The following is a 288,358-nucleotide window of genomic DNA, read 5'->3' as shown; positions in this document are numbered from 1 at the left end:
TAAGCCTCTACCTGGAACATTCCAGTCTCAAGATACAGGTCAAAACAAATGTTTTTTTCTTGAAAGTGATGCATGCCATTTCCCTCACCTTTCATTGGTCTAAGCAAGCCACATGGCCATGCCCTATGTTCGTGATGAGGAACTGCATTCCTCCCATAAGGAGAGGCCCCAAATATTTAAAAAAATAAAAGAATCTACCACAAGTTTTCCTGTACTTTCCAAATTTTCTGCAATGAGTGAATATAATATTTGTTAAAAGAAAAATATCAGAGCCTTTGACTTTTAAGTAACTTTACTTCTCTTTAAATAGAAGTGCATTTAGCTGCAGATAATAGAAACTTTGACTTTCAATGGCTTAAAAAGTAAAGCCTTATTCTCTCACATAATAAGAAGTACCTGTGTGAGGTTAGGTGGCTTCAAGCATTGGTTCAGCAACTCAGTCATATTAGAGCCAACTTCTTGTCAGTTCTCCTGACTTTTCCCTCATGTTTGCAGCCCATTTCACACATGGCTGCTGCTACTGCTACAGACCTAACATCTTCAATGAAGAAAAGAGGAAAAGGAGGTAAGAAAAGCAGTAGCCACACAAGTCCCTGTAGCAGGAAAGAAAAGGTTTCCTCAGAATTTCATCCAGCAGACTTGCCCTCATAGCCTATTGGCCAGAAATGAGTCACATGACTGCTCCCAGCTATAGTGAAGTTTGGGAAAGTGGGAAACAGTATTGTTGTGATTGGCTTAGAGAAATCATGGTCTTTCCTGTGGCTTAGCACGTTGCTGCTTTAAGCAAAGTCTGGGTTATGTTAGCGAAGTGGAGTTGGGGACAGAATTTTGGCTGGCTGTCTGCCACAGAAGCCAAGAGAAGGTGGAATTTGTTCTGATAAGTGAAGTACGTAGACATCTTAGCTAGACCTTGAAAGACAATAGAATTATGCCCCATAAAGTAGAAGAACACTATTTCATAAAAGAGGTACGGGGCTTCCCTGGTGGCGCAGCGGTTGAGAGTCCGCCTGCTGATGCAGGGGACACGGGTTCGTGACCCGGTCCAGGAAGATCCCACATGCCGCGGAGCGGCTGGGCCCGTGAGCCATGGCCGCTGAGCCTGCGCGTCCGGAGCCTGTGCTCCGCAACGGAAGAGGCCACAACAGTGAGAGGCCCGCGTACAGTAAAAAAAAAAAAAAAAAAGAGGTACGGCATGAGCCCCAGTAAAAAGGTGGTTTGGAAATGTCAACTAGTTCATCTGATATAACTAGAGTATACGTGTGGAATTGCCAGGAAAAAGTAGAAGCTGGGGAGACAGGAAAGAGCCAAATGATGAATAATAATAATAGTTTGCATTAATTGGATGTTTACTATAGATCAGGTACTTTTACTCCTATTGTTTCATTTAATTTTTCTCAACTCCATGAGTGATCTTATTCCCCCCATTTTACATACAAGGTTAAGTTACCTGCTCAAGGTCACATAGCTCATAAGGGGTAGAGCTAGGATTTAACTTGGTCTATGCTGTAGTGATTAAGAGCACAGCTCTGGAGTCAGCCTGCCTGGAGCCCACATTCCCATCCTCACTTCATTTACACCTTGATACCTACCTCACTTCCTCCTACAGTGTCCTCCAGGGAAATGTTTTGTAAGCATTCCAGGGCCTGGAAAAGGGAAGATTAATACAGAGACTGAATCATGCACAAGATGCTTCTCCTTGTCTGTACCTCTCAAATCACAGCAAAAGGGAGACTATTAGTTCAAAATGTTTGCTCCGCCCCCCAGCCAATTTACATTATCTGACATAAACAAGAAGGCATATGAGCCAATGGCTGGGCTATAACTCATCCACTATCAGAGAGGAGATGAGCTTAACAATACGGCTTCCCAGAAACATCTTTCAAGCACCAGTTCAGCTGCTTAAAAATTATTGCCTGAAACACTAATAAATACTGGTGATCCAGACAATATACTTCTTCATACCAACTTTAACCGTGATGTAATTTCTTTTGGCTTCCACTTTCTTCATCCAGATCCATAAGATTTCTTTATAAGAATCTAACTTCTTCCCCCACCACTTTTTTTTTAAAAGCAAAAGACATATATACATGATTAAAATCCATAAAATAAAAAATGTATGAATATTCAAATTGCCACTTCTAAAACATAAACATTTTCAGTGCTCTACCTTATTTTAGGGTGTCATAGGTCAGTGTTCTTAATTGGGCACTATTGTGTTGGCATCCTTGGCCACCAATAGCCTTCCCCAACCATGTGACAATCAAAAAAATAAATAAAGCCCCACACATGTTTCCAAGCATCCCCTCTGGAGACATTTTTCCCTCTCTTTCCTTCTACCCTCTTGAGAAACACTGGTTGAGATGTGACAGAATTAGGAAAGTATTTTGCTTCTATCTATCTATTCATGGGAAATGAATTGATTTCCATACCTGTAAAATGATGTACCTACTTTATTGTATAGATTAAGTGAAACATGTAAAACTCAATGCTTGATACATACTAAAGTACATAGGCCCATCCAAGTGAATATGCTAGCTTGAACTAAGCATAACATCTAAACTTTTTTTCCTCTCTCCCCAGGAAATACTTACACAGGTGAATAGAGTTTTAATTCACTGTTCATTCTGATCACCATATTCTTGCTCCTGTTTATTTAAGAAATTAGATGCCTTGAAGCAATATTTTTAAAAAATTGAACATAGCTGTATGATTGGTGTAAAGTAAGATACATAGAAATAATAGTGGAAGAGAGGGAAAAGTTCATTCTGGAAAGGGTGAGAATTACAGAGCAGTCATGTCATAGGGTCCTAGGAAGCTCTGTTCTCTTGATTTATAGATTTAAAAATTATCTTATAGGATTTCTTATAGAGAGCCTTCCTTCAATGAGTGGGAAGTTAAACCAGAGAATCCAAAAGGTTCATCCAATTTCTAAATACCTGTTGAAACTTCTGTGATTTGATCAACTTGATTTCTAGCACTAAAGACATGAATGACTTTCAATTCCTCTAACCTTGAACATTCTTTTGTGTATTGTGATGACTGTACCCAATAGCCTAAAAGTGAACCACTATTCCTAAGTTGATGACTCTTTGGGGACAAAATATGGCTTCTAGCCACTCAGTTACATATACATACTCAAAGACATATAAATATTTTTGTCACAGAGATTTAACTAAGCAGATTTAACTAAGGTAAATGCAGGGGCATTTAGCAAAGCCTAGCTCCTTTCCCAAAGTGATGAAAATAAAGAAAAAAAAGGGATTTTTTAAACACCTTGTTAAATATGCTAATTTTACTGGAGATTTCAGTTTTGTACAAAGCTATTTCGGGAGCTAAAAGATTTCCTTAACAGAGAAATTCACTTTGCTGGATATTTCCTATTCCTCTTCCAAGATATTCCCCATCCTGCTCTGGACCCTGGGAGGCAAAGCTTTATAGACTGTGTCAACTGGGTTCTTGGCTCTCTGTGTTCCATTTGGGTTTAACCAACAGGAGAGAACAGCAGGAGATGGGTGGATTGGAGGAAAAATGAGAGGGGAGTATTTCTTCTGGCTCCCTCATTGTGTAGTCAGGGAAGGTTGGCTGTATTCCTCAACCAAGTGCCACAGATTTTACCTGGCAGCCCTCATATTTGGCTGTACCTAGTCTCTCTACATCCTAATAACCATTTCCCTCCTTTTACCCTTTTAGGTCTGGCTAAGCAATATTTTTTAAAAAATTGAATATAGCTGTATGATTGGTGTAAAGTAAGATACATAGAAATAATAGTGGAAGAGATGGAAAAGTCCATTCTGGAAAGGTGAGAATTACAGATCAGTCATGTCACAGGGTCATATTAGCTCCCCACTGTTAACAGCCCCTGAAGATTACACCTTTCCTTGTTAGTTTCCCCAAACACTGTAATATGTCCTTTATTAAACACTCCTCAGTTAGCCAGTTTTGAGTATGTCATCCATTTCCTGCTGGAACTCTGACTGATACATTCACCTTTGAAACTGGCTAAAGTCTTTTCATAACTACAGTGTTGGGTCATTTGGAGCACAATGGTTCCAAGTGTTAGTGTGAGAGTCCAAATGCCTGGGTTGAAATTATGACTCAACCCTTCCTACCACGTGATCTTGAACAAATTTCTTAACTTCTACATCTCAGTTTCCTCACCTATAAAACAGAATGGATACTAGTAGAAACTATCTCATGGTGCTATTTTGAGGATTAAAGTATCTAGAAAGATGCCTGGCACATAGTTAAGTGCTTACAAATGTTGACTACTTTTATTATGTCTTCATATACTCTGTATTACTCTTGGTAGTAGGTACAACATTTGTATATTACTATTAACTAAACTCCAGACTTCCTTTGGATTTTACCAGTTTTTCCACTAATGTCATTTTGAGTTTTTTAAGAAAAAAACTAATAAAAGGGGAAAAAAACTCCAGCAACTGATTGAGAAAAAAATAACACAAATAAACGACAATGTTAATTTAAGATAATTAAAATGGAGATTTTTTTAAATGCATAAGTTTAATCTTTTTGGCAAAGACTCTTGCCCACTACAATTTCTGGCTTTCCTTACAGTTATGTGTAGCCCTGTGACCAATTTCTCCCCCAGTGCAAAGGGAGTGGTATCTACCTATGTAACTTTGGGGCCTGGGTTTTAAATTAAGATCTTGGCCCTCCCCCTTCAAGTCTTTCTTCTCTCTTCTCACAATGAGAACAGTGGCCTAATGAAAGGCAGAGCACTTGCCTGGTCCCTAAATGACCCTGGAGGAGCATCATTCAACCACCTGTTTGAGCCATTCACATGGTAAATATTACATAAGAGAGAAATAAACAACTCTATCTCTTTCGTTTATAATTTTAAAAATGGATTTTTAGCCAACTAGAAATAAAAGGGAATTTTCTTAACCTGATAAGGAAATATCTAACAAAAACCTATAGCAAACTTCCTACTTAATAGTAAAAGTTTAAAAGCATTCTCATTAATGTAAATAATGAGATAAGAACACCAACCATTTTCACTACTATTCAACCTTGTACTAGAGACTTTGACACTACAACAAGGCAAGAAAAGGAAATATGGTCTATAAGACTCAGACAGGAATACACAAAATTGTCATTATTTGCAATACTATGGATCCGTTTACATAGAAAATAGAATAAAACTATGATTATTAAAATGTATAAGAATGTGGCAATTTTTCTGGATACAAAAATCCATAGCGTTCCTGTAACCAACCATTAAGTAGTTTCAAACAATTGGATTCCCATATAGAAAAAAATTAAATTAAATTTGTAAATTACGCATGCCAAAAAATTAATTTCAGATTGATCAGATACCTACAAGGGAAAATAAAACTGTCTATCAGAAGAAGGTATATGAAAATAGCTAACTTTATGAACTCAAGGTAAAGATGCACTTCATAGGCAATATACCAAAACATCAAGGCATAAAGGAAAAGTTTGATAAATCAACTTCTGTTTATCCCTTCTGTCACTTACTGTCCATCAAAAGATGCCCAAAGTAAAAGGACATGATAAACCACAGACAGGTAGAATATACTCACAATGCACATAACTAATCAAGAATTGATATGAGAATATACAAATCACTTCAAGGAAATATGGAAAAGATAAATAATCCAATGGAAAAAATAGGAGGAGGCTATTATGAATAGACAATTCACAGAAAAAATAAAAATGGCAAATAAACTTATGAAAAGATGCTTCATGCAGAAAAATACAGAGAATATTATTCTCCCTATATATTAAACCCACCGTCAGAATTTTTTAAATGTTAATTTTCTGTCATCATACCTTCAGATTTTTTTAAATGTAAAAATCCTAAGCCATTACTGATAAACCTGAAATCCCCTTCATTTCCTCTCTAGTACTATCTGGTTCCCAGATTCACCTCGGAGCAATAACAATCACACAGTGTGTATGTATAGTCCAGTCCATGTTTTTATATGTATATTTTAGATATAAACATTGTTGTGTTGTTTTCAGAATGTACTTAATGAAATTTTTTTTTTCAAAAAGTAAAACTAGAAGCTGTCAGAGCCTAACATTCAATCCCTGAATAAGCTTGACTTTAAAACCCACACTTTTCCCATTAAGAATGATCATGTGGTACTTTGGAAACAATGAAAATCTCCTTCTGGATCTCAGAACCAGACTGTTGTCCTGGGTGCCAAAGCTCTAGCGCTTTCCTGGCTGGGATGGGTGGAGCATGAGGCAGAGCAGAGCCGTGGATGAACTGGGGTCTCTAAGAGCTGGAAGTGCAACCCTTGTGAAAACCCCTCAGAGAAATCCAAGCTTTAAGACCTGGAAAGACTAACAATAAACCTGCAACTCATCAGAGGCAGAACATAAAGCTGGGTAGCAGGACCAAGAGTCCAACATCAGTAGAGATGGTGGTCAAATGAGAGCACTGTCTCAGGGCCTCATTGCAGCAAATGAGAGCACTGTCTCAGGGCCTCTGGCCTTTGTAAATTATAGACATATGATATCACCAAGGCCAGCTGGCTTAAAGGACGAGGGAAGGAACCAACATTTTCCCTCCTGAAATTAATGATTTATGGCTATGGAAGACTTGTTTTCTCCCTTCATGTCAAGATTAAAAGAAAATAAATCTTTCCATCCCTACCCACCCCCCTTTTCCCTGTCATCCCCTGGCTTAAGAAGAAGCAGATAATAGGGCCCCAAAGCAGAGTAAAGGACAGGAAGTAATCCCACCCATTTTTGCCCTCTCCAAGAAAAAGTTGCTATCGTAATGGTGGGAGCACAAGGCTGTCTCAGCTTTTTGATGAATAAAAGGATCATAGAAAACCAACCTCACCGTGGGGCCTGCCGATGGATGCTTGACTGAGGAAGAAAGACGAGCAGGTGAAAATGGGTTGCAAGGGGGTCAGAAAAGTCGATATAAAAAATAAGACAGAATCCTGGGAGCGCAGTAAAATTCTTCAGCTTTCATAACCCCACCACAGTTGTGTCAGATTCACTGGGTCAATTAGCTGCCTACTCTATCTTCCTCTACTGTTAATAATGGGCAATATCCTCTCCCTTTAAAGAATGAAAATGAAGGATTTGTGGTTATAGTAAGCTATCATAAAAGCACGTGAATTCCTAAAAGCCTCTGAAAATAAATTAGTCTTCACATTACCATCTGCAACAATATCACCTCAGCTAGTGATCCCATTAGCCCTGTGCACTCTGAATAGGAGAGGGCTTGGATATTACTTAAGGAAAGTTCTCCAAGGGAATCAAGTGGTTGCAGAGATCAAAAAGAGAAATTCCAAAGATGGCATCTGCACTCTCACATCACTCCAGAGCCAGGACCCCAGTGCCACGTGAGGGACACCTACTGAGCCATCTCTCAAAGATAAAGACAGACTCTGTAGTACAAGTCATCAATAAAACTTCAGGATGACTGAAAACAAGAAGGGAATCTGCACATTCAGATTTAAGGATAACCCGCTATAATTTTATCTGCAGATCTCTGCTTTCCAATAAACCAGGACAAGTTTGAAACCATTCTCTGGACCTCTCTGCAGCATCACATGCTGCTAACACTGCCTCCTTTTGGAATTTATCTTTTCCCCTGGTGTACTGGGTTGGATAGTGTCCCCCTAAAATTTACATATACCCCAAACCTTGAAATGTGACTTCATTTGAAAATAGGGTCTTTGCATATGCAATTAGTTAAGATGAGGTCATACCAGAGTAGAGGGGACCCTTAATCCAATACTACTGGTGTCCTTATAAGAAGAGAAGAAGAGACACAGAGACAGAGACATATAGGGGAGAACTCCATGTGACAACAGAGGTAGAGATAGGAGTGATGTGTCTACAAGCCAAGGAACACCAAGGATTGCTGGCAATATCACAGGCTAAGAAACAGGCATGAACATTCTCTCTCTGAACCCCTAAGAAGGAACCAATTTCTGCCAACACCTTGATTTCAGACTTCTGGCCTCCTGAACTATGAGAGAATACACTCCCATTGTTTTAAGCCACCCAGTTGCTGCCATTGTAGCCCCTGGAAAATAGTACACCTGGCTTCTGTAATGCCACATTCTTTGCTCTCACACATTGTCTAACCACTAAACTACCTGACCCTCAAACGATAGAGTTTCTCCAGCCTCTGTCCTAGGCACCTTCATTTTCTTTCTCTAATTTCCCCGCAGCTGACCTCATCACTTTTCATGACTTCCATTACAACCATCATACAGTTGATTCGTATTGGATGTTGAGTTATATTAGTTCTTTCCATATTTTGGATATTAATCCCTTATCAGATATATTGTTTGCAAACTTCTTCTCCCATTCAGTAGGTGGTCTTTTCATTTTGTTGATAGTTTCCTTCACTGTGCAAAAGCTTTTTTACTTTGATGTAGTCCCAGTTGTTCATATATATATATATATATATATTTTTTTTTTTTTTTGCTCTACGCGGGCCTCTCACTGTTGTGGCCTCTCCCGTCACGGAGCACAGGCTCCGGACACTCAGGCCCAGCGGCCATGGCTCACGGGCCCAGCCACTCCACGGCATGCGGGATCCTCCCGGACCAGGTCACGAACCCACGCCCCCCTCATCGGCAGGCGGACTCCCAACCACTGCGCCACCAGGGAAGCCCTATATTTTCTTTTGTTTCCCCTGACAGAGATACATCCAAAAAAATATTACTAAGACCTGATGTCAAAGAGTGAACGGCCTATGTTTTTTCTAGAAGTTTTATTGTTTCAGGTCTTACATTTAAGTCTTAAATTCATTTTAAATTTATTTTTTGTGCATGGTATGAGAAAGTAGTCCAATTTGATTCTGTTGGGTATTTATCCAAGAAAAATGAAAACACTAACTTGAAAAGATATATGCACCCCTATGTTCACTGCAGCATTATTTACAATAGCCAAGATATGAAAGCAACATAAGTGCCCATCAATAGATGAATGGAGGGGCTTCCCTGGTGGCGCAGTGGTTGGGAGTCTGCTTGCCAGTGCGGGGGACATGGGTTCGAACCCTGGTCCGGGAGGATCCCACATGCCGCGGAGCAACTAGGCCCGTGGGCCACAACTACTGAGCCTGCGCGTCTGGAGCCTGTGCTCCGCGACGGGAGAGGCCGCAATAGTGGAGACCCATGCACCGCGATGAAGAGTGGTCTCTGCTTGCCACAGCTAGGGGAAGCCCTCGCACAGAAACGAAGACCCGACACAGCCAAAATAAATACATTAATTAATAAAAACTCCTACCCCCAACATCTTCTTTAAAAAAAATAGATGAATGGATTAAGAAGGTGTGATATATATATATATATATATATACACACATATATGTAATGGAATATTATTCAGACATAAAAAGGAATGAAATCTTGCCATTTGTGACAACATGGATGGACCTAGAGGGTATTATGCTAAGTGAAATAAGTCAGACAGAGAAAGATAAATACTGTATGGTTTTATTTATATATGGAATATAAAAAACAAAATGAATGAACATAACAAAACAGAAACAGAGTCATAGGTAGAGAAATAACAGGTGGCTGCCAAAGGGGCATGGTGTAGGGGAAGGAGAGAAGTGGGTGAGGGAGATTAAAAGGTACAAACTTCCAGCTGCAAAATAAATGAGTCACAGGTATGAAATGTACAGTGTGGGGAATACAGTCAATAATTATGTAATATCTTTGTATGGTGACAGATCATAACTAGACTTACCATGGTAATCGTTTAGAAATGTATAGAAGTAACAAATCACTATGTTGTGTAACAGGAATTAACATAGTGTTGTAGGTCAGTTATACTTCAAAAACAAACAAACAAACTCATAGAAAAAGAGATCAGATTTGTGCTTGCCAGAGGACAAGGCAGGGGAAGAGGGAATTGGATGAAGGTGGTCAAAGGGTACAAACTTCTAGTTATAAGATAATTAAATACTTGGGATGAAATGTACAACATGAAAAATATAAGTAACACTGCAATATGTTACATATGAAAGTAAATCCTAAGAGTTCTCATCACAAGGAAAAAATTTTTTTCTACTTCTTTAATTTTGAATCTGTACGAGATGAGAGATGCTTGCTAAACTTCTTATGGTAATAATTTCATGATGTATGTTAGTCAAATCCTTATGCTGTACACTTTAAACTTACACAGTGCTGTATGTCAATCATATCTCAATAAAACTGGAAGGAAAAAAAGAATGTCTTAATATGTTTGACAGCTGTGAGCTAGAAATTTCTTTACCTCTACAGGGCTTCTGGGTCTAAAGCCAAAGCTGAGTCAGCAGACACCCATGCAGGAATGTCATTTTTACAGAAAGCAGCTGTACTCGAAATTTGAAAAACTCTTACCTTTTGTTCATACTACAAGAGTGTAAATTTTTAAATGTGGATTCTATTTTTTTTTATCTCCTAATTTAATTTTTAAAGGCATGACAACTTTCATATTGATAAGTTTTTCATAACTAGGAAAGCATTACAGAGATTTTTTTTCCTACCCTAAAGGTCAAATGTCTTACTGGACACAGAATAACATTAGACAGTTGCAACAGTACAACACTTTTGAGAAAAAAAACTCATGAAGAAGTTGAAAATATGAAGACAGGCCAAGGTGAACGGTGGGGATAAGATTTGATCAGATATTGAGGGAGATCAGATATCCAGGGTGGGATTTCTTGCTAAAGTGACTTAGCAAGATTCTTGCTACCATTGGGTAATGTAAAGAGGAACACAGAATTCCAAACATTGAAGCCTCCAGGAGAATAGGATTCAGAGGAGACTGACAAAGCTTGGTCAAGGAGGTAATATTGTCATTTGAAACATACACATCTAAGTCAAATGCAGAATACTAAGGAAAGATTGACAGTACTTTGCTAAAATCTCAAGAAAACCACAAATGCCACTGTGAGCATTCAGTGATATCAAGTGTTATACATTCATCTTTGGTTTATCTTTAGATATTTTTATGGAAAGTATTTTTCCTGCCTTTCTGAAAGGTTCTATGAGTCTTAAGTAATTAAAAGCTCATTAATCATAGAAAAAAACTATCATCTCTCCGTGATGAGTTAATTTGTCCACTGTGCTTGCTTTGAAATGTCTATTTTCAGTGTAATGATGAAATTATGCACCTTTCCTCATTAAATCCTGGCATCATATCAAAATTAAATGTGTTGAGCCTGACAAAGTAGAAAATTCTATTGGAGTTCGCTTTTTTTACATTAAATATTATACATATGGTGATTTTTTTTAAAACTGACTTTTTTTCACATATTTATGAAAGCTTTTGAAGTGTCCAAGAAAGAGCTCTGAATAGGAATTGAGACACTCAGTCTCCACCCTGCCTGTGCCACTAACTAGTTGGCTGGCCTTAGAGCCTCTTCACATATAATAATGATTAAAAGAGTACATTTCCTACCTCCGTACTTGGAAGGGTTGCTATGACACTCCAAGAACATAACATGTGTGGAAGAGTTTAAAGAGTTAAAGGTCTATGCAAATACAAGGAATAATTATTGTTACTATTTTTTATCAAGATTTTTTAAGAAGGCAAAGCATTAACACCAAGTTCATAGATATAGTGAACAGATTGGTGGTTGTCAGAAGCTGGGGTGAGGGGTGGGTGAAATGGGTGAAGGAGGTTAAAATAAAATGATTAAGTCCTGGGGATGTAATGTACAGCATGGTGACTATAGTTAACAATACTGTACTGTGTATTTGAAAGCTGCTAAGAGAGTAGATATTAAATTCTCTAATCACCAAAAAATAAAATTTGTACCGATATAAAAAAAAAAAGACAGAGCATTCCATGGAGAACAATAAGAGCAAGGCAAGCACAATCTACAAAATATGGATGAATCATAGTTAATTAATAAAAGATTTCAAGTTATTGATGGATAACAGTTAATTAGTGGTCATCACCACAACCATCAGTTATCACCAGTATGCAAAATATGAAACACTTCCAAATAACTGAATAATTGCTGTAATAAAGGCAAAATATCCAGATGTTGGAAACCATCAAGTGAATGATTTAGAATAATTTAGACTTGTCTAAAAGGAAATGAAAAGCCAAAGTAAAAAGGATTCATATCACTGCTGATAGCATATATCGGCATAACCTTTCTTCAGTGAAGTGTGACTACGCATGTTAGGAGACTTCAGAATGGACAGAACCTTGTACACAGGAATTATGTTTTTAGAAACTTCACCTAAACACATAATCAGGGATATGTTCAGAGTTATGTACAAAAACTCACAAGGGCTTCCCTGGTGGCGCAGTAGTTGAGAGTCCGCCTGCCGATGCAGGGGACATGGGTTCGTGCCCCGGTCCGGGAGGATCCCGCATGCCGCGGAGTGGCTGGGCCCGTGAGCCATGGCCGCTGAGCCTGCACGTCCAGAGCCTGTGCTCCACAACGGGCGAGGCCACAACAGTGAGAGGCCCGCATAACGCAAAACAACCTCACAAAGTGGAAACCACAAGGAGATTCTGCTTCATACCCAGTAGGATGGCTATTATCCAAAAACAAACAAACAGAAAACAGTAAGTGTAATAAGTGTTGGCAAGGATGTGGAATAAATGGAGTCCTTGTGCATTCCACGGAGTAAAAACGTAAAATGTGGCAAACAGTATGGAAGTTCCTCAAAAAACAAAACATAAAGTTACTGTATAATCCAGAAATTCCATTTCCATTCATACACCTAAAAGCATTGGAAGCAGAGACTTGGAATAGATACTTGTATACCAATATTCATAGCAGCATTATTCACAGTAGCTAAAAAGGGGAAACAACTCAAACATTCATCAATGAATGAATGGGTAAACAGAATGTGGTATAGACATACAATGGAATATTATTTAGCTTTGAAAAGGAATTAGATTCTGATATATGCTGTAACTTGTATGAACCAGAAAACACTATGCTAAGTGAAATCAGACACAAAGGAACAAATATTCAATCAAAGTATGATTCCACACATATGAGGTACCTAGAACAGTGAAATTTACAGACAGAAGGTAGAATAGTGGCTACCAGGGGCTGGGGGAGGGAGTTATTGTTTAATGAGTATAGAGTTTCAGTTTGGGATGATAAAATATATCTGGAGATATATCTAGGTGAAGGCTGCACAACAGTGTGAATGTACTTAAGGCCACAGAACTACACAATGAAAAAGGTTAAATGGTAAATTGTATGTTATGTGTATTTACCATAATAAAAAAGTGGGGGCAAGAAAACTCACAAAGGTTTACACCGTAGCATTCTTTATTCTAATGAAAAAAGGAAATAATTTACTGACCAACAATAGGGGTTGAATTAATAGGAGTTGTATATATAGTGTACAGATTCAATGGTATACTACTCAACCACTGAAAATCATTTACATGTTCCAAAAAGACTTGTACAAGAATGTTTCCAGCAGCTTTACTCAAAATAGCAAAAAAATGGGAAATAACTCAAATGTTTATTAACTGGAGAATGGAAAACCTAACCAAATTGTGGTATATTCATATATCACATGAAGTTCCCCTCAGCAATAAAAAAGATGGAACTATGTGTAGCAACATGGACAAATTACAAAAGCATTATGTTGAGGAAAATATGCCAAACCTAAAAGACTAAGAACTGTATGATTCCATTTAAATAAGCTCAAGGACAGGTAAAACTAAACATGAGTTATCTTTGAGGTAATGTTAAGAACTGACTGGAAGGAGGAATAGTTCTCTGTCTGGATTGTGTCGATTATGTGGTTGTATACATTTGTAAAACTCATCAAATTGTACAGTGCATTGTAAGATTTACTTTAATAAACTTATTGAGAAGGAATGTGCACTTATGTGGAAGTATTTTCATAGTATGTTCCTGGAGGTAAAACAGAGACAATAAAAACAATAGATGCTTCATGATGCTGGAAGGAAGGACGGAAGGAGAGAGGGAGGGAGGGAAAGAGGGAGGGAGGAAGACTAAAGGACATAAAAGTGTGATAAGCATGGCAATTTTGGGGTGGAAGAAATATGAGTCACTTTTTCCCTTTCTATTTTCTGTGTTTTTGAAGTTTTCCACATTATGCATTGATGATATTTTTGAAGAGAACAAAACAAATTTTTAAAAGTATGAAATGACCCCCCAAAAAAGTGTGAGTTTAGGAAGATAGTCAGGTTTTTCTTATAATTCAACTATGTATTCGATATATATTTAATACTGGCTTTTTTCAAGATTGTTTGCTGGAACACAATTCAAAACATGAGTTAGCCTACATTTCTGCAAACTTTGGTGTCATAGGCAGAGGGTAAGATTATTCAAGATATGTTAATAAGCTTTAAAAAAATTAACTGGGTGTCACCCTACTACAATTTTCAACATGATGCTTAATTTGGGAAGTGCAACTTTCTGTTAGAACAAAGAAGAGAGATGCAGATGATCTTTGAGAGAAGGGTTGGTTTTTGTGTTTTGAGGAGACTTATTTTCAAGGCTAGATTTGGGTTCTGCTTTAGGAAAAATCCAATGAAACAACAATAAATTTTTTACAACTATCATAGTATCTTCAAAATGGGTTTACAATATGACATATATGGGAAAGGAAAAAAAGCTCATGAAATTGAATGTGGGTTCCCTGAAATCTATATATCTGATAATGTGGTGGTTAGCCATGTCAGAAATCAATTTTTCCCTTCATCTTGAGAAAATTCAATTTAAATTTTTTTTTTGGTTTCCCATGTTTAGAATTTTGAAAAGTCGATTAAAGAGAACAAATATCTCTATTGACTTTTTTTCTAGAACTTGAAGTAATTTGATGCGAGTGGCCAGGTTATATATAATCTGCCACTGTTTGCATCATCTCCTAAAGCAGAGATGGAAAGAAGCATTTAGATTTTTCCTTATTAAGCATGATGAATTTTAATATTCCAAAGGTTGTTTGCGATAATTTAGTCTAGGGTAAAAGAAGAGGTTTTCATCTCAGATGTTACCTCTACTGCATTGATGGCTTTCCTAGATTGCTAGATCAAAAGAGATTCAGAAGCTACATCCAAGCTGAACAGGACAATGGGCTATAACTGATTATCAAACTCTGACCTGGTTATGGAAAGGGAGAGTGGTAGTAAGCATGCCAAAAATTTGCTGTCCCAGCTTTAGCCTAACTCACTGATTTTACAGAGGAGGAAAACAAGGTCCAAAGAGTTGAATTTACTGATTCAGAAGATGGATGAAATGACCAATAGAGACCATTCTTTTCAGCATCTTCCTCTACTGTTAATGCCTATTCTTCATCAGGTTTACGAGCTTGTAAAATTTATCTCCCTTTCCCATTATCCCCATATTATTTCCTTCTTTTTATCTCTACCACCACTTGAAGATTATCACTCCTATCTCTTCTCTGGAAGGCACTGAAATATATCTGTTGGCATCTCATCTCTTCAGAACTCAAGGTGTCAATTATTTAAAAATGAAAAAAAAATTATCATTATCACACAATTGTTAGATTGAGTCCCCACAATTATAGACATTCTTTAATTACAGCCTATTTGAACCAAACCTTGTTCATTTTCTTGGTTTGAGTATTTATCAATATTTGGGGGAGTATGGCTCATGGCAGATTGAGGGGAAGATATTTTTTAGACAGAGAAGTTTGATTAAATTGTCTAGATTTGACTATCCTTCAACAGAAGGTTTCCAACTTGCTTGTCTTCACTTCTGCTGTCCATCCAAAAAATATTTCAACTCTTTAGATTACAACTTTGAGACTTGGTCCCACTCCCCCTTATCCTGTTATGCCTCTTTCTCCATATTCTAACCATAAATGTTAGCGGTATTTTTTTTTTAATGAAGGTAAAGTTCTCAAAGATGAAGAACCCAAATCATGTAAGGAAAGCATGTCTGTAAAATCTCTATATGGACACTGAAATTCTCAAGGATAATGATAGAATTTATATATAAAAAGGAAAAGATGATCCAAGTACCCCACAACCTAGTAGCTAAAAACCACAATTATTTAATATCTAGCGCATGTTCTGTGAGTTGGCTGAGATGACAGGGACAGCCAAAAAGGCTGGGGCAGCTCTTCTAGTCTAGGCGGAATCAGCTGACTTTTGTCGTTGGTTGGCAGCTCTGCTGGGGATGGATGGTCTAGAACGGCCTCACTCACTTGTCTGTGGTTGAGACAGTTGACAGAGGCTTTATTACCTATGGAGAATGAACAGGAGATGAGAAGTTGCCAGCAGAGAAGGGAAGAGTGTGGTAAAGACAGGGAATGGGCTCTCATGGGATTTGGAAGTTACAATGAGAATGTTCCCTCTGTGTCCTCACTCCATAGTTCTTGGAGTAACTCACAGAGAGTGGTCTCCACTTAAGACAGCTACGAAGGAAGTAAGGTCCTCAGGGAAGAATAGTGTTTCCATTAAAAGAGGCAGAAACTCAAACATGTAGATAAACAATAATGAACTGTGGACTCCTGGACGCACTGTGGGAAGAGTTGAGAGAAGGAGAGGAAGAGAGTGACTAATAGGAGGGCAGTAGAAGGACAGAGGCGTTTAGGTATTAGAACATGGAAGAGAAAATATTTGCGGTGGTATCTAAAGATGACAGGGGGAAGAGGCAAGAAATAAACAAACTTCAAGGTGCTTAGCAGAAATTCGACCAAGGGGCAATTTTCAGACTGACACTGACATTGGCCCCCATGTTTACAGAACCTCTGCATCTTCCTGCACGAAGCTCCAGATATCACTGTGGGTCAGGGTGGTAGAGTTGCCAGATCTAGCAAAGAAAATACAAGATGTCCAATAAAATCGGAATCTCACATAAATATGGAATACATTTTTTAGTATAAATATGTCTCATGCAACACTTGGGCCATATTTTTACTTAAACATTATTCTTATTTGTCTGACATTCAGAGTTAACTGTGCACCCTGTATTTTACCTGGCAACCCTGGGGTGAGGGAAGGAAATGGAGCAGGTGCTGAGCAGGAACTGATCACAGCGATCACCCCTGGTGGCTAGTTAGGACAGAACCCGATCTAGAACCACCAAGTCCTGTGATTTCTAGTTGGGTGTCCTTCCCTGCTTCCATTTACCAGAGAGGTTTTCTTTTTCTTCTCTGCACCTCCACCCCAACCTCACCTCTCTCCCACTTGTCCCATCAACATTCCCACATTTTCTTCCTTCCCTTTTCTTAGGCTTCAGATCTCCTGGTGCCAAACCACGACTCTCTCCTCCTCTCCACCATTCTCTGACCTTGCCAGTCAAGTTCATGCTCCTTCTCACGTGAGCATTTCTACTCCACCATCCACATGTGCAGATTTTTGTCTCCAGAAGAAGGGGAGGGGTAAAATTGCCATCTACTATAAATAGGAATAAGGGGTACTCCTTCAATCACATCCTCAATCCCCAACCCTGACGCCAATGCTGAAAGAATATGTCCTTAATTTTGCAAATCAGGAATGAAGATGACACCCACTAAGAAACATCAAATAAAACATTTAAATGTATTTAGATTTCATATCCTCAGGTTGAGGAAAGTTATAATATCACTGATTATGGAAACCCTCAGGGTTTGTAGGAAAGGCTGCTTCTTTTAGGAAGCAGTGAATAAATAGCAAAATGAAGTACTTAAGATTGGTTTACAATACACCTCAGCACAGAGCCAATAAATTAATACAATCTGATAAGTTTTCAGATCCCTTGAGGGGTGAAATGCAGCTTGCAACACAGCGAATTTGCAGCAATATCACCGAACAGGGAAACTTAATTTTTTCATTCCCTATGTGGCAAGGTCTAGCTAATTTTTCACTGCCAACCCCCCTTTTAAAAAATAGATAGTTCTTAGTACACAATCGTGATCTCCACATCATTCTTTTTTTTTTCCAATTGTTTTCGAGGAATTCCAACTTACAAACGATGTGAACAGCAGATGACTTTTATCTTTTTTACTCAAGTATTTTCAGTGCACTCAGTAATCAGTGGGGTACACTTATTCTGGTGTTAGGCAGGGAATTGCATACCCAGCTCCTATTACTGTTCATAAGTTATTGTTCCCATATGCACCATCCTGAAAATGTACCTCAATGGGCTTTGTTTGGGCTGTGTATACTCCTGTCATCAGTGGTGGTAGGAGTCTCACCAGAAATCCGGAAAAGACCAATTAAAAGGCAAATCCGCTCTTCCCAATCCAATAACACTGACCAAAGCAACAGAACATAAGGAGATAAATGTGAATTATTTTCCATGTTTTGCATAATCGTTGTAAATTTTAAAATACATTTCAGCATTGAACACAACATAATGTCCCCTGGAGAGTTCTGCTTACAAACCTTTTTAAAGGTACAATGATCTCAGATATTTTGCATTAAGGCAGTTCTGATGGTTGGTGCTTCAATGGCCACAAAATTAAGTAATAACATAAAGAACTCCCATCTTTATTTAGAGCACAGATCAAACACTTTGACACAGCTAAGAGCCATCACATAATGCCACAGTAGGACATTTTAGTTAACTCCCTTGTCTGATTAAATAATGTTACTATATGGTTATTGATGATTTCCAGGATCTCAACTTGGGAGTGGTCCCATCACACAGAGGCCCATAGGGACGTCCTATAAAGGTCTGTAGAATAAGATAGTCTTCAATTTATTGGCTTTTGAGTACACCAGATGGAGTAGGACACCATCCCTATCCTTAAGCAGCTCCCATTCAAGTGAGGGAGCTTGAAAGATGCATCTAGAACAAAAAGGATAAAGATGCCTGGAGTACAGAGGACTCCAGTAAAAGAGGTACATGTGACCTAGGTTTTCTTTTTTTCTTTTTTCCCCTCTTTTAGGAGCACTGATCTTAATTACTATTTATAATTTATTTATAATTTGAAAATATTTCAAATGTTTTTCCTTTTGTTTTATTTCCAAAAATTTTCTTTTCTTCACAGATAAAGATTTCTTTCAGAAAAGGTGTCCTCAGTAAAATAGCTACCACTTCAAAACAAAACAAAACAAAATAATCTCATGACACAATAATATACAATGGCTGGTCAAATAAAAATAAACACACTAGATGAAAAATGAAACAGAGTTGTCACTCACATGGAGGAACAGTGAGATAGTTCTGTAATAGTAGCAAACCTGATGATCTAAAATATGCTGCCAGATTCTTGAGCAGTTTGCTTCTATCTCCGTATCTATTTTATCTTTATTAGGGAAGTTGATGAAGCCTTTGATGTTCCAAAAATGCAATATGGGATGAATTAAACATCATTTTCACAGTCATGTGTGCAGATTTGGATTTGAGATTTTTTTTTTTTAACTCAGCCGACCAGTGTCCAAAGCAGCTTTCCTTATTAACATCTTCTCCCACCAATTTCTTTCCCAGCCTGATACCTCATTCTGATTAATGGACTAGTAGCAGGGATGACTTTTTTTAAATGATGTTTTGCTTAAAGCATCTGTTTATGTTTCAACAAAACAAATAAAGTCAGGCATATTAAGGAATATGGTGTTTTAGAAACAAAGAAAACAACCAAGATTAGAGGAAAGTTAACTGTTCCCTCGGGAGAAACCCTGGTGGTTAAACTGATTCATCAGCAACAATACAGAAGTTGTTTTAATGGTGTTTTGAATATCTTATTCTGGAAAAAGTAATACCCAGCCTCACAAACACAAAGGTTGAAATCAAGGCTATCCATTTGGAAGACTGACAGTAATTGAGAGCGATATTTCATAAAGTCTGTTAAAGCCAGGAGGGTGAGCATATAGACACTTAATGAAGTACCTTCATCCTATCAAATATTTTTCAAGCTGAACTGGTTAATACCACTCAGAACAATTAATAATGATTCAGGAAGGGGAGAGAGGTTTACATTTTAGGACTGGGTTCTTTGGGCAAAAACCATACTTCAAAGCTTATTTAATAACAACTGAAGAGAAATCACACAGGAAACAAAACCAAAGTCTTCTGTCTATAGATGAGCAGAAGGGCACCTATGGAGTTTATCTTAGCTTTCTCTTCCCAATTAAAAGTACAACATTCCTGGGACTTCTCTGGCAGTCTGGTGGTTAAGACGCCGTGCTCCCAGTGCAGGGGACACGGGTTTCATCCCTGGTCGGGGAACTAAGATCCCACATGCTGTGCGGAGCAGCCAAAATAAATAAATAAATAAAATAAAGTAAAAATTAAAAAAAATACAACATTCCATTTTTTCTGTTTTTATTTCCCAAGCTCAATTTAAAATTTTAACTCTGCTAAATATTCTTTTGAAGGGTAGGGAGAAGTCCTTTCTTCACAGAGTGAAATCTGTGGCAGCTTTTCTCTGTCCTTTAAAAACTGTAGTCATTAAATGCACACTGCCATCACTAGACTACGTCAGAGAAACTTCAAGATTTGTCACAGCAGCAAACTCCATCATGAGCACGGGAAGGTATAAACAGGGTAGGATCCACCTCAGGCAGATCATCCATATTAGAGGCTTTACATTTTTTTTTCTCCCTTCGCCCAAACTACAGATTAGTGTCCTTCTATTAAAGGCTTTGGTTTGCCTTGATAAAGGCTGTTTGTTACAGCCCGTGTTGGGGGCAGAAGCTCTTTAGTAAAACTTGTCATTATTTATGTACCAGAAAGGAAAACCTTGTCTATTAAATTAATTAGAATGTGACCTGAAAAGGAATATTTTTGATCAGTGAAAACAGAAGTCTTCGGGGAAAGGGGAAAAAAAGCAGAAAGGTTCATAATACAGAGCTGCATTGTTTGCAGAAAGCCTGCTGCTTCCTTTATGCGTAGCTGAACCATGCCAGGAGCCCTCTTGAATTTCTACAAGAATACAGTTTCAGATCATCTGCATTCAGGGCCAGAGTCATGGCCCTGGAACCGATAATTGCCTCTGACAGGATTTAATTACCTTCTCTAGGACCTTTTCTCTGTTTGATTGGAGACCACCCCCTGCCTCCGATCAAATCAGACAGTAATAACACGCTGAAGCGCAGCAGCCAATCACGAGTCAAGTCTGAACAGTGACCTTGCTGAGTCGAAGCTGATTGGTGGTGTCAACCTTGTCAACGGTGTCAGGGAACCGTCAGACAAGAAAGAGCGAGGGGGGAGCTGAGGAGAGTGAGGGGAGATAAGAGAACAGCATTAATGCTAATGGAGGTTGTCAGCATTCAAGACTCCAGGCCGCCTTACAAGCGACCTCGCACAAAAACAAAAATATGAGAGAACTCATACAAGTCTAAAATATTCAGAAGGGGAACATTTGCGCTTCTCCAATTTGGGGAATCTATTCAAGGTATAATTCACATGCAATTCAGATCCAGCGACATACACACGCGCTTGATGTGACAGAATAATTTTCATGAGAAGAAAAAGCCCCACAAAACTTAGCCAGATGAATTGGGGGCGGGTGGGGGGGAGGAATAAACTACTGCTCCATGACTTTCTGTTGTCTTTTTTTTTTTTTTTTTAACTAGACCCCTGAGAATGCTGGTATTTAAGATGCACCACAAAACTCTGGTTTTAATAGTAACCTGCTTTTAATATTAGCAGTCGCTGTATTATTTATGACCACTTTAGTGTGGGATATAAGTCCACCTATAATGTTAACAAAGAATAATACATCATTAAATGGCCAATCTTTATGTACATATAGTTTTAAGATAATTTATAACAATGGCATAATTCTGGTCATCTTCAAAAATTAGTTTAAGCTATAAAATTTGGTTAACCTTTATTCCATCAAAAAAGAAAAGAAAAAAAGAGTTCTTTGCTGCAGAAAACAACACCAAGGCATCAGTGAGTTATAATATGCAGAAAGTCTGTTACAAAATAGTAATCAATCGAGATTTGGAAGAGAAGTAGAACGCGTTATTAGGGCTGTACTAATTTGGAGTTTAGTTTATTCATTACATTTGTCTATAAGTAACCTTCCCCAGAGCATTTATTTTGTTTCTGACTCACCTACCTCTTTACAAATGTAGCAACTACTATGAAAAAATACATTTACAGAGGTGTATAGAAAGACAATGTTTATAGGGATTAACAGTATTTTTCATAAGTCTTTCAATCATTTAAGAAAACTGGTCTAATTTAACTTCTCTCACAACGAAAGGGACACTTTGTTACCTGATTCCTGGACTTTACCAAAAGGAATATTGTTTTAAAAAAGAATACCAGATGATTCAAGTTTAATACAGACTCTTCCACATGCATACAAATACACATTTTTTCAAGTGGTTTCCAGCTTCACCAAGGAATTTTACCTAAACAGCCATTGCACACATGGATTCAGTGTTCTTGACTCCTATTCTATTCTTTACATACCTCTCCCCAACAAAATATGTTTTTAAATTAAGAGTGGAATATTTTCCTATATATCTACAATTCTTTTCCTTTATAGCCATGGAATTTAAAACATAGTTAACATATAAATATAGCATATTTCTCTATACCAGATCAAAATTTATAATGGACTTGTTAAGATGATCATAGTTATTTCAATTTTTAAAAGAGCTATCTGCAGCAACCCATAGGGATGCAGAGTTACTTTGAAAAGATTGAGTATTTTCAGAGACCCATGGTTAAAATAACTCATTTAGGGGGAAAATGTATCTTACACCGAAAATCAGAGGCTTAGAGTCTGGTTCCAGCTTTGCTATTGAGAAGCTGTTCAGTTTGAGCCAACTCACTTTGTCTTCATGTGTTTCGGTTTCCTCAGCTATAAAAGGCAGTTAACAGGAGGTTACCTAAAGAATCAAAAGTGTGTAGAGTACGCATGTAATTAGAACATAGACAGGATAACAGTCTTTTCGCTTCTTGGAAACACTATTCAGGGTTGGTTTCTCTCTGCCTCTATTCCCTCCAGCTCCATCCTGTCACATGTGCTCACCACCACCCGACACACACTGACAAATATTTTGACAAATATTGAGAGATATGTAACATGTAGTCACTAGCAGCATCAGGACTAGAACGCAAATTTGCTAAATCTTATCCCTAGGTTCTTTCTGACTCCACTTTTTGCCACTTGGAACTAACACATTTTTTGGTACTCAGATAAGTGCTGATCTTTTACTGCACTGGTTTCAAGTATAGTTCATTGATAGACTCCATATGCATCATGCATCCTACTTGGGCAAGGGAGCAGATGCTTAACAAATGCTTTTAAAAGAGACTGTGCAGAAGTAGATAGGTCTAGTCATTGTGTGACTATCATCAACTTGAATTTTTGGCCACTTTGGCTATTATCTCTAATTCTAGCATATATGTAACTTTGAAAATTAGGACAAACTTTAGCTATTTTCCAAGTGTTAAAAAGAGTATAACAAACGAGTGTGTGTATATTCCAGACATAAGAAAGAAATATAAGAAGGTTTATTATGTCTCAAAGTGGATAGTCAATAACATTTTATTTCAATGGAAGATACTATGCTTTTCAAAGACGATCTACCCCCAGTTGTGAAGGGAAGGGGAAATTTTCATTCTGTCTCCCTGCTATCACATCTTCAGCCAGTTCAGACCAGAGCAGCAGCAACAGAAAGGAAAGAAGCCAGTAGCATGCCTTATTCATTTCTTTAGCAACGCTATTCTCGCCCTGGAAAGGTGAATAATTAATACCCATCTGACTCCTCCTAATTAAATCCACATTTGCTTGTTCTGTTCATGTGAAAATGTTTTCCTTTAGAGAAAATAGCCTTTGCTTATCTTCACAGTTTATATTTCTTAAATGGACACTTTTGGAATTACAGAGATTCTATCTTGGTTTTGAAAAGCCTTTCCCTTTTTGTGCTAATCATTAGGAATAAATGAGAAAGCTTACTATTTTTTGAAAAGGGAGACAGGCTATTAACCAACTGCTAGGTTTCGATTCTTATAAAACAGAGAGTCAAGCCTAGATTACGTCCTTTCTTTTTCTAGAGAGATGAAAAAAAGTCTTTTGCTCCTTTAAAAACTGAATACACAACAACAAATAAAGAGAAATTAAAGAGAAACCATGCACTACATCCTGGGTTAAATCTCAGTTGCTGTTTCAGAATGATCTTTGCATAATCTGAGTTACACAACAGAGTGACTAATTGCAAATTCAGTCACTCCTTGACTGAGCCTCAGAAATCAATTCCCAGTAAAATATGACACTCAGTCATTCAAAACAATAGTCAATGTTTCACCATCAACAGTCTAGTTAGGACCTATTTCAATACAATACAAATTCAATATTTTTCTGTGCCTAGCAAACCTCTTCTATTCCATGTAAACTTGCCTAACATTTTCAGTAATTCAAACGATGATGGAAAGTCAAATAGAATCATGAGATTTCCAAGACTTCTAGAGAGAATTTCACTCAAAGACTTCTGATCCAGACTTCTGATCTTTTCCTTAATTAGTATTGATTGTCAACTTTACTTGCGTCCTTGTGGCTAGTCAAGTTAAATTTAGACAGGGATCATCCAAGTGAGGCAGAAAGTACTGTGGATGGGGGGGCAAGGGACATGGAGCGTAGTGAAGATCCAGGTTCAAGTAGATGGTCCAGAATCAGATCTGAGACTGCAGAGTACTGGAGTTTACTGCATTTACAGCAAACGAATGGAAATTGCAATACAATTTTCCAATAGACTTCACTTTGGAATCACTTTCTCTAGCTCTGAAAGACTAGGATAGAGGAAAGATAGAACTCAGATATAGAATTAGAAACCAAATCTAGATAGAAAACAGGCAAACAGTTTTCGGTCAGTCAGTGTTTCCAAGACTAAAATTCCCCAGTTTTGACTTTGAGCACTGATTTTACTTCTCACTTGGTGATCTTATCAATTCATCTAACTGCCAAAAACTCTATTTCTCTTTTTCAACCCTGGACTCCCAGATATTAAGGCATGATTCTCATTTTTCAGCTTGAATTTTTACTATCCCTAAATAAAATACCTAAGGTTTAAATTGTTTTGTCCCACTATTGTTGTTACTATTGAAACAATATTGGGGTTTGTCTGTATTTGGGAAGGGGGGTGTTTCTAAAAAAGAATACATCTGATTAAGTGCACTGTTTATTTACGTTAGAATCCACATTTTAAAAGACCAGCACAACACAAAAGGCTTGGAAATGCATCCAAAATGAGAAACTCCAGTCAACGGATTATTCAGCTGGCAAAAAGGAAATTTCAAGTTGCATAGACAGCTAATTGTGGCCTGCCTCTGGAATGACAGGTCTATAATTTTTAGTTTTGTGTTCATTGAAAGCTAGTCACCTTGACACTCAGTGCTCCATTATCCACCGGCCACCAACCATATGATGATATTCAAGGAGTGATGTGCACTTTCCATTATGGGTGGTGAAACACACTGAGTTTTATTTGGATAAAGCTGTCCTGAGAAAAAAAGAAATCCAGGTGTCTATGCCTCCTCGTGAGCAACAATGACACTGAAACACCTTTAATTCCAGAGAATCAACTTCTTTGTTCTTGTATCATAACAACCATCAGTTATTCTTGGGATTCATTGCTAACCTCCTGAAAGTGCTTTAATGTGTCACCATCCTAGCCTTTTAAATACAAATTTTGCCTTTTAACATCAAGAGCTCTCCCCATTAAATTATATTATCTTAGAAGAACTTGAAACCTAGTTAAAGCCTGCATCCCAGAGAAAGTGTAAGATGTTTGTTCTTTGCCTTTTTTCCCCTCCAAGTTATCATTTCAATTGTTCCAAGCCTTCATGGGTAGGGGAAATATTGTTGAACCAGGAGCCAGGGTATGAAATTGTAATCCTAGTCATGAATGAATTTTGGCTGTTGACTTTGCAGAAATCTGTTAACTCTCTGAGCTTCAAATTAGTAATCTTTAAAATAAAGAGGCTGAACCAGATGTTCTCTTCATTCTCTTCTGTCTGTGCAAATTTCTGGTTCTATATTAATATTAAGGTCTATATTATTAAAGTCTGATCCACATAATATTGAAATAATATAACATTTTCCTGGTTACAAGCAGCACTGAACTTCATTTGTCAAACGGAACCATGAGGATGTATTCAGCTGCAAGTAACAATACCTACTAACTGTGGCATCAATAGAAGTCAGTTAATTGTCTTCGCTAAAGGAAATTTGGAGGCATATTGTTCAAGGTTCTGTGCAGTAGCTCAACGTTGCTATCAAGAGCCCAGCCTCTCTCTGTCCTTAGTGTGGGGTTTTCATCCTTTGATGTCATTTACCGGTTATAAAATGGCTGCAGCAGCTCCAAGCATCCGAGCCTCCACAAAAATGAACCTGGGGGAGCTTCCGTGGTGGCGCAGTGGTTGAGAGTCTGCCTGCCGATGCAGGGAACACAGGTTCATGGCCCGGTTCGGGAAGATCCCACATGCCGCGGAGCAGCTGAGCCCGTGAGCCATGGCCACTGAGCCTGTGTGTCCGGAGCCTGTGCTGCGCAACGGGAGAGGCCACAGCAGTGAGAGGCCCACGTACCGCAAAAAAAAAAAAAAAAAAACATGGCTACAAAAAAAATCTCTCCCACGAATTCTTAGCAAGGAATGGGGAGACTGAAAAGAGGGCTCTCCAATGATCAGAAAGCAAATACTTACCCAAAGTCCTGGTAGGTGGAATAATAGCCACCATATCCTCATCTTAGCCCCAAGAACCAGTGAGTGTTACTTTATATGGCAAAAGGACTTTGTGGGTATGATTAAGGATCTTGAGATGGGAGATGATTCTGGATTAACTAGGTGAGCCCTGTATGTAATCACAAGGGTCCTTATGAGAGGGAGGTGGAGAGAGTTTGACACAGAAGAAAAATAGGTCATATAATGACTGGCAGGAAGTTGGAGTGATGTGAGGAAAGAATCACAAGGCAAAGATGCAGTTGGCCTCTGGAAGCTAGAAAAGGCAAGGAAACTGATTCTCTCCTAGAGCTACCCAAAGGAACAGCCCTGCTGACATCTCAAATTTAGCCCAATGAGATTGATTTTGGACTTCTGGCATCCAGAACTTTAAGAGGATACATTTGTGTGCTAAGGCACTGAGTTTGTGGTAGTTTGTAATAGCAGCAACAGGAAACTAATGCAAGCCCCGAGCATACTTTCCTTTACAAATGATTGGCCAGATATAGGCCATTCCTTGACAGGAGGGAGGCTAGGAGAATAAGTAGCTGGCAAACAGGAAGAAAACAGACATGATTGTGTTAGACCTATTTTGATTCATGCCCTGGGGTTGGGTATATTGCTAACCTCAAACAAACTGGAGTTCTGTTAGCATGTAAGTAGGGTCTGCCATATCAAGGTTCAAGGAAATTTATGAACTTTGAGATTATTTCTCAACTTTGAGATTATTGTGATATTCAATTACAATATTTATTAAGTGCCTAGTCACTCAGTTTAAAACTTCAGTGACTTGTAAAGTTCTCCTTGGCCTAAACCCTGCTTATCTTCCCAGCCTATCTCCCGTCATTCTCTAGGGATCCAGCCTTACTGGTTTTTCAGCTTTTGTTACAAATTAGGCTTTCTTCCTCAAAGTCACCCCAGTATGCATTCAATTTGCTTTCCATGAAAATCTCCCCCACTCAACCCAACTCCTATATTCTTTACTTTGCTAAATTCCCCTGACTTTTCAATTCTCAACTTAAACAGCTATTCTTCAATGTCGTTCCCCTGACCACCCCTAAGTTAGCGGCCCTTATTACCTGTTCACTTAGCATCTTTTATGTAATCATAAGACTGACTACTCTTTGATGTTGTATTCTCCACTAGTCCAGGGTACCCCCCTGGTTCTAACAATAGGAGAACATCCTTGGCTCCAGGCCAAGAAATGAGGTCAGCCCTATTGGCTTGCAAGGGAGCAAAACAGAAAGAAGGCAACACAGTTTTTCCTATCTGTCTCACTGCTATGGTCTGAATGTTTGTATCCCCCCAGATTTCATAAGTTGAAATCCTAATGTCTGATGTGATGGTATTAGGAGGTGGGGTCTTATGGAGGTGCCTAGGTCATGAGGATGGGGCCCTCGTGAATGGGATCAGTGCTTTTGTAAAAGGCCCCAGAAAGCCAGCTAGCCCCTAGGAATTAATAGAAAATACATCAGTTGGTCTCTGCACCTGCGTCACGGCACAGAGCTCTTAAAACCCTTGTAATTTCCTAAGTGATAAGAGTACTAGCATCTAGAATAGCATCTTCTGTTCTAATATTTGGTTTTTCCAAGAACTCATAATTTCCAAGTCATGGGAATCTCTGATTTGTAGCCAAGTCAGACAGAAGTTGTGTGTGACCTGTGAACCTGCTACTTGCCATTGGCATCTGAAGCGGGGGGTGGGGGTGGGGGTGGGGTGGGGGTGGGCTGTCTCATGGGACTGAGCCCTTAACCTATGGAGTCTGTGCTAACTCCAGCTAGTGTCAGAGTTGAATTGAATTGCAGGACACTCAGCTGGTATCACAAAGAATTGTTTGGTGTAGGGAAAAAACCCATACATCTGGCATCAGAAGTGCTGTCAGTATGGTTGTAGCTTGAGAGTTAAGGAGAAAGACAGGATAAGTCAGTTTTTCCTTTCTACTCCCCTTCCACCATGTGAGAACACATTGAAAAGTCACCCATTATGAAGCAGGAAGAGGGCCCTGACCAGAACAAAACCATGCTGGTGCCTTGATCTTAGGCTTCCAGACTGCAGAACTGTGAGAAATAAATTTCTGTTGTTTATAAGCCACCCGGTCTATCGTATTCTGTTATAGCATACCAAACAGACTGACATTTACCCTGAAAACACTGATGTTTCCATTGTGGATTGAACAGTCTAACTCTTGGTTTCAACTATTTTCTTTGACATATTTCTATCATAGTCCCCACCAGAATGTCAGCTGTCAAAAAAGAGCCACTTGGGGCTTCCCTGGTGGCGCAGTGGTTGAGAGTCCGCCTGCCGATGCAGGGGACGCGGGTTCGTGCCCCAGTCCGGGAGGATCCCACATGCCGCGGAGCGGCTGGGCCCCTGAGCCATGGCCGCTGAGCCTGCGCATCGGGAGCTTGTTGCTCCACAACGGGAGAGGCCACAATGGTGAGAGGCCCACGTACTGCGGAAAAAAAAAAAAAGAGCCACTTTGAGAGAATGTCCTAAAAGATGAGGTGTTGAAAAGTGCTCCTTCCACCCACACAGTCAAAGCTCTGTCTGCCTTACTGTCCACTCTGTGCACAGACCTAGGCTCAAGTGCTCTTTGGAGAAACGATGTTTACTGAGTGAAGGCACCAAGCTAAGTTTAGAGCTATACAAATGAACAAGACAGGGACCTGGCTGATGTGGTGGACAAACACATCAAAGTGCACAGGCCTGTGCTTCTTAAAATTTGGTCCACTAATCACTTGCATCAGAAACACCTGCAGTGCTTATTTTAAAAGAATATTGTTGGGCTTCACCCTAGACCTATTGAATCAGATTTTCTTTGGGGATAAATGATTTGAGACCAACCAAAATTCAAGAATCATTGCCATAAATTGAAAAGCAAAATAAACAGTTCTATTTTTTGACCCAAGAATATTTTTGTTCTCATTTGGTTGCTTCACATAGATACTCACCCTTTCTTCCACATATATTTAGCACAATGCTTTAAACACACCTACTCCATTAGCTACCACATCAGCTGAGCAATTCCATAATCCTCATCTATACAACTATAGAACTAACACACCATTTTTGCCACAGAATAGCTTGCACTTGGGGAATTGTGCTTCATCTAATTTCTTAAAATTAATGAACAAGTCCTACCAGTTTTAATGGCATCATCTCAGGCCTCCATTTTGACATAAATTATTTATCCTACTAATTTAATGGCAAACAGTCACCAAGGTAAGCTTAAGTCAGTGATTTCACACGTATATTGGTTATAGTTTAATTATTTAGGTGCCACAACTAGCTTTGTGATAATGAACTCTCCTGGGCAGACCCCATAAAATACATTCCTCAGTTTTTTAAAAAAAAAGGAGGTTTAATGTTTTAAAGTTTTTCATGCTGAGGCTTATGTAACTTCTGAGTTATAATGAAATTTTAGGGAAGAGCCAGGAAATGTCTGTGCTAAGCAAAAGACAGAGAAGAGGCCAGGATCAGGGAAGAAAGAGCAAGCATATTTGCAAAATCTTTACATGAAAGTTCTGAAAATTAGTGGCTGCTTAGGTCAGAGAGTTATGGGACTTAAAAAATTAAATGCCCACATTTTAGAGCATGCCATATATTTTTTAAGTCCTTTATATTCTTCCATTTGTACTATATAGACTTAATATTTATAGTATCTTATGCTCAATTCAAATGACTCATTCATTTAACTGTAATAGTAAAAAAAAAAAAAAAAAAAAGCCCAACCATTTTGATAAATCAGTGGTTCTCAGCCGCTATGAGACATTGGTATACTCTGAATCTTCCACAGGCATGTGCCAAAGTTTGAGCACTTAAATTTTTATTTATTACAAAGTAGGATATATACAATGAGATGAAAGAGGTGTTGAACAGTTTATGCAAGGTGGCATATTGCAGGAAAAAAACCATGAGGAGTAAGAGATGCGATATTAAGCCATAGCTGTTGAGAAATTGTGCACTTTACTGAAAAGTTTGAGAAGTTTTCCTCCTGAGTGTATAAATCAGCAGGTTAAACGTCCCTCTCAAATAGCAACACAGGACTGAAGTGCTACCCAATGAACACAGTGACGTTGACAGATACATGTCAATGTCTTCAAATATTGTGGCAAAAATTCTATGCTCAAAAACCAAAAAGGTGAAACCTACTGCCATACAGAGTGATAAGGGCTATGACACAGATATGCACAAGTATTTAGGGACACAGAAGAGAAATTCGTATTCTATTTGAGTTTGCAGACAGAGGGTTTGCCTTGAGGAGTTGAAATCATGGAAGAACATAATGCAATCTATGTGGGTAATTAACTTCTTTTCCAAATTACCAGGAAAATAGTGAGCAGAAAGTCAGGCAGTTCCCTGGAGAAGAGAACAGACACTCAATGTCCTGGGGAGGAAAATGAATGGCCAAAGATCCGTCACCCCATCACTTGGATGTCCACACCAACTTCACCTGTTTTCCCTGCATAATAATTAGACATATATTCCCTTGTCTTCTGAAGCTAAGAGACATATTAGATTAGCAGGCTGACATTTCACCTCTGCAAATCTGGGTCCATTTAGACAATGTGTGATGTGTAAACTTTTCAACAGCTGATGTCACTATAAATCCAAAAACACCCATATCTGTGTCATTCTCTTGACCCATAATCTTCAGGAAATCCTTTTAGTTCTTCTTCCCTGGTGAGATTGTTTTCTTCGTTGTGCGTTTGCACCACTCAACACTTAGAATGAATCTCAAACCTATGAACCCCCTCCTTTAAAAGCCCAGCTGCCTTTCATGCCTCTATACTACTCACTCATACTTACAGAAGTTTCTGTGAAGGTCTGATATAGTCTCAGTTTTCTGATGAGCAACAGATGAGCTCTGCAGTTTATATGGTATATTTGGAGCATTCTATATTCATATACTGTTTTATTTTTTTGTTTGTTTGTTTTGTTTTTTGCTCATGGGAAAATTCATGTTTTTCAGGAACTGTTTAAAGTGTTCTTAAAAAATGAACTATCATTTCAGTTCTCTGTGTTTTCTAAGACTCTCTCATTGTGACTTACCTTAGAATTAACCATCTATGTAATTTTTTCATCCCATTAAATAACAACTGCTGTACATTAAATATCTTATAATGGGTAGTAGGATCACATAAGATTTAAGCATTTATGTAACTTTAGACCTAAAATGAACATAGTTCTTTGATGAGCAACTATTGGTCTCAGAGAATGAATCCTGCCCAGCTTCTCTGTAGGATTTAAGATCTAATTTCAGCATGAATAATTGAAAAATTGCCTCCATATTTGCTTCTCTTTGGTGTATTCAGTTTAAATTATAAATGTATACATTTTCCATGAGATGAGATAAAATAGTTTTCATTTTGAATGAAAAACAAATGTGTCTTTAACATAATTTTTTGAATATCCTATTTACTTTAAAAAAGTTAATTACTATAGAGGGTGCAGATGCATTCATTACTGTATAATGAAACTGAGCCTCTGAAAACTAAATGTAAGGAGATTGAAAATCTTCATTCTAACAACAAGTAGAAAAACTGAACAAACTGAAAAATCAACAACTCTTCTTAGATCCATCAGAGAAGTAGAGTGACAGAGCAAACTACTGCCCCAAAACTGGAAAGACAAACAGGCAGATACAGAGAGTCATAACTTACCAGAGCAGACCAATAAGCAGGAACCAATATTAGGGTAGGAAAACCTGAAGTATAATTGACAAATTGCTAGAGGCATTAGAAATTACCAAAACTGAAAAATAAAGGGAAAGAAGACTGAAAAAGAAAGAACACAATATCCAAGAACTGTGGGACAACTACAAAAGGTGTTAACAATACATGTAACAGAAGGAGAAGAAAGATGAAAAGAAACAGAAGCAATATTTAAAGCAATAATGACTGAGAATTTCTCCAAATTAATGTCAGACACAAAGTTAAAAAAAAGCAAAAACAAACAAACAAAAAACAACAACACCTAGGCATATTGCATTAAAACTTCAGAAAATCAAAGATAAAGAAAAAAACACCTTACCTAAAGAGAAGCAAACAAAACAGTTATGTCTGACTTCACCTCAGTAACTGTACAAGCAGGAAGAGAGGGAGTGGAATCTTTAAAGTGTTGAGAAAAAATCTAGCAGCATAGAATTCTGTACCCTGGAAAATTATCCTTCAAAAGTGAAGGAAATATAAAGACTTTTTCAGAAAAACAAAAACTGAGAGAATGTGTTGCTAGTAGATCTGCCTTGAAATGTTAAAAAAAGTTGTTTAGAGAAAATGAAAATTATATAGGTCAGAAACTTGGATTTACATAAAAGAAGAACACTGGAGAATGAATAAGGAAAAGTAAAATAAAACTTTTTTTTCTTATTCTTAATTGATTTATAGGATAACTGTATGTTCAAAATAATGACAGCAACAATGTATTTCATTTTGTATGTTCATGTATGTATATATGCTTATATATAAGTGAAATGAATGACAGCAATTATATAAGGGGTAGGAAGGAGGAACTAGGAACATTTTGTTTTTATAAAGTACTTACACTATATGTGAAGCAATATAGTGTCATTTGAAAGTGGACTTGGATTAGTTGTAAATGTATATAGCAAACTCTAGTGCAACCACTAAACAAAGTAAAAAAAAGAACAATTGATATGCCAAGAAAGGAGAGAATATGGGATCATATAAAATGTTCAACTACCCATTCTCTCTTTTCAGAGTATCTGATATTTCTTCTCAGGTGCATGTTGCCTTCAGAAGCTTCAAGTAGATCATTCCTATGCCAAGAGTTGTTCGGTGCCATAAATTTTAATTTCTTGATTATCTGTTTAAGCATAATCTGTATTTCATTAGTATTACTTATTTCTCCCTAGAGAAAACTCCAGACATCTTACATCTGTTTCTCATAGTCTGATATAAATAATGATGATAAACCGTACATATGAAAAGACAGTATACTGTTTCACAATATTTTCTACTACAAATCTTGTCAATTCAAGCTCTCTTTTATTGAAGTTAACATTCTATCTTTTATAATCTTAGCTGCAGCAGGAATAGTAGACAAATATTGTGAATGGGCATTATTTCCTATCTTTCATATTCAGCATCTGCAGACTGTTTATCCTCCAACAGGAAGTTAGCTAATGTAAATGTCTGGTGATTTGGATAGAGTTCTCCAGAATTCTTTCAACTGAGATTTGAATAATTAAACTAACCTCTACCTTAAGGCAGGGACATTATTATGCTGAAACTTGAGATAATGGGCTAAATAGAAATAATGTTACTTAACATCCTCCTGAACCTAAACACTAAAGAAAGAAATGTGGAGTCCAAGTAATTTTTTTTAAATGAAATAAACCACATTTGATATAATTCCCTTTGAGAAATATCTGTGTGATTTCACTGCATGCTTAAAATTGCAGTTTGTAGGAATATGGAGAAAGGGTAAAGGATATACAAAAGAAAACAAAGAAGAACCTTGGTTTGTTTTTAATCCTCTCTGAAGTCATTAGTTTGGTCATAAAGCATAATAGGATCATGAAACAATCTGAGGGATAGTATTAGGGGAAAAAAAGATGAGCAGAAAAAATCCTGAGGACTGGCCAGTGTTGTTTTCCAGAACTTTGTTTCCTGGGACTCAGCAAACCAGGAGGAAATCATAATTTGCCTTGGTAGAGAAGATAAGAGTAGTTGATAGGTTTAGGTTTTGTTTTGTTTTGACTTGTTTTGTTAAGAGGGTATAGAATAAGGTGTTTCATCTGAGATGGTGTCCAACCTAGAATTAAAATAGCTTCACCCATTCATTCAACAAAGTGTCTATTTAGGAAATGGTAATTAAGCTGAGATCTACAGGATGAAAAGCAAGAATAAAAGCATTCCAGGTAAAGGAAACATCACATGTAAAGGCCCTATAGGTATAAAGAATTTTGAGAAGGAAAACGATCAATGTATCTACAAAATAAAGTCTAAACAGAAAATTGGCATGAGATGCAGTTAGGAATGTAAGAAGTAACCCTTGCATATAAGGCCTTGAAAGGCTTTACAAGAAGTTTGAATAATTGCCTCAGAGCCACTAAAGGGCATTCAATGATGAGGCACTAATGACATATACTTTTTAGGTTGAACTTTGTCTCTGTATAATAAATAGATTAGAACAGTGGTTCTCGATGGAAGGTGATCTTGTTCCCAGGTGACATTTGGCAATGTGTGCAGACATTTTTGACTGTCATAACTGGGGAGGGAAGGGGGAGAGTGCTACTAGCATCTAGTGGGTAGAGGCCAAGAATGCTGCCAAATATTCTATAATGCACGGGACAGCTCCTCTGCACCCAGCTCTCACAGTCCACAACAAAAAAATTATCTGGCCTGAAGTGTCCATAGTGCTGAGGTTGAAAAACCTTAGATTCAAGGAGTCAACCAAGGATACAGGAAAATTAAGTTAAATGACTGTTTCAGTAGTCTAGGTAAGAGACAGTGGTATTTACTTAAGGATGTTAGTAGTGAAATGGAGAGAATTGGATGGATTCCAGATACAGTTTAGAGAAAAACTGATGGAACTAGACTTCTGGTTTTGGTTATGGCAGACTTAATCATTCAAATCACTACTGAAGACTACTAATAAAGGTGGAATACAGGGTTTCTAAAAAAATCTTTTAAGGATAATCAAAGAGTTAACAAATAAGTGAGAAGTCAGTAGACTAAGATCAAAAGAGGATGTAAATCCAGAGACGTAAGCCCAATATTTGAGGCTATTTTTGCCCTATATTTGCCCAGCCAGAAGAGGAGGTCTGGAGGTTGAGTTGTTCTTTTAGCATCCTCAAGAGGATTAGAGAATAAAAGAGTCCAAAATTTGGCAAGACTTGGAACTCTGCTGAGCCATTTCTACTTCAGCCTGGAACCCCAAAGGGCTGTATTATAAGAGTTAGGTAAACTGGAAGCAAACCAGCACTTGCAAAGATAGAACCAGCTTCCAGGCATCTGGGAGACCCAGAAAAATTTCAGGCATGGAAATTGAATTAAAGATGATCTTCAATTGCTAATGCATAAGTGCCTGTGTAAGACAAATGACAATGCTCTCTGGAGAAAAATAGTGTCCTCCACAAATTTTTCTACAAATACTGCTTCAAGCCCAGCATTAAATGAGATCTGATTAGACACATGAGAATACAAGACCAGCAGATGTAAAGTGACTAGAAATCGACCAACCGATACTCTAAGTCCTGGAATTTTCAACCACAGACTGTAAATCAACTATATTCTAGGGGATAAAACTTAGGCTTAATAATTTCAAGTAGGAAATCAGAAACTCTTAAAATGTGACAAGACAAACTTGAGAAGAAACCAAATAGAAATTCAGCAACTGAAAATTCCATCAAAATTAAGAAGTCAGTGGACAGTTGACATAGCTGAAGGGATAATTACTGAACTAGAAGAAAATATCCATAATGAAGCAGGGAAAGACAAAACAATAGAAAATGAAGAAGATAGCATATGTGACATAGAATAGAGTAGGAGAGGTATCACACACATTTAGCTGTCATCAGGAGAATAGGAAAGAGATAATAAGCAAAAGCAATATTTGAAGAGAGAATGGCTAAGAATTTTTCAGATCTGATGAAAGATATCAATCTACAGTCTCAAAAAGCTCAACTAATCCCATGAGGATACATGAAAATGCTTCATAGCTAGACACATCACCAAAGACAAAATGAAAGCCTAAATGCCATTCACTGGGATGAAGAAAATTGGGGAAGGACTGATGAGAAGTAAGAATCTATTCCTACCAGTATTATACAGCTGGAATATACTGAAATTCTTTAGCTAAGTCTGCATCATGACCAAACAACATAAGATTTTTCTTTAAAAGAATGCCCCACGTGAGTTTGAGTATCCCTCCAAAGTGCTCTCCTAACACACTAAGCACTCATTACACATTATTATAGTCATCTATTTGCTTGCAATAGACTAAGTACTTTGAAAGCAAGAGTGATGTCTTTCATTTATTATCTTCACAACAGTGCCAGGCAAAGAGAAGTTTCTCAATAAATTTTCATTATGTTCCTTGTAATACTTGCAAATCGTATTTAGTTACTAGGAACAAAGACCCCAGATATGAACAACTTGAACAAGATTCATGTTTACTTTACCTCATGGAAGTGAAGATTAAAGGCAGGCAGATTCAGGCTGGTAAAACTTCTCCCATTTTCACAAATTTTCCAGGCTCACTCTTTCTTCTTCTACATCTTTAATACATGGATTCTATGCTTAAAATCAGCTCATGACTATGAGATCATCACTGGAGCTCCAGCCATCATATCTGCACTTTGGGCAGGAAAAACAAAGAAAAAGAGCAAGTAGAATGTTCCTTTTCCTTTTTCTGGAATAGCTTTCCTGGAAACACTACTCAGTTAATTCTATTCACATCCATGGTTGCAACTTCTGCTGCCCCTACCAGAGTCCTACCCTTGCAATTTCCTCTGTATCTACTTGCTTCTGTTCCTCTAGTTTCAGACCTGTTCTGCATCTCTAACCCTAGAAGACTACTAAAGCCACCTCCTCGATTAAGGAAAATGTATTTCTAGATTTCCAAGGAAGAGAATAGAATGCATTTTCTTGGAAACAACATTATCAATAGTGATTACACTGTATAGTATGAGTATGTTATCAAGTTGTTAACTATTAAGTGGGTTTCTCTGGTGTAAACTTAGAACACAAACACCTTTTATAACATGCTTAAATTAGCAAAGTTATTTCTGATTACACATATTTGCCCTAGAAACTAATTTCTGAAACACAAACCTTTGTTAGGAAGTGTCGACATTGTTAGGTGTGCTAGAACTCTGGTAGTGCACAGAGTGGGGGCCAATGCACTTTTGAATATTTGGTCATCTCTTCTTTCCCCCTTGTGCTTTATTATCTTTCTTGCTATACTCTTATTGCAATGTGTTTGTTTTGTTTTATTTTGTTTGCTTTTTTTTTTTTTACCCAAGGACATAACTGGGTGCCTCTTATGATCTGAGTCATTATTATTTTTTTCTCTTGAGACACAACAAAAAATGATTTGCTGGTGTCTTTAGAGCGGCATACGATCCAAACTTTGGTTTCATGTCACAGAACTCAGCTAGTTTGAAATGACACTTGTAACATTTTGCATACCTTAGTAAACCCAGTAGTGAGAGTTTAGCCTTTCAAAGCAACATGAATACTCTGCATATTTCTATCTTGAAGTAGTGATGAATGAGTACTAGTTTGATTGCGATAATTTCCCAGAATCTGAGATGAGTACTCGGGAATTATTTGAAATAAAGCTAATCCTATATTTTATCAAGTCATCTGACATAGAACTTTCTGTCTTCATCTTTTTATTTTTACCTCATCATTAAGGCACATTGTCAACTAGTAAAATCTCAGTATAAATGCTGAAAGCACAAAGTTAAAGGCATAATAACAAGTGGATAAAGTACTTGTTATTAAAATAACAAGTGGATTATACACTCAGTATATTATATCATTTTACAAACATGATACTACATTAGTATTAGATAAATGCTTATACAAATTGCTGTGCTTTGGAATGTAATTCTTCATTTCAGATGCTCTTCCATGGTTGAGAGCTTTGCTTTTTATCATAAGTTCATAGAATTTTTGACTTTTTAAATTATGTAGTGTGATATATTAATTTTTATTTTCTAAAAATGGTATAAAAATAAACTTAGAATTTTTCTTAATATCTTCTTATAAAATTAATGGAAATAGTATGGATTTTGGAGCAGATGGATTGGGTTTGGTCATGATTTTTCTTATCTATATGATTTTAAATGTGTTATTTATTTTTCTGACATTCAGGTTTTTTGCCTGCAAATTGGAAAAAATATTTCAAAGAGTCCTGGTGAGGATTAATGACATTATTATCATTAATGTCGTTAAACAAAAAAGGTCTAGTAGAATGTAGACCCTCAAAGAATGTCCATTTTCTCTGCTTTTTCCTTGGGTATGTTGTGAGCTGCTTCATAAGAATTTATTTAATTCCTTAATGTTTGGAACAGCGTGAGGTACACAGTAAGTGTTTACTAAACTCTAATTGAGATGGAATACCCTATAGGAATTTTGGAAGTGAATTGAGTTTTTTTTTCTTATTCATTCTTTGGTTTCTTAAATACCTCTGTGTTTTTGCTTAGGGATACCTTTTATAATAAACTTCTTACTTTAATACTGCCAGGCTGGGTTTGATAGCTGTGCCATGCGCTCCCACAAAGCCTCTAATGCAGGGGTCCCCAACCGCCGGGCCGTGGGATGGTACTGGTCCACGGCCTGTTAGGAACAGGGCTGCACAGCAGGTGGTGAGCGGCTGTCAAGCAAGGGAAGCTTCGTTGGCCGCTCCCCATCTCTGGCATTACGGCCTGAACCATCCCCCCTGTCCCCCATCCGTGGAAATACTGTCTTCCATGAAACCAGTCCTGGTGCCAAAAATGTTGGGGATGGCCGCTCTAATGTGTCTCTATTATACTGTTTATCATGTTACTTTATATTTATCTATGAATTGGTTGTCCTTCTTACTAGACTGTGGGGTCTTTGTAAATCTTACTCATTTTTCTTACATTCCTAGAACTTTGCAGAGTACCTGGCATATAGTAGGTTCAATAAACATTTACTAAGTAAAAATATCGATGAATTTATGCTTCAGCATTTGAATCCAGCATTTCATATGTCATGGTCTCGCAGTTCATCAAATGCAACATCAAAAGAGGGAAATATAATACAGAGAGTTTTTAAGCACTTGTTCTTATCTTCCTCTATTTAAAAAAACATTGACAACAATGCGAGGGGGTACTTAATAAATTTTATGATGTAAAGAATATAGGGGCAAATGTATAAAGATTTATATTAAAAATCAGAGTTTAGGGCTTCCCTGGTGGCACAGTAGTTGAGAGTCCGCCTGCCGATTCAGGGGACACAGGTTCATGTCCCGGTCCGGGAAGATCCCACGTGCCGCGGAGCGGCTGGGCCCGTGAGCCATGGCTGCTGGGCCTGCGCGGCCGGAGCCTGTGCTCCGCAACGGGAGAGGCCACAACAGTGAGAGGCCCGCGTACTGCAAAAAAAAAAAAAAAAAAAAAAAAAATCAGGGTTTATAATAAGAATTGTAAAATCATAGAATTAAGCTAAGTACAATGTATTAATAAAGCTAGGCAGAAATGTCCCGACATCAATCAGATTCCAGTAGAAAAAGAAAATCCACTCTGAGTATTTCAAACAAGAGGATTTTGAGGCAGGGAATTTTTTACACAGGTGACAGAGGAGCTGAGAAGCCAAAGAGTGAAAAATGAGGTAACCCAGAAATTGACAATAACCAGGAACCACCTCTGCTAGAGAGACAAGTGAGGGGGCTCAGAAACTGAGCCCAGGAGCTGAAGTCTCTTGTTGGAAGTTGGATCCGTGAAGGGTTATCCTGTGGGAGCTGGAACCACCAGGGAGATGCAGCTGCTTCTGGAGGTGCCACCCGGACAGAGAGGGAGGGGGAGAAACTCCCAAGCTTCACCCCTCCTCCCACCACCCATCTCCACCCAGTGGCTCCCATGAGCCAAAGCCAGCTGACATGGGAACCTGGGAAACTCAGGCTGCAGGGGATCTAAGAATCCTAAGATCTACGAAGAGGATTACCCCCAGAATGAAGTAGATAATAAAGGGAAAAATATAAAACTATGCTTTGGCACAAAGCCCATGCTTCAGCCTCTATCAACTTACTGAACTGGTCTTCAGTTTCATGCTTGATATTGCAGTAAGCGCAGATGTTTAATGTCTAAATGATTGCTTATAGAGCTTCCCATCTTCCTCACGCCAATCAGAAGAGGATTTACAATGGAGCTAATGATTCTTAAACCTCAGGGCCCTACCCTTGCTCCAACCTCTTCTAGTGCTCTGAGAAAGATCTTAACTATTTTTAAAAATTTATGATTGTATATGCTTTTTGAAAACAGAGGATCCAAAAGGTTAAAGCATCTTGTCCCTTGTATAAAATCTGCCTCTTTCCTACCTGCTCTCTCCCCCTCCCCTTAGCTTCCTTTCTCAAATTTTCTTCTTTAATTCTTAGTTCAACAATTAAACCAGGACCCTGGATCAGGTGAGCTGGAGAAATTCTAATTCCATTCAGCAAGGTAAAAAAAAAATTATTCCACTTATGGAAACTTTCTTTACAATACAAATCACAAACTCAAATTCTTCCAGGGATCCAAGCAAATGACGAATGAAAAAGGATCAGTGAGCGCTAGAATGGCTCACGCCCAGGTTGAAATGAGCAACTGTTAATCAGCTCCATCCAACGGTTGCATGAAATTGAGCTCACTGGATCCAGACTGTCTTCTTTTTTCTTTTAAAGAGAAACTGAAAATATAATTTCTTTTTTCCAAGTCAAACTGTGAACTCTTTTGAGTTTTAAATGTACACTGAAAAAACTTTAATACAGTGCCGAGCAAAACAAATCACATTCAAGTGCTATACTGAACCCCCGGGCTGCCAGTTTACAACATTTGCTTTTTAGGAGACATGCATAACTTGAGAAACTTAGAACCAATCTTTGCAAGAAATCTGATTCTTTCTTTTCCCAAAGTCAAAATCAAGAGAAAGAAAAGGATAAAGCTACCCCAAGAAGTCTGCCTGAGCTCTAGAACAGGTTGATTATTATTTATTGTAGTAAAAAAATAGATTCAACAAAATCATTTTAGTGTCAAGCATATTGCTGATGCTAGTATATATAAGTGAGAGAAATGGGGCCAAAAAATCGGGAGGCCAACAGATGTATAACAAAATAGAATACTTATGATAAAATAGCTAACAGATATTGAGGACTTACTATGTGCCAGCCACTGTGCTCAGTGTTTTGTCAATCAGACTGTCAGTCAAAAAACATATGTTCAACCAGGCACTGTTCTATGTGCTGGGATAAAGCAATGGCGAGACAGAGGAGCCTGCCTTTCAGAACCTTAGTGTCCAGAAGAGGAAGAGAGTAAATAAATGTGTAAACAAAGAGATATGTGCAAGATGATTGCAAGAGTTCTGTGATATAATAAAGAAAATGGGGTAACAGTATACAGATTGACTGCAGTAGGGGAGATAAAAGAGTTTTCAAAACTGGTCCAGGAAAACCTTTCCAAGGAGCTGACTTTGGATAAAGACATGACTTAGGAGAAGAAGGCAGTCATGAAGCAAAATTTAGGAAGTTTGTTCCAAGTAGAAAGAAGAGTAAATGCTAAAGATCCTGCAGTGGCTGCAAGTGTGGCATAACTGAGGGATGGAAATCAAGCCAGTGTGAGTAGAGCAGATGAGCTCAGAGGGTGGGCAGGACCATATCGCACTGTAGACCATGATCAGGTTGGATATTCATCTATGATGATGTGCGAGGAAGCCACTGAGACTTTTCAGCAGTGCCCTAGTATGGTTTGTTTGTTTATTTTATTTTATTTATTTATTTATTGCAGCATGTGGCATCTTAGTTCCCAAACCAGGGACCACGCCCCCTGCATTGATAGTGTGGAGTCTTCACCACTAGACTGCCAGGGAAGTCCACCCTAGTACACTTTGATTTAATCATTAAGGTCATTCTGGCTGGTCCATGGAGGGTGATGTATTGATGTGAAAACTGAGGTGATGGAGGGCTAGACTGGATTGTAGCAGCGCCGAGAGTGAGATACTGGTAGATTTTTATATCTATTTACTTATTTTTAATGGACTGGATGTGCGGTCTGAGGGCAAGACCTAAAACAAGAATGATATCTTGGTTTGGAGCTGACAGGAGCTGCACAGGCCACCACCGCTGGCATCCCCTCCATTACCTTCTCCCCTTAGCAGTCACCATCCACCACCTACCTTCCTGCCAGCATTGTTCCTAAGCCCCATTACTCTCTGCCACAGCTGACCCTGCGCTAGATCGTTAGGTCTTTATAGAGTCAGTAGATTATTCCTCTTTACAGGCGGTATGGAAGTATTTTAATATTCTAAAAACTGATACAGGGCTTCCCTGGTGGCGCAGTGGTTGAGAGTCCGCCTAACGATGCAGGGGACACGGGTTCATGCCCCGGTCCGGGAAGATCCCACATGCCGCGGAGTGGCTAGGCCCGTGAGCTATGGCCGCTGAGCCTGCGCGTCCGGAGCCTGTGCTCCGCAACGGGAGAGGCCACAACAGGGAGAGGCCACAACAGTGAGAGGCCCGCGTACCGAAAAAAAAAAAACAAAAAACCTGATACAGCCATGCCAGGTGATACCAGCTGAATATCAATCTGAGACTAAAAAGTCTCTAGTTTATCCTGTTGGATGTAGAACATCAGTGGCACTTTTGGCCAGGGGAATGACATGATCAAAGTAGAGTTTCCAGAAGGTTGAACAGGCAGCTGTGTGCAGGATGAGTTAGAGAGTGGAGGGAGAAGCAGGAGGCAAAGATCAGTTAACAGGTTATTGCAGAAGACGCACAAGATCAGGAGAGGAGAATACATCAACTCCCCGAAGGATTTTGCTGTGAAAGTTAGACCTTGCCTTAATGAGGAAGGTAATATACTCCCTTCTCCCCTTTAAATTGATTTGTTGGAGCTTTGTTTTGTTGCTGAAGGTACCAAGTGAATATATCTTTGTCACCTACATGCCTTGTGGGTAAATGATAGAATTACCATCCTAGCTTCCTCTTTACTGAAGGAATGAACTTTACAACTCTATGGTATGAAGTGGGCTGGATTAGGAGCGAATTCCTGAGGTAACTTGGTACTTTCCAGAGACAGAATCTCTCTATGAATCTTTAACACATTGGTTAAACTGGGGAAAGGGAGAGATTCACATCCCACATGAAGAACATTCAAAAATCCTTGAAAACAACCCTAAAATATATCTTTGCTTATTTACGACTGTCAGAATAGATAGAAAAATGGAGGGAGGGAGAAAAAAAAGAGAGGGAGAGAGAACAAAATCATAACATTTGAGCAACTGGTGAACCTAGGTGAGTATATGGCTAATCACTGTACTGTTTTGCAAATTTTCTGTAGGTTTAACATATTTCAAAATAAACAATGGGGGAAAATATTTCGCTAGTTTGTTAATTGTTCTTTCTGGGAACTAGCTGACCTTTGATTTTTAGTAATGATGATTTTAATGACTCACTTCATTTTCACTCTTGGAGAGGTCTCTCTATATGTCTAAGTCAGGGGATTAAGGTCTTAAATATTTCCTAATGTACAGTGGTCTTTTTCTTCTTGTTTTAATTTCCCTAATTATTACTATGATAAAAGCAAGGGACCCTTTACAGATTTTCCTAGGAGAAAAAGCTATCTGTGTTTCTCTTTGCCGTTTAATTGTTATTCAGGTTGACACAGAAAGCACTCAACCCAATAACTAGATGTTGTGCCTTATCTATTTATAATGTTTGTTTGAGTCTCTGATAATTTTGAAAGTGTCTGGTGTGTTGAACAAATCTGATATAGTATTTAGGAATGTGAGAGGACACTAAATTCTACAGTTAGACCTCTGTATCTGCAGGTTCCAAATCTGCAGATATGTAGGGCCTATTGTACTCTGCCATCTAATGTAAAGGACTTGAATATCCATGGATTTTGGTGTCCACAGGGGTCCTGGAACCAATCCACCATGGATACCAAGGGATGACTGTATTTATTTTTCAGTCCATCACATCAAAAATACAATCATGAAGTAAAAATGTTCGAATCTCCATAGCTTCTGTAAAGTGGAACAAATTCCAGTGTAACTCCAGCTATTGTTAGAATCCAAAAAATAATATCTTTGCCTCTGGTTTATTCACATCTTAAAATATTAGGTTGTACCATATAAAATTGACATCTCATAGATCAAAAACAGTCAAACACTGGCAATTTCATATGGTTAATTCTATTAAAATCACCACATTTTCTGTAATGGTGACATCAGGTAAAAATATGATTCATATTGCCTATTATATATTATTTCCTCCCTGATGAAAGCTCACAGCTTAACAGAAACATGGAGACTTACAGTTCATAGAACTTCAGAACATGTGCCCAAAGCAAGTGCTAGAATAAATATAAATTCACACATAAACTTACAAATGGTAGAGTTCCATGTCATCCAACTTATTATTATTGTGTTCCAGCATCTCTAGGCTGGCAGCAATGGAAGAAAGAAATTTTTGATTAAGGTTAGCTGGATTTTTTGCATATTTTGCACATATTCCGTACAAAGTCTAAAAGCTATTTGAATGCCTTTGGATTCCCAAGATTGTCATCATCAAAATGTGTCACTTTTTTGGCTATCGAACCCCACTAAGGAGGTTGAAATTTCACTAAGTAGAATTAATCTATTGGGCAACCTACATCTTTTCCTTTCATTTTTTCCCCCTGAATTGCAGCTTCCGGTAACCTCTGACAGGTGAAAAACCACTCATAAAATTCTCTTACTCTTTCTTTTTAACAAGTGGATATTTTCAATTAAGCATGTATCATACTTAAATACCAAATCCTGAATGTACCACAATGATGTAATAGAGCATAGATTATCCTAACTGCTCTGGTAAGTGCTATACAAAAATAGTCTGTGAATAATTCTCATAATTTGGCTCACAACACAGGAATATCTTTTCCTTGACAGAAAATGTATTTTTCCCCTCAAATGATGAGGGTTTCCCTTGGATATTCCTCATTAATATCCTTTAATACTGTAGTCCTGAGAAGTGCAGTTTTTCTAGAAGTAGAAAGTTACATAGACTATTTTAACCTAACTCTCTTAACTGAAAATTAAATATTAGAGCTTCTGTGCAACATAGCTTCTCTATCAGTTACCACTTGAAAATTATACTAGCAAAATGAAGAAAGAACTGAGAGTTGTGCTTCTTTACTTAATGAATTCACATAACAGCTTTCTATTCCAGTTGCTTTAAAAGTTCGCTATTCCAGTCAATAGAGGTTTGTTTTTTTTCTTTTTTGTCAGAAAATCGACATACTTCCTAATGCCACATAAAGTATCCTGATAATAAAAATAAGCAGAGGAGAAAAGGAATTGGAGTCTAGAAGGACAAAAAGTCAACTGGAGAAAGAGAGGCATGAAGAAGAAAAGTATTACGGAAGGAGGTAGCAAAAAGACTCAGGTTATAATACGGAAGCTGCTAGAGAAATCCCTGTGTCCAGAACTGACCAATGCTTGGGCTTCACAGCAGTACTACCAGCCTGAATGCAGGTGTCACATTATCTGGGTCTAACTCTTAGTTGAATTTGGGTGATCTTAGATAAATTGTTTGCCCTCTGTGCCCCAGTTTACTTGTCAACGAAATGGATGTAAGAATGGCTTATATAGGATTGGATTAAAAGGATTGAGTGTGATATTCTAAGTAAAGCACTTAGATCCTTAGATCTTGATTCTGATTAATTGCCAACAAACGTTAAGTATAAAAGCCATAGCTATATCTTAATTTCTTTTCTAGCTTTCACAGCAGAACCCTTCAAAACATGAAACAAAATCATAATCCTTGGCAATAGTTGTGGGAAAGGAGTCTGAATAATTATATAGATTCAGCTGAAACCAAACTATAAGGTAATGGGATCGTATAATGATTGAGCAGCTATTAAAACGTCATTAGCTGTGCCTTCAGAAATGCATTGTGCTATAGTGGAAAGACAGCAAGCTTTAGAACCAGGTAGGGGTGGGTTCTACTTTTAGGTGTTTGACCTTGGACAACTCATTTGACCTTCCCAAGGCTCAGTTTCCTGATCTTTACAACAGGAATAACAGCATCTCCACTGTAAGGTTGTTATGAAATAAGCAATAATAACTAGGCAGGTGCTAGGCGTGCCATATGCTCTTCATAAATGGCAACTCTTGTTATTCTCAAGGGAGGGAGGCTATTTGATACAATCAGACGAGAATATCAGAAACTTAAACATATGACAGACTCAATTCAGCAAACCTTCACACTTGCTTTGAGATCCAACTTAGAATGCTTTTGTCATGAAGTAATATTTTTAATTTACTCACAGTTTCTTTTGGTCACCCTGCAATTTTTTATTGTCTTAAACATTTCAACTTTCACAGCTTCAAGAAATTTGAAACTGAGGTCAAGAAAGATTAAAGAAATCCAGCCCCAACAACAAAAAAGCTCTCCTATTCTCCTAGTTATTGAGCCCGTACTATACATCCTATACTTGGGTCTGGTGGCAGACGAGAATGGGATACATTTGTACTCAGAGGATCTTAGACACCATTAAATTAAAATTCAAAAGTAACTACTGAGTTTCAGAGACTTGAAACAAATTACTAAAGCTAGTTAAATATATTTCTAATATTATTAAGCTCTTTTTCTGTACCAGTACTAAACTAAGTACTTTATGTGCATTATCTCATTTAACTCTCAAACTAGGCTCTGAGGCAAATAGTATCATGATCCTTACTTTACAGATGAGAAAACTGAGCCTTGGAGCTGCACAGCGTAAGTCACCACTAGCTACATGTTGCTATTCAAATTAAATTAATTTAAACAAAATTTTAAATTCTGTTCCCCAGATGTTCCTCAGGCCAAATTTCAAATGCTCAGTAGTGGCTACTGCATTCTTCACCTCAGATTATACAGACATAGAAAATCATCACAGAAATTTCTATTAGACAGGGTTGCCTTAAAGTCTAAGTAATCATCTAAGTTAATACAGCTAACACATGGTAGAACCAGGACTCAAATCTAGGTGACCTGACTTCTGAACTTGTCCTTTTAAGCCCTCATTGCCAAAGTCAGAACCAAGATTTCCCAATATCCACACGAACTTTCTTCCTATTGTCCACTATTTCTTCTTAAGAATATCATTACCTCAGTGAATTATATGCTTCATGGTGACATAGCACTGATATTCATAAAACCAGAGTTTTCCAAACCTCAGGCATTCATGTATCACTTCATGATTTTTGGTACATGTACATACAGACTGTACTACTATTACTTACTTTTTAAAATTTACTCACATTTTTATTTAAAGCTATTTATTTAAAAAATCTATATTACTATAGTAAATGATTTACTTCTATTACTTGCCTATATTTATGTTTATAAAAATAAATACAAAGAAAGCAAAATATTTTGTTATGTTCTATCCAGATACTAAGAGATTTTCATTTCTATGTAAGGAGGAGTGTGTGTTATATAGGTATTAAATATAGACTAGTACAAAACAGATACTGTTACTTGTCCTAATCCAATTATTGAAAAAGAGTCAAAGAAGGAATACATTTCTCACAATGTGATATGATGCTATTCATTGCTACATCTGTAAAACCACCTAAAACCTCCTCTATGCCCACCAGGAGTTTGTGTTGCACATTTTAGGAACTCTGCACCAAACATTTAGGGAAACACCAAAGTGGCATATAATAAAGAACAACTACAACCATGTGCAAAAACTATCACACAGACAATGGGTAATTTAGAAAGGAAGTGACTTTCAAGGAATAGCTTCATGGAAGGATGTGGAAATGGGCTTTAAAAGTGGAATAAAATGAGTAAGACTATTTTGGCCAAATGTGCACTAAAGTGGGAAGGCAAAAGAAGTTTTGGGGACAATAAGACTATCAGAATGACTAGCACTACAGGAACGCTTTGAAGAATTTTAGGAAATATAGCTAAGTTTGAAGAGGCTCAATTTGGAGAGTTTTGATGCTAGATTAATACAAAGTGAGAGGAAATCAGTTCAGAGTAGTGGCTTCAACTTGTGCACAGAAGGCTCAGGATGGGAGTGGCTGTGTTAATATCATTATGGAAATGAAGAGCAACAATGAGCTGGATAATTTCATGGAACCAGAATATTCTAGCCTTTATCAGTTGTGAGTTGAAATTCAGTCCCCTTTGCATGGATATCCCAGTATCCCTCCATAAGCCAAATCCCCTTCACTTGACTTAACAAAGTCCAGGCTTCTAAAGAAACTCATTCCCCAGTATGGTTCTAATCCTCAGAGATCTTATATGTCAACTTCTACCCCACGAGCCCCAAGTCTGGATGCCTGGCTCTGGGTTAGTTGTGAGAGCAATTCACAGCCACTGCTAACTGGAGGCTGGAAGTGTGGAAATCCAGCCACAGCCTTTCCATTTTCATAATTGGTTCCCAGTGCAGTGGAGAAGAGAATGCACCTCCCACTGTGGTACACCCTGACACAGGCGTGGTTTTCAGAACCGAGTTAGCTGAGAGGGCTCTGGAGCCACACTGCCTGAGTTCAAATCCCAGTGTAACCATTCAATTGTATTCCTTTCTGTTATTGAAAATAGGTTAATAATAATACATATCTCATAATTGCTGTTAATGTTAACCAAAAGTATTCATAAAGCTCCTGATTGAATTCATACCAGATGTCTCTCTCTCTTTTTTTTTTTTTTGCCATATGCGGGCCTCTCCCATTGTGGAGCACAGGCTCCAGATGCGCAGGCTCAGCGGCCATGGCTCACGGGCCCAGCCACTCCGCGGCATGTGGGATCTTCCTGGACGGGGGCACGAAACCGTGTCCCCTGCATCGGCAGGCGGACTCTCAACCACTGTGCCACCAGGGAAGCCCTGTCTCCCTATTATTAGCCCCAGATTATTATAGCTCTAAGTCACTCATACAGGCAAGTAAGCAAGTGCATACACACACATACCCATAGACCCCAGAAGGCTCACATCCCAGCGGGGTGACTGTTTTGGCATGTTTCCCAGTATTAGCCATATTAGTTACCCAAATATATCTTCAACCATCATCACCCTCTGATACCTGAGCCTTGGTGCCATCTTGCTGAGGCAGATTGCTTCACCTAATTGCCTTCTCACTCCCAGACACACTCCCTACATAGACTATCTTTGCCACCAGTGTGCCAAGCTCTTTCTTATCTCAGGATCTTTGTACCTGCTAAAACTTCTTTCTTCAGTCGTACTCTCCCTTCTCTGCCTAATTTTTACTCAACCTTCAGGTTGCTGAGAAGCCTTTCCCAAACTTCCATCTAAATGGGCCACTTATTTATCCATTTATATGTATGTATGTATATCCTTCCTTTGTGAAGTACAACTTAAGAAATTCATAGACATTTGTATACACAAAGTTTTGCCCTGGAACAAAGCCAAGTTAATTCTATTTACCAACGACTTAAGACAGACGTGGTCATGTACAGTCATTTTAATCTTAGTCATCTTGTTTTCATTTTTTCTTGGTTCTCTAGAGCTTGCTACGTTTGTGTGTAATTTTGAGGTGTTTTATGAGCATTATTAATCTCGTTATGCCCAATGAATGTACAAGCAGTGAGAATGATGAAAACTACTAATTAGTGGCATAAGATTATGATGAAAACAAAATGAAACCTAACATTAATTGATATGCATATTTTCATCACTTTTATGGCATCATTTTGGACTTAGGAACAAATAGACTTATGAATAGTCTTTGGAAATTTAACACATTTGTACCCAGAGGAGGTTCTATGTTTGGTTTTCTGGTTATATTTTTATCTCTCTCTGCCTGTCTCTACTCTAAACTTCATGAGGCTAGGAATCAATGTTTTGCTCACCATGGTATTGCAGAGTGCCTCAGGGTGACTGTAATGACACCAACTACCTAGAGTTAAGCCAAACTTCACAGATTAAGGGCAGAGTCCTCCACAAGACTGCCCTCACTTCAGACACCAGTCACAAGATCAGGAGTCCCCAGGCCACACTCACTTCTGACCAGCTGGCTGCAAATTCAAAATTTCCCACTACCCTCTCAAATTTGATAATTCATTAGAATAACTCCAGGAATTCAGGAAGGCACTATACTTAATCATTATAGTTTAATTATAGCAAAAGGATACAAATCAGAACCAGCCAAAAGGAGAGGCACATAAGATGATGTCTAAGAAGGTCCCAAATGTGAAGCTTCCTTGTCCTCAGGGTGCATGTTACCTCTGGGTACATCAGTGTGGGCCAGTACACAGAGTGTTTGCCAACCAAGGAGGCTCACCTGAACTTCAGTTTCCAGAATTTTTATCAGGGTTTCATTATACAGGCAGGGTTGTTTGAATCATTGCCCATGTGACTCAATCTCCAGCCCCATCTGTCTCCTCAGAAGTCAGGCTTACATTACTTTTGGGGCTCAAAGCCCCAAAGTCTACTTGTGTGGTTGGTCTTTCTAGTATGACCAGCCCCTCTCCTGACTCATCTCATTAACATAAACTATCTAGGAGTCCACCATGAGTCTCCTAATTAGCATAAACTTTCAAATGTGGCCTGAGGGGTGCATAATGAATAACAAAGATACACCTGTCACTTGGGAAATTCCAACTGTTTAGAGGTTACCTCCAGGAACCAGAGAGAAAGCCCAGTAAAATTGTTTATTACACAGTAATACATAGTAGATGGAATAAATACTTGGTAAATAAATGACACACCTGAGAGTTAGGTCAGATGAAACTGGATATCGTGATGACTATATCAAGAAGAAAGATAAGAGAAAACTGATTGAATCTAGCAATGAAGTGATTGTACTCAAAGCAGTTTCAGATGTTAATTGATTAAAGAATAAATGGAAGTTGAAGTTTTATAGATTACTCTATTAAGGTGTTCGCTGATGACTAGAGGTGGAAGATATAGGATATACAGACATGAACATGTAGAAGATGATAGGAAGGAGTCAGTGGACTAAAAGAGATTAAGGAGAGGGCTTCCCTGGTGACACAGTGGTTGAGAGTCCGCCTGCCGATTCAGGGGACACGGGTTCGTGCCCCGGTCCGGGAAGATCCCATGTGCCGCGAAGCGGCTGGGCCCGTGAGCCATGGCCGCTGAACCTGCGCATCCGGAGCCTGTGCTCTGCAACAGGAGAGGCCACAACAGTGAGAGGCCCGTGTACTGCAAAAAAAAAAAAAAAAAAAAGAGATTAAGGAGAGAAGAACTGATAGGGCAAGTTTGAGGTGGCCCTATGGGTAACTGACTTACCAAACACTGCTGGTGGCCAAATACAGGTCTTAGGGATGAAGTAGACATCATTTACTCAACAAGATGGCTTCCAATGTCCCTTCTCAACCTAAAAGCCCATGATTCAGCTCTGTGGAAATACCATGGTTCAAAGATGTTCATTCCTTTAGACAAGGCGTTCTTAATCGGGGGTGATTTTGCCCCTCAGGGGACATTCAGCAATGTCTGGAGATATTTGACCCAGCAATTCTACTTCTGTCTATGTATTCAAAAGAATTGAAAGTAGAAACTCAAGCAAATATTTGTATACCCATGTTCACAGCAATATTATTCATAATAGCCAAAAGGTGAAACCAACCCAAGTTCCATTCAGAGATGAATGAATAAACAAAATGTGGTATATCCACACAGTAGAATATTACTCAACCTGAAAAAGGAAGGACATGCTGACATGCTACAACAAGGATAATCCTTGAAGACATTACAATAGTGAAATAAGCTAGTCACAAAAGACAAATATTGTGTGACTCCATTTATATGAGGTAACTTGAGTAGTCAAATCCACAGAGAAAGAAAGTAGAATGGAGGTTAGCAGGGGTTGTGGGGAGGTGTGAAAGGCAAGCTGCTGTTCAATAGGTATGAAGTTTCTGTCTGGGAAGATGAAAAAGTTCTGGAGATGGATGCTGGCAATAGTTGCACAGCAAGGGGAATGTACTTAATGCCACTGAACTACACACTTAAAAATGATTAAAATGGTAAATTTTATGCACATATATTTTACCATAACTTAAAAAAAGACTGACGTGCTACTAGCATCAGGTGGGTAGAAGCCAGGCATGCTGCTAAACATCCTACAATGTACAGGTCAGCTACTTCAACAAAGAACTTTCCAACCTGAATGTTGATAGTTCTGAGGTTGAGAAATCTCTCTTTCACAAATTAGTGAAAGAACAGCAGTAAGAGACTGTACAGTGATACTGGTCTTTTCACTTTTACACTGCTTTCCACACTCAAGCCATTTTCCTTATTTCGCTAGATTTCACTGCACAAATCAAGCTAAAAAAAAAAAAGCAGAAGTAGTTAAAAAAAAAAAAAGGAGGAAAACAATCACTTAAACCTCATAACAGAATTTTGGAATTCTCAATTTCTGAGATAAGTATTTCTCTCTCTTTCTCAAATAATTTCACCAATAAAGTTTGAAACTATGTAAGACTCCCAAGCTTGGCTTGAACTCTTCATATTTTGTTGTATTCGCAAGTCTATTCTATGCATGGTCAAGAAAAAGACAATAAACTATTTTAGCAATGCTGTATACTTTCAGTATATATTGTGTGTAAATATATGTAGTCTGATTTCAATTCTTGTGAAAAATCATGAGTCTTCTACAGATGTCTTTTCTATAGCAAAGAAGGCATCCTGGTTTAAAGGATGTCTTTATTTCTCATGTTTAAAGGCTTAAAGAAATCTCAGTGACAAAGGATCATTTCTTCTCACTGCATGTATTATCATTTAAAAGGGAACAATGTCTCCTGTTAAATAACTAAAACAAATTAAAACTTGAATGAACCATGACAGTAAGGGTAAATTATCCTTTGCATTTTCTATCATGGGGCCACTGGATCAATGGCCTTTCAATTCAGTCAAATAAACCACTGATCCAGTTGAACAATCAGTAAGTCTTACTATTTTCAAGAAATTGAGCAGCTTATTTGATTGAAAATGATTGAGACAAGTGTGTGTGTGAGTGCATGTGTCATGCATGCATATGTTGAGCCCCACATTTGATACAGATTAAATACAAGTGGAAAAGGACCATAGTTTGAGAAACAATGGTGTTCAAAAATCTTTTAGTATTTTATTAATTTAGTATTTGTTTATTTCTCCATCTTGTTCCAAAAAAGGTTTAGGGCAGCTCTGAGTGTTTGTATATATAATCTGCAGGCTCTTATCTTATGTTTGTGACTATTTTGTAGACTGAGTGCTAAATACTAAATTATTAAAGATTATGAAAGAAAGAAAGAGAGAGAGAAAGGGAGCAAGGAAGGGAGGGAGGGAGGGTGGGAGGAAGGAAGTAAGGAAGGAGGAAAGAAAGAAAGGGAGAATGGAAGGAGGGAGGGAAGGAAGGAAGCTAATATATAACACCCAATGAACTACTTTATCTTGAAGACTATTTCAATGACTTCAGTCAATAAAACCACTAGCAGACAAGACATCCTTGTCATTAATTTGTATTCAAGGATACTATAACTATAGAAAGTTGTTTATTTAAGTAGAATGAAATGTGACCTGAGCGTACTCATTGTCTTTTTACTTTCTGTCTCCATTTACCCTTCTGAAAGACATCCAAATTCTTTTTGGAGAATTTCTTTCCCCTCGAGCCAGAGTCTTGGTGGGGATGATGAATCCAGGTGCCTGCCTTCCTACTATGGAGTCACACCAGCTGCTGGTGACTCTGTGTGCCAAATCTTTCCTGGATCACTCAGATATAGGCAGGAGGTGGACTTAACTGTTTCAGGTTGGTCCATGGATGTACTCTCCAGGACTTTGACTCTTGAACAAGTGATACAGGACTGAAGAGACATTTGGAGTTGAGTCATCCTGGTATCAGTACCGCAACCACACTATTCATGCTACAGTCTATTTCTCTAGTTCCTCGTTCCCAGCCCTTTCCATATTCTCTTCTTGATTCCTGCTTCCTGACCAAGTGTTACAATCCATCCCTAATTTAGTGGTTTAAAACAACAGAAACATAACGTCATTTTGCTCAAGACTCTGCATTCTGGGCAGGACTCAGCAGGGACAGCTTATTTCTCCTCTACTTATTATTTTTTTTTTTATTTTTTTTTTTTGTGGTACGTGGGCCTCTCACTGTTGTGGCCTCTCCCGTTGCGGAGCACAGGCTCGGGACGCGCAGGCTCAGCGGCCATGGCTCACGGACCCAGCCGCTCCGCGGCAGGTAGGATCTTCCCGGACCGGGGCACGAACCCTCGTTCTCTGCATCGGCAGGCGGACTCTCAACCACTGCGCCACCAGGGAAGCCCTCTCCTCTACTTATTTTTATCTGGTAGGTTTTTTTTTTTTTTTTTTTTTGCCGTACGCGAGCCTCTCACTGTGTGGCCTCTCCCGTTGCGGAGCACAGGCTCTGGACGCGCAGGCTCAGCGGCCATGGCTCACGGGCCGAGCCGCTCCGCGGCATGTGGGATCTTCCCGGACCGGGGCACAAACCTGTGTCCCTTGCATCGGCAGGCGGACTCTCAACCACTGTGCCACCAGGGAAGCCCTATCTGGTAGGATTTTAAAGGTAGGCCTTGAACGCATGCTCACATGTCCGGTACCTGCTCAGAGAAGGCTGAAACAGATGGGGACCAGAATAATTGGGTCTCCTTGGGCATGTCTTGAAACCTTTATATGGTCTTTCCATATATGACGACTTTAGGGTGGCCAGACTTCTTACATAGCAGCTCAAGGAACAAAGATGCACGGAGAAGCCCTATCTCTTGTCCTGACCTAGCCTCCAAAGTCACGCCATGGCACTTCTGCTGCACTCTTGATTGAAGCAATGTGAAAGTCCACCCCCATTCAAGGGGAAAGAACTTAAACCCTCTCACCTCTCAACAGAGTACCGTCAACATCACATTGGAAGAACATGCGGGATAGAATATATATTAGTGCAATCATTTTCAGAATATTTAATCCACCACCCTGAGCCTTCGGATTGATGTAATCCTGTTAACGTTTGAATAAACTCCCTGTTGCTGATCTTAGCCAGGGTCAGATTCTATTACTTATAACTAAAGAATCCCAATCTAATAGAGTAAGGATCTGTTTTATTAATCCCTTGGCAATTAAATGCCACCTTAATGTTGGATATTTAATTAATATCACCATCCAAAGGTTGGTACTTATTCGTTAATTAATTAATAGACACACCTGCGTGACTCAGAAGCCAGCTTTGCTTCACTGATGAACGATTCCAACTATTTTATCAAGCTTCACTCCATCGCTGCAAAACAGACATGGTTATAAGAAAATAGCTGAGGCAGAGAAAGGTTATTTGGTTTATCACAGATGGCAATGGGGAGTGCAGTGCTTCCAGAAACAGACCCAGAAGTTTTCATTCCCTTGGCCAGGCTGGAACTATTAAATCACATAGAAATACCAGGAAAAGATAAGCTGCATGAACCAGTGATTGTTGGCACTAAACACTCCAGTGAGTTCAAAGAGCCCTTAGGGCCTGCTGTTTATTTGGAAAACCAGAAAAAAAAAAAAAGAAAGTGGAGAGAGAATGGCAGGATAGAAGCCTAGCTACATATTAGATTATGATTTTATCTTAAACAGGCTTGTTTGAAGAATTTACATATTAGGGGTGCATGAGCTTATATATGTATGGGTTTAGAGCACTTTAATCCTTTTTTAAAAAAGCTTCGGGGCATGCATACACATATTAAATAAAAATGTATGTTCCATTAAATAGTATCAGTCGGTCATCAAAATATCACCCTGAAAAGAATTTTAACATGAGAGCACATAAATGTCAAAAAACAAGTTAGAAAAATAGCTAATGTTACAATTAATATATAGACTATGTTGCTGCTTTACTAAAGGTGAAGATGTTAAAATAAAAAATGAAGTAAGAGAATAAGCATGCTGTTTCTAGGAATATTCCATCCCTCCTTCTGGAACTTATTAGTCAATTTCCCTAAGATGCCAGAAGGTTCTAGAAGATTTTAAAAATGTAATTGTGTGATTAACCACCTATACTTACTCTTTTATTAATGAAGTCCTTGGAGATAGAAGAGAAAAATATATGCCTGTGGTTTCAACTACTGATGTTTTTCAGGGTTCAAATATTATATTTTAGTTTCAAATATTATAGTGTTCAAATATTATATTTTCATCTTCTCTTTCTCTCTCTCTCTCTCTCTCTCTCTCACACACACACACACACACACACACGTGCACACACACACTCCATTTCCACCTCTTTTCCTCTTTGGTTCTCTTCCAGAGGCTGCTCTTTCAGTGACAGACATCTCCATGGGCTGTTCTTTGTGACCACCGGCTGCGCCGTGAGAACTGTTTTGGTCTGGCTTTTCTTCATGCCTGTCAAAGGCCACAGAGTGTTGGAGTCTGAAAACACAGCCCGAATCAGCATGGTCCCCAGAGACTCCCAATACATCTCAATAAAACTTTCAATGATCTCCATTTTACACATAGCATTTCTGTTGTGGATGACACACCTCATCTGAACAAATTATATTGAATAGTACCTTAAGTGAAAAGGTTCGTTCAAATAGGGATGATACAGAGAATTACCTCTAATACTTTGTTTTTTTAATTTCCCATTATGAATAAAACCACTACTAAAACCCCCCAAAAATCATATACATTCCTTTCAAAAGCACAAAGGTCCTAAAACCTTTGATTTGAAAACCCCTTGTGGCCACAGCATTTTAAGCCATCTTGCAGAATGTTTTATGTGTAAATACACTTGTTAGGACTATTTTTCCAAAGAAATGATTATTAAGGTCCATTAGGGAAACACCTTTCTATTGATGAATTTTGGAGGCATTGCTTTACTCTTTATTTGTTGGGTCTGTTTATCTAGTTTTATTAGCAACTTGTTGCTGGATTCTTATGTATTAATTCAGTGCAACAGTAAGGATTTTTTTGTGTTACGTTAGTATGAGGCTACTTTTAAATTTTTGTATTTTTACCTCTGTGTAAGTACAGTACTGAGGAACTAAAGGACATACATAACTCTCAATCTATCATCTGCATTCCCTTTGCATTAAGTGTAACACTGGCACGAAAATCAGAGCCCCAGCTGCAATTTTTCCAGCTGTCTCTGTCACCCTGTGATTTTTCGGTACAAATTTTCTAGCCTGTTTGAAAAGGCAGGCTTCTACCCCCTTCTTTGATTGTGCTTAGGCATTTGTCCAGCCTGAGACATGGATTAATATGAACAGAATCACAGACTTTTCTGAACATAAGTCATTTACGTGTGTTTAGTGGCAAATACCGAGCAAGAAAAAGGCAGACCGCAGTTGCCTTTGTACAGAGTCTGGGTAGGTTTTGATTTCACTCAGAGTCAAGAACAAAGCAACCTCTGACTTTTCCTCAAACTCAGGCCGTATGGAATGACTTCTAATGACTTCACGAACTGCTAGCCTTCAGATGACTGGAGCGTTTTCCGCTTTTTAAGTTTTCCTCCTCTTATGACGTTTTATGATTATACCTTATGGTGCAGTTCTATTTTTGTTCTTCATGATTTTCTGAGTGCTTAAAGTTTAGAGGGAATTTTTAAAAATCATTTGGTCACCATCAAACGTGCTCTTCAGTTTGGGGATGATGTGGAGAGAGACTTTAAGCACCGTGCCAACACCAAACATGGCATTCCCTATTGAAGGAGCCAAATCCATCCCCTGAGTCTGAATAATTTAGAGGAGACGTGATGTCATTGTCTACTTAGAGATAAATGGAAAGGAGTCTGGGTGTAGACTTTTGGAATGGCCTTTGTAATAACAGTAATTAAAAAGAGCATTACCTCATATATTTAAACTTTTTGTACATACCATGTGCTTTTCTCATTTTTACCCAATATTACTCACAAAGGGCTAGTAGTCCTGTTTCATTATTTTTGAAGCACTGTTCGATGACACTGGTTTTAACAGTTTCTCACAGTTCACTGCTTCAGTTTTCATCAAAATTATATTTCTAGTTACACTAGACACTTTCATCGTCAATTTCCATATGCCTCAAAGATATGCGAGGACCAGTTAGCTAACTGTGAATTCGGATACCAGATAATAGCTGCTGTAGAACATGTTTTTCTCTTAGTACAACCTTCTCTAAAATGAAAATCTTAGACTCCACTAGGCAAACTCCTTGACCCCCAAACACACTCATATTTCTTTAACTAAATTAGCTTGTGCGTATGGGGAAGGTTGAGGATCACCACAGGCTATTTAAGTTTGACGTACAAATCTTGTAATAAGATAAACACTAGTCATATACACTTCCATATACTTCATATCCCAGCTGGTGGAAACACAGCAGTCATATAATTTGCCAAAGAAATGCCAAGTTCCAAAGAATTCTTAAATCCTCCCTCCTTTAAGTTCTACAACTTTCCCATGTTATTGCCATCACGTTTTGAACCTCCTGTTGTCAAATGAACACTACAGATTAGGGCCCATTATATATTCTAGACAACTCTGAAGTATGCAAATAAGTGTTATATCAACAATTGGTAGTAAAGTTTAAATATCAATTAGTCATCATTCTCAACAAACTATCAGCTTATTTGTTTTGCTTATGAATTTAAACAACATAACCAAAAACTGATGGCAGCTAGCAAAACATAAAATCCCTAATTTGCTTTTTAGAATATTACTTTTGCCTCAAAAGTTATTTTTTATTAATAATATGACAATAAGACCATATCTCTTGGTCTTTCAAAGATCAATTCAATCATTCTTATAAATGTGAATATCAGAGAGATTTTAATATGCTTTAGGACTATCGAATCCTTAAGGGAGCATTTTTTTTTTTTTTTTTTTTGCGGTACACGGGCCTCTCACTGTTGTGGCCTCTCCCGTTGCGGAGCACAGGCTCCGGACGCGCAGGCTCAGCCGCCATGGCTCACGGGCCCAGCCACTCCGCGGCATGTGGGATCTTCCCGGACCGGGGCACGAACCCGTGTCCCCTGCATCGGCAGGCGGACTCTCAACCACTGCGCCACCAGGAAAGCCCCAGGGAGCATCTTTTAAAGTAATCTCTATGGTTATAATATGTGTGCAATGTCCTGAAATGGAATATGGACTGTTAGGTATTCTAAACTTATAACATGCATAGCACTTCTTTTAATGAAAGTTCTATAGAGCCATAGAAGGATGTTTAATGATGTGGAAAGATGTTCACAGTATTTATTCAGTTGAAAGAACAGGTTATATAGGTAATGGGATATAAGGAAGAAAGAGGGGAAGTTTTACTTCCTAATGCACTTCAGTATTTAATTTATTTACAATGGCAGTATGTTAATTTTGTATTAAAAAGATTTAGAAATGTATTACAAAACTGTATAATAATTACTTGATATGTATCATGCATTATTCTAAGGTCTTAAAAAATAGTAACTCATTTAATCCTTGTAACAACTCTACAAAGTAGGTACTTTTAATATCTCCTTTTTACAAATGAGGAAACCAAGGCACAGAGGGTTTAAGTAATTTACCCAAGGTCACACAGGTAGTAAGAGACAGAGGTGGGATTCCAATCTTGCTTTGCTCTCAACTACTACAATATACACTTAACTGTGCTCCCAATTTTCTTCCATTTTTGTAAAATACATCTGACTGAAAAACTATATAACCAAGTGTTAACAGTAGATATTTCTGAATGATGAAATTACAGCTATTTAAAAATTTTTCCTTTTTGTTTATTTGTATTTTCCAATTTTCACAAAACAATGGATAGAAAAAGAAATAATATTGAAAAGGAAAAAAATAATCTTTTTACAGTTCCTTCTGTACTGAGCATGAAATAGGGATTTTGATATATCACTGTAATTTTTTTTAAAACTACCCTCCCGTAAACCTTCCTTTTATTTTAGAATCTAGTAAAACCATGTCCCGTAGAACTTGGCTATTCATCTCTTTTCTTGTATGCAGATTTTGCTTTGTTTATAGGACAGAAGAAGAAACTGATGGAACTTTCAAAACATAGAAATTCCAAGAAAGGGGTAAATTTTGAAAACATGGTTGCCATTATAAATGTCCTTAAAAATTTATATATATTTCCATTGCATCTTTCTTGGCAGCATGACTTGCTAAGAAGGGCCATAGTGACTTAGTTTCCACCAATCAGGAGCCCAATAATCAGAACGCCTTCACAGTGGGTTTGTGGGTTTGTGATTGGGTCCACATGGAATAATCCTGCACCAAAAGAACAATATTCTTACTTGTAATCAGTGTCTATGTATTTCCTCTGAGAGCATATCTGTTTCTTTGAATGTTTCACTTAAAAAACAACCATTTTTAAAGAATCACTTAGAATATTGTTTGGAATATTAAATAGAAGTGAACTAGCTCCAATAAAGACAGATGTGGAATTGATGTAGCATCTAAAAACTTTAAAGGAAAACAGAAATACACTTACTTCTTGCATTTATATTTCATACAAAATAAGACAAGTCCATATGTGAACCAAAAATAGGTGTGGGACATTGAATGAGGGATAACGTTCTAGAATCTGTAAGTTTGAAAAAAGTTAATGACATTTTATGCCAGTACTGTATTTCATACTGCAGTTCTTCATGACAAGATGGGATTCCAAAAGGTGTGTATAGAATAGAATGAAGTTGGCTTGGAGACATGGGAAGGGTGCCCTACGAGTAGAATGAGGCATTTAAAAAAGGAAGTTGTTGGGTAAGTATAGCTCTCAGCCTCTCTGGCTGGGTTTAAGATTCTGGTAATCTTTGTTTTTATTATATAAACTGTATTCAAATCTCTTAAATCCATTCACATCTCTCCATGTCTCATCTCCTCCAAACTGTTCTGCTGGAGGCTACCATCACCTCCAACCCAAAGACTGCAAGAGCTTCCAAATGGCCTCCCAAAGTTCACTCTAGCCCCCTAAAATCCATTCTCCACACTGGGGCAAGAGTGACCTTTGCAAAACATAAATCTAATCATGTTAGCCTTTCTACTTAAGATCCTTAAACACCTTCTAGTTGCCCTCAGAATAAAGTCAAACATCTTCAACAAGACCTTAGTTGTGACCTTCAAATGTTTTTAACTTGGCCCTTAAGTTCTGGCCTCTGCCTACAGATCCGGATCCAGACCCCTCTGGAACTCAGCAACCCGCCACACTGCTTTTCTTTTTCCTATAACATCCTTGTATTCCTTTCCTCCATCGGGGAGTCTTCACTCAGAGGAGGAAAAGTACCCCTATTTTACGTTTTCTTTGTACCAGTTGCCTCTCCTTTTCTTAGATACAATTTTTATTTATTTATGAGATTATTTAAAGTCAGTCTCTCCCCAGGCTCATTAGATTACCTACTTCATATGTGGGAGAAAACTATTGCTTTTTGCATCATTAGACCATCAGCATGGTTTGAGTACTCTGCCTGTCACAGAGCAGAGCTTAAAAAGTATTTTTTGAAAAACTGAACATTATTATTATGGAGAGAAATGGGGTTCAGATTCTGTTGGTCTCTCAAAGTCAATTTTTTAAAAAATGTATTCATTCATTTATTTATTTTTGCTGAGAGGGAAAATTACATTATACATTGCTTAATAAAAATATTGATATATCTTATACTAGCTTGTCAAACTGAATTATTAAACTTGAAAAACCCCACATATGTTTTCTTTAATCTGGTTATTATGGGTTTTCCACACTGCCCATCTTTCAAAAGAGATTACTTTGGCTTTTACTTCAATGAGATTGCTCATCTTCCACCACGACAAGCCTATCCCAAGTACCACTAAATTCTATCCCACTTTTCCAGAATTGGGACCATGATATGATATAGGGAAGGACTCAGCAAACACTAATTGATAACAGAGATCATGCAAGTCTGTTAGGCTAGAAAGCACACTAGCACATGCTCAGTATCTTAAGATTTTATTTGAAACTGATTATTAAAATTATTACATAAATATGGGCTTCCCTGGTGGCGCAGTGGTTGGGAGTCCGCCTGCCGATGCAGGGGACACGGGTTTGTGCCCCGGTCTAGGAGGATCCCACATGCCGCGGAGCGGCTGGGCCCGTGAGCCATGGCCGCTGAGCCTGCGCGTCCGGAGCCTGTGCTCCGCAACGGGAGACGCCACAACAGTGAGGGGCCCGTGTGCCGCAAAAAAAAAAAAAAATTACATAAATAATACTCGTCTCTTTTGTTGATACATGCTAAACATTAGCTAGTAAGTATGGTAAGAATTAGTGAGTGTTTTGTAAAATTTTAAGATTTCCACTCTCTCCATCTTTATTATTTAAGCTGCTGGCAAAGCTGGATCAAATTTAGTCTTTCTAAGATAATGCCTATAAAATTTATTTTATGAAATAAAATTTCATGGGTTCTAGTGTTTCTTGAATCTTTCTTAGTCATACACGTTTTTATTGGATAACCAAAAGGAAATTTTAAATAAGAAGGACAAAAACCATAATTTATATATTTATTTTGAGCACTTCAAAAAGTGCCTCTCAAAGAATCAGGTTAATCACATAATTTTCTTTTGAGACTATATTTTGGTATATTATATCTGTAAATTTTAAGATACAAATTCTTTTTTTTCTTCTGCATCCTGCTGTGTTTAAAAAGAAGGCTGCCTTTAAATAAAAAGAAGGCTGCCTTTAAATGGATGGGATACATAAAAATCTTCAGCTTCTCTATGAGAAAATCAACTTATGAAGCAGTCTTATGTACTATTTCATGCTTTTGAAGACAGTAACAAACCCCTTTAATTGTACTATTTGAACTCCGTAGGAAATCCTTAGCTCTTATCCTCCACGCTGGTCTCATGATATCACTTCCGTTCCTGCATATCTGGTATGGATTTTCCTTCATTGTGTAGTAGGCTCAATCACTCATGCATTCTCTTACTCTTTTTCTCATTTATTGACTCATAAGATTGTTGAACAAATATTTCCAAGTTTCTACCAAGTGCATACATAGCACATAAGAATGAAAACCACAAAGGAATAGAGGGCATAGTTCTTCAGCTTGAGGGGGTTACAATGAAAACATTTAAAACAAACTAAAAAAAAAAGTAAAAACTGTAGGAATTTAGAATAAAGTAAAGGTATTGGTTGGCTCAGATATTTTTCTAATTGTGTCATAATAGTTCTATTAACAGGTTCTGATTTCTGATAATATATATCTTAAGTTTTGCTGGAAAATGATTAAAATGCAACCAATTTAAAGAAAAAAAGAGGTAAAATAGTTGATTTTTTTTCTGAAGAAGAGCTGCAGGGTTGAACCAAGCTTTTAGTTATACACAAGTATCCCTGAAGTATTGGAAAACTATTCTCATAGGGAGAATGAAAGCCAACTCCAAATAAAGTACTGAGCTTTCAAGGGAAGTAGCATTCACTTTCCAAGCTTCCACCTAAGGTTCTCCCACGCTCCTATTTCTCATTTTCTTCCCTAAATGCATTCTGAAATGATATTTTAAAAGATACTGCAGCAGGATATCAGGAAGTATATTTGCCAGTTCCTTCGATGAAATCACTGGAGAAAGGGTCCAGGTTTACATTCCATTAAAGAAAAAATGTGTAATATTTGCATAGAGGCAAGCATAAACTTGGCATTCGATTTTTATCCTTCTTTTGTTTTCCATTAGAAGCAATAAAAATTGAATTTAACAACAACAACAAAAAAATGGAGCTTACAGGCTCACTTATCTTAAAAAAAAAAAAACACCACCAAAACTCCCAGAATATAACATTTAAGATTTGGTATAATGAGGCTTGATGTTTCAAAGCTAATGTCAGGGGACAGACATGGTTCACATCCAATCATTTTAAAACAAGCTTTTAGTGTAGGTAGCTATGCTGGTAGAGAATATGATTTGACAAAATGCAATATGTTCGAAACCATGGGATGAGAATTATTTGAAAAGTGAGTTCTTTTTTCCCCTAATTTATTATTTAAATTCACTTATACTTCTCCAGCTTCTTTATTTTGGTAGACAAATGGAAATAAAACTTCATAACCCTAATACAGGTTGGTCACTAACTCTCAGTGGATAACTGATTAGCAGGGACACAGTAGAGGTTGACTTCTTCCTACACTACAAGTTACGATTTTAACCTTTTTTTGCCTCAATTTTTCCCCACTCAATAAAATGATAAACAATTTTTCATCAGCTTTGTAAAGGATCACTCACTTGATTTTTTTATAGCATTAAGTATCCTATAAAATGTGCCACTAAAGTAGAACAGATTATTATTTGTTTTTTGTGCACACATTATTTAGATCTAGGATCATGTACAAACTAGTTTTCCTTTTTTGATTGACTATCAGGTTGTTTTTTTTCTAAAGGAAGAAAGCCACAGAAATAATTTGGCTGGTGCAGATTTATTTTTGACTGATTAAATCAGTCAAAATCAGTTGAAAATTTTTAACCATTTAGATAAGGGGTGTACTGCTAACTCATAGAAGAAAGAAAACAAAACCAAGCATTTCTTCAAAAACATGATTCCAGTCAGTGTTTGCTGCTGGGCTGGAAATCAAAAACAAAATATAAAGGAGCCCTTCCTCATCTTTGGCATTCTTGAACGCCAATGCCACTTGCTGTGGTTTATGCTGGGCAAGGAAAGTGACTGTCCTCTTGCTCCCAGCACATTTGACAAGTACGGACACTCTGGACATACTGTACAACAAAATAAATACATTAGCAAGCCCTTCATTTCTACTCAGGCTTAAGACGTACCTTACTTCAAATTCAAGTGCCAGCAAAAATAAACTCAAAATGGATTAAAGACCTAAATGTAAGGCCAGACACTATAAAACTCTTAGAGGAAAACATAAGCAGAACACTCTATGACATAAATCACAGCAAGATCCTTTTTGACCCACCTCCTAGAGAAATGGAAATAAAAACAAAAATAAACAAATGGGACCTGATGAAATTTAAAAGCTTTTGCCCAGCAAAGGAAACCCTGGAAAAGACAACCCTGAGAATGGGAGAAAATGTTTACAAATGAAGCAACTGACAAAGGATTAATCTCCAAAATTTACAAGCAGCTCATTCAGCTCACTATCAAAAAAACAAACAACCCAATCCAAAAATGGGCAGAAGACCTAAATAGACATTTTTCCAAAGAAGATATACAGATTGCTGACAAACACATGAAAGGATGCGCAACATCACTAATCATTAGAGAAATGCAAATCAAAACTACAGTGCGGTATCACTTCACACCGGTCAGAATGGCCATCATCAAAAAATCTACACACAATAAATGTTGGAGAGGGTGTGGAGAAAAGGGAACCTGGTCAGAATGGCCATCATCAAAAAATCTACACAAAATAAACGCTGGAGAGGGTGTGGAGAAGAGGAAACCCTCTTGCACCGTTGGTGGGAATGTAAATTGATACAGCCACTATGGAGAACAGTATGAGGTTCCTAAAAAAACTAAAAATAGAACTACCATACGACCCAGCAATCCCACTACTGGGCATCTACCCTGAGAAAACCGTAATTCAAAAAGAGTCATGTACCACAATGTTCATTGCAGCTCTATTTACAATAGCCAGGACATGGAAGCAACCTAAGTGTCCATCGACAGATGAATGGATAAAGAAGATGTGGCACATATATACAATGGAATATTACTCAGCCATAAAAAGAAACGAAATTGAGTTATTTGTAATGAGGTGGATGGACCTAGGGTCTGTCATACAGAGTGGAGTAAGTCAGAAAGAGAAAAACAAATACTGTATGCTAACATATATATATATAGAATCTAAAAAAAAATGGTTCTAAGAACCTAGGGGCAGGACAGGAATAAAGACGCAGATGTAGAGAATGGACTTGAGGACACGGGGAGAGGGAAGGGTAAGCTGGGACGAAGTGAGAGAGTGGCATGGAGATATATACACTACCAAATGTAAATAGCTAGCTAGTGGGAAGCAGCCGCATAGCACTGGGAGATCAGTTCGGTGCTTTGTGACCACCTAGAGGGTTGGGATAGGGAGGGTGGGAGAGAGGGAGACACAAGAGGGAGGAGATATGGGGATATATGTATATGTATAGCTGAGGGTGGGAGGGAGACGCAAGAGGGAGGGAATATGGGGATATATGTATATGTATAGCTGACTCACTTTGTTATACAGCAGAAACTAACACACCATTGTAAAGCAATTATACTCCAATAAAGATGTTAAAAAAAAAATTCAAGTGCCAGGAAAGCCCATTGTAAAAGGGACATATTTTCAAGTGAATTCTGTTTGATCTTTTTTTATAGGGGCTCCAACCAGCCTCTCTCCCTTCCTCCCCAGACCCTGGAAACCAATTAGTCTCAGCACAGAGGCCACAGACCAGGCTGAAACGGTTCCTTTTTATTTTTAGGGGATATAATTTCAGCCAGGATGTCTAGTCAGTTGTCACATAGTATACCTAGCACACTTCTCCCTCTCACACACATCCATTGGATTTCCCTTTGGAGAATGCCTAGATTTTTGAGTCTGCGTCCTGTAAAGGAATTAGAGCTGGTTGGCGTCCAAATCCTTCAGCTCTGACAATGGCATAACATCACAGGGCCACCTCATCTTTCACAGTCAACACCACCAACCAAGTTTTCTAAAAGCCTTCTCTTCCTTGTCCTCTGTCTTCTAGCATTTCAGCGGCTCTTCTTTTCCTTACGTGTTTGCCTACAATTCTGAAAACCTTTTCTTCCATAATCCAAAGTAGCAGAGAAAAAAGGACAAACTTTGATTTTTACGTTTTTGAATTGCTTATCCTTTGGGAGAAATGTGCCCCAAACACAAAAATGGAAACAATTAGTCTTTGCCTCTCCTTGCCTCCATATACTGAACCTGCCTTAAATCATGGAGGTGAAAGAAATTATCAGCTGGATTGGCCTAGGAACAACATCGCAGAAAGAAAGGTGCGTGTGTGTGTGTGTGTGTGTGTGTGTGTCGAGTTGAAAGGCTTGAGAAAAGGGAGCATAGCTCTCCCCCAGGAAAGTCTAAGCTAAGCAGACGGGGAGGGAGACCCAGGGTCGCCTTCCCTGGTTTCAGCGCAGGGCCCGAGCCGCTCCCCTTGCCCCCGAGGCAAGCTCTGCGCCCTGGAGCTGTGCCAGGACTGCAGACAGCGCCTGGCAGGTCGGTGGGTGGGGGGCCTGGGACCTGGGTGTTCCCTTTGCAGAAGATGCCCATTTGGAGGGAAAACTCCCTTTATTTTCCTGGGGCTCCGTAGCCCCCCTCCCAGGTCCCCTATCATTTTTACGCTGATCGCACTCCTGATGATGAACTTGCAGCTCAGCTTCCTGCCGCCTGCTTGACCCGGGAGCACCAGCAGGCTGCCGGCCTCGCCCTCAGCTCCCTCCTCCTCTTGCAACCCCGGGGCCTCAGGGCGCCAGTGGGGGTTCGAGTGGGCCGGGGCAGCAGGAGGGGCGTGCGGGGGCGCGGGGTCCCGCAGGGGAGCGCGCACAGAGCGGCGCCTCGGCCGCCCTGCTTCCTGGAGCTGTGCTCCTTTGACCCCAGTGGCAGTCCCTGTCACTGCACCGCTCTCGCTCCCTCCGGCTCGCCGCGCCCTCGCTCCCCCTCCTCGCCCCCTCGCTCGCTCTCTCCCCAGATCGAGGCTGCTCCCGTCCTTTCTCCCCCGCGCCTCCCTCTCGCGCCGCGCCCCCCGGCCCCCAGCCCCTGCCCGCGGCGGGACCTCTGGGGTCGAAGGTTCTGGCCCGCCCGCGCCCCTCGCCGCCCCCGCGCGCCTCCCGCCGGCTCCTGCTGCTCAGCGATGGATCGCCTGCTCGCCGGGCGCTGAAGGCATCCCCGGGACCCGGAGCGCAGCCCGGGAAAGGTAATCCGCCCCGGGAAGGGAGGCGGAGGGCGGGGGAGGGGGAGGAGGCGGCCGGGCGCCCGGTGCCGCGCGCGAGAGGAAGGGAAAAAAATGCACACACAAAGCGGAGCCCGGGTGCGAGGTGCCTTGTCAGCGGCGCGTGCGAGGGGCTCGGAGGCTGCGGACCGCGGCTGCCCCGGTGCCCCTGACATTCTCACAAGCCGGCGCTTCCCGGGCAATTCGGAACCCGAGGAGGGCTTATTTTCAACCCCCGAGCGAAAGCGAATTCTTTCTTAGGAGCTGTCTCCTTCCCACTCCCCATCTTGCCCCTCTGCCCTTCTCCGCTTCCCCCCACCCCCAGTCCTCGGCCCTCGACCTCCCAGGGTCCTCACCTCGCGGCTCCCTCCTCCGCCTGGATTTCTTAGGAGGGAAGGAGGGGGTGTCGGCGAGGGGCGGCGGCGAAAGCCTGGCGGCGGGGATGGGGGTGGGGACGAGGGCAAGGCGAGCTGTTTACTAGAAAGTCCCGGGGTTACGTGTTCGAGCCGCCCCGGCCTAGGCCCGGGTGCATTGTGTTGGCCTGAACCCCGGGCGCCCGCGGCGGCCCGAGCGAGGTGCGGTGACCAGGAAGGCGCCGCGCAGCTTTGTGCTCGGGCTGCGCTCCGCGGCCGCCCCCGGGCCGCCCGCGTGCGCGCCGCTCTCGCGCGGGGTTTTCTCACTCTCTCCCGGCGCCCCAACCTCGCTCTCCCCCGCCGCCTCCGGTCTCCACGATCGCAGCCTGCCGAGCGAGCAGGCGACCCGGGCTGGGCGGCGGGGGACGAGCGGCGAGAAAAAGTAACCGTTGCCGCCCGATTTCTTCCCTCGAGAGGCAGGAGTTTCTTTGCTATTTACATGTAACAGGGTCATCTTTGTAAAGCCTTTGAATTCCGAGGTTTGCGGCCTAGGAGGTAGAGGGGGCATTTTCCTGGAGATTGGGGAGGGAATTAGAATCCACCAGCAAGGAAAGAAATTAAGGATGCTCCAGTGGGGTAGATTTATTACCACATTCCCCCCCAACACACCCCAAATTAAGTGCAAATGCGGGTCATGGAAAATGTGTAATTGATTTGAGATGCTGCAAACAAACACAAACAGGTCATGGTGGAAAAAACAAACAAAACTTTAAGTGCAAGAAAAGATTTCCGAAGAGGGGGGAATCCGTGGCCTCCACACCCCCTTCCAACGCTCGCTGGTTCCCTCCCTTTCTTTCTCTGCGGCTCCAGGGAAGCAGCCCCGCAGCTCCGGGGCAGAGAGCAGGGAGGCGGTGGCGGCTCCGGGCACGGGCTCCGCTCTGAGGGTTCGGGGATGCCAACGCGCCCTGGAGGCTGACGTCGGGGGCGTGGGGCTGTGATGCTCGAGCGAGGATGGCGCGGTGTCAGAGCCATTGGCCGCCGGTGGTCATCAATCAATTCGGGGCTGGGGGAAAGGTAGAGAAAGAAAGACAGGCGCCCAACGGAGCCTGGGGCCGCGAGCGCCAGCGCCAACAGTGCCAGCAGCGGCGGCCTCAGCGGAGGCGACGGCGGTGGCAACGGGGGACTGAGCGAGTAAGGCGAGCTGGTGCTCCAGGAAGGAAGGGGGAGCCGTAGTCCGGACGAGCCGGCCGTGAGCCGGGAGGGCAGGGCGCGCGCGAGTGCGTGTGTGTGTGTGTGTGTGTGTGTGTGTAGTTGCTGACCACCCCCAACTGCCCACCCTAGATTTAAAACAAACACACCAATCCAAAGTAGAGAATTCCGCGCCCCCCGCCCCACCATATATAGACTCTACGCGTTGCCAGAGGCGCGGGAGAAAAGTCCTGCCCTTTCTTTCCGAAAGAATGTGCCAGCCGGGTGTCCGCAGTGCTGGAGACAAGTTCAGGTGTAAGTGCGTCGGGAGGGAGGGCGCTCTGTGGACAGAGGCACGTGGAACTTTGTGCATCCGTCTAAACACCTTGCTGGAGAAGCCGCCCGGAAGGCTTCTGGGCTTCGCTCCGGAATACAGGGATGAGTAACTGGAGATGGGCATGAAAGCGTAAGGGCGTGAGTTGAGAAAGCACTCGATCTGTGCTGCAGAGGGAGGAGAAAGCGAAATTTTGGCGGAGTCGGAGCAGGCGAGTCCCAAAGTCTGGCCAGGCGGTCGGGCGGTCTTCTTAGGGCTAGTGAATAAAATGAGCATCCTTGTTTAAACGAGGAAATCACGGGCTCCTTTCTCATAGGCTGTGCCGTGCGGTGCTCGGGCAGAGAGGTCATGAGTTGTTGCTTTGAAAACTTTTGGTAAATTGGACTTCTGGTGTCTAGGAGGTGGAGACAGTTATTTAATTCCTCAGCTTTTAATCCCTTCATTGCCAGCAGACTTTAAAAGCGTTTCCCACTAGATTCCTGAAAAAGAACATTCCAAGTTGCACAGCTTAAGGCACAGGATAAGTGATTGCTGTCTAGGAAATGCAAAATGTGCTCACATGATTCTTTTTTAAAGAGAAAATCAAAGTAGCACCAGCATGAATGTTTGGCAGTGTCAATCCCTTTTACATTTTTCTTTAGGATTCCTGGCATTTAGTACTGGGTTCCTTTGTTTTGTAGAGCAAATGTATTGAAGTATAAAAATGGAAATTTTAAAAAAGAATACTGGTCTCTGTAAATATTATACATAAAGTAATGTAAGTGTGATGAGGATGAGATGCTCCAAAATCTGGTTATTTGGAAGGTTTTACTGACTAAATATGTGAAGCAAGGTGATGCAGGTTCTTGGTAGTTTTAGGTGGTGTATCATTCTGTCTTGTTTCAAGCTTTTTCTAGATTTCTCGGGTTAGAGGAGGGAGTTTACCAAAAAAAAAAAAAAAAAAAAAAAAGCCTTTCCCATGGATTGGTGTTTACTATTCTTGGGATATGATCATCTTGTGGTATGAGTGGGGGTGAACATAGCATTTTTAAAAAATAAGCTTTTTCTTGATTTGTCTGTAAAGGTTCCTGTGAAAGTTTTGAAGCTCTCTGCCTCAGTCTGACATTTTCTTCAAAGGACTCCAGATTAAAGAAGATAGACACTGCAGGTGCACTGTTTCGATAAAACATTTGAAAGAGAACATGGTAAAGATGAATTCAAATGAGGTGCCAGCCACCCATTTAGCCTTTCCGAGTTACAGGGGCCTGTGCTTGCTGAAGAGGCACAGATCTCACTTGATAGAAAAGGCAAAATCCCATGTTGACTTTAGGGTACAGTGGACCATATAGGAGTGCAAACTGATCACCTTCTAAGTTCCATCTTTTCTGGGCTTCAAACGGGAGGGTCTGATGCTAACTACTGTAAGTCATTGCCTAGATATTTACATAACAGGAATGTATCTTTCATTTGTAGGCCATTTTGCTTAGTTTAATTAGTGAGTTTACTCCAGAAACATTTAAACTGTTTCTGGCACCGGGTGCAGAGATTGTCACTGAGAGGTCACAATGGTCTAGACATGAATTTTGCTTCCCTTGCTTCTTGATGTTCTGTATTTCACACAATAGACATTGATGGCAGGAACATAAGAATTGCCATGTAATTTTTACACCACTCTCTAATTTATGCAAACACTAAGCTCTTGCAGTCTGAAAATGTGTATTTTTCCCCCTCTGTGCTTTGATGGCTAACATTCTTTTTAATGACAGTCATTTCTATAACAGGAAGATGTTTTCATTTGTTTTTACTTTTCAGCGTGGTGCAATTATGCAGTTTTGCACTTCAGTCGTGTCTCTCTGTACTTTGTGTCTCAAAAGAGAATTACAGTACTTAGAACAGGACTGCAATTTGAAGCAGGTGTTGTGTTTTACTGTTATGCAAAATAACAGTAAAATATAATTGTGGGGGAAATTAAGGAAACAGCTGCAAACTTGGTATGAAAACTGCTACATTATGGTTTGTAAGCAGTTCTTATAGATATCTTACATCAGAGGAGTGGGGAAAGATTTTAACTTGTTAATCCTACTGGCCTGGTTGTCTGTCAACTAGTGCTTAGAGGACTCATACCTCCCATGAAGTCAGGAAGAAGAAAGAGAACCCTAAGTGACACTTTGTTTAAAATGCCAGAGCATGAGGGATTCATTTCTTGGCGGTGCTGCTGTGTATTAGGAATGCAGGCAAGGTGGGTGTTATTTAGCTTGCTTTGCTAATATGAAGAAGGCAATGATTTGAGTAGAATGCTGCGGAATTTCTTAGCCCAGCTAGCATATGGAGGACTACACAAGCCCTGGGTTGTAAAATAATAAAATAAATGGCCTATGGCAGGCCATCTGCCTTTTGCTTGGTATTTAAGGTGTTTCATGCCAAATTTAAATCTAATCCTATTATTCTAAATATTTTTATTTGAGATAGCAGCTAAGATTCCCAGAGCTTAATGGTGCACATGGTGAAAGTATTCTAATGTGGAGCACTTAAAGTAAGAATGTGGGTTACCTAAGGGTTATCCAGGGAGCGTGCTGCCCGCTTCTTTAAAACTTCACTGATCAATTGCAACAGCAACCAAGCAGGGATGTGCACTGCTCAGTCTTTGCACACTTGGTATAAAAATAAGCATCCGCATTTCCGAACCCAGTGCAGCAAATAATATATTGACATTTATACAAAGAATCAAAAAGAACAGAAACATTTTTTAAAGTATGAAACCAGCTACTGAGAATTATGCAGCACCAAGCAGGAGTGAAGTGGTAGATTCAGTGGCCACTCTCCTTTACCTCTCCTTCTGGGCTCCAAGAGGGGCGGTAATGAGTGCATCCAAAATGGTGGTCCAAGCCTGGATGTATCTGACTTTCCTCTGAGTAACTGGAGGGTTTAAAGAAATTATATTACATTTAGCAAGAAGGATTTGCCTTCCATAAAGTTCTTGGCCAGAGTGGAATCCATATATATACCAAGCTTTGAGTACCTATGTGTGCTGGGAGCCACTGTGAAAGAAAAAAATATATGTGATGTGTGTATATATTATGCGTGTATTATAGTTACAAACAGGTATCTGTTATGAGCACAGCATTTAAAATTTACATTTGGCATTGTGTTTTATGGCTGTGCTAAGCACCGGGATTTCAAATTATTCTGTGACACCAACTTTGTACAGACCAAACATTCCAATTAGCAGGGAAGGTTTGGAAGATTCGCCACTTCGAGCACAAACCATTTATAGTTAGACACCATGGCAACTGTGGATGTGCCCCTTCCGTGATTCATGTTAAGTGCCATAATTATAATTAAAGAGGAAATCTTAGTTTGAACACCATTGAAATGATTTGCTAGCCAGCCGTATCATTTGGAGTGTCATGTCCATTTTGAAGTACATGCTGGGTGGAGAATTGGGAAGGGTTTTATCCGTGAGGCAACCACACAGATTAAGATTTTTCCTGAAACAATTTCATGTCTAAGTGTCCCATCTGACATCGCTTAGAACATCCTCTTTTTCTTTGTTCTCATTTTTTTTCATTTGTTTTTTTCAGAAACACACAGCAGTATTGATGAGTAGACCCTTGGGTTCAGAGATTGGGCTGAAACGCACCATGCCTGCTTCCATCCTTGGCTCCGGAAAGTTGTGAACTGCTCATGCCTATAGGGAGGAAGGATGGCACATGGGATTCCTTCTCAAGGCAAGGTTACCATAACGGTGGATGAGTACAGCTCCAACCCCACCCAGGCATTCACGCACTACAACATCAACCAGAGCAGATTCCAGCCGCCACATGTACATATGTAAGTATCACTCATGAACTTAAAAAAATTAGCCATCAGGAAACTAGAAATAAAATAAGAAATTCACTAATGACTTCTGCCCAGGAGAATAAAAGGTGTATGATTCCCCAAACAGATGGGTATCTATGGTTCCAAGTACAACTCAGAGGAATCCTCCACGTCCGTGTAACGTTGAACATTTCCAGAGTGTGTACTTTCAACTACAATTTGGCATTAGATCTTCAGAGCCTCTGAGGGTTGCCCTCATTTTGTGTATTACAACAGAGAGGTTAAGGTATTTGCCTAATGTCACACAGTGAATTTTGGCAGAGTCTCCTGACCCCTAATTCAGTTTGCTTTATGTTATACTGCTGGCCTCCATGATGAAATATCTTTAAAATTTCTGTAGTTTTCCCCCCCACACACCTCACCCCGCCACCCCTTTACATTCAGCTGGGAAACAGGCCTAATTGGGACTAACTGTCCAGCCACTGCTAAATCCATCGTCTTGCCTGTTGCTCGTAGAACGTGTGCTGCATGCTGCAGGAACTCAAACAATATGGGGAACAAAGAATTAAGGGACAGTGGAACAGTTGGTTCCAGGAATTGTACTTTCCCCTCACTCCCTAATACTATTTAAGTCATGTCTCAGTTTAAACTGTTTCAGGAGCAAAGTGTGGGAGAAATCCAGAGGCAAAGATTTTGCAGCACCTGGATGCACACCAGCTTTTTTTTCCATTCCTCTGCTGCAGGATGTGCTGGGCTTTCAGCAGAAGGGGCAAAAGGTCACCATCTCCCTTGTTTATTCAAGACCTGGTGCTCATTCTCTATTAGATTCTTCCAATGTCTAACATGAGTCTTTCATAGTAGGACTAAACCCCTTTGCAAACCATTATATAGTCAAGAGGGAAAAGAGGTTAGGGCTCTGTTGACTGTTTTTGCCATTGCTGGCAAAACTGAACTCGGGGCATGTCCAAATCACAAGCTCTTTTTTAAGTAATTGTTTTATTTGGGCATTTAAAAAAAAACAGTAGGTCTCCCCCCCACACCCAACACGCACACATATACACATGCACGTGCACGCGCGCGCACACACACACACACACACTCTCTCAACCTCCCCCCCCCCAAATTTAGAAACACTAACCAAACAAAAAGATCCTTCTCTTGGCTGCCTGGGTAGTATAGTAAATACTGGGATGTTACTTCTCAAGTATGTATATTCTGTAGAGCTACTCAATTATCTATGATGGGAATTCTGCAAAAAAAAAAAAAAAGAGAAATCCTTGCAAATGGTTAATGCTAAACTATTTCTAAGATTTTTCTACTTTCTTTAAATCAGAATATATTCATGATGATGAAGGATTCCTAACATGGTTTTAAGGAGAGGTTTTTAAGGGGAATAAGATTTTTCTTTGTTAAAATGGCTTTTCTGAACAATAACTGTGTTCATTTCAAATATTCCTTTTCTTCTGCTTCTGATAATTTCTTTTTCTTCAAATATGTTATAGAATGTGTGCAAGCTGGACTTAGGATTCCTTTAGCTCTGCTTTGCTGGTGTGACATTTTGTATTAAAGAATCACAAAGCACTTTGTGGATTCTGTTTCCTCCCAGGCAAAGGAACGTATGTTTTGCCCCACATTCCTTGTAAAATGACTGACAGGGAATCTCAGCTTATTCTTCGCTTGTTTGTAGCCCTAAGATTCCACTGGTGAACTTTGAATGCACAGAGATATTTTAAAAATCATGTAACTTTAGGACTGATGTGCTTAGATCTAGCCATGAAAAGTTCGAAGGATCAAATTATACCTTTTATGAAAACAAGGCTTGAAAAATGGAGTTTGCAGTGGCAGCCTAGACAGCTCTGTAGCCCTTTTACCAGACTTCCTTCCTAGAAGTAGAGGATTCTTCCATGGTCAACTGCAGCTGGCCTTTTCACCTTCATCACCCACTAAGGGCTTCCCACCTGAACCGTTTGTTCCAGCTACGCATGTTGGCTCTGCCACCTGAGCACCCCGTGAGCCTTTCCATCTCAATGCTTTCACTGTTTCTCACAGCTGAGACACTCACATTTATGCTCTGCTGAGAGCCAGTTCAGGCCCCTCTATGTCTAGGAAACCTCTTCTATCTCACCCAATCCAAAATGACTGTGCCTACCTACCCCCCTACCAACACGATGTCCCTCGTCATTTGGTATTTACTTCAAACCAGACCACCTCCATTATTATTTCCCTCTCTATCTCTCCCCTCTCTCCCACCCGCCCTGTCTCTCAACTATATCATTCATTTCTTAAAGGCAGGGATTGAGCAGGTAACAGGTGCTTAGAAATACTAATTGATTGATTGCTTGATTGATCCATTGATTTGATTGTGCATTGAGATGAGAAATTGTGATTGAGATTTGGACATTTTCATTGGGGTCCTTCTGTCCTGTCTTAATATTTTGAGTGTTTGTATGAACGTGTGTGCATGTTATCAAGATGCTGGCCGACCTTTTCCTTGGCCTTTCCTTTCCGTGCTTGGTGCCCTGGCACAGTGACCGGCCCATGATAGGCATTCAGCTATCTTGGTTAAATGGGATCATGTTATATTTTAAAAGATTGCCTTGAGTCTAAATAGAAACTGAAATTGGCTGGAAAATACCTATAAAATGTTTAGTCTAAAATGTCTTAAGTTTTTCTAAAATTTTTAACATGTTATGGTAGAGCTTTAATCCTCTCCACAAAGATATTGTCTTTTCCACTTGAATAGTTGCTCATTTATTTTGCATGGGTTTCTTAAAATATTTGCTTTCCTTTGGCACTTAACAACTGAGGTCTGTGAAGACCCATGACAGATCACCTGGATTGGAGTTACAGTGCTGGGCCCTTAAATGATCTGTTATTTTCTTTCATGAAACCTAGTTGAGGTTTTCTTACCTTAGTTAAGGAATAGCTCACTTCCCATTTAATTCAGTTTGTCTCACCTCAGCTTTGTGACCCATCTTGGGCAATTTACTTCTTTTCTCCCGGCCTCAGTAAATGTAAACATTTGTACCAAATGATAGTTATGGATCTTTTTAGCTCTGACACATTAAGATTAAGATTGCAATTAAGGGCTTCCCTGGTGGTGCAGTGGTTGAGAGTCCGCCTGCCGATGCAGGGGACACGGGTTCGTGCCCCGGTCCGGGAGGATCCCACATGCTGCAGAGCGGCTGGGCCCATGAGCCATGGCCGCTGAGCCTGCGCGTTCAGAGCCTGTGCTCCACAACGGGAGAGGCCGCAACAGTGAGAGGCCCGCGTACCGCAAAAAAAAAAAAAAAAAAAAAAAGATTGCAATTAAGACATTTATTTGCAAGGTGTTGCTGTGGAGGGAACACAGATGCATAAGACCCGGTTCCCATCTTTAGAAGCTCATTACTGATTTCAGAGTTGTTTCCACTGGCTTTAAGGGTTTACTCCATGGTCTTGGTTTGGTTTCACCTGTGAGTTCTGACCAGGTTGCCACCAAGCTTTCTAAGAGTCACTAGCCTATACATCTCTGCCTGTGACGTAGGGAGGATTTTTTTTTTTAAAAGAAAGCAATCCGATATGACCTTGGAAAAGAAAATTAAAGTGCAGTTGGAGTTGACAGGGCAGACTTGAACCCAGAATTCATGAGCCCCTCTTATCCAGACTCTTGAACATACTGATAGATGTGATAATTGAAAACCAACAATTAACAGGGCTTCATTTTTCTACAACCCTGTCATCTTCCCCAGCAGAATGTTATTTAATATTTTTAACGATGAAAATTATTTAGTATTTTTAATGATAGTGGGAGGAGGTGCTCAAGGAGCCAGTGTAGGTCTGAAAACACCATCAAGGTTTGGTATGTTTTAGATTATCTGAGGCCTAATAAAACTCTGTGAAACATCTTTAGTAGGGTACCCAACCATCTCCGTTTTTGCATCAAAATTCCCACATTCCGGGAGACCCCTCAGTCCCCTGCAAACCAAGATGGTTGGCTACCCTACTGAGGTTAATTCCTCAACTTTTTCTTTAAGGTTTGGTTGCTAGGAAGCTCAAATCAAATTTTATTATCAGTTTTAGCTACGTCCTTGTCTATGGCTTTAGTTGTCAACACCCCTGGAACCTTCCTTAGCTCTTGTTCTTTTATACTTATTTTGAGGAGGCAGTGTAGTGTCGTGGTCGGAGTCTCCAGTGGAATCAGATTGTTGGATTTAAAACCTGGTTGCACCACTTACTAGCCGTGTAACCAACCGTGGACAAAGGTATTAACTTCTCTGGGTTTTTTTCCCCCATCTCTAAAGTGTGGATGATAAAAGTAGTGCCTATTTCCAAAGGTTGCTGTGAAGGTTAAAAACATTATGACTTGTAAAGTTTTTAGGGTGGTGATTAGTACCTACTCTGTACTCAGTAAATGTTAGCTCTTCACATTAATGATTGTTTTATTGATTCTGCACCTTTTTATTCTAAGCTGTCTCAGTCCATTTTGAAACTCACTGGAAAATAAATAAATGAATAAATAAGAAAATCACTAGTAAGTTTGTCTTCCTCCAGGACTCATTACTAGCAAACTTGGCTGGGTGGGAGCTTTGGCTGTCAGGGTTGGAAGGTGCCCTGACTTCTTTTTAAAAAATTTTTTGTTTTTAAATTTTTTATTGAAGTATAGTTGACTTACAAAATTGTATTAGTTTCAGGTGTACAAAATAGTAATTCTGTATTTTTATAGGTTATACTCCGTATAAAGTGATTATAAAATATTGGCTGTATTCCCAGTGTTGTACATTACATTCTTGTAGCTTATCTATTTTATACCTAGTAGTTCGTACCTCTTAATCACCCTCACTTATTTTGCCCCCGCTCCACCTCTTACCAATCTAGCAACCACCAGTCTGTTCTCTGTGTCTGTGAGTCTGTTTCTGTTTTGTTATATTTGTCCGTTTGTTTTATTTTTTAGATGCCACATGTAAGTGACAACATATAGTATTTGTCTTTCTCTGTCTGTGCCTTGACTTCTTATTGCCTATCAAGGAGTGTCTCACCTGCCTTCAGTTACTCCATGGGATTGACAGTCCCAGAGGGGAAGGAATCCCAAGAGCTGGTTGTTCTCTGCAGAATCACAGTGGCCTTCATTCAGTTGTGCTCATCTCAGGCCCTTGTACCCCCATCAGTGTCTTAGGCTCTCTACCTATGGCTGTGGTTACAACAGAAGCATCAAGAGTTAACCATAATTAACTAGGACTGAGCACAAAGGGCACAGCTTGAGCTGGGGAATGAGGACACTATTCACATGGCAGCTGAGAATGTGGTCTGAAATCAGAGATCTGTGTACACATGCTGATCCCACCAGTTACTGGCTTGGCTAGGTGATGATGGACAGAATTATTGAACTTCAGTCTTCTCATCTATAAAATGGGTTTGACGAGTCTCTAATATGGTTGTAACCAATATATGAGATGATGTATATGACATAGTGCCCAGAAGATAGCACTTGATAAATAGATGCTGTGATAATATTTATGGTCTTGTGCATTAGCTGGTGAGCATGAAATGAGTGTTAACATCTTTTTGTTTGAATTGCTTGCATAAAACTTGACAAGTCCAACTTGTTCTTGTTGCTTTGTTGTGTTTTACAGCATCTGTCAGTGTTTGCTTGGGCATTGCTAATCCGAAATGATCTGAAGCTTTTAGGGTATCTGGGTGATCATTCCATGCCAAATTCTTACAGGATTTTGTCTGTCTGATCTGAAGTTTCATTCTTACATGGTAGAAAGTAAATGTTTATTTCAGGTCTGAATCAGGTATCCTTAGATGCAGGAAGAAAGTTACAGAAGAGTGTTATAGAATGATGCCATTTGGTTAAAAAAAAATCTCAAAATGTGTAGAAAGATAAATACCAACATTACTGGTGATCATGTAGGGACTAAATTTGCAAACAAATCTGGGGGAGGGATTGATGGGTAAAGATCTTACACTTTTTATTTTATATACTTTTGTGTAATTTAAATTATTTTTATAAGAACTATGTAATACTTTTATAATAAAAGCTTTTTTTAAAGAATGATAAAAATGTGGTTTGTCTACAATCCTTTCTGCTTTGTTAGCAAGATTTGCATTAAAGGCTCACTCTAATGTAAATCTTCTACTTTCTTTGAGCACTGCTTCCTCGGGAGGTACCTTCTTCTGTTTTATGTTATAATCAAGGTATAGACCAAAGGCTGTTCGTTGGCTCAGTATAATTCAGCTTGGTCATGTGTGGGAAGATGTGAGGCCAAGGATGCTGACTACTTCTTAGTCCTATAACTGGAGGGAAATTTCTTTAGGTACCTTCAAATTCATTTTTGAAAGCCAGCAGAGTATACAGTATCAGTAAACAGATAGCTTGCTATAGTGGATGACTTGACAGTGTTTCAGGGAACCTGGATTCTGGTCCTGTCTTGGCCACTAATTAGGTTTGTGATCCCGAGCAAGTTGAGCCTCTTTGAATTTCAAGGTCCTCACCCACCATTGGACTCGATGCCCTTTAGCATCGTTCCTTACTACTCTGGCAGTCTAGGGTTTCTCCTGTTCTTCTCTTTTCTTTAGTCTGTTTGAAATTAAGAACACAAATCCCTCATCATTAGTGATATTCTGTAGGGAAAGACTATAATAGTGAGATATCATGGGGATGCTTTGGAGGGGGAAGACCAATGACCTCTTCCTCACACAGAGGAAGAGTATCAATGAATGAGTGAACGTCTGGGGCTCTGTAACATTGCACATTACTAACAAGGTAGAAATTCATCCTTTGTCGCAGAGCTGGGCTGCATCCGCTGTGCAAAAAAAAAAAAATTTTTTTCTAAACATTTTTCTCTTGGTAAGCTGCTTTCTCCTTCTCATTACAAATTTATCACTGGCCTGAACATTAGCATGGCCATAATTTCTGTTAATGTTTTAAATCTGAAATTCGTCTTGGAGATGGCTGAATGGCCCTTTTGGTTTGTGCTCATATATAAACACAGGGTATTTTTCTTTTCCTCTCTCATTTCTTTTTAAAAATAAGTTCTTTTTCCTATATGCTCCCTGAGGGCACTGGTCTCGTGGTCCGTGGCAGTTAGACTTCATTTTAGAACTGACTTATTTCCTATTCTGTCGATTTCTTTGTTTGAATTCTGGCTTTAAAAAGGCAACCTAAAATTAGATATATTTTTTTGTCCATATGGATTTGTTCTTAGAAACTTAGCTGTATGTTGCATAACTGGGTAGTTTTGTTTGTTTTTTTGTTTTTGGTTCCTTGACTCTCTGGGAGGGTGAAGAATTTTGACAAATAAAGTAGATTCTTTCTACTGTGGTATGCCTGGATTTCAAATCCTGAAGCAGTTATCTACATTTACAGAGAGAAAGATTTGGAAAGTGTGGCCAGTTCCTATCCTGAAACTAGGAACTCGCTGCTCACCTCTCCTTATGGATTAAATTTGTCTCCTGCTCTAAGTACAGTTTTTTAAAAAATTTCTTTTAGGGAGACATTTTGATAAAAATAGACAAAATGACAAGACTAGCTAAACAGGAAGTATTATAATAGAGAGTCTGTATTTGAAACATGCTTAATTTTAATTCTTAGATTTAGAGCCAATGAAGATGTTGATTTTAAGAGATAAAAACAAAGCTAATGCCACTAAATCTGCCACATTTTGTATAACAAACTCTAGGTAGTTCTGAACTATTTCCAAAAAGGAGAAAAAGCTCACCGAGTCTGGGAAGATCTATCCACCATCAGCTTGTTTTTCTTCTTTTTCCGTATTTCCTTAGCTCTCTCCTTCCCATGTCTCTTCCCCTTTTAGACTTTCCTAGCATCCAGGAAACTGGATGTTCCAGTAGCTATCCTGGCATGATCAGGCTATTATTTCAATATTAGTACAGACAAAACTACCACACTTTTCCAGACCGCCGTGTTAGTCTGCCTCTTTTTTTTTAATGTAAAGAGCACACTTAGAGGCTTTGTCTATGTAGAAACACTAACTCTGCAAAGAGGAAACTCTGTTGAATTTATTGGCCTTTGCAGTATTTGGATCTGCATATTTTTCTTCTATTTTGCTTTGAAGATTTTTTTTCTTCAGTTTCTGTCCCTTTAGAATGGTAAAATATATGCAAATAAGAAAATGTGTTGTTGCAGGCTTTTCATTTTTTTTCTTTTACCACAAATCAAGAATATAAGCCCCTCTAGTTGGTTTAAATTTTTGTATGGCTTTATATTAAATAGCAAAGCTCTTGACACTAGTTGAGAAAAAAAAAAAACAGGAAAAGAAACACTAGTACCATTTAATAAAGCAAGCAAGTAAATTTTCAGTACTTGATATTATTGCACCTTAAAATTCCAGATGAGAATTAAACCCTTCTTGAAGTTCATTTGTGGGTAGTGGCTTCGTTAAAAGATTACAGGACACTACACCATAACATGAACTCTACTCAAATCCATTTATTTCTTTGGTAGACAGTCTCTGAAACCTTCCAGCTCAAAGATTTGACAATTCTTGGATTGGAAAAATATCGTTTCCCGTCTTTTGGTGGGCTATGTTGGCATTGCTGCTGATTGGCTAAGAAAAGTGGCTTACTTGTAGTATTCAGTTTTAGGTATTTGGGCCACAGACCAAGTTTCAAACCGTTTACATATTGTACACTTAGTTTAAAACGTGTTTTGCACAAAGACTTAAAACTGAAATCAAGAAAAAAAGTGAAATCTCCCACCAGCTAAGCAACCTCAGCATGTTTCTCTAATTTCCTGAGTTAGCCTTTTGCTATGACATAGACATTCTACTAGCTCTATTTTGGTCCTGAGTTTTGGAAAATTTTTCCCCCTTTTGTTTCATTTTGCTTTGCCTTAAGACTTCAGAGATAACCACAGAAGCCTGTCAGACTGCATTAGGCATTTTTAAAAAAAATCAGAAGTATCATACCCATTGCTCTTGGTTTTGCCTTATATTTAATATATTCCATTTTTTAAAAAAGTATCAACTTTTACATGTTGGTCCTGCTTGGGTGGGCAGCAAATATAATGTGGAGATACATGTTTTATGGAGAAGAGGGAAGATAGTGGTACATGTGAAGGAGAGAGAAAAGAGGAGAGGGAGGGCCTAGAAGATATATTCTGTTAGTTCATAACTCTTTCTTGCAATTATGATGTCCCTGGCCTTGGGCTTGACTTTAACACCAGGAGTGTGTCAACATCTCTAAACATCCGTCAGCAGGAAGATAGGACAGATTTCACCTTGGCTTCGTGGGGTATGCATGCCAACTCTACATACCAATGAATCCAGCATTTGAAAGGATCAGAATAGCAATTTTTGATACATTGACCTGTTTTGATCCCTGAGAAGGAACAATTTGGTAAGCCTTTTTAGGCAACTCAGAAGTTGAGGTTTGCATTTCAATATATAAAAAAAAAATCCATTTGAGAAATAGTGAAGTATGAATTGGCTTTTGAGAAATGTAAAAGTATCTGAAACTTCAATTGTCCAAGGTCTGCCATCTGTTAGTATCTAGGAGACTTACCATGCGTTGTGCTCAAATTCTGACTTTTACAGGTTAACTTGTTTTCACTTTGTTCCTGACCTTCACATTTTGGGCACAGCAGGATGCACTGAAACCTATTTTGATTCCACCAACTTAGAGAAAAGAAGAATGAGGAGGAGGGAGTCTTTGGGAAGAATAGACAGACTAGGAAGGAGGTATTAACTCCTAAAGGATATTAATTCCGAATTCTTCCATAATGCAGTTCAAAGAAGGATCTGTTTTCCCCCATGTGAAATATAAAGGCATAGGTAGGTGTCCTTTTCCTTACAGAAGAGTGAGTCCACTACCACCCCCTCGCCCACTGACACTCTTGAGAATTCAGAAGGGAAATAATAACCCCGCGGGAGGTGGTTGGCCCCATGTCGTGCCCCTTGGTGGCGGATGGCTGGCCTGTTTTGCATCTCTCCATCTCGACCCCTCCACCACGTTAACGGCAGCCGGCACGCTCCACTGTTTATCTTGGAATTGGATACCATCATCTTGGCAACCAAACTGGGACCTTTCCTGCTCAGATTGTTTGTCATTTGTTGTTAATTATCTGTTACCATAAATTCTGCACTTTGAGAAAAAAGGGAATGTTTTGAAATATTTCCTCCAACATGTAAGTGGAGCTTCATTTTCTGTGGACAGAAGAGGGGGAAAAAAGATCAGCCCTTTTGGGAATGGGTTGCAGGGAAATCAAATGCTCTGGTTTTTCAGACTGGATGGGTTAGATCCTGCTAATGCAGCCAGGATTTGCAGCAGAAGAACCTTTGCAATTCAGGAATGGTCTATATTTGTGAGAGGTATCCCCTTTTGAGGGAAAAAAATTTACCTTTACATAAGGAGTTGTGCTTTTATCGCGGTCTCTTTGTGCCATAATTGTGTGTTGTGTGTGTATGCTTGAGAGCCTGTTCCCTGCAGTTTCTCACTTTCAAAGGTTATTAAGACAAAGCAGTCCAAAGCGAAAAGTAGCTTCTGCTTACCTGCCTTTATGAGGCATTTATTTTGTCAAGTATAGAATTAAAATGAGCTTTCTGGCCATTAGTGGATTTTAGTCATGCCCCCCGCACTCTGCAGCGAAGGTTGCGTCACCTTATAAACAAACAGCACTGTTTTGTGAGGTGCTGTATCATGAGCCGAGGGAGCCACCGCTGGACTTACTGTCTTAACAAAGTGGTCAACAGAAGAACAGGAGACAGGAAGAATGTGTGCATGCATTTTGGAGGGAAGAGTTTGGGAGTGAAGTGGTTACTGCTAAGCAGAAATCTAGGCACATTTAAAGACATAAAAACTGAAATCGTTTGAAAAGTTCCAAAAGAAAGTATATCCAGAATCCAGGCTGTCTCTCCACCCCGGGACCCCTTACATGTGTCCGCTTATAGTCTCTGTTGCTAGTAGCTCATCTTTACCATGGGGATCATAATGATATATGCTTCCATAGGTAATGGTGAAGGTTATATTAGATGAAGCTTAGTATTGAGTAAAGCACTTAGCACAGTATCCCAACGCTCAATGCGTGGAAGCTACTGTTACTAATATTGTTTACCCACAACATCAATGCTTGAACTTCAGCAGAGTTTTAATGGCAGCACATGGACCATCATCACCATAACCTTTTTTGGTTGCCATTAAGTTTGGTGTGTCTGTTTTCTTCTCGTTGAGGAGCTTTTGTTTTTGTTTTGCTCTCACTGTTAAAGTTTTTAGGGTTGTGCTGTCTCCCAAAGCATCCCCACACTGGGAAGGGGGGGATTGAGTCTCTGTTAACCTGCTGATAGTCAGGGAAACAGACTTAATAAACACACCTCACAGCTCCTGCCTGCTGCTTGGGACAGTGTAGCTCTCAGAGATGTGCCTTTTCCTGGAGTTGAGGAATTTGCTTGGGTCTGCTGCCTTTGGTTTCTGCAGAGCCAGAAAATGTTCTTCCCAGGCTTAGAAGGAAGGAATCCTGACCTGAATGGTGTTGCCCCTGAAATAAAACATCCTTTCTACGTATTCCACTTCCGTTATCCTTTTATTTCCTCTCTCAGTGTTTTTCAAAGGGAGTACGGTAGGTGTGTGTGCATTTTAGAGCACAGATTACAATCAGATTTTAGGATTAAGAAATGAGTATTAACCTAGTGTCTCAGATTTAGGAACAGTTTGCTTATGAGAACAAGAGACTGGATGGAGGAGAATGGAGGTTGAAAAACGCACCTTCAGACTGCTCTGAGGGAGGCTGGGGAAAGGATTTAACACTTTGGATTCTTTAGAGGCCATTAAAACTCTGATGGGATTGGATTACCTGACTGCACATCTGAAACATGAAACTCTTGCCCAAACCGTGCAATCGAGTTAAGCTCAAAATTCAAGGCCTTCCCCTAAGACTGGCCTCTGGGTAAGCCTCACTGTGGATGGCAAAATGATTTCCTTTGAGAGGAGCAAGACTGCAGTGAGGTTTTTATGGCCAATTGAGCCTGTATATTGGTGCCAGCCAGACAGTTGGCAGCACTTAGTGCCAAGTTCGGTGATCTGTCCACCAGTTTTTCCCAAGGTCTTCAATTCCGTCTGGATTCAGGGCTGACATTGAAGAGAAGTACATTGTAAATCCAACTTCCTAGGCATGCCTCCTGAATTTTTTATTCTTCCAAGTGGAGAGGTACTGGGAGAGCAACAGGCTGCTCCCCTGCTGCCAAGTTTGAGGCCTGGAATGATGTCCTCCTCCCTAAATACACTTCCTTTCCTCTCTCCACCTTCGTCACTGCTTCAGGGGAGCCCCTACCCCTTTCTCTGGATTACGTGAACCCTTTGTGTGTATGGACTCAGAGCACCTACAAGTAATGCTTTCCCTTGGTAGCACTTTTTATAAATGTGTTTTCTGAATGTTTGTGAAATGTCTGTCTTTCACGAGGCTTTAAGCTCTCTGAAGGCAGCAACTCTTTTTATTTTTTGTTGCCCGTCTGCATCCACAGCACGTATCATAGTGCTATCACATTCTAGATACTCTCCAAATACTTGTTGAATGAATGAATGACAGTTGAGTTTTCAGGAATTCCATGTTCTCTTACTATGTGCTGTCCCAAGAAGTGTGTGCTCCCTTGGAATCATTCATTCATTTTGAGAGCATGTATTTAGACTTGATGGTATACTTGGCTTTAAAAAGGGTAACTTATGAGTCTCCCGTGTTTTTTTCAGGATGGAGCTGGATGAAGCTCAGAGTGAGTATTTCTGATACTCCTACACTAATGCTATAATCTATCCTGCCTTCGGTTGACTCTTACTTTGACAGTAGTAGACTCTCATTTCTAACACAGGAAAAATATCAAAAGTTTCACTTTCATCTTGACCCTAAAGATTTGGGTTTCCTATCTTGTTCTCTACCTTAAAAATGGAGGTATTAGAAAGTATGTTGTCTTAACTCCTTGTAAAGTGCTTACTTATTTATCCTATTTGGTATCAACTATTATTGGCTAGAAGCATGAAATTCATTAGGATATATTTCAGCCCGATTACCAGGAGCCTGTCAGCTGTCCCTAATATGTGGAGTTTACCTGAAATGAAGACCATGAAAACGGGTCATCTCTTATCATAGGAATCACACATTTTGCATAAAGCGAACCAATTTTATTCTCTATCCTTATGTTTTTAACAACTTTACTTTTTTTTTTGTAGTAAACTCTTCTAGTTCTTATCATACGACTATTTTCACAGAAACCTGTGATTTGGGTTTACTACTGATAACACCATTATAACAACATTGGTGTTATATAGTGATTGAAAGCCTTCTGAAATTTTTGTTTTAAAAGGGAAACAAATGAAATTTAAAGGAAGTATGCAATGGATTTCTAATTACTGGTGACTAAGCTATAAACTTCTTGAAAAGTAAATGACAAAAAAAGTGCTCCTGAAGAGTGCCAAGCTTAAGAATTTTACAAGGGGCAGAACATAAAAGAGGGGAGAGAATAAGAGAGATTTGCATGGCAAGCACTTTGGGGCAGGAAGTTGTTAATTTAGGTGATGGGCTTTAGGTTTTCTCCCTGACTGTCCCCTTACTGTGTCTGCTAAGAAAGGTGTTGTATAATTAGGCTTTCTGGAGCTCCTCTTTGGCTGAGGACCTAATTGAGTTTCAGGACTAGAGGGCTGAGCTGGATGGAGTTGGGGGAGCTTTTGGCCCTGCTGGTTGAAACCCATTGATGGACCTGCCTCTTTGATAAGTACCTGTAGTGACTGGCAGTGACATTGTTTGGGGAAACTATGGTTTAGTAATTGAGTAGTCAGTGCTCCTTAGTATATGAAAATCTCTCTTTAACATAGGGAAGACACCAAAATCCACATGTGCAATTTAAATGAGCTTGTATTCTGCATTATAAATATGCACCGGATGCCAAGTAGAAAACCGGAACACTCTCTCAGGATGCTGTTAGGGCCAAGCGGAATCTCATTAGGGACGGCTTCAAAGATCAGTTCCTCGTGTCCATAAAAACAAGTGTAAATTATCTGGTGCGCGCCTGCTGTTAGCAGTTGCGGTATTGCATTATGCATGATGCCAGACTGCACAGAGGCGCCGCAAACCGCTTGGAGCTCCGAAATAGATGTGGGGATTCCTCCACCCATACATAGATATTTTTTTGGTGCTGAGTCCTACATTTTGGAAATATTGGTGTGTTTCAGTTAATGGAGGGTGCCACATATAACCTGCTCATACATTTTTGATGAATTGGAGTCAGTTCGGAGAGGCGTGATAAGGCTCGGAATTGTTTATATGAACAACCAATCTACTCAGATTTATGTATTTTGTTCACATCTGGAGTCAGATTAGGGGCATAGCACAGTGCCTGGTACAATAAATAGTTATTGATGAAGAAGTGAATAAATGGATGTCTTCTTGGGTCTAGCAGTCAGAATAATGTAGAAATGCAAACCACCCAGTCCTTGTCTAGTAGGGATGTTTTGCTTACTTAGGGAGACAATCAAATGTGTCTGAATTAAATACACTTGATAAAATAACCGTGTGTGCATTGTTAGTAATAGAAGGATCAAGGTGTATTTTTGCATAACTGTGTGCTGTGCTCACTGTGAGGGAAACATGTAAAGACTTTTACATATGGACAGTTGGCAACCCAGAGAGCTTAAAAGACCAGAGCAAGGTCACACAGGACGCCTGACTTACAGTACATCATGTGTGTCTTTATGACCCTTAGTGAGCAGAAGGTGCATAAGCAACTTACAGTTTGGGGCAGACAATAAATCCTAACCGGTGTCCACTGAAAAAAAATGCATAACGTGAAAGTTGTGAGCTAAGTTTTATTTGGGGCAAATGAGGACTATAGCCTGGGGAACAGCTTCTCAGATAGCCCTGAGGAACTGCTCCAGAGAGGTAGCGGGGAAGGTCAGTATATTATATATATATGATTTTAGTGAAGCACTAGTTCTGGCAGAGGCTGGCTGCTAGTCACGAGGAGCATGTGTCTCCGTTAATGATTTTAGTACTTTTCTAGATATGAGGAGATGCAAGAATTTGCGCTCATAAAAATCTCCTCCTGAAAATATCTAACTATCTGAAGTCCTGTTCTGTCAGTTTTCCCCAGATCACAGTGGTGCCTCATTCCTGGTCTCCATCCTGAACGCCTTTCAGAGAGTGTTGAAGGTCAGTGGCTGTGGTGGATAGTGACTTAATCCTTGCAGAGGCAGATGGCAAGTGCCGGTTTTTAGTTGACAGTGAGTAGGAGAAGCGGGGGAGAATTTCTTTAAGAACACATCTGAAATAAGCCTTTTACGAGTAATCTGACTTCATTCTATTAAATTGCTTTCCCATTTTATTTCCTAATTTTCCACTGTAGACATAGCCCAGGTTCGTCAAAGCGTCTTCATGTCTAATTCTTTTCCCAAACATGAAAGAAGGAAAGCTCCCTGTAGGAGGCACCCCATTATGGAAAACTGTTTAAATGAAACAGGAGCAGCTATTTTCTGTCATGGAGGATCACACTTTGCTTTCATTCCATAATACCTCCTCCTTTTCTTACCACCCAAGTGTCCCTTGGTTCCTCTAAAACCTGGCAGTGTTTTTCTTAACCTCAGAGTCCAGAAACCACTGACATTTCCTACTCAGAGACAACGCATACTGGACAGCACTTGCATCTTTGCTGGAATGTGGGAACTGAGAAGTGTGGAGCCATATGCCGTGGACTTGGACAGTGGCTCACATTCCAGACAAGTGAAATGGTTTCTGGCCCACTGCTTGTGCTGTGTGGGAATGAGCAAACCTATACACTTCTAGGTCTTTTAGAGACATGAAGATAGAAGGTTAGATGCTTCAACACAGTACCTTTTACAAAGTTCAATTTGAGTACAGTTTTGAGACCTGACTGTGGTTGAATATCAAGGGTTACTTCAAAGTCACCTGCATTTTTGAGAATTTCTCAAAGGTTGCTATTTGGAAATAATCTCTCTGACCAAAAATAGTGGTGTTACTGCATAGAAAATTGCTTCCGCGAGCCGTAATCGGTGTTGGCGTCACTTGGGAGACCATCGAAGTGTGTCTTCTTCACTAAGATTGAGAAACCCCATAGCCACGAGTCACTCTGCAAGTAGCATTTCCAGCCACGTGCAGTTTTCCTCTTGGAAAAAAGCTCTGTGGTAAGCATGAGGTATCCTATTAAACTTCTTTATGTTAAAACTGCAGCTGGGCCCAAGTTGGCTTTGGCGATGGTCCTCTCTGCCTAGGGTGCTGCAGATCTAGCTATCAGCCAGACTCTCACCAAATGCCTCGGATGCTGGTGCAGTGGCCTGCAGCTGGGCCTTGGCTCAGTTGCCGGTGGTGAGCCAGAAGTACCTGTTAGATCTTTAAAAACGGAGCAGCACAGACAAGGAGAAGAATTCTTCCAGCTCTCCTGCTTTTCTGGGAAGTTTAGAGAGGGCATTTAGCAGCAACTTTTTTTTTTTTTTTTTTTTGCGGTACGCGGGCCTCTCACCGCAGTGGCCTCTCCCGTTGCGGAGCACAGGCTCCGGACGCACAGGCTCAGCGTCCATGGCTCACAGGCCCAGCCGCTCTGCAGCATGTGGGATCTTCCCGGACCAGGACATGGACCCGCGTCCCCTGCACTGGCAGGCAGACCCCCAACCACTGCACCACCAGGGAAGCCCCTTAGCAGCAACTTTTGCATTCAGTTCTAACTATTGAACTTCGTAATAGAAAAATTATCTAATAAGAGCTCTAGTTTGAGGTGGTGATTAAAATGAGTAGTTCTGAAATGCTCAAGACCCCCACTTAACTGCACAGAGAAGCTCATAAAATATGCATGATGAGGAGTCCAGCTAGTGAATATATTAGTTGTAGCAGTCTATACCTCCCTGTAGAAATTATACATCTCCATTGTTTATATACGAATGTGTGTGTATGTACCTGCACACATACCTACAGATAAATGAAGGTTTAAAATTAAACACAGATGAAAGTGTTTTCTGAACACTGCTTATGGCTATCTAAAAAAACAAATAAAACATTGGACATTGTTTGCATGTGGGTTGAACACCTCAGCTAACGATTACTAACACGGTTGACCTTGTTTTCTATTGAGGGCACCGAGAAGCTACATTATTAAGCATATTGGGTCAACCGGGAGTTCACAGTTGACATCATTTTTCTTTCTGTGGAGATGAAAAGGTCTTCAGCCAGATTGTTTTCTTTTGGTTCCACACCAGGTGGGGGGTAGCATGATTTTTGCATGACTATGGCTCTGCTCTATAAATAAGCAGATTCAGTCTTTTGTTTTAAATGTAATCAGCAAGATGGCATTTGCATTGCTTGTAAGTGAATCGCATAAGTGAAATTACATTGCCTGCATCTCATTTGGTATCATAAAATGTTATGGGATGCAGGCTGTTTTTCTCCAACTAAAGTGTCTTCCGTTGGTATTAGGGTGCTTGCTTTCATTTTCCTTTGTGACCAAATTTGTTGCATTCTACAGAGCTAGGGCTCATATTTTCACTTAGGTTGGTTGCTGGAGAAATACTCATTCATGTTTCCTAGAATAAGCTAAGATATTGGTTCAGTAGGGGGTAAATGGAGTTTTAAGACTATCTCATGTCGTGTAGCAAGTGGTTGGTAATCACATTCTGTAGTTTGAGACAAACTTCTGCTTACTAAGAGTAAATAAATGCCAGTCACTGTTGGTTGGAACTATAATGCAATCTAAAGCTTTTCAGGCAGTTAATGTAAACCACAAAATGGTTTACATAAAACAAAAACAAAAACTTCAGTTAGTCACTTTTTTTAATGACCAGTATAAAATACATATCTTAATTGGCTCTTAGGATATTCTTAAGGCAGATGACTTAAAAGTCATTTTGAGATTCCTCCGCTTATTTCCTTGAAAATAAATAATTTAACACAACAGTAATAATCACTGACTTCAAAAGTCAGTAATTTCAGTGACAAATGAGAATGCCCTATTTCACAGATCCCTCCCCCTTCCTTTTTTTTTTTTTTTTTTTTTTTGCGGTATGTGGGCCTCTCACTGCTGTGGCCTCTCCCGTTGCGCAGCACAGGCTCCGACGCGCAGGCTCAGCGGCCATGGCTCACGGGCCCAGCCGCTCCACGGCATGTGGGATCCTCCCGGATCGGGGCACGAACCCATGTCCCCTGCATCGGCAGGCGGACTCTCAACCACTGCGCCACCAGGGAAGCCCCCAATGAGGTTTTCTTAATTCATGAATTTTTCAGGTGGAAGTTGAGGGAAGGGTATGAGTTCTTAGATAACCTAGAACATGGTGTGGTTATCCACAAAACGGCTGTTTGTTAACTACATTACTGATAAACCCCCACAAGGCAGCGGGCAGCTGAAGTGCTGATTATGCCCTTTGGTAAATGTGAAAACTGCTTTCAAAAAGAAAAAGTATGCCAGTTATACTGATATACCAACAAAATCAAAGTGCTGAATAACGAATGATGATCTTTAGTTATTTGGATAGTTATTAGTAGAAAAGAATGGGAAGAATTAAATGTGATGAATAGGAAATGTAAATATCCGAGGGTGCATTTTTTGCCTATCAAAAGAGAAGACTTGAGAATACTAAATCCAAAAGCAAAACTAACATTCTAAAACAGCTTACAGGTTTTTTTTCAGTAAGACCTGGAAGGAGAAGTGCAGTTTTGTATTCTCATTATCTTAAAAAAAAAAATGTGTCTAGAAAAACGTTTCATAGGGAAGGAGAGGATTGAGTATAACTTCTTTTTAATTAGTAAATTTTTAATTGAAGCATAAGACATAGAAGTGTACAAATTAACTGTATTTGACTCAATGAATTCTCACAAAGGGAACATGCTTATGTGATCAGTATTGCATGTAGTTTTAAGGATCATGTGTCTTAGTCTGCAAAACAATATTCTAAAGTCATAAGATTTTAAATATCATAGTCTCTGATAAACTTGTATTAATAAAAATTGTAGAGACCTTTGTTACTAGCGCTGTGTGATTTACAAAGGAGATAATTGTACATGTTGGGATCCCAGTGGCCTCCCTAGGATCCCTCTGTAGTTGGAAGTTGCAGGGCTGAGCATATATGTGACTATTGTGACTTTTATTTAAACTGGTCTCTAAGGCATACTTTCCATTTGTAGTCATTTAAGATTTCCTGAAGGCTCCTCTCTGTGATTTGATAATTCTCTGGATAATATTTCCAAACTGATGACCTTCTTGAGTTAAAATAATTTTTTTAGTCTAGCTTTAAAGACATCTTTATTTTCTATTCCATTCGTCACCATTTTCTCATTGAAAAAATTAACCATGCCTATCCCACTTCAAATGAGCAGCTGCACTTTGAAACTAGATCCTTCTTTTGGCTGTAATTGTCCAAAGGAGGAGGACTAGGTTGGCTAACTATTTTGAAAGGAATTGGTTGTGACTGTAAAGCATTTTTATGCTTTCAGTTTTTTTCTGTTCAAATTTTGGTGTGTTCCCAGCTAGAAAAAAAAAAAAAAAAAGGAGGAAGAAAGTTAACAAGGAAGGAGGGAGGGAAGAAAGAAGGACAGAAGCAAAAGAAAGAGGAAAAGGAGGGGAGGCAGTTCACAAAATACTTTATAAGCAAGACAGCTCTTACATGGAAATAGCTTAACTCCAGCCTTGGAAGAAAGGGAAAGAATGACTCCAAAATCTAGTCTGAGAAAGACTTCGGGGCTTGAAGTATGACTGTAAACTACTGACACAGAGTTTTCTTTTCTTTTTCATAAATTCCCCAGAATAAATAAAATAGTAAAAAAAATTGCATACATACATACGTGTGTGTGTGTGTGTGTGTGTGTGTGTGTGTTCTGTTTGGTGTCACTTTCATCTATTCCTGCAATACCTACATTGCTCAGTATGATTCTGAAACTATTTCTTTAGCGGTTGTCTTTGGAGCCAATTCATGGATATGTAAGGAAAGAGTTCTGTTTTCCAGTTACAGATAGCATCTTCATACATATTCATTCATACCTTCCTGGTGAAATCCTTAAGGTGCCCAAGGAATAAAATTCATCAGTGAGTTTTTACTTTTGACTTTCTCACTCTGGCCACAGGGCACTTTAGAGTTACTAGGCTAAATGTCTTCTTTGGTTGCCTGAAGAGTTTTTATATACATAGTACTATGGCAGCCTTATACTTGTCTACAAAGGTACTAGACTGTCTATTGGAAAGCTGATCCAAATGATCCTATGCAAATGGGAAATATGGTCTATCAGCTTACAGACTGAAATAATTGCACATTCTGTTTAGGTGACCAAGATGGCTGATTAGAGATGTTTACTGATTGGTTACTTAACAAGTAGCCATTTTTTTCAAAGGAAACTAACAATCGTAATAGATTAGCTGGCTATATATGTATGTTAAATCTCATAATAACTAGGGAAGAACACTTCCAAATGAACATGAATTATAGCTCTGTTTATTATACAATTGTGAAAGCTAATAATTTGTCTTGACATAATAGCTGCTTTGAGCTATCAAGAGTCACGATTAAGTGAAAATACATATAAATTTCCAAAAATATATTTGAATTCTTATATTTTGATTATACAAAATTATACATTGTCTCCAACAAAAAGTTCATACTGATACCTCTAGTTAAGACAGAAATATTCTAAAACTCACTTAACCTTATAAAGAGAATGGCGAATACAATGGTCTCAGAGTTTTGATATGTACTTGCTTATTCAGCATGGTCATGCTTTTATTCATTCACTAATTCAAGTATTTATTGAATTCATGCTATGTCCCAGACAAGCAAACTGCTTGAGTCTGGGACTGTTTAACAAATTGAAATGATAATCTCATAAATTTATTATGGGGGAAAATAATTCAATGTAATGCACACTAATGATCTGTATCGGCCTTGAATCAAAATTTGTCATAGCCTAGAGTATAAAACTAACCCTCATTGTTTTGATTATCTTCGATTTGATGGCTTTTTCTTCATTTTGTTGTCTTATTTTGCTTGGTTAAACACTCTTTTTAGGGAACCCTTTTCCCCTCTCCTTCAGGGCATCTTAGATCTTCTGGGCTTCAGGGCAGACAGTCTACGTTAGACCAAGGAAACCAGTTAAAATGAGCAAACCAGACAGAACAAGACAAAATCCACAGAGATTATAATAATAATAATAAAAAATAATGGCTACCTTCTTTTGAGTGCATATTGTCTACCCAGTAAGTGCTAACTGCCTTAATACATTATTTTATTTAATTCTTAATATAACCCTTGGAAGTAGGTGGTGTTATTCTCATTTTGCAGAAATGAGAAAACCAAGGCTAAAAGAAGCCGCCCAGAGTGACCTGGGTTTCACAGTTGGTCAGTGAAACATGTTTACCTGAGTCTATGCCTCATGCTAGTCTGTCAAGGAGGCAGTGATAGACCCACAGATTAAAGACTTGGATTTTGACTGTTTTTTTCTTCATGAAGAAGCATGAAGTAAATACAATCCTGATCCACAAACATATTTTTGGAATAGTTCCACTGATTGAGGCTCTGTAGAGAAGCATGACCTAGGATAACTTTTTCTCTCAGATAGAAACACAAGTATGGAGGAATTCATTATTAGGAGGCTGGGGGAATCCATGGAGAAAATCATATTGGATTGAGACTCAAGTGGTGTAGGCTTCATCTCTAAAATGGAACTAATACTGGTTAGAGCAGATGGTCTTCAAGGATCCTTGCATCTCAAGCGTTCTAAGATTTTAGTCTGAAGTTACTCAGAATTCCTTGTATTCCTGGACTTTCCACTCAAACACTACATGGATTGGAAGATAATGCAAAAAGAGGTACAAATGGAAACATTACACTCACAAGTCATGTAATTCCAGAAGGAATGCTCAAGACTGTTAACCCATTCAGCTAAACACCCAAAACTGAGTATAAGCATTTAAGAAGGAAAAGATTTTCTCTACCTCTAAGTACATTTGGGGGCCTTTGGAAAACAGATTTCCTCAAAGAACACATTGATATGGAAGTATGAAATAAAGATGTGGAGACTGGGCGTTTTACTGACTGAAATGAAGAATTTGAGATTCCAGAGAAGTGTGTCAAGGATTTATTTCTTTCACTGGTTCTTAGACACACTCATCTAAGAATATATCAGTGGCCTGAGCAAGCCTCAAGCTTCAGAGTGGCTGCTGACTCACGCTTTGATATTGGACAAGTCTCTCCAGCCTTGTTTTCTAATCTGTAAGATGTAGTATAGGTCCCCCAAACTGCCAAAACATCTGTAAATCAAGTATATCTTTAGATGTCACACAAGCCAGAGAGTGACAATATTGAGATGGTGTTTGGAGTGATGGGGCTCCCAAGTGCCTTGAGTTATGGCCAAATGACCAAGTCAGAGGACCTGGACTCACGTCATTCCTATGGATCGGAATAAGAAAATTCCAGAGTGAAGAAAAGAAATATGCAGTTCAGTGAGAATGGTTTGTCCTCTGGAATGAGTTAAGTAGGTGATGATAATTCTGCTGTCGTACACAATGGCATCAAGGTGGATGGTGGAGGAGGCCAGATCGCTCAGTCCAGCATTGCTGTGGAGTCCCGGAGACTCTCTGCGTTGGGGTTGGTGTGAGCTGCAGGTCTAGAGAGGACCAGAGGGCCTGTTACTGTGAGGAGTGTATACTAGTGCACTAATGTAAGGGAGACCAGGCTTAAGGGAAGGCAGAAGTGGGACATCTTCTAGCCCAAAGGTGTGGCAGGAGGTGGCAAATCTCTAGTAGATAATCTTGAGTTTGGGGGAAGAACTTTTAAAATAGGAACCCAGCCTTAAAGGAACAGAGTGAGGGCAAATGGATTGCATTCCCTGCAATTGTAGGTTATAAAGACTTATGGCAGGAAGGAGGAGAAGCTCATTTCCTAGAACTGAAGTGGAAAACAAAGCAGAGGGAGATGCCAAAGTGGCTTGTCCCTGAGATGCTTGAGGAATGGATTAGGATTTTCTGGATGCCATTTATGGTCAGGGTTGGTCAGGGTCAGCCCAGAAGCCTGGCCTGGGACTGAGCTGAGTGGTGAGCATGCAGCTGCCATAGCTCTGGGGAGAGAACTGGCCTGGGGACAGGGAACCCTGCTGTGTATTTGTTGGGAAATTCACAAAATGCCTGGAGGACCCTATGTTAGTTAAGGTGCCCCAAGACATGCCAAGAAGTCTGAGAAGGGTGTGCTTTTTCTCTCTAGTTCTTAGTTTGCCTCATAATTAAAAAAAAGGAGCAGTAGTCCTCAATTTCTTAATCTCTAGGTCTTTGACTTATGTTTCTGATTATTTATGGTCATAAAATGGTCAGTGTAATCTACCTGACAGCTTCCTCCTTGCTGTATAGGCTTTTCTTGTCAGTAATACTGAAATCCTTACAATGTAAGACAGACCTGTGCCAGAGATGGTCCTTGGAGTTGTAGATACCATACTTAACACTCAAAGAACCCTTTGAAGTGGCTACGGATCCTTCCTTCATGAGGCTTGAATCAGGATTCAAACCCAGCTCTACTTATTACAAAGCTCATTCTTTTTCACAAGGCCATCCTGACTTTCAACTTGAAGTACTTTCTTTCCTGTGTCTCGATCTTGTTTTTAACAGGAACAGTGAAGATTTTCAAAATTCCAGCTGCCGTGCCTAGAACTCTACAGAAAGAAATGCTGTCTTTGCTTAACCTTTAAATGCTTCAGACAAAAATATGTGTTGGTTTGTTTTTTAACTGTAGGAAATGCAAATGTAACTCACAAGTTGTTTCTTGAGACCACACCATCCTTCCCAAATTTGAAAAGCATGGCACTGAATTTTGGACCTTAAGATGATGGTCGTGGGTGAGCATGGAGGTAGTGAGTGAGCCCTGATGATTGTGTTTTCTGACTTCTAAACAACATCTACATTGTTTTTTTTTTTTTTTTTTTTTTACTACATAAGCCTTGCCTTTCTGCTTCTCTTTTTTTTTTTTTTTTTTCCTGAAAGACAATATAAGGAACGTGGTAGTTTACTTTATAAAGTAGGTTTGATGGTGTAGTTGGCGGCAAATGGTGTTGAGTGGTGATGGAACAGTGATTTTTGGAAATAAACTGTGTAGGGGAAGAAGAGGAAAGGAGATACATATGTGCCCTGTGTTTGTATTGGAGCAGGCAACGCACAGGTGGGAGGTGTTTGTGCTCGTCCCTGGGCTCGCCGTGGGTGGCCAGGACTGTCCAGAACATGATTTTATTTATCTTAGAGGAGTTGCTGTCATTTTTTTCCCCAGAACTATTGGCATTTGAGGTTCACACATCACTGAACTCCTGGTCTGTTGGCATTTGAAGAGTAGGACTCACGGTGTTTCTCACTTATGGCGAGAAGTTATATAGCTAGTGCCCCAAATGGCCCAGTTCATGACCACAGGCAGCCCCGGTGTTAGGGCTGTATGTCTAGAAATCTTGTCTGGGCTTGACAGCTTAAAAGCCTTTAGGGGGAGTTCAGCAATGGGAAACGGCTAAGAAAATTACGACAAAACTAACCCATGAAATATCCTGCAGCCAGTGAAAATGTTATAAACAGTATGCAGTAACACTGAAAATGCTGATGTTATAATGATTGAAGTGGAGCTCCCAAGTCCCCGAATATAACATTTTGAATGCAGAATGATCCCAATTATGTTTTTAAAATGCATAGTGAGGGCTTCCCTGGTGGCGCAGTGGTTGAGAGTCCACCTGCTGATGCAGGGGACACAGGTTCATGCCCCGGTCTGGGAAGATCCTACATGCCGTGGAGCGGCTGGGCCCGTGAGCCATGGCCACTGAGCCTGCATGTCCGGAGCCTGTGCTCCACAACTGGAGAGGCCACAACAGTGAGAGGCCTGCGTACTGAAAAAAAAAATAAAAAAATAAAAACTAAAAAATGCATAGTGAAAAGATGAAATGGAAAGAGACCAAAATGTTACTAGTAGTAATTCTTAGGTAAATGAAGCTGGGTTCATCTTTCTTTGCTTTGTATATACATATTCTTAATTTTGTTGATGTTAGTTATTTGTGACTTTAGTAAGCATATATTTTCCAATTAGGAGGATAAAGGCTTTTTTTAACAGCAGAATAATAATTTCACATATTTGGGGGAAACTTGCCTTTCTGGATCAGGGAAATTTGCTTGTCCTTTGTGATTCTGGTTTCTCAGGTGACTCTCATTTGACTGAATTAACACATCACTGTGTAAAATAACACCTATTTGACACAAGTACTGAGATGACCTAGAAGACTTGGCAATTTTAATAGTATTAGGTGAATAATAATTTTAAGAGATAGGGTTGAATTATGAGTCACAAAATGGTATGTTCTTTCGCATTTAGGGTGCAGGCTGCTTTATTATCCATATATAAGAGAAAGTTGGAATAATTCATTGAGCAGACTATTGGGTTTTGTCATCCTAGTGAAATTAGGGCTATCCTGAGAAATTTCTGTAGAGACAGAAATAATGACAAAACAATGCTAATTATGATCATTATTGGTCCTTCACACCATACTCAGTGCATTCTCATTACTTCCTCACAACATCTCTATGAGGTATTTTTACCCCTAATGTAAATGTGGGAAAGCTGAAGTATGAGATTCATTAACTTGCCCACGTTCCAAAGATTGTCCGTTTGTATATTTGGGATTTGGATCCATGCTGTTTGTCTCGAGAACTTATTATACTCATAAAGTATTATGAGCGATTCTAGTAAATTTCATGCAGGAATTTATATTCAACTACCTGTTTTTCTTTTAAATGAACTAAGAGATGGTTCATTCACATCTTTAGACCAGTCAGATATTTAAACCAGTCAGAACACCTGATGACAGATAGCACCTTATGGTTTTCAGGGTATTTTCTGTTGGACAATAACCAAGTGGACAAAACTTGAATTTCAGAAGCTTATTAGGTGTTTAAAAGTTATACCTAGCATTTGAAATCTTCAGATCTAGAGAAAACTTGTATTTCTTCAATTTAACACTGGATTTGTATAGATAAAAAATACTGGATTGGGAGGCAGTGTAATAGTGAATAAGCCAGGAGTTGGACAGACACCTCTTGTAATTGAGGCTTCACCATTTATGGCATCTCTGACCTTGGGGAGATCATTTATCCTCATTAACCCGGTATTTCTTATTTGTAAAATGGGATTAATAATACCCACCTTATAGGGTTCTTGCAAGGAGTAGAGGAAGTAATATTCATAAAATTCAGGCACAGTGCCCAATGCCTGGCATTCACTGATGGGAGCCATTATTTTTGTTACTGGGAGTTGGGAATCATGGAACCCGGAGCCCGTTCTGCTGCTACCATTGGTCGTGAGCAAGTCCCTCAACCCGTCTGGATCTTAGGCCCCAATGGCAATAATAACATTGTCTTTTTTACCTACAAGGTGAGGATGAAATCAGATTATACATGAAGCAGCTTTTTGAAAAAGTGTGAAGGGTTGTACCAACATACAAGTTAAAGAGGAAGGGAACAGTAAGCAGATCAGAAGGGGCAAAGTAGTTGACTTGAGTTTAGGTTGTAACTGGAACTTTCCACAGAAGTTCATTTTGCAGAGAACAAGTTGAGTGAGTTATATTCAGTCTCCTGTGAAAAAAAGCTTTAATCCAGAAACCCAGCAGCATTATTCACAGATTCGCCTGCCTTGTGACCTCTTATCAAGAAAAAGCCAGCCCCAAACTGGACATTGTGGGAAGGCTTATTGCATATTTTCTCCAGTGAGGGCTGTGCCTTTGGTTATTAGGGAACTCCCTGACAGACCTGGCCAAGGTTTACTCTTTCACTTGAGAGTGAGAAAAAGAACAAAACAGCCCATTTCTTCAGCCTGGCAAGCTGTGGAAGCATTAAGTGTAGATATGTGCAAGCTGGTCCATACCCCCTCAGACCAAGTTATAAAAATTATCTGTGTGCTAAATTGCCAGCCACACTCAGAGAAGTTTTGCTTTGGCAAACTCACATCAAAATTCCTGGCTATTCTCAAATCCCTGCCCGGCTGCAGGTCCTGTAGCAAACATTTTAATTACTCTTTGTTTGTCCTGACTCTTAAATGTTTGCTACAGGACAAAGAGAAATTATATTTCCAGTCCCGCTGCCCTTATTGAGATGGGTTCATGATTCTTACTGTGTTTCCCAGTATGGTGACATGCTACAACATGAGTGGGAAAGACACAGTAATTTCTTTGGAATCAGAAACTGATTTGTAATTGGGGGTTATAAATGCTCTCAGTGACTTTCTCAGGCTACCACTCACCCTAGATTCCAACAGGAATCACGTCTGTACAGAACAGTGCCAGCTCCAACCTTAATCAAGTTTAATCTGTCAGCCAAGACTGCTTTCCTACAACGGACATTTGGAGGCATTGCCTATTAAAATATCAAGTCTTTAGCACCGCCTGGAAAGCAAATCTGAAGGCTTGATTGGGACTACCATCTTTTAATTATTATTATTGTTAATGTTGTTATTTTCAAGAACAATTGATATGAGAATGAGAAGGGGACTGGTTGGAACTTAACATGCCCCCTTGGCCACCCCTCCCTAAAAGATGATTTAAAAACGGGCAGTGAGCCAGATAATTTGCAAGGCTAACTTTCTCACGTGGAAGAGGAAAATTATTGCAATGCCCTTTAGCTAAGTACACTCACTTCAGCCTTTATAGACGGCAGTGGTCACGTGGTCACCTCTTCAAGAGGAAGAGAGCTTGAAACAATCACACAGCAGAACCTCCAGAGATTGGGGGTGGGATGGTATCTGATAGGGCACAGACAGTACCTGTAAGGTTTTTTCTTTTCCTTCTTTTTTTTAAAAGGCGAAGGCTTTTTGAGGAAGTTATCTTTTTTCCAGAAAACTAAAGTGGCCCAACTTCCTTTTCATCTTATCCATCATTGCTCTAGCAGAAAGAGATAGCTGACATGCCTGAGTCTTAGCAGACCGGTAGGGCACTACAATAGGCAATTTTGCAGAATGCACACCTCAGATAACCGCCCTCTACAGTTTAGCATTTGAATGGATACATGCAGGCGTGAAAAGGAGCAGACAGTATTACGAAAACAAGGTGGAGGAAGGCTTCCTCGTAAACTTTTGCAAATGTTGGCACAGACCTCAGAATTAGCTGAAGTTTATTCCCTATCCAAAGTATCCAGGAAAGTCATTGATTTGAAGTAGAACAGGGTAATTTTATATGTGAACTATCATGAGACCAATAAAAGAATGTAGAAATGACATATAACCAGGTGCTGAAAGAAATTGGATCTGGCCAGGATAAGGACTAGGGTGTAATTGGATTTGTGTGTTATCTCCTTGGGTGTTTAGGAGATCCTGTGTGTGTGTGTGTGTGTGTGTGTGTGTTTGCACTGAATGTAAGCTAACTGTTAAAAGTACGTTGTATAAAGTTTGGCCTCTGTAAAACGTGGCCTGTACTTTGGGCTCAGTCAGTCTTGGTTAGTACCTTTTGTTGTTTTTATAAAGTTTGGAATAAAATAACCACTTGTTCCTGATGGGTACCTGGGCTGGGTGAGTAGTCATAACTGTAGTCATGATGATTCGTTGTCCAGATTTTGTGAAAATTGGAATCTGGATAATGCATTCCGACTTGACTTAGCAATCCTTACACCACTGTGAAGTAGAGAGGTACAAGCTTTAACAATTTTAGGAAAGTTTAGATCACCTTAGAAATGCAGTGTCTACCAGGGAATTACCTTCCTGGAAATTCGGCCCTCTGACTCACTTCCTCACCTTCTTACCTCTCTCTCTCTCTCTTTTAATATAGTGTTCCTTTTATGTTGAATGACATTACCATAGCTCTCTGCTTGGTGATCTCCTACTGCCCCTTAAAGACGCAGATAAAATATACCACTTTGTGAAGACCTCCCCATCCCCAAATAGAACTAATTCCTTCCATCAATCCTTTTCTTGGAAGACTCTCAATAGTGATGTCTAACGCTTAATGAGCACTTCATATGCACCAGTCCCTTTATAAGCAACTGTCTTTTAATCTTCGTGTCAACTTTATGAGGCAACTACTATTATTATCCCCAGTTTACAGATAAGACACCTGAGGCTTTGAGAAATTTAGTAACTTGTCCAGGGTCTCAAAGCTAGGCAGAGACAGAGCCATGGCCTAAACCCATGCCTTGTTGATCCTCTAAGTGACATAAATGACTCCCGGACCTACATAGATATATGTGATTTATGGTCACATCAATTACAGTTTGGTATGCATGCCCTCCCAAGCAAAAATGTGAGGTTCAAGATGGTAAAAATGACAACCCTTGTAAAAGAATAATTCTTAAAAATTCTGACTCTCACACAGATATAAAATGAATACTTGTTAAAAATTTTATATACCTCATTAATAAACAAGGGAACCAAGAAATTTGTTATAACAGATTTATAGGAGGACCACAAATTTATATGGAATAAAAAAAGTTGAAATGAATTCACAAATGGATGCAAAACTAGAGGGGGGGAGTCAGTTGAACCTCCACTGCACAGAATTTATTTGCATCTGTAGATAAGAATTTTTTGCATTGCCTTCACTTATCTCCAAGTTACAAAGTTGTATAATAGCCCACAGACTAAGGCCTATATCCCTGTGGGATCAGATAATGCCTGGAGGCTTTATCATTCCATGAAAAGGATGCTCACTCCAGTCTTAAATTTTTCCCTATACCTTTGAGAAACAGTATTACATAACAAAGGGCAGAAGCTCGTGGTTTAGATAGGCTCTGAATCCAAAGTACCAAGCTTACTTTTGTGACCTTGAATAAAATTTGGAAGGAATACAAAAAAGTTCACATGCTTGGCAGGTGTGTGCATGCACACACACATGCATCCTGCAGAGAAAGATCTTGAGGGGATTAAATGTAATAATACAGGAAAAGCCCCTGGCACATAGTAGATACTACTAAATTTCAGGTATTATTATTAGTAATAAAGTGTCATGTAGTTGTTGCTTAATAAATGTTGAGTGACAAAATCAAGAGTGGACAGACTTTCCTGTTAAGGTCCAGATAGTAAATATTTTAGGCTTTACAAGCCATATGGCATCTGTCACAACGGTGAAATTCTGCTGTTGTAGCTCAAGAGCAGCCATAATAATATTTAAACAAATAATATAATTGTGTTCCAGTAAAACTTCTTTCTAAAAACATGCACTAGGCTGGATTTTGCCTTTGGGCTACAGCTTGCTGACCCTGGACTAAATGATTAAAATGGCTAACTCAGAAGCTTGGGGTGAAGGACTAATTGCTAGTCACACCTATTGGTAGACTTTGCCGATGTCACTCAACAGGGAAACCTGGGTGGAGGTTGGCCAGTGCTAATCTGAAGTTGTAACATGGGAGAGGGCATTTCCCTTTGTTATTATTCAAAGTAAATCGACTACTGGATATGCAGTCAGACCTAGATTTTAATGTTTTTTCTACCACGTACTAGCTGGGTGATCATGGGCAAGTTACCCATCAGGTCTGTACCTTGGATACACCAACCCTGAGGTAACCATGGGGAAATGTAAACTGTGAAATACTCTACCAAGGTAGTAAGTACTCACTGCCGGAGAGGGAAGTAGTCCTCTATTGATTCTACCATTGTGTGGGAACTATGTAATTTCTATGGTTGAATAGTAGACTAGCTATTTCAGCTAGTAAAGATGTAAGGTAAAAACGTTCTCTCATTGTCATGAATCAGTCTCCAGAGTAACATATATTGAGTCTGAAAATAATTGTATTGGATTAGTCTTGAAAGGTCTTTAGATGTTGGTATCATGTTAAGTTGCCTTACAAATAAGCAGTTGAAATGGACTTACATGATGTCCCATATATAGCTAAAACTGGTCTTTCTGCCTTAGGGACAACTGATATTTTGAAAGTAAGTCAATAAACTCAACCCAAAGTTGGAAAAAAACATTAAGGACCATTAAAACCCAACATCTGGCTCCACACTTTAAAGAAGGCCCATTAGCCATGCAAATATGAAGTTACCTGCACTTCTGATAAGCACAATTAACTAAATAATGAATTCCATTAACAGCTACTTGTGAGACATTAAGACTTGGAAAACTTGGCTTTGATGAGTTGGGAAGTAGAAAAAGACAATAGAATTTGGTTTCCTTTGGCAGAGTTTAAATACAAGAAAACACCACTTTCTATCATTAGATCCAACATCTTCTCATGAATATCCCTCCAACATTTAAAAAGTAAATGGTTGTGTTTTTTATGTCTCTTAACATTCTTTCTACTGGACTGAGCCAGTTGAAGACATGTTTTCAGGTGGATCCAGTGTTCAAAAATGACCCATATTTTGTTCTTGAGGTTGTAATTGTAATGATTAATTATTAATTTAAAAAACTGTGTGCCCCATTTTAGGACAGAATCTGCTCTTAAATCTCTGTGTGTTGTGTTGTGTAAGAGGAGGTTGTAAAGCTGGCGGACGACAGAGCAGACACTGAGCGGTCAGCTTGGGGCAGAGCCACCTACTGGACTTGTGCCTTTGCTTAGTCTGAGTCTCAGGTTCCTCGTTTGTAAAATGGGAGAAAGACAGGGCCTACCTGCTGTAGGGATTAAATGAACACTGTCCAGATGAAGGGCATCACATAACACCTGGCTTTGAAGTGAAAACTGTTGCTGTTGCTCCTCATCATTACCATCGTTATTTTCAGCCAAAAAATTCTATGTCAGTATCCAGATGTCTTAGTCAGCTGGTATCACAAATACTATAGACTGGGTGGCTTAAACAACAAACATTTATTTCTTATGATTCCAGAGGCTGGGAAGCCCACGATCAAGGTGCCAGCCAATTTAGTTCCTGGTGAGAGCCCCCTTCCTGGCTTGTAGATGGCTGCCTTCTTGCTCTGTCAAGGTCATCTTTCTTGTGTCTCTTTTTATAAGGACACTAATTCCATTCATGAGGGTTCCACCCTCTTGACCTAGTTACCTCCCAAAGGCCCCACCTCCAAATACAATCGTATTAGGGCTTCAACATATGAATTTTAGGGCAAGACACAGACATTCAGTCTGTAGCATAAGATTAGTGATAAAAAATGGGGACAGGATGAAGCTACAGGAGCTGTAATCATGTAGGATGTTGTAGTTCATTTTTGACTACTTCTCCAGTCCTCGTTTACAGTATACTCACGATAGTTTCTGTTTGTAATATCATCAGGTTTCTATTGCCTTTCCTTCATATCCTCTCCTTTCTGTTTTCACTGGGCTTGGCTTTATCATCATATGCCTAGATTTTTACAGTTAATTTCAAGTTAGCCTCCTTTCCTTTAATGCTCCCCCACCCCCATCCCCATCACCCTCACATCCTGCAGGGGCCACATCAGTTTTCCTAAAGCCAGCTTTCTTTGTGGCCCCCTGCACCTTTCAATGAGTGAAGGAGGAGGAAGTTTTCCACAGCCTCCAGGACTGGTTCAGGTCCCACAGTCTGGCTCTCTGTGGTGTGATCCTCAATGCCACCAGCCTTTCAAACCTCCCACTGCTCATTGACACAGTGACTGTGCTCTGGCCATGCCTCTTTACTCACAGGTCCCTGAGTAAGCTCAGTGTTTGCACGCAGTGCCCACTGTTCCCTGGACAGCCCTTGTTTTCTGCCTGACTTTCCAAGTCCTGTGCTTGTTTAAATCCCAATTCAAATTCCAGTTTTAGGCCACTCTCATGCCTCTTCTTTCTGAGTCTAAGATCCTTTGTCCCTGGCATTTGAAATTGACACTCTACCTTGTATTCCATGCCCACTGTAATGTCCCCTGTCCTTCCTAGCCCTCAAGCAATACCAGACATTTTCTCCTTTACCCCACAGTACCATGCACATCCTTGATTATAGTACTTTGCAAATTGTTTCATAAATCACCTGTTTACATATCGCAGGGACCATCTGGGACTTGGCTTTAGCTGTCTCCCCAGCACTTAGCACAATCCATGGTTCAGAGAAGGCGCTTAACAAATGCCTGTGAAATAACTAAATGACTGAGCAGGAATCAGGCAGGCCAATAAACATTTGTTGAAGACAGGCATACCTAGTTTTATTGTGCTTCACATTATTGCGCTTTGCAGATACTGTGTTTTTTACAAATTGGTGGTTTGTGGCAACCCTGCGTTGAGCAAGTCTATCGGCACCAATTTTCCAGCAGCATTTGGTGACTTTGTGTCTCTGTGTCAGATTTTGGTAATTCTTACAATGTTTCAAACTTTTTCATTATTATTATACTTGTCATAGTGATCTGTGATCAGTGATCTTTGATGTAACTATTGTAATTTTTATGGCGCGCCACAAACCATGCCCCGTATAAGGTGAGGAACTTAATCGATAAATGTTTTGTGTATTCTGACTGCTCCACCAACCAACCATTCCCCTTTTCTCTCCTCCTCTGGTCTCCCTATTCCCTGAAACACAACAGTATTGAAATTACAACAGTTAGTAACCCTGCAATGGCCTCTAAGTGTTCAAGTGAAAGGAAGAGTCGCACGTCTCTCACTTCAAATGAAAAGCTAGGAGTGATTATGCTTAGTGAGGAAGGCATGTCGAAAATCAAGATAGGCTGAAAGCTAGGCCTCTTGCCCCAAACACTTAGCCAAGTTGTGAATGCAAAGAAAAATTCTTGAAAGAATTTAAAAGTGCTATTCCACTGAATACATGAATGATAAGAAAGTGTAACAGCCTTATTGCTGAGTGGTCTGGATAGAAGATCCAACCAGCAAGATTAGGCTTTCGCTTTCCTTTAAGTGAAAGCCTAATCCAGAGCAAGGCCCTAACCCTCTTTAATTCTGTGACGGCTGAGAGAGGTAAGGAAGTCACAGAAGAAAAGTTTGGAGCTAGCAGAGGTTGGTTCGTGAAGCTTAAGGAAAGATGTCTCCATAACACAAAGGTGCAATGTGAAGCAGCAAGTGCTGATGCAGAAACTGCCACAAGTTATCCAGAAGATCTAGCTGAAATAATTAATGAAGGTGGCTGCACTAAACAACAGATTTTCAGTGTAGGTGAAACAGCCTTATATTGGGAGAAATGCCATCTAGGGTTTCCATAGCTAGAGAGGAGAAGTCAATGCCTGACTTCAACCTTCAAAGGACAGGGTGACTCTCTTGGTAGGGGCTAATGCAAGTGGTGACTTTGAGTTGAAGCCAGTGCTCCTTTAGCATTCCAAAACTCCTAGGGCCCTTAAGAATTATACTAAATCTACTCTCCCTGAGCTCTATAAATAGAACAACAAAGCTTGGATGACATGGTTATAAACCATGTTTATAACATGGTTTACTGAATATTTTAAGCCCAATGTTGAGACCTACTGCTCAGAAACAAAACAAAACAAAACCTCCTATTCAGAATAAGACTGCTCACTGACAATGCACCTGGTCCGCCAAGAGCTCTGATGGAAATGCCCAACGACGAGATTCATGTTGTTTTCATGCCTGCTAACACAGCACCCATTCAAGTTTGTGGATCAAGGAGTCATTGTAAGAAATACATTTTGTATGGCTGTAGCTGCCACAGATAGTGATTCCTGTCATGGATTTGGGCAAAGTAAATTGAAAATCTTCTGGAAAGGATTCATTCTTCTAGATGCCATTAAGAACACTTGTGTTTCATGAGAAGAGGTAAAAATATTAACAGTAACAAGAGTTTAGAAGAAGTTGATTCCAACCTTCATGGATGACTTTGAGAGGTTCAAGACTTCAGTGGAGGAAGTAACTGCATATGAGGAACTACCAAGAGAACTAGAATTAGAAGTGGAGCCTGAAGATGTGACTGAATTGCTGCAATTTCATGATAAAACTTTAATGGATGAAGAGTTGCTTCTTATGGATGAGCAAAGAAAATGGTTTACTGAGATGGAATCTACTCATGGTGAACACGCTGTAAAGACTGTTGAAATGACAACAGAGGATTTAGAATATTATATAAACTTAGCTGATTAAAACAGTGGCAGGGTTTGAGAGGACTGACTCCAGTTTTTTTTTTTTTTTTTTTTTTTTTTTGCAGAACACGGGCCTCTCACTGTTGTGGCCTCTCCCGTTGTGGAGCACAGGCTCTGGACGTGCAGGCTCAGTGGCCGTGGCTCACGGGCCCAGCCACTCCACAGCATGTGGGATCCTGCCGGACCGGGGCACAAACCCGTGTCCCCTGCACTGGCAGGTGGACCCTCAACCACTGCGCCACCAGGGAAGCCCCTGACTCCAGTTTTGAAAGAAGTGTTACTGTGGATAAAATGCTATCAAACAGCATTGCATACTACAGAGAAATTATTTGTGAAAGGAAGAATCAGTAGATGAAACAAACTTCATTGTTGTCTTATTTTAAGAAATTGCCACAGCCACCCCAGCCTTCAGCAGCCACTATCCTGATCAGTCAACAGCCATCAGCATCAAGGCAAGATCCTCCACCAAGCAAAAAGATTACAACTCCCTGAAGCTCAGATGATAGCATTTTTTAGCAATACAAAATTTTTTTAAGTTAAAGCATGTACATTTTTTTTATTTTTAGATGTGCTATTGCACGCTTTATAAAGTATAGTGTAAACATAACTTGTATATGCACAGGGAAACAAAAAAAGATTCTTGTGATATTCGCTTTATTGTGATGGTCTGGAATCGAACCCACAATCTCTCTGAGGTATGCCTGTCATGAACTGACAGATCAACTGCAGAATCCTTAAAGGAAACATGCTTGTTGCTTCTTTGTCTTCCCGAACTTGCCATGGCACCTGGCATGTAGGTAGATGCTTAAGAAATTGTTACTGGCTGACTACCTTACCGACTGACTGTGTGGAATGACAGGCCTTCAGTACAGTGTCACGTGCCTTGTTTCTTTCAAATGCAAGGCCAGTATCCAGAAGTGTAAGCTGATTAACCTGGTGGTTAGGTTAAAAGAATAGGAAACATTTAACCCCAGACAACACATTTCCAGTGGGATACTTATGACCCAACCATATGCCATCTGAGAGGCTTCAGTGGCTCCTACAGTAGCTAGCCTGACGGGCACCAAAACCCCTCCAGTGGGACCAACAGAAGGACCAGGAATTCCTATCGCGTGCAGTGTGTGAAGAATTAAATTGTTACCACTTAATATTCATTGAATGTCAGCGCTGTACTTTTGTACTCGGAAAAAAATAGATGAGACACGAGACACACTCCGTGCAGTGGGCTTTGTTAGCTCTAATTAGTTGGTAGTAGAACAGTGCTGATACAGCAGTTCAGCAGTTAAAGGAAAGCAGTGCCCTCGGTACAAATGTGAGTATATTTATGCATCTGGTTCTGTTATGCTTCCTTACTGTGTTTCAGCACTGTTACTGTTCTGGGGCATGATGGCTAAACTGGGAGAGTTTTACCAGCTCAGAGTTGTAGAAAAACAAGAACAGCCCCATTTCTGAAGGAGCTATTTAAATCCCACATCCTTTAATGTTTGTTTTATTGTGGTAACTGGGATTCTGGCTTCTTTGTTCTCTTTTACACTACAAATACCTGGGAGCTCCATCTGTGGCCCTAAATTGCAGTTTCACTTCTCTTTATATGTAAGGTCTGGCTAATAGTGATTATATTTGGATGGATCTGGACTGTGTTCACCTTTGCATTGTCTGGAGACCAGAAAGTAAAACTGCAAAGAGAAAGAACATGTTTTAAGCTGCTTGCAAGACTGACTTGTTTCTGAGGTCTTGCACAGATTCCTAGTGGTGTAGGAACGAAGCAGCTAGTCATCTGGGCATCATTTGGTCCTGCCTCTCTTTTCATACTTGAAGAACAGAGGCTATAGGAGGGAAAGTGACTTGCCCAGGGTCACATAGCTAATTGATGACCAATGTAGTTGGGGTGTAGGAAGGCCCTGGACACCACAACCAGAGCTCTTTTTAATGAGGCTTGTCTCTCAACTAAAGTAGCCCCTCTAACGACACCTGTATTTGGAAACATTCACAATCAGTCTGACTTGACATCTCTGAGAATGAGAAACACTCTTTATCTTTACCAATATTCTAAAAATCAAATTTTATATTGCTTATTTTCCCTATGAACTATAACATGTGGTTTTTGAAGTTTTAAGAGACTCCATTCAACTGGATAATGTACATAAGAATTGAGGGTGTCAGTGTATGGAGCCCTAAAACTTGGATAGTTTTGACAATTAATTCAAATAATTTTGAGCAGTCTCTCTAGATATTAATGGCTACAAGAGTTTAGGTGGTTGATTTGCTCTCATTTTATAATTTTTATCATCTTTTTCTCCAAGTGCAGATATATTTTTAGGTTCCAAAATTAAGTTGGTAGAAAGAGAAGTGAATTGGAAGTTAGAAAACTTGAGTTCTAGTTCTGTAGAGTGGACAAACCTGAAAAAATTTTAGTACTTACGTATTTCTTTTAATGTGTCATTGAAAAATACAACATGTATCCACGTCATGACTTCATAGATGATACTGTTTAGGGCAAAACTAAAAAAAATTGTGTAAAAGCTGTAAGACGCTTAACAAAAATTAAGTAATAGTATACACAGAAAGGCAAAAACTGTGAAGAAGATATTCAAAGAAGAGAAACACAGGATTAGATCATCTCTGAAGCCCTTCCAATCTAAAAATTCTGTCACTGTACTAACTTAAGCCTGGTATTTATTTATTCATTGTTTTGCTGGCAGGTTTTGTATATCTTTATCAAACAGTCAAGTGGAGAAGGGACTGAATTCTTATGTCTAGGGAGGATGGTGTAACATCACAAACCTAATTTTAACTCTCATGCCATCTGAATTTTCAGGGTAAAAAAATGAAAGCTTTAATATCACATTCGAAAACTTTTTAAAGTCAGTGGAATGCATAAGCACAACATTGGGGTTTTCAAGTGGAATGGGGGATGATAAATACATAGAAATCCTGATAAAATGTTTTGTAAGGGTTATAGTCTACTCTGACGCTGAATTATAAGCTAATTGTGTACAATAGGCTTTTACTGCTCTCTTGGCCTAAAGAAGAAATCCGTGTCATAACAAACCACATGATTACAGCTTTTCTGAAGATCTGTCAATAGGACTTGCAACACTGTGTACATTTGTTATTGGAAAATATATCAAATATGGCCAGAAGAGGATTCCATAGTGGAAGCAATAATATTATCATATTAGTTTTTTATGGGTAAAAAACTCTAACGGGTCAAGATGGAATAAATGAGAATGTTTTATTTGTTTGAATAGGCCATGGGATATATAAACATTTGACAATCAAGCTTTAAGAACAAGATTTGAGGCTTGGCACAAAACCTGGAGACTTAATTGGAAAACCATTTAAGATGTTAACTCAGGCCTCCCCTAGGAAAGTCCTCCAGGGCGTCCAGCTCTGTTGGTTCTCCATCGCCTGTACTAGCCTTTGTATCAGATAAACAGCTCACTGGCCCATGAATCCACGTGGCCCATGAATTCTGACACTATAGATGGAGGGGTTCTGACCAATCAGGTCGTATTCAGGAGATCACTAGGATTCTGGGAGCGCTTGACATCCTATCACGCAAGGAGAAGTTGAACAAAATGTGGCCACTCAACTAGGTTAGGGAAGATTTCAGGGGATTGTAATACATGTCCTCAAATATTTGAAGAATTGTCAAACGGAAAAGGGACTGAATTCTCCTTTGCTATTTCAGAGTGCAGAACTAGGATTAAGAAGGAAGTCACAGGAAGGAAGTGAATGTTTTTATTGACTGTGGATTATGTGCCCAGTGCTGTGCTGGCTGTTGTTTGTGTGATCTCCTTTAATTTCACCAAGTTGTGTGGTAGCTGTTATTATCTCCTTGTAACAGAAGGAGAGATGGAGGTCAGAGAAACTAACTACTACTACTAATAGTAGTAAAAATACTACCACTAAATTAAAAAAAAAAAAACCCCAAAACCCTAGCATTTATTGTCTGCTGTGTGTCAGGCACTGTTCTAAGTACATTATTCTTGAGTACACTATTTGTACATTATTCTTTTTCATCCTCATGGCAATCCTATGAGTACCTCATGGCAGGTACTATTTGTATACTCATTTTATTGGTAAGGAAACCAAGGCACAGGAATTAAGCACATTGCTTGGTATCACACTGTTAATAAATGTGGAGTGGGATTCAGAGCCAGATTGTCTGGCTTTATAGCCAAACATGCCCCACCCTTACGTCATTCTGCATCTTTACTTTCAGAGCATGTGCTGTGTGCCAATCTAGTGCCTGACAATTTATATACTTATAGTAATAGAATAGACTAGGCATTATTATTCCCATTTTACAGATGAGGAGAAAATTGAGGCTTAAAGAATGAAATAACTTGCCTGAAACAAATAGCTCGGCCAAATTGTTACTCAGTCTTCAGACTCCAGGCCAAGTCACTTTGGACCATGCTCAACTTTCTCAGAGTTTCTGGATCAGAAACTTTCTAGCAAGTAGAGCTATCAATAACCAGAATGGGCTGCCCTGGGGGAGGAGAGGGGACTCAGGATCTCCCCTTCTCTGGAAACGCTGGAGAGAAAATTTATGTCGGCTAGGCAGGGAAGGGATAGAGGAGATTCAAGCTTCATATGAAGAATTGAACCCGATGCTCCCTAAGGTTTTGTCCAGCTCTGGGATTTTATGATGCTGTGTTTTCTTCTCATCTTCCCATGTCATCTTGTTTTCCCCTGGGTGTACTCAGATGTACGTGCAAATCTCAGTCTGCTATTTGAATCTAGCTCTGGGGGCTAGATTGCCTTGGTAAGAGACTCACTTGCTAGGATATTTGACATGATTCCCTAGGGGAAATGTTAGGTCATGTGAGAAGTCAGCAGCATAAGCAGTAAGCGGTAAGGTTGTTAGCTAAGAAGGAAAATGCAGCGGGAGGGTCTTCCCACAATGTGAACAGGTAGATCTTCCCATAGCAGTCAGGGTCTCCCTTAAACTTGCTTTCACAGGAAAATGTTTGGCTGTCTTGCCTTTTTCAAGGCGTTTACCTAATGCCCAATTTGGAAATAGTCGTTTCCCTAGGGTTGTCTCAACTTTCATTATATCCATGGCAACTTGCCTACTCTACTAGATATCTTATTTTCAGCTCTGAATGTCTTTGGGTGGAAATGCCTTCCTTCCTATGACCCCCCAGGTGATATTTGTCATGTTATTCAGTGTGGCTCTGACAGGCTGCACCATCTTGTCTTCCTGTACTTAGTCCTGTGCATGACAAAGAACATCAGTGTCTCTGGGTCAGGGGATGTATGTAAATGCTGCATCTGCATCTTTATATCCCCCAATTCCCCAATCTTCTACCTTGAGTCAACCCTCCATATCTCTCCCCAACATCTACTAATTGTTCCTCTTTGATGACATCAGGTTGGTGGTGTTGATGGGTGGGCCCTCTCAGCCCTCCTGTGTCCCTCTGACTCATTGTTTTATTTCAGCTGAAAGCTGACAAGACACATTTTTCTTCCTTCTTCCTCTCCCCTCTTTTTTTTTTATCCCTTGGCCTTTATTTCACTGCTAATGATGTTGGACATTTGAGTGTTTCTCTGGAGGAGGCAGGAAGGTGGGGAAAGATGTTGAAGCCACTCAAAAATTTGACTGGTGTTTCAATAGTCATAGAAAGTTATCTCCCAGCAGAGAGCTAAAAAACATATGTACCACATGATGATTCACTTCTCTAAACTGAAGAGGTTCATAGCATACATCTCTGCTCCTTTCTGCTTTATAAATTCAAAATGATGACTCTGATGTCCCTCTGATAAATTCAGATGGACTCCTAAAGGATTTTTATGCAGTAGTTGTGTCCATAGCTTAACTGAGTTGCGGAAAGAAAGAAACAGGATTGTTTATACTTTACCATCAGGGTGAGAACTGAACTGGAAAATAAAGATATATAAATATTGAATTTATTCATATAAAGTCCAGTGGTTTCATTCAGATGTTGGTGGTTTCAGTGTAAATGTGCACAGTCCCATTCTAGCGAGTATCTTAACTTTAGGTATAAGAATAGAATATTACATATCACTTTCAGAGGGTGACAGTCTGCTGCGGCAGGGAACAGTCCTTCATTCCCTGGTCAAACTACTTTTAGAAGATAGGCAATATCAACTGATACAATTAGAATCACTGAGACCGAGTATAATAGAGTCTCAGTAATGGAAAGGCAGACAAACGTTTTTATATATATTTTATTTTAAATATTTATTTAGTTTTATTTATTTATTTGGCTGTGCTGGGTCTTAGTTGCTGTACACGGGATCTTCATTGCCGCATGTGGGATCTTTAGTTGCGGCATGTGGGTCTTTTAGTTGTGGCATGTGAACTCTTAGTTGCGGCATGTGGGATCTAGTTCCCTGACCAGGGATCGAACCTGGGCCCCCTGCATTGGGAGTGCGGACTCTTAGCCACTGGACCACCAGGGAAGTCCTTATATATATTTTTAAAAATCAACATTGGATATAATCATGAGGGTTTCCAGGTTACTCATGAGATCTCAGTGGATTAGTGAATTTTCTCCATGGTAACAGCATTGTTAATTTCTAACCATTACAGGAAAAATCCTTTTTTTTTTTTTTTGCAGAAGTTAAACTTTCTTTTTGGGTTTCCAATGAGATTCACTGTGTTCACCAGTTCACAGTCCCTCCGTCCTTTCTTTCTTCTTCCAGCTCTCCTTTCTTCTTCCTTACTTTCCTTCTTCTCTGACAAAGATAAAATAAAATTAAAAGATTAACCATTAAAGAAATGCAGGACTATCCAGGTTGTATACTGATGTCTTTATTTCCTTCACGAAAATTGCCATTGTTCAAACAGATTGTTTCTTTTTTAAAAAGTGGAAAAAGGAACAAAAAATTAAACAAAGCCTTTAGAGGCAACATGTACAGGGAATCTTGTGTTGAGCTTTCCCTGTGTTCTCTGCTGCATTTTAATGACCCAGGGTGGGGCGGTGATATGAAATATTGTTCCTTATTTAACATTTTACACTCTCATCTCCACATTTTGTATTTGCTTCTCTTGTGACCTTTTCGTTGCATTGGTAACTGCTTCTTTTCACCCATAATCCAAAGTAAGTGTACCTTCCTGCAGAGAAATTACAGGAAGCTGTCAGTGTAGAGTTAATATAGTTAAAGCACCCTTAACTCTGCTATAAACCCCTTAAATAATTAAAACTGTATGCTTGAAGAGTCAGATTTGCATTTCTTTACCAAGTTTATTTAGCACACTTTGTTACACTCAATTAAATGAGAATGTTCTGTTTCACTTTCTTTGCTTCGGGTGGATCATTTTGCCTTTTGCTTCTTGTGCCCTAGTGGTAATTTCACAGTGCTTAGGTCTCTAAAACTGAACATATATTAATGCATATGTAGATCTATACACACCCGTTAAAAGGTTTACTATTTGTACTGAATAGAATCTTTGCCCAAGGCACTTGAGCATTCCAAGTAACCTAAGGTGTAACTGGGACAGCAGATAATTCACGGTGGTAAAGAAGGAGCTGGACAGAGTTGTTGGAACATCCAGTGTTTTATTTAAAAAGCCCTGTTGCTTCGGCATCACCTTCCGTCCCCACAATTTGATTTGTGAATCTCCCTGCGAAAACAAGAAGATAAAAGGTGTTGAATGGTTCTAGAAAGGAAATTAAATACAAGTACTATGACGCTTCACATCTCAGTTGGCAAAGCATGTGCAGAATGTTCTTCATAAATTAGTTCATTGCTTAAGTTATGCATGTTTAAGGAGGAATACATTAGTTATCCATTTCCTAATGAGTAGTGGGATCAATTGGAGCTTGATGAGAGAGGAAAGAGCCTCATTTTACTTCCCCAGTTGGGTTCAATATCCCTAAACTTCACCATTAATCACTCTCTCAGCTTCCTGAGTTATTTCTGACTCTACGTGTAAGATAGTCTGGTCTTTTAATTTTCCTACCAGGTAAGTAAGACTTTTTGAATTTGCCCAGTGGGTTTGTAGACGGGAGATGCTGTCTCCTTTGCACCCAGAAGTGTTCCTTGTTACAGTGGGCCCTTCTGTCTTTGCATCGGTTTGTCTGGGTGTGTTCACGGATAACAGTCAATATGTATGTGCGATGACAATTACGAGGGTTCTAATATGTTTAACTGTTATGGGATCTGTTATGTCTACTTTAGGGTCGACCCCATCCCATATGACACTCCAAAACCAACGGGCCACACGCGGTTTGTCTGCATCTCAGACACACACTCCAGAACAGATGGTATCCAGATGCCTTATGGGGACATCCTTCTCCACACAGGCGATTTCACCGAGCTGGGACTGCCCTCAGAGGTTAAGAAGTTTAATGACTGGTTAGGTAAGGAATGATTGCGTTCTGGCGCCCCCAATTAACCTTTCCCGTCCGAGTGTCACTCACTGCGTTCTAATTGAATTAGAGCACTTGGAAGCTAGCTCAGCCATTTCTCGTATGAGATGCGGTGGTGTCTAGCTTTAATCCAATTCTGTTAATTAAAGATGAATTTTTAGATATTTAATTTTACTGTGCATCCTTTCAGTGCCTGGCCTCAGTGGCTCTGGGGCAAAGGGATGGAAAGCTTTGAAACCAATCTCATCTCACTCATTCTGCTTTAATGAGGGCATTCATTGGCACACATGAGACGTAGAATCATATTTTTAATTCATTGGCTCTGCAATCTTTCCCAGATATTATGAGTGAAGACCTACTAGTAAGAGACCGTTTCTAAGGAATGAAGGAGGATGTAAAAGCCCTTATATAAAGGGAGGGTCCTAGCACAGGGCTGCTTGGGGGCAGCTTTCCCAAGTGAACCAGAAGGGTGTCCTAAGACCACTGAAAAGATAAGATGTCCTGCTGTAAAGCTCCAAAAATTTGGAATACGAAACCACCCTCCTCCACTCTGTGGAAAGGGTAATAGCAACTTTGTGGTTTCTGTAGAGGCACCCATGGGTCGGGGTTATGGGAAAAATGTTGGCTCCTGGGTCAGGCAGTTGCCAAATATTAGCATTACAAGGCAGTCATGGGGTTTTTCATAGCGAGATTAGATGACAGATCTTTTTCAGAATCCTCTTAGGTGAGGGAAAGGAGTATAAGGGTTCTGAGATTTTAGAATCTCCAAAGGCACTGAAGAATTACATAGTAAAGAGTAAAAATCACTCTGCAAGAATAATATCATGAATAATGTGTCAGCCAACAAATATTACTCAGGAGATTTAAGCAGACACCTGAAAATTCATTTTTCCATCAAACTAAAGCAAGGTTTGAGACATTTTTAAATAATTGATTAAGTGATAAAATATATGTGTTAATGGAAAACAATATTCATTAAAAACAGTTAAAATATTTTAAAAACAATGAGCCTAACTATAACATAACTATTTTGAGTTTTCCTGTGACCTTGCACATCTGTCCACCTTCTATAAAGTTGACATCAGAGTACATATCTGCTCTTTTACTCTTGTCTGTTTTCATTTGATAGTATTGGTAAGATTTTAATTGATTTTGCATAACTTCCATATTTCTCCTTTTTGATAGCAGTATGACATTTGTATTGTTCTGTATTTTTATTTAATAAGACATCCCTCCAAAAAATGAACATTTAAATTGATAACAATTTTTCCTCTGAAGCTAGCACTGAAATGTGCATTTTCATTTGTATATGTCTTTTTGCTTCCATTGACTTATTTCTAACGGTAAAATACTGTATGAGTTACATTACTAAGTCAAAGAGTATGAAATTGTTTATGATTCTTGCTGTACATTGGCATCTTGCTTTCCAAGGGGATTGTAGCTGTGTACTGAATATACCAATTTTACCACGATCTTGGCAACACTGGATATTGGAGCTTTATATTTTGTACTGTTTCAGTTGGTATTCAGCCATCTCACTTAAAACAGCAAGATATCTTAAATATCATTCAGCATAATCTCATTTTTACAAATGACTCAGATACAGAGAAATTAAATGACTTTCTCAGAGTCTCCTTGTGGTAGAGCTGGGCCTGTAATCCAGATCTTCTCACTCCTCTTTTGCATCTGTCAAATTTGCTTTCAAGTACTATTATCTCTTCATTTTAGCAACTTTATGAACTATTAGCAGACAAAATTATTTGGGGTTGAATTTTGACAGTTTTAAACTGTTCTGTGACAACTGAATCTCAACACAGAAATGATTTCGCTGCATTGACAATGTTGATTTGTAAAGGAGTAACCCTGTGGGAAGCGTTTACAGAAATAAAAGACAGGATAGATCCTGGTTATAATCTTCAGCCACTGACCTTGGGCAACTGAGTTAACCTCGCTTTTCCCCTTGGTTTCCCTCTGTAGAACGAAGGATTAATACCACCTGTCTTTCTGGTTTGTTGTGCAGATTAATCAGTAAATGATTGCAGCTAGGAAGTTTTTGTGGGCCATTAATAACTGAATGGGGAATGTGGCGAACGAACCATCAACAGATATTTAAAGGGTAAAAACAAGAGGAGGTCAGAGGAATTATTTAGTAGAATGGACGTAAACACGGGGAGATTTTATAAGGGAATGTACTCCATAGATGGAAAAGTGCCATAACTAAGGAAATAAAAAGGTAAAGAAATAAAATGCTGAGGTCCAATTGCCAGGTCAGTTCCTTCTCTTCCCATTTCCCCTCTGATCTCCTGAGGCAGGAGGAAGAGGTCTCTGCCAGGGACGCAGAATGTGAGGCTGAAGGGAGCCCACAGCGGGCTAAGGATAGAGAAGTTTAGAATCCCATAGGGAAAGCCCAGAGTAGCTGTTACCCCAGCAATCTCAGGGTGCTCCAAGGGTGAGAGATGGTGTGTGATGACACTCTACCACTTGGCTCAGTTGGGAACCTCTCACCTGAAAAGAGTGCTTCCAGCAGCAGCTGCCAGGTGGCCTAGGAGAGTGGAGTCAGGGGTCAGATCAGTCTAGGGCTTTTGCCATAACAGGGCACTCAACTCTCACCAGAATGGTTCCTCACAGATTTGGCAGGCACTGAGATCCAGTGAAACTCTAACTGATTTCCATCTCTCTAGTCTAGGCCACCCTAATTCTTGGAAACAGCCTGGTCATCCCCCAGGCTCCCTTACTTTCCCAAAAGGCTGATCTATTTCAGCTATAGGCTAGGCACTCCTTCTACCCCTATAATATCCTTTGAAGGTTGCTAATGTTATCTGCATTTTACAGATGAGGAACCTGGAGCTCAGCTGGTCTATCTTACCCGAGATCATTTAGCAGAAAAGAAACTCAGGCTAAGAAATCCACCCCGATTCACTCAGTGAGTAAACTTGGGGTTGTCTGACCCCCAAGTTATGAGCCCTTTCCCATTCCGTGGTGTTATGAGTGGGTTTATGGCAGCTAGGTAGCTTGCAGACTTTAGGCTTGAATTAAATGTGGTAGCTTCCAGCAGCTTCATGTGGAAGTTGAGTAGCTATTTGACCATGTGCTGTTATTTTAAAGATGTGGTTAAGCTCTGCCCATCTTGAATCTCACGCTGACCTACCAGCTGCAGGGGCTGAGAATCCCATCACGAGTTCTGTGTTGGTTCAGACATGATGGGTCCCTGGTTAATTTGTACATACGCCACCTGGCAGGAGGAACACACAAAGGTATTAATACAAAGTAGTTTATGAGATAAGCAGGCGGCACAGGGTCATAAGATGATAGGACCCAAACTAGGTACAGCCAAAGGTTGGAAAGGTAATGCAGCCTGTAATGATTACGAGCAGCTGGGAAGAGCCTGTGTTGAATTCCCTGCCTTTGATAAGTTGCTTAAACTCCTGAGTCTTGATTTTCTCATTTGTAAAATGGGCGTAATTATAATAATATACCCCATGGTTGCTGTGAGAATATACTCTGTGATAAAGCTTGTACCATCCTTAACACACCCCTTGGCCTCTGGATTTTCAACAGATAGTGTAGAGGGAGACAACAGAGCCAGCGGCATGGAATGCAAAAGGCAGAGACTAGAAAGGACTGGCGCCATAGATTTAAGAGGAATTTAGAGTGTAAGAGGGAGCCCAAAGAGGCATAAGAGTAGAGGCTGAAGACAGGTCTCCCTCTTAACTAGTGGGAAAGAACATTGGGACTGTAAGAAGACTTGGAGGTCCCACCTCCTCATTTTTTTTTTTTTTTTTTTTTGTGGTACGCGGGCCTCTCACTGTTGTGGCCTCTCCTGTTGCGGAGCACAGGCTCCGGACGCGCAGGCTCAGCGGCCATGGCTCACTGGCCCAGCCGCTCCACGGCATGTGGGATCCTCCCGGACCGGGGCACAAACCCGTGTCCCCTGCATCGGCAGGCGGACTCTCCACCACTGCGCCACCAGGGAAGCCCCCACCTCCTCATTTGATGGAAGGGGAAACTGAGGCCAGAGAGATTATATGAATTACTCAAGGTCGCTCAGATAATTAATGGTCTTGTTGGGACTGAGACTTGTATTGTCTATGGGTGGCAGGGGCTAGATGCCATACCTCTTCCCCCACCCCTCCGTTACATGTATCATTTCATGCAGTCCTCAGAATAACTTGTGATGTAGCTTCTATGACTTATGAGTAAGCTATTATTAGCTTCTTTATTACTTAGGAGGAAAACTGAGCCTTGGTGAAGTGAGCTTACCTAAGATCACATGACTAGGAGGTGACCTGAGGATTTAATATTAGGTCTATCAGACTCTACTTCCCATTTGTGTTCTCCTGTCTTTCTCTAGTCCCAGTCTGGGGCTTGGGATCCCTGCTTCAGGGACTATATCCTGAGTAAAACGGTGTTTTTTAAATAACTACCTTTCTAAACATACACACTAACCTGAGGTGGGTCTATGTCATTTCTCATATGTCAAAGTTGTGGGAAAGAGGTACAGATAGGTCTTTGCTAAAGAAATACTTTTTAAGGTGATAGTTAAATCCTATAGTCCCATTCATGTGTTAGTTCAGATATGCTCCAGGGGTGTCATGTATGAATAGGCTTTGGTGAGATGAACTGGGATCCTAGCCACTCAACCATTATGGCATTTTCTTTTTTATCTTGGCAAAAAAGTATCTCAGTCACAGACTAGGCTTAAAAATAAACTTGCCAACTATAGATTAATTGCCAGTTAAAATGTCCTTGTTTTTATTGCTGGTAAATCCTAAACCGCTGAAATGCCTGAAGGCACCTTTTGTGAGGCAGTGAGTCGTGTGTGGTCTTCCTTCACTTTGCCCCTATGGTCTTCCTGTGTCTCTTTGCTGTTCTTTACTGATCACTTGATTTCATCGCTCCTGTCCTCTCATCTTTAGAATATCTGTGGTCACCTTCTTGAATATGCACATATGCCCGTGGATGCTGCACAAATGGAGATCTTATCATTTGATTGCACACCCACCTTCATATTTCCAACTTTCAGTTACACCCACACCAATGTTCTCCCCATCCCTCGAATGCACACGCCCTTCCACACCGCTTTCCTGTCACAAACCCTGTTCCCACTTTCCGGAATGACCTTCTCCTCCAGGAGAACTCCTTCATCGTTATGACTGGTTCTTTTTCCCTTAACACTTTGGTCAGGCATCTGTGCAGCCCTTCCCGTGGTTGTTGTCATTGTTTCCTTGTCTGTCCCCTGCCTAACGAGTGCTCCTCGTACACCCAAGTTCTGAGTAGGGCCTGGAACATAGTCAGTGCACACAAAGGATTGTTCAATCACTGAGTGAATGAATGAACATAAAGGACAGGACTTTTCTTCTGCCTGCACTTTTGGCCAAAACTTTAAAATTATGTCGTACTGCATATAAAACGTCTTGCCCTGTCCTTCCTTTTCCTTTTTGTCCTCAAAGTATGTATCCAGTTGGCTATCGTTAGTGATTCCTATATACTGTGCAGAAATGCTTAAAAAGGGTGTGTGGTGGTTGTTTTGTTTCCTGTATTATAATTAGAAAGACAGCTTTCTTGGGTGGCCTGTTCTTTTAGCCGAAAGTTGATGTTTAACAATCTAGTCACTGAAAATCCCTTTTAACACAGCACCAATGCCATGAAATTAAAATTATGGCTTTTCTTGGATCTCAGTTGTCATTTAATAGCTCTGAGTTTCAGTTTCTCCAGGCTTAAAAGAAAGAATGAAAATGCTTCTTTGGAAGACCTCAAGCAAAGAGTTCTTTGTGTTTGTAGGAGCACTGTATTAGGCGCAGTTATAACAGAGTATGACTGTAGCAAACATCCCGGATCATAGACACACAAACTGATTTTGCCCCTTTCAGAATAATCATACCGGGAGAATGTGTTCCTCTTCCAGTGATCTTGCTATTGGCCCAAAGCTTTGGAGCTGGTCTTTGGGAAAAGCTTTCACAGCTTGGGCTATTTATTTTATTCTTATAATACATGTAATGTTCATTCCTGATAACTTAGAAAATAGAGATAAGTGAAAGAAGATAACAAAAGTACCCATGGTTAGAGATACCACTGTTAACATTTTTAAAGAATGCTTTCTGTTGAATAGAATAGGGTGATTCTATACAGAATGTTTTCTATTGATACACACGTACGCATACGTATACGTGAGTGCTTTTTACCAAAATAGAGATCTTACAGTAATACAGTTTTGTAGTCTGTTTTTCATCTTAACAATATATCAAGAACAACTTTCCACATCAATAAATATGGCTAAAATACTTTTTCCCAAAAAAGCATACTTTCGATATAAATAGGATACACATGTTATAGAAATTCAAGTTTTTCACATGTGCAAAGTAGAAAATATACATTCCTCTGTATAATCCTGTCTCCAGAGTAATTACAATTCAATGTGTAGCATTTGAGAAGTTTTTCTACTTTCTATTTTGAATATCCTCAATAGCAGCAAGTCTTTACTCTTTAAGTGTTTTTGTTTAAGGAATATTTTCATTTTTTTTCTTTTCACAATTTGTTGATTTTATTTTAACCATCCTCATCCATGTTCTCTGCTGCTATAATAGTCAGTCTCTACACAGATGACCATTTCTCAGCAGCCCATTTCTCAAGGTACACAGCAGATAGTTCTGAGGACTCTGGCCCTTGCTCTGTAGTTACTGGCTACACTGGTAATTACTTGAAGTGGTGAAGTTTTCTAGGGTTCTTGGTCCTGGGAGGACTGTTTTCATTCAGTTTCTTATTCATCCTGTGACAATGGCTGAACACTTGTCCTTCTTGTTCCTTTAGGACTTCATGAAACGATGGTAGTTATTGGAGAGGCTTTCTTTCCCCCTGAACTCCCTTGAAGGGCCCTGTTTAATTTCATGTTGTCTTAGCCTAGAAGGGCAACAGAGTGAAACCAGAAGGACATTGTTTTAGGAGAAGAGGTTAGGGACAGGAAGGAAAGGCAGGCTTCGCAAGAAGGAGTACAAGATGAGAATGGTGTTTGTACCACCAATGGCAAGCAGGAGGAACCTTGGAGGGAAGGAAACCCATGGGGAAGAAGAAGAGAAGCATGGCTAGGATCATTTGGCCTTGCCACCATCTCTGTTTAAGGAGTATTTTTAAAAGTTAATAGAGCTATGCATAGTGTCCTGTAACTTAAAAAAAAAAAAATTTGCAGCACAGCATTCTGCTGAATGGGTTCACTCTGGCTTATTTAGCCAGATCTTTACTAGTAGACACCTATGGTGCTTTCATTTTTCTTTATTATTATCTGCACCTGTGTGATGAGCACCCTTCTTGCTCTCTCTTTGCAAACATCCTTAGTTTATAGGATATCTTCCTATAAGTAGAATCGTTGCTTCAAATGATATGTACTTTTAAAAAAGGGTTTAATATGTATTGTCAAATTTCCCTATATAAAGATTGTAATTTCTTTCTAATACTCTCAGTAGTATTTGGGAGTTGGTGTCACATATTTTTGAATATCCTCAGTGGCAGAAAATCTTCACCCTTTAAGGACTTTTTATTTTTTATTTATTTATTTTTTTACCCCAATAGAGAAAGGTTACCTTCCTCCATTAAGGGCTTTTTAAAAATGACTACAGACTCTTTTTTTCATTGTGAAAGCTTACGTACTCATTGTGAAAAAATGCAAATAACTGTACAGAAAAAAACCAAGTTCACTACTCTTCACAGAGAGAGTGTATCCTGTCGTGTGGTGTATGAATGTGTGTGTGTGTGTGTTGATGTATGAAAAGACAGTATGGTGTCAGGTTAAGAGCGTGAGTACCAGATTTAGTCTGCGTGTGTTTAAATCCTGGTTTCAACATTGTTAATTTTGTGATCTTCAATTTATTCATCTGTAAAAGGAGAGTTATTAATGCTTAGTGTATCTAACCTACAAGGATTGTGGTGAGGTTAAATATGGTAATGGCTACCCAATGTGTACAGGTCGTGAATGGTCACTAAATGTTACCTACTACCCAAGCTGCCATGACTCCTCCTTTCTGTCCTTCTGGTGAATTTTTCTTATTCCCCGGATCACCAGAACTTCAGGGAAGGTAGCCCTATATTCTCTTGTGCCACAGTGACCTCTGGCCGGTAGCCCACTCTGCCTGTGGAGCATAGAAAAGGATAAGCACCATGGCCTGCCCGGCCCCCAGAAACCTGGCCCTGTCTCCTTTCCCACACACAACACACAAAGACGTCTCCTTGGATTCTAATTAACCTGTGAACCACACACCTGAGGAGGCCAGGCTTCAGTCTCCCGTCATCTCCCTTGTCTCCCTCCTTGAATTTGGCACACTGACTCGCCACCCCTACACGTGCACACAGTGTCACCGTCTCTCCTGAAAACCATTCCTGCCCAGTAGTTTCCTGTCTTACAAACTCCAGCACACCAGGCTTTAGCCAGGTTATCGATGGCAGATTTCAATTTATTTTTAAAATTCTTACGCATAATGCTTTCTAGGTGTGGCTTGCACATTTAAGGTTGGAACTTGCGAAGTGGGCAAGTTGAGATATACCATTTTGAATAAAAAACAATGATGTGACATATTGGCAAAAAAATAAATAAGTCATGGGTCTGTCAAGTACAGCATGGTGACTATAGTTAATAATACTATATGCTATAGTATAGTAGTATATACTATAGTATAGTTATACACATAAGTATTGCATATTTGAAAGTTACTAAAAGAGCAGATCTTGAAAGTTCTTGTCATCTGAAAAGAATTTGGTAACTATGTGTAGGTACAGATATCAACTAGATTTACTGAGGTGATCATTTTGCAATATATGCAAATATTGAATCATTATGTTGTACACCTGAAACTGATATGTCAATTATGCCTCAATAAAAATAAATAAGTAAAAACAGAACAAAACAATAATGTGACATAATGGCAACTGCTTTCTAGTAAAGTGCCTAGCAGTTCCCAAAGAAAAGTTTCAGAAATGATTTGAGCAGGAGAGCCTTATTGGAATGTTTACAGTGATATGACTTTATGACCACTTAATAGTCATATCTAATAACGAGGTAAAGGTAAGAGGCTTTAAGAAGGGCAAACAAGATGACTTTTCCCATGATTTATAGAGGAGAATGTGCGAGACAGTTTCTTAGAGCCTAGAATTCCCTGGTTCTTATTGTTTACAGTTTTAATATCAAAGAAATTTCTTAATCTTCAGTTTGCTCACAAAAACAGTATCTGACATGATGTACTCTTCAGCTTTTGACTGATAATTTGTTTTTCCCAGTCATCACCCTAGAGTTATAGTTTATTTAATGGCTTCTCTTTCTGTTTAAATTTATTTATAGCTTCTCTTTCTAAGCAATTTCCCTAGGTTTATTTTTTCCTTAGTATGACATTCTAGAATAAAAGTGTCTATGAGCTGCCTATATATTCTATCAGGTGGATACAGAGATCCTGTTTTCCTGTCTGTAACAGTATAGGATGAGTATCTGTGTAATCCAAGTAACAGTTGATTCATGCTTACTATTTACTTGTCCTTTATATTGAAGAATCTTTTATCCTAAAGTGAATTACTTCATGAGTCAATTCATATATAAATACATTTTCCCAATAAGGATAAAATTAACTTTAAAGTATAAGTCATTTTATTAAGTACAGTACTTTAAAAAAAAACAAAAACCAAACACAGAATAGTTGAATATGCTCAAATAAGTAAGATTGGGTTTTGTTCCAATGGAAAGGATCATCAGTGACCTGAGGACACAAAGGCTAGGTCATTTCGTGGTCCATGTGAACCTAATCCTGTCTGTTATGGCCAGCCATTTTCTTAAATTACATTAATTGTACTGCTTCTAATTTATATGACATCTTTCCTCCAAAGGACTCAAAGTACCTTGAGTATATTAGATCATTAATGCTTATAATGGTCCAGGGAAGTTGATATGGGCAGACAGTATTACCCCTGTCTTGCTGATCAATGGATGGAGATCCAGAAAGGTAGAAGGACAGACTGGGGTCATGCCCTGAGCCAATCCAGGAGCTGAGACGAGAGCTTTGAACCACTCTTTGAACCTTCACTTCTAAAGCTTCCTGCTTCCTCCTTTGCTGAAATATCCCCATCTCCTAAAGAGAAATAGACATGGCCAAGACACATAGAACCATTACTTCATCAGCTTAACAGAAGAAAACCACATAAACACTGTCCTGAAATGGGTGAATCTTTCCTCACTTTACTGTTTGAAAACTGTATCACTATTAAAAATAAATAAATAAAATTTAAAAAGGAGCTCTTTGGAAATAAAAAAGTCCCCAAATTTTCCAAACCGTCTGGCTAAGAGGCAATATTGAAGCCCCTAAACTGTATAATCCTAAATCTGGACCAGGATCCTTGTATCCCAGAAAGTGAAGGGACTTCATCCTCAAAGGATTATTTGCATGTGATCTCCTCTGGACCAGGTCCTGCTTTGTGGTAGGCGCTGAGAATGGAGAAGGGAACGAGAGAGCAGTGTCACTGCCTTTAGCATCCAGCCCTGATGGTCAGTATTATTTCCCTGATTTTATAAATTAGGCAGCTAGAACTCAGGGAGTTTAAACATCTTACCCAGTTTTGCACAGGACTAGGGGCTTTATCTTCTGCCTGGGTGTGATGTCATTTCTCATCCTGCACTATTTCTACATATCAAAACCTGGGAGATTATTTTCATTCTTTGAGGTTTTATTTGTGGCATGGAGTCCTGATTTTATCTTAATCTGTTTTTCTTTCCAGATACTTGCATTTAACTGGAGACTAGGTATTTTGCCACAGATGGTAGAAGGTACACAGATACCTCAAAGACGATATATCTCAAACCGAACTAGTATCTCCTCCAAATACTGCTCATTCTCCTGAATACCCATTTCTGATTCACATGACCATTAACCCAGGCACCTAAACCTCCTGTATCTAAAAATGACTAGGTTTTGTTAGCTTTCCTTCTTGAGTGTCTGTTGTACCTAAAGAAACTGCCAAGGCTCAGCCTACCATTCATTTTCCTGGAACTGTTTAATAACTAATGCTTACTGAGTACTCACCACTGCCTGACTATTTACAAGAATTAACTCATATCTTCACAACATTCAGGTGGGTTGATACTGTTATCACCATTTTTACAGATGCAGTAGAGGCACAGGACCCTTTTCCCATGGATTATGCCGTCAGACTCATATTTTCTGGAATGCATTTTAGGAACCATTTACTGATGGAATAAAGTCTGTTATGCCATTCAAGGCTCTTCATGAGCTGGTCCAATCTTTCTGCCCAGCTTCCCTCCCCAACATACTTCTCTCCACCCTCTCTTTAGCTCTTTGGGCTTATGTCATATCTTTTCTCTCTTGCTAGTGCTCCGGCCACAGACACATGCTGGTCCAAAGTCATTGCCACCTTATCCATTTCCCAGGTCTGTTGGTCTCTGCTCAAACCTCCTTGGTGAGATCTTATTTTTCCTACTTCTGTGTCTTCTTATTTATTATCAGTCTTCCTCCACTGAATGCAAGCTCCGTGAGGGTCTGGACTTGTTCCATTTACCACTGTCATATCCTCCATACCTACAAGAGTATACACCTCTGCGCAGGAGCTGCTCAACACATGTGCACTGATTGGATGGGTAGAGGAAGGAAAGCAAGCTCTGTGAGAGCAGGGGTGTGTCTCTCTGCTCCTTGTCATTGATGAGGTCGCAAGCATGATGCCATGTGCATAGTAAGTGCTCAACAGATTTTTGCTGAATAACTGAATATTTGCTCCTGTGGGTCCCACTGCCTGCCTGCCAACCTTGTTCCCTCTCTTCTGTGAATTTTGTTCATTCTTTAAGGCCCAATTCAAAGTTTACCTCTGTTACGAAACTGGCCCTGCCTTCCCAATTGGTGGTCATCTTTTCCTCCCCTCTGTATGGTGTTTAGACCATTAGCACAAATTACTCAAGGGCTTCTCATCTCCTCTTTTGATTATGAGTCTCCTAAGAGCATATTGCCAGCGGAGTCTTTAGCGAATAAAGACTCTTTAATAAATATTTGGCTTCTTCACTTCCTAGTTGTATTTCCATGAACAAAATGCATTGCTTCCCTGATGTTCAGCCACCTCTTTTCTCCAACAAGGAGAAATAGAGTTGTGAGGGTAACATTTGAGGGACATCCTCAGAAGATGTCAAGTGCCATGTAAATGTTAGAGATGATCACGTTCTTACATCAGAAACCTTCGAATGGATTTCCAGACTCCACCACAGGTTTCTGGATAAAGACAGTCATCCTTGTGCCAAAGTGACCCCGGGTTTGGCTTTGAACTTGCTGATACTGCATAGGTCATTTCCATTTCAGCTCTCCCACCTCCTCCCAGCCCACCTGCATATTGTCCCCTGGAATCTTTTTTTCCAGCTGTCCCCTGGGTTTTTGACTGTCATTTTCCTGGCCCTGAAGCTGCATGGAGAGTCAGTTCTGCTTTTAGTCTATCACCCGACTCGCTAATTCTTGACGTCCTCCCTCTCCCCCTTTGACTGATAAATTTTTATTATTGGTTTTGCGTGCGAGTCTTCAGGGTTTCACTCTGCCTGACCCCTGTGGTCACTTAGTGATTACATGCACCAGCTGAGGTAATTTATTCACTTTGTTTTGGTGTGAACACGTCCCATGGGTCTTGTAACTGCTGTAATCACTTGACCCTCCTGACTGTTAAATGCCTTAAACACAGTTATTTTAAATTTATAATTGTTTTCATTAAAAATCCCTTATAGTAACTTAGCTGACCTTGCTGTCCACTTGGCATAATGTGCAAAGGGGGGAGAAATGAAAATATTATGATGCAAATAATATAGTACTCATCAGAGATAACACAGCAAATCATTAGCTCACCCCACACATGCTCACTTGGAGTCTTGCAAGGAAGATGAACGAGAAGAGGACACAGTTGTAGCGCTGTCCACGTAATTCAATTCAGCCATTCCTGCACACGGGGCAGGCCACTGGCCTAGGGAGCGGGAAGTGGAGTGCAGTCCAAGGTAAAGTACCAGAAGGGCCATTAAGGTATAGACAGCACTTCTCACACCAGTGGGTGGCCCCAGTTGATTAATCATTTTTCAATGAACATTTTTATACTTCTTATTTTGAATCTAATTTCAAATTTCAGAGAAGTTGCAAGAATAATACAATGAGCTCCAATATACCCTACACCCAGATTCCCCAGCTGTTAGTTTTGCCTCATTTGCTTTATCACTTTCTTTCTCCGTCTCCCTTCCTTCCTTCCTTTCTTTCTTTTCTTCTGAAGCATTTGAGTGTGTGCTACAGATATCAGGCCCTTTACTCTAAATTTTTCAATGATTCTTTCTTGAGAACATGGCTATTCATTTACATTAACCCACTACAGTTTTCAAAATCAAACATAAATTGATACAATTCTATTATTTAATCTCAGATTTTTTTTCAGATTTTGCCAATTGTCCTAGTAATGTCCTTTATAGCATTTTTTTCTCTATTCTAGGATCCAATCCAGAATCATGCCTTGCAATTAGTTTTAAAAGCCAAACCAAATCAGACTAAATCAAAATACTGTTTCTCACTTTCTTACCCTTAAAGAGTGAGGAGGTTATAAAGGAAACTTGACCTTATAAAATTAGCCTATTTATACCTACATCTCTAAGTAATATTATAAGAAGAGTTGTATATTAACTGACAAGATGCCATGCTATGTGGGTGTTTTGAAAACACGTTTGTTATCTCATTCAGTCCTCTGAGCAAACATACAAAGAAGTTATTCTTAATCTGAAGCTACAGATGCTGCATCTACCATAACATAGATCCCCAAATTCTAAAAGGCAGCGTCTGTGTTGAGTCCTGTCTTCTTCCACGCATTCGGGGAGGGTGGGCCTCCAGGATCTTAGAGATTCATGGCAGTGGGGACTCGAGTGATGTTATCTTTCTTTCATTTCTAGTTTTTACACTATACTGTCAAAGACCAGAAAATATGTTTACCGTAGAGAGTTATCTAACATGATTTTTTGCTCCGAGAGGTACTGCCTGGTATCTTAATTAATTTTAAAAATTGGTGAAATTCTTAATGAATGTCAAATAAATTAGGTTTGTTTGATGGAAGGCTGTTAGACTGCTGGCCAGAATGTTCCAGAGTGAGATCATAAGAGCTTGGATAGCCTGGCTGATGGCACTGGAAACTTGCACACTCAGATTTTCTGTGTGTTTCTGGCGTGACTAAGTTAGTCCTGATGGAAACTTGAAGGCAAAATCCAGAGCTATCGATGGACGCATTCCTACAAAGACAGCTGGTTAGTAGCATTCATAATTTAGCCTAAAAGGGGGGAATTCATTTTGAAACTCAGATCCCTACACTTGGTTTTGTTTTTGTTTATTCTTGTTGTTTTTCTATGTTATTACTTGGGGAAGGAAATGGGAGTAGTTTTGCATTTTCACTTAAATTTTTTTTCAGTCTTCCCAATATGTTGTTCCTGATCAGGACTGCTGCTTGTCCATAAAGTGCTTTTGTACAAAGTGTGAAGAGGTATCTTCTGAACCTGGTGGGTACATGCTTGTTGAAAAGCACACAGCTCCCACTCACCCCCTTGGCTGTTGCTCTTTTGCAGTCAACAGCCTTTGCAACCATATATAGCAACCTTCAATTAGTCTTCTATTTTGATTTGCCCCCCACCAAATGAACGTTCTCTTTGTTTGCTTTTTTTCACTTTTTATTACCTATTTTTGGATAATGTTTTTAGACTCAAATTTACTTGTTTGTCACCTTGTAACCTTTTGATAATGTAATATATGCCATTTTTATGTACTGTATTTTGAAATGGGGGATTTAAGGCATTTGTTTTTAGCATTTGTAAGAGTCCATAAAACATACATTATTGTAAAAAATATATATAAAGTTCTTAATCAAAATATCCCTTTCTAATTTTGAAAACTAGAGGAGACTTTTATAATCTTCCAGATAAGAATTACATTGGGGAAATACTTTTTTTTTTGATTACACTACCTGTACTTCCTAGTTCTTTTCACATTTGGAGTTTGTTTTAAAACCTATTTGGTTACATCCAAAATGAATAATTAAGCAGCTAACTATAACATGCATTATTGATCTATCAGATTTAGATGTTATCACAGAAGGTTTTGTGTGCATTATGAAACTGAAATAAATTTTTTCCTGGTATTTCTTAAATTCTCCTGGTGCTTCCTGAAATTTCAGGAGCAGGGAAGAAAGAGCACATTTTTTTCTTCTAATTTCAGGGTAAAGTTGTACATTAAACTGTGTTGTCTCCCTTCTTTCTGCCACTGATATGAATCTCACTTATTCTCTACTTTGTACTTTTCTCCTTTGTTTGAAAATAAGGTTGGGAGATAAACTTTCCTATTTTGAGGAGACTAAACATGCCTGTGAGGACAGACATCTGATATAAAACATACAACTTCCAAAGCTTTGATTTCTCTGTAAAATACTGAGAATGAGATTGTTAATTCTTTACCTATAGACTCTGAATTATTTCACATTACACAGTCTTTTGTGATTCAGTGCCTGCCCTTTATCAAAGACCTATGCATTTATTTCCCTTTATCACCTGCATTTGGAATTGGTGGTCAAACAAAGGCCTGTAGTAATAGTCTTAGTGGTGGTGATAGTGGTGGTAGTCCTAGTGATTGGACTAGTGTTACTAGTAGGAGCGGAGGATGGGTTAGCTGTACTTTGTGAGGTCCTTGGGGGTTTAAGAAACAAAACTGATAGTTGCATAGTTTCATATTCTTCATTTTATGAATCCTTCCTTCACAGAAAGCCTGGATTTAGAAAGCAATGTAACACAAAGCCTAAAAATAACTTATATTGAGTTGACAAATGAATCTCTAAACTTGAATATGTAGCATTGTGAAAGTGAGGAAACTTACCATTCTTCTATAAAAATAGGCAGAAACCAAAAATACATGTGTGTCTTTTGTAGTGCAGATATAGGTTTTGAGTCTGGATGTTTTGTTTTTTGGTTTTTGGTTTTGTTTTTTTTGCGGTACGCGGGCCTCTCACTGTTGTGGCCTCTCCCCTTGCGGAGCACAGGCTCTGGACGCGCAGGCTCAGCGGCCATGGCTCACGGGCCCAGCCGCTCCACGGCATGTGGGATCTTCCCGGACTGGGGCACGACCCCGTGTCCCCTGCATCGGCAGGCGGACACTCAACCACTGCGCCACCAGGGAAGCCCAGGATGTTTTGTTCTTTGGAAAGGCCGCGTGAGGGTTAGGGGTGGGGAAGGGTGTGATTTCCACCTTCACAGCTGTTTGCATGTGCAATTCCTACTCCAGCTAAAGCCCTCTGTCCAGTGTGACAGGGACTGGAAAGTGTGCAATTAATCAAGAAGTCGGCTAAAGCGGGAAACTATAGCTGTGCTAAGCATGTAGCTAAATATTTTTATTTTAACTTGAAACATACAGATGTTCATGTTTTGGCCAGTCTTCTGATCTATAGCTGCCGTGTCTGAAGGCTTTTCTTTGAATATAGACATTGTGATTTGGAAACTGCACTATCATTCTTAGGTAAATCACACATATAGTTTATCACCTTTATCTAAAATGTATCATATTTATCACATTTCCACTTTATGTATTGGCGAGTAAGAACGAAAACTTAGTTGCAAAACAATCTGAGTACAGAATAGTTCTAGATTATTATGATTCTTTTCCCCTCACTTTTTAAAGTGGTGTCATATACCCTCATGCAACAGTGAATTTATACAGTCTTTTACTGTTCATATCTAGTCATTTTAAGTCTCCTGGAAGTATTTTATACATGGTTTTAATAAGGTCAGTTTGGAAACTCGTTTCTCATGACAGGAAGAAGGATCATGAAACTTGTTAAGGTGGTTCCTGCCATCCTCTCTGATTAGATGATTAGATGATTATGGTAAAAAGTACAGCCAGCATAAACTAGTTTGGGGATAAAGGCACGTAACTCTGGGATGCTGTGTGTTGGAGCAGAAGTGCACAGGGGTCGCCAGGGATAATTGTGACTGTTATTCGTCAGTGCACTGTGGGCAGCAGCCAGTGTGTGTCTCGGAGGGACTAGAGAGTGTCAGTTAAAAGAGTCTAGGATTTCTGGAAATATCTAAAACAGAAACTATGTGCAGTGTCTGTTAGTTGTTTTGTAGCTCATGACTTGCCATATTCTCTTTCAGTAGTCCTCAGATGTAAGTTTTTATTCTTATGGATGGTCTCTTTGCCTGCCTTGCAAATATTAAAAAAAAAAAAAAAAATGGTCATTGGGAATTCCCTGGCTGTCCAGTGGTTAGGACTCCACTCTCTCACTGCCGAGGGCTTGGGTTCAATCCCTGGTGGGGGGACTAAGATCCCACAAGGCGCACGGCACGGCCAAACAAAAAAGATCATAGATACAGCTTAGTGATATAGAGCATGCATGTGTTCACAAGTCAGTGTATTTGGGTGTGTTTTTCATTTTTATTATACATAAGCCAAAATGCATTACAGAGTAAGATTCCATAGTCTGAGGTGTCTGGAAAGAACTCGAGTTTTAAGAAGGGTCCAGTCTCCTAGAAGTATTTTATACATGGTTTTAATAAGGTCAGTTTGGAAACTCGTCTCTCATGACAGGAGGAAGAAGGATCAAGAAACTTGTTAAAGTGATTCCTGCCATCCTCTCTTAGTTTTCTTTCTCAGGATTAGAGCAGGTGACGTCTGAAGTTGTCCATGCTTATAGAACATGCTCTTTCCCCTTGCATTGGCACCCTGCTCCGTCTCCTAAAGAGTGAGAGAAACACACCAAATGAGCAAGAACTCAGCCCACACAGGCAGCCTCATCCTTCAGAAAAGTTTGTACTACTTCTAGACTTGGATAGTTCAGAGTTTCTGAAGTGTGCTTGCTTCGTCAAATATGCAGTGTGCAGGATTCTGCACATCCTTTTTAAAAATGTAACAAAGCTCCTCAATAGAGTTGGTTTTTAAAAATCTCTTCTACCATATGTGTATGTTTGAATCCATCCTTTTTTAAAATGTGTGCCTGTGGTATTAAGAAAATAGGCCCGGTGTTCATAATACTGTTTGTGTATATTCTGGTGTCAAATATAGATGCACACCAACTAACAATAGCTGTGAAAATGAAATCTTGCACAAGCTGTGCCCTGCCTTCGCAGTCAGCAGGAACAATGCTTTTGGGGTTGAAGAGAGGCTTTATCACCAAGGAGGTGTGTGTAGGAGTCTGTTAGCTCAAGAAGTGGGGAGGGGGAGGTGCTACAAATTTTAGTATAATGCATAATGTAGAAAGAAATTTTATCCCATCATAAAGGTTAGCAGGCTGTGTAATTCAATTTCAAATTGGTCGGCGTGTCCTGACCATTATAATAGCCTTTCTTTTTTTGTTGTTTTATCACCATTCCATTATTTTAGGTCGTACGCCAATGTAGAATGGAGCATACAGCTAAACCATAGTAAGTCTCTTTCTGTGGTTCCACCCATTGGAGAAATTGTTGGTGAATGCAAGAGATTATCTTAAAATGAGTTAAGAAAATGCTTGCTCAATTGAATGCCTCCTTGTTTTCTCTCTTACTTTTTTTTTTTTTTTAACATAAAATGAATTTCTTCTGGGCAAGCAACCATTGAGAGTGAAATTCTTTTAAAAGCATTTGCTGGACACAGGGCTTGGTTCTCAAAACTCCAGCGTTAGCACTTATCTGCAGTATCATAGGCATTACTGTGCCATTGAAAACCAAGATTCAGTAGCTTATGTTAATGCAAGACTGACAGACCCACATCTGATGGCAATTACCCATACTGGGGGGTTAATAAATGTTCTTATAATTACTGTCTTTATTTTCTTTATTACAAGAAAAATGGGCAGCTTCCTAAGCCATACCTCCTGCTTCTTGCTCCAGTCTTGGTGACTTGCTAATTAACTGCTTTGGTTCCAGTGCTTCATGGGCTCTGTTGAGTTTAATATTCATGTTAGGGAAATGCTAAATTCTTTGGCCAAAGTAGTAGGAAAAAACTAAATTACATTCAGCAAACATTTATCCAAGTGCTCTTTATGAACAAGAAACGAGGAGCTATAATAATAATGAGACTTGGATGCACCAGAAAAGTGTATGGGAGATGAATGCATAATATTTTCACATCTTTTTTTTCTTCTAGTTGTAAAAGATCTTATTTTTTTTCCATGTTCTTAGGGGATTTCAGCCCTGAAGCACTTTGTTAAGAAGGATCTTCATGCCACATCCAGACTCAATGGGAAAGACATTGTGATCAGTTAGCAATGTTTGCTGTGTTGTAGGATGGGGAGATGGTTACGCACATACCATGTGTTTACAGGTCCTGGTTTAGTGTCATTCATCTTTTATCAAACTCATGCTCTCTGACCGTGATAGACAGAAAATTGCCATCGTGAAAATGTATGCCTGCTTTATTTTAACTCTCTGGCCAATCCAGACTTTCAAGTATCTCTACTAGAAAGTTCCTGAAATTACTGTGACCTTGGCTTGGTGGAATTTTTAACTATCTTTCACATTGTAGGCAGTTTCATGTCTGTTGCTAGAGTTTCTTGGTGTATCGTGGGGCAAGTTGGGGCCATTATGTGAATCAGGCAGTCAAGAAGACAAGAAAACACAAAACTGTTTGTGTTCTATGGGATTTAGGAAGCAGATTCATTTTGGTTTATGATCCTAATCTATAAAGAATCAAGGTTATCTAATCACTCTGATAGGAGTTAACTTTTGAGCCTTTTGCATACTTACTTAAAAAGGAGTTAATAGACCAACTCAGTTTATCCTATTATGTCCCCCAAATCTTGGGCAGCTCACTTTTCTCCCATTCCCTATCTCCTAAAACTGACTGTTTAACCCAGGTAGGTGGTTAAAAATTCAGATTCCTGGAATCTAGCTCAGACATATTGAATCAGATTCTCTACAGGTGAGTCTGAATAACTGGAGTTTTAATGAACTCCTCTGTGGCTTTCCTGCCAGTCCACTGCCACCATTCTCACTTACGACAGTGTCCCATGGTCAAGTTCAGGGATACGTTCTGCAAACTCTCATCACCTTAACAATAGGCCATTCTTTTCCATTGTGATCTCTGTTTAATTCAGTTACCTCATCTGTAAAAGGGGATAATAGTTCTCACTCCATAAGGTTGTTCTAAGGATTAAGTAGGTTAATGTATAAAGTTTTTTAGGGCAGAGCCCAACAGAGGGTAAGTGTTTTGTGTGTTAGTTCTAAGCCTCATAATGGTCATCACCATTTGATTTTGTTTACACTTATCAGGATCCCTTACTAGGCTGTTGTAAGGAGGAATAGAAGGTATACAAGCAGTATTATTTGGGAGAAAGATTATTAATTAAACATGTGGACATATAAACATAGTGAGTTGCATCGGTTAGGAGGCTTTTGGCTGCAAGAAACAAAATAGCTTAAACAACAAGGGGCTTGTTATCTCACACAACAAGAAGGTTGGGAGTGAAGCATTTTTCGGGATCCGGTAGTTCAGGGATTCTTTCAGTCTTCCTTTCTCCACTTCTCATATGCTGTTAGTCTTGCTACTAAGGTTGGAGAGTAACTGTTGAAGTACCAGGCATAGAATGAAGGCATGACAATGTTCAGAGGAAGAAGAGGGCCATTTCCTCTTTGTATTGTCTCTTTGTACAGGTGGTGACCCTTTCTCAGAAGCCCGTCAGCAGATTGGCCCTCATGTCTCATTGGCTAGGACTGGGTGACATGCACCTTTTTAAACCAATCACTGGCAAGGGAAATAGAATTGCTGATTAATCAAGATCCATTTGCCTGGGTCTTCTAAGAATAGGCCCTTCTTTCTTGAGCACATGGCTTTGGGGGGTGTGGGGGGGAGGCAAGAGGGATGAATATATGAACAAAATCGGAGGCTCTGCTATCTTGGAAAGCTGGGGTGAGGATTTGAATAGACCATCAACAGTGTCTGCTTCATGAGTCAAATAATGAAGGATCTTTGGATGGCACCTTGGAGAGAGTCACCTACTATTTTCCTAGAATAGAGTTCATTTAGTATGACTTACTGTAATTCAGGAGACAGCTGTTGTGGCATGGCAAGCTGGTGACTGAGACACCTTGTGTAACACTTAAAATGTCATGCTTATCACCTGTTTCCTATTTTCATCTTGAAATTTTTTACTTTTCTCTTTTCCTTTTCCTTTGATTCTTTTTCTCTTTTCTTTCTTCTGTTTCATCTCTTGCCCTTCTCATGGAACAACTACCAGGCCCCATATATTAAACAGGATGATTGACTTCTAGTCACCTATGTCTCTTTCCAGTAGAAATGTTGTCCAGAGAGAAGATTCCTGTTATGCAGTCAGATTCCAAAACTTTGAGAGGCTCAACCCATAATCGTGTATTATGTTTGATGGCTGGCTGTTCAGAGTAGCTTAATCTTCTTTCTCTCTAACCCATCTAAATTTGACCTGTCAAGGTTCTTAACGATAGCACAGGGAGTATCCTTTTAATAATCCAGATGAATTAGTTGTCACCATCAGTTGGTCATCAAGAGATGGGAAGACCCATTGGAATCTGAACCCACTGATATAGGGTAGCAAGGATGCCTGTTAAACCCTCAGTAAAAGAGACATGCACAGCAGTCAAAGCCTGGCAAAAGCAAAAGTAAAAGCAAGAACAAACAGAAATGAATGATATCATTGTTCAGTTCTAGTGGTTTTGAGCTCAGTTTCCTTTATAGGTGAATTAGCCTGAACCATGGGTAGACTGAGGACTCCCTCTGCCTCTGGACAAGAACGAAAGTAGGACAAGAGGCCTCCAATACCCCTCTTGCGAGGGTCATGTTGGCCACTGAGATCGTACCTAATTGCTAGAAGATGCAAAGAAAAAGTGGAAGTGAGAAAAGAGAATATTTTTCCTTAAGATCATGGCCCACTCAGACCTAGAGAATCAGAGTCTCCCAGGAGGGAGCCTGGAATCTGATTTTTTTTTTTTTTTTAACTCCCTGCCTAAGTCAGGACATCAGACAGGTTTGGAAGCCACTGGCCTAGAGTAACTATCTCAGACCTTATAATGATTAAAGGGTTTGCACAATCTGACTTCTAGGGCAGTGATTTTTCAGCTGTGTTGCAAGGGGCTAGCAATGGGGGCCAAGGGGGCAGAACTCTACCTCTCGCCCCCCCACCTTCAGGCTCTCTTCAACCACAGCAGACGCATTTTGACGCTTGTTCTTTAATTCAAGCTTCTTTATAAACTTTTCTTTGAACAGAGTTTTCCCTTCGCTCCGCTTGTTCCACCACACAACAAACAAAAATGATCTGCTTCTGGACCAAGACACAGGCTGGTACGACTTCCTGTAAAGCCTTGTCCACGGCATCTTTGGAGAGCTGAGAGAAATCCTATTAAGACCTTTAAGGTCTGAGGTTTCATGAATAAAACATGGAAAGTCAGTGGTGGCCAAGTAGAATGATCATGGCAGTGGGGAGCAGAGCCCCTGTCAGGAGTCAGCCCTAGTCATCCCCTCCCCCAGGTCTCCTGTAGCTCAACGCCAGTCAGCACAGTCTTCATGGGACAGTCTGTTACCTCCTGTTTGGCATCCCTTCAGTTAAGCCATCATGCTATAGTAAACCTCAACTACCCAGAGCCCAGTTCCCTATGATAATGAGGATTTTTAAGATGACAAAGGTAAAGCCTAAGAAAATAAGCAAATACATCAGCTTTGTTGAGCTGCTCCCAACCACCCCCAGAGAGCAGCAATAACTCACTTGCAGGGTATGTGCACATCTAGCCCAATCTTGTACTTTTCACCTCCTGCATGGCAGCTTCACCATCAGGCCCTTAGTATGCTTGTCTTCCCGGGGCAGGAAGTTGAATAAACACGTTTTAGAAATATTTTTGATCACAAGAGTAGGTTTAAAAAATATTCCCTAGTTAATTTTCCACTAATTGACAATAGAAGATGGGTGTTCTCATGAAAATAGAGATCTTAAAGGAACCACATGGTTGATATACGCTTCTAAACATCACGTGTGCACATGCGTGTGTAAGCATGCATGAATGTGCTTCCTGCCTCCTTACATTATGTTACACATGATCAGGCAAGTCTATTTCTTATGTATCTTGTTATTGAAAAAGGGCTGGGCAGACTGAAAATGTCCACTGATCTCCCTCAAAGACACCATCCTTGATTGGCATATCTCAGTAGATTTCCTCTATTATTCTCTGTCATAGCACCTGCTAATACCCTTCCGAGCACTTACCATAATCTGAGTTACGTTAGTGGGTATTTACTGCTTTATTGTCTCTTACTCCCAGCTGAGTTTAAGCTCCATAACAGCTGAGACCTTTTCTGTTTTGTGCATCGTTACATCAAGCACACTGCCTATCATCCACTAGGACCCCAGGGAATAGCTGTTGAATGTCGTAAGGAGACTGACCATTTCATGGGCATTCAGGACCCTATTTCATTATCAGATCTCATTCTAACTTTGAGAGGGTCAGGGATCTAATGAGATTTAATGGAATCTAATAGGATTTCTTTCCCCCAGGGCTGCTGGATTAGGAAATCAGGTTGTGACCCAACTTTGCAAGAGCTTTGAAATGAGCCCAACGGGAAAAGAAACCACAAAGTGGGTGAATCTAAGAATGTGGCGTTTAAAGTGAAATGCCACACTACAGAGTTAAAAAGTGAGAAGAGATGAACCCGAAGAATTGAAATCTGTCCAGACCTTCCCAGTAAGGAATCAACTTTACAGTCTTTGGATGGGTTTGAATAGCAATAGTTTTAGTTCTCTGTTGTGGGGAATTGTTAGACCCTGCAAAAATATCTTCTTTTCCTACTAGTGTATCTAATCTCCAGTTTCTGGCTAAAACACTCCAAAAGAATTCATCTTAAGAAAGTAGTCTTTTTCAAAAAATTTTGACTGCCATTTTCAGCATTTAAGAATCAATGATACTGCTTTTACCTCCCACTCTGAAGAGAATAATCCTAGTGAAAAAATGCTAGTATTTCAGAGACAGGCAGACATGAAATACCGTGGTTGAGATGAGCCTATGTGTTATAAAAATATAAATCTAGAAAATCTTTTGCTCAGAGCCTTGAGAAATCATCTTGGTATTTTATATGAAAAAGGGGTGCTGAATTGGCTGAGAGTCAACAAATATAGCTCCTTAACTACTGAAGGAAAAAAATAGGTAAAAATGGCGATGTTGCTCTCATGGAAGATCTTTACTGTTGGGTTTCATTAAAGATGCTTCAGCAATAGTGTCAGAGACAGAAGAAAGTTTGGAAGGATAGTGGCTGGATTCAGAGCAGTCATTACTTTTCTTTTTCTTTTTTTTTTTTTTTTTTTTTTTGTTTAAGATTTTTTGATGTGGACCATTTTTAAAGTCTTTATTGAATTTGTTACAGTGTTGCTTCTGTTTTATGATTTGGTTTTTTGACCCTGAAGCATGTAGGATCTTAGCTCCCCAACCAGGGATTGAACCCACACTCCCTGCATTGGAAGGCGAAGTCTTAGCCACTGGACTGCCAGGGAAGTCCCAGAGCAATCATTTCTATTAAGTTACTCTCTGATTTAAGCTCACAGTGAAGGTGGCTAAACAGATGCCCTTATGGATCAAATGAAAGAAAATAATCTTAAAATGTAAGAGTAGAAGTTTAAAAAAGAACAGGAAAGAGTATCCCAACAATAAACTCTGAGCAGTCCTGAGTGTCCATGAGATACGAAGAAATTAGTGGCCATATGCCCGGGGGTTATTTGTTGGTCCTTGCAGGTAGTGGCAGATTGATTTTAGTCAGGATTCATGATTGTAGGCACCGTCTTCAGAAAAGCCTCTCAGTTTTTCAGAATCTGAATTCCCTAATCTTTAAAGCAGATCATTTAAATGATCTCCAACTCGAAAACTCTGACCCTGTCATTGTATGAGGTGGTAGAGGAGGAGAGGATTGGTCTGCAAAATAAGGAGTTTCACCTTGCGCAAACTCACTGGGTGACCTGAGTCGTTTAACCTTGCTGGGTCTTAGTTTCTTGTTCCATGGAAGGAATGATTCTGATCTCAGAGGACTTGCCTAGGTTGGAATCTCAGCAAGCCTGGAATTAGAGGATAAGAGGTCAGGAGCACCCTGCTGCCTCTTGATTTTCTGTTGGAAGCAAAAGGAAAAAGCTGGCCCTACAAGTATGTTAGCCTGGATTCTTTCATCTGACCCAGTGACTTGGGGGCCTGAGAAGATGCACACACATGTCCTGTTTGGCTTGGTCAGTAGACTCATTCGTGAAGAGTGGCCTCTGCAAAGCCAGCTGTCAAAACATCAGTGATTTGCCTGAGAGGCCTAGGAGGGAAAACGTTCAGATGAAGGGATACAATGAAGAAGAAATACAGGCACCTTCCTCAAATAATGAATGGCTGTTGCATTAACTCCACTATAGATTATCTCCTCTGGGCTCCCTAATCCTGGGAACAAAGGCTGGAAAAATCTTTAAATGAATAGTGTTAATCATGCAACAATAGTAATTCCCTTCTCTTTTGAAATTGAAGCATTATTTGCGTGATGTGTATAGCTTATTCATTCATTTATTTGTCCATTTATTTGTTCACCCATTCAACAAATTTGAATCCTTACTATGTGCAGACCAGTCTCTTTGCTTCCATCTGCCTTCCCCAACAAAAAGTCCCCTTATAACTGATTTTTTTTTTTTTTTTTTTTTTTGCGGTACGCGGGCCTCTCACTGTTGTGGCCTCTCCTGTTGTGGAGCACAGGCTCCGGACACGCAGGCTCAGCGGCCATGGCTCATGGGCCCAGCCGCTCCATGGCATGTGGGATCTTCCCGGACCGGGGCATGAACCCATGTCCCCTGCATCGGCAGGCGGACTCTCAACCACTGTGCCACCAGGGAAGCCCATAACTGATTTTTAAAATCAGATTTGGTTTCTCAATGACAAATGAATAGAATATCTTGTGATGGATATAACTAGTGCCATCTTAGGATAAAATAAAAATAGGATTTGTAACACTTTAAGGCCATCTGGAGTCCAAAACTGAGATACTAGCTACTCATATTCACATTATCCTTAACCAGGATAAAATTATTTCTTCATTCATTCATTTGATAAATAATTATTGAAGCCTGCTGGGAATGCAAAGAGGAATAGAATAGAGTCTGACCCTCCTGAAGTCTGTAGTCAAGTGGGAAAGAGAGCCCTGTAGACAGATTCTTCATTCTATGGACTGCAAGCACTTGGCAAGCTCAGAGACCAGAATACGAGTGGAGGAGTGACTAATGGGGGACAGGTCACAAAGACTTGTACACATCACACAAGTGATGTGTTTGGAGTTCGGCTTTTTGTCTATAGGCAATAATAGGGAGTCTAGGAGGATTTTAACGTGTGTGACTGTGTAAGTGAACAGAGGAATATATGTGAATAGTTTTCTATTCTGATAAGATCACCTTAGCATTAGTGTGTAGGATGGATTAAGCCTTATAAGAAGGTATATTAGTTTGCTAGGGCTGTCAACAAGACACCACCGACTGGGTGGCTTAAACAACAGAAATTTATTTTCTCAGTCTGGAGGCTAGAAGTTTGAGATCAAGGTGTCTGTAGGTTTACATTCCCCTGAAACCTCTCTCCTTGGCTTTCAGATGGCTGCCTTCTTGCTGTGTCCTGACATGGTTCTCCTCTGTGTGTACACATTCCTGGTGTCTCTCTGTGTGCCCTTATTTTTTTTTTTCTTATAAGGGCATCAGATTGGATTAGGGCCCATCCTATGACCTCGTTTTAACTTAATTACCTCTTTAAAGACCCTGTCTTCAAATACAGTCACATACTTGAAGTACTGGGGGAGAGGGCTTCAACATAAGAATTTTAGGGGGACTCAATTCAGCCCATAAAAGAAGCAAACCGAAAGGTAGGGAAATCGACACCTTGTTAGAAGGCATGGATATGTGCAATAAGAGACAGAAATGGACATGCATTTTAATGAACAATTTAAGGCTAAAGCAGTATGTATTCATTTGACTTCAAATGTTCAGGAATAGGGACCCTCATAGAACAAGACCACCTGTGCTTTTTTTTTTTTTCATTTTACTGTCTTGTTGCGAACAGTATTCCACAGACGGTGTGTTCTCCAACTGTGGCCTGATTATCTGGATTCCTTAAAATATTTAATTGAATCATTTAAATGAGAGCTTTAAAAAACACCTTATGCTTTAAGCATACTACTTATGAGAAAACAGATTTAAGAAGACAATGCAAATTTGTTTCTTGAACTGTAGCTTTAAGATGCTGGGGGCTAGATCTCAAGAAACTAGTAAACTATAATGTCTCAGTCCATTCAGGCTGCTATAACAAAATACCACAGACTAGGTGGCTTATAGGCAACAGAAATTTATTTCTCACAGTTCAGGAGGCTGGGAAGTCCAGAATCAAACATGGTTGAGTTCTGGTGAGGGCCCTCTTTGTGGTTCATATATTGTGTCCTCTTTCTGTGTCTTCACATGGTGTAAGGAGCAAGGGAGTTCTGTGGCTTCTCTTTTATGAGGGCGCTAATCCCATTCATGGGGCGTCCACCCCCACCCACATGACCTAATCACTTCCCAAAGGTGGCACCTCCAAATACCATCACATTGGAAATTTCAATATATGAATTTTGGGGGAACACAAATCTTCAGACCATAACATATGAGTAAAGAAGAAAAATATAGAAAGTGAAATAGACCTCCAACTCTACTTCCTGGAACCTTGGGCCCCAAGGGCCATGATGGACTTTCCAGAAATCCTTTCTTCCTGAGAAATTATAGTACATATTTTGTACTGCTTCATCCCAAAGGGGAGGCTTGGGGCATTAGGCCACAGAGCTCTTCCCAAGAGAAGAGGTCAGAGACTGTTGGAACTAGTGTTTCAATGAAACCAAAACCTTATCAGCAGGAGACTTCATGATTTCATACTACCCAGCAAGTCTTCTTTGTAGCTTCCGATTATCTAGTTCTTAGTAGAAAATTTTGCCAGCTGAGGGGTGGGGGAGAAGCAAAAATGGAAGAGGAAATGAATGCGATCTTCGTTCTCTCCATCTCATCACTGTCACTATTGATCAAAATAACCTTCCCTGAGAGATTTCTCTTAAGTTTTTACCCTTGGAAGGCTTCATTAAAAATTTGAAATATAAAATGGAAAAAGTCGATTTTATTGGATCCTAAATTTTGCTCTGTGTGGCTTCCTGTCCAGAGTGCAAATTATTAAAATTGACATAGAATGTGTGTGCAAGGTAATATCATTTTTTGTAGACTCTTTTCTAAATTTCAAGATATCCATAGAGTGGATTAGATTATATAGCGAGTGGGCACTCTGAAAAGAAAATAGAATTGTGTATTGATGCCTTCAGAAATATTATTTGATGGCAATAAAATATTCTCTGAGATTCCCTTCAGAGGAGAGAAAATGGAGTTTGTTTGCAGTAATTGCATTTTCTAGCATTTGCTCTCACACTTTCCAATATAAGCCGATTGAAACCTGTGATTTGGTTTTGCTTATTGGCAAAAGTACCATGTAAATTCATCTGTGATGCATTTAAAGAAGATGCTTTTGAAAGTTTGGAAATTGAGATGGCTTTTTCTTATTAGATTTCAAGAGTATTAGGGTTCATTTCTATATTTTAGTCTAATGTAATATTAGCCAAATATGTTCTTTTTCAATTTAGTTTTAATCAAGTTCTAGAAGACCATTTTCATCTAGCCCCAGTGGCACTGTTAAGGCAGAGATTTTATTTCTGCTGTCAACCCTCTGTTCTGGCTTCTGTGGACCAGCCCCTTGGAATCACTGCACACTGAAATCCTACATTCATCTGCCCAAACATTGTTTCAGCATGCAAAAATCATAGTAGTTATTACAAAAAAATTTTTTTAATTATTACTTTTGGGGTTAAAGTGGGGAGGGAATCTAAAAAGCCTCTAAAATTGTTATTATTTTTTAAAGAAGATGGCCTTTATGCCAGCATTATTTTTATTTGATTTTTTACCATACTTAATGGTTTAAAATGCACACATATAGGATTTGTATTTGTTCCTCTAATTATTCAGTAGAGTAATTGCTGCTTATTTTGTAATTATTGCTGGAAGGAACACCTTTTTCTTAGTTGCTTTTTTAAAGGCTTTGTGGGGAAAAAAAATCCCAACATATTGTTTTTCAGCTCACCATAGACTTTGTCAGTCAACACTAGTAGTTTGTTAAAGATACTCATTGAATACTCTTTTAAGATGGTAAGAAGTAGGAAATGAACCCCTTATCTCGAATGAAGTTACAATGCAGAAGAAAGACAGGATAAAAATAATGATAATAATAATCATCCTTTATGTGTCAGTTTTATATTATGTTCTTTATCAATCTCACTCAGTCTGTGTGTCCACTCTGTAATATAGGTTGTGCAATTATCCTCTGATGAGTAATATGAAGGTTAAATAGCATGTTTTGAGTTTCAGTTTCTCAGGTAGTAAGTGACAGAATCAGAAACTTGGTCCTGAATCTGTCTGACTCCAAAGCCCATGATCTCTCCATCATGCCATTATTTCTACATTCAGTTATGCTCCAGTGATATAAACATGTACACGGCTGGTTGAGATGAGACTTGACAGTGTTGTTACCAATTCTTCCTGTGACTATCCAGTGAAATCCTGATTTGGATCCAATTTTCGGAAACTTGAGGAAGTCAACTGAAGGGTCTTTAGGAGATAGTCTGATTGTTTCAGATCAGATTTGTTGTATGGCGTATCAGTCTTTCTCAACAAGCCAAGGCTCTCATTTGTAAGGAAGAGGTTGGACAAAATAAACAGTGAAGAGACTACCCATGGTTCCAGTTACATAGCCAGATGGTAGTACTCAAGTATAATTGGAGCCATGCTTCCTTGGACAGTTACCATCATGGCTTTACATATAGAACATGTCATGTTGGTCTGGGAAGCAACTTAGAGGTACTCAGTTGGGAAACAAGGAGGAGATTGTCATTCATTTTTAACACCTTGTGGTAGTAAAGTGTATGAATGTGTGTGTGTGTTTGTGTGTGTGTGTGTGTGTGTGTGTTAAGTCACAGAAAGCTGTGTTGGAATAAGGTTATGGTTGAGATGAGAATGCATGCAAACAAGTTGCTGCTGAGCAGCAATCAAATCTCTGAGATGTTTTCAGGTCCATAATAATTATGAGTACTAATGGCCTTGTGGTTTACACTTCTTAGTCACGTTACCTGTCATCAGTGCCGTATAGTGGTGACTACTCGGGTCCAGAGGGGGGTCTGCTTTCCTGGGTGAGGGATGGACTTTGTGGATTTAGGCTTATAACATCTCCTGATGCCTTGTGATTCTTTTTATGGAGGAGGCTGAAGAGGAGGAGGGAGCATTTCAGCTGTGGCTTCTTAACACTAGCCCTAATTCCTGCAGCAGACCACTGGGCGTTCACTCAGCATTCCTTACTTTCTCCTGGGTTTCCGGCTCAGCCTTGACATTATTGTAATATAGTTTTCTGTGTTTAATATTTCTTAGACTTGGTTTCCCATTGCAAGCATGGAAGAAACCCTAATGCATGAGTTTCAGAGGAGAAGGTAGCAGTCTGAACCTGCTGTGTGGCTCCATCAGCAAGTGTGAGTATTAACGTTAGAGCTGTCAGGACTTGTGAAAATTAATGGAGCCTGACGGGGGACAGACTGAGGTCAGAGACGGAGCTTGCCCTGATTGAATGTTTCTGGTGGCTTTGCAGCCGAGGCAAGTGAGTGCAAACCGTGGAGCCGAGAGGGAGTGCTGGAGGTCCATTCATTCATTTAACATGTAGGCAGTGGGCACCAAATATGTGTCAAGCACTTTTCTAGGTGCTGGGAGCAAAGCAGGGAAAGGTGGACTCTACCTGCTTCTAGCTTCAGAGCCCTCTCCCTGCCTCCAGGCTGGACTCAGCCTTTCTCTGCTATTGGCCCCCAGCAGTCATCAAGGAAGGAATTTATTAATTTATTTTAATTTTTATTGAAGTATATTTGATTTACAATGTTGTGTTAATTTCTGCTGTACAGAAAAGTGACTCAGTTATACATATATATATATATATATATATATTCCTTTTCATATTCTTTTCCATTATGGTTTATCACAGGATATTGAATGTAATTCCCTGGGCTATAGAGTAGGATGACCTTGTTATTTTATCCATCCTATATATAATAGTTTGTATCTGCTAATGCTAAATCCCAATCAAGGAAGGAATTTAACTGACACATCTCCTTAGTCCATCCCAGAGCCTCATAGTTCTTCCATCCTCATAGCCATTGGTATTATTTTTTTTCCTTCCATCCTCCTGCAAAATTTTCTGCTTGGCCAATTTTCAAGCCCAAGTTATTCTTAAATAAGAATAACTGAGTGGAATAGAGAACCTTCAAGAGTTTAAACATTTCCCTCTCTGCTGGAGTCATGATATTAAAATATAATAATAATTTTAAACAGAAAAAAATGCCTTCTATTATCCACCTTGGGGCTATAACAAGGTCCCTTTATAACACTGGCATTAGGGAACATCTACAGTGCCCCACACACACCAAAGGTTTCAGAAATGTGATCGAATTGCAATATATCTCTTTTGTGTATAACAGTCCCATGATAATAGGTCTGAGTATATATCTGTTTTATTCTTTTTAATCTCAGAAAGTTCATTTTTTCTAGCACATTGGCAAGGGAAGGTGAGCCTGAAGGTTGTGCCCTGTGAGTTGTATTTTCCTGGGCATCTGGGAGCCATTGCAGGTTCTTCTGACTTGTTATCTCTGTGTTGTTTTCTTCTTGCTACATAGTGAGCTTTATTTTATGTGAGTGATATGCTAGAAATATTTTTGGTTTCCTCATATATTTTCAAAGTCTGGAATTTAGGAGTATGGAGGGGAGTGCGCATAGAGATTGGAGATATTTAAATTAATTTGTCACCTTCGTATAAGTAGGTTTTCCTTTACCCAGGAAACACAGCAAGCCATGTTTGCTTTGGGATGATCTCCTTCACAAAGAACTACTATTGTACTCTGGGTTTTTCCCCCCTGGGTTTTTAGCAGAAACAAATAGGAGATGATAACAGTCAGTTAACCTTGCCTGTCAGATCCCTGATAAAAATTGGGCATGGTGAAGGTGGTATTTGTCGTAAGTCACAACCTGATGGCCATTTTGGTTGCCCCTATTTCCCATACTCCCCATTCATGACGAATGAAGGGTATGGGGCAGGAGCCCACTCCTCGTAGGTGGCAGGCAGATTCCCAGGAAAAGAAAGTATTTTGGAATGACCTTGGATTCTGATCTGACATGAACTTGAGTTTTTGAGAGGAATACATTCTATAATGATTTTAAAAAATAGGTTGCAGTTGTGTGATAATTTTGAGGAACATTACTTTTATTGGTGGGTGTGGGGCAAGCTAGCAAGGAATCGTGTTTGGCCAGAGGAGTGCTTATATATGTTTATTGTAAAATGCTGATGCACACGTGCCCTAGTCCTCACCACTCTCTCTTACTTCTACCTAGTTCAGTTCACGTTTTTGTCTTATTTCTCTGGCCCCTGTAGACATTTTAGTTTTTTACCTTGGACTTCTATTCTACTGTCAAAGCCTCATCTTATTTCTCATAATACAGTCAAGAAGTTTTTAAATTCTGGGACTCTGCATCACAATGGACAAAGGAGCTTTTTTCCCTTCTTCTCAAGTCTGTGACCTTCCCTTCCTTGGTTGGGTAGGCTCCCAAGTTCTTCTGGGACCTAGTGGGTAAGAAATTACACCTATAGCTGCAGTAACATCTGGGGAATGCCTAAACTGAGCCAGCATGTGTGGTATGAGGAGGACTCACGTAAGAGATAGGTCTTAAGCCAAAGTCCATGAGGCTGTTAAAAGTTTGGGCTCACCTCCACTTAGAGGGGTAAGATAGGGAGGGTGGGAAGGAGACACAAGAGGAAAGGGATATGAGGATATATGTGTATGTATAGCTGATTCACTTTGTTATACAGCAGAAACTAACACACCATTGTAAAGCAGTTATACTCCAATACTGATGTTAAAAATAAATAAATAAATAAATAATGTGTCAAAAAAAAAAAAAAGATTTGGGCTCACCTGACAGAATACTAGCAGGGGAGACAAAGAGCTTTTCTTGTCCCACTTTTGCCACCAACTTGACTTGTGACTTTCCTTAGCAAATGACAGCACCTCTCTGTCACTCACTCTCTTCATTAGTAAAATTGAATTGCATACATCAGTGATTTTTCTTCTTAATATTTTTAAGTCAGGGCTAACTTTCTTCGAATCAAATCTTTCCCCAAATCGTAAAATAAAGGAAAGCAGTGCTGCCATGGTGAACATGGGAGCAGGCCCCTCCCCTCCCCCCTTGTCTCTTTCCTCACATCGCCCTGCTCCAGCCCCGGGGAGGGTTACAGAGCACAGCTTTCCAATCACTCAGGGTGTGAAACATGGGAGCCGCTTTAAGTGACACATTAAATGTCCAGAGTTTGGGAAGGAACGGCAGCTGACCTTGACAAAATCCGCTGTGTGTCTGCTTTAAAGTTGTCACAGCTTTATCAGACATGTGCATAGCCAAAGATCTTAGTTTTTCTTTTTCTGTTCCTCTCCATATACTCATTGAAGAGTACCTTCATCTGATTCTGTGAAGATATTAGGGGTATTCCAAATGAGTAGTCACTCTTGAGAGAAAGAGAATCTGGGCGTTACTTATCACAGGTTACACTATTCATTTGTGAATGAGGGGCCGATCCTGGCCCATTTTTTGGCAATCAGTAAATGTTAGAAGAGATGGGTAACTGGATGTTAGAAGGAGGAAAGAAGTGATGTGTTGAGTGCACACATTTTCAAGGTTAGAAGCATCTCGACAGAGGCAGCTAGGTTTGCACTGTGTATAGGTTGAAGGCCTCATAGGTCCACCCACCATCACCTCAGATCCAGATATCTTAATGACCCTAGTAATGTTTTTGTTAATTTGAAGGATACATTGGACCATGCCAGTTTCTGCCTTTGGAAAATCGAAGTTTTCTTTTTCATCTCCACATGCTTTTCTTTGAAGGCAATGACATTTTGCAATGTGACCAGGGAGTGATCCAATTTGTGGATAAACTAATATTTTCTTGGTTGGCAACTGGGAAGGGCAATCATTATAATAATTATTATAACACAGCTAATATCTACTGAGTGATGATAAAGTGTGAGAAACTGTGCAAATCTTTACAGGCAGTATATTGTTTAATGTGCATCAAACCTTAGGGGTAGTATTTTTATTTTCCCCCCATTTATATTTGAAGAAACTGCAGTTTAAAAACAGTGTATTGGGGGCTTCCCTGGTGGCGCAGTGGTTGAGAGTCCGCCTGCCAATGCAGGGGACACGGGTTCAAGCCCTGGTCTGGGAAGATCCCACATGCCACGGAGCAACTGGGCCCGTGAGCCACAATTACTGAGCCTGCGCGTCTGGAGCCTGTGCTCCGCAGCAAGAGAGGCCGCGATAGTGAGAGGCCCGCGCACCGCGATGAGGGGTGGCCCCCACTTGCCGCAACTAGAGAAAGCCCTTGCACAGAAACGAAGACCCAACACAGCCATAAATAAATAAATAAATAATTTAAAAAAAAAAAAAAAAAAAAAAAAAAAAAAACAGTGTATTGGAGAATATTTGGCTAGACTGGATTGGAGATACTTCCTCATTTCACTACTAAAGTTCTGGAAAGAGAATTCCAGAAGCTTGCAGCTGGTAGGCCAAATTAGATGTATTAGAATTGGCCCCCAACTGTGTTTGTTTGTTTTTAATTGAACTAGCAATTCAGGAGGGCTTAAACTTGGAGGACAACCCAGTACTGGTTTAAGCCTTATCATATAGCTCAAGATGACAAGCCCATTCCTGGAATTCTTTTTGGGAAGTTCCTGGTAAATCTTGCAGAGGTTCATTCATTCCTTTAACAGATACTTATTGTGTGCCTGCCATATGGGAAGGTATTGAACTGGGTACTTTGGGCCAAACAAGGAACCACAAGCCACAATCCATGCCTTCAAGGACCTCACAGTATAGGAGGAGACAAGTCACATGCAAAGGGTAAAAGTAAAAAAATGGAGTAAAATAATAAAGTGCACTGATTATTTACTCCATACCACTCATGTGCTTTAGAAGCTTTATGTCATTTTATCTTGAACACAACCTATGAGGTGGATGCAGTTATTATCCCCGTGTTGCTAACGCACCATAGAGAACATAAGGGCTCTATCCAAGGTCATACAGCTAACATGTCGTGAAGCCTGCAGAGGCCCCACTCTTACCCTCTTGCTGCCTCCACAGTTTAATTTGTAATGAAATTTAAAAATTTGAAAATTAAATTGCAGAGAATAGAAGTGTGACACATGCAGTAAGAAAATATTAAATAATATTCATAGAAGTAAAGATGAAGAGGGAAAGTGTAATGGTCAGCTGAGAATGAGGTGGGACGCAAAGGGAGTTGAGGAAGGAGAGAGGAAAGGAAATACCGGAGAGGGAGGGGGAGAAGGCAGAGTCCAGCATCACTAATCCAGGAAGAGATACTTTGTCAGACAGGGAGGTCACTGCGGAGACATCCATGGAGATGAGGATGGAGAAGAAGCCTTGGCTTTGGTTTTTAGGAGGTTTTTATTGACATTCAGGGAAGCTTTTGGAAGAGTACAGAAACAAAGGCAGATTGCATTGGGTAAATTCTGAGTAGCCATTTATGTCTAAGTTGCTGATTCTAATAGTAGGGTGGCCCATCAGACAACACAGTCGTGATAAGTGGGCCAAGGTGTGAGAAGTAACAGGGAACGAGGAGGTCTGCAGCAGACTGAGGTCAGTATCGCCTGATTTTTTATCTTCCAAAAGAAGCCAGAAACCCTGAACTTTTGGTGTGATATTTCCTGATTTCTAAATGTTAGTTCAACTAAGAAAATAAAATAAAACACAGTTGAGGGCCCACTGTAATACATCTGTGGGCTGAACTTGGCATACGAGCTGCAAGCTTCTAGAATCCTCCTTCCAGAAGTTTAGAAGTAAAATGAGGAAGCATCTCAAAGAAGAAGTAAGGTTAGGGATGGTTTAGAATTGCACTTGAGGAGTGTGTGTGTGTGTGTGTGTGTGTGTGAGAGAGAGAGAGAGTGAGTGAAGAGCTGCTTGTTTTTATTTTCTTGGGGTGGGTAAACATAAACTCACTAAGGAGGAGAAATAAAGAGACCCAAAATATCATAAAGAGATGTCTGAAAAATTAAAGTGCCAGTGGCAGGAAATGGATTAAGAGGCCAGTTATTAGAAAGATGAGAAGATGTAACCAGTGATCGGAAAGTGAAGAGAAGGAAATGAAGAGAGTCTATCTTGAGGTGAGGACGTATTGTATGCTAAGTGCAGAGTCAAAAGGAGCCTGGAACCTAGAGAGGAACCTGGAAAAGTTTTGTGATAGCGGCTTAGGGGATAGAGAGTGGCAAGAGTATAGGATGATTAGAATTGTAGAGTAGCAGTGAGGACCCAGCTGACCTCCATTATCCATTAGTTTTAAGTGAGCATCTATTTATGTGACACAGTGAGGTGATACAGATACAGTAGGAGATACAGATTTGAATAAGACTTAATTGCTGCCTCCAAGAGCTTATCGTCTTACTTATGATCAGTAGCTCTAAACTGAACTGATTGATGGGCTAGTTTCCCAAATTACATTCATTCACTTGCTAGTCATCACTTTGCCATATCTGTGAATTATCTGTATTATTATTTGCTCAATAGTTTTCTTTGAATCACCTCTTAATTTATATACAAAAATAGAAAAATGAAAATAGAAATGAAAAATGAAGCCATATATCATTACTTGCATTGTTGTGTTTTTCCAAATATGCATTTTTAGAACATACAAAACTACTTGACGTTTTGTCAGAAGTTCATCTCTATTCCACCTAAAATAATCTTGTATCTTACCAATAGAACATATACCGTGTCTTAGGAAAGATAGAACTGGTTAGTTGGTAGAATTCTTTAGGTCATTCAAAGCAAGAATTTTTCCACATTAGAATAACTGCACTATGGCCTTGGTTTTTTATTCAGGCAGGTCAGTTTGGATGGCCTGATCTGAATTAAATGGATAAAGGCAGGCACCTCTTTGTCTGACAATTTTAAAATAATGCTATTTGAATAACAAGAAGTTAGAGCTTGACTGCAGAGCCTTCCAAATTAATCTAGTCTGGAAAAAACCAAAAATGTCATCAAGTAACAGGAGATTTGTCAGCTTCCCTGCTTACAATTTTTATATAAAACACAAAGGTTGGCAGATTATAGACGAAAGGTCAGTTCAGCAAAAAAAATATGTCAGACAATCTCATAACATAGGTAACAGAGGATGGAAGTTGGAAACTACTATTGGATTCTCAGAAAGAGATGAGTTTGTTGGCAATGCGTAAATATCATCACGATTTTCTGTGGCTGTTCATTTTGGTGGCTGCTTCTTTATGCTGTCTCCAAAATTTGATTTAAAAGACACTGAAGAGGCTGTCTTCCTGAGAAAGATTTACTTTGTAGCAGTTTTACTTTTTTTTTTTTTCTTAACTAATCTGAAGAGGAGAAATGGACTTCCTTCACCTTGTTTCCCAGTCTCACCCATTCCATCCCTTAACCAAAGCTCTGAAATGGCAAAAACAAGAAGCCAAGGCCTCTTGCAAGAGCAGTGGTACATAAAGACAGGGTTTACAGTGAGTCCATCATCCTGAATGATTAAAGGAGGACCAGCAGCTAAAGCATGACTTGTACAAATAGAGTTGCTCAAAGGTTCACGCAGGTAGGACCTGCCTCGGAGCAGATTACTGTCCAGGAAAACATTTCAGCCCGTTCCAGCCTTGGGAGCACAGGTGAGTCTGGGGATGCAGTATCAGGCCAGTGTGTTCACAGAGCCATGATGCTGAAATTGTAGGGCATCTCAAAAATTTCCAGCGTGTGCAGTGCTGGGAATTTGCAGGCTCCTTAATACATCTTTCATCTGTATTTTAAGTGCAGGGAATTGTGCAGAATATCATCATTCTATCCAAGTAGCTTGCAACATACATCACAGTCTTATTGCCTTGTGCTAGTGCAGATTATAAGCTCTGCATGCATTTAAGAGAGGCTTCCTATTTTCTATGAGCTCTTCACTGTAGCCTTGCAAATAACTGAGGCCAAAGGCATTTCACACAGCATTGTGGGCCAATAATCAAGGATATCTGTTGCTGCTTGGCCACAATGTTTTCGGTTTCGTCTTTCTGCAGTGTTGTTTTCTGACTGCTTTCACCTCGCTCCTAAGTCTCCCCCTTAACCCACATGCTATATATACAATTTTAATACTTATATTAAATTTTAAAATTTTTAAATTTTAAAAATTTTATACAATTTTTCAGCAATTTGCATTGCTGAAATCCAAGTGGGCCTATGACAAAACTTGCCTTCCCTTCCAAACAATGTAATTCTCTCCCCCACTATAAGCTTCATTAATTGAATCATTGATCCTGGCTTGCTGGTAAGGACCAATTCTTTCAACAAATGTATCCAATTTCCTGCTAGTGGTAACTTTCATTCTTCCTGGAATAGCAGGCAACATTAATTTTGCATTGGACCTAGGAGTCTCAGGAAGCTGGAATTATAGGCACCGTCGTCCCGCCCTTTTCCTCCTCAAAATAAAATGAAATAAAATAAAATGAGCAGCTGCCCAGTGGTGAGGCTTGAGGGATGGATAATGACAAAGAAGAGAAAAAGGCATTAATTTCAGGATGGGGGCAGCTGCCCGGCACTATCTCCCTTTGGATTTTGGTTCCTTTAGCATCACGGTGAGTTATTAATATGTATGGTCCGTACTTTATTCAAACATTATAAATCTATGCAGAAGTCTGGTGTTTGGGTTTTCCTTTATGGCTTTCCTTCTTCTTCCCAGGATTATCTCATTTTGATCGGGAAACTTCTGCATAAAAAACACACATGGAGAACTCACATTTCCATACCATAAATATTAAAAGGTGTTTAAGCTTTACAGTTTCTTCTCCCATCCCAATGGGAGGAAATTTAGCCTTCTAATCAGGGGGCCATTCTTAATGTTCTTTTTATTCGCAAGCCAAAAGGTAAACTTTAACTTGCCGTTGAAATTGTACTGTGTAGTTCTTTTCATTTATGTAAATTGTGAAATGCTTGGCTATGCCATGTCTTTTGTATGAAGCTTATACTAAAAAATCTAGCAGTTATCTGAGTTGTTAAGAATAGTTGGTTGGCTTACTTTTTAAGGGTCAAAACCAAGTCCAGACCTTTTTAAGACTCGTGATTAAAGTACTTTTTGCTGGATAATTATAAAGTATGGATTCGTCACAGTGTGGATTCATCACAGTGAATCTGTAGCAGACAGAAAAGGGAAATGGAACTAGCAAACTTAATGTCTCCTTAGTAGCTTTTTAGCTTCTGAGCAGCTTCCTATCTCCCGTTTATTGTCATTTTTGTTAGCATAAAAAAGTAGTCATAAATTTTGGTTCCCATGGAAATATAAAGGAATGCATGAGCTATTTCATTTGGGGATACTGTCTGCTAATCACGCAGTCTCTGCTGTTGTACTTCGTGATGGGAAATGAACATGCTAATTCGTGCTTTTTTTTCTTATTTCAGGAAACCTGCCATATGAATATAAAATAGTGATTGCTGGGAATCATGAACTGACATTTGATAAGGAATTCATGGCAGACCTTGTTAAACAGGACTACTACCGTTTCCCCTCTGTGTCCAAATTGAAACCAGAGGACTTTGACAACGTTCAGTCCCTCCTGACAAACAGTATTTACTTACAAGACTCGGAGGTAACAGTGAAGGGATTCAGGATATACGGTGCACCTTGGTAAGTGTTCATTCCAACAGTCTTCCCCTCTGTTTTTTTAGCTCAGCACTCAGAAAGCATGGTTCCGGCTTAGGTGCCTTAAACCAAAAGGATAAAGATGAAGAGAAACCTTTTGGCTGTATTTAGAACATAACACATATTTTGGCACTGCTGCAAAACACGATGCTTGTTGTTTTCATTGTGATGCAGATTTCTTCAGGCAAGATCAATGGGAGCATGGCTTTGGTAGATACGTGTCTGTCTGTGTGACCGGGGCTGCATGTGTGTCTGTGGGACACAGAAGGATTTGGTGGAAGGTCACTGTGTTACCCTTCACGCAGCTTCAGCCACTCTGAACATTCCATCAGCCTTTGTGACTTGTTCCCATCTCGTTTTACATTGGAAGCACTCATAAAATATCTTGCTTACATTAGAGTTTCTCAAATCTTGCTACACATCAGAATCACCTGACCAACTCTGAAGAAATACAGATTTTGAAGCCATATGCCCCTGAGACTCTGATTCTCCTTCCTGAGGTGGAGCCCAGTGACCTGTATTTTTTAAAGCTCCCCAGACAAGACTGAAGCACAAACAGTTTGGAAGTTACCGGTTGAAAGCTCACTCCTAGAATTCTCAGTACTGAAATTCTCAGCTCTAGAAAACTTGAAGCAGGCGTGTATTCCTTGGGACCAGACAAGGAAACATTTTGACCTTGGCTCTATCAGTTGTCAGTTGTCTGGTTTTGAAGAAGTTAATTCATAGAGAAGGAACCTCAGTGAAAATAATACCTACTTTTAGAGGGTTATTATGCGGATTAAATTAGGTGATGTTTGCAATGGATTGAGAAGAGCGCCTGGTGATTTGCTTAGAATAACAATTACCATTTTTCAGGCCTTAGCTCTGCCACGAGATATTTATGTGAACTTGAGCAAGTCACTTAGCCTGTAGAGCCAGATTTTTCATCTCTAAAATGGGAGCGTTAGATCAGAAGGTCAGTAGCAGAGGAGTCTTGGATTTTTATTTGCTTTCTTACTTTTTGAGAGCCCTATATGTCTATAGAGCAGAAAAACTAATCTTTACTCACTTAACCTGGAAAAGTATCCCAGTCCTGCCTTAGGAGTTGCAGATAAGGCTGGAAAAGGACAGGGTGAATTCAGATTGGCCACCCCACTCAACAGTTTGGATTGTCTTCTGTAAAATAGAAAGTTGAGATATTTCCTGTAATTTGGTTTTCTAGCTTTACTAGTTGGTATCCAGAAGGACTGATGAGTGGATACAGGAAGTATATTTCCATTTAAAATCAACCTGACTGTGATTCTGAACTCTTAATTGAGTACTTAACCAAATGTCAGGCACTAAGTCCTTTATACCTGTTATCTCATTTTCTTCAAACCACCTTTAAGAGACAGCCACTCTTGTGATTCTCATTTGGCAGATCAGAAAACTCGGGCACAGAAAGGTTAAGTGACTGCTCAAGAATCACATGGATTCTAAGTGCTAACATCCTAATTTGAGTCTGGCTGCAGGGTACATGGTATGCCTGAGGTGGTGGTGGTAGTGCTGTGGTAATTGGTGGTTATAATCTGCAGTGTTTATATCCAGCTTTATGAATGCACGTCAATTAGTTCTTTTTATATGCGACAAGGTGGTAAAGGGCAAGAGAACAAACACAGAAATTAGTCCTATCAAACAGTAATCTGAAAGCTGATCTTGGGGTAATGTAGGATGTCGATATCAGCATTTCTGGGTAAAGGGCAGGAGAGAGAGAGCTTTTTCAGCTTCACAGCTCACTTCTCAATGACTATGCAGTAGTTGAGGAATGACCTCTAATTGGCAGAGAAGCTCTACATGGAGTTGAGATGATTTTTTCAATAATTTAAGATGATTTTTGAAAAATCTTCAGAGCCCAGAACATTTCAGCCCATTCCTGAACAAACAGGACTTTCAGAGGTTCCCTGGATTGATGGTTGTTGGTGTGATGACAGCAAGCTTCCTCCATTATCTGAGCAGGTCCAGATCTGTTTAGGATAGGGTTTAGCTCAACCAGATTATGGCTGTGATGCATGAGGGAGTGATTTTGGATTCCGAGGCAGATCGTGTAGCACCTCAAGAAATAACATAGTAGTTCCAATATGCGAAGTGATGGGGCATAATTTGGTTTTGGTGGTGGTACAAACTTCGGACAAAGTTTATGTCTGAACTGGATTGACCTCATTCAAAATTTTTTATTTTAATATTGGAGAAACTGGTAAAGTCAAGAAAACACACAGCATTAGTCTTCTAAAATGTTACCCTGAAGTTGTTTATTACACACAGTTTATTGGGATTTCTAGAAAGTTTGAATTATTTCCTTTCTTTTTACAATGAGGGAGATCTTTAAATGGAATTTGTCTCACCCATAGGAATTGTTGATACTTTGTCTTTTTACCAAGAATACAGGGGTTGATGAAAAGGAAATTGCAATTTCATCATATTTTTATGATTAAAATTAGTGTTAATATTAAAAATAATAATTAAAATAGTTTAAAAATTAATATTCCCAGAACTGCTGTAATCTGAACACTGATTTAGGAATGCCTATGTTAGCATTTCTATGCAAGGAGAGCAGATTTTCCCATTTCTGCTACTTATTTATTCAGCCTTGGGACCTTGGGCATTTTTCTGAAAGTCTCCATGCCTCCGTTTTCTCACCTCTAAAGTGAGAAATAGCAGTATTACTTCTCTCTCATGGTTGTTATAAGTGAGTTAATGCATCCACAGCATGCAGAAGACTTCCTGGCATAGAGTAAGTACTGGATAAGTGTTAGCTCTTACTGATGTAGCAGGGTTGGTGTTTCCAATGTACTTTATACCTTTGTCTACCTTCACATGGAGACAATTGCACTAGGAGTCAGATGGGCTGGCTTCTACCCTTAGTTCAGTCTCTGCTGTTTGCACAACAAATCCCTTCTCTATTTTGTAAAACAGGGGTAATGAGGTCTGCCCCCACTTTCTCTCTGATGCCACTCACTTCAATAGTCACCAAAATTAGAATCTTTAAAGAGCATACATATTTGCAGGCATGCTTGATTATTTTAATATCTTGTACAATTTTTAGCTTCTTTCACTAGTAAGAATTTGACTGGAAGCAAATCTGGGGCGGGGGGGATTTATGCTAGAGCTGCTACTCTCCTCCTATGAGAAATAAGGATTTTCCATCCTGAGATTCACACATAGGTGGACATCTGCTTAGTAACCCATTAGATACTCCAACTCCAAAATAATGTGAATGGTTTTAACTTTGATTTCCATGCTTTTCCTGTAACATTTCTGGAGGGAATATTAAGTTCTGATTTACTGATATTGCTAGTGGTTTTCATTTAAAAACAGAAATCAAAATAAGAACCTTGATACTAAGGATTTCCATCCTGTCACAGGTTTCTCAAAAATAATTGCCATCTCTGTGATAAACCATAATGGAAAAGAATATAAAAGAAGAACGTCTATATGTGTATCACTGAGTCACCTTGCTGTACAGGAGAGATTGCCACAACTTTGTAAATCAGCTAGACTTCAATCAAAAAAAAATTTTTTTTAAGTAATTGCTGTCTGACCAGGGAGAGAGCTTATTAACTCATGTATTTACAAAATGTGGATTGTGACTCAGTTTCACTCTAAACAAGGTATATTAACTCATATTCCTTACATGTTTATAACTTGTAGTACCGCTGAAAGCTTCCTAAAGACCAGAGAGAATTAACGCAGTGTCTCCTAACTTACAATTTAGGAGGAATTTGTATGTGGAAAATAACTTACAACAATCCTGAGCAGTCATGTGTGTTTGCAATTGGAGCACACTGTCGTGCCAATTAGATCTGCAAAGAAGAGGGTTTGGATGTGGTTTGATGGGTCTGGGAAAATCCAACGGCCTACACTGAAGAAGTTGTAAATAGGGTGCCTTATCCTGGAAGAAAGGTGCTCCCTTGGAAGGAAGACAAGGGTTGACCAGTTCTCAAGGGGCAGCCCGGCCTCAGGAAGCCTTCCACCCAGTTCTGTGGCTTCTGTATGTATTCCTTCGCCACCTCATTCTTCCAAGAATCGTGAAGAAAGGAGTCAGGCATGATGTATTGTCATGGGACTAACAGTTCAGTCACAGCTTTTCTTAACTTCTCCTATTACATTTTCCCCTCCCTCTCTGGGGGACAGAAGAGGGTCTTGTGTGGCCTAGCAGTTAGATCTGCCCAGGACTTTGCTCTCACAGCAGCACAGCTCATGGATTTCTTGTATCCCTTGTGTCGATTTTCTGCCACCGAGGTGCTTCCTGATCTCCTTTTGTGATCACTTTCAGCTTTTGATCCCAAAAATGTCTTTTCCAAAGGCTGACTGTGGTCAGAAAAAGGAGACACAATTCTAATCTGTCAAGTAACAACCACTGATATTTGTGCTAATTCACTGCTTGTCTGGTCAGGGTGGAGGGGAGGTGGCATTTTGAAATCATCTTTGTATTTTTGGTTACTGGATCTGTAGCCAGCATTTTAGTGCAAGTAGATTTCCATAAACTCACTCCTGGGACTGGGCATTTAAAAATCGACTAGCCCCTTCTTTTTTCTGATTTCAGTTGCTCTTTGGCTACTAAGATGCTTATGTAGAAAAAAAAAAAAAAATCCAGGTGCAAACGGATCAGTAGCCAAGCCACAAAAAGTAAAAAGTCTGTCTTGCTCCGACCTGAGTGTGGCAGTTGTATTGTTCAGCAATGCACCTTGTTCCTCTCCTGAACAGAAACGCAGAGCTAGTCTCCTGTGACTTTTAATGAATATGAGCGGGGCTTTCCAATGTCCAGGAATTTGATCTCTACGCTGACCAAGGGGTCAGGAACAAAGAGCACACTTTCTCATGTTAGAGTAGACCCAGGTGTAATTTGTCAGATTTAGTAATTGTAGAGGAAGTGCCTTAACTTCTGCAGCAGGAAAATTAGATCGAGCCTAGGCAGCGTAATTCTAAAATGGCTGAAATAGCAAGAGAAAGTCCATTGAGCTGCATTTTCAAAGGAAGTGTGTGCAGGATTTTTTTTTTCCTCCCTCTCTCCGCCTCATTTTGGATCATCAACACGTTGAGTTTGTCCATTCTGTTCAGATGTAATTTTCTCAGCATTTTTCAAAGTGGGAGTTAAGCGTTGATTCCACTCTCTGCAGCCTTTATAATTGTGTTTGCATCCAAACAGCTACAAGGTCGCTCACATTTCCTTGTTCTGATCAGCACAATGGTACTGTAAGTTTACCCTGTCAGAAAGCTTCAGATATTTTTATTTCCAATTATAAGGTTTGTAATGCATCATGTATTTCGCTGACAGTCTTCAAGTTCTTGCAATAGCGAAAAAATTAACAGCAGATACTGAGTGAGAGGATGAGAAAACCAATTGGCAACTCATGATAAAATTCAGATCTGGGGATGGGTGGAATGGGCTCATTTATTTTATTTTCAAGTCATACTTTGTAATTAACTTGGGCCAAAAAAAAAAAGGGAAGAAGAAGAAGAAAAGAAAGAAACATCTCCACGTTCAGCAGGAAAGTCCTTTCACGCTAAAGAACAGGACTGTACGAACAAGACTGATTCTGTGCCACAATTTCAGGGATTCCAGCTTTTATTCAGGAGGTTTCAGGAAGGTATTGGCACAGAAACAGGTCTGTGTGTGTGTGTTAAACAAACACGCACTCTCCTTCTACACGATTCTGTTCCAGGGCCCAGGCTAACGTTTCATTTTTCTTGGCGTGAGGCCCACGGACTCTCCCATTCTGAAACCTGTGGCGGGTCTGTCCTGCTCTAGAATTACAGGCTCTGTTTACATTTTCGCCTGCTTCAGAATGCAGCTGACTGCTCTGAAAGCTGCACGGGATCAGCTTCATTTCTGGTTTAACAACCGCGCTGTTTATTTGGAAAAGGAGAAAGCAAACCCTGTCCGCTTGCTTCCTACCTCCCATCGCTAGCCATACCAGTACATACCTTGGCAAAAGCTGGTTTATGTGGAGTTTAGGACGTTGGATGCAACTCATACCTTTCCACCTGCTTTTCGTGTGCCTTTAGCTGATGTGTTGGTGGTGGTCGTATAGACGAATGTGGAGGGGGGGTATAGAAGTGTTCCTGGGCATTCAGTTATGCTTGATGTCAGCCATTGGCATAATTTAAATTTTTGCCTGCACATTCTGAGAGACCAACTCAATTAGCAAACGACGATAATATAAACTTCTATTTGGATGATATATTTCACTTAGAGAACTTTTACGTGTGTTATCTCCTTTGGGCTTCACAACAATTCTAAATAGTTAAAACCAATTCTAAACAATTAAAAGGCAAAGGGCATGTATTCATAATAATTATTAATAATAGCCAGCATTTACAAGTGCTTGTATGTCTTTTTTTTTTTTTTTTTTTTTTTTTTTTTGCGTACGCGGGCCTCTCACAGTTGTGGCCTCTCCCGTTGCAGAGCACAGGCTCTGGACGCGCAGGCTCAGCGGCCATGGCTCACCGGCCCAGCCGCTCCGCGGCATGTGGGATCTTCCCGGACCGGGGCACGAACCCATGTCCCCTGCATTGGCAGGCGGACTCTCAACCACTGCGCCACCAGGGAAGCCCCTGCTTGTATGTCTTGACAGTACGGCCCGGTGTTGCCTCCTATTGACAGAAGAAACCAAGATTGAGCTTTTGGCAGAAAAGGCGACTTGCCCAAAGTTAGTTTGGGGAGAAATAGGACTAGAATCCAGCCTTCCTTTGCTGAGCTCTGAGAAATAGGACTAGAATCCAGCCTTCCTTTGCTGAGCTCTTGAGGCTGAGCCGGGATATCCTAGTAACCGCACATGTCACTCTACTCCTTGACCTGAGGCAACTCAGGAAGTGGCCACTTAGAAGCCTTGGCTGTTCCCATCTAGTTGCCAAAAGGACACACAGAAATCCAGGCCAGTCCTCTCAGGAGCTCTCAGGCTTCAGTGATGAGGTGCTTGAAGGTGAGGGGACAATGGGATGTTGGGGGGACCGAACAAAAGAATGATCCTGATCTTCCGCATGGTGTGCTCCAGAGCCTAGGGTTTAAAAAATGAGGATCTATACCTGTGCGTCATAAGACATGGATCAGCTCCTCTGGTGTTTCTGCTCCATGGCGACAATTTCCGTTTTCTGTGCACACACATCAGAGGGGCAAGTATCGGGTATACGTGGCTATTTCCCTCTGAAGCACCAAGGAGCAGCTGAGAGACACGGCAGCCCCGGGCACACGCACCGAGAAGGAAGTGCTGACCATGCTTCCCCACGGAAGTCAGGCTGGTGTGGACCCACACACCATGCTCCAGGCAGACCTGGACTTCCACGATGAGACCCTGCCGGCTCGCTGCTGGGTGTTCTTTCATTTTCTCATGTTACACTGACAGGTTCCTTTTTAACCCAGAGTTGCTGCTGGTGGAGGGAAGGAGATGATACAGTGGCTCTAAGCTCCACAAGGGCGGGGACCCTGTCAGCTTTGTTCTCCATGCATACCCTAGGCCAGCCCAGGGCCTGGCACACAGTGGGTGCTCAGTCCATTTCTGCTGAATGAATGAATGAGGGTGGTAGTGGTAAAGATGTGTCTGTGGCTGCCTGACTGAAGGTCCACACCTATGAGACACCCAGTTGCAAAAGAAAAAATATTTCTAAGACAAGATCAAGCATAGCCATGAATCTGCAAGGACAGCTAGAGATGGTAGAACAAAGTGGAACCAAACAAAGCACTAATCTATGTCCCTGAGCTCTTCATGAACATGTCTAGAGCCTTTCTGAACATTCAGAAAGATAGAGTGCACGGCATCTCTCCAGGTGAGCATGGTCAGGGAGCAGTGGGACAGACCTACCTAGAAGGCAGTGAGCATTTTCAAAGGAAGGTTCAAACAGTATTTTTAGACTCTTATTTGTCATTTCTGTGCTGCATTTGCCTTATCCCCATGCTCTGAGTAGCTACAGAAATTTCTATTAGATTCGGAGACTACGTCTTCAAGCTACAGTAAAAGCAGCCAGCGTAAAGTGTGAGTTTGGTTGGAAGCTAAACCGAGTGGGCCCTCAGAATGTCCTTTGGACGTTAGAAACCAGTTATTAAACATGTAGTATTCTCTTTTCTCAGTGGTTGAGTTCTCAATGGTTGAATTCTTTGAGTTGAATTAAAGCCATACAGATTCTGTACCATTTATTTTCAAGCTATTTGGCAAACATGTATTTCTTCTTTAATCCTTTGAGTTGTAAGTGTAATGTGAATTTCTCCAGATAGTACCAGGTGGTGAGCCCATTGGCGTCCCTTTGACAGTTGTGACCCATATTTTCCGGGTTCCAGGCACTGCTGCTGCTCTGCCTTCCTGCATACATTTATGCTATAGCTCAGGTGTGCCCACAAGGAAGTCCAGGTAACTACACAGGTAGGTTCCTTCAATCCTCCCGAGGATCCGTAGTGAGGGTGAATGGGCTTCGGAGCCCACAGCTTGGAGGTTGCCACTTCTACCTAGTGCTCTGTTTTTGCCGGGAACCTCACCTGCATGGCCTCAGGTCACCCCTTTGCCCCTCTTGGTGAGTCTGCCTGCTGCCAGAGTTGTCTCACAGCCGAGTTATGGTGATCAAAGCCATGTTGTGTTCTGCGCTCAACAGGGGAGAGGCCCTGTGCCCTTCTAGGCTGCTCTGTAACAGGACCATCAAAGGACGTCACTCAGCCTCCCAGAGAGTCACCTGTATGCCCGTGGGAGGCTTGTTGGGAGGCAGGACAGAACATGCTGTGCTCAGGGACATCCCTCTGACAGTGAAGGGTTTGTTGAAACTGGCTGAGCTCTTCTTGCTGATTCCCTCTTTCCTTAAAACATCAGTTCCTCAGGTTAACAAACTTCTGGCTGGACCTCCCCAGCAGGGAGACACCCCCTGAAAGGTCTAGTCCCCAGGCTGGACATAGCTTAAACAGCTGCAGCCCTGTTCTACCTACTGTCGGGAGAAGCAGTGTGTGTATAGAGGCCGCAGGCTTTAGCCTTTAGAAGCAACTGTCCCCAGTGAGCTTGTGTCTCAGTTTTATCATTTAGAACTCACTTACCTTCTTAAGCATGTTGTTTCATCTCTGAGCCACAGTTTCATCTGTGAAATGGGTATGCAAAGAATAACAACTACTATTCCTTAAGCATCACCCACATACAGGTATTTTACGTAAAATAGTTTTTAAGCCTCACAGCCAACCTGTAAAGAAAGTAATATTTCCCCCATTTGGGAGATGATAAAATTGAAGTTTTATGATGAAAATAGAGAAGTTAAATAACTACACAAGGACACTCATTTCCTAAGTAGCAGAACTGGAAGTCTAACCTCAAAGCCTTAATTTTTTCACTGCTCTGTGTATTTTTTGTGGGATTAAAATGTGATCGTGTATGTTAAGTTCCTGGCACTCATTAAATGCTCAATAAATATTATTTTCTTCCCTGGAAAGTAATAGTTGTGTAGTTTTGTGATGGCTCTTTTTGTTTGTTTGTCTGTCTGTTTTCTTATCTTTTTTTATGATGGTATATCAGGGTGGAAGAGGAGAAGCAAAAAGGGACAGAAAGGAGGTGAATAAAAAACTTAGTCTAGGAAAATAGTTACCCCTATATGTGTGTGTGTGTATGTGAGGGAGGTGGGGAGAGAAAAGAATTTATAAAAGCAAACATTGTATGGTTTCATTGCACGGCAAGTTGCTAATGATCTGGATAAGTGGAAACCATTTAGGAAAGGAACCCCATATATCGGCAGCATGTGGTCAAAGGACATGGAAGAGTGAATAGATGTCTGTTAAATGAAGACATATGGAGCATTTTAAGGTCACTTACATGGAGCATCATTTTAAATGTATGAGTAACGCTTGGTACTGCATTTTCACCCAGGAAAAAAATAAAGGTAATCTTGGATGGGAACTATAAATTGAAAGTGGAATGTTCCGTGAGGGCTGCTCAAACAGGAAGTTAGTGGCAAATCAGAAAGCTTTTGGATTAGCAGAATGTGTCTGCATTCTGTGAAGAGCAGAAAAAATGAGTTTGAAAATCTGCTTTAATTCAGGAGAGGATATAGGAAGATTGTTTCGTACAAATATTAGAAAAGATCAGCTAGGTTAAAGTGTAAATACAATTACTGTTACTAATCATGCCCAAGTATGAAATTTGCAGCAAAAAATGAAAAATAAATGAAGAGAAGCACCTGGGATATAAAACCTAATGTCTGGCATGGTGGGTTTAGGATGGATCACATTTTTTTAAAAAAAGCAGTGCTAACAGGGAGATCAGCTCGGTGCTTTGTGACCACCTAGAGGGGTGGGATAGGGAGGGTGGGAGGGAGACCTAAGAGGGAGGAGATATAGGGATATATGTATATGTATAGCTGATTCACTTTGTTATAAAGCAGAAACTAACACACCATTATAAGGCAATTATACTCCAATAAAGATGTTTAAAAAATTTTTTAAAATTAATTTAATTTTTTAAAAAAACAGTGCTAAAATTTCATAGAACCTACAGTAAATCAACACTGAAGACTAAGTAAAACCAATGCTATGTGTGTAAAGGAAAAAAAAAGAGGTCAGAGCTGACACACTGATTTTCCATCTTCTCCTAAAATTTGTTATGAACTTCTTTTACATATGATGTACAAAATGATGGCACATAAAACTAAGTGCCTCTGATGCCTGCCTGGCTTTATAACTGGAGATGACTGTTTCTCTCACTACATTTCAAGCTACTTTATGCATTGAAATGATGGGACATATCAATTTTAATTCTAAATCCAGTAAGGTATGCTGACTTTCCGTGCCACACAAGACTCCATAAGCAATGGGAAGTAGCTTAAAGCATCATAATTCCAGAAATAGGATTATCAAAAACAGAAACTAGGGGGAAAAAAAGTTTTTATTGTCTTATTGATTTAAAAGTCCAACCCCTCAAATCACTAGGCCATATCTGGGGCCTCTATTTTCATTTTGAATCAAGAATTAATAGAAAAAACCTTCTTGCTTTGATCTTTTCAGAATGAAATAAAAGCTGCTAGACTAAAACCTAATCAGAAAATGTTGATGGAAAAACTAGTTGGAAATAGGCTGTTGGGCTATTATTAGCCACCCTACCACTTTTTTTTTTTTTCTTTCCTTGGGTGTTATGACTTAAGGGGAGAAATTGTGGAAAGGACATTTGTTTAAGAAATTCAAGTCAAATTCATGAGTTTTGCTTTTATATTTAAATATATTAATACGTAGGAAGCACTTGAGAATGAGGATTTTAGGCTGTGTTATGATGCCTCTGTTACTAAACATTTTTTAATGCTTCCCTATTTTTCAGATGAAACAGCAAAGACAAGTTATTTTTCTTACCCAAATTCAGCTTCTCCCTTAAAAAGATGTAGTAATTCTGTACAGGGAAGTACTTACCTGTAGGTCCTGCCGAATGAATATGAAAAACAGGAGACCTAAGTGTGTACATATAATGCTGGCCCTGACCTTTGTGCTTTGAAATAGCTCTTACCAGAGGCGAATTCTGCGTGGTTTGCTGGCTTACAGAGCAGCTTCAGAGGCAGAGCCAGGAGAGGTGAGGGAATTTTCAGGGCATTGAAGTGCCTGCCTACATTCAAACACACCATATGTGCCATTCAGTACTACTCTTAAAGGGAAAATCTGATATTAAGGAGGGTATTGGTTTTTAAGGTTATTTGTTATAGAAATTGCCTCTGTAGAGTTTGAACTCTGTTCTGAAAAGCCTGAGAGAAACAGGATCACTTCTTTGGAAATTCTGAAGTTTGGCTGGCCTGTAAACCACAGGCTTAACCATACTCTAAAGTCAGTTCTGAGGTTTTCTAACTGTTGATACTTATGATTTTCATTATAAATGTGTTTTTACTTTGTTGATTGTTGCAATAAACAGAATCATTGGATTACTGATAGAGCAGAATACACATATGCCAGAGAAAATCCATTTTCTTTGTCCATTGACTCAAATAACTCTTCTTGTGAATGAGACCAGAAAAGCTTGTCTTTCTGGGTTTTCTACAAGTAAGAACAGGACAGAAAAAAAAAAAGGTGAAAGGAAAATAGCTATTTCAGAATATCAAGGGTAGAAATCATGCAAAAAGTAGACATCTCAATTCCTAAAGATTATGTTTTCCAGGCTGTGTAAACTCTCTTCAGTTAATCGGACACTCACATGAATAAAAACTTTACAATTCCAGTGAAAATTCATCCATTCACCTGGTTTTGGTCATTCAAGAATTAGCATCAGACATCAGAAAGCAATGGTATGTTTTTCTTCTTACATGTAGCAGTAAGCTTTTCACAAGCTATATTCCCACCAAAAATATACAGAGGTATCAATAGCTTCACAAAAAAAATGTATATACATATATAGAGAAAATGAAAACCGAAAGGTAATACACCACAAGTATAACAATGGTTTTCTCTTATGAATTGTTCTTTCTTTCTTTCATTCTACTTGTCTGGGACTTTTATGTGTTCTTGCAGTGGGTAAGTTTTATTTTTACAGTCAGAAGAAAAGGCCACATTCTCTAGCTGTAAGATGTATGCTAGGGGTAATTTGGACATTGACTCTGTCATTTTTTCTAACTTTGTGCCGTCGTTGTGTATCTAGTTCTTGCAGAGTTGTGGGCCTGCACATATGCTCACACTTCAGGGGTTACCTGTGTCACAGGCCATTGCCAAAGATGGGGGGGGGGGTTGGATGTGTGTCCTCATCAACAAGTTCTGTGTGTGCCCTGCTGAAATGGAAAGATTCCCAGAAAGCACCAGAGCTGTGCTTCGTTCCGCTGAAAATTTTTATTTCCTCTTTTAAATCAGTCTCTCCCAAAGAAGGTGGAACACAGATGGCTCATTTGGTGCTGGGGTGACTGATGGAACCCAGCCCTCTTTGGTGCTGCATTTTTGATTCACCCCGCTGTGTGACTTGGGTCTGTGGGTCTGGCTTTACAGGATGCGACTTCAGTCAAGGAAAGCCTGGTGCCTACCTTTGCTTATTTGTATTCCAGTGCTGTACCCTCCCCTCCTCTCGTGTGTCTTTGTTCTATTAATCTGCAAAACAGGGCTCGACTTGTGATTAGTCCTCGGAGCTTGTTTCTATTAATCAGCCTGCAAAACAGGTCGACTTGGACGCTTTTGTTCCAGAGCTTAATGTGTTCTCCTTGTCAGGCTGTGGTTCAGGCTGCTCGGTTTGCCTTAAATGGGACCAGGCAGTGAAATTTGGTTTTTATATGCTGATTGCATTGTCAAGAGAGAAAATACCATTTGAAAAGCCAACAAGAAAATGCTAATGTAGAATTGTAGAGATGTGTTTTAGGAAGAGGAAAAGTTTACAGAAAATATAACTTGTGTAGCTTGGTTGTGTTGTAGGATACACTGCAGAGTGCAGTTGACTGGAACAGAAAATAAAGCATCAAATATATTATATAGTCAAGAAGTATGGTGTGCGGCAAAGGTTGCCTATAAATAATAATTTTATGTGTATTTATATGTAATTTTCTTTTGATAACTTAAAGTGGGAACAGCATCCTTTTCGCCACAATATTGAGGGATTATAAGAAGACCCAATACGATTTTGTGAGTTTCCTTGCTCTTTTCTTCCCACCCTCCCTTGTGCTGAAGGACCTTGGCACAGATTAAAATTATTCTACCTGTTAGGTAGGGGGAAACTCTGTATCTCAATTTTGTTATCTTCATTATCAAGGGACAAGCATTGACCTAACTGTGTGAGACAGAGTGTGGGTGAGCTGAGTGATGGTTATAAATTGCTTTGTAAAATGCTCGTTATCACCATTTAAAAAATTCTGCTAACTCTAATGTGAGAAGGAGAAGATTGCTGGAAAAGAAATTTAAGGTGTAACTTTTCCCAGTGACGGGGATGCTATTGGAGAAAAACAGTTTTCTACTGGAAGTCATCTTTTACATCTCTAAAAATTTCTAGTGAATTTCAGCCTTCATTACTTGTGAAATAATACCCCCTCTAAAAATAATAATAATAAAGGGCTTCCCTGGTGGCGCAGTGGTTGAGAGTCCGCCTGCCGATGCAGGGGACGTGGGTTCGTGCCCTGGTCCGGGAAGATCCCACGTGCCGCGGAGTGGCTGGGCCCGTGAGCCATGGCCGCTGAGCCTGCACGTCCGGAGCCTGTGCTCCGCAACGGGAGGGGCCACAACAGTGAGAGGCCCGCGTACCGCAAAAAAAAAAAAAATAATAATAATAATAATAAAGAAATCTGTTGAAGTATATGCAAGGAGCAAACTGTCAGAGTCCCAAATTAAATTTGTCATCAGTGATAAATTTAGTGCTGTAAGATACTTTAATAAGTGCTTCAGCGTGATTTATTGGTTTTGTGAGTTACCAAGAGTATATTCTGTCTTGTACAGAACTTAGCAGAAGCAATTTCTGACTAGACCTTCCTTGATTAAAAAAAATGAAGTCTCATTTTAGTCGCAGTGGTAATTATTTTAGTGCCAAATTGGAAGGTAAGCACACTGCAGTTCTGTCATTAATATAAAAAAAGAAAAAAGAAAAAGACAAAAATGCAAAAGGGAAAACATTTGAAAGGTTCTGGTTCTTTATTTTTGCACATACTTTATTTCCTTCGTGTATACTGGGTGTCTAGGCTGTTTTACTGGTTGGGACTTAAGTTGCAGCCATCACACATATAATCACTAATGAGTGTCAGGATTCAGCTGCTAATTTGAAAGGCTTTGTGGCTCTTTCACCCCAGACACTAGCAGCTTCATTAGGCTCTTCTTTGTCCAACCTGACCTTTGCTGGCCTCTAGATCACAGCTAAATACCAACATTACACCAACACTCTCCCATTGAAACAGTCCAGACCTGATTCCTTTGGTGCATATCTTATCAGAATCTGCTCCTGACATAAACTTGGGTGCCTCATGCCGCATAATTAGGATTGCATTCCCCCAAAGAGGCCTATTTCCTCACACCCATGAGAGTGTTCAGTTTGATTGGAGATTTGAATTTTAGAGCAATTAGCAAATTTCTGTCCTTTTTTTTTAATGTTCTTTTAAAAGGCATAATTTTTAAATGTGTTTTTATGGGAAAAGCAACAAAAAAAATTTTTCCCTTGGGGAAGGAAAACCCATACAATTTATTATTAATGGCATCAAATAAGAAAAAAAAAAAGGAAATCTAACAGTGTTTTATTTTTTCTTTAGAGGTTTGTCTTTGGGAGTGCACTGTCCTTAAAAATCAAACCAGTTAGCAAGCAGGTGGCGGAGAGCTTTCTATTTGTTGTGCTCTTTTAAACATCCTGAGAAATAAAACGTTGGCATGATTTGTCAAGCTTTAGGTTGTCGGGAAGGAAAGCCTTTATTTCTCAGTGACATAGTTTGTAGATTCTCCGCCTGCTGTTCCCAATTCCCAAAGAAATTATTCTGCATTAGTTTAAAATTTTACCCTATAGTTGCTATAAAGCAGTAGTCAGGTGGTGGTGTCTTTTGGCATGGTCTGTGACTATCAACTAGGAAAATAAATCTTTATAAACTTCTTTCTCATCAGATCCAGTCTTCCAAGCCAGGTCTCCAGTGATCTTATTTTGAAGTGGTTTGAATTCTCCTTCTTTTTACGGAGAGTCATAAAATTAGAGATGGGCAGGAGCTCTCTGATTGCATCACTTTTTCCACCCCTTTGGCCAGTGGCTCCCCTCCCTCCAGCATATTCCCTGGTGTTCCATTCAGCCTCAGTTAGGATACTAAGACCAGAGAGGCTTCTTGTTCAGTCCCCTCTGGGAAAATGTCCCACGGTCCTTGACATGTGGGTATGCTTTCAGGCATGCCAGCTGAAGTTTTCTCCATTTTAAGAATCCTCTGCATTCTTACCTTCAGTCTCTCTTCTTATTGCTTGACCCTCAGGAACTTTTCCTGTCTCGGTCAAACAGCCTGTATGTATTGTGAACAAAGAAACAATCCACACATGCATGGTTTTGTCTTTTTATCCTCCTCATTCAAAATGACAGCATTATTTAGGGGATTTTCTCATTATTAACCATGTGTCTAAGATGTGCCTAAATTCGAATAGTCCATAAATTTTTACCTATAAATGAATCTCATAAATCCTAAGCCATTTTATAGACCCTGTGACCAGAGCTTCTCAGAATCTTGTTGGTATTGAGACTTTTCAGGAATCTAAGATCAAGATGAGGACTCTGTTTTTAGATGGACAAAATTAAATTTATCGAAGTCCTTGGTTCATGACACACTGTTCTCATGGGCCTGTGCATATCCCTTATTATTATCGTGTTATTTATCCATTTATGAATAATGTAGTGAACATCCATTGACCCACACTACACAGCCAGAGAACTAGACTACTGACAATAATTTGTGTTTGTCTTTGTGCTTTCCCCTCTCTTACTGTTACGCCTTCCTTCTCCAGGTATACATTAATTTGAATTTTGTCTTCTCAAATAGATACAGGAAAAGCTTTTGACTAATTTCAACATTCATTCATAAAACCTCTCAGCAACTAGGAGTAGAAAGGAACTTCATCATCTGATACAGGGTCACAACCTACTGTTAGCATCAGAGTTCATGGTAAATATTGAATGCTTTCAAACCAAGATTAGGAAAATGTAAGGGTTCTTGGACTCACACTTCTAGCCACCAATTTTTGGAGGCCCTAACCCGTGCAATAAAGCACAGAAAAGAAATAAAAGGAATGAAGATTGTAAAGGAAAAAGTAAAAATGTCTCTTTTTTGCATGTGGCATGGTTGTTAATTTAGAAAATTCTAAGGAATCTCCAAAACAACAGAATTCTAAGGAATTGCTAAGAATCAAGAAGTAATAAGTAAATTTAGCAAGGTTACAGGATAAAGGGCTAGTATATAAAAAGCAACTGCTTATTTATATACTAGCAACATAAAATTGAAAATGAATTTTTTAAATGTTAATTACAATAGTACCAAAACCATAATATGGCAAGGGTAAATATAACAGAAGATCTGGAGTATCTTTCCACTGAAAATTAAACAATATTGCTGAAAGGATTAAAGAAGACTTAAACAAGTGAAGATATACTGTGTTTGTAGACTGTTCAGTCCTCCCCCAATTAATCTATAGGTGCAACTTAGTCTACCGGCTGAGTCAAAATCTCAGCAGACTTTTGATTTTTGGAAATAAACAAGTTGATTCTAATGTTTTTTTGAAAATGAAAAAAGAAGATCTAGAATAGCCAAAAGTAATTAAAAAATAAAAGTTGATGGACTTATATTATCTGATATCCAGACTTACTATAAATCTTTTAATAATCAAAACACTGTGATAATTCTGAAAGATAGACATATAGATCAATGGAAGAGAAAAAGGAGTCCGGAAACAGACTCACACATATATGGTCAAATGAGTTTTGACACAGTGCCAAGGCAATTTAAAGAGGAAACAGTAGTCTTCACAGTGCCAAGGCAATTTAAAGGGGAAACAGTAGTCTTCAATCAACTTGGACAGATATATGGAAAACCTGGACTCATACCTCACACCATATACAAAAATAAATACAAAATAGATATTATACTGAAATAGAAAAAGTAATTCTATAAAACTTCCAGAAGAAAACTTAAAAGAAAATATTGGGATAGGCAAAGATTTCTTGGGCACATAAAAAGCATGACTCTAAAAGGAAAAAAATGACAAATTGAACTTTATCAAAATTAAAAACTTTTCCTGTTCAGAAAACACCATTACAAAAATAAAAAGGCAGTCCACAATCTGGGAGAACATATTCTCAGTATATAAAGCTCACAATTATGTAAATCTCTATCCAGAATATCTGAAGCACTCCTACAACTCAATAATAAGAAGACAAATAGCCCAATAAATGGTCAAAAGTTTGAATTGTCTCTTCATAAAGAGATATATACAAATGGCCATTAAGCATACAGGAAGATATTCACCATGATTAATCATGGTGGACATGCAAACTAAAACCACAGTGAGATACCACAATGCACTGTGTAGAGTGACTAAAATTTCTGACAATACCAAGAGTTACAAGTATGGAGCAACAAATAGAACTCTTACACACAGCAGGTGTGAATATAAAATGGTACAACATCTTTGGAAAACTTTTGGCCGTTACTTAAAAAGTTAACCCACACCTACCATACAACCTGGCCATTCTGCTCCTAGATATTTACCAAAACAAATGAAAATATATGTCCAAGTAAAGATTTGTACACAAGCATTCATAGAAACTTTATCCATAATAACGAAACCCAGGAAATAGCCCATATGTCCATCAACAGGTGAATGGATAAACGAGTATAGTATAGCCATACATTGGAATACTACTCAGCAGTGAAAAAGGAGTGAACTACTGAACCATGCAATAATATGGATGAAGCTCAAAATTTTATGCTGAATGAAAGAAGCCAGACACAAAATAGTATGTAAAGTATGATTCCATTTGTGTGAAATTCTAGAAAACACAAACTAATCTAATTTGACAAAAAGATCATCAGTGGTTGCTTACACTGGGTGTAGAGGGAAAGGCGTACTGCAAAGGGTACAAGGAATATTGGGGGCAGGTGATGGAGACGTTTGGTGTCTTGATTGTGGTCATGTTTCATCATCACAGATGTGTATACATATCAAAAATTCCATCAAATTGTATACTTTAAATGGATACAGCTCATTGTATGTAAATTTTATCCAAATATAGTTTATTTTAAAAAGGATATTAGGCTGCATGTAGTCTTCTGGGGCTTTCTTATTTCATTCAACACTTATTGGTATGTTTAATCAAATATTTGAGGAAAGGAGGGAGGAAGGAAGGAAAGAGCTAATAAGATATATTTATGCCAGTTATTTCTTTCATAGGAGAAAACATAGGAGAAAGATGGGAAGAAGTTCATCTTCCTAAACAAAACAACCCAATTTCTAGATTCCATTATCTGTCCATCTTAGATATAAGAGAATGGCCTTTCTAGAACGAAGTTTACCATAACTTATAGCCCAATGCTATTGCTGCTTTTAATAATCAGGAAAAGTTCAATTTGTATCAGCAACATTCTTTGTCAAGTTACATAGCTTTGTGTGTGTGTGTATGTGTGTGTGTGTGTGTTGGAGCAGCAAAGCAGGATGAGGGTATTCGTTAAAACTCTTGGTTACAAGTAACAAATCTATTCAAAATAACTCAAGCAAAAATGGGAAATTATTGACTCGTGTAACTTAGAAGTCTGTGGAGATAATGGCATCAGGCATGGCTTGACCCAGATACCCAGGCATTATTATAGCAATCCACCTCTATTTCTTGGCTAGGTCTTCAGGTGTTGACTTCATCTGTAGACAGACTCTCCCTTGTGATGGCTGCTGACATGTTCAGCTTTATATTCAATCAAGAGAGTCTAACCATCTCAGCTTGATTTACATGTCCTTCTTAAAACCAGTCAGTGTGGGAAGAAAGATGGAACGCTCTGATTGGCTAGGCCTAGTCATGCGCTCCTTCCTCAGGCAGGCAGGGGGTGAGGTGGACCCTACCTGTACCACTCGAATTAACAATGGAATAGAGGTGAGTTTTCCAAGGAAAATTGATGTGCTGTTACCAGAAGAAGGCGGACTGAATGTTCCACAGACAAAAATAATTGTCTGATCATCCAAACGCACACACAAAAGATACCTGATGTGGGTAAGAAGAGGAATATATTGTCAGTGGTAAAGTTTTTAAAGTTTCTGGTCCCACTTTTCTTGCAGCCTATTTTTTCATGAACCATGGTCATTTTTTCATCCCAGTATCTTTGCTTCTGGCACTGGAAGCTAGAAACACTCTCAACAGTGGGTGGCGGCGATGATGAATTGAAAATTCTGGATTGGCTTATGCCTTTATTTATAATGGACCCAGCAATCTGAGATTCTGACGTAGCTGTACTGGTTACCTATAGCTATATTTAAAAAAAAATCACAACATTTAGATGCTTAAATAACAGACGTTTTTTATCTTACAGTTTCTGTAGGTGAGGATCAAGGCACAGCTTAGCTGGGTCCTCTGGCTAAGGGTTTATAGACCATATAGTCAAGGTGTTGTCCAGAGATATAGTCTCATTTCAAGGCTAGACTTGGGTAGAATTCACTTCGATGATCACTTTAGTGGTTGTTGATAGGATTCAGTTCCTTTCAAGTTGTTGGACTGAGAGCCTCAGTTTCTTGCAGTTTCTTGTTGACTTTTGGCCAGCAACCTTCCTCAGTTCTTTGCCATGTGGGCCTCGCCATACGGTAGCACACAACTGGGCAATTGGTTTGAATGAGAGAGAGAGAGCAAAAGAGGACCAGCAAGATGGAAGCCAGGGTCTTTTGGTAATCTAACCTCAGAAGTAACATCCTATCATCCTACCATATTCTTTTCATTAGAAGTACGTCACTAGGCCCAGCCCGTACCCTTAGCCGAGGTGGAAAGGATTACACGTGGGCATGAATAGCAGGAAGTAGGATCATTGGAAGCATCTTAGAAGCTGTGCATGACAGTGACAGTGGCAGTGGCTGTAGAGGAGGGAATTTGCCCATCTCCCTTGCCGTTGAAAAGTTTTGTTTTGGGAACTTCGAATGGTGGCCTGGGTGCATGAAGTGGACTAAGGAAATTCCCACAGTAAGATGAGGGCTTTGGCAGGAGGGGGTTTTATGTTTATGGTTAGAAGTTGGATTGTGGGGTACAGAAAATTATTACAGAAACAAACTGAAAAAATAATTGCATAACAGGAGGTGAAATAGAGATGCATACAAAGAGTTATGTTTAAAAATGTAAACATTTTTCTTTTTGACATTTGATTTTTTAATTTCCATATGCAATGCAATGTTTAGGCACGCTGCTTGGGATGCTATTTCTAAAAAATCGTTGACCATTTTTCAGAATATCCTTTTGGTTTTAAATACTGGTCAGGAAAAACAAATGATGTAAAAATATGGGAATAATTTTCTATTACAGAAATGAAAAACTGATTTGCATCTAAAAGTGCAGGAAGTGAAGTAGTTTAACCCTTTCACCAGACAGTATGGCAATATACAATATATTGCTTCAGCTGTTTGAGAAGGCTGTGATGTATTTTTATACTGACATAGAAAATTATAAATTACATTGAATTAGTATCCATAATCACTATATATGTACACAAACCAGTTCTAAAAAAAATACATTGGTTTAGAATTTACAAGGGAAAACCTCACAAGGTACAGTAAAACAATTAACATGCTTAGGTGCCATATTTTGATTTCTAGTTTAAAAGTACTAGCCTGTAAAACGAACACACTCTTAATTCCATTAGCAGCACGAGCATTTTTCCACTGACTTGCCTAATATGATTTAGGTATGTTAAATATGCAGATTTCTCTGAAACTTCATTGGTGTTGCTTGTCAAGAAGGTAAATTTTGGTGACTGGGTTAAAAGGCAGATGCACAACCAAAACAAAACAAAAAACAAAAACAAAAAAAAACAAACAACAAGCCACGTACACTCCAAATATTCTAGTGTTTCACCTGTAGGGATAATCAGTTCAAGCAAACAAGACTTTACCAGAACATATGGCTTTACAATAACATCAATTTATCAACTAAGTTGTAGCAATAAATACTTAATCTCTACCAATAGACTTACATTTTTTGATCCGCTTTAAACAATACAGAAAACAGTTACCAATCAAAAACTGGTTATAAAAAGAACACCAAGTATTTCTTATTCAAAATCACTTTTGTAAGTTAGAACAACCAAAATAACACTTAGAATTAGCAGGGGAAAAAAAAAAAAAGGAAAAAGAAGAAGGGAGTAACGGAAGGAGGGAGGGAGGGAGGAAGGAAGGAAATAAATGACTTGAATGTCTAAAAGCAGGAGACTGATTTAAAAATTGCAGTATATTTATATGATAGGATGTGATGTAGTGATTAAAAATAATTTTTGGAACAGTGGTTTTAAACTTTTTTGACCACAACTCACAATAAAAAATCTGTTTTACATCAAAAATAAATATACACAAACTTTTACTTGAAATTAAAATTTCATCTTATCCTTTGTATATAAGATGTACTTTTATATTCTTTATTCTATTTCATATTTTAAATTGTGATAAAATATACATAACATACAATTTACCATTTTTACCATTTTTAATTGTACAGTTCAGCGGCATTAAGTGCATTCACATTGTTGTACAGTCATCACCACTATTCATCTTTGGAACATTTTCATCTTCCCCAAATGAAACTCTGTACCTATTAAACATTAACTCCTGTTTCCCCTTCTCCCAGCTCTGGCAACCACCATTCTACATTCTGTCTCTATGAATTTGACCATTCTAGGTACCTTGTACAAGTGGGATAATAAATATAAGTGAAATATACCTATATATTTACATGCAATACTTATCCTTTTGTGACTGGCTTCTTTCTATTTATTTATTTATTTATTTATTTTTGGCTGCCTTGGGTCTTCGTTGCTGCACATGGGCTTTCTGTAGTTGCAGCAAGTGGGGCTGCTCTTCATTGCAGTGTCCGGGCTTCTCATTGCAGTGGCTTCTCTTGTTGTGGAGCACGGGCTCTAGGCGAGCAGGCTTCAGTAGTTGTGGCACATGGGCTCAGTAGCTGTGGCCTGCAGGCTCTGGAGCACAGGCTCAGTAGCTGTGGCACATGGGCCTAGCTGCTCTGCAGCATGTGGGATCTTCCCGGACCAGAGCTCGAACCTCTGTCCCCTGCACTGGCAGGCGGATTCTTAACCATTGCGCCACCAGGGAAGCCCTGGCTTATTTCAGTTAGCATAATGTCTTCAAAGTTTATCTATGTTGTAGCATGTATCAAAATTTTCTTTCTTTTTAAGGCTGAATAATATTCCATTGTACGTATATTCATCCATCTGTCAAAGGACATTTGGGTTGATTTCACCTTTTGGTTATTTTGAATAATGCTGTTATGAACATGGGTATATAAATACCTGTTCAAGTCTCTGCTATCATTTCTTTGGGAGTATATAGCCAGAAGTGGAATTGCTGGATTACGCTATATTTAATTTTTTGAGGAATTGCCTTACCACTTACACAGTGGCTACACCATTTTACATTCCCATCAGCCATGCACAAGGATTCCAGTTTCTCCACATTCTTGTCAACACTTGTTTTTTTTTTTTATGATAGCCATCCAAATGGGTGTGAATTAGTGTCTCATTATGTATTTCTTTTTCTTTTTTTTTTTTTTTTGGTACATGGGCCTCTCACTGTTGTGGCCTCTCCCGCTGCGGAGCACAGGCTCCGGACGTGCAGGTTCAGCAGCCATGGCTCACAGGCCCAGCCACTCCGCGGCATGTGGGATCATCCCGGACCGGGGCACGAACCTGCGTCCCCTGCATAGGCAGGCGGACTCTCAACCACTGCGCCACCAGGGAAGCCCTGTATTTCATTTTTTAAATGCAGGTCCCTAAAATCTTTTCATGACCTGCTAATGGGACATAATCCTCAGTTGGGAAAAGAATTCTTCTCTGAGATTGTTGGATGAAAAAAGTCAAAGTATGGTCCCAACTTAGTGGCGGGGCCAAAAAGCTTTGTGCAGAATATGAAGAGTGCCTCCAACTAGTGGTGGTGTCAGTGATTTTCAAATTTTCTTTGTGCTCTTCCAAAATCTTTGAAAGTGAAAATGTGTTTATTTTCTTTAAAAAAAAAAAAAAGAGGTTGTTTGTGCCTATGTGTGATGAGTTTTTGTGAAGGGACTGTAAGAATTAGAAAACTTAGAAGAATGTACAGGAACATGTATATTCCCAAAGAAATGAGCCCCAGTGGGTCAGTGAACAAGTATTTAGTGCATCAAACTCTGAGACTGTAGTAATGAGTAAGAGTGTGTGGTCCTTCCTCTGGAGCTTACATTCCAAGGCACAAAAAAAGATGCATTCAAAGCAGATTGAATATGATTTGCATAGGCTGTTAGATACTGCGAAGGGTGTCCTTGGTGTGCTGAGAAGGAGATTCGGAGGCTCTGTGTGAATGTACTTGGAGCAAATGTCTGAAGCCTCCCCATGAGCATCAGGTTGAAAATCTCTGTTGTCTCACAGTATCCTGAACTGCATCCAGGGTTCTTTCCTCCCTTGGCTTTCATGCTTCACCTGAGGAGTGTAAACATAGTCTGTACAAGTACCCAGATACAGTCCACAAATCGTGGGCACTGTATATAGGATAAACAAGAATCACACCTGACCTTACCAACCCTGAAAAGAAAAATGATTTTTGTCAATTGATTGCATAAGGTTTATTAGAGATTATTCTGAATCTGTGTTTTAAACTGATTCATTGTCCTTCAGAGATCCTTGGATTCTGGGTCCATGAGAAAAATAAAGCAAATTAGGGAAGATGGACATTCTCAGGGGATCCTTCTAGAGCCCCTTCTCAGTGGTAAAACTTATTTTTATCCTGTCTTGGATTTCATTTGTTCATTAGTTTAGTGAACATTTGTTGAGTTGCCTGCTCAGTGCACAGTGCTAGACGCTGGCAATATGAGAATGAACAAAACAAAATACTGACCCTAGAAGACCTCATAGGTCTCTTACTAAAGAGAGGACAAGTCGCTCATTTAACAGATTGTCACAAATGCTACAGCTAATTTTGTAAGATTCCTTTGGAGACAGACATGATGAGTACCCGATTCAGCTTTAGGTGGGTAAGGAAATCCTTCAGGAAGACTGAGAAGAATCTGTAAGAGGATATTTCAGGCGGAAAGAGCCACACATACAATGAATAGAAGCAATTAAGAATTTAGGATCTGCAAGTAATTCCGTTTTCCTAAAATGCTGGGTGTCGTAGGGTAAGAACGCCATAAAGAGCGTGATGAGCCAGGTGAAAGAGTTTGGACTTTATCTTCTGGTTCTGGTGAGGCCATGGAAAGGTCTGAAGTGGGAGAATTATTTGGCTCTATTTATCTTTTGGAAAGAACTCTAGCAGACGAAAATGAAGGGAGTGAGGAAGGAAATGAGACTGGGAACAATAATCAGAAATGTTGTAATTGTCCAGGAACAAGATGTTGAGAATCCTCCTTAAAACATTCTCAGGAGGGATGAAAAAGACAGCAAGACTCCAGGAATGTTGAGAAGATAGAATTGAAAGATTTAGGACCAATGGGCTGAGGGTAAGGGAAAAATTTAGATTTCTGGCTTGCCAACTAATTAAATAATTCTAGTAACCTGATAATGGACGTTAACATTAACAGAGTCTTTTTCCAAGGAGTCCTATTTTGAGAGATGTTTGATTATTTGCCTTGGATATAGCTGGGCACCTTCCTATGTGGCACATCCTACAAGCTTCCTTCTTTCATTGTCCTGGGAGGCATAGTCATGTAGAGTCTCAGAGGTCCGAAGCCTACTCAGGATGACTTGAGGTGGATGAGGTGGGGGAAGAAGCAAAGAGAGAAGCATCCACTGAAACCAGACACTGGGTGCCAAGTGTTGGGCTGAAGTAGTAGCAGGGTGAGTGTGCAAGGAATAAGCTCCCAGGTCCTCAGCTGGGAGGGCTGGGAGATTTTTGGAACTTAGATACAAGTAGCTCAGAGCACGGATGATTTAAATAAGGCTGTGAATGATATGAAGATGTTGGCACTCTACTTTTTTTTTTTTTTTTTTAATTGCGGTACGCAGGCCTCTCACTGTTGTGGCCTCTCCCGTTGAGCAGCACAGGCTCCAGACGCGCAGGCTCAGCGGCCATGGCTCACGGGCCCAGCCGCTCCGCGGCATGTGGGATCTTCCTGGACCGGGACACGAACCCGTGTCCCCTGCATTGGCAGGCAGACTCTCAACCACTGCACTACCAGGGAAGCCCGGCACTCTACTTTTAATTGGTGCCTGTTGCTGATCATGTGGGGTTGTTGGCTTGAATGTCTATGCTGGATGGATAGAGTAGGAGATAAATGAAGGGAGAATGTTTTCTAAAACTTCCTGTGTTTGAATCAGGAACTCTTATGTTTAAATCACTAACTGTCTATCCACTGACCACTCCATGATGGACCATCCTACTTACATCCAAAAAGGAAAACGTTAAATGAAATTAAATAAAAAAGTTACATAAAGAAACATGCTAAAATAAAAGTGAATAGAGTGGTTCAAATGGATAGCTGAAAGAATTCAATCACCAAGCACAAGTATAACCACTCATAGGCAAGAGAGGCTCTTTGAGCTGAAGTGACTGCCAACCATACTTTGAATGCTGCTGGTTAAGGGACATGGTTCTAGTTGGGCTCAAGGCACTTCCTGTGGAGTTCTCTGGGTACCTTCCAGGACATCATGACAACAAGCCCGAGCTCATTTCCTTGGAGAGGTCCTAGGGGTTAGGCCATGTTCCTTGCATTGAAATTTACTTGTTTAATATCATTAGATTTAGAGAGAGAGAGAGAGAGAGAGAGAGAGAAAGCATTATCTTCCTAATCAGTGGAGGATATGGAAGAAGGAATGAGGGTGATGATGATGATGCTGCATTGCTTTTGAGGTTTACTCTGTGGCTAGCACTCTCTGAAGGACTTTACACACCTCTCCTTCAGTCCTCATAGCAACCTGCCTCTTAGATAGCTCTCACTACAGAGGAGGCTGGGACGAAGTGAACTTAGGGAACTCTCATGCTAATGTACTTATTTGGAGAAGCAGGGCTAGACTTGGATCTCTCTGCTGTGCCATTGCTACATCTCTGATTCAGAGTTTCCTCCTCTCTAAAAAGGGAATAAGCGTAACCATGCATCCCTATTACTTTATTTGTTGTACAGATTGGATGAGTTGGTACATGTAAACTTCCTAGAATCATGCCTGTCATCTAGTAAGTGCTCAATAAATATTAGCCATTATTTTATATTATTATCATTATTATTCTACATGACAATATTTTTTAAAAAGAGGGGCCATATGTTAAGAAAAAAGTACATGGTAAGGGAACAGAAATGTACACACATACAGCCAGTGAAAACTGCACTCCTTTTCTGCTTCCTTCAAAGGCTATTAAAATTGTAGGGCCTGCTATTGTATATTTATTCAGACATCAATCTTAATCAGCCCCTTTGCTACTTTGGCAGTAAGGGCATTGTAATTCTATTTTTATCGGTTCCTTCCTGTGCACCAGACATTCAAAATAGCATGAGTAAGGATCAAAAATATCTTAATGGATTTGGTTCCCAGAGATATCAGTGACCAGAGGAAGAGTTTTGCAGAAATTTCTTCCTGAGCTGATAAGGAAGGTAAGCAGGGAAGGGTGGAGGGAGGGCTGGCCGAGCAGCTAGCTGTGAGTCTCTGTAGACGGAAGAGGCCAAGATCAAGTGGCAGCGAGGGCTACAAGGGAAGAATCTGGAGGATTAGAGTATAAATGCATCCTATTTCCAGGTTTGTGCTTGGGACCAGCATTGTATAATTGTTCAGGATGACACTGCCCCTTCATGAGGTAACGTGTTTTTGATAAACAGACGTAACTGGTGTGATCGCGTTGTTTACACACACATACACAAATATAGAGGTTCCTAGACTATTCATATTTTTGTTTGGATCTCTTGCCTGGGCATCTTTTCTTTCTCTTTCTTCTCCTCTTTTCTTTCTGCTTCTCTCCTCTTCCTCCTCCTTCTTCTTTCTTTTTCTCTCTCTGTACCATTTTATAGTCAGACCACTCATCATGAGAAAGTTGTCAAAGTCTGGAAACTGGGTTCGAAGGGAAGAGAAAATGCGATCAGAATATCTAGAACAACTGTATTTCTTCCAGAAATGCATGTGATGCAGTTTCCCAAACAGTGCTAAGTTATGCCACTTAATGAAGCATGACATAATCTCAGGCAGTGCACAGATGAACATCTGTCCTTTAGTAATTCTGTATTTATGGCACGCATATTGAAAAGTGAGAGTGTATGTGTGTGTACATGTAGCACACCAAACTTGTGATTTCATGGATATTATTGTTTAGTGTGAGGATACGTTTATTTAAGTAAGTACTAAAAATGAGGCCATATGTAGAGAAATATTTAGTAAATATTAATACAGGTGGTACACAGATGTGGCAAATGAATCATGACTGTGGTACACGAGGACTGAAGCTTGGAAAACACTGTAGTAATATACGTCATCTTTTGCTTGTACCCGGGGCCTCTGGTGCCTTCTCTGTGGATATTGTGGGATTGGCCATCCCTAAGTTACTCTAAGAGACACCCCTGCCATCTTACCGTGGTTCTGCCATACCATCAGCAAGTCAATCTCTGAGGTCAGGATTCTGAATATAACCAACCCATTCCCACTCCCAGCAATTCCACAGCTGCATCTACTGATGAAAGCCCAAGACATGAGCAATAACTCTGTGCCAGCAACTTCAGTTTTTAAGGTGTGAATGTTATTCCACTAGGATACACAGATGCAAGAAATTTCACATCGACTTGTTTGTTTGCTTTTAGAGTTGAAATAAATTTAAATCTGAGTCCTTACCCCATAGCGCAGGAAGAAATTAGATCTCGCTCATGACTGAGGCTCCCAACCCTGGGCCTCGGAGAGAAGAACCTAGACATTTGGAGGGGGCCCTCTGGACTTTGGTCCACTGCCAAAGGGCCCTTTGGTGGTGTTTCAAGGCCCTTTAGTCCCTTGAAAGCCGGTGATGGCTCTGTTTTCCCTGAGCCAGGCTGGGGAATCTCTGCCCAAGCTGGGGGTGAGGGCATGATTTGGCCTCCTGAGGGATGTCATACAGCTGTTCCTGCTGAGGGCTTGTCACTCCCCCGCCCACCCTGCCCCCTTGCTAGGAACTCCAGCTGAGTCCTCACTACCCCAGACAGACCTCCCATTTCACTGCGGAGAAGCTCTGCTGGTCATCCTTCACCCCGACCCCTGTCCCCAAGCGCACTCACCTGGCTGACCTCCCAGGGTGTTGACCTAACTTCATGCCCTCAGTGAGAACAAAAGCCAGGAAGGGTGGGGGTAGGGAGTGTTTCTGGCAACTTCCACTTAAACCATGATCTACAAACACCCCTGAGGCAAAGGAACACAAAAGCCTTCTTGGAATAAGGGAGAGAAAAACAGAGGAAAACCAAACAGAGATTAATATTTCTGTTAACTATTCTGTCATGTGTGAAGGTAAAAATTTGAAATATGTGTATATGCTGAAAGTATTTGTTATAATATTACACACACAAACTCTCTCTCTGTCTTTCATCTCAGAGACTGAGAAGTGTGTTCAAATATGTACAGTATTGAACATGGTTTCCCATTCTTACTAAATAGAGTTGGCTCAAATGTAGAGTCAGATAGACATGGTCACACAGGCCTTAATAGTTCAATAATAGGCCTCTTTCAAATGCATTTTATCCAAAAATTCAGTAGGTTTGGGGGGCCAAAAAGTACTGTTTCAGTTGAATTTGCAAAAGCCTTTAAAGTGGGGGAAGATAAGAGAGAACCAGCTCAGTCCCTGGCATATGATTAGATCCAAGCACGTCATTGCCCCTTTGGTATCGATGTTTTAAAACTCACAGGCCACGCTGATCCTTTGTTCTTTGCATTCAGATCCATTCTCTGCCCTTGCCCTGCTCCTGTCTGCATCACAGGGCAGACTGACTGCTGCCAGCTAGGATTCCAGGCTCCTTTGCCAACTGGCCTCCAGTGGGGCTCTGGAGTTGAGCCTCCCCTGGAGAGCCCTGTCCTCAGGGGTCGCAACTTCTGCTGGGTAGGCCGTTATGGCCCCGGTTGTTGGGTGGTCCTGGCCGCCAGCAACAGCATCTTCTCTCTTTGTCATTCCAGCCCCATGGGAGGGCAGTGGCATCCTACAGCTGCTAAATCCAAGCTCCTCTTCAACACCTTTGAAACTAACTCTTCATATTAACATGAATCCTTTTATTAAATTACCTGTTTACCATACATTGATGTCCTAGCTGGGTCCTCATTCAAAGCGGAAGATAAATCTGTTAAATTTCAGAAACTGAAATTCCTAATCTGAAAGTAATGATACTGTGTGGAAACCCACAAGACCAAATCATAATAACTTTCCTTTAGTCATTCAACAAACACTTGTGGAACACCTTTTTTTGCCGGGGTTAGGAGCAACGTCTGTGCTCTCGTGGAATTTTCATTCCAGCCAGAGATCAGCAGACCCAAAATAAAAATAATGTAAAAGAAGAATGTCAGAGACTGATAAGTGTGGTGCACAGGAATAAAATAGACTGATGTGTTAGCAAGTGGCTACTTTAGGGAAGGCATTGTAATTACTACAAATTTGGGTGTAGCTTTCTAAGGTATTCCATTCACTGAAACATTCTCCTTTTCACTATCTTTTCAGATTCTACCTGCCAAAGACCCTAAACTAGGAATTAGGGCTACATTTGGACCCCAAATATGTTGTTTTCTATGTATGGTATTTTGTTTAAGCGAATAAATAAATAAGTTTAAGGTCTTCTGAGGTCCATGGGCCCCATCACTTTTTCCAATTGCTTTCACATTCTAGCTTCACCTACTTACCATACCTACGTGAACTCTAAACGCAATCCCAGCCCGAAACACTTGAGATCCTTTTAATTTGCTTAGTATTGGTCTTTCTGTTTGAGAACTTACCATTTGCCAGAGACGGTGCTGAACTTTTTTTTTTTTTTTTTGCGGTACGCAGGCCTCTCACTGTTGTGGCCTCTCCCGTTGCGGAGCACAGGCTCCGGACGTGCAGGCTCAGCGGCCATGGCTCACGGGTCCAGCCGCTCCGCGGCATGTGGGATCTTCCCAGACCGGGGCACGAACCCGTGTCCGCTGCATCGGCAGGTGGACTCTCAACCACTGCGCCACCAGGGAAGCCCCGGTGCTGAACATTTTATTTCATCTTCACAACCTAGTGGGAAAGACATATTACTCGTCCCTGCCCCCACCCCAGAGCCAAGACTCGCAAGTGACTTGCCTAAAATCATAGAGCTACTGAGTAGCAGAAATAGTAATCAGACTCAGTCTGCTTAATAGCAAAGCTGAGTGCTTAGCTGAGTGGGATGGTCCCAGAGAGCCTGCGAGGTACCCAGATGCCTCAGGGGTGTTCCTGCTGGCTTCCTAACCAGATAACTTCTTTGTGCACTTACCTAAATCCTTGCACCCTCACGATAGAAACTCAAACATAAAATAAATTATAAGATTGTAATTTTATAAAATTATAAATCATAAAAGTAAACTGAAGATGAGCAATAGGAAACAACTTTGAATATTCATGTGTTTTCTGTGAACTTGATCAGAGACTCTCCTGATAGGCAAAATCATCTCAAATTAACAGATTTCTGCCCAGTGTCACAGAAGAGACTCATGAAATGCTGTGTATCCAGACAGTTGAGAAAGAGCCAGTCTGAATTAGTGAAAAGGCTAAGTTTCAAAATGGTTTATTATAGTTATGTATATTGAGGAACTGAAGTAAACTTTCATGGTGTTATTATGACAGTGAGAAAGACAAACAGTGTGTATGTGTGTCATGTTTCATTGTATGGAATCAACTTTTCTTGGGAAGGGGTATTCTTTATTCTGAAATTATGTTCGTCCTACATTTGGGGCTTTAATTTTATTTTTTAATGAAACGTAGTAGATGATAGTCAAGTGTGGGGTGTTTGTGAGTGCATGTGTGCATGTTTGTGTTTTAGTATCCTTTCATGCTAGAATAAAAATTAACAACTTATTATTAGTACCTTAAACATTCCTTGAAATTTTACAAGTCCGTGAGATCCAAAAGTCTGGTTATCTCTGGCTTTTTATGATAAAGATCAAATCAAAGAAGCTGATATGTGTTTATTTCCCTTACTTGTAATGAGTATTTGCATAGTTGTTAAGATAGCCTAAAAATTATCAATATAACTAAATCAAATTTTTATTGAATGCTTACTATATACCAGCTTATAGTCTACTAGTTTAAATGTTCTCTTTTAATCTTGTCTCTTTAGACACTACATGGGTGAATTTCAGCTTAGCCTTTCCCTGAGTTACATTTTTTTAAAAATTCACCAATATGGGTTCCATATGATTGATGTTTTAACATATTAAAATATGTATTGTAACAGTTTAGGCATAGCTCCATATCAGTGAGGATTTTTATGCTGCAAGTGACAGAAAAGCCAAACTGGCTTGAACAAATGTACTGGCACACGTATTTTGAAAGGTAAATATGGCTTGAGAGGAGGTTTTAACGTGGCCTTAGCCATGTGACTGTGGCACTGTCTCTTTCCGTTTCTTAGGTTGGCTCTATTCTCAGGCATACCGTCTCCTCATGTTTTCAAAACAGCTGCCTGTGGCTTTGGGGGACTGAGGGGAAAAGAGACAGCATATAGGGGGAAGACAGACTCAGTAAAATCCTGCAGCTAATCCTGCTGGCTGACTTGGGTCATAAGCCCAATCGCCAGGGCCAGAGTGATGGAAACTGACAGCCTTAGCCTAAGCTGCAAGGTCTGTCTTGCTGGGCCTGAAGTGCAGTCAGCTTACCATGGATGCTCAGTGGATTCTGGGGCAGTGGGGAAGAGAAATGGAGGAATGAGCATGAGAAAGCAACCAACAAATGCCCACTCTGAGCTGTTTACTGAGGGCGGGAAGTGGACAGCTCCCCCTTTGAAGCTCCTTTCCTTTACATAATTACAATTATTTGGTGTTTATTTCTTTCAGTAGTTCTCAGTAGTTTATTGGAACTGATATTTCAAAACTGGCCTGAATAGATAGCGAAGAAACCTTTCTTAGTGACATAAATCTGTACAAAGAAAAGATGTTCGGAATTTTTTTTTTTTTTACCTCTTCTCTCTCTTTTAAAAGTTTACCATTTGAATAAAAATGGACAAATTCAATTGCAAAGTCACTCAACTATTCTTAACTACTGTATTTCCTTTTTTTTCTAAACCACAGTTTCTTGAGGAAATTCCTTCCTTCTTTCCTCCAACAGTTAAAACTCTTTTCTCCAACCAGTTCCCTTCTGTATGATTCTTTTCCTTCCAGGTTTAAAATCTCTTCACATATGCCTTTTTAGATTTCTTATTAAACTTTCCATCCATCAAAGAAATACCAGATGATAGGAACTGCGCCCTTTTCCATACTTTTTGCCATGTGGGTAATAAATACATCTATTTATTTCAGTTTCCATCAGTTAAACACACCACAGTGGCTTTTTATTTAATCAGTTATATGGACATTAGAGTGGATGGGAATGGGATATTACTGGATTCCCTGTTTGCAAGTACTTGGACGTTAGTAAACTTCTCTTGGAGATCCAGTCCAAGAAAATAGATGGAGGGCCAGAAATAGAAATAGGATTTTTTTTTTCCCCTTAAATGAAGGAAGTCATTGTTTAAAATAATACTTAAAAGAGACTAACTTCCCCCCCACTTCCTTTTTAAAAAAGTTTCTGGACATACTTTTAAAAGATTCTTGGTATCTTTATATTATTTTAAATACTTTGGATTATTTATACAGTGATTTTTACGCAGAGCATACACTGAAGTCTTGTTATTCCTTCATGGCCAAGTTGAATCTGTAGGCTGTGAGTGATTTTTTCTCTCTTTCCAGGTGGGTCAAAGAATAACATAAGCGAGTTCATGCTGGTGGTTGGTACTTGTAGTTGGTTTTGTTTGCATTCTGCTTTTTTGCTGTCTTTGGTTTCTTGTTAAGTTAACGGAATGTTTATATCTTTGATTATTCACTGGTACAGGGGTACCTTTACCCTGGAAAGGGGGGTAATGAAGAACAGGTGTTGCCTGTGAACTTTGAGTTTTATGTCCTCAAAATGTGCCCAGAACCAGGGAGGAGCTTTCCAAGTTCTTTAGTGTGGATCACTGTGTTGGTGCCTACAGTATTTCCCCCAGCATCCCCCAATGCCCCACTTCCCAGCCCTCTGGGTCTGGCAGCACCTGAAGGGGGCATACAAACTTGTTGAATTACAGTTGATAAGTTCACCAGATGAGCTTATGCATGACAGTGAGTGCCCGGCAACTCTGTCCAAATGTTTACACAGGACCATCTCCTGAAACATAGTGGAGTTTCCATTTGTTATAGGAAATGTCTGATGCTTACCTTCAGAATCTGAAATAAGAGTGGGAAAAAAATTCTAGAGATTAAGTTGTCGAGGTGATTTTTCACTTATATATGTGAGGGCCAAAAGAACGTTTGCTCTTCATAAAGATGTAGCCATTGTAGTCAGCTTTCAAGGAATATTCTCCCGTTTTGAAGGTCTTTTTTATCATATGCCTGCCTCACGGTGCCAGACTTTGCATTGTCAGGTCACGTGTAGCCATTTCTTTATCCCGTAGCAGCCCTGACAGCCTTTGGGGTTTCTTCACGTGATACCGATGTTGGAGTGTGACTTGCAGAAGGTAGAGCATCCTTTCCCCTCCAGCAGGGGTAGACAGGTTGGCGCTGGGCTTTGCTGTGGCTCAAATGAAGTGCTAACCGAGTCCCATTCAGTGGTATCTCTGGTGCAACATCCCCTTTTTCCTATCAGAGTGTTTTACGTTTTTTTATTATGTTAACATACATAACATAAAATTTACCATTTTAACCATTTTTAATGTACAGTTCAGTGGAATTAAGTGCATTCATATTGTTGGGTAACTATCACCACCACCATCTCCAGAACTTTTTTTATTATTCCAAACGGAAACTGTATACCCATTAAATAATAACTCCCATTTCTCCCCCCACCCCCGCAACCCCTGGCAACCATTCTACTTTCTGTCTCCATCAACTTGACTACTGTAGGTGCCACATGTAAGTGGAAACATACAGTATGTGTCCTTTTGTGTCTGCCTTATTTCACTTAGCATACTGTGTTCAGGGTTCATCCATGTTGTAGCATGTGTCAGAATTTCCTTCCTTGTTAAGGATGAATAATATTTCATTGTATGTATATACTTCATTTAGTTTATTCATCCACTGATGGACACTTAGGTTGCTTCTACCTATTGACTATTGTGAATAATGCTGCTATGAGCATGGGTGTACAGATTTCTGTTTGAGTCCCTGCTTCCACTCCTTTGGGGCATACAGCCAGAAGTGGAATTTCTGGACTCTGTGGTAATATTATGTTTAATTTTTTGAGGGGAAAAAAATATCATTTCCGTGGTGGCTGCACTGTTTTACATTCCTACCAGCAATTTATCGGGTTCTTTTTAGCACACCCAATTCTCAACCACCCTACACCCCAAAATATGGTACTTGGAGATGACTAATTCTCATCAGTAAAGGTTTTCTCCACTTGGCGGGGGAGGTGGGTGAGAGTGGGAATTGGACTCCACATTTATATTATGGCTAAGGAAAGCAGAAATGTATAAAAAAAAAAGAGGAAAAGAATAAAATGTTAAAACTATGGCATAATAAATGCAGAGAAGCAAAGCGAGCTTTCACAAAGAATACAGGATCCTCTAGATTTAGACAGAAAATGCTGTAAACAGGGTGTGAAACTCTCAGCTGTCCAGCACTCTTTCATTTCAGGGCACACCTGGTCTTTTGTGTGCCAAGTACAGGATGCCCTATGTGCCTCTGCGTGACCGAGCCTGCGGTGTTTTCTCTTCTACACCAGTGTCCGTGTGGACTGCAAAGTGGAACAGACGCCGGTCTGACTCCCTTGCTGCCATTTGTCTCCAGATAGTTCAGACTGTGTCCTCTCCTTTCTGGAAAAAGAGAATGTCTGTTTGGCTTTCTGAAAACAGTTGCCACCCTTGGGCAAAACTAATTGTCACAATACACATGTTCTGCTCAGGATGTCCAGAAAGAAACACATGTTTGATGCCGGTACATACAACCCAACCTAAGCAACCGCACGTCTGGCAGGTTTGGGGCTGGGGACTGGGTTTGAGGCAACGGGCAGGAGAACATTGCTTCCATTTTCATGTAACTCTGTTAGCTTGAAATACCTCTTGGAATAATATGACCCAGAGAAAGAGCTTCTATGTGAAACTTTGTGGATTTGAAAACTGCTCTACTGAATATTTTATGATCTTCTTGTCAAGGCCTCGCCTTATAACAGTGACCTACAGGCTCTACAATGGCTTCTTTCTTATGAAGACTTGAACATTTCCAATTGCAGAAAAGCCTCAAGAGATGCAGCATTTCAAAAGCCATAGTTTAGGTTCTGTTTTCTCTGCTGAGATGTTTGTGTATTTTCTTATTATAAAATTAGAGTTGTCATAGTGACTTTGTCTGTTTCAAAACAGATATTCCATGGTCCCATAAAAGCCCCACTTTAGGAAACTGGGTTTATTTATCAATGCACTGACATTGGGCACAGAAAGTAACACTTCCCTGATAAACAGGCATTTTTGATAGATGGAGTGGTTGGGTAAATTTAAATTTCTAAGGATTAAACAAACAACTCTTTTATTTCAATACCTTTTGGAAATTGCCCTAGGGATTTTAAGTGGGGGGGGGTCGTCTAGGGTCTCCAGGTGACCATAATTAACAAATTTTATTGGTCCCGCTCATCTAGGTTCAGAACCGTGGTTCCTGAATACAGGTCTCAGCCTTGACCTCGGTTCTTGTTAATCCAGTGGCTGGGCCTTGCCTAGACTTGAATCAGAACCTTTGATGGTGGGACGGAAATCTGCACTTTAGCATCCAGGGTGATTTTTATGCCCCCTAAAATGTGAGAACAACTGGCTTTGAAGTTACAGTTGTTTGAGTTGGCAGTGTATTTATTCCTCGAATTTCTCCTTGTAAACTTCTCCTGATTGGGATATATTTTTGCCTCTTTCCTGTAAAGTGGAGGGCAAAATAATTTAAAATCCAGTTAATTCAGGACTCTGGGTTTATTGAGGTATGGATAATTGTGACTTTTATTGATTTTTAAAATATTTTCCCCTTAGTTATATGTTTCATTTCAAGCGCGTTCTGCTCTGTGTTACAGCAGAAGGGTTGCTGCTGCAACTCAGGGAACCCAGTTATATAGATGGTTCACTTTGTAGTCATATAATTTTGGGTGTCACCTTGTCCCTTTAGCCCTCACTCTCTTCATGTATAAAATGAAAATATTGATTGATTTCTAACTGACCTCCGAGTTTCTTTCCATCACTAACATTTCATGGTTCCTTATTTTATTTTTTCACTTTTTCTCTCCCAACTGCATAACATTTTCTCATGCATGGAACAGGAAAGGACCTTTGAGATCATCTAATCTTAATCGCTCATTTAGCACAAGAGAAAACAGACTGAGAAGCAGATGGGAGGTGCTGCTTTGGAGGAGCCAGAATGAGAGCCCAGGGCTCCTTCCACTGTGACATGAATTGTGTGTTACAGGAAGGGCTCCATTTCTTACGTTCCAGGAACACCCCATGTGCATTAGGTGCTGTAACATCAGAGGTTGCCCTGGACATTTGGATATTAGGAATTCAATGCAGATTGGTTCATTAGTGTCATTTTTTAAATTGAGGTATCGTTGATGTCTAATATTATATAAATTACAGGTGTGCAACATAGTGATTCACAATTTTTAAAGGTTATACTCTATTTAGAGTTGTTATAAAATATTGGCTATATTCCCTGTGTTGTACAATATATCCTTGTAGCTTATTTATTCTATACATAATAGTTCGTATCTCTTAATCCCCTACCCCTATCGTGCCCTTCACCCCACCTCTCTCCCCACTGGTAAGCACTTGTTTATCCTCTATATCTGTGAGTCTGTTTCTTATTTACGTTCACTAGTTTGTTTTATTTTTTAGATTCCACATGTAAGTGATATCATATAGTATTTGTCTTTCTCTGACTTATCTCATTTAGCATAATACCATCCATGGTGTTGCAGATGGCAAAATTTCATTCTTTTTATGGCTAAGTAGTATTACCGTGTGTGTGTGTGTGTGTGTGTGTGTGTGCGTGTGAATGTGTACATCACATCTCCTTTATTCATTCATCTATTGATGGAAACTTAGGTTGCTTCCATATCTTAACAATTGTAAACAATGCTGCTATGAACTATGAACATTGGGGTGCATGTATCATCAAACCATATCTTCACTCTGAGAACCTAGATTCTGGGGAGACCCAAATATGAATGAAGACCCAAATTAGGAATATGGCAGTCCACAAGTAAACCCCGGATGATGCTTGTTACTAGGTCTAGAATGCCAAAACAGCGTAGACTGCAAACTTTATTGGAGCCTCTGGTGCATTGGAAAGAACATGGCTTTTGGAGTGAGACCTGTGTCTGAACCCTGGTTCAGTTACTTACTAATTGTGAGATCCTGAGCAAGTTACTTTACCTCTCTGAGCCTCATCAGCGTAAAGGTTGTGAAATAGCTGATTTGCAGATTAAATGCAACCACCTATGTGAAGATCTCTGGAATTTAATGGGCACTGAGTAAATGCTGGCTTTCTTCCATGGACTTTTATTTACTTTTTGGTATTATTAGGGTCTGAAACTTTACAAATTTGGGGCACATATCAGCAATTTGAAAATGACAAGGGGTCATTTTAAGCTTCTCAGGTGACTTAAGGAAGACATCAGTTTCCAGCCTTTGGAAAAGAAAGGACCACTTTGAAAACTGAGAAGGTTGAAATGCCATATCAGTATATGAGTGAGAAACTTCTTTTGAGCTGTCTGATTATGGGTTTATGTCATCATTAAGCATCCAGCCCCTGAAAGAACCCTGTCCCAGACCAGGGCAGAAAACCTCGCTCTCCTTCCGTCCCCACCTTTTCTGGTTCTCAGCATCCCTTTATTTATTTATTTATTTATTTATTTATTTTGCTGTGTGCGGGCCTCCTACTGCTGTGGCCTCTCCCACCGTGGAGCACAGGCTCCGGACGCGCAGGCCCAGCGGCCATGGCCCACGGGCCCAGCCGCTCCGCGGCATGTGCGATCCTCCCGGACCGGGGCACGAACCCGTGTCCCCTGCATCGGCAGGCGGACTCCCAACCGCTGCACCACCGGGGAAGCCCTCAGCATCCCTTTAGAACATGTTCAGGGAGTAGAGCTGGGTGAGCCTTCTCAGAGCGTGGTGTTTTACTCCATAGATGCTGATGAGCCTTTTTCACAGAAAGTCTAAAACCTTCTGAGTGCACTCCCTCATCTTAAAGCATGGAGAGTAAAATGTATCAAACAAAGCCTGACAAGACTGATCCCCACCAGGAATTTTTTTCTACAACTTATTCCTCTTGCAGAGGTATTAATTTTTAACAGGGGTATGGATCACTATTTTTCCAGGTGTGAATTAATTCCTACTGCCATGTATTTATCGGTCTAAACAGTTTTTGTTCATACTGCTAGCTGTGTCGTTGAATGAATAATTAGTGCTCACATAGTGTTTTAAGAGCCTAACCTTCCTGGAAAGACAGTGCTAGTGTAAAAGTTCTTAAATATGAGGCTGTTATGGCACTATTTAAGAAACTGGAAAGGCCCCAAATAAATATACTGTCCCTATGAAAAAAATGTGAGTGAAGAAATAGGAGGCTAGGCCATTTCTTTTCATTCCTGTTTTCATTTGATTTTTAGGATGACAGAATCTCTGGATTGCAACATTCCTTAAAGTTTAGTTAGCCATCCAGTGCCTCTACAACAGTCCTTAACACAGGAGTGAAAGAGAGAGAGAAAGAGAGGTATGAAGAATGAGAGAGGGGCTTCCCTGGTGGCGCAGTGGTTGAGAGTCTGCCTGCCGATGCAGGGGACACGGGTTCGTGCCCCGGTCCAGGAAGATCCCACATGCCGCGGAGCGGCTGGGCCCGTGAGCCATGGCCGCTGAGCCTGCACGCCCGGAGCCTGTGCTCCGCAACGGGAGAGGCCACAGCAGTAAGAGGCGTGCGTACCGCAAAAAAAAAAAAAGAATGAGAAAGAAAGAGAATGAATGGATTCATCCACTCGCAGCTTACTCATCTGAGTAGTATAAAGGATGTGGCCAGGCCACCTGTTACCACATGTATGGTCAGGATTGATTTTGCTGGTTGGGTGCTGGTTCTCCTTCCACTTGCACTGCAATGCTTTTGTTCCTCTCAGCTAAGGGCCATTCATCAGGAAAGGCAGTATGTTCTCCTTTGATTGAACCTATATCCATCTGTGCCTCAGTCCACATGTCAGACAGCTCCTCAGATATTCAGAGAGAATTGTCTGTTCTCCTTAGCTGTTGTCTCTTTTCCAGGTGAATTTTCCCCCAGATTCTTTATTTGCACCTCATTTTGGGGGATGACAAGCAAAACTAAAGGAACTGCTACAAGGTTTCCTCTGTTATTCATCCTAGTGCAGGTTTTCTATGGAGAAACAATATTTATTAAGAACAACTCAAGTCATGCCTGGAGGGAGTTTTCAATTTTTTAGAAATTATGCTCTACTTCCAAAGTAAGACATAGAAGCTTTGAATTAAGGATGAAACATTATCCAGACCAGTGTCCTGTCTATGTTAGATTGGGGAAACTGAGGCATGGAGCCTCGTGGTTAGAGCATCAGTGTGTCAGTCTCGAAGGGCAGAATGGATGGCAGATTAATGAATTCTGGATATGCCCAAAGGCTGTTCTGATCTGGGCAGGACTGTCCAGGTGAGGGATCTTTACCTTTGTGAGTGGGGAGCTCCCATATCTCATCATGTTAAGCCAGGCTGATCTGCAAAGAGATGGCTTCCTGGGGGGAATAGCGATGCTTAATTGATTTACACTGTTGATGAAGCACACAGCCATGCCTTCTGATCACCTCCCATCCCATACGGGGAGGAAGGTGTAGGTTGTAGAAGCTGCCTTTTGGTATTAAAAAGAAGAAAAAAACAAGACACTGGAGTAACCTAAGGATATACACTTAGCTTTTTTATTTTTTTAACACTATGTAAACTAGTTTTATGGAAAACTGGTTTTCTGTTTTAAATGTATATTCTAATAATAAAATTAGAGCTATTGCCAAAACTCACTCCAAAGGGCAGCCTTTTATTTTTAAAGCATGAAGAGGGAAAGACACAGAGAGAGATCATGTCCTTTATTTTCAGTAATAATTGTCCACAGTCTCTCCTAATTAGCCTTTTGAGAGGGTCACTGGCAAGGCTTTGGATCCCCTTTGGCAGAGCTGCTTGGTGGGACACAACATTCCCAGCGCCTCCGAGGGGAGTGGGGCGGAGGATCTTAGGCTGCTTCCCTGTTTGCTCTGAGCACCAGCCAAGCCAGGTTTGGCTTTTGCTCACCTGTCATTCCAGCAATATGTAGTGACATTTCAAACTGCTAGAGTGGAAACAAGGTAAAAACTTCTTGGGGCATCTGGGAAATTTCATTTAGACAGAATGTCAGACCTTAGTCTCCAGTGTAAATACTAGAGGCTTTGCTCTGTCCAGTTATGCAATAGCATTTGGTGTGAAATTAAATCAGAGGCCAGTGAAAATCCGGGTAGGATCTAAATGTGATGAGTGCATTTCAGTTTCTCCCCTAAGTTAGGAAACCTTATGCTTCTCCACCCTTTGGCCCCTGCAAGTACCTGGAAGAGGCCTCCACAGTCTTGAATATGAATCCAGTGGTTAAAGGATCTATCACAGAGTAAAAATACAGAGTTTATAGGCCTTCTGATTTTTTAAAAACTAGTGCTTTAGAATCTGGCCTGCTACTGGTTGTTTTAACTTGCCCAGCAACCTAACCCATATTCTCAAGTAAACAAGCGAGACTTCAGCTTCTAGAAGGGTGAGCTGTGTATATTCACAAACCATTCTGTTCATTTTTCAGATATAGGATTTTTGAAAAAGAAGAACAGGATCATTTTCAGTCTATTGCCAACCCTTTTTATCTTTCAGAGATCAAATTATCAAATTTCAGGAAAACTTTTTTTAAACTATCATGAATTTCAAAGGTCATCTTTACTCTCCTCAACAGAAACATTAAACTTGTAAAAAAAAATTATAAATTTCCCTCTAGTAAATTTTTTTTCTCTTTTTTACCCCCCAACACATACCAGAAAATGCTTGGGGAAAACGTTTGCCTTCACTTCCTGCTATTCAGCACTGTGCATTGTTAAACTGGCTGTGTTTATACACATCATGGTTATGGCTGGAGCCCGGCTATTGTTGAAGGATGTTAGACAGCCATTTATCACAGTGCGCCAGTAAACCCATTGTAAAAAATGTCCTACTAGTTAAATGAGGCTTAGATTTAATGAGGCTGTAAGAATGGACCAGGTTTTTGTCATACTGTAAATAAGGTTCCTATAGCAATGCCATCAGGATGAAGGTGCTTTTGTTTTCAAGCGACAATAGTCTCCTTGCCAAGGTAAAAAGAAGCCCCTTCCTTTTTTAAGGAATCTTTTGAAGAAATTGTTGCTTGCTCAAAGGAATTCATGAAACAAAGGTGTGTGGCACGGAGACAAGATCTGGGATGACCTCTTTGGGAAAGGAATGACTCTTCCCTGACCTCTTTTGTGTCCTGCAGCAGCCGGGAGAGCACTGGAAGTTGCCTTGTTGACGCCAGTTCCATGCAAATGCCATTCAGATGCTGTCCTGGTCCTCCTCAAGGAGGGCAAAGCCAGCCCCACAGAGAGCAAGTCTGAGACTCCTGCCAACCTTTTAAGGGAGTAATCAAGTTAGACACAGCGGGAGGGCATCTGCCCTTTTTTGAGCCAAGTGGGGGAAGCTCAGGAGAGAAGAAGCAGTCTCCTTTGCTTGGTTTTATCAGTGCACAGTGAAATCTGCCATTTCAGAATCACAGTGCACACTGTAGAAAATGACCAGAAATTTTGGTGCACTCAGTTTTCCCCGTGGGAAGGGAAAATCAGTTATTTTCCTAATATTGAAGGAAACAAATTCAGTGAGAATGTCACCATGCAGCCAGAAGCAGGTGTGCAGGGTGTGGTGTTACTGGTGGGCTGCAGTAAGCTATTTACAAAAATAGCCAGTCTTGAAATTGCCCTATTGAAGAGAAATTTGATCGTCTCAAATAAAATAAAGCGATCTCGGTCTTCATTTTGTCATGGCCCCCGCAAAGCCTCAAAGAGATGGGTTTTCAAGACGGCTAAATGAAAGGATGCCGGAGGGCCAATGGATAACAGAGGCGGCTCTTCCACCTCTGCAGGTCCCCACATCTTTCTGGACCTGCAATGCCTTCAAGGTGTGGAGCTTATTAGACTGAGCCTGTAGCTGGGCAGGACAGTGCACCCCTTTAGTCTTGGACCCTAAATTCTCTTTTCAGTGAAGAGGTTGTCCTGGGGAATCCATTGCTTCTACTTTGGTGGTCACGAGAGGCTACATTTTAGCTGCTCATAGTTTAGCTTTTTATATTTATTTTGCCTTTATTTTATATTTATATGAAATATAAATATACACAAACATAAATATATATTTAAATTTATTTTATTATTTTTTATATTTATTTGTTTCTGGGTAGAAGAAAAAAGTACAGAGGGGTGTGTTTCCTCTCCGTGCCCACAGCAGAGAGCTGGATTAATCGTGCAACCTTGCAGGGAACGCCTGCTGACTCCACCACGGAGTCACATGTGGACAAGGGGGGCAGTCCGTTCCGGGCCTTCTCAGCCAGCAGGGTCTCTTCTGCAAGGTTTCCATCTGCAGCAGCTTTCCCTGCCCAAAGCCCTTCTTTCCCAGATTCCACTTTTTTTTTTTTTTTTTTTTTTTTTGCGTTACGCGGGCCTCTCACTGTTGTGGCCTCTCCCGTTGCGGAGCACAGGCTCCGGACGCGCAGGCTCAGCGGCCATGGCTCACGGGCCCAGCCGCTCTGTGGCATGTGGGATCTTCCCAGACCGGGGCACGAACCCGTGTCCCCTGCATCGGCAGGCGGACCCTCAACCACTTCGCCACCAGGGAAGCCCCCAGATTCCACTTTTGTTGTAAGTTCCCACCATCCTTTTTGCAGAGCAACGTAGAACAGTGTTAGCAAAGAAACATGACAATTCTCTGTGAGCTCTTTTGTCCCAACAGTGGTTTTTATAGCCCCACTGCTAGACAAAATGTGTTTCTAGAGACATCTTAAGGCAAAACATCTTCATGCCAAACCCTCAGGACAAAAACTCCACTTGCCACATCTTCTTTATCCATTCATCTGTTGATGGATGGACACTTAGGTTGCTTCCATGTCCTGGCTATTGTAAACAGAGCTGCAATGAACATTTTGGTACATGACTCTTTGAATTTTGGTTTAGAAAGAGAAAAACAAATACCGTATGCTAACACATATATATGGAATCTAAGAAAAAAAAACTGGTCATGAAGAACCTAGGGGCAAGATGGGAATAAGGACACAGACCTACTAGAGAATGGACTTGAGGATATGGGGAGGGGGAAGGGTAAGCTGTGACAAAGTGAGAGAGTGGCATGGACATATATACACTACCAAACGTAAAATAGGTAGCTAGTGGGAAGCAGCCGCATAGCACAGGGAGATCAGTTCAGTGCTTTGTGACCGCCTAGAGGGGTGGGATAGGGAGGGTGGGAGGGAGGGAGATGCAAGAGGGAAGAGATATGGGAACATATGTATATGTATAACTGACTCACTTTGTTGGAAAGCAGAAACTAACACACCATTGTAAAGCAATTATACTCCAATAAAGATGTTAAAAAAAAAAAACTCCACTTGCCTATGTCCTAAGGGCATAAGTGATTTATTCACTCACAAATGTTTATTGAGTGCCTGCTAGGTGCCATGTATACTGTGCTAAGCCCTGGAGATACACAGGGCATCAGGCATGATGCCCACCTCTCAAGAGCTCACACACAAGCCTGGTGATTCTTAAACTTCAGCATGCCCAAGACATACCCTCCTCCAGAGGTGTGAATTCATTGAGTTTCAGTTGGACCCAGGAGTCTTCATTTCTAAGGAGCATCACAGGTAATCCTGATGCAAGGATCACAAAAGAAACACTGATATAGTGAGGGGTGAGAACACTGAAACATCATGAATTACAGTACTGCAGAAACTGCCTAAATGAAGGTCCTCACAGAGGGCTGTAGGAACAGAGGAGAAAGAAGGTGGTCGTGCTAAAGGTGGGCCGGCGTAGGTTTATGGACCCAAAGACAGGGTCGTGTTCAAGCCAGATCTTGAAAGATGACCCAGACACGACCACTTGGCAGTGCTAGAGAGGGAAGGCCTTCGGAACAGGAAATAGCAGAATCAAGGAGACTGAGGCGAAAGAGTAAAGGGCACAGAGAGGCCAAAGGAGTGGATGCAGGTGAGGATCCTGTGTGGGGAGCTCACAGATTTGGGGTTTATTCTTGGATAATGAAAAGCCTGTAAAGAATTTTAAGCAGAGAAGTGAAACAACCTGATCTCGGCTTTTATTCTGTAGTGACCAAGTGCGGTGGTTTCAGGCAACATTAAATGAACAGAAAGGGCAAAATGAGAAGAGGCAGGAAATGGGAACTGTCTCATGGCTCCATTCCACTTTCCCGTTCCTTTGAGGCAGGCTTAATTGGTGTGATTCCATTCTCAATTTCAGAAATCAAGGTTAAATGACTTGCCCATGATTGCACTGAGTTACAGGGAGAGCGGGAACTAGGGCACAGGCCTCCTCCAAATCTCCAACTGGCTCTCTCCCTGCGGGCTGTCAGTCAGGGAGATGATAGAAAAAAATCCCGCCCCCACCCCTTTAAATTCTGTGATAATGAGGCCCACTGCACAAAGCAATTGTATTCTTTTTTTTGGGGGGGTCACCTTTTATTGCAAAGGGGATGGAATGTCATCCTTGGGTTTAGGGTACATTATAAAAGATTCCATTTCTTTAGCAGACTTGCTTTAGAGACTTTATTTTTTTCTGGCTTTGAAGAAGCAAGCTGTCGTGTTTTGAGAGGCCCCCATGGAGAAAGCCATGTAGCAAGGAACTTCAGGCAGCTTCTAGCAGCTCAATAACCCCTGAAGTTCCATACCTGCAGGAAGTAAATGCTGCCAGCAACCACATGAGTGTGGAAAAGCCCCGAGCCAGGCCTGGTCTATACCTTTTTTTTTTTTTTTAATAGATTGTGCTTTTATTTTCAGGTGATTTCTGACATAGTAATATCACAAAATGATTTGTTAAACAATATCTGTTTCAAATACTCTTTTTCGAAGCCAAAAAAATGTGTTACTAGAACATGGGTACTTCTACTACAACCTTCCTAAGATTGAAATTTTTTTTTATTAGTTTCTGCTTTATAACAAAGTGAATCAGTCATACATATACATCTGTTCCCACATCCCTTCCCTCCTGTGTCTCCCTCCCTCCCACCCTCCCCATCTTTTGAAAGTTCCTCTAACATTATGGGAACACACATGACAATGCTTAAAGTTAAATGGACATTTGTGGTAATAGGCTTCTTTTAACATTAAAATAACATCTCCCGTGGAGTATTGGGGCGGTTCCTGATAAGATTCTAAATAGACTAAATTTCTGGCCCTAAAGTAAAGATTCCTCCATAACAAAGTCCCTGAATCAGTCCAGTTTAAATATGAGACACGGGGTATTAGGAATCCCCATTTTCCATCATAACAAATGCTGCCTGATGACGAAGACCACCACCTCCCCCCTGAACTGCTACTTCACCATGCGCGAGGGGCGGTTGTGTTTCTGAGACCTGACAGCCAAGGTCCTTAGTCCTGAGGAGACAGCCTTTGTCACATCCAATTCCCAAATGTTATAAAAGAATCTAAAAGATGAAGAAAGGAAGCCAAAAAGGAGAAAGAAACAAGGGGTGAGATATAGCTTCCCATTGTGTCAGTGCTGGGAAGTAACTTATAGATTCATTGTCGTCAGGGTCCCCATCCCACTCTTGGATGGGAAAAAGCAGAGCCCAGAGAGAGTAAGTGATTCCCTCAGACCCTGCAGCTCGTCAGTGGTGAGGCTGGGATAAAGAAGCCAGGTGGCTCTTGCACCCCAGTAAGCTGCTGCTCTCCTGTCTCCTGATCCTGTGCCGCCCACAGATTGTTTGCCAAAGATCCACTAAGATAGTTTCTGAATCCTTGAAATGCAAAAACTAAAATGATACTGGGAACCAGAGAGCCTCTTCACTACTGCTTACCAGCTGTGTGGCCCCAAACCAGGCCTTCCTTGAGACTGTTACCTCTTCTGAAAAAAGAGGCTAATATTCTCTTTTCTCTCCCTACAGAGTTTCTCTGAGCGTGAAACGTGTCATTTTATGTGGACGTTCTTTGCAAACTGAAAAACTCCATTAAGACATATGACATTAAACTCTTGGCTGTAAAACCTGGGTGCAGAACAGGATGCAAGGAAGTTCACATATATAGCTTATATTTTTCTGGGTCTGTTTCCCGGATGTTTTAGAAGCACCTGGGCGTGACCCTATTGCTCATCCTAGGAATCCAGGCTTCAGAGTCAGACCCAGCTGATGTCAAACCCCAGCTCCCCCATTTGCCCCCTGCTGGCCATTGCCAGCTTATGTCACCCCTTCAGACCTCAGATCTTCATCTGTAAAATGGGACCAATAACAGCATTTCAGTTATAAGATAGTTACGAGCATCCATGAGATATGTGCAAATTACTTTGCGTAACCTGAATTTTAAGAACAATCTAACACCTATGGTTACTAATATAGTTTTAGTCGTTATATTTATTATTTATTCTGATTTAGACAAGGAGTGAGACTGTAGAGCTTCTTAAAGGCAATGTCAAGGCTCTTTTGGTAACTGAATCCCTAGGTTCTAACAAGGGCTGGCAATATTATTAGCTGCCCAATGCATATTTTGAAGTGAAGTAATGAATTCATATTCAAACACAGATTCATGGTATTCTGATTAATTTTATTTTCAGCTGAACTTAGGGACATACACTCATTCATTCATTCTGCAAACATTTATTGAGCACCTACTACGTGCCAGGCTCTGTGCTTAGCAATGGATATATATATTAGGCATAAAATAGACCACAGATCCTGCTGTGGTGACCTTAAAATCTAGTAGGGGAGACTAAAGAACAAGCAAGTAAACAGGTGAGTAAAACAAATACATCCAGTTTTGAATTACAATAAGTGATAAGAAAGAAACATAGAAAGGGGGGGTTAAAAAATCGGGGGAATACATTCAAAAAACAAAAATCTTAACCCTTTGCATTTCTCCCTTGTTGATGAAAGTTGTCTAAAATGGTTTAGTCCATATCCTAGTCATAGATCAGCTTGGACACATAGCAGTAGCCTCCATAAAGGCTGTTATAAGAATCAATGTGATAAAGCTGTAAACCTTTTGGGCATATCGTGATCCTCTACGGAGTCCAGGAAACCATCAGAAGCCTGGTCCCCTTCCCAGAGGTCGAGAATGGGGCTGCCCTGCGGGGGCCTGGCATCTGTGCCAGGTTTATGGAACTCCTCAGGTGCAACTGCTGTACCCTTAAGTCTCAGAGCCCTGCTCGTTCCGGGAGCTGTTGATTCCTTTGCTGGCTGACGCCTCTGAACACTGTGGCTGCTTCCTCAGCAACAGAGATGTTGCTGCAGAAAGAATTAAGATGGGGTTCAGTGTGAGGGATGTGAAGACATTGTCTAGTTTTCTGATGGAAATCCTGTTATGAAAATAGTGCCCTTGTGGTGTGTCTCCTTCTCCCCCGCAAATGATGCTCATTCACCTCTGAAAATATACCCCCTCTGTAGTAAGTGGTGACAGCAGACAGGGAACTCAAGCCAGAACTCCCCTCTGAAAATGCCCCTGAATGGGCTTCAAGTCTGTAAAAGCCCTGAAATTGTATGTTAATTCTGTGTCTTTGGTGTAAATGTGAATTCTCTCTTTTGAAGGTCTGTAGCTTTCATCACATTCTTAAGGGAGGCTGCTCTCCAAAATAAGCCCAGCAAGTAGGGGTGACCTCTCGTGCATCTTGGCATCACAGCACCCAGCCCAGGACTAGTGCAGACCAGCCTGTGGAGAAATACTGGCTGAATGAAGTAAAGTTTCATTTCAAGTATATGTACAATGGAAGGTAACTCAGCCATCAAAAAGAATGAAATTCTGCCATTTGCAGCAATGTGGATGGACCTAGAGAATATTATGCTTAGTGAAATTCGTCAAAGACAAATACTGTATGATATCACTTCTATGTGGAATCTAAAAATACAAATGAATACATATGCAAAACAGAAACACACTCACAGGTAGAGAAACAAACTTGTGGTTACTGAAGGTGTGAGGGAAGGGGGGAGGGACAAATCGTGGGTCTGGGATTAAGAGGTGCAAGCTACTATGTATAAAATAGATAAGCAACAGGAATACATTGTATATCACAGGGAATTGTAGGCATTATCTTGCAATAATTTATAGTAAAGTATAATCTGAAAAAATGCTGAATCACTATGCTGTACACCTGAAACTAATATAATATTGTCAATCAACTATACTTCAATTAAAAAAAAAAAGACTCATTTTCAAGCAAACCCTTTCAGCTCTCAGCAAAGGACAGAATCTGCCCGCTGTCTTTTCTCCCTGGCCCCTGCCTAACTGCACACCCCTCTTGGCTGTGCCACCCTCTTTGATATGCCCCTCTGAGCCAGGCTTCCTTTTTTTTTTTTTTTGCGGTACGCAGGCCTCTTACTGTTGTGGCCTCTCCCGTTGCCGAGCACAGGCTCAGAGGCCATGGCTCACAGGCCCAGCCGCTCCGTGGCATGTGGGATCTTCCCGGACCAGGGCACGAACCCGCGTCCCCTGCATCGGCAGGCGGACTCCCAACCACTGCGCCACCAGGGAAGCCCCAGGCTTCCTATTTATTAGCTATCAATATCCACCAAGGGCTGGCTCTTGTCAGTCTAATCTCGAGTTGCTGCTGCCGCTTGACACCCCGCACTTTATCAACCACACACTGCTTGGCTCCTATAACCACTGATCTCAGCGTTGCGAATAAACAGCAACACCGAGGCCATATTTTCTGGTCCCTGTCAGGCCTCCGCTTTCCTGGGTGAAATACAAGTCCTATTAACATGCTCCTCGTCATTGCCTCTGACAGTTTGAGTAATTAGGCCTCCTCTTTGGATGACCTCTGTACTAACACGACAAGGAGGTGAATATAAAATGAATAGTGTGCCCACATAATGGGCTACTGTGGGTTTGGGATTTTTATCAGATCAGTCAAAAGTTCCGAACTTGTTTGAGATTCCATGGCGAGCAGCAGCTCAGGAGGATGGCTTCTGGTCCACTGGGCTCGTCACTTAGAGATGGGACTTGATGCCATTTGCTCCAGGCCAGGGAGAACCCTACCTGACAAACAGCACCCTGTCTGCCGAGAATGACCCTTTGTTTACGCAGCCCAGGTCATAGAGTACAAATCTAATGTTCTTTAAATGCTATCAGGTAAAATGACCTTTTGTTTCCAGCAGCTTTTCTCTACCTCTGTCTCTCCCTCCCTGCTGGAAAACACAGTATGTTAAGTTTGTTGCTGCTTTGCCTCACAGAATGCTAATGCAGGGCCATTAGGGAAAAGAACTTGAGTTAAATGTCCACCGTTTCATCATCACTCGCTGTTTTCAGGGAAATCAGTAACTTGGACAGGAAAAGTCATTTTAGACTTAAACTGAGCATGGGGGTGCTCCAGCAGTCTTGGCAAATAAGTTGGCCTGCTTGTTTTCCATTACGGGAGGGCGGAGGGGGGTGGAGTCGAGGGATTCTACTTGCTGCCTGTGCTGGGAAGCACTTCCTGAGCCAGGGAATGGCTTGCGAAGCCACTGACCAGATTGAAATGTAAGCGGGGCTCTCTAACTGCTTTGCTGAGCAAACTGTAGATGTTTTAAATCCTGCCTTCAAGGAAGAGTGGAACAGCCAGGGAGAGTATGGAGGCTGCAGGAGGGAAGCAAACAGGGACAAAGGTGCCAGGAGATGGAAAGGTGTCTGTTTCTTCTGCATACTTACACTGTTTTTTTCTTTCCTTTTCAGTGAGTTAATTTATTCTTTTTAAAGTCACAACTTGTAACAGCTAGCACTTTTAAAAACATGCTGTTCCATTACAATGTCTTCCAAAGAAAAATAGTTTAGTGATGCTGAGATCCAGCCAGTAAATACCTAGCACAGAGCTCAGTGCTTGCTAGGTGCTCAGTAAATGGTTGTCGGGTTGAACTGAATTGAATCTTTGCACAGGATGAATTTCTAGAGGGTGGGATGCTAGGAGCAGGGAGTAGGAGAGGGAACTTGCCAGTATTCTCTCTCTAGCATATTCCCTTTTCTGTACGCAGTTGGAATTCCCAGGGCCAGGGAGGAACTTGCCACCTTTATCCTTGACCTCAAAGCTATTCATTTTGTGGCAATCCAAATTTGGGCTGGGTTAACAACAGCTCTTTGCAACCAGCTTAGTGAAATACTGGGTGGTCCCTGGAGAAATGATTGTACTAGTAGCAAATGGGGTACTCAAGAAGGTGCATATCCTTCTACCATCATTTTAGAGATGAAAACATTGACACTAGGGAAGGGAGAAATTGCTGGATTAAAGGTTACATTAATTCAAGCAGATATTTGTACATCCATGTTCAGAGCAGCATTATTCACAATAACCAGAGGGGGAGGCAACCCAAGTGTCCATCAACAGATGAATGGATAAACAAAATGTATGTACCTAAATGGAATATTATTCAGCCTTAAAAAGGAAGGACATTCTGACGCCTGCTACAACATAGATAAAACTTGAAAATATTATGCTAAGTGAAATAAGCCAGACACAAAAGGATGAAGATTCTATGATTCTGTTTAGATGAAGTACTTAGAGTAATCAAATTCATAGAAACAGAAAGTAGAATGGTGGTTGCCAGGGGTGGGGGGAGGGGGGGAGGGGGAGTTACTTCCGGTTGGGGAAGGTAAAAATGTTCGTAAGATGGAAGGTGGTGAAGGTTGTACAACAATATGAATGTACTTAATGCCACCAAACTCTACTCTTACGACTGATTAAAATGGTACATTTTATGTTAGGTATATTTTACCATAATAAAAAAAAAAGTTTACATTAACTAGTGACAGATTGGACTGGAACTCAGGTCCCAGGTCCCCTGATTCCTAGTCCAGCAGTGGAAAGGAAAGATCTTTGCCTAGGGGTCAGAAAGTATGGATGCTAGGTCCATGTATTATTCAGAGGTCTTCTGACAGATCACGTCAGCCCTTTTTTTTTTTTTTTGGTGGTACGCGGGCCTCTCACCGCTGTGGCCACGGCTCACGGGCCAAGCCGCTCCACGGTACGTGGGATCTTCCCGGACCGGGGCACGAACCCGTGTCCCCTGCACCGGCAGGCGGACTCTCACCCACTGCGCCACCAGGGAAGCCCACGTCAGCCCTTTGAGACTTATTTCCTATCTATGATGTGCAAGGGTTGGACAGTATTCCCATTATGCCAGCCTTACACACCCAGGTTACTTCCTCATCTACTGGTTCTCCTGTGGATATTTTGATGAGGCCAGCCTGGTTTTTGCTCTCTGTATTTTCTCTTTGTCACAGGTCATTCAGGCAATGACTGAACATCTAGACTAGGTGTTGTCAAGGGAAAAGAGTGGAAGAAAAATCAAAAGCTTTAAAGGGATTGTTCATCTCCCCCAAACTTAATTTCACAGTTCCCAAAGAGAAAAAAAAAAAAAATTAATGCAGTTGCTGTCAAGAAATTGCTGTGTGTCCTGTTCTTTCATCCCAATGTGGGTGATCACTGACTCCCAGAAATCCTGACAAATGCAGTCAGAGGACATGGTGAAATTTATTTAATTAAGGCGGTACAGGGGCTGGTTCCATGTCATACACAGTTATAGGGATTTAAGAACTTAATGTTGTCATGAGTGCATCTGAGATTGTTTAATGTTTTGGTGCATTACTGAATAATTTAAGCATTTTTAGACTAGAATAAATAAACAAGTGGGAAAAATCAAAATAAAACCAAAAGGAAAAGTGGAATGGAGCAAGATTACAATAAATGTCTTTTTTAAAGTGAATTAATTTGTTTATTCTTGTTAACTCTTAACGTGTAACATTACTTGGCATCAAAGCAAATGTGCATTTTATGTCTTATGTCAGCCCTGAGGTGAGTTTATTTGGAATGCTTATTTTAAACAGATTTAGCCATCATGGAAGTTAGGTCATCTTGGAAAAATGTGTTCTGTCTTAAAAAAAAAAAAAAGAAAAAGAAAAAAATAAAAGGATGACATTTTGTATGTTTGAGAGTAATTCAGAAACCACTATTAATTTCCAGTCTTGTTATGGACTACTTCTTCAAAACAGCAAGTACGTTTGATATGTTTGAAGCACTTTGTGAGACAAGCAAAACAATTTGGATCAATTGAAAGTGACAGCCCTGCCCCAGCACATGGCTTTATTTTCATTAGGTTAGAATGCAGGTGGAATGCAAATCATGCCTCTCATCAGTTGCCTCTCTCAATTTCATATGTTCTACCTTCCTGTGCTTTAAGGGCAAAGTTTTCACCTAACATTAGGATTCCGTCCTGTTTGGTTTCTTTTTGACTTTCCCAGCCATTTGGTTTTGTTACTTGCTTTTGAACTCATTACCAAAAGCTTTAATCAATTTCCATTCCAAGTAAGTGCTTTTGCTTTAACTCTCACAAGATCGCAAGAAGACAAACAGGTTTATTTGGCTTTGAAAGGAGTGCTTCTTCCCGAAAATTTTGTGTCCCTTAGCAACTTGCATTCATCCATATATCAAATGTGGACTGAGAGCTGTACACGGTTCGGAGCACCTGGGTGGGAGGGAGAAACATAAGGTGGGCTCATCCCTGCTTAAGACGAGTTTTTTATTTAGTTAGGCAGTCTGCCTTCTGGTGAGAAATGTCACTGATTCGTAGTGTTTTCAAGCAGACAGAATTCCATCCAACTAGTTACTGGTCATTCTCTTGAGACAAAAGATCCCTGAGGAGGTGTCTACTATTGATTAACCCCAACTGCATGCAAAGCGTGCCGTTCCACTCTCCCTTGTCACCTCTGGGAAACACTTGGCCTCTCTCTCGCCTGTCTCCTTTCACTCTGTCTCTCCTCCACCTTCTCTCTTTCCCTCCCACCTCTTGCCTCTTCTCCCTCCAACACTGCCCTCCCACAATGTGAAAGGAGCTCACTGAGACAAGACACTGACCCTGAAGTCAAGCAGACCCGAGCTTGACTACCACCCATGCCGCATGACCTTGGACAGGTTATTTAACTTTGCTCAACCTCAGATGCCTCAGGTGAAAGCAGAGATGGTACAGATACTGAGAAGTCGTTCTCATAAGCTCCATCATGTAAAGCAGTCTGCCTAGCGCCTGACACAGAGGAAGCTCTCACTAGTGTTAACTGTTTTTACTGTCTTCTCATCGTAAATGCCGTTTCTGTTTTATGACTTTTTAAAATATATTATTTCCTGCTAGATCCCCAGCAGAGTGGATGGGGAAGCAGGTGTGGAGGACTGGCTTCAGGAATCTGTGTGTCTGTGAGCAAAGGGATGTATTAATACGGCATCTGAGGAGTTTCTCATGTGATGGATCCAAAGCAGATTAGAATCAAAGATTAATAATAATAACTATTTTTTTTAAAAAAAGAGCCCCATTGGATAGTCTGCTGAATTATCACCTTGCATGTGATGTTCTGGGACTCTCCCAGTGGAGGTGGTCATTTCAGTCTCTACACAGAGTGTAGAGTAACTTTTGTTGTGTGACTGAATGAGTGAAGTAATGAATGAATGCCAACACTTTTCACATTGTTTTTAAATATTTTCATATCTGTTTCCCTTATCAGACCATGAAATTGGTCGTATTCAGAGCAGTGTCTGTCTCTTCCCCTTTCCCTGCTGCCCCGACATAGTATGCAATCAGCCAGTGTTTCTTTGTTGCTTTTGTAGACTCTTCCTATCAGAGACAATTCTCCAAACACTCACAACTTCATTCGACTAAGTTCGCACATCATACGTCTTAATTAGTTGGACTCTGTTTCTTTTTTCTCTGAAACACCCCTGAAGTATTTGTCTCAAGGCTACTCTTTCTAGTTTTCTCCCCTTCCAGAGTCTCAGAATTTTCTTCTTAAGCTGCCGTGCTTGAGTGGTCTTCTCTGTGCTTCTTCAGATTCTTCCCACATCCTTCCACAGCTTCCCAACAATTCTTATATTTCTACTGAAACCAGGTTACCTTGACCATGTATGAACTGCTCCCTTCTCGCCATCTTGAAACAACTTATTCCACAGAGCCAGAGATCAACAAACGGAAATACTTGTTTAACGGTCTACTAGGTGCCAGGCACTGGACTAGGCTGTGAAGATACAGTAGTAAACAGGATCTGCCTCATGGGACTTAAGTGTCTAGTAATGGAGCAATTCAAGAGTGATTGAATTGCACTCTGAATGTTGCAGAGTGCTAAGTTGGCAAAGGAGGGCAGCCTAGCCTAGCCCGAGGGAGGGTCTCTGAAGACTGCCGTGTTCCCATTGGGTCTCAGGAATGGGGAAACATGCAAAACAAAGAAAGGGAACAAAGAAAATACAGGCCGTGGTGCTGGAAAATCATGTGGGGACCAAAGCTTTAGAAATGTTTCCCACTTTCATAGTTGAGATTGAATTAAAAGACAAAGTGGGAGAGCAACATGAGACTGAACCACAGAATCACAGATGTGTTGCCAGGCTCCTGGAAGGAGGGGGCATTTTTTTTTTGGAGGCCTAATTAAGCTATTACCGCAAGATTAGAGTCGACTGTAAGTACTTCATACATTACAGATGTTTCTCAAAGTGATTGGTTTCATAGAGAGGGTGGTGGCAGATGTTTTACAAAACTATGATCTCTCACTTGTTCCACTTCTGATTCCCACATGGAACAGATGGTCTTGATTGTCTCATGGTCAACCCCGAAGTATGAAAGTCTAGGACGATTAGAAGGAGCATAAACTGCTACTTAAATCTTTTCTCAGCAGCGTTAGAAAGCATGTGTTTCTAGTAATAACTCCTGGAACTATTTGGTCAGTAAAGGCTTCAGCTGTCATTAAAAGGGCATTTCCTTGGTTTTAACTTCTTTTAATTAATTAAAAAATATGTCATCTGGTTATGGGGAGGTAGGGGCCCTTCCTAGAAACAGGGAAACAGTATCTCTGAGGCCAAAAAAGCAGTATTTCCCAAAGAGTGTTCTGAAAAGCAGCAGTCCTGCTGGGTAGCTCCCAGGATGAGGAGGGAGAGGAGGGATTGATTTGCAGTGCTTCTCACTGTGTCCTCTCGGAGTGCATCGGTGCCACTGTGCGCCGATACCCTGAAGGCTCTAAGTCCTGCAGCAAAGAAACTTCTTTAGTTTCACTCCACTTTTCACAAATATGCTTGACTACAGCACCCTGTTTTTAACCCCAGACCTATTATCATTCCACAGAGCACACTTTGGAAAACGGGGCTGTAGTGGGGTCTCTTAACATCCTCTTGTGATGAGTCCCAGCTGGCAGGACTCACAAGCGTGTGTCCTTCATACAGAAGTCAACGGCGAGGCTCAGCCACTGATGTACTGGCAGCACCAACTCAGCCCTGGTTGTTTACCAAGTGAAATGAATGTGTCAGTAGAATGTAGTAGGAAAACATTTGGGCTTGGAGGCAGACAGTCAGGGCCTCGTCTTGGCCTGGCACTTACTAGCTTTGCTACCCTGGGTCAGGAACGTAACCCTATTGAGTTTTTCTTCTTTTATCTGGAAAATGCTGTAACGGTACCTGGTCTTCTGCCCTCTTAACCATCGTTCACTCAGTGCTCTAGAGTCTAGAACAGGGGTAGGGAAACTTTTTCTGTTAAGGGCCATAGAGTAAAATATCTTAGACTTTGTGGACCATATGGGCTCTGCCATGACTACTCAACTCTGTCACTGCAGGGTGGAAGCCACCACAGACAATATGCAAAGGAATATGTATGGCTGTGTCCCAGCAAAACTCTATTTACAAAAACAGTCACCACGTGAGATTTAGCAATAGGCCATAGTTTGCTGACCCCTAGTCTAGGGTCTGTTGAGGGCTTTACATATATTGCCTGTAATTAACCCTGTGGGGTAACACAATTAATACCTTGATTTGTACCTGAGGACAGGGAGGCATAGAGATGCTAAGTAACTTGCTTAAGTCAGTTAAGTAGTTGCTAAATAGGATTAAGAGCTACACTCTTGGGGGCTTCCCTGGTGGCACAGTGGTTGGGAGTCCGCCTGCCGAAGCAGGGGACACAGGTTCATGCCCCAGTCCGGGAAGATCCCACGTGCTGCGGAGCGGCTGGGCCCATGAGCCATGGCCACTGAGCCTGCACGTCCGGAGGCTGTGCTCCGCGCGGGAGAGGCCACAACAGTGAGAGGCCCGTGTACCGCAAAAAAAAAAAAAGAGTTATGCTCTTACCTTCCATACTAAAATCCCCTCCTTATGACATCACAAAAACAGGTTCTAAATTACAAAGGTATATCCAAATAGGATGTAGTACTATCTGAGGAAATTCCCTTTTACTTGGCTGTAGGAAGCAGTTCAGGAGGGAAAGCGTGTATTATATAACAAGCTTACCATTTCCTCTTATCCTCTCTACTCCTACTTCTATACTATGTCCTAGGGCCCCACCTATTCACCTCTTCTCCTTCAGCAGTGACTGGGATTTCTAAGGCAGCACGGTTGAAAGAGATCGCCTTTTTCTGGAAGTTACCAAAATCCACCAGCAGTCTATTGAATGTAACAGTGACACTGCCAATGTGCCCGAAACGTCAAACATCAAAGTATTGGGATGCTGCAGACTTGGATTTACAATAGGAGCCTAGAGTTGCAGCAAATGCAGACTATTTCTTAATAAAAAATAACCCCGTGTACATTCATTTATATTTTTCTTCCTAAGTGGAGTAAAACTAGCCCTAGGGTCAAGTTTGAAATTATTTTCATAATTTTGGGTAATTAAGACACTTCCCAGATCTCATTAGCAAAAGCCCAAAATAGAATAATTGCCATATAATTAGTGATTGGTAAACCTTTAGAGGTTTAGAGAGGTTGTTCTTCTCTGAATCTGGAAGTACAAGGGCCTAACCTGAGTTTATCTGTGCCTGGGATGTCTCAGAACCAGACAGTGTTCCTTTCTGCATTTATTTGTTTTAGTCCTCTTGACTTGTTCTACCAAACCCCTTATCCTTCTATGATTCCTTGGACACATTTTGTCATTTTTTTTACTGAAATCTTTCTCTCTTGCTGGAGTTCTGTTCCTTAACAACTGGTTAGTGTGTTCCTTCTTTGTGTCTAACACGGGTCAGAATGCTACAGGATTACAGGAAGGGGGAGATGCTGTCCCTGCCCTCAGGGAGCTTCCAGCCTGGGTAAGGAGATAGGACTGCATGGTAACAGCTCAAGAAAGACAGGATGACAGATCATTCCACCAAGGCTGCTGTGTTCTGAGGTTTAGAGGTGGAGCATCCTACTTTTCTCTAGCGTTCTAGATGCTTCTCAGGGTTGCCCTGGTCATGGCTGTTGATCTCACACTAACTCTTAACTGGCAGTGCAGGTTGGACACAGATGAACACTGTTTTATACCTGGAGAAGCTGAAGCACAAGGGAAAACAGTAATTGCTCCAAAGTCACACCGTTATCTATGGGTTGAGGAAAAACAAAAAACAAAAACTAGTCTCCTGCCCTCTGGCCGCACCTGTTTCTTCTGGGATGCAGGGCACATGGCACATGGTTTCCTAGCGTCTCACCCCTTTATCTTGTCAGGAGGAAGAGCGTGAACTTTGAAGTCGGGCAGGTCTGCATCCAAATCCCAGCTCAGCCGCTTGGTTGTGACTAGTCGGTCAGTGACTTAAACTTTCTTCATAGATATCTTGAGACTATCATTCCTACCTTGCAGAACTCTTAGAAGGATTAAAGAGAGGACAAATGTAGAAAGCACCTAATAGATGCTTAATAAAGGAAGCTGCTATATTTATCCTCCAACTAGAGTTCATCACTCCACACATAACTTGCACCACTTACTTCTTCCCAAGCCTGTCTCCTTTACCAGACCATGAATTCCTTAAGAATAAGAGCCATTTCTTGGCCATCTGTGACACATAGCAGGGCTCAATACATCTTATTCATTTAACAAACACCTAACACTTAATGTGTGTCGGGCACCATTCTGTTTTACATATTTGAACTAAGCTTCCTAATAATCCCTAATAATAGGTAGGAAAACTATTATTTCGATTTTACAGATGAAGAAACTGAGGCACGAGCAGGTGTGCCAGAGTTCACCCAGCTAACAAGTGGTGGAACAAAGATTCAAACCCAGTTGTGTGGCTCCAGAGTCTGTGCTCTCCCCCATCGCGTGCTGCTGTCAGATGGACTGGGTGGCCAGGCCTGTCAGATCTGCCACATTCCTGTTCCTTGACCCCAGAGGCCCATTTTGTTAACAAGTCAGAGACTCTCTCATGAGGTCAGATTCCCTCAAACTGCCTCCCTCTTACTGCCCTTGATCACTTGATTTTGATCTCTTGATCTTGAAGTCGCAAGTAAAGATGACAGCTAGGGCTTCCCTGGTGGTGCAGTGGTTGAGAGTCTGCCTGCCGATGCAGGGGACATGGGTTCGTGCCCCGGTCCGGGAAGATCCCACATGCCGCGGAGCGGCTGGGCCCACGAGCCATGGCCACTGAGCCTGAGCATCCGGAGCCTGTGCTCCGCAACGGGAGAGGCCACAGCGGTGAGAGGCCCGCGTACCACACACACACACACACACACACACACACACACACACACACACACACACACACACACACACACACAAAGATGACAGCTGAACCGCAGGCCTGAATTTCAGTGGAAAATCTGGAGGTGTTTTGAATAGAGGGAGATTCTCATAAGCCAGCTGGGTCGAGGAAGGCTGGAGACTGGACTGGGTCTAGAATTCAAGTGAGTGTTGATCCGGAAGAGCCCCAGATCATGTAGCCTAGATAACAAGGCAGGTTCTCATTCTTCTTCAAGGAAAGGACTTCCTTAGAAACAGGGCAGTCCCCTCCAAGCACCCTCGGAAAGGACTGCTCCATTCTAGGGCTGGAATATGATGGAGAAGAGAGAATTTTTCAGATCTCGCTTAAGAGAAAGTGGCAAAAACCGATTCCATCTTTTGGTTCCCAGTGGAGCTTCCGTCTCATGTAAGGTGTGCAATCATTTGCAAAGGTTTGTGATCAGTTTAACAGAATCATAGAAAAGCTTGAATGAACAGGGAGAGGAACATATTAAAGTAAACATAAAGTAGTAAAGACAAGATTGATCATGAGTTGCGGGTAGGTAACTCAGTGTCTAGGCCTGGTTTTTTATTGCATCCCTGTGTTGTGAACCCAGCAACTCTGAGGTAGGCCTGGTGATGACAGTATCCATTAAAGTTAATTTCCTGATAGAGGCCACTTAAATCTGATTGTTGTTTTAATTTCCTCCAGCTTAAATAGAGGAAGTTCTCTGCACCTCCCACAGCCAGCCCAGGCGGTCTCAGAAAGGTGATATCCATCATGGCCTTGACCATCCAGAGATGACTGTCATGGCCACTCTCTCTAGGCAGAAGGTGACCTCTTTATTTATCACTGGAACCTAGATGTTGCCTGATTGGGGAAATATAGACAGTCACCTTAAAAGGCTAAAGGTACATTGACTTCTTAAGTGAGACATCTCTTTCTGTTACTCAGCATAGGTCCAAATCCATATAGATCTTTTTTTTTTTGCGGTACGCGGGCCTCTCACTGTTGTGGCCTCTCCCGTTGCGGAGCACAGGCTCCGGACGCACAGGCTCAGTGGCCATGGCTCACGGGCCCAGCCGCTCTGCGGCATGTGGGATCTTCCCGGACCGGGGCATGAACCCATGTCCCCTGCAGCGGCAGCAGACTCTCAACCACTGCGCCACCAGGGAAGCCCCATATAGATCTTAATGGGTAAAAGCTGGTCCCTAGTAGCATGCAGAATAACTATTGAGGTAAGAACCAGGATTTCCGAACTATATATCCTCATTTTGTTGTTGGAAGAACGAATACAAATACAGACTAAAACATCAAAGCAGGAGAGAAAAATCTCCCGATAATACTAGCAAACACAAGGTTTTTGAAATACCAGGCCCTGTTGGAAGTATTTTACCTACAGGAATCTTGTGAGGTCGGTTCTTGTTGGTATCTGCATTTTTACAAGTGAGGAAGCTGATGTTGAGAGAGTTGAAAGAAGCCGACAGCCAGGATTTGGATGAAGCTGCCACAGAAGCCAGCTCTTTTCCACAATACCAGTAGGTCTCAGAACCCACAGAACAAGCAGCAGCCCCTGGGACCTTGTTGGAAAATGCACCTTCTCAGGACCCTAGACCCCTGCTAAACCTTGAAATGGGCCTTTCAGGCGATTCTGATGCACCCTAAAGTTTGAAAACCACTGCACTACATCATGCTCCCTCTCCAGTCTTTTTTCTTGCGTTCCATAAATAATTCTCAAGTATCTAATAAGGGGCAGGCACTGTTGGAAATACAGCAAAGACAGAAATGCCTCCCCTCATAGAGCTGACAGCTTAAGAGAGTGAGACAGACACAAAAGAAAATTAAGTAATTGATACACCAAGCTCTGTGCTCTCCGGTTGGCAGATTACATTGTCAGACGGTGAAAAAAATGGTATGCCGAACCTCAGCCCTCTACCCACTGATGGGCAGATGAAGGAACGGCTGCATACAAGGGTTTAGCAGCTGTGACCTCAGGTGACACAACTGTTTATCATTCAGAGGCAGGTTTAAAACCCAGGTCTCTTGGTCCCTGCCTGGAGTGTTTTGCTACAGTGCTAGTCTGGACATGCTTTCCTGAGCTCCCCTGTCCTGTTATCTTGTCAGGAGAAAAACATGAAGTTTATAGACAGGCTGACTTGAGACCAAATCCCTTCTCTGCCATCTACAGATTGATCCCACGTGGATTAACATGGGGACTTTGACAGTTGTTGGTAAAGACAAAGCTGGAAATTCAAACCCCTGGTTACTTCTAGCTCACAAAACCCAGAGAAACTCCAGTCTAGGGAAGAGAAAGGAATGATGTGCAGGCAGGCTGTGCTGGCCAGCTGGGCGTCACTGCTCCTGGGCTTGCAAACTTCCTGTCCTTCACCGTTGTGGTGGTTTGGGGGAAATACGTTTTCCCCCTTCCTCCCTGTGGTGTGCTTAGCCAGCATCCTCTAAAGCAGCCCAAATGTGTGTATACTAGGTATTCTTCCAAATGTAGAGCCACTGTGATTGACTGTCACTGCCACGACTGGCTCAAAGCTTTTTGTTTTAGGGAAAGTGAGCAAAGCTCTAATGCTTGGAAATTTCCACTTGTTGAAAAAGTCAGACAGTGCCACATTTGACACTGTTCATTAAAAGGCTTTGAGAAGAAAGGATTTGACTAGTCAGAGGCTGGGGCCATTTCTCACAGGAGATGGTGTGTCCCTGGAGAGGAAAGGTGACCTGAGAAGAGTGGGGGGATACCAGTTCTGGTTCCCTCATCCTCTAAGACACTGGCCCCAACAGGGAAGTACACAGAAGTGTGTTCTTTGCAGAATTACTAACTCAGAAAGCCTACAAGCAAGAGCTCCTTAGGAACTCACACGGAGGCTCTGCTAATTCTGATTTAACTCGTGGTTGTGACATGCTCTGCTGGCTCCAGAGGAACCGGAGCAGCAGATTTGAAGGAGAGGTGCAAATGCTGAAACTGTGGGCTCTGGAGGGAGAGTCGGGATCCTGACTTTACCAGTCAGATGTGTGACCCTGTGGAGTGATTTAAACACTGTAGACCTCGCCTCATCTGATCCTCTGTAAAACAGAAAAAGTAGCAGTTGTATCTCATAGGGTTGTTGTGAGGCTACAAAGAGGCAGTGTAGTGAAAGCACCTGGCAGATGACTGTCTTATTGTTTTGGTACTGGAGTAACAACAATCACATCGAATTGTAACTCTTCTTTTTTTTAATAAATTTATTTATTTATTTTATTTTTTTGGCTGCATTGGGTCTTTGTTGCTGTGCGTGGGCTTTCTCTAGTTGTGGTGAGCGGGGGCCACTCTTCGTTGTGGTCCGTGGTCTTCTCATTACGGTGGCTTCTCTTGTTGCAGAGCACGAGTTCTAGGCACGCGGGCTTCAGTAGTTGTGGCACGCGGGCTCAGTAGTTGTGGCTTGTGGGCTCTAGAGCATAGGCTCAGTAGTTGTGGCGCATGGGCTTAGTTGCTCCGCGGCATGTGGGATCTTCCTGGACCAGGGATCGAACCCGTGTCCCCTGCAATGGCAGGCGGATTCTTAACCCCTGCTCCACCAGAGTTTCCTATGTGTCAGGCACTGATCCAAGCACTGAGTCGGTATTTATTTAAACATCCCTAGTACCACTGAGGTAGATGGTGTTATCTCATACACTCTGACAACCAGCAAGATTCTTAAAGTTTTGTATTTAAGCAGAACCAAAAATATGCCTGTGCTTGTCATATTCTGAAAAAAGTGATTTCAATTTTGAAAATCTCAACATCTTTAAGGAAAATTATTTCTCCAGAATGATAAATCAGGATGGTCTATGGATTCAGGTGTTCCCAGCATAGAACCCCGCCCCTTGGGGATAAACACACACCTGCTTGGGAAGTGCAGCTCTGCCTTCCTTTTTCATCTCTCCTCTGCTATTCAGGGGCCATCATAGCTGAGCTGGTGATGTTGAAGGGGGCAGGTGAGGAAGGGAGAAGCCCCATGACCTTGTCTCTTCCCCCTTCCCCTGTAGCAGGAACTCGGGGCCCCAAAGGAATCTCCATCTCCTCCCTCCCACCGCCTGCCAATTCCAGGTCCCCATTTTCCTCTTCAGCTCCCCAGCAGTGCAGTGCCAGTATGGTAGGCAGACTAAGGGCCCCCCAAAGATGTCCCCATCCTAATCCCCAAAACTTGTGAATGTCACCTTACAATAGCAAAATTGATTTTGTAGATGTGATTATATCAAGGACAGTGAGCTGGGGAGATTATCCTGGATTATCTTGGTGGGCTCAGTATCATCACAAGGGTCTTTACCAGAGAGAAGCAGGAAGGTCAGACTGGGAGAAGATGTGACTTCAAAAGCAGAGGTCGGAGTGATACAGGGCCAGGAACCAAAGAATGCAGGTGGCCTCTAGAAGCGAGAAAAGGCCAAGAAATGGATTTTCCCCTAGAGCGTCCAGAAAAAGCCAGCCATGCCAATACCTTGATTTTAGTCAGATGAGAATGATTTTGGACTTCTGACTTCCAGAACTGTGAGATAAATGTGTGTTGTTATAAGTTTGCAGTAATCTGTTACAGCAGCAGTAGGAAACTAATACACCAGGATAAAGTAAACCTGATTTTCTCTGAAGCATGGATCTCTTTTGTGAATACAGACCCATTGTTAGACTTTGTCTGTCTCTGTTGCAAAAGAGGGAAACTTGTAACCCTTAGAAGATTTCCAAGTCCAGCTTTTTAAAGACTCATGGGCTGGGACTAATGTAGGTGAGGAACTAATATAAGAAAGGAAAGGGGTGACGGGCCAACTGAGGCAGCCTGGACCTGCCCCTTGGACAGTGTTTCGAAAAAGGACTTTCAAGGAGATTGGCTTCCAGGGTTGATTTGACATGGTCATTAAACACGGGTCTCTGTGTGACTTTGGGAATCTGTCACCTCTCTTTGCCTCAGTTTCCACATCCATAAAATAAGGTTACTCTTAGCCTCCACCTCAAAGGGTTGGATGTGTGGGCATTAAGTGAGTTCCTGCATGTGAAGTGCTTAGAACAGTACCTTCTTCCCACATCGTACGCTTTCAATAAATGTTAGCTATTATTAATAGGCATCATAGAAAAAAGTGGGACAGGATTCATAGGGGCCTGATATGTTTGGAACATGTTCAGTTACATAAACATTTCTCTCCTGCTTGGTTTCTCGGAGCTATTGTGGCAGCGTTCACGTTACAGCCCCAAAGTGGAGGGGGTAAGCGGTAGCATTTCTCAAACCTACTTAACCCTAAACCCTTTGTGATCCAGAACACTCCCAGTGAATCAGCTCTATTGGACATAGTATGGGAAATACTGCCCTGGAAAGTTACACCAGGAAACCTCAGTTCACTTCTGTCTAACTCATAGTCTCTGCCCCTGGCCCCAGAGCCACCACTGAACTGGGGACTGGGGAGCCCCCATCCCACCAGGGCAAGGACAGATGAATCCCTAGCATCCAGAGCTGAAAAGTAGGCTTTTTGCCAAGTTCACGTTGTTCTAAGCAGTGAGGGAGCTCTTAGCATTGTCTGTGTCATTGTCTGTTAGTCATGAGTTAGCTTGGCTCCCGGGGTCTTGCCTGGGAACGTGGTGTTGTTTCCACAGCACGACACTTAAGTTCCAACCAGCCTACCTAGAAACAGTCTAGAGCACAGTCAGTTCACAATTTGGGGACCAGTGGGTTCAGCTTCAAAGTAATGCTGTCTAGATGTGAGCAGATAACCTAGAATTTATATATCGAAATCTTTATCGTACTCTTCAAAGTGAGCAATTTTCAAAGAGGACGTGTGTGAGTACTGTATAGGATGGAAGTATAACATTCAGTTGTATTCATTCCGGGGCAGGTGTTTAAAACAAAACAAAACACTCCTGTGTCTGAAAATAAAAACCACTTTGGTGTCATTACTTTACATAGGCACACCTTGTATAAACATAGGAAATCTAATTTCTGAGGAATTTCGTTTCAAGAAATCAGGGCTGGCTCACATAAAGATGCCTTTCAAAATAGAAATATAACACATTTAGTTAAGCTCAGGCTTTTGTGTTTTGTTTTATTTTGTTTTGAAAGCTATAAAGAAGTAAACTGTAACCCTCTTTATTTTTAGCAGACACCTCTAGAAAACCTTGAACAATGTTCTATTTATAAAACAAAGTCTGGTGGGTTTTTTTATTGTGTTTTTTTTTTTTTTTTTTTTTTTTTTTTTTGCGGTACGCGGGCCTCTCACTGTTGTGGCCTCTCCCGTTGCGGAGCCCAGGCTCCGGACACGCAGGCTCAGCGGCCATGGCTCACAGGCCCAGCCGCTCCGCGGCATGTGGGATCCTCTCAGACCGGGGCATGAACCCGTGTCCCCTGCATCGGCAGGTGGACTCTCAACCACTGCACCACCAGGGAAGCCCCCAATCCAGTATTTTTAAATGGCCTTTGTTTTTTAAACAACCCAAACCTTAATCTATCTTGCCCTACTCTAACCTCCAGACACACTTATTATCTGGATCACTCCCTTAGGTACTTATTCTAAACTCTTCTTGCTTTTTTCATTATTATGAATATTTTTTGACATCTGTCATGTACCAGGCACAGTGCTAGATCTCAGGGTCCCCAGTATAAATAGGACATGGCTTACAATCCATTGGGGAACGTAGGCATATTCATAGCACAACTTTGACTCACAGGCTTGTTGGAATGAGGTAGGAAATAAGTTCAACACACACACGTACACACACAAGCCAGGAATAACTCATAGTATGAGAAATTCCACAAATGATGATTAAAGAAAGTGCTGAGGGGATCAGGGAAAGCTTCTTAGGGAAAATAACGAGCCTTAAGGGCTCAGTAGAATTTTAATGGGCCGAGATGGGGAGAACAGTTTTGCTGGTGACTATCTCGTTATCCCTACCAGATGGCAGGTTGGGATGGTCTTGCATTGTATTTAGATCCCTGGAGGCCTTGCCAGAGCCTTGCAGTGGAAGGTGCTCGATAACGTTTGCTGAGCCCAATTAATAATACATGGTTGGCTGGCACACAGCGACAGAGACACCGGGGTCTGTCTGCTCGCTTTAACCTCTGAATTGAAGGGGCAGCTTAAACTCTCACTCATTCCTCTGATTGTGTGTCCTGCCAGTTCGCAGCCACAGTTTCCTCACTTTACTAAATCGGTCTGGACTGAAACTCGTCGTTTAGAGCCAAAATGGTAGATAAATGGAGGCCAGCACTTTAACATACATCTGACCTACTTGTCACTTATTCTGGCCCCTCTGAGATTTTCAAACAGCACAAGCAGGCAACACAGACAGCAGTGATATGGGAATTTGAAGGCACTTCATCAGAAGGCACTTTTTGTATAGCTGCAAACTCGTTTATGTAGGCATTTGGGTGACAAGCTTGCAAGTCTCATCAAAATCGTTATCCCCCTTGCACAGTAAAGGAAACAGGAGATCAGAGACGTTACTTGCTCAAGGTTTTGTAGCAAGTAAGTTGGAAGAGCCTAGACTAGCACTCAGGTCTTCTAACGCCAAGTCAGTGCCTTCCGGTTCCTTATCCGAGGCTGGCCCACCTGTATCCAGATGCCGCCACTCATTGCTTTGCGATAGATCCGCTCAGTTCTTTGGTATCTACATTGTAAATCTGAGAAAGGGAGAGAGAAGTACACTTTGTGAGGGTACGAAGAAGATAAATTAGGGAACAAACACCTAAGGGTAGGTGATATTAATATTTATAATGATATTAACATTCATAATGATGAAACAAGAGCTAACATTGAATTCTTTTTTTTTTAATAAATTTATTTATTTTTGGCTGCGTTGGGTCTTCGTTGCTGCGCGCAGGCTTTCTCTAGTTGCGGCGAGCGGGGGCTACTCTTCGTTGCGGTGCGCGGGCTTCTCATTGCCGTGACTTCTCTTGTGGAGCACGGGCTCTAGGCACGCGGGCTTCAGTAGTTGCGGCGCACGGGCTTCAGTAGCTGTGGCTCACAGGCTGTAGAGCACAGGCTCAGTAGTCACGGGCTTAGTTGCTCCATGGCATGTGGGATCTTCCCGGGCCAGATATCAAACCCGTGTCCGCTGCATTGGCAGGCGGATTCTTAACTACTGCACCACCAGGGAAGTCCCACATTGAATTCTTAATATAGGGCAAACACTCTGGGAAATGCATTACATACACGACCACAGTCAGTCCTCACAATAAACCTGTGTGGGTGGTCCTATTATCTCCACTGAATAGATGAGAAAACTGAGATCAGACGGATGAACTTGCCCAAGGTCACATTGCTGAGTGGAAAATAGTCAGAATTTGAACCTAGACCTGTTTAACTTTTAACCATTCATTTGAAATCACTGGAGTACAGAATTATGTCCATGCCACCTCAGCTGTAGGTGACCTTGTGCAAGTTACTAAAATTCCTATTTCTGTATACCGTTTTCTCTATAATTAATACGCTGCCCACCACTTGGGGGTAATTGTGAACTAATAAATGTGAAAATGATGTGTAATGAGTAAAGTACTATGCAGCTATATAATGTTATCTACAGTGAAACGGAAATCCCTCAGTAAGATGAACCACCCCCAGCAGACTGGTGCCTGGCATGTAGCAGATGCTCAGTAAATGTGTATTGAATTACTTGAATGAATAAAAGACTCTGCTGCTCAGGATGACTTTCTGTCCCCACAAATGGTAATGGGGAGGGGAGAGATAGAAGGCAAGCCATACATCAGCTTCCTGAGCTCAAGTCCCCCAAATCCACCAGTTTCTTCACCCGCTGGAAGAAACTGCTTTGCAGTCTAAGTAGATAATGAATCCTCCAAATTTCTCCATCCCTGCTCAAGTTGCATTTGACGGCATGGAGATTTTTACACTGGATAAATTTTTTCCAAATTATAGGTGGTCAGTATAGAAAAAGTAGAGAATAATAGACAAATAGAAAGAAGGGGAAAAAATCACTCCTGGTTCTCCTCCCACCCCTGATATAACCATTTAGCAGCTTGATCGCTTTCTTTTCTCTAAGCATTTTTTACATCCTTGCGTTCATACTGGTCTGCGCTTTGGCTTTTCCATTAACCATCACAGAACCATCACATTTCCTCATGAAGTTACAAACTCTTCATGAACACTCACTCTTAGTCAGTTCAACTGACAAATACTTAAGCATCTTCTCTGTGCCAGGTGCTAGGGACACGGTGGTGAACCAGGCCAAAGTCATTGAACTTCCAGTCTTCCTTGTTACGTTTAATGACTGGCTGCCTAGTATTTTATGGTCCACTTATCACTTATTCTCTTTGGGTCTATTTTTTCAGGAGCAGGCTTTCTTAACATTGCAGTCCTCCCCCTGGTCCCCCCAAATATGAAATTGTATAAAAAGAAACCAGCATTAGCAAAATAAATGTGTGACAACACATGCTCAACACAGGCACATTCTAAACTAAACTAAACATAATAAAATATTGTATTATCCCCTATTTGGGGGCAGAGATTTTATCAGTCCATCCCTGCTGTTACATCAATTCTTAAGAGTTCACTGGGTAACAAGACCAAATCCAGCTAATCCTGAACCCACCTTTCCTCTTTTTCTTACTCTTTTGGGAAATCTAAGTTAGAAAAATACTGTTTTCTGGCTAGGTTTCTGTGACATGTCTACAGGGTAGGGGTGGGGGCAGGTGCTCTCTGCTGAGTTTGCTGAGTACCTGGCAATCTTCCCGCCTCCTCCCTGTCCTGTTTGTCCCCTGCTTTAGAGCCAGCCAGGCATGTGACGCACGCTGCCCTCGCAGGCTTATTTTCTAGTAGGATGTGGTTCTGTGTTTCATGGTCCTGGTGTTGGCTGCAGAGCTTTCTTAAGGAGTGTGCAGGAGGAAGTGGAAGGAGACCTCCCCCCGGCAGAGTCCTGCCAGCTGTGCCTCAGGTCACCTCCTATCCAGTCTGCACTTGGAATTGCTGGGTTCATTCTCAGATCATTTTGACGTTCCCCAAGCTCTTTGGAAATTAGGTTATTTTGGAATGAAGCCCGGCATTTAAAGACTTCTGTCCAGGGCAACTTAACCTATGAAATGGTGAGCTCTGGGTTTATCCTGGAAACTGTATTCAAGTTTGTATTCCTAGCAACGACCTTGCTAGAACCCGGCTCATAACAGGCATCCAGGTCATGTCTGTGGAATGAGTAAATGCCCCAGAAGGAGCATATTGATCCCATCCTCTGAGCTTTCAACCCAGTACCTGTGTACCTCCTGAAGGAAGGGACTCAGACTCATCATCCATGATGCCTTATGGCCAAGCTTAGTGCCTGGCATATCCTAGACTTACAGAAACCTTAGATGAAAAAAAAGTGAATGTTGTATACCCATACAGTGGAATACAGTGGAATATTTTTCAGCCACACAAAGGAATGAATTTCTGATACATGCTACAACATGGATGAATCTTGAACATATTATGCTAAGCAAAATAAGCCAGACCCAAAGGAACAAATATGGTAAGATTCCACTTACATGGGGTACCTGGAGTGGTCATATTTATGGAGACAGAAAACAGAATGGTGGTTGCCAGGGGCTGAGGGGAGGGAGAGATGGGGAGCTATTGTCAGTGGGTACAGAGTTTCTATCAGGGATGTGAAAAAGTTCAGGAGATGGATAGTGGTGATGGTTGTACAACATTGTGCAGTACTTAATGCCACTGAATTATACACTTAAAATGGTTAAAATATTAAATTTTGTTATATATGTTTTACCACAATAAATGTTAGTGGAAAAAAAGATGATTGCTGCTTTTCTTTTTTCTACTCCTCTCCACCCACTGAGCCTTCTTTTCCTTTCAGACTTGGCCCTGATGTCCCTCTTTGAGGAATTCTCCCTGCTGGGGATTAGATATCAATCAACGCAGGTTCCATTGAGGGCTGCTCAGATCAAGGCCCATCGTGGTCAGGGTACCCTGGTACTTGGTCCTCTGATTTCCTTGGCCACAAAACAAAGAGCCATTTCTGGAAGCACCAGGGCATAACCCCAAGTCCACTTCACCTGCCCACCAAGACAGAAGTCCTGCCGTGGTCTTTCCTCTCCCCTGTCAGGCTCTTTGCATGATGGATGGGAATAGTCTCCCTCACAACCCTATGGGAAGGAAATCTATTGGAAATCTTTCTCTTCATGCTGTGAACTTGTTTATAAGATTAAAGGCAGGTATGCTTGGGAGGACCAGGCAAATGCTGTAACATTATTTTTAATAATTCAGGGCACACCAAGTTCAAAAACAGGTCAGGGTGGTTATTTTTTTTTTTTTCTTGGCTCCTAAAGCAAACACCGCTTATGCCATCTCCTTTCCAGCAAGAGAGGAAAATGGGTAACAGGCTTAATTCTGACACTCGCTCCTTATTTGTTACAAAAAGGGGACACCGTCGGCGTGTTTGTCAAGACAGCGGTGTGTGCTGCCTTGGTTTACGAAACCCCTATTTGTAGCTCATGGGCCTCAGGTGACTACCTTGGGTATGATTTGTTCCTATCCTGTCTATGGCAGCAGACCATATTATTCAACCAGGCCTTCCCTTTATCAAAACAAGATCTCTTGGGGGCTTCCCTGGTGGCGCAGTGGTTAAGAATCCGCCTGCCAATGCAGCCCTGGTCTGGGAGGATCCCACATGCCACGGAGCAGCTGAGCCCGTGCGCCACAACTACTGAAGCATAGATGCCTAGAGCCCGTGCTCCGCAACGGGAGAAGCCACCGCGTTGAGAAGCCCGCGCACAGCAACGAAGACCCAACACGGCCTAAAATAAATAAATTTAAAAAACAAAAAAAACCAGGATCTCTTTTCATCCCAAGGACCTTATAACAAAAGACCAAGCTACAAAGCCATAGTGAAGTGATGGGACTAGACAGCTGGTGTGAGAGAAGCCGGCACTGCCCTTTGGAGGCAGCTGAGTCCTGGTTTGGGTGAGGCAGGCTTCCCAGGCAGCTGCCCAGAGGTGTCAATCTTGCCCTGAAGTTAAGCTTTGCATCTCTCTCCTAGTGATGTCAATTACCATGTGCGTGTCTTTGCTGCACAAGATGTGACGTTCTTCCATGGGCTAATGCAAGACAGCCTTTTAATTGCACTGAAGAGTAACTTCCAGGCTGCCGAGTGGAGGGACTTGGGGAGGGAGAAGCCTGGCTTCTTCAACAAACTCCACTCCAGAGCTATGGAGAGAAAGGGAAGCAAGGAGGGGAGCGGGGCAGGTGTCTGCCTTTCATCTGGATATTCAGGATGACACATCTGGTGCCAGGGAAACTGCTATTTCTAACTGATGGGAAGCTTTGCAGTCAAGGGAGGGCTGAGCTGTCAGGTGAGCCAGAGATCAAGAATTATCATGACAGCTTCATGGCATGTGAAAGGCGCTGTGAAGTGCAGTGTGATTTTAACCAGCGGTGGTTAAATTAGCTTCCCTTGGACCTGGTGTGATGTGTAGTCGGAGAGGGGCCGATGGTGGCTGGGAGTGCCGGGCGTGCAAGAGGTTGTAATTCTGAAGCACCACCATTTAGAAAAGAAAGGGATTGTGGAAACTGGCTCCTGGTTTCTGAATTTTTCTTCCCAGAGGTGCCAGGCGGTGGTGATGGCTTTAATTAGTAGTGTGTCGATTCCTCCAGTGAACCTCTCTGAGCCCCTATTATACATATTCCAAGGACCCAAAGCGAACCCCTTCCTTGAACTTCCCCAATTTAAAATCCTGTCAAAATCTAGCCACCTGTACTTGCTGGCTAAGCAGCCTTGACTAACCGTTTTACCTTGTGATCTCACATTCCACAGGATTGTCTATGCAAGACTGAGCCAGCCGGCAGGCGAGGGAGTGAGTGCCTTTCTGAAAAACTTCCACTCAAAAGTGAGCTGAGGAAGTGCCTTTTAATAAGTAATCAGCCGGAGGAAATCAGGCTCTATGTAGCCATCTAGTAATGCTTGCCTACGCACTGGGGACTTTTCCAGAGTCTGGAGCAGCAGGGTCTATGATTTGATGAGCCATAGCTTGAGAAATTCTAGAGAGAAAAAAATAACATGAGCAATTTTGTGTGTGTTTGTGTGTATATATACACACACACTGCCAATGTATATCATAATAAATTAGAAGCTGCACATTAATACTCTATGGCAGTTCTCTGCCAAAAGTTTTACATAAATTATCTCATTATCTCACTTTATCCACGTGGGTGGATATTCTGCTTCTTTTTGAAAGATGAGGAGACAGGATCAGAGAAGCCAGTAAGTCGCAGACCTACTGAACATGGGTCTGTTTGACTCCATAATACATACTCGTACCCACTGCCTCCAAAACAAGAATGGCTAACTTTTACAAAACCCCCAGGTTCTCATAGTTTTAAGTGGCACAGCCAACACGCCAGCCCTTTAATTAAGTCTGGGTGTTCGTGAGCTTTCACTTTTCCCCTTCGCAGCTTTCATGCAGAATCCCAAGCCCTAATCTCTGCAGCGGGCACCCAGGAGACTGTATTCAGAAGAATCCCAAGTCTTTGTGATGCAGTCCGCCCAGGACCCAGGGTCCATGGGGAATTTGCCGGCACTGACCAACACCAGGGCAGTGAACCTGAGTAGCCCATCTGAGCTGAACAAGAACCAATTGCTCATTTCCAAATCCTGCTTTCCTTGGGTGCACCCAGCCCCCACCGAAGTTGGTCAGGGAGTGAACGGCCATTCACCTGTCCAAACCTGGGATTTATGCTCCAGCAGCTCCCTTCCGCCCACACCACAGCATTGTGTACGGCAAACACAGATGACCTTTGCAGCGATTTAATCTCAACGTGCTTCCAGAGAGCAAACCTGTTTTGTATTGACATTGTTTGGAACAAGTTCTGCCAATGTGAACTCCCGCAGCACCTGCCCCTGGACTCTCAGCCCCGAGAGGCCAAGTGCCTCTAATTCTGAGTATAAGGGGGAGGGCGCCTTGAAAGCATCCCCAGCTTCCATCCATCTGAGTCTTCGGTCCACTGGCTTCAGGCAGCTGAAGTACTCCCCTTCCTTCCAGGATCTTCTAATCCCTGTCTAGGAGGGGCGGTCGTGGGCTCGGATTGGCCCACTGGCAATAGGGTGCTTTGTGGGACATTTTCTTACAAGTCGGTTCCCATGTGGCATTTGTTAGTCACAGCTAATTATTAAGTCCTTGGCCAAGGCAGTAGACATTGTTCCCTTGGATTCCTCCCTCCTCCTCCTTTCCCCCCTCGCCTCCCCACTGCTACAGAACAAAACTCATTGTGGGGCTCGGGAGGTCGGCTGTGCACACGTTTTCCAGTGAACTCCTGGGGGGCTCACTGCTGGGGTTTCGTGTTTCAGGTTGAAACTCGACTGGATAAAGCATTATTCATTGATGCTGACACAGTCGGTCTCTGCTCTGTGCAGCTATTTCTCCCACACTGGACTTGGTCCTTTACAGGCAATTTAGGTAATTCATTGAGGGCAATTCACAGCAGTTACTCAGAACATTGATAGCCTGCACAGAATGACAGAATTTGGGGATTTCTAGATCACAGAAAGATTATCAAGTGTCAGGTTTTGCCAGCTGTGCTCAGAGGCGTAGGTCAGAAAGGAGGAGGGGGCTGAGTGAGTGAACAGGTTCAGAGCCCCTTCCCCCCCGTCCCCTGGCAAGAAACACCCCTGCACATACCTGCTTTGGGTCTGGGGCTTCTGCATAAGATTTCTGCAGCCTAAAAGCAATCCTGAACTCCTGTAATCACATTCACCCATTCATTCTTTGCTCAGATGAGGAAACTGGCCCACTGAGGACCTTCTCTTATCCAACGGTCTTGTGCATTAGTGAATTGATGCCAGAATGCAAATTAGCACATGGGTCTCCCATTTCTGTATGCCCCATTTATTACACCATGCTGAGATAATGCTGGAGCCCATCACTGGGCTGCTTTTCCCACTTCCTGGTCACTGTATTATGGAAAAGGCCTGACCTAGGGGATCTAGAGGAACAGAAAGCATCCCAGAGAAGCCGTACCAGCATTGTTGAATTCACACTGCATTTTCACTAAGAGCCACCTCCATCACACAATGCCATGGAGCCCTCTGGAGTTGCACAGTGCACAGCCTCAGAGACCGTATGGATCAGCTCTGTTTACTTTATGTATGTGAGAGCCAAAACCAAAACTGGGCTGGAAGGTTTTAGTTCAGCATTGTGCAAAGAAAGAACACCGGCTTTGCAGCCAGCAGATCTGGGTTCAGATCTCGGTTCCACCACTTACTAATCCCAAGAAAGTGAACAAATTACTTGATATCACTGATCTTCAGTTTTTTTATCTAAAAACAGAGCTGATAATACCTAGCCCAAGTATTGTTATGAGGAGTTAAATGTCATAGCCTATGTAAAACCAAACCCCTACGTAAAAAACGTATTAGGGGCTTAATAAATGTTCGCTTTCATATAACTTAACCTCTGTCTCATGTACATACAGGTTTGAGTCAAAAGAAAAGCCCAACATTTTCAAAGTTTACCCTTAACTTGGAAATGTCTGGGCTTTGTCACAGGCTTAACATTAACCAAATAAAATTTAAGGGACCTCTAGACCATGGACCTGCCTTAATCTTTTACAGAGCACTTGTAAAACTGAGCATTTCCTGGGGGGATAGGGCTGTAGGTTTCCAAGAGAAAATTCTATGAGGGAAAACTGGAAAGAGTGAAAAAAATAAGTCCCGTTCTTTGACTCTGGAAGCCCCTGGGATATCCTCGGGGTTCAGGGGCTGACTGCCCTCAGACTCTGGCAGTGAAATCAGAGCCCCTCATTGAACCAACTACTTGGGTGTGCTTGGGACTCTTTCAAACCCTTCTTTATTCGCCATTCAGACAGGAACCATAGGCCCAGAAGCTTGTTTGCAAAATCTAGGAAAACAGATGTTTTTGCTTATTTTTCTCTCTCTCATGCCAGAATGCTCACTGAGTCTTCATTGGGTTCGGAACTTGTCTTTTTTTTTTTTCTTTTTACTTTTAAAACAGATCTTGGAAGAGGGTTATTATTGTAAAGTAAAGGGGAAAGATGGGTATCCCAAACTGGGAAAACTCTATTTTAGAGTCTAATGAAAATGTTTAAGATCCTGCCGTCCGGGAGTCCTAGAAAGCAAGAGAGAGCAGGGTTGACTCATTAAGCTCTGAAAGGTTCTATGAGGCCTCACCCCCATACCCATGATGCCTGGTGCATCCCTGACAGACTGGGATAAGAAAGTGAGCACTGTCTTTTCCTCAGAGGAAACCAAAAGCATTGCACCTAGCTGAGCAAGACAGTGTGGCTGTGGAAGGGCTGTGTTGATTGAACACATGCTGTGTACCAGGTGAGACTCAGGCCACTCACACTCCGTGGACTTTATAACCAGCTCAGACAGTTTAGATACCGTATTAGTTTTCTATTGCTGCTGTAACAAATCACCACAAATTTAGTGGCATAAAACAACATATATTTATTTTTTAATGTATTGTTTAATTGAAGTTTAGTTGCTGTACAATATTATATATACAGGCATACAATATAGTGGTTCACAATTTTTGAAGGTTATATTTCATTTATAGTTATTATAAAATATTGGCTATATTCCCCGTGTTGTACAATATATCCTTGTAGCTTCTTTTAGACCTAATAGTTTGTACCTCTTACTCCCCTACCCCTATATTGCCCTACCTTCCTCCCCTCTCTCTGCTGGTAACCACCAGCTTGTTCTCTATATCTGGTGAGTCTGCTTATTTTTTGTTATATTCACTAGTTTGCTGCATTTTTTAGATTCCACATGTAAGTGATATCATACAGTATTTGCCTTTCTCTGTCTGACTTATTTCACTTAACATTAGACCCTCCAAGTCCATCCATGTTGCTGCAAACGGCAAAATCTGATTCTTTTTTATGGCTGAGTAGTATTCCATTGTGTATATATACCACATCTTCTTTATCCATTCATCTAAAATGACACATTTATTACTTCACAATCTGTTGGTCAGAAACCTGGCGTGGGTCTCACTGGGCTGAAATCCAGGTGTCGGCAGGGCTGTGTTCCTTTCTGGAGGCTCTGTGTGAGCATTTGTTTTCTCTCCTTACCTTTTCCAGCTTCTTGACGCTGCCCACATTCCTTGGCTTTATGTTCCTCTTCCTTCCTCTTCAAAGCCATCAACAGCAGGTTGAGTCCTTCTTACACTGCGCCTCTTTAATTTCCTCTTCTACCTCCCTTCTCCACTTTTAGGGACCTTGTGGTTTCACTGGGTCCTCCTAGGTAATCCAGGATAATCTCCCTAGTTTAAGGTCAGCTGATTAGCTCCCAAACAAACTTTTAATCCACCTTTGCCATGTAAGGTAATATATTTATAGGTTCCAGGAATTAGGACGTGGACATCTTGGGGGATGGGTAATCATTGCCAATAGGTACATAGGTCGTTTCTACACTAAATACAGTAACTGTATATATTAGGACTCTTTCAGTTGCAAGAAACGGGATCTAACTCAAGCTAATAAGAAGAAAAGGATTTTACTGGCTTATATACTTGGAAGAAAAATGTGATTGGCTTCAGGCACAGCTGGTTCCCCGTGTCCAGCAAGGTCATCAAGGCACTCTGCTTCTTGGCTTGGCATTCTTTGTGGTGATTTGCTTCTCAAGCACAAGCTATCCGCATGGTGGCTGAGATAGCTCCCAGGCAGTAGCAGACTCACGTAGTTCTCAAGATAGGAAAGAGAGGAAACTATGACTTCTCTTTAGGTAGCACCAACAAAATCCTGAGGATGACGCTCATTGGCCCAACTTGGGTCATATGCACATCCCCAGACCAATCACTGCTCACGGAGAGGCCATACGTGCTTCATTCTGAGCAGGGATGAGTCAGCCTTACCAGAGCACATGTGCTGAGAGGGGGAGGGAAAGGTACTCCATAAGAAATTAAAATGTTGTTACCAAAAGAAGGCAGAAAGAGCTGACTAGGCAAAAACCATTGGTGGGCACTTCAGCATCTTATGGCTGTATTATTTTAGTCCAGTGCTCATTTGGCTTCAAGCAATAAGACACTCAAACTTGAAAGAGTGCAGAGGGGGCTCACTCAGGGCAAGTAGTAAGTTAATTCAGGTAGTATATAAGAAGGGGAATTGCATGCAGGTTAAGAGTCTGGGTTTTGGAACCAAACTGCTTGGGTTTATGTCCAATTTATTGGCTGTATTTAATTGACCTCTCTTTACCTCATTTTCCTCATCTGTAAAATGTGGTTAATAACAGCACCCACCTCATGAGCTGGTTGTGAGGCTTCAGTGTGTCAGTACAAATAAAGTACTTAGAATAGTACCTTGACCTAGAGCAAACACTCAATAAATAATAACTTTAATAATGATTATTGTTGTTATATAGCTATTGTTATTACAAGTAAGCTTCCTGAGGATGGCTCAGGGACTTGGAAGATGGTTAGGGACCAAGCCAGATGCTTCCTTGGTTTCTCTTTTTCTAGCTGAGGCCACACAGTCTCTTATCTCTGGAACTTACTCTCTCAGGCACCTCAGTGGGAACTGCGGTTCTTACCTGTAAGGTGGATTTTCACATGGCTTTCAGGGGCCATCCTTTCACCTCTGGCCTTGACTACGCATGCCCACCACCAAATGAATGATGGTTAGTGTTTCTGAGTGCAGAGTCTTGAAAGACACTGGTTAGTCTGGGCCATGATTGGCTTTAAATAATAACGCCCCCTCTTTGATTAGCTGTGACAGACCAGGTGCTCTTGTACACAGGGTTACCTCTCTCAGTAGGCGTGGAAGAGGCAGCTTAAGCTGAAGGGAAAAGTTGGGCTTAGCCAGAATATTGACCAACTTGTCTTTGACGCATACACCCTAGCAAATTGGAATTCTCCTCCAGGACAAAGAGGGTCAGTTTCAAAAAATAATGGTTACATCTAGATGTTTGGGAATAGGACAGCACTGGGAACTGTTTTGTTCTGATGTGATGTAGCCTGTAGTATTTGTAGAGAAAAATTGATCATTCTCCCGTTATTATAAATGGTAGAGACGTTTTCAGCTCCAGTTAGAAATGCTCACTGGATGGACAAAGACGCCATTCGTTTCTACGTAGAGCATCAATCTCAGAAACTTATTCCTGGAGCAGAAGTTCCCGAGAGGGTGGAATGCTCACATTCACTGTCAGGAGATTGGATTCCAGAGTGAACAGGGGTGTCCCCAGAAATCTTCTCTTTGGTGACCGGAGGAAAGTTCCACTTTGGCTTTTTGTTCAGTGTCCCACCTCACCTTTCAGAACACCCCCCCGCCCCCCGCAGTATATTTTCAGCATTCTCAGTCCGGGATGTTCAAAACATCTCTATGTGTGGCGGTTTCTGCCTCAGAGCACTTGCCCTTTTCCCCAAGGATTTCAGTAAGAATCTTTCTAGTGAATCCATTCCACGGTGATGGGAAGGAAGAAGGAGGACTGATGGAATTTCTTAGCCCTGAGGCACTACAGGAAGGATGGACACGCTTCGGATCTGGGCTGGGCATCTTTAGGAAGCACTGAGATTTGGGGGAAGACAAAGCATTGTTAAGATTTTGATAGAGGTCTGCTGGGAAAGTCTCCACTGTAAAGGCTCTTGTGCCTCTTTCTAGTTGAACAATTTGTAGGCTCCACACTTGCTTTCAAATGAATTGGTTTTGAAGCCGTCAACAAAAAAGCATCCTGCTGCCAGGGCCAACCATCAAAAAGAGAAAAGAGAGCAATGCAAACCAGGGGGGAATGTGCGAGAGAGAAATAGTGTAGAGCAGAAACTGGCTCTGCTGGCCTGATACCATGTGCATTATCTCCCCCAAAGGACCCCGTGGTTTAATGGCTGGGGCTTTAACCTGCCCAGAGGTCAGTCTCTGCTGGACAAGTGGAACCTTATCCCCGAGGGTGTCGACATACTCATGACACACGGACCTCCTCTCGGTAAGTGAAGCAAAGGTGTGCTTTCGTCATACGTGATGCCTTTTTTCCCCAAGCATAATGAATAATGCTTCAGGGACATAATCATTTTCCTCCAAAAAAAAAAAAAAAGTGAATACAAAAAGAAAAGTCAGTGTCTTTAAAGAAACCCAGTATGATAATTGAACTCAGCAGTTCTGCTGGGCTTACAGGTGTGCTTGAAATTAAATTTTTTGATTTAGTCAGGTCAGGGAAAATCAAATGAGTATAGAGCACCACAATCTTTGGAGCTTGATAATTTATTTTAAGAACTATATTCACTTTGGAGTGAGGGAGTGGGATGGGGAATGGAAGGAAGACACAGACCTCCCAATCACAGGGCTTTTGAACGGTAATGAAATGATGGAAATTTTCGTTCAAAGTAGTTCATTTTCCTTTCCCATATAATAGTAGAACCTAGGAGATCTTTAAGTATAACATCGAGCTAATTATACAAGAAAAGAATCCTTTTTTTTTTTTTCTTTTTTTAGCTAAGGTGTTTGGTAAGGACTTACGTTGAATATTACTTAAAGATACTCATCTTATAGATACAGTGAACCTACATCCAGGTTTAGATTGCCAATATGCTTCAAAGCTACCTTCAGTCACCCAGATTATAGGTCAGAAGGTGATTGTTTGATTTATGTAATAATCTTCTAATTATTCATGAGCTTGTTAGTGGTTTGGCTTAGCCACAGAACATTTTTCAAACAGGACTACCACCTTGATCTGCCCATCTACTGGGTGTCTATTACACCAGCAGCCTTCCTCGTCAAACTAAGGTATGCTCAGGCAATCCAGATGTTTCCCTTTTAGTAGGAGAGTTTCCTCTTTTAAAAAATTATATTAAAAACCACATAACATGAAATCTATCCTCTCAACAAGGGCTAGAAAAGTTTTCGTGATCATCTTGCTTTGGAGAGAGGAGGAAAACAGTACAAAAATAAATGATGTTCATCATTTTTTTTCCTGTGGTTTGGGGTTACTCTCCATGTCACTTCCCTCCTCTGTCGGCCTGAAAAATAAAAAATCTAACACGCATCCCCTAATGTGAATTTAATCTTTGTAGATATTTTCCCCTTCACGCCACTTAGTGCTGCCTTCCTGCCCTTACAAGGGAAGTGCTCTGTGTTTCACAAAGAAACAGCGGAAGGGAGGACCAGGGCATGAGCCACAGTGGCACAGTTTCATGATGGGGGGGGGTGGGAGGGAAGCAAGAGAAGGGAAGGCAGCTCTGTTGCAGACAGGGAACTTGTACAGATTTGCACAACATCAGCACTTCCTGACTTTTTTCAGAGCTTCAGAATCACCATCCCCTTGCTCTTTCCCTACCCCATCCTACCCCCTCCATACTTTACAAGATTATACTTATCAATAACCTTTATCAAGTCATGATTAATTAAGTTCCCTATTTTGCAATCATTAGAGACTAACCAGATCATTAAATTGCTGGCTGAATATTCTGCTCAGCATGAGTTACACAGTGAGACCCTACAGAGACCACATCCCAGCCAACTTGATCCTTCCCCTGAGCAGCCTAGTTGGGTGCAGGCTTCATCCCCCTTAGGCTGTTTACTGTAAGGGACGTGGGCATCCTCAGCATAGAAACATTTACATTTGGAATAAAACTTTGAACAGAACAGTTCATTCACAGACTTCATCAAGTCATTAATTTTGGTACAAAGCAAGTGGCATTCTGGCCCCCAAAGAATTCAGACATTCCAGGAACCCTTTTTTTTTTTCTTTTTTTTTTTGCGGTACGCTGACCTCTCACTGTTGTGGCCTCTCCCGTTGCGGAGCACAGCCTCCGGACGAGCAGGCTCAGTGGCCATGGCTCACGGGCCCAGCCGCTCTGCGGCATGTGGGATCCTCTCAGACCGGGGCACGAACCCGTGTCCCCTGCATCGGCAGGCGGACTCTCTACCACTGCGCCACCAGGGAAGCCCCATTCCAGGAACTCTTCATAGAGAGGCTACCATCCCTCTCTTTGTAGTAAAGATGGAGTAATCCAGAGAGTGGCTGTGCATATAGCAGAGTAAGATCTACATCAGGGAGTTCCAAAATAAAATGTCAGGCAAAGTTTTCATAAGGTAATGTTGAGCCTTAATCAGTGTAGTTATTGGGATTCTTGTGAACATTCTAGACTAGGAGGTAGGAGGTGGGTGTGGGGATTGACCTTGAATTCTCTTCTGCTAAGGGAGACATGGCACATGGGACTTCACTATTATGGGACGAGCAAGACACTTTCTTAGGTGATTGCATGTGAAATGAGATGTTTTCCCTCTTCAAGAAAAACACATCCATGAGGGGATATGCCAATCACTGTGGATTAGAGACTTTTCCCTCTAATTAACAAAGTTTTGAAATCCCTGATTGGATTTTTATAGGGCCCCTACTTGTATCTGGTGTTTTTCCCATATTTTCTGGCTGCTCACGAGCCAACACGTCTTTACAGAGATGCTAAACCTTCATTTTTACCGTTTGCCAAACAAAGTGGAATAAGCTGGCCTGTCCCTTTCTGCCTGATCATTTCTGAATAGCAGAAATCAACTAATGGAGCTATGGAATGGGTTCCCACTGATTATGATTTAGCCTTTTGTCCTATCTGCTTTCTTTATACCCCATCCCACTGAGTTGACTGGATTCCATTCCGGGCCATAATCATTCAGATAGCTGACTTTTGCTATAATTGATGTCAGTTTTTATGGATTTTTTTGCATTAGACTTAGAACTAAGTGGCTTTTGCATAAGATAGTCAATCAGCCCCAGCCTGCTGCATGCCACCACAGGGTCACCGTGGTTGCACTATTGTTGAAGAGGAGACTGGAGGAGGAACTTGGCATTCCCAAGCTTGGGTCATCAGGAACCAAGGGTTAAGAGTTGATGTGTCTAAAGAGAATAAGGTGGGACTTCCCTGGCGGCACAGTGGTTAAGACTCCACACTTCCACTGCAGGGGGTGCGGGTTCAAGTCCTGGTCGGGGAAGTAAGATCCTGCAGGCCACATGGCTCAGCCAAAAATTTAAAAAAGAAAAAGAAAATAAAGAGAGCAAGGTATCTTGTGGCCAGTTTACAGGAAGCCCTTGCTAGCCCTTCTTCTTTGAACCATCTTGAAGTAGACTGCTATAAGACAGATACAATAAAAAAAATGAGAGAGAGAGAGAAAGTAACTGAATTGAGAGAAAAAGAGAGCTTATAGGACTACAGGGAATAAAGGTCATTGGGCCCATGAAGAGTTGAAACCCAGGGCCGAATAAATCAAATCCCTCACAGAAAAAAAAAAATGTTAATTAACAGGAAGAAAAAAAAAAAGGGAAACCAAAAAGAAAAAAAAAATCAAGAACCTAAAGAAGACAAAGTGACGAGTGAAAAGTTCCTTAAAAGCCATTGTGAGCGTTAATGGAGAGGCTAGGATTACAGATCATGTAATAAACCTTCTGTGAGTTATGGCTTCCTGAAAGTCTAACTGAAACCTTACCTGGAGACAGAAAATTAAGAGTATTGATTGCATTTTACTCTTAGGTTTTCGAGACTGGGTTCCAAAGGAGCTTCAGAGAGTGGGCTGCGTGGAGCTTTTAAACACAGTCCAGAGGCGAGTCCGGCCCAAACTCCATGTGTTTGGTGGAATCCATGAAGGTAAGACAGGGAGAAAGGAGTTCACAACATGTTGGGTCATTATCCGTGATCTCATTCACAGTGGGGACCTTAGTTACACCAGGAGTAATTGGCGTGGTGGTTTCCAAACTCTTTTTCCCAGCAGAACCCTTTCATGAGATGAAATCTTAGGAGAAACACATATGTAAAGCTGAGAAGTGTTTTGTGTGGAGCTGCTCTCTTTTAAGCAGAGTGGAGAGTAAGAAATCACCTTTTGGGGCTTCCCTGGTGGCGCAGTGGTTGGGAGTCCGCCTGCCGATGCAGGGGACACGGGTTCGCGCCCTGGTCTGGGAAGATCCCATATGCCGCGGAGAGGCTGGGCCCATGAGCCATGGCCGCTGGGCCTGCGCGTCCGGAGCCTGTGCTCCGCAATGGGAGAGACCACAACAGTGAGAGGCCGCGTACCGCAAAAAAAAAAAAAAAAAAAAAAGAAATCACCTTTTGGAAAACCCAGCACTAACCCCAGACAATTTCTGGAATCTCAGGGCTCCAGTGAAGAATGTTTGATAACCACCGCTTGTAGAGAAGCCCTGAGGGAATACAGGACAGATCTTCTCTTTAAGAGCATCAGAAGAAATCGCCTGCATTTTAGACTAAATAACTTCTATGTCTTCTTCTACCTAAATATTGTGTTTCATATGGAATGCACACAAAGACCCAGGAAGACAAGACTTTGTCTAAAAAATAACTTTGGATGTACAATGAAAGATACAGAACCGAAGTGACAGAACCCACACATGTGCAGGCAGACACTTCCTTACTAATCTCAGAAAACCATTTCAGACTTCCCAGAAATCATCAGTGCAATAAGCTCGGGCTGAGGTTAAACAGCATAATTAAATCTCCCCTAGGTGGGAACTGGTCCAGTTGCTGTTTTCTGCTTTCCCAGGTAATCTAGAATCAAGTTCACAGAACCGGAAAGCCTCACGGGAACCTTCAGGACTGTAGTTTTGTCGCTCCGGACTTTTTCAAACCAGGGGTAACTGGGCCTTGGGACAGACCCGAGGCCTCTTTCAGCAGGCCTTAGGTTTTCTGGCCGTACCGGCCTCTCCTGGTTACAGACATTTGTGTGCAGTGGGTGCATGTATGTAGGCAGCCTCCATATTGACTCCAGCCCCTGCTTACGGCTGTTCTCTGGAGTTATTTATGAACTTGCAACAGGTGAGGAGTTTAGGCCTGACACAGCAAAAAGTAAAGTTTGCTTTTCAAAGCCCTCAATCCAGTGGCTTCCTGGCTAGGCAGGTAATAAACAGCATATTGAAAATCATCCTACAGAGGCCAGAGAAAGTCCATCTTGCTCCAAGTCAGGCATGAGCTGAGTGGATGGAAAGCAGTGGCAGAGGGAGGTGGCTCCCCAAGAGTGGATGTCATCCTGCCCTGACTTTAAGCCATACTCCCTGAAAAGGAGGGCACTTCTCTAAGGCATGATACAGGCTGCGGGGAGGGAATAGGATGGGAGATGGTGTCTAAATAGCATTTCTGGGGAGCAGTTATCAGGTTTGAATTCCTGCATCGTGCCTATAAGTTTGCATTTCATCTTTTTTTAAAAAAAATCATTAACTAGCTTTAAACTAGCCAGACAATTGGGGAATTCCACTAAATTCCCAAAATAATAAATTTGCTTAAAAGAGAGGAGATCATATTCAAATAAACTTTGTCTTGCTTTTATTCACTTAAGACAGCTGAAGAGGGCAGAGAGAGGGCAAATACCAACCTCTTGATGGAGAGAGATAACAAGATTTTATGACCCCAGAACTAAACAGTGCACATTTGAAATGCTTCTTTTCCTTTCTTAAGAAATTTTTCCATTGACCCTCATTAAGCTCTCCACAGGCTTACTTGGAGAAATTTTAGCAAATGGAAGGAAGAAAAAAATCTTATCAGTTATTTCTATAAGTCCTGATAATTTTCTTTTTTCACAGACGTATTTTTCTGTGCCATAAGAGCCTGATACCAACATAGAATTACAAACTTAATTGCAGAGGCTGTAAGACAAAATAAGGTATCCAGGGAAATGTGCAAATTTGCAAACCTGCTAGAAATTTCAACATGTTAAAACTTATAAAAGGAATATACCTACTAAAGACCCAGAGAAACTTTCTTAGCTTTCTTCCAATAGGTCACAAGAGGTTTATACTGCCTATGGGAAGTGTTTTTGCTTGATCCAGTGTCCAGGTAAGCGTAGGAAGCAATGTCCTCTGGTGTCCAGATCACTTGGACATTTGATTACCTGATTCTTTTGAATGAAATGGAACTCAGCATTAAAGCCACACAGTTCAAGTAAGATAAGGTCACTTTTTGTTAACTTTCATTGAGGCAGTTTAGAGCTTATTTTATAGGTAAGGAAGCTAAGCATTCACCTCTCCCAACTCCCAATGCAATACTCTTTCCCTTCTCACCTGTCCTGAAGCCCATTTGAGGTTTGGATGATGGATGTGTTTGCCCCTGAGGGGTTTCTTATGTTACTCATTCTCTTCCCTGGAACTCAGTAGTCAATACAAGGGCTTTGAAATGAAAATCATGTTTTAAGAAGAGGAAAAGGTGTCTTTTCTTTATTTTCACTAGTAGAGAAATCACAGCCCTCTCCCCAACAAATCTAGTGTTGAAATAAAGAAAGAAGAATCACTTTTCTTGGAAGTAGAGGATTCTCCCTTTAAAGAAAATAAAATCGGGAGGCAGCTTCTGAAAGCTGTAATATCTGGGGGATGCTCTACTGAATTTCATCTCACTGTCCACTGGCAAAGACCTTTTGTTTTCCTTGTCTGATGGCCCTGCATTGAGTCACTATTATTTGTATATTTTACAGTAAGTGTGACACTCTGTCTTCACAGGTTACGGCATTATGACTGACGGTTACACAACGTACATCAATGCCTCAACGTGTACAGTCAGCTTTCAACCGACCAACCCTCCAATTATATTCGACCTTCCAAACCCACAGGGTTCCTGAACCTCCAAATGCCCAATTGGAATGTGAGGAAAGGTCTAAAAACTGCCATTTTTCTAATTATAAACTTACGTTCTCTTCCTTGTTTATTTCCAGATCATGTGAGTTCTTTTTGTAAATTGCTGGAACACAAATGATGCTAGAGGTTGTGCTTCTTCTTTATTTTTTTTTTTAAATGGGGCATCCATTTGGAATCAAAGGAGCGTTGTGAATTTGTAAAATGACTTCTGTTTCTCAAAGGCCACGCCATTGTAAATTGTTAGTGTTCGCCAAAGGACAGCCAAGCTTTCTTTTGAAAAGGTGACAAAAGTCTTATTTTAATATGCTTTAAGCTGGGGGAAGAAAAGACAAAAAAAAAAAAAAAAAAGAAACAGGTAGGCAGTGTTTTAAAAACCACCCAGATTTGCACAACTGTTTAAGAGTATTGTCTGAAGTATTTTATTTTTTGATGTTTTGTTGTTGTTGTTGTTTTTCTTGGGAATGCTTCTTTTTTGCAGATGTGGCCTGGATTTAGAACAATCTTTTCAACAGAAGTAGGCATGGAAAAGACTTCTCTGCAACACTGTCACTATAAAAAAAGCTGTGTCGAGGGAAGAAAACGGCCCTCTTTTAGAGGATGGCTTAGATAGTGAGATCCATATTGTGGTTATACAAGGATTCATTGTATGTTTGTTTCTTTTAAATTATTTTAGCTTTAAAAATATGGAAATGGAATCTGTCAAGAACAGGTATTTCATGCAGTAAGAAAAAAAGAAAAAAGAGCGTACAGACTCCTTTTCAATATGGGTTTATATATATAAATATTTTTTGTGTATTATGACTAAGTTAGGAGTTTAATATTGCCAAGGACAGTACAACTGTAAAGGGGTGCTTGAAGCAGGGCATCAGAAGTCCGAAGGAGCTGACACATTTTCTCAGAACTCAAGGTCTTAAAGAGCTTGAGTTACTTCTAGGTACAGTCGCAGGCGTGTATAGATTTAAATGGATGCAATGGAAGCTGACTAAAATAAGGCTTAGTTGTCCTTTATATTTAAATACCCTGAATTGTCTTCTTACTTCCTTCTCCCTACCCCACCCCCCATTTTGCACTGTGTGTCGATGCAATCTGCGCTAGCACAAAATATTGTCGCTAATAGTCATTTCTGTTTTCCCATTGTAAATGCTGTTGAGCTTTATTCTATTTTACGTTATCTTGTTAATGAAATTTAGGAAAGCAGTTGTTTCTTTAAATTTATTGTGATATTCTATATCTAGCGGCCTTTATATGCAAATAAAATTGCAAGATTTTTAAATCCGTGCTGTTTGGAGGGTTGGCTGGTTGGGAAGATGATGGTTTAGTGCTGAGGGAGGAGGGATTTATTCCTATGCAACATCAGCACTCCCTTTCAGTGGCATCAGAATAAGTGACATTTTTTTTCTAATTTTCAATAAATTTTTATTACCTGCCATTCACGGGCTGGCAGGTGGATCGATAAGACACTCAATGTACTCTTTCCTTCCATCACACTGTCATCTATCTGGCTGTAGATTTCAGAGAGTGAAGATTTCATCTTTGGCCATAGTAATTTCTACAGGAACAGAGGGACCGTGCAGTGGAGGCTGAAGATGCTATTGTGTATGTATGTGTGGTAGTGAGAGGGTAAACCAGTGGGTCACGGAGTAAGCCCTGCACATTCCCTTTTGTCCCTAGGAGCAGTCACCATCTCCCCGTCACTGTTTTTTTAATGATGTCCCCAGCTAGAATGCTGTGGCAGCCAGTAGGCGGCAGAGGGTGGGGTGGAAAAAACCCTGTTATGTCTTTTTTATTTTCTTTGGAAGAGCCATTGAAGAAAAGCAGCATGATCTTGAATCTGCAGTCTCTCCTCCCCTCGGAAGTCTGCATTCCAGTGTCTGTTCGATTGCATTCTGACACATCTTCCTTCCTTCCTACCCATGGTGCATCCTTTGGTGTAATTCCTGCAAAGAATTCTTGATTTCAGTACCAGTGGAGTACAGAGAATATTCTAGGAGAGAATTCCAGCTCAGACTCGTACTTTTAATACTCATTAAGGTGTCTTGGGTGGCCACCCAGAGCTGGAGGTGGTCCATGACCGTAGTAGCTGAGATGTGCCGTGGGAGATGAACCATGCTCCCTTGACCTGACACATCAGCAGAAGAGGGTCGTGACTTCAGGCTCATTCGCAGAGAGCTGGACTGAGAGTTGACTGAATGGAAATTTCATCTGGTTACTGTACAGGGAGTTAGGCTCAGACTTCTGTAAAAACAGGCTTTCCAGAGACAGGTGGGTGATCATGATGACATGTGTGTGTGCACAGCCCTTGAGAGCACATCTGGACACAAACTAATTAAGCTAAGCACTTACTAAAATTGCTTTCCATTGTGTGGGAGCAGGAAGCAACCCGGTCTGCTAAATCTACGGGGTGGACTGGCTCAGACAAAGCTTCCTTTGGCCGGTCCAGGTTCACCAATCCATATGTGTGAACTGCCTCCATGGGGGCCGGGATGACCGTCCCAAGGAAATATCAGAAATATCTCTTAGACACCAGGCACTCTCTATCCTTCTGTCACCAGTGACTCTAATGAGTGGGTCTCATATTTTGTTTCTAATCCTCACAAAATCCTGCGAAAGGTCACCTAAGCCCCACTTTTTAGATCGGAAACCGAGGCTCCAAAAGTTAAATAACTTTCCCTAGGAAAATGGAAGGTTCACAATCATTCCCTAGGAAAATGGAAGGTCTGTCTGACTCCATAGCCCATGCTCTTTTCATCACCCTGCTTCTGGGGCAGAAAAGTTGACGCCCTCCAAGAGCTGATAGAAGACTGATGCAGGCCTGGAGGTACTTCCTACCCCTCACCTAGGGGCCTGCTGGAGCACGCTGCCTGGGGCTTTATGACTGCATCAAGTTGAAGCCCATTCTCTCTGCTTGAAGCACAGCACGGCGTGGTGCAGAAGAGCACAGAGCCTAGAGCCAGCGTGCCTGTCCAGGTCCTGACTCCATCTTGAACTGGCACTGATGCCTTTGGCTGGGTACTTACCCTTCCTGTAAAATGGGGGTGATGATGATGATGCAGTTGTTGTAAGTTGAAGTTGTAAGTCAGTTGTTGAAGTTGTTGTAAGTCTCACTCTCGAGAGCATTATTTCTGAGAAAGCGCGTTTGTTTGCATTGCTTGGAGACTCACAAATCTCTCTTTATAAGAATATGAAGGACTCCAAGGGCATTTGCGAGAGGCAGATAAGGGAGACCGACTTTTCAGTTTGGGTATCGTAGTTTGCAAAATCCCATCTAATCTCAGAAGAGGAAGGGGTCTGCACTCTTTCAAGTCGCATTAAACGGCAACCATGGATCTCAGCCTGGCTTCCCCTTTGGGTCTTTACAGTTCATCTCACCATCTTTTTCAAGCTCAATTAGTGAATTTTTTTCCTGTGCATTTTCTCCCCAGGCCCTTTTGTCTTATAAAGATGTTGAGGGGTTGCTGAAATCCCCTTAAGAGGCAGGTCACTGTTATTCTGACAGGTGGCCAGCATTAAGCCTGCCTTCATCTCCATCACTTAAGTAAAAAAATACTGTGACCCAGGTCTTAAGTAGTGAGAAACAGAAGCTGGGAGGATTGAGGATTTGTCAATTGCCGATGAAACACTTGCTGGGCCCTGAATAATGTCCCCCTCCCCCAACCCTCCTCCAGCAAGGATGTGCTGCTTCGACAGAGTTAACATCCACATATTATTTTGGTTTTCCAGTGTCTTCCCACTTTCCTAAAAGTTTTAAGGTACTTTTTGTTTAATTATTAAACCAATGCAACTTAAGAGATTAAGTGAATTTTGAGAATTCGGCTATGAGCTGAGGCATTTTGAAACACTGCTGGGCATGAGGCAGGAGGTCATGGGATGTGGGGACGGTTCCTGGACCGGACAGTCTTAGTGGGTGGTTTCACAGAAAGCTCTAGGTCCGCTTCTGGATGTCAGTTTCTTAATACAAAATGTTTTCTCTCCTACTTTGTAGTGAAGTAGCAGGATTGCTGCATGTCTGTCCACTCTCTGGTATGACTCTTCCAGAAGTTTAAAGCGACGTTCCCTTCCTTTTCAAAATGTCACCTCTACCTTTCTGCTCCTATCCGGCCTTTCCATGGAAGAGAAAACCACACTGATTCAAAAGCCTCTCTGAGAAGCCTCCCCCCTCCCTGGTGCCCATGGTGTCAGTCTCTGCAGCTTATGAGAAGTTCAGAGGGTCAGTGGCACCACCATGGTTACACAGCAATTCAAAGAGATAGCCCCACATTGGCATTTGGACTCTCAATTTTGAACATGAACTGCTTTTTCAGCTTGACATTCAGGAATAATAGAAGATGGGGCGATCAGTTTGCCAGACATAATATGATTTTGTAGCAGAGAACAAGCTGCCTATATGGGGCTTATTAAACCAGATTCGTTGAAAAAAAAAACTCAGACTCTGACCTCCAAGGGTTCCCATGAGGGTTCACTTACTTTCACTTCAAGCAGTCCACCTCCTCTGATGGGCAGCCAGTTCCTCCGATGGACAGCTAGTTCCTCCTCCTGAAAAAGAGATGGGTACATGCTTGCTACCTCTGAACTTTGACAGCTCTTTGTCATGCATTTTGACATGCATGTCTAGCCTGGAAGACATTGGGAGCTGGTAAGAGCCCCCAACTTTGGCATCAGTCATGCTTGTTTTCAAATCCCAGCTACGCCATTTACCATCTGGGTAGCCTTGGATGTGCTACTTGACTTCTCTCAGCCTCATGCTCCACGCCTGTGTAATGGGGATACTTCCTACCTGACAACAGATTAGTCAGAGTTGATATAACATCAGTAGGGTCCTGGGCCTGGTGAGCTATTATTAAAAAAAATGGAAGATTTTATTACACTGCCCATGATACTTTCTTAAAAAGAAAAGCAGAAACATTTAGCTTATTTTTCTCTGTTAGTCAGAGCCCTTCCCAAGAGAAAGTGAATTCCTTGAACTGGACTGAGTCAGGGTAAAGGAGCTGCAGACCCAAGCCGTACATAAATCAAGCTCTTTAAATTCCTGTCTCTCTCTCTCTCTGGGCTACCCGACAAAACATTTGTGGTAGGTTCTTCTCGACTCCTCGTTTCCTTCCTGAATTAGGGATGCCTTACAAGACAAAAATCTTGAGGTAAAAGGCCTTTCATATCTGAGAGCATCTATATCTGGGTAATGGTGAGAGAGAAAAATGCATTTCCATTAGGAAGCATGGCCACCGTGGTACTAAAAGCGCGGGTAGACTAAACACACGAACCGGAGAGCCTGCGCCCATCAATCAGCTGTGATTTTTATGAAGCCACAGTTACCATGAGGTGCATCCAAATGCTCTCAGAGCCCGCTTACCAAGGGAAAGGGCCTGTGGTTTCATAGCCCGTTTCCGCCCCGACCTTAGTGGCTGACCTTGGGTATAGGCTGAGCTTTTCAGTAGGAGCTCCTGAAATAGCAAATGACTCGGAACCCAAATGCGCCATGCTTAGGTTCACCAACATGCCCTCGCACGTATCGGCAATAATGCTTCGGTAACAACTTAATCCTTAAAGGGACTCATATTTCCTAGAAGCCTTCCCTGAGCTCCCTTATCCTCACCCAGAACACCCCCTCACCCTTGATACCGTCACAGCCCCTCACCTACCACCGCCGCCATACACACACATACTTCTACCTGCACGACGTTCTGATTGCTGCTTGTCTGCCTGTGAGCTTCCTGAGGTCAGTGACCAGGTCTTCTGTCTCTGCATTCCCAGCATTTAGTTCCAAAAAAATGCTTTCTTAATAAATTAATCAGTGCTTGGCAGAAAATAGCCAGGTCTCTGAGAAAGATAGGAGAAATTAATCACGGATGAAATCAACAAATATTGACTGAACACTGTAAGCCTATGATGTACTAGAAAGCTTCATTTGTAAGACCCAGTTCTTGCCATGAAAAGTCCTTATAATTTGGTCCAAAAAGCAAGGTATTGACACATGAAGTTAAATAGCAATAAGAAATTTAATTAATAATTTAAGACAGCAATAAAAGAAAGTCAGGGTCTGTGATACACAGGTTTCTCCAGTTATGTGAGTGACCATCGTTCCGGGGAAGTACTCACTGGGGGTATAAGTCTCAGACAAGCACAGGCAGCTACCCTAGGAAAGGGAGTCCGAGTGATAATGATGATGTCAATCCCATGCATCTTCATTCCTGGAGGAGAAAAAAAGGTCTGGCCGGTGGCAATTCCGAGTGGGTCACGTAGCTGGTTGGTTTTCTTAATTTACTCTGTGAAATGGTTTTCTCTAATGGCATGCCATTGACAAAATGCACCCTAATGTCTTCATCCATCACCTCCAAATGCTTTTGCATGCATCAGTTGTTGACTTGTTTTCTCCTGTTCAGCACATAAATGAAAGGAATGATTTATCCAAGGCCACCAGTTACTCTTATGTGGAATCTGAAATAGCTCCCTGGAGAAATACTACCCTAGCAGGTGTTTCTTTATGCTGTTCTGAACTTGTATGGAAGGGTGACTTTGGCCTAGGCTGCACTGATATCTCCTGACCAGTGTTTCCTGGGGAGCTGGTCCAGGGGTCCACTGCGGTTTGTAACTCTCGGATATAAGAGCTTGTATTCCTGTGGTTGTGACTATTAGGGTTGGGTTATGGGGGTGGAAACTAGGGCTGGGCAATTGATGCTGTGTGTAGGCATTTGAACAAGTAATGAGATTCCCCTATGAGCTCTCCTGAACTCATATTCACCAGGAAGAGAAAGGGTATTACATGCATGAATGCACTTCCCTTCTTTCTTTTAATTTGTCCTACTTCCTTGAACTTTGCTCCCCAGGCTGGAGACATCTGGCCCTTAAACCTTCAGAGTTTTGCACATCATTGGAGCAGAAATGGAAGATAAACAGGAACATCAAGATAATTCTTATCAGACCCGAACAGACATTTCTCCAAAGAAGACATACAAATTACCAACAGACACGTGAAAAGATGTTCAACATCACTAATCATCAGGGGAATGCAAATCAAAACCGCAATGAGAGATCACCTCACGCCTGTCAGAATGGCCATCATCAAAAACACAACAAAAAATAAGTGTTAAGAAGGATGTGGAGAAAAGGGAACCCTTGTGCACTGTTGGTGGGAATGTAAATGAGTTTGGCCGCTACATAAAACAGTAGGGAGGTTCCTCAAAAAATTAAAAATTGAAGTACCATACAAGCTAGCAATTCTACCTCTGGGTATTGACCAGAAAAAAAATTACTTATCTGAAAATATATCTGCACCTCCATGTTCATAGCAGCATTATTTACAATAGCCAAGATATGGAAGTAACCTAAATGTCCACTGATAGATGAATGGATAAAAAAGATGTCTCATATATATATATATGTATATATATATATATATATATATGTGTGTGTGTGTGTGTGTGTGTGTATTCCATTATATATATAATAAAATATTACTCAACCATAAAAAAATAAACTATGGCCATTTGTGACCATATGGATGGGCCTAGAGGGTATTAGATTAAGTGAAATAAGTCAGAGAAAGTCAAATGCTATGAGATTTCACTTTTATGGGGAATCTAAAAAACAAAGTAAATGAACAAACATAACAGAAACAGACTTACAGAGAGCAAACTGGCAGTTGCCAGAAGGGAGGGGAGTGGAGGGTTAGGTGAAATAAGTAAAGGGGATTAAGGATGGCAAACTTTTAGTTATAAGTCACGGGGATATAATACGCAGGGTAAGGAATACAGTTAATAATACTATGATAATTTTGTATGGTGACAGATGGTTACTAAACTTATCACAGTGATCATTTCATAATGTATTTAAATGTGGAATCACTATGTTGTACACCTGAAACTAACCTAATAATGTATGTCAACTATACGTCAATTAATTAATTAATTAATTTTTTTACAAAAGATCATTTTTATCTGCCGGAGTTTCCTTGAGAGAAGGCAGAGAATGGCATTCTCTAAACAAGATCTGGTACTGAAACCAACAGCACAAAGTTTCCGTCTCATTGAATGATGGTGATCGTAAAGATTAAAAGTTTGAAGCATCAAATAGTACAGAGATCCTGGAACGTTAAACACAGTACTCCTATCTGCAATATTAACAAATTGGGGCAAGATTTGAAATAGCATGTTTACCCTCTTAGTTCTTATCTCAAAATGTTGAAAAATGTAACTTGGAGGGTTTCTTTCACCTGAGAAAATTTGTTGAAATCAATTTTATGGAAATAAGAAAAATAGTGATACTCATCACAATTTGTTTCTGCCTTACAGGAGAAAGAGAAAGAGACTATATAATACCTCAACAATACTATGTCCTGTATATAACACATTAACCCTTTTCCTTGGCTGGCTATATTTCTGGGTACAAATGGAATTGAAATAAGGTGTACAGGAAGATAAGAATTTTCCTTACGTTGCTTTCTAAAGGTCTGAAAAACCAAAATAAAAAATCTGGAGCTAATCATAAGACCACTGGGAGTAGTGGGAAAAATCTGTTGCTTTCCCATCTTATAAACAGAGGCTGTGTGTTCTGAGAAAAGTCAGAAACTGTGGTAGATTGGCATCGTATTTCTCTTGCATTTGTATTAAATAGATCATCTTCCCAAAGAAAGATGAGGTCTATGGGTGCAGCATCCAGGGATAGCAATAAAATATACTTGAGTTCAGAGATTATACAGAGAAATGTACTCAATAAAGTGGGGGTGAGGGAATGAGAAGAAGGAGGAGAGAAAGCAAGAGGTCTAAGTCCAAAACTAAATGAACTTCTGAATTTCCCAGGCCAATAGGTATGACTTGTATATGTCTTTTGATCACTTTCTTTCTCTAAACTATGAATTGATGGATTTTTCTTCTCTAATGTTAGGACACCGGGTTGTTTCATTCATATGAGGTCTGCTGATTTTATAGGGGACCGGGAGAGCTGGACCCCTCATCACAGCCTATATGTGATGGGTTTTTCCAATACAGTCAACACAATGGCACATGGGAGACTGTTTTGTGCAGATATTACTTTTAAAGAAGACTTTTTCCAAGAAATAAATTATATACCTCCAGTGAAGTGACAAGATGTAGGCTCTTCCAGCTCTACTTGTGGATTCAGCAGTCTCCCACTTATTGATATGAATATTTATATCCATGCCAGTCGTGCTGTGGTTGTTTAGTAGTATTTGCAGTGAATAGGTTGGTTGGGATGCTGAGGACATCACCTACTGTTTTTAAAGCTCAGCATTCTTAAAGCTATTTAAAGAAGCCCTTCATCACCACCACTTTTGACCAATGTTAAAGGCAATTCAATAGAAGTATTCTCCTTTCATAGCCCCCCAAGTAATTGTTGCTGACCTAGAGGCATTCTGGATGGAGATGTATGTTGGCCATTTTTTTCTCTTATGTAGTTCCCTTTCATCTGAAAGTTTTGTAAAATTATAACTGTCTTTCTTTAGTTGAATGTATGCACAGTTCTTTTAGTTTGTTAGAAAATGCCTCTACTACTCACCTAAAGTCAAAGAGATTTTGTTTTAGTCCTCATTCTTGGAATGAGGTTTGGAAGTGGCACACCCAGTACATAACTTTTCGGGTGTTAGTGGATAGTAACATGGACCTGGGGGATGTTAGATGGAGGGAAGAAATGCATATCTGTACCTCTCTAGCCATGTACCAGGTAACTAATGTTTCTCATGTGGCCACTCTGCATCAGGCACTCTGCTTAGCATAATATTCAGTCCAGAGTCAGGCCAAAGAGAGGCTCTAACTGAAGCCTTAACCACAGTGGTCTAATCGGCATCAGAGCAAATGAGCCTGTTTTCCTCCAAGTGACCTGCATTGAAATCATTGGTGCTACTCCCTTTTCTCTACCTGCTATCCTATAACACAGAGTCTCCAGTTTCTGCAGTGATTTTTGCAGACCACGACTTGTATTTCATAACTTTTATTCTGTAGTCATGATGTATATAAAAAGCAAAAGGTGCCAGTAAATTCATTTATTAATGTTTGATGACAAACATGCTTAATTGGAAAAAAAATGAATACGAAGTAATTGACCTTTGGACCATGTGGTTAGGAGTGCACGTGTATAAGCTGGAGAGGTCTGGCTAATGTTAAATCTTGGAAATTAAAGTTTTAGGCCTTTTAAACTTTCATTGTTTGGATGATACAGCTTAAACCAGGCTAATGAGTACACTCTCTATTCTTCAAGGATTTAGAACTTCTCTGGCTAATATTAACATTGACATCTGCAAAGTGATGTTGAAATGGACACCCAAATAATAAGGAATGGAATATCTCTACCATGGGCCAGGGCCTTGACTGCTTGAAAGTTTTGGGGGATTCCTGAATGTTCCTGTAGTTTTAGGGTGCCTCCCTTTTATTCCAAGTAAGTCAGCCAAAAGACTTCTCTCCACAACAATGTTTCTCTAATTACAGTTAAAGAATTAACTACAAACTCAAGAGTTTAAATATTTCTCCAGTACAGTGCTGAGTTCCACGACTCTATTTGTCAGGCTGATATATCATAGATAGAAAGATATAGATATATACCATATATATATATATATCAACTGATATATATATGGTATGTATATAAAGTATTTATATATATAACCAGATAGCTGTATCTCTGTTTAAAAATATATACCTTTTAATATATATTCATTTTTTTCAGAAATTTTGTCTCTTCTGTTTAAAAGCAGTATCTAAAGGTTAGAGATTATGGCCATAATTTAATATCCACAATTTATAATCTTTAGCTGGTAGTTCAACCATTTTTTGTTTGAGATTCCATTGAGGTCTTCACTGAAAATGAAGCCTCTCTAATCTTCACCCATTGTCCTTTAAACATGAGTAAATATGTTAAACTGCTCATGATAAAATAATTCTGAAGATAAATGTAAAATGACTTTTACAAAGACATGAAACAGTACATTACATTCTACTCTGGGTAGTGCTTGCCAACATTCCAGAGGTCAGAGATTTGATAGAATACCAATTTAAAGGATCGGAAGAAATGATTCCTTGAGTGAAGAATTTTAGTTCCCCAGGATGGGAGTCTCAGTCTGGAGGAAAGGCGAAACATATAATTTTTTCTTACCTTTGAAATACTTAAGCTAATAAATTAGAGCAAGTGGTTAGTCTAAGACATAGAGAAAATTGGATACAGCATGAAAAATTAACAATAGTGTTAATGAGAAAATGGTCGACTTATAAGTTCTGTGCTTGAATTTAGTATGCTGGGGGATTAGGTCTTCATAAAGTTGTTTATTAAAGAAAGGAGTATTTGATCTTTTTTTAATGTTTCCAGATCCTGCCAAGGTCAAAGAAGACAATCTTTGCTTTGTCACGTTATGTTCTATTGTAAGGGTTGATGGTTTAATGAAACTGTTATAGAAGAGCCAGCAGCCAGTGTACATCAGACTTGTGAGTGTCACTGGGAGAGCATTTTTCACAAACAGTTAGCTCTTTATAAGACATATGATAGTCCTCACATTTATCACATATGTCCCATGCCTCCTGAATAAAAACACCATTTACAACCCACCAAAATTAATCTGGGCCCCACTGAGGAGAAGGAAGTCAACGCTTTAGTTCTTTGTGGGCAAGTTAACTCTTTCAAGTGTGATACCATTTTATGCTCTTTAGCTGATGGACTTTTACCCATTTATACTTCCAAAGAGTTCTTTCTGATATTAAAGAAAGTTTAAAAATCTCTCTTGTCTGGGTGATGTTTGATTGCAAGGAACCAAAACTCACTCAAATTCACTAAAAAAAAAAGGGTTTATTATAGGATACTGACATAATAAATAGCAAGAAACAAGCCTAAGGAGGGAATGAACCAAGAATCTCCAGGCACCTCAGTAGCGCTTGTTCATGGATCTTCTATCTGATGCTTAGTAAAAAATCATCTGATCAGCTTCCTCCTGGTCAATGTGTCTCCTCCAGGTCATGTGTCTCTCCTGATCAGTAGCCAAGGTTATGCAGGACCTAGAGCTACCTGCTTTGAAGAATGAGCGGAATAGTTTGAGTTTAGGTCAGAGCAGTGTATTCATGAAGACAAGTACTTATTATTCTTGTTCAAGGCCCCAAACAATTTCACCCCTACCACCTTTACTAGTAACTCATCAGCCTGACCATGGAGATTGATTGAAAGTACATAAGTGAACTGAGGCAGATCTATCTCTGCTACTGAAGGGGGGAAAAAAGCTGCAATAATTCATAGCCCTTGATGTACTGATAGGAATCAGTAGTATCATGTTTACCTACAAATTGGAGAAATGAATTGGCCAATCAAGATAAGCTATGAGCATCTCTTGCAAGATGTTAGGCCCTGCCCACATTAAAAACTCATAATAGACTGATTTAGTTACATGGTTAAGCAACCTCACAAAGTGTGTGGTTGAAGAGATGAATCTGAGATGGTAATGGTGGTGAGTAGCTCACATTTTTGGTATCATGTTTGGAACATGGGATTTGAAGTCAGGTCTGGTTCAGGACAGGATTCCACCACTCACTTCCTGTGAGATTTTGATCAAATGACTTAATCTCTTTGATCCTCAGTTCCTTCATCATTAAAAAGAGAGTGATAACAATACTGATCTCACAGGATTGTTGAGAGCAGTGAGAAGAAGGATGCAAAGAACTTAGCATGGTACCTGGTACGTGTGTGCTACCATTATCAAATCGTTTAAGTAGACCTTTCATACATGTTAATTCTTGTTTTATGACTTATCTCTCTTGTAGTTTTTTATACTCTCTAAATATAATTTTAAAAGTAAACAAAGAATCTTCAACTAATGATTGAGATGGAGATAATTCTATTCTGGACCCTGGAATCAAAATGTTAACAAAGAAAGAGTGGAAGCAGATCAGATGTTAAGAAGGTATGACTCTGAGCTTGAGAGTAAACCTGGGATTTCCTTCAATAAAGGTGGTTTCCACCTCTGTCTCCTTGTGTTGTTGAGATGAAATATGGAATTAGAAAGCACATATTCCAGGCAAGCTCTGGGAAGCAAACCACCAGCTGCTTACAAGACTTAAATTTATAGCACCTATAAAATGTATCCTTATGTACCTGCATAAGGAATAAGCAGTCTAGAAGATAAGGAGTTTAATAAAAATTGCGGATACACACAGCCAGCCGCTAAAGGTTGGAATGGGAGTATTTTCAGCAGTGGATGTGCATTGCCATTGAATGCTTAAATCAGTGCAGGTGGGGCATTCAAAAAGCTTCTGCAGTGGGGCTTCCCTGGTGGCGCAGTGGTTGAGAGTCCGCCTGCCGATGCAGGGGACACTGGTTCGTGCCCCAGTCCGGGAAGATCCCACATTGCCGCGGAGCGGCTGGGCCTGTGAGCCATGACCACTGAGCCTGCGCGTCTGGAGCCTGTGCTCCGCAACGGGAGAGGCCACAGCAGTGAGAGACCCACGTACAGCAAAAAAAAAAAAAAGCTTCTGTGGGGTCAGGTTGCTCCAGGTACTTTGCAAGATTATGTTGTCCGTGAGTGAATGATTTTGTACAGGGGAGTCAGAGGACAGAGTACTCTCTTAATCCCCAAGGATTCTCATCTGTTGTGACTAGCAAAAACCCAAAGTAGGAAGGATGGGTCACAGATCTGAAATCCAGAGCCTTGCTTGAATGCCTTGATCCTTAGAAGTAAGTGACTCAGTATGATAAATACGAACTCCTCAAGCCCGTTAGGGAATGGAAATTTAAGAACCATTTAGGTCAAAGATCAGGAAATTTATGACGATTATCTGCGGTTACAGTGTAGAGTGTTTGAGAATGGTTTAAGCCAAAGAATCCAGTGCCTGTAAATCTTCAGAGTGATATTAATACCTCTGAGCATGTGTGTACAACGTTTCTGAAAAGATTAATTGCAAAGGCCAGTTCCCAGGAAAGACAAGCAGGTAATTGGCGTTTAATTAATGAGAATAAGTTATATTTAATTAAAGACTTATAATCCTTGATTATTTATCTTCCTGTAGCCAGTGTGACAATCTAGTCTTAGATTATTAACTGGGCACTGTTTTACAAGAGGCCAAACTAAACCTTCTGTTCAGACTGTATAAATAAGAATATGTTTGCATCTCAACCATGAGAACAAAATGACTTTTAGAAAACCATGGAGGGTTTTTTTTTTTTAACATAAATGATATCTTAAAAATTAAATCCGGCAGAGCATCCAAGGTATTCTCAGGCATATTCCATACCTACAGAATCGAGAAGAGTTCAACTATTATGTAGAAGAAGGGGCATGAGGTTGAGGGTCGGTCTGACCTGGGTTAAGCCCTAGTTCAAGTCCTAGCTCTGCCTCATATTAACTCTAGCCTTGGACATGTTATTAAAATTCTCTGAGGTTCAGTTCTCTTATCTTCATAAATGGGAAAAAAATACCTACCTGGAATACATTGTGTTAAAAATTAAATACTTTAAACTTCCATAGTCCACTGCCTATGACATGGGCAGTGCTCAGTAGAAGTTTTGTTTTTTCTTTATTTTCTCCTTCTTTTGTAGCACAGGATGACAGAGGTTAGAAAATTATTCCAAAAAAGGTTGAAAGATTCATTCAATTTGATTTTGACAATTACTATAAAGATACGTTTATCAAGACGGCGTGGTTTGTGGAAGGGATAGGTATATACTTCAAAGGAATAGAATAGAAAGTCCAAAATAAACCCATACGAGTATGACCAGTTCATTTTTTTAACTTTTTATTTTATATTGGAGTATAGTTGATTAACAATGTTGTGTTAGTTTCAGGTGTACAGCAAAGTGGTTCAGCTATACATATACATGTATCTATTCTTTTTCAAATTCTTTTCCCATTTAGGTTATTACATAATATTGAGCAGAGTTCCTTGTACTATACAGTAGGTCCCTGTTGGTTACCCATTTTAACTATAGCAGTGTATACATGTCAATCTCAAATTCCCTAAGTATCCTTACTCCCCACCCCTCCCGGCTGGTAACCATAAATTAAAACAAACAAAACAGACAAAAAAATGTGAAAAATGAAAACCTGATAACACCAGTGTTGATGAGGATGCAGAGCAACTAGAACTCTCATGCATTACTGATAGGATTACAAAATAGTACAGCTATCTGGAAAACAGTTTGGTAAGTTTCTTATGAAATTAAGTGTACATTTACCATATGACCTAACAATCCCACTCCTGGGTATTTACCCTAGCGCAATGACAACTCAGGTTCACACAAAAACCTGTACACAAATGTTGATTGCATCTCTTTTCATAAGCACCAGAACTTGGAAACAACTCAAATGTCCTTCAGTGGGTGAATGGATAAACAAACTGTAGTACATTCATACCGCTTAGCAATACTACTCGGAAGACTACTTGGCAATAAATCAGGCAATAGAAAGGAACAAACCGTTAAAACACACGACAACATGGATGAATCTCAAGGGCATTATGCTGAGTGAAAGAAGACCGTCTCAAAAGGTTACATTCTGTATGATTCCATTTATGTGATATTCTCAGAAAGACAAAACTATAGTAATCAATAGTTGCCAGGGGTTGTTAGGGCAAGAGGACTATGCGACTCCAAAGGGGCAGTATGGGGGAGTCTTTTGGGGATGATGTAATTGTTTTGTTCCCTGACTATGGTGGTGGTGGTTACATAAATGGATACATGTGTTAAAACTCAGAACTACATGCCAAAGATGTCAAATTGACTGTATTTTTAAATGCAATAAAATAAAAAGAAAACATGATTCCATCAAGAAGTCAGTCTTGGGCTTCCCTGGTGGCACAGTGGTTGAGAGTCTGCCTGATGATGTAGGGGACGTGGGTTCGTGCCCCGGTCCGGAAGGATCCCACATGCCGCGGAGCGGCTGGGCCCGTGAGTCATGGCCACTGAGCCTGTGTGTCCCAAGCCTGTGTTCCCCAATGGGAGAGGCCACAACAGTGAGAGGCCCGTGTCAGCAAAAAAAAAAAAAAAAAAAAGTCAATCTGACTTATGATAAATAAGACATAATACCCAGGAACCCTAAGACTCTTTTTGTGAGTATAGTTTATTCATTTATTGGAAAAGTGTTTATTGAGCACTTCCTATGTGTCCACAGCGTTCTAGGTGCAGGAGATGAAGTACTAAACGTAACGAACACTCATGGGAGCTTGAATCACCATAGGTAATAACTATATGGTATGTCAGATGGTATAAATACTATGATAAGGAAAATAGAAAATTGGGGCAGGTAGTGTTGCCATTTTATATGTGGTGGTTGTGGAGAACAATTCAATCACAGACACAAAGGAAGAGAAGGAGCAAGCTATGCAAATACCTTGGGATGAATGTTGCAGACAGAAAGAGCAATCTTAGATGGAGCTCCAATACAGTACACAAGACTGGTCAGGGGAGAACCACTCTCCTTAAAACCAGGTGGGAGGTTCCCAAAGAATCCTTTGCAGAACACTAGGGTTTGGATGAGGAATGCAATGTGACAACCAGCAAGCCAACCCATCCCTGTACAGAGCTTATTTGGTTTGAGGTCAAGAAGAAATCTATCTTGGGTAAAAAAAAAACTCTTACACAAGGCCGAAGATAGAACTCCTGTCAGTTGGAGGTATGCTTTAGGCTTAGCTGATAAAGCCAAAGTCACCTAAAGACCACAGAGGCTTTGTCCAGCGTGTGGTGAGAGCAGAAATCCATTTGTCCATTAGCAAAGACACAGAGGAGAGGAGACTGACCCCTAGTATCTTTCAGTGATGCTGTGGGTACTCAACAGGTGTGGTGGAGTGTCAAGACTGCAGCCCAGATGGTTCATAATTAACTTGAGAAAGAGAAACGACTGTAGATGGGAGGTGGTCCCCAGATTGACTGCAGATTGAAGGTTCCCAAACCTCAGGGTGTGGATGTTCAGAGAAGAGGAGCCTGGGAAGAACCCTAGGGTTGACAGAGGTCAGCAGGAGGGACAGAGGGCAGACTATGGCTAAGTCAATAAAGCCAGAGACCGAGTATAGATGGCAAGATAGTGGATAATGTGACTGGAAAAAAGCTAGTGGGCATATTGAAGCCTGTTTGCCTTAAGCCCGGAGCAAAGCTGAAAATATCCCTTAGTATTGCTTCTTCTCTTTTCTAAGACTCAGTGGCTGCTCCTTGAGTTTACTTTGAAGATGAGCAAACCTTAAGTGGGGAGCATGAAAATTCCCTCCCATCAGCCATTACTATCCCACACTCTTGCTGGGCTGCAGCTCAGGAAAATCCAAGGGAACCCGTCCCCTTTAAGAACCAATGGCTTACAGGGACTGGCTTCCTGCCAGTGTGGAAAAGTAGAGCGGGAGACATTTAAAGCCCTGTTTGAAAACTGTCATTTTTCCATCGGCCTCAGATGGGGTGATTAATCAAGAAGCAATTCCGGAAAGAAGCCATCTTCTTTACCTACTTAAATCTCCCAGGTTAAGTTGTATTTTAAGCCCTGGTTTATTTTTAGACAAGTTTGTTGCTGTTGCCTAACCCTATGTTAAAGCAATTATTGTCTGAGAGGGTCATGCAGAGTTCAGTAGAACTGCAAAACTCACAGCCTTTAGTATTAACTCAAGCCTTTAGCAGCTTGTTCAAGGTCTTTTCCTTAAAGGGACAGAACAGTGAGAACAGCAAGGAGAGAAACACACTTGACGTTTCAAGAGACGGGAGGCGTCTTCTTTTTGTGGCTTCTGTCAAAGGCCCCAAAATCAAATAAACAAAAAAATGGTTAGAGTCAAGTCCCATCCTCTACAGACCAGTGCCCCCCAAATATTGTTGAATTTGTTATTTGAACTTAAGTGAGAAATTAGAAATTCAAAAAGTGGACGGAAGAGAATACTTCGAACGCCTACTATATTGCCAGTTGCTTCACATAAGTTTACCTTAATTCTCACATCTTCTCCTTTGATGTAATTGTGTATGATATAATTGTATATGCTATTATGACACGTACTTTGCAGATGAGGAAACTGAGAGAGTTAGGTACTTTGCTCAAGATTACACAGTGACTGGCAGAGCCAAGATGAGAACCCAGATTGGTTTGACTAAGTACCTGGACCCTTTCTCACTACCTGCTGGCCCACATTAAAGCACAGCAACAGGGCTTTAAATGTCAGGGTAACTGGGCAGGTTGAATTTTTCTTTGTTCTTTTAGATTCTACAAATATATATTAAGATACTCATTTCAGACAACTCTTTTTCCTTTGAGTTCTGTGTCTTTGCAAAATAATGAGAACTAATATTTAGGACAACATATGCCAGATATTGAAGCCAAATACCACGATCTCATTAAATCTACACACAACACACATACACACATAATTAAAAATAAAAGAAGATTTAATAATCATCCCACTTTACAGAGAAGGAAGCTGAGGCTTAGAGAGTTTACATCTCTTGTTCATGTAGCACAGCCAATATGTGGTAGAGCCAGGTTTCAAACCCAGGCATTTTGATTTGAGAATCTACTCCTACCTACTGTTTCATTCAGGCAATATGTTTTCCTTTTCCCCTACCCTGGCAGATAGAGTTAAGCACCCATCCCAGATTTCTCGTGAGGAATCTAGGGGCTGATTGGCAACCTCACTGCAGAGTGTATGAGCCCTGCGAGAGAAAGGGCAAAATGACCACATATGAAACCGGTGCCTCTTTAGCCTTTGTGTCTCAAGCTGCTTGGCCAAAATGCTGCTAAGCTACCCTCCAGGGGGAAGCCGCTCTATAAAGGGAGTGGGGCCCAAAAGCCACAGGCCTGTGGGTCAGACCCAATGCCCCAGCTTCTTTGAAGGCTCTAGACATTCCCTTCTCCCTCGCTTCTGGGACCTGCAATCCTTCTGTGGCATCACTGTGGTATGCTGTTTAATGACTGCAAATTCCTTCCATTCCAGTGTCCAGGACCCTTTGCACTATAATTCCACACCCTTCCCCGTTCTGGAGGAGAGTCTATTTCTCCACCCCCTTCAACCTGGGCGGTGTTAAGACTTGCTCTAACCCATCTGCTTCCACCCTCTTTGAGTGCTGTCCTGAGGCCACCATACAACGAAGCTGATCTAGCCGACTGGATAATGAGAGGCCAAATGGGAGAGAAGTGAGGCACCCCAAGCCAACAGCCAGCACCCACGACCACACAGGTCAGGGGTGCCCACCATCTTGACCTTGAGCCCCGCTGACCCTCCAGCTGAAGGCAGCTGCTTGAGTGAACCCTGGCAAAACGGGCAGGGCAACCTTGGAGCCAATTCAAAGAATCATGAAAAAATAATCATTGTTTTAAGCCACTTTTGGGGGTGGTTTGTCACACAGCAAAGACTGACTGAAACAGTGCTCCTTTGAAGTTCAGAGCACTGTAAGGGTGTATTCTTGGTTCACACTCTTCTCTGGAACACTTCAGAGGCTGCCACTGTGTCATCAATGAAAATCATGCTCTCCAGAAGCCTGCCTCCACTTCCATAAATTCCTCCAGAGAACATTGGATGGTTTCAGGCCTCTTTTATACTTTGAGCAGCACAGGCAGGGCACCCGGATTACTAGACTGACAATATTTGAGATCTGGAAAAAATATTGTACCAATATTTTAAAAGAAAGCTAAAAATCAAAATTAATATTTCATTGAATGCAAATGTAATAATCTGCCAAGTAGTTGCCTACATTTCAACGCTTACATACAAAATACACTTAATGTGGACCATTATGCTTGAATCAATGATACAGGATGTTTCTTCCAAAAGTTATATGATCTGGGGCCCCTGACAATCTTGAGTATCTTGGGCATTTTGTGTGCTGACGGACCTGAGAACTCTGTATTTGGTCTTTAAGTTCTACCCTGATGCCCCAAACTCTGGCTGAGTTATACTATCTTGTCCTTGGGGAGAAGTTTTTTTTTCTTTTTTTTAGCTGCGTTGGGTCTTCTTTGCTGCACGCAGGCTTTCTCTAGTTGCGGCGAGCGTGAGCTACTCTTCCTTGCGGTGCACCGACTTCTCATTGTGGTGGCTTCTCTTGTTGTGGAGCACAGGCTCTAGGCGCGTGGGCTTCAGTAGTTGTGGCGCATGGGCTTAATTGCTCCGTGGCCTGTGGGATCTTCCCAGACCAGCGCTCGAACCCGTGTCTCCTGCATTGGCAGGCGGGTTTTTAACCACTGAGCCACCAGGGAAGCTCCGGGAGAAGATTAATCGAGGAGTTCCTAAAACTAAGGGTGCCCTATCTACCCAAGTTAGTTACCAAAAAGGCAATCACCTGGCTCAGCTAATCAGAGGCTTCTTAAGGCAGGTCAAGGCAACCAAATTCAGCAGAAAGGCTGTAGAAAAGCAACGGAGTGTTTTCTAGAGAAGCAGGATTGTGGGGACACAGTGCATGATGGGGTAAAAAGATGAAGCCAGTAAGAACAATTTAATTCTTCATTAGCTAATTGAGAATTATTTGAAGCCTAAATCCCTCCTGAGGAAAGGAAGCAGGGAGCTCCTGAATTTCTGACTGTCAGAATCATAACCACAGCCACACATTTTATGAAAACATAGAAGCAAAACTGGCACAGCAGCTTAGCAGGGGGACCACAAAGAGCTCTTTCTGCCACATTAACCCACAGAGAATCGGCAATGCCCCAGATGCCATTTTCGAAAATGAGGATTAGCCACTTCTGCCTGAGTGGAGCTCAGCTCTCAGTTTGGTTCTGCAAGTGACCACACACCATGTTTTTTCTCACACTCTCTCTCGTATTTGGGGATATACCCAACCTTAATCAAGGGTCTCCAAATCCAGTCCATGTAGCCTAAAGGCTATGTTGGAGGAAGGGGTCAGCCTTACTGGAGGCCATTAGGATCATAAACTAAACTCATGAATCACTCCCGCAAGGCAACTGCTTGGTGGAAAGGCCCTGCTAAAAGCCAAGATTGCTCTTAATTTAATCTAGTACAGCCAGTCCCCTGGAGAAGTGCCGAGGGGTTGTTTATGGGAATAGGGAAGTAATCAATACACCATCAGAGAGGGAGCCAAATAATTTAGGTCATGTTCATCTGAGGGAGGGCAGACCTTATAGAAAAGGCATCTGTAACCGTGGTTGAGGGAGGGAGAGGAAGAGAGGAGGGGAGGAAGGAAGAAACAAAAAAAAAATATGTTAACAAGGAGAATTTGAACACTTTTGTCCTCATCAGGACAATGAGGAAAAACGGACAGTTTTCTTTAAAGATGTTCCCTGCCAGATTTATTATTCCTCAGACAGAGGTTTATTAAATGCCCCCTTGGTTTCTTCTCACCCACAGTTGTACATTCTGGAGCAGGCATTGAATTCCTGTATTGCATCCTCTAAACTTCTCATCCATAGCTTCTCAGCTCATTGATGGCAGCTGACAAATTCCTGTTCCAGCCCACAAGTGTGGAGGGAACTCACATGGTACATTTCCTTTATCTGTTGCAAACACCTTTGGGCAGACACATCCCATTGTTCTAGATCATGTTTGGGCAAAGAATAAGAGAAGTAAGACCAACCTGAGCATGAACTACTTGCTTATTCCTGCATTCAACAAATACCTTTCTACATGTGCAAGTGTATTTGTTTCTACCTTTTTAAAAGGTAATATTCATGCATGCTAAAAATTTCAGTTTTACAAAGGAGTTTAAAGTGTGAAATCAGTCTCCTTTCCACCCATCATAACCCTTTTCCAAGTACTCTGCCCAGAGGCAGCTCTTACCACCATTATTATTTTTAACATAAGATAACATTCTTGGCACTGGTACCTTGCATTCTTTTCTCTTAACAATACACTTTGGGCTTCATTCTTTGTATGTGTAGATCTGCCTCAGTATTTTCAGTGGCCACATAAGATTCCATTTTATGTGCATTTAGGTTGCTTCTAGTCTTCTTGTTTCTTTTTTCTTTTTTGTTAAATCTTTTGAGCTTCTTCAAGATTCGAGCACCTCCAGGGGATCTTGCCCCTGCCCTTGAAGCCTCCCAATCTAGTGGAGGAGACAGGTGTAGAAATAATTAATTGATGATTTGATTAATTAATGTTCAGGCTACACTCCTTACATGAATCCAGGACTACAGAGGCACACAGAAGACACAAAAATCTCCTTGGTGGGGGCACAGAAGGCATCACAGAGGAGGGCTCAGGGATGCTCACCAGGTGGACATGCAGGTAAGGGGGCAGGAGGAAACAGCCTGTGCCAAGGTGGGCTTAGGCAGCTGCAAGAACGAGTGACAGGAGGAAGGGAGAGACTGTGCAGCCACTGACCACCGAGGTCTGCAGATGGAGCTAGTCCCTCGTCTAAGCCTCAGCATCCCCAGCAGACAAATGCTCCCTCCTGCTTCTTCTCTCCCAAGTCCCCCAAACAGCTCAATGCACAAGCCTCAGAGAGAAATTCTCCGGCCTAAGCCGGGCCTCCTGGGCACGGTATTTGGAGTCCTCCATGGGAGCAGTGCAGGCCCCCTTGGTGTCCCCTTTCCCTGCGGGAGCGGAGGCGGCACTGTGCACCTGCCTCTGAATTGTGCTCGGCAGTTGCCTGCCGGGAGCTGAGTGACACAGCAGGTGCCTCCAGCCTGCAGACAATTCCATATTTCAATGGAGCGTCGCCACCAAAGCTTATTATCTAGGGCAATAAAGTTTGGGATTAGGGGGATTCGGAATGATTGTGTGATTCTCCACAAAGCTTATCTTCTAATAGACCAGCTGCTTTATTAGGCCGCCCCCAGCCGCGCCGGGCCCTTCCCAAAGCATCCCGAGTCCCAGGCAGCCGAGGGGGGCCCTTGAAGGCGGCAGTGGCAGACAGCTGGGGGTATCATATCACCCTCAGTCTCCATCTGCGAGTGTTAAATTACGGGCGGCTTCCAGCTGGGCACACCCAGGCTCCCACCTTCCTCCCACAAAGCCCTCCCCCCACGTCAATGTCTGGCATCTGCCAAGGACAAGACATGACCGCCCCTCCCCCGCTGGTCCCCACTTCTGAACTCTGAAAGGGCCAAGCTTGGGCATTTGCCTGCTATTAGGGCACCACTGTCACGGGGTGACCGTGGAGTGCAATGGCATGAAGGGCTGTGGAGAAGCGGGTTACCATGAAAATTTCTGTTGCACGCGGGGCTCTGCTGGAAAGCGGATGGGATTGTGCACCTCGGAATCCCAAAGAAGCTGGCATGCTTAGCAAGCTTCTGAGTATTTTCCCCTAAACAGGAAATTAATTCATCCTTTGTTGTGATGTGGATCATTCCCACACCCTCCTCTGTCCCACTGCGCAGTTCCTTCTCTGGCTGGAGCCGAGCATGGGGACAGTGTCTCTTCAGCCCCTTGTGGTCAGCGGCACTGGACTACTCTCATTCCCTATCCCTCCCTGAGAGCCTCTTTCGTCCTGGGTCCCTGGCAGAATATCTGCTCAGAGGAAGAGTTTATTAATAAGCATTGATAAGCATGCTGAGAGGAATAAGGGAGTCTGCGAATAAGTTTGAGACATAAGGAATGTGTGCCCTGGTTTTCCTATTGTGCAAAACACGAATTCTATCACTTTCTTTGCAGGACTGTTGTGTGGGTTGGAAATAAATGTGAGACAAGTGTCGTGTCCAACATTTGGCATGTGCTCAATAAATGTCACTGTGATGATGATGATGATGATGATGATGATGTGGTATTATTATTGCATTTGTTGTCATTACGTATGACCTGTAAATGCATTTATTACCATGGCTTCTATAATAATCCTACTGGTATGATTGTGGGCAAGAAATATTGACTGTGCATCTAGCACACTCAGTCAGAAGGGCCTGACTGTTGTGAATGAGCTTGAGAGCAGGACTAAGTACTTAAGCAGTGATGAGAGTTACTAAAGTGTATCTAATCTGTGTTCTGTTCATTCACTCTTTCATTCATTTGACAACCAAATTCTAAGCCCCTACTATGTGTTAGGCACTGTTCTAAGCTTTGGGAAAACAGCAGTAAATGAGAATTTAAAAGTCTTTGCCTCTATGGAACTCATATTTCTTTGGGGAAGAAAGAAAATAAAATGTACATTTGAAAAAGAATTTCAAATGGTGATAAGCCCTATGAAGAAAATAACCAAGTAATGGACTAGAAGTTGATTGGCAGGGTGTGGTGAGATGGGTGAGTGACCTGAAGGAGGGTGGCCACAGACAAGGCTCTGATGAGAAGACAGTTGAGTGAAGACCTAAGTGATGAGAATGAGGCAGCCTCATGAAGATCTGGGAGAAAAGTGCTCAGGCAGAGGGAACAGCAAGTGCGGAGCTTCTAGTAAGAGAGATGCAAAAAAAAAAAAAAAGGCCAGTGTGACCAGAGCAGGTGGGTGGGGAGCAAGGGAGGGGAAGTGACAAGTGCAGAATGATCAAAGTTCTTGGAGGTTCCACAGGGGTTAGGATTTCATTCTTTCTTTTTCTTTTCAGCTTCACTGAAGTATAATTGACAAATTAAATTGTAAGACATTTAAAGTGTCTATATTGTGATTTGAGATACATTTACATTATGAAAGGATTCCTCCCAACTCGTTAATTAACACACACACACACACACACACACACACACACACACACACATATATATATATATATATATATATATATATAGGTGAGAACATTTAAGTTCTACTCTCTTACCAAATTTCAACATAGGATTTCATTCTAATTGCCATAGGAAGACAGTGGAAGGTTTTCAGTAGTCGAATTACATGATTTAATTTGTATGTTGGGGAGGTCCTTCTGGCTACTGTGTTCAGTGTCAGTGCACTTGCATGAAGAGCCCTCACAGCATCAGTCTACACAGATGCCACAGCCTATCACAAAAATTCAGAAAGCCAGGACAAGAGGAGGCCTGAGCCGCCAGAGACCCGGATCTAGAAACTCACATCAACAAGAAGCCCGAGAAAAGCCTGTACTGAGGACAAGTTCATAGGAAGTTAAACTATATTGACATCGCATTTCCTACAGGTCTGGGACTTTTGCTCCACTTAAATTAATACCCAGGGCAACTGTCAAAGTTTAAGATTTCGAGAAGAGCAAGCGATAACATCTGATTATCTTTTGAATTGACTACCATGTCTGTGGCTGTTTTTCCTAAGTCCCTGTCCCTTACACACATATTGCAAAACTTTCCTCAACTCTTTGTTCTCCTATGATTTGATATAAGGAGACTCACATAGGACAGCTGCTTCATAGGGAAGAAGGTAAGTGGCTCTTGTCCCTCATTTTGGAAAGCTCTGGGAATATTACACAGAGATCCATGCAAGGTTTACTTGTAGGCTTTGTCATTCTGTTACAATTCCTTGTGAGTCTGTTGTCTGGTGGGAAATATATAGAATTAGCAGCCAAGAAAGGTAAAGTTTGGTTCTGACTCTGCTTCTAACTAGCAACACAAACTTAGACAAGATATTTGTTATTTCGGGCCTCAGTTTCATTTCTATCATATGGGTCTAGATTAATACTTCCTCTCTAAACAAACAAACAAACAAAACTTAGGTCTCCTAAACATAATTGAGAATCGGATGTAATTTTAAAAAATCCTCCATAAACATCAGACTAGATATCACTTAACCTACATACAAAATCTCCTGACAGTCCAAATAGGAGACTCCTTTCTATACCTTCTTTCTCATACTTCACACACATTGCTAACACACTTGGTTACTGATTCCTAAACTCACTACACAGCATTACAGAGCAGAAGTAGATTCAAAATGAGAAGGATTCTTGTGTACTGTCATCAAGGTCATATGATGTCCTGATCACTGTGTACTGGGACTGTGTCACTGTTTTTTGTAATCATTATTACATCTTGCATACACCAGGCACTGAATATAGACGTTTGCTGAAATAAAAATGGATGCTATCAATTGTAGCTATTTTTTTTTGGTCAGAAAACTCAAGAATTCAAACAGAATTAAATAAATGCCTAGGTGAGTTAGGGTAGAGGTAAAGAGCCTGATACATCTTGAGCCTTAAAATCACAGTGGTAAAATATACAACAAAGTAATAGTCAACTATACAATGATGATCTTGTACTCCCAAGAAATAGCTAGACTGTGGACAATATGCTCTCTTTATAAAGGCAAGAAAGCCTTTTATACATTTCAGCAAAAATTCATTTAGATTTTTAAAAATCCAAACTGTCAGTTATCCAGGAGATAGAGATATGTAGAATAAATTATTTGTTATTTATTTTTACACATACATTTATTGACAACTTAAAATATACCAGAGAGAATCAGACATGACATAGACAGACAGGGTCTCTTGCCCTCATGAAATTTGCATTCAACTGAGAGAGCCAGAAAATAAGCAAGTAAACACAGAGAAATACATAAGGAATTTACCTTAGGAATCTTAGTGATTCAAGGTCTCTTCTAATAAAACCTCATAGGTCCATCTAAGGAGCAATTAAGAAATTATATGTGAATGTGCTATAAAAGTTAAACACACTCTCAAAATGTAAGTTTTATTAGTAATAAGTGGTATAAAGAAAACTATCAGTTATTAATGACCATCTTATTACTATGTATTCAGATTTGAGAAAAGGAAGTAAAAAAAATCAAATTGCAGTAGTATATGAATAGTGTGATTTGACTTATGATTGTGCATTGGAAAGAAATTCTCTTCAAGGGCTTTCACTTTTTAAAAACACTTCTATAATGTTTGATTTTATTTTACAAGGGACTTGCACGGCTGTTGTAATTTAAGTGTTTTTAATGCAAAAATGGTCAATGGGATGTTCACAGGCCCCTATAAATAACCACTTGTGCATTCAAAAGAATCAGAGTGTGTGTAAGATGGTCGCCATTAAACATGAAAAGTCTCTGCTGTATCTAGCTTGGGTAATGAGGTAGAGAGAAAAATTCACCAAGATGAACTTGGAGATACTTCCTTTAGCACAGAAGGCAGAAACATTAATTGATGGACGTGATGCCCACGCAGGATAACACATTTAGCTCCCGAACATGACAGCTTTAGTTGGTCAATGCAAAAATGAAATGAAATGAAATGAAAGCCTCTTGAATTGGAGTGATGGGGGAGAAGAGGAGAGATAATTCTACTGGGCACCAAATATGTGTAGGGTTTAAAAACATTTTTTTTAACATCTTTATTGGAGTATAATTGCTTTACAATGGTGTGTTAGTTTCTGCTTTATAACAAAGTGAATCAGTTATATGGGCACCAAATATTTATTTTCCATTGATACAAGGACTTTGGTCTCAGGGCAAAAATCAGGATAGGACCTTTCTTCCTTTCTTTCCTTTTCCTTTCTTACTTTGTATCTTTTTTTTCTTTTCCATTAAATAACTTTACTCAAGATGAAGTATAGAAAGGAGGAAAAATGTTTTACATTTCAAGAGAAACGATTTCCACTGGAAGACACAACACAAATCTATCTCTGGTATTTCTTAGGTGGGTGGCTGGAGAAACGTGGTCATGATTTTAAAGATCATAGTCAAGGTGAACAAACATTACACTGAACTCATCCCGAGGCTCACATTATTACAGAAGAAAACAAATCTTCGTGATCCTGACAAATCCAAACTGAAGACTGCCTGCCTAGACAAATCCCAGTTTATCAATCAGGCTGCTCCAAGGAAGCTAATTCCTAGCGCCCCAGCCTGCCTAGGATTCACTGCTCACTCTTTTGCTCGATTTTCTTTCCTCTGAGTACACAGATTATTCAAATGGTGTGGCCATCCAAACAATTGGAAAGCAAACAGGCCAAGGTGAGAAAGATGCCTAGAGTGTTTCTGAGCAAGATTTAAGATTCTCCTGCTCCCAGGAGCAACAATTTGCATTTACCTGGAGCATCAAAAACAACCCTAAAGGGCTCCCCTGGTGGCGCAGTGGTTGAGAGTCCGCCTGCCGATGCAGGGGACACAGGTTCGTGCCCCGGTCCGGGAGGATCCCGCATGCCGCGGAGCGGCAGGGCCCACGTGCGCCATGGCCGCTGAGCCTGCGCGTCCGGAGCCTGTGCTCCGCAACGGGAGAGGCCACAACAGTGAGAGGCCTGCGTACCGCAAAAAAAAAACAAACCTAAAGTAAAGAAGGGAGGCAGAGGCTTACTGTTCACCAGAAGTGGGTTCAACTTCAGGCTCGGCTGTACACTAGCTTTGCAACCTTGGGCAAGTGCCTTAAACTCCCGAAGCCTCAGTTTTCTCTACTATATCCTGGAGATAATGATACCTACACCTCAAGGGATTAGGTGAGGATTAGGTGAGAGCATGCAAGTCAAGTGTTTGGCATATAGCCTGTCACACAGGAAGTACTCAATGTTCGAAAGTAGTATTATTACCGAGAGAGAAGCAGTTAAGTTCTGAATTGAGGCTTTGAAGGAAATTGGTGTAATTGGCCAAGCAAAGCCCTTGAACATGGAACATTACCAGGATGGCATGCGTAGGAATGCAAAAATGGGTAGTTTCATCTGGGCTGCTAAATCACACAGTTCCACAAAATGTTCTGAAAGCTTTGGGTCAATTATGTAATTTCTTTGAGGTCCAATATCCTTATCTTTCCATGAGTAATATTTATACCCTAATCCTTAATGAACTCAGAGATCATGTAGTTCTAGCTCAGAGCAATGTCACATATACTAAGCACTGATTTCAACAGCCCAAAAGCAGCTGAAAAGATATTCTGTTTTTTTCTGGGCTCCTTCAAAGAACATGATAGAGGATTTAAATACTTGGTTTACAACAATGTTTATTCAATCTTTATACTCTCCCACCCACTTAATTTACTCTCTGCAGCTGTTCCAAGCCTCTCTCCTCAAATACTCCTGAAAAACTAAACCTCACTGCCCCCCATCACCATCAACAGGCATTTTCCCACCCTCCTCTCTCCTCTCTCTATCAGCATCTTATTACTTAGATCCGTGTTTAGCCCCTCTACCAGCAAGAAAGACTCCTACCACTGTGAGAGGGAGGAATGGGGGGAAATTGAGATGAAGATCACAGGTGTCTTTCCGTTTAGGCTAGAAGTCTATGAACATTAAAAATGTTTTTTAATTTGATTTGCCTCAAAAGGTTGTTGTGAGAATTAAATGAGATAATGTATTTAAAATCTAAGCAGAGAGAGACCTTCAACATGGTGTTGGAGTAAGACATGGAGATCACTTTCCTCCCCACAAATACATCAAAAATACATCTACACGTGGAACAACTCCTACAGAACACCTACTGAACGCTGGCGGAAGACCTCAGACCCCCCAAAAGACAAGAAACTCCCCACGTACCTGGGTAGGGCAAAAGAAAAAAGAATAAACAGAGACAAAAGAATAGGGACGGGACCTGCACCAGTGGGAGGGAGCCGTGAAGGAAGAAAGGTTTCCACATACTAGAAGCCCCTTCGCGGGCAGAGACTGCGGGTGGCGGAGGGGAGAAGCTTCGGAGTAGCGGAGGAGAGCACAGCAGAGAGGCTTGTCTGCTTACTCGCCGGGGCGGGCGGGTCTGGGAGCTGAGGTTCAGGCTTCGGTCGGATCCCAGGGAGACGACTGGGGCTGGCGGCGTGAACACAGCCTGAAGGGAGGGGGCTAGTGCGCCACGGCTAGCAGGGAGGGAGTCCGGAAAAAAGTCTGGAGCTGTCGAAGAGGCAAGCGACTTTTCGGGGTGCGCAAGGAGAGGGGATTCAGAGCACCCCCTAAACGAGCTCCAGAGACGGGCGCGAGCCATGGCTATCAGAGCGGACCCCAGAGACGGGCATGGGATGCTTAGGCTGCTGCTGCCGCCACCAAGAAGCCTGTATGCGAGCACAGGTCACTATCCACACCTCCCCTCCTGGGAGCCTGTGCAGCCCGCCATTGCCAGGGTCCCGTGATCCAGGGACAACTTCCCCGGGAGAACGCACGGCGCGCCTCAGCCTGGTGCAACGTCACGCCGGCCTCTGCCGCGCAGGCTCGCCCCGCACTCCGTACCCTCCCTCCCACCGGCCTGAGTGAGCCAGAGCCCCCGAATCAGCTGCTCCTTTAACTCCGTCCTGTCTGGGCAAAGAACAGACGCCCTCAGACGACATACACGCAGAGGCGGGGCCAAATCCAAAGCTGAACCCCAGAAGCTGTGCGAACAAAGAAGAGAAACGGAAATCTCTCCCAGCAGCCTCAGGAGCAGCGGATTAAATCTCCACAATCAACGTGATGTACCCTGCATCTGTGGAATACCTGAATAGACAACGAATCATCCCAAATTGAGGAGGTGGACTTTGGGAGCAACTGTGGACTTGGAGTTTGCTTTCTGCATCTAATTTGTTTCTGGTTTTATGTTTATCTTAGTTTAGTAATTAGAGTTTATTGGATAATGATTTGGTTACTCTCTTCCTTTTTATATATATAGATAGATAGATAGATAGATATTTTTCCTTTTTCTCTTTTTGTGAGTGTATGCTTCTTTGTGTGATTTTGTCTGTATAGTAGCTTTGCTTTTACCATTTGTCCTAAGGTTCTGTCTGTCCTTTTATTTTTTTTTTAGTATAGTTTCTAGTGCCTGTTATCATTGGTGGATTTGTTTTTTAGTTTGGTTGCTCTCTTCTTTCTTTCGTTTTTTTTTTCTTTTTTAACAACTTTTTAATTTTTAATTATTTTTTTATTTTTTATTTTAATAACTTTATTTTTTTTCTTTCTTTCTTTTTTTCTCCCTTTTCTTCTGAGCCATGTGGCTGACAGGGTCTTCATGCTCCGGCTGGGTGTCAGGCATGTGCCTCTGAGGTGAGAGAGCTGAGTTCAGGACATTGGTCCACCAGAGACCTCCTGGCTCCACGTAACACCAAACAGCGAAGATCTCCATCTCAACGCTAAGACCCAGCTCCACCCAACAGCCAGCAAGCTACAGTGATGGACACCCTATGCCAAACAACTAAAAAGGCAGGAACACAACCCAACCCATTAGCAGAGAGGCTGCCTAAAATCATAATAAGTTCACAGGCACCACAAAACACACCACTGGGTGCAGTCCTGCCCACCAGAAAGACAAGGTCCAGCCTCATCCACCAGAACACAGGCATTAACTAGTCCCCTCCACCAGGAAGCCTGCACAACCCACTGAACCAACCTTACCAACTGAAGGCAGACACCAAAAACAATGGGAACTACGAACCTGCAACCTGCCAAAAGTGGACCCAAAACACAGTAAGTTAAGCAAAATGAGAAGACAGAGAAACAAACAGCAGATGAAGGAGCAAGGTAAAAACCCACCAGACCAAACAAATGAAGAGGAAATAGGCAGTCTACCTGAAAAGAAAGAGTATTACAAGAGACAAAGAAGGACACTACATAATGATCAAGGGATCAATCCAAGAAGAAGATATAACAATTGTAAATATTTATGCACCCAACATAGGAACACCTCACTACATAAGGCAAATGTTAACAGCCATAAAAGGGGAAATCTACAGTAACACAATAAGAGTAGGGGACTTTAACACCCCACGCTCACCAATGGACAGATCATTCAAAATGAAAATAAATAAGGAAACACAAGCTTTAAATGACACATTAAACAAGATGCACTTAATTGATATGTATAAGACATTCCATCCCAAAATAACACCATACACTTTCTTTTCAAGTGCTCAAGGAACATTCTCCAGGATAGATCATAACTTGGGTCACAAATCAAGCCTTGGTAAATTTAAGAAAATTGAAATCATATCAAGTATCATTTCCAACCACAATGCTATGAGACTAGATATCAATTACAGGAAAAACTAAAAATAGAACTATCATACGACCCAGCAATGCCACTACTGGGCATATACCCTGAGAAAACCGTAATTCAAAAAGAATCATGTAGCCCAATGTTCATTGCAGCTCTATTTACAATAGCCAGTACATGGAAGCAACCTAAGTGTCCATCGACAGATGAATGGATAAAGAAGATATGGCACATATACACAATGGAATATTACTCAGCCATAAAAAGAAATGCAACTGAGTTATTTGTAGTGAGGTGGATGGACCTAGAGTCTGTCATACAGAGTGAAGTAAGTCAGAAAGAGAAAAACAAGTACCATATACTAACACATATATATGGAATCTAAAAAAAAAAAAAAATTGTTCTGAAGAACCTAAGGGCAGGACAGGAATAAAGACACAGACATAGAGAATGGACTTGAGGGCATGTGGAGAGGGAAGAGTAAGCTGGGATGAAGTGAGAGAGTGGCATGGACATATATACACTACCAAATGTAAAATCCATAGCTAGTGGGAAGCAACCGTGTAGCACAGGGAGATCAGTTCGGTGCTTTGTGACCACCTAGAGGGGTGGTATAGGGAGGATGGGAGGGAGACACAAGAGAGAGGAGATATGGGGATATATGTATATGTATAGCTGATTCACTTTGTTATAAAGCAGAAACTAACACACCATTGTAAAGCAATTATACTCCAATAAAGATGTTAAAAAAAATAAAATCTAAGCAAAGTATTTGAACATAATAAGTGCTCAGTACATTGTATTATTTTTATTACTATTACCTTTGGGCTAAGTATGGTCCATGTTCACCAAAGAGTATAAACTAGTATAAGAAACATACAGCAATGTTAGAATGAGCAGATCAAAGGTCAACCTTGCTCACAGGTATAGATCTTATGACCCTTATAATTGACATCTTGCCTATTTAGACCTATTGTACCTACTTGCCCCTTCTTAGCTGACCTCCTTGGAAATGACCCTTTGCTTTCCTAGGGGGTCTCTCAGACCTTTAATTTCCCTGGTTCCCCCTGCCAGAACTATCTAATTGTGACTGTCACCTGGAATTCCACAATGTTCTCTATTACATCATCATAGGTTCCGCAAAGATCTCTAGTCATGAGAATATTCACATTGCATGATAGTCACTGGATTATCCCGTCTTAAGAATAAAGAATATTTCCTACCAAATCTCTTGGCTAGACTTCTGTTGATCCAGACTTCTATTTTCTACTTTTAACAAAGTGAGTAAGTAATACAGAAAGATCCAGGCTACTGCAGTCTGAAATGGCATCCCCAAGCAGGGAGCTGCCTACATGCAAACAAACCTCAGAATAAACCAGTAGAATGTTTACCTATCTGCCATGTTAGCATTTTCTGGTAATAGCCTTGGGAGCTTCTTGTCCCATAGTAAAAGATCAAGTTGATTAGGGAGCCTCCTTCCCTCTGCTTACACACAGACGTTTAAAAATCAAGCTTTAATTTTTGCAGAGGCTTATTGATATTGTCCAGCTCTGACAACTCTAGTTCCACTACCAGACCTGTTAGGAGGTGACATGGACTTAGCAATGCCTTCGACTTTCATTACTCAGCCAGATTGTGGAGTCTATCAGTTATCCTAGCATTGACAGTCACTGAATTAATTGGTGCCTTTGACGAGGACAGCTTTACCCTATGTTGTTCTGACAGCTGGTTTTGATATCGGGAATTTGTCAACCTCCCCTTCAAGGGAGCGGTGGGAGGGACGGTTGAGTGAATCAGGAGAGGACATTTAGGAATGTTTTCCCTACTCTCAGCAGCCGCAGGCTGTCCTCCTCCTAAATAGAATGGCTGACATTCTGAACCTGAGCGTCCCAACACAGGTCAGACCTACACAGAGCAATCTACACTGAATAGGGCTGACGAAATGAGAAAAAGACCCAGAAAAGTTCACGAAGTTATTAACACTGACCTGGGAACCCTTTAGCAATGATTTCAAGTGCCTTCAGAAGCCAGTTATTCTCACTGTGCTCCACTCTCCTGGGCTCATCTATCTGACAGGAGTGGAGTTCTCATCGTGATCAGGAGATAAAGTAGCTTCAGTGGGACGTCATACATGCAGCAGGTTCTAGTCATCTTTATTTGAGAAGATGTTCAAAGTGTAGAGATGCAAATACTAAATAACTTTTTTTTTTTTTTTGGCACGTGGGCCTCTCACTGTTGTGGCCTCTCCCGTTGCGAGCACAGGCTCCGGACGTGCAGGCTCAGCGGCCATGGCTCACGGGCCCAGCCGCTCCGTGGCATGTGGGGTCTTCCCGGACCGGGGCACGAACCCGTGTCCCCTGCATCGGCAGGTGGACTCGCAACCACTGCGCCACCAAGGAAGCCCACTAAATAACTTTTAAGGTCCCTTTCAACTTTGAGTCTATGATTCTAAAGCTTTTTGTAGCTTCCACAACAACTTTTTGGAAATCTCCTAACCAAGTGACTTGTGCTAGTACAAAAAAAAAAAAAAAAAAAAAAAACCAAAAACGGAGCAACCTCCTGACCTTCTGTGTGACTGGGAAGAACTCACATCTTTCTCTGGAATTCTATAACTTGCCTATAAAATGGGAGAAGTGGCCATCCTGCAGCTTTCAAATATAATTTTCCAAGATAAGGCAGCTAGGAAGACTGGAGTAGTAATCTGAACTCTCTGGAAGATAAGGACAGTTAACCCAAGTCATTATGCATACATTCCCCCTGGGTTTTTGCTGGGTGGAAAAGAAGAACCAAAGTGCTGATTTCACTGGGCCTCACTAAGGCCAGGTGTTAATTGTTCTCTGCTACAGTCATTTGCTATAACTACTCTCAGACAGTAATGCTGACCATGGGAGTTAACAACTCAGTAGGTCTGAGATTGTCCAGGACCGAGTAAGAAGTGCTGAGCAGTAAATGTAATCCACAATCCATAACATTAAGCCTGGTGGAGAAATGCAGTTCAAGGACATTTAAAACAGTTAAGCAAGAAGAAAAGCAAAACTGATGTTCAGTTACATTTTCTGGGTGGCGTGTTGGGTGCATGGTGTGGAAGTTACCCCTTGAAAAGGTTAATGGCAAAGCAACTGCCTCCACCTTTAGTGAGAAGCTGGGCCTTTCCTTTAGGACGTGATTAGGTCTTTGGGAAGCTTGTAGAAGGTGTTTCTAGAAACTGTCTGCAGTGGATTCCCTCTTGATGGCTGAACATGCCAGGCCATTAATCTCACTTCTGAGCCCTCAGTTCCTCTTCATAAAAAGATTGTCAGGTTCCTTGTTTTCTGTCCTCTTTACTTGGACAGAAAGTAAGAGTCTACTGTGAAAGCAGCGTGAGGGCATAAGAAGGGGGCTGTGGGTACAACAGAAAGGAAGAAGCAGAAACTCTAGGCATCAAAGTATATCTGAAAATTCATTATGCCCAAATGGCCTTCCAAGCTTGGGCCCACATGACAATAGCCATGTCAAGTGATGGTGAAACTTTTACTTAAATATTTCCACTGTCATGGAACTCACTACTCCTCATGATTTCCCTCTTCATCTTTGGAAGGCTCTGAATATTAAAATATTCTTCTTAAATTGACCTGAAATCTGTTCTCCTGCGACTCCCACCATCAATTAAATTTCTGGCCAACTGGTACCCTATGAAACAAATCCTCTTTGCATAACAACACCTTGAAAATAACTAAGCCAGCCGGGATAAATCCAAGTCTTGTAAGACCTGAAGCTTATGCAATTTCAGAGGCCCTCTTTCATAAAAGTGATACAAAATTATTAATACAAAGTTAGGTACAAAAGTACATATTTATTTTGAATAAGAAAATAAATCTCAAGAAATTACACATTTTAAAAAGCTGATAATAATCCAAACATCACAAAGCCAGAAAAAGAGCATAATAATTGTATTAATTAATTGCCCAACACACCTCTGTGACATTGTGATTTATAGTAAGAAATATATATTTGGTCTACATCCCCATTCCTGGCACAGAGCTCCTAAAAGCCTCAGAACCTCCTAAGTGATGAGAAAGATAAAGGTGTGTTTTATTATATTATGAGATGACTTTTGGAATGCACCTAAGGAGGGGGCTGGTTGGCAGGAGAACCAACCACATGATTAGAGGGTTGGAAATTTCAGTCGCAGCCCCCTGCCCCTGGGGAGGGGAGAGGGAAGGGAGTGGAAGTTTAATCAATTGCCAATGGCCAATGATTTAATCAATAATGTCTATGTAATGAAGCCTACATAAAAACTCAAAAAGACAGGGTTCAAAGAGCTTCCAGGTTGGTGAACGTGTAGAGATTTGGGGAGAATGGTGCACTCTTGAGAGGGCATGGAAGCTCTGTGCCTTCTCCATGCCTTGCCTGTGTATCTCTTCCATCTGGCTGTTTTGGAGTTCCATCTTTTCATGATAAACCAGTAATTGAGAAAGCAAAATCTTTCTCTGAGTTCTGTGAGCTGCTCTAGCAGATTAATCAAACCCAAGAATGAGGTTGTGGGAATCTCCAATCTATAGCCAGTGGGTCAGAAGCCCAGGTGACCACTTGGACTTGTAACTGGCATCTGAAGTGGGAGGCAGTCTTATGGAACTGAGCCCTTAACCTGTGGGATCTGATGCTATCTCCAGGTAGATAGTGTCAGAATTGAGTTGACTTGTAGGACACTCTGGTGGTATCTGAGGATTACTTGGAAAAACCCTACGATACACTGGAATTGGGGTGCTCAGAACCTTTACCTCTCTAATACTTCTTTGTTCCTTGCATTTTGGGGGATCAACATTCTGAATAACTTTTTATTTGACAATAATTTTGTAACATCACTTTCTAAGGGAAAGAAGAGAAAGATAATTCAATCTTTCCTCACATCAAAATTTGTCTTTCATTTTTGATAGACTAGGAAAGGTTTCTTTCAGCTACATCAGTTGTGATGGGTAACATCAGTACATTTTTAGGATTGTTGTCAAATTTGGGAAAGCCTCTACAAGTTTCTTTTGTATATGAGCTCTAAGATTTCGAAGAACTTTTCATGGACCAACTCCTGGCTCTTTCACACCTTGTTTCTCTACTTTACCTATAAACGTCTGATGCTGGGCACCATATGTATGACATTTTGAGAGTGCCATGCAGCTGCCAGCCTGTATCTTCATGACACACTTGATGATAGGTGAACAGTATAATCAGTGAAAGGCAGATTCTGAGAAGCCATTGTTATCCCAGTGCAACTAGCCATACTTAACTGTATATAGAAGTGAGTGATCATTTTACAACATACACATATGTAAAATCATTGTGTTATATACCTGAAACTAATGTAATGTTATATATTTATTACATCTCAATTTTAAAATTTTATATAAATATGTAAATAATAAATAAATAAATAAAGGAAAACAAACACACAACAAAGAAATGAGTGAGAACCACAAATGTATATCCCACTACACCCAAACTAAATGTATCCCTATCTCAAGCTCTCCTTAGCTGGAACTAAAACTACAGTCACTACTGCAACACCCTCCTGACAAAGGGGCCTGGGAGGGAGGGGAAGCCCACATGAAGACTGTGGCCTTAACCAATTATAATTACAATATCTTACTTTTGTGGATGTTATTAAAACTTGAAACCATGGGAACATATGATTGGCCCCCTTGTGAATCTTAGGAGGAGCCTGTACAAATGAGGGGCTCTGAATCTTAAGCTTCTTTAGCAAACACAGAAACCTGCCTCTGCCTGTGAGTCCTGAAAAAGAAATAACTTCCCTGGGATAAAAAGACAGCAGTTCCCCTTAAGACTGGTCCTAGGGCCAGTGAGGAGTGAGCATGGCAGAAAAACAGTGGCATCAGACAGAATCAGGAAGTGGGCCACACATCCACGCTGTGGTGGCTGTGGCTTTGGGACATGGCACAAAGCGTGATGCGTTTACTGACAACTCGATTGATCCTTGCTTTGGGGGCTGTGGTATTTTCTTCCAGTAAAAATCCGGGTGACCCCAAGGCATCAGCTCTGGAAAGAGAAAGCTGGCAGTAAGTTATGTCTCATAAAGCCAGGATAAACCTCAGAATCAGCTTTACTTAGGAGGGAAAAGTGTGTGTGCCTGTGATATGAAGTTTTCATTGAGCATATAACCAATTAGTTTCCCATCCCTTGAATGCAGCGTGAGAAGAGAAAGGCTATCTAGAAACTCAGCCCTGCATTTCGATGAAGAGATGACACTGCCCCTCTCCTTTTGTACTTTATGTATACTGGACTCTGTTGCTTGTTCTTTTGCTCATTTGTTTTAAGTAAATGTATGTTATCTTCCCATCTATGAGTTTCTCAACGATAGGGTTGTGTCTTATACTTTAAAAACCACTTTTGTATCCTCAGCATTTTTTAACATATGTTATATATAGAAGACATCAAATAATATTTCTCATTGAGAAACTTTTACATGTATTTAGATTACTCAGCAGAGTTTAACAATTGAAATGAAAATTACTTTGTATCCTTTTTATTCTCTATACTTTTTCTTCTCTTTTTTTGCCTTCTCTATCCTTTTTCCTTAATCTATCTTTCTGTCCTTTGTCCTCTTATTTCCATTAAATTTGGGGCTTCAGGATCAGACAGAAACCATTTGAATCCTGGCTTTGCCAGTTACTGGCTGAGTGAGTCTGGGCAAAAGACTTAACCACTCTGATCTCCAATGCCTCCATCTATAAAATGAGGCTAACAGGATATCCTCTCAAAATCATTGTGAGGAGCTGATGAAATGATACAGTGAGTCTCAACCCTCTTAGAACAAATACTGCAATTTTATTGCAAATATTTTGTAATGCCTCCTTTACTATCCTGAAATAAAATTCATAAATAATGTAACCTATATACATACATAAAAAATAAATAAATTCCCATATGTGATATAAAGATATAAAAGGAAAGTAATTTATAATAAAATAATTTGTAAATGCTCAGGTACAACTATACTAGATAATATAACAAAATGGTCCAGCGTTTGCACCTACATTTTTCACCATAATATGTGACAGTCAAATGCAGACCAATACAGGTGTGTCGCACTAGCAACTCAAGTACCACATAGCACAAAATAAAGTGCAGTCTTCTCTCAGTTTACTTAACTTTACAGTTGCATCTCGGAAAAGTTATAGGTATATTAAAAAAAACCTAGGCAAAACATACTTTTTAAATAAGATAAAGCCAGGTTCTAGACTCAGATAGTTATAAGCAGGTTTTCACCAGTGAGCCCTTTGAAAGTCATGTGAGACGCAGGACAATTCTTCCTTCTGCAGAACTATTCCAGGCATTGCAGGATGCCTAACATGATGCATGTTTGTGCCCCATCTGAGTTGGTTTTTTCCATCTCCAACAACAAATTCTCCAACACCACTGGGTATCCAAAATTTCAGTTCAATTCTGACGCTATCCAGAGTTAGTGCAGGTCCCACAGGTTAAGGGCTCAGACCCACAAGACTGTCCCCACTTCAGACGGTAGCCACAAATGGAGTGTCCAAGCTACCCACCTTTCTGCCCCACTGACTATAGACTTGGAAGTCACCACTATTTCCCTGCTCCAGGTTCAATAACTGACTCATGGAACTCAGGAAAGTGCTGTACTTACTATTACAGATTTATTATAAAGGATTCAACTTAGGAACAGCCAAAAAGAAGGGATATAGCCAGGTATGGAGTTGCAGGAACTGCCAAGCTTCCATGCCCTTCCTGTGCATGCCCTCCTTCTAGCATGGATATGTGATCACCAACTCAGAAGCTCTCCAAACCTCATTATTTAGGTAGTTTTGTGGAGGTTTTATTACGTAGACACCAATTAATTTAATCATTGGCGATTGGTGATTGACCTCAATCTCCAGCCCCCTCTTCCCTGCACAGAAGTGGGAGTGGGGCTGAAAGTTCCAACCCTCTAATCGTGGCTGGTCTGTCTGGCAACCACACCCTATCCTGAAGCTATCTAAGTCCCCCATACCTTTCCCCAAACTCCCTAAGAATCATCTCACTAAAATACAAAGTACACTCATCGCTTAGGAGATTCCAAGGGCTTTAGTGGCTCTGTGCCAGGAAACATGAAGAACAAATATTTATTTTTTATTATACCACACCACCCCATAAATATCAGTAGTACTCTTCAATTATTATAACAAAAAGTGGCTCCACAAATTTTCAAATGCCACTTGGGAGTGGTACCCTCTTGCCTAAGAACCACTGAAGTAATATATCTCTAAGTAGCTAGGATAGTGCCTGGATTATAGTAGAGGTGCAATCAAAGTTATTTGCCTTTCACTTGTCACTTCCACTCTTTTTCCCCTCCATCAGTTGCATGTACCCTGAGGCACCGAGGAATTGTAAAAGGGTGGAAGGATAGCTATGTCCAAATCACCCTCTTGGGAATAAAGTCATGAGAAAAACAAACAGATAAAAATCCATTCCCATCCATGGAGCGCTTAGGCTTTTTTTTTCTTTTGTCCTGCTAGACATCTGTACTCTATAAAGACACACATCCACCTAATTAACTTATTCATAGATGGGAACTTCATCATGTTCAAATAATTTGGGTGCAGCTGCCAAAGGATTAGGGGACTCATCTTGGTTGTGTTTGCTTTGAATGGTATTGAAAACAAGAGTGACATCAGACTTCCTTATGGGCATCTGTTTCATTTCATAGGGACACTGAAAGGGAATTGCTTGTTGAGGGAAAAGCACATTTGGCAAGGGGAATTCCAATGAGTACCTTCATGGTACTGACAATAACCAGTGTCAGCTGAAGATTCCTGGTTCTACAGAATATGTGTCCTTTGGGAATGACCACAAAACTTTGAACTTGGGGCTGCGGGCAGGAAAGGGCTTTGGTGAGATAAGGTGATAATAAATTGGGTTCATTAGAATCCTTTCTGGAACTCATTTTGATGCTCTTATCTGCCAGCTCAGTGAGCCTTATGGATGTTAACTCCTTCATTCTCATAATGTTTCTCTGAATTCATTTAGAATGGAGACATGATAGTATTTCAGAAGATAAAGTACTTCAAAAAGCCAAGAGAAGAACAATTTTGATGAATGTACAGGTGAATCGGTTAAAATCTCTCAGGTTCTTTGCTCTTATAGAAGTGGTGGAGTCTTCATGAGATAACATTGAGAATAAAATGTCAGGTACATCTCTTGAGATTTTATTAAATTATCATTTAGAATTAGATGTATTATGTATATAATAATAAAAGCATTGAAACAAGCATTTCAAATCCTCACAACAGCACACAGTAGGTTTTACCACCCTACTTTACAGATGAGAAAAACTAGGCTCCAAGAGGTTTTATACTTTGCCAAAAGTCTCACAGCTAAAAGGATGAAAGTGAACTAGGTAGGAACAGAATCTCCCTGACTACAGGACCCTTGAAATTTCTACTTTCTTACTCTTGGGTTTAAAATATGCTAGAGTAAGTTCTTACTTTTCTTTGCACTGAGGTGGTATCTCAGTCTTTCAGGTATAGCACAGGCAACACATTTAAAAATATATAATAAAATTTAGAGATTAAACGAAAGGTTTGATAAGTTTTATAAAATTAAATAAAAATTTTGCAGGGCAAGAAACACCTATTAAAAAGCTCAAAAAAAAAAAAAAAAACCCAAAACAAAACAAAAACTAACAAACTGGGAGGAAATATTTGCAACATATATCACAAAGGGCAAATCGACTTACTACATAAAGAACTCTTAAAAATTAAGTGATAAAGGACCAAAAGCATGATAGAAAAATGACAAAAAGACATAAACAGGCAATTCACAAAAAAGCTATAAAATGGACCTTAAACTTACAAAAAATATGTTTAAACCTACCAACCTTTATTAGAGAAATGAAAATTAAACCAACACTCAACTTACATACTTTTTCCTATCTATTAGATTGGGGAAAATTAAACAGCAGACAACACGTTCTGTTGGCAAGACTATGGAGTAACAAGCATTCTCATACACTTGCTGACGGAAATGCAAACAGGCATGACCATTCTTGAGGGTAATTTGGCAATGCCTAACAAAACTACATATGCACTTATTTTTGACCCAGCAATTTTACTTGGAATCTATCCTGAAGATATATGTCCAACAATATATAAAGACACATGCACAAGATTATTCATTTCAGCATTGGTTGTAACTGCAAAATATTAGTGAGAACTTAGATACTGATACACAGGGGAGTGGTTGAATAAACAATGTAGAGTACCCTGTACTCTGTATCATACAGTACTCAACAGAGTACTATGTAACTGGTTTTTAAAAAGCTGGAGTGATTTCTAAGATATGCTGTTAAATAAAAAAAGCAAAGTATATAGTGTATTTATAGCATGTTACCCTTTATGTAAGAAAGGAGATAGAGGAAAATATATAGGTATCTGCTCATTTGTGCAAAAGAAATACAGAAAAGATAAACTAGAAACTAATAGAATTTGTTACTGAGAGGTGATGGTTGGGAGCAGGATGGAAAGAATGAGGAATGGAAGGGGGTGGGGTACCAGGGTTGAGGGAGAGTGACACTTCCCTGAGTATATGTTTTTAAATATGTAGCTCTGACTCAGGTATATTTAGCGAATCATTAATATAAATTTAAAAAGGTAAAATCAACCAGGATGTCAGGAGATACCCAATAGAATACAAATAATAAAAATGAAACGAATTGTATGACAAATCAACAATACATATACAGTCGGCCCTCTGTATCCAAGGGTTCTGCATCCGTGGATACAACCAACCGTAGATCACATACTACCTTTACTATCCGTGGTTGGTCGAATGTGGGGCTCTGAATCCATGGATACAGAGGGCTAACTATGGAACTCGAGCCTTGGCTGGATTGTGGTATCCACAGCAGGTCCTGTAACCAATCTTCCTCAGATACCAAGGGATGGCAGCTGTAATGACACCAAAAGGGGAGGAGAGGACAAGAACTAACCTAAGATTAAATACAACACTACTTTATCATTATCGTATACTTCAAAGCTGCTAAGAGACTAAATCTTAATTCCCTCCACAAAGAAGAAGTGAATTATGTGACATGTTAGCTAATGCTACCGTGATAATCATATCGCAATATGTAGATATATCAAATAAACACGTTGTACACCTTAAACTTACAAAATGTTATATGTCAATTATATCTAAATAAAATTAAAGTTAGTGTCAGCTTTTAGCTTTAAAAAAAAAAACTAACCTGAGTAGCTTTGGAAAGCAGTACTTAGTAAGCAGTACTTAGACAAAAAAGAATTCCATACAAATATTCTACTCCAGTTGGTAAATTTAAATTTTTCACAGGGGTACGGGCTAGCAATTCTGAAACTGTTTATATATATATTCCAGGATTGAACAAACAAAAATAAACGTATTGTGGATCATGAGAGCTGGGTTTCCCACTGTTGGAGAAAAGGGTTACAAATGAGAAAAGGAGGAAGACTAGAAGGAACTTGCAGAGCTTGACTGGGATCAGAGGTATCAGCATGAAATCATGGTGATAGGTAAATAGATGTCTATATAATGAGTATGTATGTAAAAAAGATGTTTCTATATGCATGAGTGAGCACACTTTGTAGATTCCCAAGCTCTGTCCACTAAAAGGGCCTAGAAGCAATAATAATACCCTGGTAGAAGTGAGATCATCATGTGACAGATCTCAGTGTCTCCAATAAAAAGAACCTTGGAGAAATATTTGATTCCAGGGCTGGGGAAAGGAGAGCACGAGTTGATTCTGGAATATCTCCGTGTTCCAGAAAGTAATGAAGTGCTCAAAAAAGGATGGAAACATGTTAAAAAAGACACAGGAATGAACTTAAAAAGGCTCTGAATGGCCGATTCTGGGATGGTTTGAGGATAAAAATTATAGTAATGATAATCCATGAATAAAATAATCATTAGTCCAAATTTATATAAAAATAATTGATATATAAATAAATGGATGCAAAGGGACAAATCTTTCTTGTAGTAGATTTCCAAGTAATAAATGTGGAATGATGGAAATAGAAAATCATTAGGAAAAACAGCAGTGATAACTTTTATAGACAATAATCATCAGTGGATACTAAAATCAGTAGGTAAAAGTGTGATGAGAGGGCTTCCCTGGTGACGCAGCTGTTGAGAGTTCGCCTGCCGATGCAGGGGACACGGGTTCGTGCCCCGGTCCGGGAGGATCCCACATGCCGCGGAGTGGCTGGGCCCGTGAGCCATGGCCGCTGGGCCTGCGCGTCCGGAGCCTGTGCTCACAACGGGAGAGGCCACAACAGTGAGAGGCCCGTGTACTGAAAAAAAAAAAAGGGTGATGAGAAACAGGATTTGCATAGTCTCAAAATATCTTCCCTCAAGGTACTTATTAAGTGATCAAAGTTAACAAGACCAGTAATAAAATATACTGACATCATGTAATTCCTGATATGATGCACTGAGAAGGGCATGACACAACTTCTGGAACATTTTTGCCAAAATATCAAAAGTGCATGAATCTAACCGGAGAACACATCAGACAAACTCAAGTGGGAGAACACTCTACAAATAACTAGCCAGGACTCTTTGAAAGTGTCAAGGTCATTAAAGACAAGGGAAGCCTGAAGATGGCGGAAGAGTAAGACGCGGAGATCACCTTCCTCCCCACGGATACACCAGAAATACAGCTACACGTGGAACAACTCCTACAGAACACCTACTGAACGCTGGCAGAAGACCCCAGACCTCCCAAAAGGCAAGAAACTCCCCACATACCTGGGTAGGGCAAAGCGGAGAGATTCCCGCACAGAGGATCGGTGCCGAGCGGCACTCACCAGCCCGAGAGGCTTGTCTGCTCGCCCGCCGGGGCAGGCGGCGCTGGAAGCTGAGGCTCGGGCTTCGGTCAGAGCGCAGGGAGAGGACTGGGGCTGGCGGCGAGAACTCAGCCTGAAGGGGGCTAATGTGCCACAGCTAGCCGTCAGGGAGTCCGGGAAAACTCTGGAGCTGCCGAAGAGGCAAGAGACTTTTTCTTCCCTCTTGGTTTCCTGGTGCGCGAGGAGAGGGGATTAAGAGCGCTGCTTAAAGGGGCTCCACAGACAGGCGCGAGTCACGACTGAAAGCGCGGAGCCCAGTGACGGGCGTGGGACGTTGGGGCTGCTGCTGCCGCCGCCAAGAAGCCTGTGTGCGAGCACAGGTCACTGTCCACACCGCCCTTCCGGGAGCCTGTGCAGCCCGCCACTGCCGGGGTCCCGGGATCCAGGGGCGGCTTCCCTGGGAGAACGCACGGCGCGCCTCGGGCTGGTGCAACGTCACGCCGACCTCTGCCGCTGCAGGCTCGCCCCGCACTCCGTGCCCCTCCCTCCCGCCCGGCCTGAGTGAGCCAGAGTCCCCGAAGAGGCTGCTCCTTTAACCCTGTCCTGTCTGAGCGGAGAACAGACGCCCTCCGGCGACCTACACGCATAGGCGGGGCCACATCCAAAGCTGAGACCCAGGAGCTGTGAGAACAAAGAAGAGAAAGGGAAACTTCTCCCAGCAGCCTCAGAAGCAGCGGATTAAAGCTCCACAATCAACTTGATGTACCCTGCATCTGTGGAATACATGAATAGACAACAAATCATCCCAAATTGAGGAGCCAGGAGTCAGTGCTGTGCCTCTGAGGTGGGAGAGCCAACTTCAGGACACGGGTCCACAAGAGACCTCCCAGCTCCACATAATATCAAACGGCGACAATCTTCCAGAGATCTCCATCTCAACACCAGCACCCAGCTTCACTCAACGACCAGCAAGCTACAGTGCTGGACACCCTATGCCAAACAACTAGCAAGACAGGAACACAACGCCACCCATTAGCAGAGAGGTGGCCTAAAATCATAAAAAGTCCGCAGACACCCCAAAACACACCACCAGATGTGGACCTGCCCACCAAAAAGACAAGATCCAGCCTCATCCACCAGAACACAGGCACTAGTCCCCTCCACCAGGAAGTCTACACAACCCACTAAACCAACCTTAGCCACTGGGGACAGACACCAAAAGCAACGGGAACTACAAACCTGCAGCCTGCAAAAAGGAGACCCCAAACACAGTAACATAAGCAAAATGAGAAGACAGAAAAACACACAGCAGGAGAAGGAGCAAGATAAAAACCCACCAGACCTAACAAATG

General features: G+C 40.9%; 1 protein-coding gene across 3 annotated transcripts; it reads left to right on the top strand.

Moving 5' to 3' along the window:
• The first annotated feature begins 67,925 nt into the window (after positions 1-67,925).
• MPPED2 (metallophosphoesterase domain containing 2) lies at positions 67,926-243,756 on the top strand. 3 transcript variants are annotated; one of them, XM_081240070.1, is made up of 7 exons: positions 67,926-67,975; positions 73,426-73,675; positions 116,691-116,872; positions 156,476-156,701; positions 235,868-235,983; positions 239,519-239,632; positions 242,482-243,756. In XM_081240070.1, the coding sequence occupies exons 2-7, from the start codon at positions 73,548-73,550 to the stop codon at positions 242,598-242,600; spliced, it is 885 nt and encodes a 294-aa protein (XP_081096196.1). In that variant the 5' UTR covers positions 67,926-67,975; positions 73,426-73,547; the 3' UTR covers positions 242,601-243,756. The 3 variants fall into 3 exon arrangements, with proteins under 3 accessions (XP_081096196.1, XP_081096197.1, XP_081096198.1); XM_081240071.1 differs by lacking the exon at positions 67,926-67,975 and having other exon boundaries at positions 73,158-73,675; XM_081240072.1 differs by lacking the exons at positions 67,926-67,975; positions 73,426-73,675; positions 116,691-116,872 and adding an exon at positions 147,424-147,459.
• The last annotated feature ends 44,602 nt before the right edge of the window (positions 243,757-288,358 follow it).

This window comes from Mesoplodon bidens, assembly GCF_964165515.1.
Source record: "Mesoplodon bidens genome assembly, chromosome: 7".
NCBI lineage: Eukaryota > Metazoa > Chordata > Mammalia > Artiodactyla > Ziphiidae > Mesoplodon > Mesoplodon bidens.
The sequence above is the reverse complement of the archived record's forward strand: the minus strand, read 5'-3'. Positions and strand labels throughout refer to the sequence as shown.

Excerpts from the sequence above, each read along its gene's own strand:
- MPPED2 (XM_081240070.1), top strand. The coding sequence starts at position 73,548 with ATGGCACATGGGATTCCTTCTCAAGGCAAGGTTACCATAACGGTGGAT. Across the intron at positions 235,984-239,518 it reads GACACACGGACCTCCTCTCG|GTTTTCGAGACTGGGTTCCA; the intron begins GTAAGTGAAGCA and ends TTTTACTCTTAG. Across the intron at positions 239,633-242,481 it reads GTTTGGTGGAATCCATGAAG|GTTACGGCATTATGACTGAC; the intron begins GTAAGACAGGGA and ends CTGTCTTCACAG.